Here is a 285,609-nt window from a genome sequence, read left to right on the forward strand (position 1 = left end):
TTCCGACGTCAACTGTATTTAATCATCAGCCCCAATGGTGCATTATGTCATTCCACAAAGGCTGATTTTACACAAAGCAACCTGCACGCAATTTTTTTAAAGTTAACTGAATTTTGAGGGGAAACGGTCTCAGGATCAACAGGTTACAAATGACAGTGAGAGATTAAAAAAAATGTAAAAACATTCACACCACATGGCATGTATGCAGCCTGATACTGTAGTTGACCTATGACCTATAGTAATATTTTTATCCTGTCAACTGTTTTTCTTAATCAGTGCTATTGAGATCAGAGACATACACACTCTGTAAAATTGCCATGGGGGATGGGGGGACATGTCCACCTTAATATTCAGAACATTCACACCCCTTGACATTTTCCACATTTTGTTTTGTCACAGCCTGAATTTAAATGTATTAAATTTAGATTTTGTGTCACTGGCCTACGCACAATACCCCATCGTGTAAAGTGAAATTAGTTTTTTTTGCAATTTTGACATATTAATTCAAACTGAAATGTCTTGAGTCAATAAGTAATCAATGCCTTTGTTATGGCAAGCCTAAATACGTTCAGGAGTAAATCTTTGCTTAACAAGTCACATAATGAGTTGCATGGACTCACCGTGTGTGCAATAACATTGGTTAACAGGATTTTTTTAAATGACTACCTCATCTCTGTACCCACACAACAGTTATCTGTAAGGTCCCATAGCTGAGCATTGAATTTCAAACACAGATTCCACTACAAAGACCAGGGAGGTGCCGGTACAGCGTCAATGTGCTGGGGCACCTGTTAATCAAGGTAATTGAGGTAATATGTACATGTAGGTAGAGTTAAAGTGACTATGCATAGTTAATAAACAGAGAGTAGATCATTAACAGAGAGTAGCAGCAGCGTAAACAAGGGGTCTGGGTAGTCCTTTGATTCGCTGTTGGGTAGTCTTATGGCTTGGAGGTAGAAGCTATTAAGAAGCCATGGGGGGGGGGGGGGGGGGGGGGGGTCAAAATGGCGCCATAGAGAGAACACTGTGTTTCAGCGAGCTCCCGTGGCATTCGTAAATGTATATTCTTACATTAATCTCCTAGCTTGAAAAAGTGGTAGAATTGGCAAAATAAGATATCCTACAATGAGTCTTGACGGCTATTTCAAAAAAATCTCTGACAACATGCCCAACAGAAATACTAAGAACTCGACCAAAACCACCATCCCCTGTAGATGTGCAGGAGGAGCTCGCTAACATTAACGAAGCGAACACCATTGCGGATCCAGGCACAATGGACCTGGTGATTCAAAAGATGACTGATAACATTACTAAAGTGATCAATGTTAAGATAGGAACGGTCTTGGAAGCAATAGCAGGCCATTCAGCTGAACTACAGAGGGTTGTCAAACGTGTTGATGAGGCAGAAGGAAGAATTGCTACAGTGGAAACTTCAACTACATCTATGGACACCAAGATAAAAGCACTTGAGAAACAGGTGCACAAAATGGCGGAACACATTGACGACTTGGATAATCGAGGACGCAGATGCAATATTTCCGGTTGTGGGACTCCCGGTAAATTCTGAATGGACACGTTCAGTAAAAAATGTTGAGGAATGGATCCCTGGCTACCGACAAATGGACACTAAGGCTGGTCGTGTGAAGCTGGACAGAGCCCATCGCTCTCATGCACCGATACCCGGTCCCAACCAGCGCCCACGGCCAGTGGTTATAAAGTTCCACAACTTCACCAACAAGCAGTGCGTCATGGACGCGGCTAGAAACATCGGCTCTGACGGTAGTCAATGTAAAGGCCCAAAGGTCTCATTCTTCAATGATTATTCCACAGCAGTTGTACGAAGACGCAAAGCGTTTGACGAGGCGAAGGCTCGACTCAAGAGAATGAAGATGGCCTACGCACTGCTGTACCCGGCCACATTGAAGATTATGGTCAACGGATCGCCTAAAAAACTCTACACACTTGAAGAGGGTGGTGCGTTTATTGACTCTCTCGGGTAAATAACTTTAAGCTGCACCTCTGCAGCATTGGATAACCTTTTTATTGTTAGTTGAATCTGATCATGAAACAGTGGTGTGAGTTCTCACGTGCTCCGGTTCAGTAATATTCGTATCTTTATTATTTTTCTTGCTAAAGTAACTGCCTCTATAGCACAGGCTGAGATATGTGTGAATCCATTTTGGTGCCCAGGCTTGGTTTTAGGTGGAAGAGCCTCAATCTTCTTCTATTGATTTTCTTTTCCATATATATAAAGGATGAGGCTATTGAGTGGCAATGCGGACTTAAGAGTCTACATTGGAGAGTTGAAATCCCCTGCATGTTAGCTAGTGGGAAAACCCCCTTTTGGATCTTTACATGTTTCATTTTGGGGTTTAGTATAGTTCGAGTTCAGGGTTCATATCGTTTGTTTATGCTCGGTGAGATAGAGGAGAGTTCAACACATGGAAAAAGGTACCACCCCACTTTTACAGTAGGATTCAGTCTGGATATTGAATGGTCAAAGTGCAATGGCAGGTAACAGACTGCGTGTATGTACGTGGAACATTAGAGGGAGTCATAACCCCATTAAAAGGAAGAAGGTACTGTCTTTTTTGAAAAAAGAAATATTGATATCGTCCTGTTGCAAGAAACTCATTTGGATGATAAGGAGCATCTGAAATTATAGCAAGGGGGGTTTGGTCAAGTGTTTTTCTCATCATTTACATCCAGAAGTAGAGGTGTAGCAATTCTTGTGAAAATGAACTTACCACTTAAGGTCTTGAATTGTGTGAAAGATAAATTTGGTCGCTTTGTTATAATTAATGGTACTTTACAAGGGCAGAACATTTCCATAATTAATATTTACTTCCCCCCCTGCCCACCCCCCTGATTTCCTCACTAAGGTATTTTCAGAATTAAAGTCAGACACTGCAGTGGTTGGAGGAGATTTTAATTGTTTGTTGAACCCCCTTATTGATAAGTTTCCCAGCGGTATAGCTTCACTCTCTCCTCAAGCTAAGTCACTTAAAGCTATTTGTGATGATCTGGGGGTATGCTGATGTTTGGAGAACTTTTCATCCCTCCAACAGAGAGTTCACTTCTTTTTTTTCTCAGACTAGAATAGATTCATTTTTATGCCCAGGATGTCTTTGCAGTCTGTTTTATCCGCTAGGATAGGAAGCATAGTCATATCTGATCATGCGGAGGTGATCCTGGACATAAAACTCAACAGGGCATTCAATCGGTCAAGATGTTGGAGGTTGAATACAACCATTCTTAAAGACCATACATTCACATCATATTTTATTACAGAGTTTAAAGCATTTTAATCTATTGACTCTCAATCAACAGATAACCCCTCGCTCCTTTGGGAAACCTGTAAAGCGTATGCCAAGGGTCTGATTATGTCATTCACAGCCACTAAGAGACGGAAAAAGCGTGAAAAGCAAAAAATGTTAGAGGGTGAATTAGGAACTAAAGAGAAGGACTACATTAAAACTCCCACTCCTGCCCTATTAAAGGAAATATCAGTCCTTAGATCAATGTTGGACTCTCTCCTAACACAGGACGCTGAAAAGAAAATGAGATTTGTCAAGCAAAAGCTATATGAACATGGTGATAAGCCAGGAAAGTACTTGGCATACCTAGCTAAAAAAGAGAAATGACTCTCAGTCAATTGCCACTATTACTGATTCGGATGGCAATCAATTATATGAAAATACATTTATAAATGACTCATTTAAGACATTTTATGCAAACCTTTATGCCTCAGAACTGCCAAATGATTCACCCAAATTAATGGAGAACTTCTTTTCTAAGATTGAGCTCCCTACTATCTCCAAAGAACAGAGGTCTCTCCTTAATGCCCCTATTACCGAGGAAGAGATAATGTTCGCAATTAAGAATTTGCAAAATGGTAAGGCCCCAGGACCAGACGGGTTTTGTAGTGAGTTCTATAAAGAGTTCCATGGCCTGATCCTTGAGCCATTGCGTGATATGTTTAACCACTCATTTTCAAATGACCAGCTCCCTCAAATGCTGAGAGAAGCCAACATTCACTTATTCTCAAAAAGGGAAAATGTCCAGTGTCTTGTTCCTCCTACAGACCAATTTCCCTTCGGAATGTGGATAGAAAATGGCTTTCTAAAATTTTAGCCACAAGATTAGAGGACTCACTGCCACTAATTGTGAAAGGAGACCAAACTGGCTTCATTAAGGGCCGTAAGTCATGCAACAATGTCAGGGGGCTTCTTAATGTAATTCAAGCCTACCAACAAAGTGCTACGGATGGTCTTGTGCTCTCCCTAGATGCTGAGAAAGCATTTGATCGTGTGGAGTGGTCTTACCTATTCTTTGCTCTAAATCAATTTGGTCTAGGGGATAACTTTATAAAATGGGTGAAATTTTTATATGAGGATCCTCAGGCTGCTGTTCTTACTAATGGGCTAAGGTCAAAAAGCTTCTCTATATACAGAGGTACCAGACAGGGCTGTCCTTTGTCCCCTCTCCTCTTTGCACTCGTTATGGAACCACTGGCCGAGGCCATCAGGGTAACGCCTGCTATACAGGGGCTGCTCATTGGTGATGTTCACCATAAAATAAGCTTGTATGCTGATTATGTCCTGATATTCATCTCTAGTCCCGAGACTTCAATTACATCTCTTATTAATCATCTCTTATTAATATTATTGAATTATTCAGCGAATTCTCGGGTTACAAGATTAACTTAACTAAATCAAAGGCTATGCCACTTGGTAACCTTCACTCTGTACCTAATAACTCTCCCCCCTTCCCTTTTAAATGGTCTCCCTCAGGTTTTATGTATCTGGGTATATTTGTAACTCCTAAATTCCAGCAAATGTACAAAGCCAATTTTGTTCCCTTGTTTGATACAATAAGACAGGCTCTGGAGCGCTGGAACTCTCTCCCGATTTCTTGGTTGTGTAGAATATCCCTCTTGAAAATGAACATTTTACCTAGACTACTTTACCCAGTCCAGATAATCCCAGTATTACTCTGCAATAAGGTAATAAAGGATGTAAATGGATGGCTAAGTTCCTTTATGTGGAGTAAACGCAAGCCAAGACTTAAGATGGCAATATTGCAGCTACCAAGTTCTATGGGCGGCTTGGATCTGCCCAATATCAGGTTCTATCAGTGGTGTGCCCACCTATGTTATATTTCTGACTGGATCACAAACGATGACTCCTCTGTTTGGTTAGACATTGAGACTTCTTTTTCATAATACCCCTTACAGGATCTTTTATTTTTCAGAAGTTTCAAGTCTGTAGAAGATCACTGCAATAATCCCATTACACTTAACACACTCAAAGTATGGAGGTCAGTTCAACGCTTCCTGGGAAAGGTCCAAACTAACCTCTGCTCTTACCCCAATTCTTAACAACCCAGATCTAACAACCCAGATTTTGGTCCATTGCTGGATGCTGGCTTTCACTTTTGGCTTAATAAGGGCATACGCAGACTAAATTTCTTATTTGCTGATAAGATTTTATTGTCATTTGAGCATATGGTCGACTCCCAAAGCAGGACTTTTTCCGCTTCCTACAAGTAACACATTATATTCTGAAGAGCACCACCTTAATTGGTAACCCTGATATGCCTGTCATTGAAAGAATGCTTTTTTTCCCCCACAAAGGAAAATGTATGTAAGTCTGTTTTATGATGCTTTAAGGTCCTTTTCTGCCTTCAACACACAGAGGGTGAAACAAGTGTGGGAGAAAGAATTGTCTGTTACTATTGACGAAGAGATGTGGGAGGACATTTGGAGATATGCAAAAACAATATCTATCTGTAATCGTACTAGAGCAATCCAATTAAGAATAACACACATATTGCATATATCCCCAAATCGCAGACATGCTTTTAGCCCCTCTTCCTCTTCTCCTCAGTGTCTTAAATGCAAAACCGATACAGGCACCCTAACACATTGTTTATGGTCATGTACCAACATACAAAGATACTGGTCTGGTGGTCTGCAAGAAATTGAAAAGATCCTAGGGGTTGATCTAGAATTGGACCCAGTGTAACGGTATTCCTCCTCCTCTTCTTCTGAGGAGAAGCGAGAAGGATCGGAGGACCAATGCACAGCGTGGTAAGTGTCCATAACGTTTATTTAAAGACATAAATTGAACACTACAAAACAATAAATGTGAAACTAACGAAACCGAAACAGTACCGTGTGGCAAACAAACACACACACGGAAAACAAACACCCACCACTCAAAAGTGAAACCCAGGCTACCTAAGTATGATTCTCAATCAGGGACAACAATTGACAGCTTCCTCTGATTGAGAACCATACTAGGCCGAACTCAAAAACCAACATAGAAAAACAAACATAGACTGCCCACCTCAACTCACGCTCTGACCATACTAAAACAAAGACAAAAACAAAGGAACTAAAGTCAGAACGTGACACCCAGTTTCTTTACTGTTGGGTCTCCCTAGTAGGCATGTTACTTCTGTGGGTAAGAGGAGGCTTTACAACATCCTTACCTTTGCAGCGAGGAAAAACATCATTTTACAGTGGATTAGTGATAAGGTTCCTTCTATTAAAGATTGGCATAAGATACTATTTGAATGGGTGCCTCTGGAATATCTGACATGTACATTGCATTCTAAAACAGATCAGTTCTACAAAGTATGTGAACCTTATCTAAATGACCTAGAACCTGAGGTATCAGCTATTATGCTGCAAGGATTCTCTTAGAATGGTGGTGATCTATGTATTTCAGAATTACACTGTACCGTCCATGTGTGGAATGTACAGTGCCTTGCGAAAGTATTCGGCCCCCTTGAACTTTGCGACCTTTTGCCACATTCCAGGCTTCAAACATAAAGATATAAAACTGTATTTTTTGTGAAGAATCAACAACAAGTGGGACACAATCATGAAGTGGAACGACATTTATTGGATATTTCAAACTTTTTTAACAAATCAAAAACTGAAAAATTGGGCGTGCAAAATTATTCAGCCCCTTTACTTTCAGTGCAGCAAACTCTCTCCAGAAGTTCAGTGAGGATCTCTGAATTATCCAATATTGACCTAAATGACTAATGATGATAAATACAATCCACCTGTGTGTAATCAAGTCTCCGTATAAATGCACCTGCACTGTGATAGTCTCAGAGGTCCGTTAAAAGCGCAGAGAGCATCATGAAGAACAAGGAACACACCAGGCAGGTCCGAGATACTGTTGTGAAGAAGTTTAAAGCCGGATTTGGATACAAAAAGATTTCCCAAGCTTTAAACATCCCAAGGAGCACTGTGCAAGCGATAATATTGAAATGGAAGGAGTATCAGACCACTGCAAATCTACCAAGACCTGGCCGTCCCTCTAAACTTTCAGCTCATACAAGGAGAAGACTGATCAGAGATGCAGCCAAGAGGCCCATGATCACTCTGGATGAACTGCAGAGATCTACAGCTGAGGTGGGAGACTCTGTCCATAGGACAACAATCAGTCGTATATTGCACAAATCTGGCATTTATGGAAGAGTGGCAAGAAGAAAGCCATTTCTTAAAGATATCCATAAAAAGTGTAGTTTAATGTTTGCCACAAGCCACCTGGGAGACACACCAAACATGTGGAAGAAGGTGCTCTGGTCAGATGAAACCAAAATTGAACTTTTTGGCAACAATGCTATACGTTATGTTTGGCGTAAAAGCAACACAGCTCATCTCCCTGAACATACCATCCCCACTGTCAAACATGGTGGTGGCAGCATCATGGTTTGGGCCTGCTTTTCTTCAGCAGGGACAGGGAAGATGGTTAAAATTGATGGGAAGATGAATGGAGCCAAATACAGGACCATTCTGGAAGAAAAACTGATGGAGTCTGCAAAAGACCTGAGACTGGGACGGAGATTTGTCTTCCAACAAGACAATGATCCAAAACATAAAGCAAAATCTACAATGGAATGGTTGAAAAATAAACATATCCAGGTGTTAGAATGGCCAAGTCAAAGTCCAGACCTGAATCCAATCAAGAATCTGTGGAAAGAACTGAAAACTGCTATTCACAAATGCATCCAACCTCACTGAGCTCGAGCTGTTTTGCAAGGAGGAATGGGAAAAAAATTCAGTCTCTCGATGTGCAAAACTGATAGAGACATACCCCAAGCGACTTACAGCTGTAATCGCAGCAAAAGGTGGCGCTACAAAGTATTAACTTAAGGGGGCTGAATAATTTTGCACGCCCAATTTTTCAGTTTTTGATTTGTTAAAAAAGTTTGAAATATCCAATAAATGTCGTTCCACTTCATGATTGTGTCCCACTTGTTGTTGATTCTTCACAAAAAAATACAGTTTTATATCTTTATGTTTGAAGCCTGAAATGTGGCAAAAGGTCGCAAAGATCAAGGGGGCCAAATACTTTCGCAAGGCACTGTATATACACTGCTCAAAAAAATTAAGGGAACACTAAAATAACACATTCTAGATCTGAATGAATTAAATATTCTTATTAAATACTTTTTTCTTTACATAGTTGAATGTGCTGCAAAAAAAATCACACAAATTATAAATGGAAATCTAATTTATCAACCCATGGAGGTTTGGATTTGGAGTCACACTCAAAATTAAAGTGGAAAACCACACTACAGGCTGATCCAACTTTGATGTAATGTCCTAAAAACAAGTCAAAATGAGGCTCAGTAGTGTGTGTGGCCTCCACATGCCTGTATGACCTCCCTACAATGCCTGGGCATGCTCCTGATGATGTGGCGGATGGTCTCCTGAGGGATCTCCTCCCAGACCTGGACTAAAGCATCCGCCAACTCCTGGACAGTCTGTGGTGCAACGTTGGTGGATGGAGCGAGACATGATGTCCCAGATGTGCTCAATTGGATTCAGGTCTGGGGAACAGGCGGGCCAGTCCATAGCATCAATGCCTTCCTCTTGCAGGAACTGCTGACACACTCCATGTCAGAGATATGTGTATAGGTGGCAGGGAAGTCAGGCGCAGGAGAGTCAAACGGAGTGTAAAATGGAGTCTTTTAATAAATGTCCAAGTAACATGCTCCATAACACTAAATAGAAATATGAATATAAACAAATATGGGTACGAAGACCCGTCGCGCACCTATACAAAAAACACTACACTGACAATAAACAATCTCTGACAAAGACATGAGGGGAAACAGAGGGTTAAATACACAACAGGTAATGAATGGGATTGAAAACAGGTGTGTGGGAAGACAAGACAAAACCAATGGAAAATGAAAAATGGATCAATGATGGCTAGAAGACCGGTGACGTCGAACGCCGAGCACCGCCCGAACAAGGAGAGAGTCTTTGACTATTTTTAGGGCCTTCTTCTGACACTGCCTGGTATTATAGAGGTCCTGGGTGGCAGGAAGCTTGGCCCCAGTGATGTACTGGACCGTACACACTACCCTCTGTAGTGCCTTGCCTTGGAGGCCGAGCAGTTGCCATTCCAGGCTTTGATGTAACCAGTCACCATGCTCTCGATGGTGCAGCTGTAGAACCTTTTGTAGAACCTTTTGAGAATCTGAGGACCCATGACAAATCTTTTCAGTCTCCTGAGGCTTTGTCGTGCCCTCTTCACGACTGTCCAAGTTACACTTTGGATGATGTATCTATACACCCAGTCACTACAAAGATACAGACGTCCTTCATAACTCAGTTGCCGGAAAGAAAGGAAACCGCTCAGGGATTTCACCATGAGGCCAATGTTGACATTAAAACACTTACAGAGTTTAATGGCTGTGATAGGAGAAAACTAAGGATGAATCAAGAACATTGTAGTTACTCCACAATATTAGCCAAAATGACAGAGTGAAAAGAAAGAAGAAAGTAAAGAAGAAAAATATTCCAAAACATGCATCCTGTTTGCAATAAGGCACTAAAGTAAAACTGCAATAAATGTGGCAAATAAATTAACTTCATGTCCTGAATACAAAGCGTTTGGAGAAAATCCAACACAACACATCACTGAGTACCACTCTTCATATTTTCAAGCATGGTGGTGGCTGCCTCATGTATGGTATGCTTGTCATCTGCAACGACTAGGGAGTTTTTTTAGGATAAAAAGAAACAGAATAGAGCTAAGCACAGGCAAAGTCCTAGAGGAAAACCAGATTCAGTCTGCTTTCCAACAGACACTGGGAGACAAATTACCTTTCAGCAGGACAATAACCTAAAACATAAGGGCAAATATACACTGGAGTTGCTTACCAAGACGACATTGAACGTTCCTGATGAGTGGCCTAGTTACAGTTTTGATTTAAATAGGCTTGAAAATCTTAGAAATAAAAATAATAATGTGCAAATATTGTACAATCCAGGTATGCAAAGCTCTTAGAGACTTACCCAGAAGAGACTTACCCTTCATGTTCCTTGGTGTCCACATTATCAACAAACTATCATGGTCCAAACACATCAAGACAGTTGTGAAGAGGGCACGACAATGCCTATTTCCCCTCAGGAGACTGAAAAGATTAGCCATTGGTCCTCAGATCTTCAAAAGTTCTACAGCTGCACTATCGAGAGCATCCTGACTGGCTGCGTCACTGCCTGGTATGGCAACTGCATTGTTGGTTAAGTGCTTGTAAGTAAGCATTTCACAGTTAGGTCTACCCCTTTTGTATTCGGCGCATGTGACAAATATGATTTGATTGATTTGAAAGAATCACAGCTGTAATCGCTGCCAAAGGTGATTCTAACATGTATTGACACATGTAAATGAGATGTTTCTATATTTCATCACGCCCTGATCTGTTTCACCTGTCCTTGTGATTGTCTCCACCCCCTCCAGGTGTCGCTCATTTCCCCCGGTGTATTTATCCCTGTGTTTCCTGTCTCTCTGTGCCAGTTCGTCTTGTATGTTCAAGTCAACCCGCGTGTTTTTCCCGTGTTCCTGCTTTTTCTATTCTATTTTTGCAAGTCCTCCCGGTTTTGACCCTTGCCTGTTTCTGGACTCTGTACCCGCCTGCCTGACCATTCTGCCTGCCTTGACCTCGAGCCTGCCCACCACTCTGTACCTCCTGGACTCTGAACTGGTTATGACCTTTTGCCTGTCCATGACCATTCTGTTGCCTACCCCTTTTGGTTAATAATAAATATAAATAAATAAAGACTCAAACCATCTGCCTACCGTGCGCACATCTGGGTCTCGCATTGTGCCCTTATACAGGGGCCCCCAGGTAGTTTATGAACACGTCATAAGCAATGTCAAAATGCAGGAAATTAGCTTCAATGGTTGACATTGGGCACGAAAAACAGTCCATCACCTCCTCTTTCTCAATTTTCAAATAGAAATGGGGTGTGCCTTTGGTGATTCATTGATGTGTCATTCCGGTCATGGTGTAGCTAGTTTGTTAGGTAAGCTAAGCTGATTGTAGCTAGCCAGTAACTCCTCCAGTATGTGTTGACTCATATCATATTCATCCATTTGTTTTGTTTTAAGCATGAAATGACTTGATCGTGTATGATCGTGTATTGATCAATTATACAGTTTAAACCGTCAACCTTTAAAGTAACTGTGCAGTGTTTCCAGATATCTATGAAATACTACCTATAATTAATTACAATATATATGACATAGTTTTCCTTACAAATGTGTTTATTAAGCATGTTAAAAAGTAGCTTTTCTGTGTTGGAAGGGTGTGGGTGTACCCCAACAACAGAATGGTGTGGCCTTATACCAGTCATTAAAACTATTAATGTGAGTAGACCGCTGATTAGCCAGCTCATCCTCCTCAGGAGGATTACATCATCCTCTATTAGGAAATAGCAAGGATTTTTGTTTAGGATGAATCAACAACATTATTAACAGAATATTAACTTTTAAAAGTGAGACTTTCACTGGACAATTACTTTCAAACTCTCAGCCTCATGTCGAAATGTGAAGGGTAGCAGGAAAATTAATTTAAAACTGCAACATTTTCTCTTATCCTCATTGAAAATGTTGAAGAAATAGTATGAGATGAGCTATAAAACAGAAACAAAAAAATCTGTGACCCATGGCAAAATGTGTAGAAACTAGAAATGCATGAAATTGGCTTTAAAGCGGCAACATTTTCTCTGACTCATGACAAAATGTGTGGAATAGCATTACAAAACGGAATTTTTTTTTTCTCTGCCCTAAGGCAAAATGTCTTGAAATGCAGGAAGTTAACTGTTATCACAAAAATAAATCTGTTTGGAGGGTGGCCTTCCACTTATTCTTCCACTTATACTGTTTTCAAAATACCCATTCAGATACTCCTCAAAATACCTGTCCATATACCCCTCAAAATACTCCTCAAGAGAGTCATAATAAGTCATGTCAAACTGAGTAGAATTGCAGGAAATACATTATTAAACGTTTTTAAAAATTCAGGGGGAGGACTCCTAAACCACAATTTCGCATTGTGATTTATCAGCTCTTGTTCTAAATTTTGCACACACCGTCATCCCGGATACTTATAGGGCAGCCGGGTGTGGGGAAGCAGGGGGGCGTCATGCTGGCCACACACACACATACTTACAGTTAAACACACACACAATCACACACATTTGGGTGGAGGAGTCTAGAATGAGTCGACCGCACACGCACACACAAACACACACTGGTAATGACCAGCGGTACCACGAGTTGTGTCTCCATAGCTCTGTGATAATTAAGGTAATCAGTGCTGCCTATCTAGTCTCTGCCCCTGTTGACAGACTCCCGGGCGGGCCTAGCAGGGCCACATTCAGCCCCGTCAGTTGATTTTTTTGCATGGCGATCTATCAGCATGGCTCTACGTTAGGTTATTTGTAGTGGCCCTGAAATAGAAATAATTAAGACATGGGCGGGAAAAGAGGAAAAGTGAAAACGTGTCAGACCACGCATACACTCCATGCAAGGCCCTTAGACCCCCTCCTCCATCTCCTTCTGTCCTTCCCTCCCTCCTTCACTGTCTTCCCTTTGTTTCATACTCCTCTGTGTGTATGGACAGAGTGTGTGGGTGGTTGGAGGTCGCAATCCAATGCTGAAATTAGGCGAGACGAGGTAGTCAGGTTTTCCAGTTGGCCACACACACAGCATAGACATCCATCTGATCTGATGCTATCACTCACTGTGCCTGTCTGTCTGTCTGTCCGTCTGTCTTCTCAAAGTACTGACCAGGTGATGGCTTATGTGTAAGTCTAAGATGGAGAAATCTACAAGTGATTTATAGATCTCGATGATTCATGTCCCTCAGAACACTATTATCATATAGTATCCCATAGTAAAGATAACACCGGAAAACCCAATAGCCTACAGTTGTTCAGAGTACTGTATTATGTCAAGATGAAGATGTCCTTTCGAATGTCTTCCCTATGTGAAATATAAGATATGCAGATAAGGATATAAAGAAAACATGACATCTTTACCAATCTTATCTCGATAAGCACAAACAGATGAAAACCAGTCTGAACCAGTTGGAACTAGTGTAAACAATGAACTGTAGCATCCCATCCCCAATGATGGCCTAATCATTACCTCATCTTTCTTCCTTAGTCCAGAGGAAGGTGGAGGGTGGAAGTGGTGGAGTGGTGTGTGTGCGTGCGTGTGTATGAGTGTGTGCATGCGTGTGTGTACATATGCGTGCATGTTGGTGCGCGTATGTGCAATTATCTAAAGTCCTGAACCGCCTAAAAGCTTTGACCCCAAGTTCAGCCATGGCGAGGCCGGGCATGAGATATATGAGATATAATTGTCACGTCTGAAGTCCCATAGTCTCCCACACACCCCCCTTCATCCTACTCCAATATAAACCCACCCCAACCGCATGCCTACAAATACCCTTAACACCAGCAGTCTGCAGAGAAGTCAGAAGCCAACAACCCAGAGGAACTAAGTCATTTGCACCAACTATCTTCACAAAACAGATAAGTCTTAAGGTGAGTACATCTTTGATTGCACTCTTTCGTTGACATTGTGGAAAATCTTTACATGCGTTTTTTTCACGAGAACGTTTTTGTGTGGTATCAGAATTTATTTGGATATATTTTATTTGGGTATATTTGGATTGTGTTACCTATTTCGCAACACATCAAGTCAACAAAAGAATGATGATCATCATCTAATAAACTGATGAATGTCTAAAATATAATATTTTCTGTCTGCCATACAGATGCTTTACTCAAGGTGTGTGTTAGCTGTCCTGGGACTTTACCTGATGTTGGGAGACCTGTCTGCCTTCCTGCTGCCTGATATGCTGAGACAGAAACGGGTAAGGAAGTTACACATGCTCAGTGGATTTTCTTAAACAGTTTAAACATGGATAGTGGCAAAAAATATCCTTCATCTTGGAAACACCATGATGCCATTCTTGTATTGCTTTCATAGATAGTTGCTCTTTTGTGTGACTGGTGCATCTACTTCAATGAAAATAACAAGGTTTCAAATAAATACAGATTGGTAATTTTATACGAACTGCATTGTCATATGCTGCTTGTCTGAAAATAACCTCCCCCTCCATGTCCACAGGACGTCAATTGGCTGGACCAAGAGTTCTTCCCACACCTGTCTGAGGTCTCTGACCTCGCCAACCTTTCGCCACCCGGAGACGCCGGGGAGATGACCCGGGATTGGGAAGAACGTCGTTTCCAGTCTGCCACCTTCCTCGCCCCTCTGGAACGCATATCCACCTCCGGGGAACGCAACCCCACCCCTGTGGAACGCATCTCTGTCCATCATCACAACCACCACCGTCGCAAACCCAAGGACAAGAGGTGAGAGAATGGAGCAGTGGGCGATGATGTAACAACGTTGAGACAAGGAGTATCCGCTGATGTAATAGTGTAACGTTGTAGCGCTATATTAGTGCTGTGTACTTGCATCACTTTAGCTACCAAAGAAACAAGTCCAGTCTGAGTTATGTAAGATCTTTCTCTTCCTGTCACTCCAGGAGGAAGGCAACAGTTCCTCTGGATTCTATTGGAAGCGGCCTTATGTCCAACCAGCGTAACAGAAAGGTGAGAGCACAGAACAAGGAGGGATACCATCTGTTTATTAGGATGTTTGTCCAGAATGTGAACCAGCTAATGTGTATCTGTGTCTTGCAGGATGAACCAGAAGGCTGAATGAAGGAGCAACAATAACAGCTTCCAACCCCTTCAGTCTCATCCAATACTAACTTTACTGTCTTACAGTCAATCCAAATCCAATTAGTTGGTTGTTTTGTAAAGATGCACTCCCACAAATATGTTATAACTATTTATTTATATTTAAGATGCTGTACTAGTGTACTAACCTGCTTAGATGTTTGGGACTCATCCCCCTCTAGTGGTTCTGTAAGTATGTACAATGACAAACACATCATGTGTGCCTAACTTCAATAAAATGCATTCCTTACAATATATTAATCTACGTTGCATATATTGGAAAGATAAGATACAACACAGGTGCTCCCCCAAAAAAGAAACATTTTTATTTTTCAAGCTACAGTTAAAGAAAAACAATATCAGATGCCGAAAATATAGCATTTGCTTGGCTCTTTTCCCCTCTCTTTTCACTTTCACATATGTACAGTCATCGAAGAACAGGGTATATACAGAAAATCGAAGGGAAAGATGGTGGTGAGAGTGCATTTGCTTTTTGGGGACTAAACATGACTCTCCCACCAACAAAAACAGGTAAAACCTACCAACATAAACTGCCACGAGTCCACTACTCCGATATCAACTGATTTTTCTGTACACTACAAACAGTCAACTTTGTTTTTCTAATGAGATCATGAGTGGAAGAGATTTGTATGCTATTCTGATTAGGGAGCAATGTCAACCAGCATTTTCTGAAAAGTTAACCAAAAAACAATAACATGAAAAAAACATTTTACAACCATTCATGCAAAAAGATGTTAGAGCCACTTCGACAAGGTAAAGCGACGATTCTCCAACTTTCCCACCACGACAGTTCACAACAATGACATATTTCCAAACCAGAAGTATTTTGCTGAAAAACAACATACACAAAATGTAAATAAAACAAAACAAGCATTATAGATTGAATTTGAAGGCTGTAGCCATGTCAAACCGTAACCAAAAGGGCAGTCATAGGACGCCATTGTCATGCTGAGGGAACTCAAAAGTTATGAAGCTGTGCTGTAGCAGATGTCTGGTGACAAAAAAAACAGAAAGGGTGAATAAATCAATAAATACTTCTGGATATGGGCTGCATCAAAAACACTTTACGGCACAGCCCTCAGTTTATGAGTTACAGGCTCTTAGCAGTTGCTGAAACTAAATAAATTAACTTTCCAATGAAAAATAAGACCTCAAAGGGGTGTTTCGTTTGGGCTCGCCTTTTAAAACGTGCACTCTTGTCGCACCAACTGTCTTTGCATATGTCAATAGAATAGATTCAACATTTCAGATTTGATCTGGTATTTGTTAGAATCTGAAAACATCCAATGAGACATCTCATAGGGGCTTAACACTCAGTGATAAGGTACTGAGTGTTATATTAGACAAAGAAATTCATAAACAATCGCAAATCGAAAGCTTACACGAGAAAAAAGTAGCTTAAAAAACAAATCAAATAAAACGAGAGCTGCCCTTCTAACACTAAAAAGAGAAACTTAAGGACAAAAATAATCAGGAGTATCCGTTTTCTTTTCAGAGAAAGAAGGGGGTTGTGCCTGTGTCATGGTGTAGCAGTCGCATTGCATTGATTACTGGTTGCAGAGGGTCTCACAATAGTTAATGTACCATTATAAAATACTAGCTTTTTTCCTTGAACGTTGACAGACAGAAAAGTTGTCCATCAATGTCCTAAATAAATAATTCTCTATAACTTGTCATGCACCTTATGCTATGACCTTAACATGAAAACCAGGAGATGGATATCTGTTTGGGAGTCTAACATTCCAATGAAAAAATCTCAATTTAGTAAGAATACTGAGCAAGAGAAGCATATCTATTTGTATGTTACAGATAATAAAGAGATCTCCCCCCAATGTCTTCCTGTTTTAGCCCAGTTTTCACAAAGGCAGAAAGTGACAAAAAACCTACATGAATAAGTAAGGATAGTGATTGTCAAAAAATTAACACCTAGAAAACTGACGATACAGTTGCTGTCCAGGTGAGGATTAACAATCAGCTGCAGGCATCGCAGAAAAGAATATGGATGTTGTAGTGGAACACAGAAAATAGGGTAGATTGAAAAGGGATATAGGAGGGATATAGTCCCTCCCACCCCCTCTCTCTTTAGGGATCTTTCTTTTGCCCCGACCGTCGAGTGTCCCTGCACTTGTGGCAGTAAAAGATGTCAGGGACGTTGGACTTCTTGATCTTGGCGCACGACAGATGGACCCACACGCCGCACTGGTTGCACTCGATCATGGGTCGCCCCGCAAACGGCTTGCCGCAGTAACAGGTGATTAAGTCCCAAGAGTCATCACCTGTGTGAGGAAGGACGGAGAGAAAAAAAGAGGTAAGAGGGGGAATATCATTGGGTTCAGTGGGCACCTAACAGGGGCAAATGTTTTCAAAGAGAGAGGAACTTCAACAGTTTTTTTTTGTTGAGGTTTTATTTTAATGGGCCCCTAATTACTTATTTACTTAGAAACTACATGAAAACAGAGTAATTACATAGTTATTATCCATTCATTATTTATTGGTTACATGATGACTCAAGCTCCAGAAAGTACCAATCGTTACCAAGTTGTTTCTCATTAAATACAATGTTTCCCCTGACGTGATTCCTTATTCTACATGTCAGAGAGGCATGCTTGTTCAACATAACATATATATATTTTTTTTTAAATCTGAAGCATACAAAACATTGTGTCCTGCTGAACACACCCCCAGGTATGAGCCTCTGGTTTAGAACTCACGGAACAGACCAGTGCATTAACATTGATGAATTACATGCCAAGCATATTACCAGCCATCACTGCAGCCATAGACCGACACTGAAGTGATGCATCTTGTGTGAGGAGATTACTGCACTCGCGTTTACAACTTGTCCACGGCGTGGTCAGTATGAAATGACTTACCCGACTCCACCATGATGTCCTCATCAGCGATCCAGGTCTCGCCTTCACTCGAGCTCATTTCTGCCTCCCGGTTGGACTCCTCCACCTGAATCTTAGCCAGCCCCTGCATTCCTGGTGAGGAGACCCCGTGCCCTGTCAGGTCATCTCGGACCAGGCGCTCCCCGGGATGGGCATGGCCCGTCTCAGAGTCTGTCTCACTTTGGGTGGCCGAGCTCTTAAGCTTTTTGAGGGCTTTGGCCTGCTTAGGGTTTTTGCTGCGCTTGATACGGGCCCTCTTCTCCCCGCCGCTACTCCCGCTTTCACCCCCGCCGCCAATGGCAGAACCCATCGACAACTTTTTTAGCTTTTTGTCCTTCTTGCGCTCTGCCTTGCTGCCTGCCTGGCTGTCGTACAGGGAGTCTTTCAGGCGCATCTTGTCCAGCAGGGAGCTGTCGGAGTGCATCCGGCGCATACTCTTGCCCTTGTTGGCGCGGGCCTTGCGGACAAACGTGTGGATGGTGTGCAGGTCGTTGCCGCCGTCTCCCCAGCTGGCCCCCAAGGAGCTGCCGCCGCCTCCTTCACCACCACCCCCGCTTTCCCCTGACGCCCCTGAGCTGTGCGGGGAGCTGGAGGACGCTGGCGACCATGGACCTTCCTACACAGCCACAGGTGTAGCAGAAGAAAAATTAAGAAAACAGTACAGGACAAACAATAATTGATGCATAGGGTCATAAATGTTGTTTAAAAATGTGGTAAGTTCTCAAACCCTATTAAAAGACACACACACCATCAATAATGGGGTAACTTGGATGTCCTGGTGTGCCTAGTTATCCTACCTCTTTAGGATTGGGGATATAGCCTGCATATGCCAAGACAAAGTTGCAGAACTTGTTAAAGTCTTCTACGGTCCTCTTTCTCCTCTCTGGAGGCTAAAGAGATAAAAACAATGGCATTCACACAAATTAACCAAGCTAATAAGTCATGCATACAACACCCCAAAAATTGTGAACAGGATCAGAAGGGGGGATTAAAGTAAACGTCACATCAGAAGTCTATTTACCAGAGTATCCGTTTTGCACTTCAATAACGAATCTGTGTGGAAGAAAACAATATTACTATACTATAATCTGTTCAGATTTGTAAACAAAGTCATTACGTATAAAAACAAATACTTCATTATCTCCACTAATCCATCGGCAGTGAAGTATTGTTAGCTGCTTGCTGTTGGTCTATTTTTGTTCGGCCTTGCGATGTATCTATTCTAGGAAATATAACGATAACTAGCTAACATTAGCAATGAAGCATGCAATGAAACAACAACCAGGCAATGATTCAAAACGCCAAGTCTGCAACCTAACGTAGCCGAGGGGCATTTCTATTCTAAAAGTAGCAAACTAGCTAAGTTGATGTCTAGCCTCGTGCTGCAACGTCAGTCAGCAAGGATAACGTATTGCCTTTTTAGCTAGCTAGCGTTTAGTTGTCTAAAAATGAGTGAATACCTTCTCTGCTCACAAACTAGCCAACTACCGCCAACAACGTTGTCGTGGTAGTTTCTACTAACGGGTGACGCAAAGTGAATACGGTTTAAGTTATCCATGGTTGGCTATGTTGGCTAACAGTAGCTCGTTAACAAACGTGAAACATGCATTGTGAGCCAACATTAGCTCACGGCTGCGATGGCGTGGGAGCCTCCCGAATTTTGAACATGGCTAGGTAGCTAACAGCATTTGGCTAACTAGTTACAGTAGCTTGTTAACCAACGAGCACTGTTTGCTAGCTAACTAACGTTAGCTATTCAAGACATGTTAACGTTAGCTTGCTGGCAAAGCATCAGACATTATGGCTCCATTTGCTTAGCACAAACTTCTAGTTAGCTAGCCAGCGGTTAACATACCATTAGCTACCAATGGCATGGTTAGTTAACAAACATGTGCTAACTAGGTACAGTAGCATATATATATATAGTTATCGTTACTGCATAAAAAAGATAACTGTGTATATAACTATGCAAGCTAATTGACGTTCTCGACTGTTAGTAGAGATGTAACAAACTTCGCTAACTAGTAAACTGCCAGGTAATGTTAACGTTGCTAGCCAACTAGCATGGCGATTGAACAACCAACAGTTGCTTCACTGAATGAGGATTTTTAACAAAACCGAGAATGTCTGCCAACTAGCAATGAACTCAATATAAATGTACTATGTGAACTGACACTTTTAAACGTACCTTGGTGTTCAGACATTATTTCAAGCATTGTCGCCTCAGCAACAAGGCCCGTGATGGTAGCTACCAGGTAGCTAACAGCGTCTGTGCTTTTCTCCTGACTTGACTACTGACTGTGCGGGAGAAGCCCTAGCCAAGAACGGAGTAGTCAACACCACTCTTCGAAGACAAGCGAATTTATTGGAGTTTTTTGGCTTGTTTTCTGGAAATCTTAGCCGGCAAGGTACCGGGCTAACCAACAAAAAAATGCAACAATAATTACGATTAGCCCGATTAACAAGATAGCTAGCTAGCTAGCTAATTGCTAATTTCTTCGTCACAGCAGCTATTGCATACATAATCCTGGCAATAAAACTACTTTAGTTAACTAACGAGCTAAGTCACCGGAGAAAAACTGCAGCAGGTGCATCCATTGTATAGGACAAAAGCATTCAGGTAACATATTTTTTAGATGAAGTTGACGTTGTTCCATAACACGAGCAACAATCGACAAGAGTTTAACTAAATATACGTCTACTCCGTCTAGCCCCTTGCGCGCCTCCTCGAGCCATCAGCGATGTCAACTGATTGCAGAAGCCCCTTGTGGTTGCCACAACGCAGTGACAGCTCTGCGCTTTGCTGGGTAGTGTAGTTTAATGTGTGTATATTCTTCTTAATGAGGACGGACGATAAATCCCTAAAACTACACTAACCATGTGCCATTGCACCTACCTGAGGTTTATTTGTATCTAACTCAGTGGTCTGTAAAGCAAACATGTAAAAATGGTTTATTGCACCAAATACAACCACCACACCATCCAATTTCAGTAAGACCACAGTGTCGTTTCACTAAGTCACTTGTAATGCCTGTTCTCCGAGCATTATCTGCAAGAAAATGTGGTCAAATAGAATTCTAAACTTTTGACAGTTAACAATGACCCTTACTGAATCAATTTCAATGTCAGAAAACATGCGCAAAGAAAAACAAATTGTCTGCATCTACCATAAGAACCTTCATTAGGCCCCTGCAGGGACCATCAGAGGGGTATATATAAAGTAGTATCAACGAGTTAACTTAGATACGTATTTTTGGTTGTTGAGTCAGTTAGACTATGCGCATTTCAAGGTTATCTTTCAGGCAGGCTTGTATAAATCATGTAAGAATCAAGTTTAATTTACTACATTAATGATGTCATGACCAAAATATAGACAAGAACGGCATCATGCTCAGGCGCAAGCGCGAAAGGGGATACAAACCGGATGCTTATGGAGCATTGAGTTTTCCCTGGCACGAGCTGCGTGACTTGTACATGGAATACAATCGTACAACTTCATTATTCTCCTAAACGCAAATTTCGGTGATCCATCTATGTCCAGCTGACAAACGCTTGTCATGAGAATTGTCGTCAGATTTGTAGGGCTGCATCAATATTTGAAGGCGGATGAAGAGGAATCACACGTAATAACCGACACTCTTGCTACAACGTTAGCTAACTACCTGGGCAGCTAGGAAGCCTGTAACGTTAATATGTTGTTGGAAGTTTTGCAAGGAACAGAAGCGGGAGGATTCATTTTGATACAAGGTAAATATACTTGCTGATGGTAAATTCGTCATTGTTTTCAGAACCACAGACATTAGCTAACTGACTTGCTTTTTTTTGCCTTTGCGTTACTTTGACAGATTCTGTGAATTACTGTGGTCGACACCTCCTGAAAAGCTGCATCAATACAGCACTTAAACGGTAAATAACTTAGCCGTGACATGAACGTTTCCGCTGTTATCTAGTTCGTATTCATTTAGTTTGTTGTGTGCGCTAATGTCATACCAATATATTGTGTTTCAGGGAAGAAGTGGTCCATGTATTGGGGTTTGAAGTTAGTCAAGAGGAACTCAATGATGGACTGGACAAAACATCTGCACAGAGGTGACTATAAACAAATAAGAAACTCCCTTTAGGTGGGAGTCAACACAACAAGCAGATTTCTTGAGATCAAGTATTAACTTGCTCATGTTTTCCCCGACTTTGAATATAGGCTGCACTTTCACAATGCCTACTCTGACCCTCTCGGCTGGACCGGTAATTCACCGTTTACGGTCCACCAGTTTACCCTAGAGGACATCGGCACTCTTCTCAAACAAACACCTCAGGCCAAAGCAGTGACACTTGTCATTGACTCTCTGTCATGGATTTTGAGGCATCACGACCCTGCTGCTATCTGCCAGAAACTTCAGGCTCTCAAAAAAGGTTTGTCATGGTATTTATAAACACTGTCTTTCTGACTTGACCAGCTCCGTTTTATTTCAGCGCTGCAGAAAGAAGTTAGCTAAGTTTCTCCAATTGCATCTATATTGATGCCATGTTGTACATTGAAGTCAGTGAAATTGTTAGGCTCCGGTTCAGTTCAGGCTCCACTTTATTCACTCGTCTTTAGGTGGAGTTGTGAGAGCTGTAATTGGTCTGCTGCACTCAGACCTGCATCAGCGAGGCACTGTGGGAAGCATATGCCACTTGGCTACCTCAGTCATCACTGTGGCCCCAGGGACCAGAGGACTAGGGGCCTTCGCCAAAATAACAAGACGCACCAAGTCGGGCAAGCTTATGCAAGATGTAAGAGCAGTGGAGCATGGAATGCTGCTGGTTTGAATTGAAGAATTTAACTGTCTTAGCCATTTTCTGCTGATTGAAGTGTTGTGTGTCTGTTAACAGGAGGAGATATTCAGCATCAATGAGGACCTGACAGTTACAATACAGAGCAAACGCAGTCATCCTGGAAGCACACCGATGAATACAGACGAATCTGAGGTAGCACACCTGTATTGATTCCTGACATGCACAATGTGAGAATGATAAGGAAAAAGCCAATGGTATTGTATTATTCTCTTGTTTTCCCCAGGTGGATCCAACAGCCAACCTGACCTTTAACCTGCGCCTGTCTGATACACAGAGAGAGGCCAAAGAAAAACTGCCGCTTCCCTTCGTCTTCAGTAAAGAGAAGTGAGGTTTTGTTTTCTGCCATGCCTTTTCTATCCATGCCGTCTTGCTACTGTCTGAGGTGTTTTATCGAACTCTCCCCATTTGTCTTCTTCCAGGAAGTCAGCACTTCTGCACCCGGGCACCGGTTCAGGACGGATCCTTTACGAGCCTGATGCCAATGATGATTATGACCAGGAGGATCCTGATGATGACCTTGATGTCTAGAGGACAGGCCATGTAGAGCCATGTAGAGCACAGCTCCTTGCGGTTAATGCCACTTCTGGACATTTCATGCCGGAAACCACAATAATAGCCTGGGTTCCTGCCTGAGATATTTATTTTACTTTCCCAGAGGAGATTTAAATGAAAGTTTAACAAAATACCAGGCTTACTGAATGCCAGTTTTTGCAGTGGAGGAAGTTTATTAGGGTGGAGTCAGTAAGTATAGGAGATATATTGCTTGTTACAACAATCAATTCAGGAAAATTTCAGCGGAGGACAGAATGACGCTGAGATCAGATGCCTACAGCCTACGACAGGTCTCTGTTTAAATAAAGGCTACTGTTTGCAGTTTGTCTGTATATTTTCTAACAATTTAGTTATTCTTTTGTAATGAAAATCCCTATACTATCACATTTGTAATGTCTCAAATTGACACCTTTTTTTACAGAATGCTTACAGTTTCTACTGCAAACCACTGGTGTATGAGCTTGAGTCTGTGGCCCTATTGTTTGGTTCTACGCATGTCTAGTCAGACCCAACACATTAGCCACAGGGGTGGAAAGACCCTGGATCATTGTTACTCTAACTTCCGCGACGCATATAAGGCCCTGCCCCGCCCCCCTTTCGGAAAAGCTGACCACGACTCCATTTTGTTGATCCCTGCCTACAGACAGAAACTAAAACAAGAAGCTCCCACGCTGAGGTCTGTCCAACGCTGGTCCGATCAAGCTGACTCCACACTCCAAGACTGCTTCCATCACGTGGACTGGGAGATGTTTCGTATTGCGTCAGCCAACAACATTGACGAATACGCTGATTCGGTGTGCGAGTTCATTAGAACGTGCGTTGAAGATGTCGTTCCCATAGCAACGATTAAAACATTCCCCAACCAGAAACCGTGGATTGATGGCAGCATTCGTGTGGAACTGAAGGCGCGAACCACTGCTTTTAATCAGGGCAAGGTGTCTGGTAACATGACTGAATACAAACAGTGCAGCTATTCCCTCCGCAAGGCTATCAAACAAGCTAAGCGCCAGTACAGAGACAAAGTAGAATCTCAATTCAACGGCTCAGACACAAGAGGCATGTGGCAGGGTCTACAGTCAATCACGGACTACAGGAAGAAACCCAGCCCAGTCACGGACCAGGATGTCTTGCTCCCAGGCAGACTAAACAACTTTTTTGCCCGCTTTGAGGACAATACAGTGCCACTGACACGGCCTGCAACGAAAACATGCGGTCTCTCCTTCACTGCAGCCGAAGTGAGTAAGACATTTAAACGTGTTAACCCTCGCAAGGCTGCAGGCCCAGACGGCATCCCCAGCCGCGCCCTCAGAGCATGTGCAGACCAGCTGGCCGGTGTGTTTACGGACATATTCAACCAATCCCTATACCAGTCTGCTGTTCCCACATGCTTCAAGAGGGCCACCATTGTTCCTGTTCCCAAGAAAGCTAAGGTAACTGAGCTAAACGACTACCGCCCCGTAGCACTCACATCCGTCATCATGAAGTGCTTTGAGAGACTAGTCAAGGACCATATCACCTCCACCCTACCTGACACCCTTGACCCACTCCAATTTGCTTACCGCCCAAATAGGTCCACAGGCGATGCAATCTCAACCACACTGCACACTGCCCTAACCCATCTGGACAAGAGGAATACCTATGTGAGAATGCTGTTCATCGACTACAGCTCGGCATTCAACACCATAGTACCCTCCAAGCTCGAGACCCTGGGTCTCGACCCCGCCCTGTGCAACTGGGTACTGGACTTCCTGACGGGCCGCCCCCAGGTGGTGAGGGTAGGCAACAACATCTCCTCCCCGCTGATCCTCAACACTGGGGCCCCACAAGGGTGCGTTCTGAGCCCTCTCCTGTACTCCCTGTTCACCCACGACTGCGTGGCCACGCACGCCTCCAACTCAATCATCAAGTTTGCGGACGACACAACAGTGGTAGGCTTGATTACCAACAACGACGAGACGGCCTACAGGGAGGAGGTGAGGGCCCTCGGAGTGTGGTGTCAGGAAAATAACCTCACACTCAACGTCAACAAAACTAAGGAGATGATTGTGGACTTCAGGAAACAGCAGAGGGAACACCCCCCCCCCATCCACATCGATGGAACAGTAGTGGAGAGGGTAGCAAGTTTTAAGTTCCTCGGCATACACATCACAGACAAACTGAATTGGTCCACTCACACAGACAGCATCGTGAGGAAGGCGCAGCAGCGCCTCTTCAACCTCAGGAGGCTGAAGAAATTCGGCTTGTCACCAAAAGCACTCACAAACTTCTACAGATGCACAATCGAGAGCATCCTGGCGGGCTGTATCACCGCCTGGTATGGCAACTGCACCGCCCTCAACCGTAAGGCTCTCCAGAGGGTAGTGAGGTCTGCACAACGCATCACCGGGGGCAAACTACCTGCCCTCCAGGACACCTACACCACCCGATGCTACAGGAAGGCCATAAAGATCATCAAGGACATCAACCACCCGAGCCACTGCCTGTTCACCCCGCTGTCATCCAGAAGGCGAGGTCAGTACAGGTGCATCAAAGCTGGGACCGAGAGACTGAAAAACAGCTTCTATCTCAAGGCCATCAGACTGTTAAACAGCCACCACTAACATTGAGTGGCTACTGCCAACACACTGTCAATGCCACTGACTCTACTCCAGCCACTTTAATCATGGGAATTGATGGGAAATGATGTAAATATATCACTAGCCACTTTAAACAATGCTACCTTATATAATGTTACTTACCCTACATTATTCATCTCATATGCATACGTAGATACTGTACTCTATATCATCGACTGCATCCTTATGTAATACATGTATCACTAGCCACTTTAACTATGCCACTTGGTTTACATACTCATCTCATATGTATATACTGTACTCGATATCATCTACTGTATCTTGCCTATGCTGCTCTGTACCATCACTCATTCATATATCCTTATGTACATATTCTTTATCCCCTTACATTGTGTATAAGACAGTAGTTTTTTTTGGAATTGTTAGTTAGATTGCTTGTTCGTTATTACTGCATTGTCGGAACTAGAAGCACAAGCATTTCGCTACACTCGCATTAACATCTGCTAACCATGTGTATGTGACAAATAAACTTGATTTGATTTGATTTGACATGAACTCACATAGACTTATGAATAATGATAAAATAGTTCCTGTAGTTTGCTACTTTTAGGCCTTTAAAGGAGCAACTGAGTTCTTGTGATGGCCCTCAACGATGCAAGTGTATACCAACTTAATAATGGTCAATAAAAGCTTGGCCCTGGTCTACTCTAAAAACAATCAACAACATCACTGGCATGGAATAGTCAGCAATGAATATACATGAATACAACTTGAATAGCTTGGCTGGACTTCTACTTCATCATCAATGATGACAATATTAAACAACACAATGCTTATTGGAGTGGCAGGTAGCCTAGTGGTTAGAGCGTTGGGCCAGTAATGCAAAGGTTGCTGGATTGAATCCCCGAGCTGCCAAAGTAAACATTTATCGTTCTGCCCCTGAACAAGGCAGTTAACCCAGTAGGGTGTCATTGTAAATAAGAATTTGTTCTAAACTGACTTGCCAAGTCAAATAAAGGTAAAATAAAAAAGATTATCTGTGTATTTCACCATGTTTATTCAGGGTAATAATTGCAGGTGAATAGTGGGGAACTGCCACTGAGAATAAGGCAGGACAAACTTGCATTAGTGTACTGGGTGAGGTTAAAAGGGAGTTCAGAAGGACATCCAGTGGTCACTGCAACTGGGGAATGCTGGGAGCAAGGAATGGGTAAGCAGAGGGTGTACAGGTGGACAATCGGCCAGAAGGTTATAGAATTATGGACTGGGAGAGAGATAGGGTGACAATTGTGTTGGGGAACGTTCCTCTGTGGCTGCTTCCAAAACCAAGTGTAGATGTGGTTATGAATGGGGTGAGGATGTGAGACGGTGTGTGGAGAGATATATATATATATATAATCGGTTTAAAAAAGTTTTACGGATATTTATTGCTTCAAAGGATCCAGTCAGTGGTCGGGTGGGGGCAGGGGTGTATGTCCCAGATTTCAATGTTAGTGTATGTAAGCGGTTAACTGATTATGTGTCAGTGTATGCGGCCGAGTTTCTGGCCTTGACTTTAGGTTTGAGATGGGTGGAGGAGGTGAAACCACTTAAGACAGGCAGGTGGGATATGGGAGACTTGTTTGCTTAGCATTTGATTTGTTAGTGGAGATGATGTTGCTGTTAATGGGATTGGAGAGGATGCGAGTGGTGGTAAGCTTTTGCTGGGTTCCTGCCCATGTGGGTGTGGAGGGTAATGAGAAGACCGATGTGGTGGCTAAGAGTGTTGCGAGGAGAGGGGGTATCTATTCAGGTCCCACTGGGCCGCCGGGAAGTCCTTAATCCAGGCAAAAAGGCTTGATCTTTGGTAAAGGGAGCGGGATGTTAGTAGTAAGGGGAGGCAATTTTATCATATGTACCGGTCAGTAAAGGAAGAAGTGGGGAGTATTGGATACAGGACAGAGGAAGTTGTGTAGAGTAGACTACGGTTTGGGCACACAGGTTTGAATGCCACGTTGTGGATAATAGGGAGACATGAAACCAATCTGTGTGATGACTGTTTAGTGGAGGAAACGGTGGAGCATGTGTTGATATTTTGTGAACTGTATGATGTAGACAGGGAGAGATTGTGTGAAAGGGTTAGAGAGGCTGGACGGGGTTGGGGTTTGCATGGTGTAGTGGGGGGAGGGAAGTGGTGTCTAAGGTTCTATTTCACTTTCCTAAGTGGAACAGGACTAATGAGGAAAATGTAATGTAGGTAGGCTGTAACACGCCACATACTCCAGTACAGTAGGTGGCGGTGTTTGCACCTTAAAAGTTGTGATCCACCAACCCAACCCAATCACACATAACCAAAACACATTTTAGAATCCAGAGAGACACATAAAGTATATTACGCTATAGACAAGCTACATTTTGAAAAATACTGTACACACTTCTTTGATAATTTGGTATTTATATATTTTGGGATGTTATATAATATTGTAAATACATTTTTTAAATATTGAAACTTTTTTTTATCCCATGAACTTTTTTTATGAATGATTTTTTTCCCCAATCAAATCAAGAAAATCAAAAGCCAATCAAATTGTATTGGTCACATAACCAATATTTAGAAGATGTCATTGCGGGTGTAATGAAATGCTTGTGTTCCGAGCTCCAACAGTGCAGTAGTATCTAACAATTCATAACAATACACACAAATCTAAAATTAAAATAATGTATTTAAGAAATAAATAAATATTAGATTGCGCAATGTTGGCGTGACAATGACTAAAATACAGTAGAATAGAATACAGTATATACAGTTGAAGTCAGAAGTTTACATAAACTTATGTTGGAGTCATTTAAAACTCATTTTTCAACCACTCCACACATTTCTTGTTAACAAACTATAGTTCTGGCAAGTTGGTGATGACATCTATTTTGTGCATGACACAATTCATTTTTCCAACAATTGTTTACAGACAGCTTATTTCACTTAAATTCACTGTATCACTATTCCATTGGATCAGAAGCATACACTATGTTGACTGTGCCTTTAAACAGCTTGGAAAATTCCAGAAAATTATGTCATGCTTTAGAAGCTTCTGATGGACTAATTGACATGATTTGAGTCAATTGGAGGTGTACCTGTGGATGTATTTCAAGGCCTACCTTCAAACTCAGTGCCTCTTTGCTTGACATCATGGGAAAATCAAAATATTGTACACCTCGACACGTCTGGTTCATTCTTGGGAGCAATTTCCAAACGCCTGAAAGTACCACGTTCATCTGTACAAACAATAGTACGCAAGTATAAACACCATGCGACCACGCAGCCGTCATACCGCTCAGGAAGGAAATTAGTTCTGTCTCCTAGAGATGAACGTACTTTGGTGCGAAAAGTGCAAATCAATCCCAGAACAGCAAAGGATCTTGTGACGATGCTGGAGGAAACAGGTACAAAAGTATCTATTTCCACAGTAAAACGAGTCCTACATCGGCATAACCTGAAAGAGCGCTCAGCAAGGAAGAAGCCACTGCTCCAAAACCGCCATAGAAAAGCCAGACTACGGTTTGCAACTGCACATGGGTACAAAGATCGTACTTTTTGGAGAAATGTCCTATGATCTGATGAAACAAAAATAGAACTGTTTGGCCATAATGACCATCGTTATGTTTGGAGGAAAAAGGGAGAGGCTTGCAAGCCGAAGAACACCATCCCAACCATGAAGCACGGGAGTGGCAGCATCATGTTGTGGGGGTGCTTTGCTGCAGGAGGGACTGGTGCACTTCACAAAATAGACAGCATCATGAGGATGGAAAATCAGTCAGGAAGTTAAACCTTGGTCGCAAATGGGTCTTCCAAATGGACAATGACCCCAAGCATACTTGGAATTTTTACTTAGATTAAATGTCAGGAATTGTGAAAAACTGAGTTTAAATGTATTTGGCTAAGGTAAACTTCTGACTTCAACTGTATATACAGTACCAGTCAAACATTTGGACACACCTACTCATTCAAGGGTTTTTCTTTATTTGTACATTGTAGAATAATAGTGAAGACATCAAAACTATGAAATGACACATATGGAATCATGTAGTAACCAAAAAAGGGTTAAACAAATCAAAATATATTTTAGATTTTAAATTCTTCATAGCAGCCACCCTTTGCCTTGATGACAGCTTTGCACACTCTTGGCATTCTCACAATCAGTTTCACCTGCAATGCTTTTCCAACAGCCTTGAAGGATTTCCCACATATGCTGAGCACTCGTTGGCTGCTTTTCCTTCACTCTGCAGTCCAACTCATCCCAAACCATCTCAATTGGGTTGAGGTCAGGTAATTGTGTAGGCCAGGTCATCTGATGCAGCACCATCACTCTCCTTCTTGGTCAAATGGCCCTTACACAGCCTGCAAGGGCTTTATATTTCCATACATGTACAAAACATTTCACTATGTAAACAATCACAATATAAATGCTCTAGAATGAAATTTTCCAATTCACAAAAGCTACATTAATTACATATTTAGAAATAAGACTATTACAAGGATAACATCTGTGAAGGATCATGTAAGAGAGTTCTCTGACTTGATAATTTAGCAAAAATGTGTGTGGATTAGTTCTCCCACACTGCCATTTCATATCAAATGAAGATGCCCACCAAAAATTTGCAGCAGCGGTAAACTCGCTGTTAATAATTTCTCGGACTAAATCGTCGTTACATTTCTTATTTAATATATTGATGCCATTAATTTATACACTATCACTGTAACTTAGTGCATGTAATGAAAAGCTTGATCGATCTATCAGTTAAGTAATGATTCAATTGGGAATAGCTTTCATTAAAATGTCATATTCCTTACACAACATAACAAAGTTAGATTTGGCTAAACATTCATTGTAAGTATAAAGATTACCATTGTAATTTATAAGCTGATTAACCACGAAGATGTTATTGGAAAACCAATTGTGAATTTTTTATTTTATTTCTATATTTAATATCACTATTATTGTAAATAAAACATTTGTGTGGAGAGAAGTTGTGCTTGTATAACAAGGACCAGCACATTACAGGTTGTTTATGAAATTTGACTAACTTAACAGGAAGTTTACCCACAGCATTAGGGCATTGGAGTAAAAAATGAAGCCCCACAATATTCTGGAAAATAAAATGTGGTATTATATTCAAAAGACTAAGGTTTTTGAGATACCTTTTAACCCAGTTCACTTTTGTAGTCTGGTTAAACAGCGTAAAATCTAAAACATTAAGACCACCATCACATCTTGTTGGAAATGACATCCTTCCTGATCTTGTCTGGCTTATTTTTCCCAATATTATTGAATATTAATTGGTCGAGAGTGGTACACATTGATTTACGAATCTCTTAATTAAGATGTAAAAATATAAAAAGCTCGAGATAAACCCTCCGCCTTTGACAGTAGAACTCTAACCTGAAGAGAAAAATCTCTCGTCAACTATAATCATTTTTTATATATATATTCAATTAAGCGATGTACGTTAATTGCTTTCATTTCGTTAGTATTTCGAGTAATTTTGACACCTAAGTAGGTAGGTTACTACATATTTGACAGCAATTTCACATATTCTAGTAGTCACTGCATCTTTAAGTGCGCAAATTTCACATTTTACAATATTCAATACCAAATCTTACACTTGAGATTATTGCTCCACTGTATGTATAGCTACTGGAACCTGATTTTAATTATTTAAAAATGTACTGCTCGTTCACTTTTTGTTTGTCTGCGTTCCACGGGGACGTGCTGCGCGCAACCGTCAGTTTCGAATCGGTTTGAGAATACTTTTCTCCCCGCGGAAGTGACGGCAAGGCGGCTCGCAGTTCGATTCCGGATTTGCTATAGACTGCAAGCAGTTTTCATGTTGACGTTTGTTTGTTTTCCGTCATTATTTTTCTTCAGATACCACGGAGCAAATACGCGCACGAATTACTGCTTTCAAATTGCAATGGCCTAAAGTTTTTAGTCAAGGGTTCAATCAAGGTGGTGGTCAGCCTACCGAGCGAGCTAGCTACTAGCTTGTCAGCGAGACGAGCTGCGTGGTATATTCTGACCATAGCTAGCCAGATTGGCATTGGATAGCAGTCATCGTGCTAGAGTAACTAGCTACTTCTGTTTTAGCTATTGTTTTTATCACACAATTATTCTGCTACACAATGCCAATGCATTCCAATCGATGAGAGTTGTGCAGCAAGCGTGCAGAGGCTCTCACACGTTTGCTTGGTCTAGTTTGGTTGATTTGGACGCATTTGGTTCGTTTTGGAGAGGTTGTAGCGAAAGTATACCGATTCGACTCTTCGAAGCCTAGGCCGAACCAAATTGGTCAACTTTGTTGAGAGGGCTGGCTTGTAGTCCCTTCAATATCCTGTTCCTGTGTGGGTCCCCGTGTGGTCGCCGACATGCTGAAGACCCGACAGTGTCTACTTGGCATCCGCACTTTCCTAGGTGTAACGTCCAGAATATGGGGCTTCTTCTTGTACATTCTCAGGAAGCACCTACGCACGGTAAGCATTACCACAGATAGAACAAGGGTTGAGTATAAAACATCTTTGACATTATTATTGTGAAGTTGTTAAACCAACTCACTCCTCGATTCTCACGTTATTTTTGCTATGTCTGGAGAGTGGGTCCAATGATATATATATACACTGAACAAAAATAAACCCAACATGTAACAATTTCAAAGATTTTACTGTTCATATGGAAATCAGTCCATTTAAACAAATTCATTAGGCCATAATCTATGGATTTCACGACTGGGAATACATTTGAGTCTTGGTCACATACCTTTTTAAAAAAGTTAGGGGAGTGGATCAGAAAACCAGTCTGTTTCTGGTGTGACCACCATATGCATCATGACATCTCCTTTGCATAGAGTTCATCAGGCTGTTGATTGTGGAATGTTGTCCCACTCCTCTTCAATGGTTGTGCGAAGTTGCTGGATATTGGCCGGTGCTGGAACACTGTCATACAACTCGATCCAGAGCATCCCAAATATGCTCAATGAGTGACATTTTGGTGAGTATGCAGGCTATGGAAGAACTGGGACAACTTCCAGGAATTATGTACAAGCATGGGGCTTGGCATTATCATGCTGAAACATGAGGTGATGGCAAAGGATGAATGGCTTGACAATGGGCCTCAGAATCTGGTCACGGTATCACTATGCATTGAAATTACAATAAATTGATAAAATGCAGTTGTATTTGTGGTACATAGCTTGTGCCTGCCCATACCATAACCCCACTGCCACCATGGGGCACTCTGTTCACAACGTTGACGGTAGCAAACCGCTCGCCCACACACGCTGTCTGTCATCTGACCGTACAGTTGAAACCGGGATTAGTCCGTGAAGTGCACACTTCTCCTATTAGTGGCCATCCAAGGCGAGCATTTGCCCACTGAAGTCGATTACAACCCCAAACTGCATTCAGATCAAGACCCTGGTGAGGATGACGAGCATACAGATGAGCTTCCCTGAGATGGTTTCTGACAGTTTGTGCAAAATTTCTTAGGCTTTACAAGCCCACCGTTTCATCAGCTGTTTGGGTGGTTGTTCTCAGACGATCCCGCAGGTGAAGAAGCTGGATGTGGAGGTCCTTGGCTGGCGTGGTTACACGTTATCTGCGGTTGTGAGGCCAGTTGGACGTACTGCCAAATTCTCTAGAACAATGTCGGAGGCTGCTTATGATAGAGAAATTAACCTTATATTCTCTGGCAACAGCTCTGGTGGACATTCCTGCAGTCAGCATGCTCCCTTAAAACTTGAGACATCTGTGTCGTTGTGTGACAAAACTGCACATTTTTTGGCCTTTTATTGTCCCCAGCACAAGGTGTGCCTGTAATGATCATGCTGTTTAATCAGCTTCTTGATATGCCACACCTGTCAGTTGGATGGATTGTCTTGGCAAAGGAGAAATGTACACTAACAGGGATGTAAACCAATTTGTGCACAACATTTTAGAGAAATAAGCTTTTTGTGCATATTAAACATTTCTGGGATCTTTGATTTCAGCTCATGAAACATGGGACCAACCCATTACATGCTGTGTTTTATATTTATATCATGTGTCATTGGATGTGTGAGTCTGAGACAGACACGCAACTCGCATATTCAAATGTCTTGGTTACAGCTGTCATAACCCTGTCACAAACCCAAAGCACAATCAACCTAAAATTAGAACCAATCATCTCACCAAGAGCACAAGCCTTATCAGAGCCATAGTCAGAATAGAATTAGCTGGAAATGTGCTTCCGGTGGGGCTGTAGGAACCATTGATATAAACACAGACAGAACCTATGCTATGGACTCACACTAACCCTTCTGATTCTGACATTTGTTAATTGAATGCAGCTGCTCATATGTTTGTGGGTTAACTTTTGTAGCCCACTACTGTAGTGTGATGTGAGTGTTAAGGTGACAAAGAAAGGATCTTGTTCGACAGAAGTCTTTGATATATGGACTTGACCCAGAAGTCTCTGGTCACCTACTGGTTCACTGACGCTCCTAATATAAACTTGACATTTTGAGGTGTTCAAGGCTCCACCTGTTCAAGTAATGCACAGTCGGGTCGGGTGATTCATATTGTTTGTTTATTATATACTGTCTCTGGGCTGTAAACTCAATGCCGCGGTATCAAATTATTTCGTTTCTGACTTAGTTTTGCAGCAAGGGGGGGGGGGGGTTACATCTAAGTATGGTGTAATATTAGTTCCAGTTTATTTAGCTTCTGGGTTAACAGAGGGTAGTCCACATTAGGGCCAAAGGGTGAGGGATTACTGAGCCACAAAGACTACCCTGCTACTGTTCACTGTCTCACACACACACACACACAGTTTAGTCAAGCTCCAGTGTTTACGGCTTGTACTGTATTACCTAACAGTGATACATTGTCACTGACCAGAAAGCCTAAGGGCCTAGTCGGTGGGTTGCAGACGCAGTGTTTGAATAGAGATACCCTATGATGTGTGGGGTTGATGTAACACATGGTGGGAAATCATTTATTCCACAATGTAGCAACCTGTTACTCCCCTGAACGAGTGGTTTAATGTTAATTCTCTGGAGTATGATATTACTGGTGCGACGGTGGTTTTCCCACTCCCAATGACCAAGGTGACGACGGGCCTAGGTGTCTGGCTGACACCTAGGCGGGTCTAGACCAGGGCTCTCTGACCCTGTTCCTGGAGAGATACCCTTCCGTAGGTTTTTGCTCCAGGTTGGAGGGCTGCAGAGTGTTTCCTGGGTTAAGGGGGTGGCATACAGACAACACCCCAGGGGGGTACAGAAAGTGGGGCTGTGGGTTCCCCCCATGGCTTCCACCAACTGCTCATGAACAGGCTATCCCTAGGCTTGGTCAGCCGTGCCAAGCCCCACAGGGCATGAAACGGGCCTGGCAGGGAAGTGCTGTCGAATGGTTTCGGACAGAACAAGTTTTTTTCCGGCCCCAGTCAGTCACCCTGCGGGTCTCCCTTTTCCACTTGGTCCCCTATTCTAGTGACAGCCGCGGACAGCTGGGGGAGCTAAATATAGCCCTTATGGAAAACAGGGCCCTGGGGCCACTGAGTCTGAAAACTGTCAAAGAAGCAAGGAGGGAACCATGAATGAATGAATGAATGGAGTGAAGAAAATGGGTGTGAATAATCTGATATTGCTCCCTCTCGTCACATCCTTTTCAACAGGTGTCTCATCTGCACTGACGGGTGTAAGCAAATTCCCAGTAGGCATCCACAATACTACATAGTGCTGACAAGTAAATGCAGCAGGTGTAACCACAACATTTCAAATGCACACAAGGATAGCAGCATAGGTAGCAAACAATGGAATGACGAGGACTTTTACTGTAAAGTGGGGTTTGATGCGTTACATCCTCTTGTAATAGTTATCTATAGCTTGGATTGTTTTTGACATTTTTAGTCCTGTAACATGGCCAATACCACAGTAACCAAACGTCGTCTTCTGTTCTGTTTTCAATTCTTGAATTTTATGCTCACAGATGGACTCTGTCATTGTCTGAGTTTACTATGTTTAATCTCTTTCGGTCTGTCTTTCTTTCAGGTTATCCAGTACCAGACAGTGCGGTATGACACTTTACCCCTGTCCCCTATCTCCAGAAACAGACTCAGTGAGTATATAGTCCACTTGTCTAAATTTAGTTAAGTCATTGTTCAGTAATGCCTGTAAACCGATCTGCAAAGAAAGAGCTGTAACTTTTTCAGTCATTTTTGTATAAAAACAAATATAGACAAACAAGCAAAGTGAGAAAATATTATCACAAATACAGAACACACACAAACAAAAATTAAAAATCAACTGGTACAATCTGTACAAGGAAGCTAGTACAACAAAGTGATGGGCATCTAATGGTATACATATTTAAAGACAACCTACTGTATGTGCATGAAACACGGGTGCTCTCTGGGCACTAGGAGGTCCAAATACTACTGTTTTAAGAGCTTGTCTCAATAAAGGAAAACGGGGGACTGTGCTTTCACAAATGTGGGTTCGTGGTCCTGTAAATCCATTGTTAATTTCAGTTCTTAGGCTGAAGAGTATGAACGCACCCCACTCTTTTCAAATTGCTTTTCTGTAGGACAGCCCTGCTCAACTGTCTTATCCTGTGGTGCCTGGAGAAGTGGGTATACTCAAATTTAGCTTAAAAAAAATCAGAAGCGGGGGGGAAAAGCCATTGACAAGCTCTGCTTTCCCAAAGTTTATACAATTGGATGTTCTAAGTTCACAACAGTGCTTAACTCTCATCTAGACACCATTAAATTAGGTCCAGGGAAAAACATTTCAAATATAATTTTGGGAGGGTGTAGTTGCCCTTTAATTTAATTGCTCACCTAGCAAGAGACTGTTTTGCTAGCGGTGTTTCTGTACAATGTAGCTAGCCCTACAATTTAGGCTACAGGTGATGGCAGAGTTTGCAAAACAAATGCCCTCCCGATTGATACAAAGACCTACTTTGCAGTCAACATTTAATTGGGAAATCCTTTTGAATTTAAATTTGAACTGCCATGATGACCGAATTACACATCGCAAAGATTCAACTAAGATTTAGGACCAAACTTATTGAATAACTGGTTTGCATACCCATTGTTGCCTAAATTAGCATTTACTGGTAGATATAATAGATTGAAATGTCTTTCCTAGCCTTCTGGCTACTGATGTCGTTAAATTCTGTGAGCTGCTCAATGAGAACCAGTTGAGAGCTACATGCTCTTGCTGCCTGATATTCTGCTGAAACTAGATGTGTGCTGCGGGCATGTGGATATATTTCACGTGCTTTGCGATTGTGTAGGATACTTTGTGCGTGATTTCTCTTTTGCGCTATATAATTGATACGGCGTATATACTTGCACTATACTATTGTGATACACATCAGTGGGGATTAAGTAATGTGTGTGTGTATACGCAATGCCCACTGAAAAAATAAAAATATACCTATACCTGCATATAGCCTCCCAATACACCACTGAACTTATCACATATATCGGATACCTTCTGTTGAAGCGTGTGTTCACAAAACAAATATGTGAACGCATTGGCGCAAACAAACCATTTTGTCACTTGTGTAAGATGGTAAAATCATCGCTATTACTGTTATGTTATTTTATGGTCTTATAGATTAGACCTAGCATGGTGTGTGTATTAAGTAAGCCATGTTCAAGCTAGAGCGGCCCATAGTGCACACAAGCCTCTCTCCTGTTTCCGTAGTGCCAGGCAGCTTGATGTACAGTACGCCCCCTGGACAGGACACTAGTCTCTCACAGGGACTTGCCCCCCAATCTTCTTTATGCTGAGTGCCAAGCAGAGTGGCATCGGGGTCCTATTTATTTTTTTTGTCTTTGGTATGATTCGACCAGGGAGCGAACCCCCAATCTCGGGGAGGACAATCTAACCACAAGGCTAAGTTGGTGAGGTATATATTATTGAACAGTTAATAAGCATGTGTGTGTTTGGTATTCAGATGCAGTAAAGAGGAAGATTCTGGTGCTGGATCTAGATGAGACGCTGATCCACTCTCACCACGACGGGGTCCTCAGACCCACAGTGAGACCCGGCACACCACCAGACTTCATCCTCAAGGTAAACGCATGCGTGTAGAGAATTGGGGGGGTAGCCAAACCTGGACCCTCTGGTCCAGAGGCAAGCATGCTGCGCGTACACCCATCTGATCCAAGATGATATTACTCCTAGTCTGTTTCCTCTCTTTTGCAGGTAGTCATTGACAAGCACCCTGTCAGATTCTTTGTACATAAAAGGCCGCACGTCGACTTCTTTTTAGAAGTGGTGAGTAAAAGTTAGCAGTTTTTGTCCTTCGTCAACTATGAGTTCTATTTTGTACGTCAGTAGCTAGGTTCCCATCCAATTGGCGACAGATTTTCATGTGAAGAGTCAAAAATCCTCAAAGAAATTATGCACCTTTTCCCACCAGTGGTGTTTCCACCAAATTGACTTGTAGCTGATAAAAAAATAAATATATATATATATATATTCGGTACCTGAACTTAATGTTCAATGTGTTTACATCGCATTTTCAACTCTATCGATAGTTTTGTCACAAACTGTTGCATTAAATAGCAAATGTGCCTCCTCTGATGTTGACACGTGGCCAACAGCTGGCAGATACAGTGAGGGCAGACTAGTGTTGAGGTTATATCTAAATCAGTCATGCATCGATCACCATGTCACCTGAATCAGACCCTCAATATTTTATTGAAAAGGAGCATCAAGATCACCATGCACTTTCACCGCCCTGTGAAGTGTATCTTAATTTATTTTATATATAGCCTAAGAAACTGCATGGTTTCGAGAGTCGTAGTGGGAGGACCACACAACATGTCATCGCGTGACTTGATATGATAGTTTTATAGTAATACTAATTATTTGTGTGTCCCTTACTGGAAATGTCTCAACAAACAGCACAGCATCACCAATTGGTGCATAAATGTGGATACGACAACACATGTGGATACAGTTCGTAATTCAGTTAGTAAATTCTCTGGGGGAGGGGCATCGAGCAGTTATTTATTCAGTTGATTTATACTGGTGGGAATGAATTATTTCTGGGCTCTGTTGGTTTTGTAAAGATGGACTCCGTGTCGGCGGCCTGATGGTAGGAGCTGGTACTCCTGGTTGAGTGGGTGTGTCAGGTTGGTCGCGTCTTGCCCTCACCACTCCAAGAACAGCGCTTATATGTTCTCGAGATGAATTTAATTTACAGCTTTACTACTATTTTGTATAGTGGGTTTTTATTTGCGATATACCAGGCTTTGAAACCGAGAGTGATGTCTGAGCAAAGGATGTGTAGAATATGGTTGTTATTCTTTTGACCTAATTTATTTAGGGTGCATTTGTAAATTCACCTTGGCTATCAACTCCAATTTCAGAACACTCTCATTTGAGTATGGCAGAGAATAGAATAACTGATGAATTTACGAACACTTAATATGAATATGACCGGAGTCAGTGAACGTCGGCAAAAAAAAACATATTGTTGTCATTGGCACAGTTGGTCGCCAACGCTCTAGATAACATGAATACAGCCTAACCAGCTCTGCTAGGGTGAGTAAAATGGTCAGTTGAGGGATTCTATTAATTGTGTCTGGAAGTAGCTAGCTAACTTTAGCCAGTTAGCTTGGGTTCTGACTGTGAGGTCAGAACGCTCAGATCAACCCTACTCCTCGGCCAGAGCGTCCAGTATGCGCTCTGAATGGTCCGAGAGCGAAACACTCTGAATTTACAAACGGCCTGAGCGCACTCAAGTACATTTACGAACACCCTTATTCTCCTCATGAAATAGTCATTTTCCATTTTTGTATATCTGTGTGTTGGCATTCCAGGAGAGTTTTGAGTCAATTATAGTTCAAAGATATTTGTATTGCTCAACTGACACTTTGTTCTGAGTCAATGTGGATGGGCCTGCAGTCATCTTTTATAGATCTAAAGTCATTTCCTTGGGGGGGGGTTTCACATTAAGAATATTTTCCTTGCACCATTGGGTGGAGTGTGCTATTTCTGTCCTGTAGTCATCCTCTGACCCCTTAATTAGACCAACGATTGCTGTATCTTCTGCGTACTTTATTGTTGCACATTCTGATGTTATTTGGGTGCAATCGTTGGTGTAGAGCAGGGGTGGGGAATTTGGGCCACAAAAAAACGGTGGGGGGGCACAGTGGCTCGTGGGTCTGAGAATTTATAAAATATATATATATATATTGTTTGCGTCCCTAAAAGGGGGGCATACAGGCCACCAGTTGCCCATCGCTGGTGTAGAGGGTGAACAGAACCGGTGAAAGGACACTGCCCTGGGGTACCCATATATTGGTGGTTAGTGGGTCCGATGTATTCACATTGAACCTCACTGTTATGACACAACTGGTGAAAATACCAGATCCAGTTGATTAGAGGGGCAAGTTTTTTTATTTTGTTTTTTTTAACAAGTATATCAAGGTGTAATAAGTAGAAGGCAGATGAAAAATCCACAGTTCTGGCATTTATCTGGGTGCATGTAGATTTTATGGAGAAGGAAGAGCAGTGCATCCTTATCTCTGGCCTGGTTTACATGCAAACTGGAATGAGTCCAGTAGGCTCTCTGTGTGCTGGAGAATGTGTCCCAGGACAATGCTCTCCAAGCATTTGATTATCACCAAGGTCAAGAAGATGAGACGATAGTCATTCAGGGATTTGGGATTATTCATTTTAGGAATGTGCACAATGGTTGCAGTTTTCCAGAAAAAAAGGATTCTGTGTATGTCACTTGCCATTTACACTCCCTGATAATCCGCACGCTTAGACCATCAAAGCCTGTTGTTTTCTGAAGATTGAGTTTAGAGAGGACATCATTTTCAGCAACGATTATGGGACTGTCATTCGTGAGGGTTAAGTCATTTACAGGAAGCCTGTCCGTTGTTTAAAATCTAGGTTCATTGGCTAGGTTGTTGTCATTTGTTTAAGATATTTCCATGCCTCCCTTGCTTTGTTATTTTCAAGTGTGTTTTCCATTTTGAGTTTGTAATCCAACTTACTATTTTTTATCTATTTTAATGTCTCTCTGTATGGATTTCATCAGTTGTCCTTCGCACACATTGCTTTTCACTTTTGGTCAATTAACTGTTTTAGTTACTTAGTTATCCAGGGTTTTGCATTTTGGAAAAATGTTTAGTAGTCTTTACTAGAATTACAGAGTTAATGCAACAATGTAGCTATGTAGTCAGTAATAGTTCAGTCCTTTAATGTTTTTGTTCGTGTCACAGAATTTCTTCCAAGTGGTAGCCAAAGCAGCCTTTCAACATGTCCATATTTGTTTCGGACCAATCCTTCACATACCTTTTTATACAAGGTTCCTCAGATTACATGTTCTGTTTGTAGCTAGGTGAGAGCAAAATGGAATTGCGATCCGAGTCCCCAAGTGGTGCTGTATGCTTTTATAGCCATGCTTTGTACTTAAATAACAGAGTTCTCGTGTTTTTCGATTGCAAGTGTGGCAGGTTACATATTGTTAATAATTTGGGAGGGTTTTGCTTAAGGTAAGGTTTTAAGGTTTTAATATCATTGCAGATGAGTTGTTTGGGTGCCTCTGGTGCTACGTTCTCCAATCTCCTGATGAGATCATGGATTATGTCAGCAGCCTTGTCGTAGTTGGCTTTGGTGTGTGTGTGTGTGTGTACATTTTTGAGCATTTAAGGGACTTCCAGCGCCATTTCTCGTACAATTAATTTTTACCAACACAAAGATCCCACCATGTAGAAGGAACAAATGATCTGTCGGCATTTAAAAATTGTACCAAAACTTCCTTTTTCCATCACAGCTGTTGTGATGATAAAAACATTTTTTTTTTTAGTTATACAAGATGACTAACTTGCATAACTGTGGATGGAAATGTGGTTATTGTCAATGATGTTTACCTCTGTTCTGCTTGGCCAGTTCTTTGACTGTAAATGATGGCGTGAGCCTTACATGTATCCCTGGATGTGTGTCACCCCTGTCTCCAGGTCAGCCAGTGGTATGAGCTAGTAGTGTTCACAGCCAGTATGGAGATCTATGGCTCGGCAGTGGCAGACAAGCTGGACAACAACCGGAACATCCTGAAACGCAGATACTACAGACAGGTATCACTCTCCCCTTTTCATATGAACACAACTGATTTATGTCCATCCATAGTGACCTAATGTACTCTCTATGGAGATAGAATCGATCAATCGTGTATTTGCAATCTGCTTACATCCTGTGTGTATTTTCCCTGTGTCTGCAGCATTGTACGTTGGATCTAGGTAGCTATATTAAAGACCTGTCAGTAGTACACGACGACCTGTCTAGTATCGTCATCCTGGACAACTCGCCTGGAGCTTACCGGAGCCATCCAGGTGAGACGACACACACACTCATATGGTGGTCCTGTATGGCTCAGTTGGTAGAGCATGGCGTTTGCAACACCAGGATTGTGTGTTTGATTCCCAGGGCCACCCATAGATAAAATGTATGGATGCATGACTAAGTCTCTTTTGGATAAAATCAAATCCAAGTTTATTTGTCACCTGCGCCGAATACAACAGGTGTTTCACCTTACAGTGAAATGCTTACTTACAGGCTCTAACCAATGGTGTGAGAGAAAAAAAAGGTGTTTGTGTGTGTGTAGGTAAGTAAAGAAATAAAACAATAGTAAAAATAAATTTGAAAAAAGAGTAGCAAGGCTATATACAGACACCTGTTAGTCAGGCTTATTGAGGTAGTATGTACATGTAGGTATCGTTAAAGTGACTATGCATATATGATGAACAGAGAGTAGCTGAAGCGTAAAAAGAGGGGTTGGCGGGTGGTGGGACACAATAAAGATAGCCCGGTTAGCCAATGTGCGGGAGCACTGGTTGGTCAGGCCAAATTAGGTAGTATGTACATGAATGTGTAGTTAAAGTGACTATGCATATAAGATTAACGGAGAGTAGCAGTCCGGGTAACCATTTGGTTACCTGTTCAGGAGTCCTATGGCTTGGGGGTAAATACTATTGAGATGATGCAACCGGTCAGGATGCTCTCGATGTTGCAGCTGTCAAACCTTTTGAGGATCTCGGAACCCATGCCAAATCCTTTAAGTTTCCTGAGGGGGAATAGGCTTTGTCGTGCCCTCTTCACGACTGTCTTGGTGTGTTTGGACCAATCTAGTTTGTTGTTGTGGACACCAAGGAATTTGAAGCTCTTAACCTGCTCCACTACAGCTCCGTCGATGAGGATGGGGACGTGCTCGGTGCTCCTTTTCCTGTAGTCCACAATCATCTCCTTAGTCTTGGTTATGTTGAGGGATAGGTTGTTATTCTGGCACCACCCTGCCAGGTCTCTGACCTCCTCCCTAATAGGCTGTCTCATCGTTGTCGGTGATCAGGCCTACCACTTGTGTCGTCAGCAAACTTAATGATGGTGTTGGAGTCGTGCCTGACCATGCAGTCGTGCGTGAACAGGGAGTACAGGAGGGGACTGAGCATGCATCCCTGGGGAGTTCCAGTGTTGAGGATCAGCGTGGCAGATGTGTTGCTACCTACCCTCACCACCTGGGGGCAGCCTGTCAGGAAGTTCAGGATCCAGTTGCAGAGGGAGGTGTTTAGTCCCAGGTTCCTTAGCTTGGTGATGAGCTTTGAGGGTACTATGGTGTTGAACGCGGAGCTGTAGTCAATGAACAGCATTCTCACATAGGTGTTCCTTTTGTCCAGGTGGGAAAGGGCAGTGTGGAGTGCAATAGAGATTGCATCATCTGTGGATCTATTTGGGCAGTATGTAAATTGGAGTGGGTCTAGGGTTTCTGGGATAATGGTGTTGATGTGAGCCATTACCAGCCTTTCAAAGCACTTCATGGCTACGGACGTGAGTGCTATGGGTCTGTAGTCATTTAGGCAGGTTGCCTTTGTGTTCTTGGGTACAGGGACTATGGTGGTCTGCTTGAAGCATGTTGGTATTAGACTCAATCAGGGACATGTTGAAAATGTCAGTGAAGACCCCTGCCAGTTGGTCAGCAAATGCACGGAGCACACGTCCTGGTAATCCGTCTGGCCCCGCAGCCGTGTGTATGTTGACCTGTTTAAGGTCTTACTCACGTTGGATACGGAGAGCGTGATCACACAGTCGTCCGGAACAGCTGACTCTCTCATGCATGCTTTAGTGTTGCTTGCCTCGAAGCGAGCATAGAAGTGATTTAGCTCGTCTGGTAGGCTCGTGTCACTGGGCAGCTCGCAGCTGTGCTTCCCTTTGTAGTCTGTAATAGTTTGCGAGCCCTGCCACATCCGACGATCGTCGGAGCCATTGTAGTATGATTCAATCTTAGCCCTGTATTGACGCTTTGCCTGTTTGATGGTTCGTCGCAGAGCATAGCGGAATTTCTTGTAAGCTTCCGGGTTAGAGTCCCGCACCTTGAAAGCGGCAGCTCTACCCTTTAGCTCAATGCGAATGTTGCCTGTAATCCATGGCTTCTGGTTGGGGTATGTACGTACAGTCACTGGGGACGACGTCCTCAATTCACATATTGATAAAGCCAGTGACTGATGTGATGTATTCCTCAATGTCATTAGAAGAATCTCAGAACATGTTCCAGTCTGTGATAGCAAAGCAGTCCTGTAGTTTAGCATCTGCTTCATCTGACCACTTTTTTTATAGACCGGGTCATTGGTGCGTCCTGCTTTAATTTTTGCTTGTATGCAGGAATCGGGAAGATAAAGTTGTGGTCGGATTTACCAAATGGAGGGCGAGGGAGAGCTTTGTACGCGTCTCTGTGTGTGGAGTACAGGTGATCTAGATTTTTTTCCCCCCCTCTGGTTGCCCATTTAACATGTTGATAGAGATTTGGTAGAACTGATTTAAGTTTCCCTGCATTAAAGTCTCCGGCCACTAGGAGCGACGCCTCTGGGTGAGTGGTTTCCTGTTTGCTTATTTCCTTATTCAGTTGACTGAGTGCGGTCTTAGTGCCAGCATCTGTCTGTGGTGGTAAATAAACAGCCACAAAAAGTATAGCTGAGAACTCTCTAGGCAAGAGTAGTGGCCTGCAGTTTATCACAATATACTCTACTTCAGGCGAGCAAAATCTAGAGACTTCCTTAGATTTCGTGCACCAGCTGTTGTTTACAAATATGCACAGACCGCCCCCCCCCCTCCCCCTCCCCCCTCGTCTTACCAAAGTGTGCTGTTCTATCCTGCCGGTGCAGCGTGTATCCCGCTAGCTGAATATCCATGTCGTCATTCAGCCACGATTCTGTGAAGCATAGGATATTACAGTTTTTGATGTCCCGTTAGTAGGATATTTGTGATCGTACCTCGTCTAGTTTATTGTCCAATGATTGCACGTTGGCGAGTAATATTGACGGTAATGGCAGCTTTCCTAGTCTTCTGCGGGTCCGGACGAGGCATCCGGCTCTTTTCTTCCGTAAGATACGGCTGCAGAAACATTATGTACAAAAAAACACATAATAGCACAATTGGTTAGGAGACCGTAAAACGGCGGCCTTCTCCTCCGGCGTCATTCCTAAAAAGAGCCTGCTAAATGGCATATACTGTATTCTATGCATTTGTATGCTACTGTTCAAAAGTTTGGGGTCACTTAGAAATGTCCTTTTGAAAGAAAAGCACTTTTTAAGTCCATTTTAATATAACATTAAATTAATCAGAAGTACAGTGTAGACATTGTTATTGTTGTAAATTACTATTGTAGCTGGAAATGGCAGATGTTTTATGGAATATCTACATAGGCCCATTTTCAGCAACCATCACTCCTGTGTTCCAATGGCATGTTGTGTTAGCTAATCCAAGTTTATCATTTTAAGACTAATTGATCATTAGAAAATTGCAAAAGGGTAATGTTAGCACAGCTGAAAACTGTTGTCCTGATTAAAAGAATCAATAAAACTTGTCTTCTTTAGACTAGTTGAGTATCTGGAGCATCAGCATTTGTGGGTTCAATTACAGGCTCAAAATGGCCAGAAACAAACAACTTGCTTCTGGAACTCGTCAGTCTATTCTTGTTCTGATAAATGCAGGCTATTCAATGCGAGAAATTACCAAGAAACTGAAGATCTCGTACAACGCCGTGTACCACTCCCTTCACAGAATAGCTGTCTCTAACCAGAATAGAAAGGAGTGGGAGACTTCGGTTCACAACTGAGCAAGAGGACAAGTACATTAGTGTCTAGTTTGAGAAACAGACACCTCAAGTCCTCAAATGGCAGCTTCATTAAATAGTACCTGCAAAACACCAGTCTCAACGTCAACAGTGAAGAAGCGACTCCGGGATGTTGGCCTTCTAGGCAGAGAAAAAGCCATATCTCCGACTGGCCAATAAAAATAAAATATTAAAATGGTCAAAAGAGCGCAGACCGTGGAAGATTGGAAAAATAAGTGTTATGGACAGACGAATTTAAGGTGTTCGGATCACAAAGAAGAACATTTGTGAGACGCAGAAAAAATGAGAAGGTGCTGGAGGAGTGCTTGACTCCATCTGTGAAGCATGGTGGAGGCAATGTGATGGTCTGGGGGTGCTTTGGTGGTAAAGTGGGAGATTTGTACAGGGTCACTCCATTTTGCAACACCATACCCTGTGGACGGCACGTAATTGAAGCCAATTTCCTCCTACAACAGGACAGTGACCCAAAGCACAGCTCCAAACAATGCAATAACGATTTAGGGAAGAAGTAGTCAGCTGGTATTCTGTATTTCATGGAGTGAAATTAAAAATCAATTAAAAATCAATATTTATAACCTTGTCATCATATTGACTTTTCTATTCATTTTGCAGCTCATTTCATGTATGTTTTCATGGAAAACAAGGACATTTCAAAAGTGACCCCGAACTTTTGAACGGTGGTGCATTTGTATATCATTCTAGGTCATATCCTTGGAGGTGAGCTTAGATAATTGTTTTTAAACTAAAAAGGTTGTGAAATCAGTTGCATTCAGCTTGCTGGGTGTGGGTGGAAGGTTGCCAAGCAGCTCTTGCACATTTCATGCAAACAAACCACGCACACCAATTAAAATGTTTCCTATAGAAAGTGTGATTAGTCTTAAGACAGGCTTGTGAGAATCAGGGTAAGTTGGCATCTATGAAGGGACAATACTGCGCACCTTAGTAATACAAGGAATGTTTTGTTGATTTTCTAACCGCAGATAGTTTTGTCCAACTCACCTGATATTTTTATTTTAAATTTTTTTTTACCTATCAAATATTATGTTTCATAACTCTTCTACTTTTGTCACTCAGAAGTACTCTCCTTTGTTTCCAAATCTCTATTTGCCTTTTAGACAATGCAATACCTATCAAGTCCTGGTTCAGTGACCCTAGTGACACAGCACTCCTTAACCTGCTGCCTATGCTAGATGCACTTAGGTGAGTATTTCAGGTATTCAGACTGATGGATGAGCATCCTGCACTGTAGCAGTGTTTTTTCCATTTACCTGGTAGCATGAGAAATGTATTACCCTGACAACTGTCTTCTCTCCTAGGTTCACCGCTGACGTCCGGTCCGTCCTCAGTCGAAACCTCCACCAGCACCGGCTCTGGTGATTGGCTTATTCTGCAGGGAGGGTTTGGCTGATTAGCCCTCTTTTTAAACCCCTTCCCCTTGCCGGCTCCCATCGCTCCTCTGTTTCCACGCAGTGGACCTCTCCCCTCACCCCTCTCAGAAGGGGACAGAGGAGAGGAGAGGAGAGTCGCAGCATAACATGAAACCAGGGATGAACAGAGTGAGATCTGGAAGGCCAGGAAACGACTGGGGGGAAAGCCAGCTTTTCTTTTTCTTGTTTTCGCTTCTTTATTTGTATGTTTTTTTTTTTTAAACAAAATGGAGTCTCAGCCTTACAGTTCCTGATACTGACTCTGTATGTACGCATGGGGCTGCGTTTGTGTACGTTTAGTTGGGCGAATGCTCACATTTGTACATCTTGCTAAACTTTTGACGTTACAAAAAGAGAAGGAACAGCAAGGCAACAAACGAGACGAACGAGACAAACGAGAAAGTTTCCACCTTTTGCTTCTTACCCTGGTCTCTGCACAACAAAAACAACAGCAATGGCCTGTAATTTTACACACTCTCTACTTGGTACTGGACTTTACTTCACTTAAGACAGCCAAGAGCAACCAGAAAGGAGAAAATGGACAATGAAAAGTTTTGAATGGGGGGTTTTGGGGGAATATAGGCCCTATCAATCAAGGTCATTCGTGTGTCAGGGGTTACCGATGATTGAGTTAAGACGTTCCACATAACAGATCTCTGGATGAATTATAAAACAGTCTAATTTGTTTTATCAAATGACTGACATGATCATGTCTATCTTGGAAGTGTTCCCCCAAAAAGGCTTGTAGGATACATCAAGATGGAAGGATGGACTAAAGAAGTTATGAAAGAAAATAATGGTTAAAAAAAAAAGACTTATTTGGATGGTGGAACCTCACTCTTTAAATTTCTCATCTTTCAGTTACCGTGATGTGTATCGTATGACCTGGACATCTCCGTTATTGCAAATCTTATGCCTGATACCATTTCTATTTGAGATTTGCACTTAATTTCTGGATTTTTTTTTCTTTTTCTGCTGCTGATTTGAAGCAGAATGAGCCACCTGAATGTTTTACCTGCTCCCTTGACTGTATTGGTACCATTGTCCGCCACCTCTGTCTTTTCAATGCCATTTGAACAATTTCAAACTTGTCAAGGTTCCAGTCATGACTGCTTCTTTTTGATTCAGTCCCCAGGTCTGTGTTACTAATAAAACACTTGTCAGTGTCGACCACTTTTACCTGGTGCTCCTTTTTAATTCACTCTCCCTGGAAAATACTTGAAAGTAAAGTCTGGATTATACTTTTGTGTTAGCTTGTATCTTGACAATAGTATGCTTTTTGTGTAAATATACATAACTACCTACGCTGGAAAGAGGAATACATGTTGTAAATTGCTGGTATTGCAGTTTTATTCCAGATCAGTTATCGTGAAATTCTGCTCAATGAGTTCCACAAATATTACAAGTCTTCTGACACTCGACAGCTCTCATGTGGTAAGATAAATAACTGCATCGCTTGCTCTTGTTCGCCTTAGTCGTGGCCTCCGCTTGACTTGAAGGCTACCTGTTGAAGTAGCAAGGCACGTCTACTCCTATCCAGGCTGGCTGCTGGAGGGCAAACACAATGCTGCTCTATGCTTTCCTTCTATTCAGGGACTGGCCTAAGAAAACAGTGCGTAACTCTAGCTGATCATTTGCTAATCAACTGCTAGCAGAAAACAGAACCAGCAGGGGCGTATTAAGTTCAGTTAACTAAAAACAAGTACAAAATAAGAAATTGCTCAAACTGGTATATAACCCCCCCCCCCTCCCCTCCCCTCCCCTCCCCCCCTCCCCTCCCCTCCTACATCAGCTGACATGACTGAAGCATATAATGACTTCACTTGTGTAACTGCCCACGCAAACTGCTACATGACACCCACCTTGAAGCTTAAGTGTGAATACAAACTATGGGAACATTGCGAGGAATTATTACAGCCCCACAATAACTTACTTCCAGCGCTGTCAAAATTAATAATTTATTTCAGACATTAATTTGGCAGTCTTGAATTCGCTTGCTGCCAATGACTGTTCGCCACGGAAACTGCAGTGGATGGGTCATATGACTAGGGCAACTGCCTCATCACAGCCGGTTGGACAAAATAAAGTAGTACTATTGAAGAAAAAAAATTGGGCAACTATGAAACAAAACCACTGCTAATTTGTTAATCATTACATTTCGATTAATTAATGAATATGACTAAACAATATCAACCTAACCACAAACAGTGTGTTTCTTTGCGGTCAACGTTCATATTTCCACAATCAATTTTAGCTGTGCGGCGTACAGACCTCCCTTTCGCGTCGTATGTTATGGTATCCCTCCGCCGCAGTCGCACTAGGAAAGAACCCGAACAAAACAGTAGCCCAACTAGCTAGCGTTGTCGACGAATTACTATTTGAGAAATCCCATTCGGATATTTCAGATATACCTACCGACAGCCTGTCATTCGTTTGACAATGAAGTTTCAATACAAAGAGGAGCACCCATTTGAGAAGAGACGGTCTGAGGGCGAGAAAATAAGGAAGAAGTATCCGGACAGGGTACCCGTAAGTAGATGCCTTCTTTGCTAGAAGCTAGCCTACTAGCTACAGTACCCTGGCTGGTTTACTTCTCAATATGGGTTACTTTGTAGAAAAAGTGTTGATGTTAGTGAGCCCAATTAAGACATAACTGACGTTCTATAATATCCCCATGTCATGTTTGGTTAGGTGAATGTTCACAACGACGCCAAAGAACAAGCTTACTAACTAACGTTGGCTAGTTGGGCAACAACAAATTGCTTCTAAAATGGGCCTAGCAAGCCACCCTACTTGACGGTCAAGTTGACGCAGTTTGGTTGAAAGACTTGAGGCATAGTTTCTACACTGAATGGGAATTTGTTTTACTAGCTATAGCAAGCTGTCAACTTATGTTATTTCATTACACACAGCTAACAATAACCATTTAATTGTAGCTATGTTTGTTTGAAGGTCCAATGCAGGCTATTTTTTATTTTTTTTGTAACCCTAACACATTTCTGGGTAACAATTGAGTACCTACTGTGATTGTTTTGAATTAAAATGGTCAAATAACTTCTAAGCAAAGAACAATTTTGCTAGGACTGTCTGGTAGGGGAAAGCGTATCTGTTATCAACAATAATAGTGACGTGTGGTTGCGACCTGCAATTAGGGGCGTTCCAGCATGTGGACATTTCTGCGTCTTCAGTTAGCTTCACATTCCAACTCGGGCATCATCTGTACTACGACGGTGGATATGGCTTGTAACGCTTCGATCACACCGACAGTATTTTGCGAAAAAATAGTATGCAGCAGCATCTGGATATGTATGCAAAAAAACAAAAACATTCACCTTCTGCCACCATTTCTGTCAAGCCGTCAAAGCATACAGTTTGACGCATACGTTCGATAAATTCCGCTGGAAGGCAAACGCAGCGTTTTATTGGAAATGTAATGTAATTCTGGTGTACCAAAATGCAATAACTGTCGGTGTGATCAAAGCATAACGCTTGGAACACACCGACCGCCTCATTGTGCAAAATAGTATGCGCCATCATCTGGATATGTATGCAACCGAAGTTCAACATTCACGTTCTGTTACCATTTCTGTCAAGCCGTCCACGCATACAGTTTGAGGCGTACTTTCGATAAATGCAACTGCCTCCTCAACGCAATGCTGCAAGGCAAACGCAGAGTTTTTAATTGGAAATTAATGTAATTCTGGTGTACCACAATGCAATGACGCTGTCGGTGTTCGAAGTGTAACACCTGCCGCGTGAACAGAACTGTGGGAAAACAGTGCCAGACAGGCGGGGGGCAAACGACACTGTCTACCGGTGTCCTAGCTGTCATTAGCTAGCTAGCTACCTATCCTGCCTGCAGTGTACTTGAAGTCCTACCTAGCTAGCATCAAGTGTCTTGGCCTGCCAAACAAACGCCCTCACTGTCGGTAACAGAACTGCGAGAAAATCGTTCCCGGCAGGGAAGGGCGAAGTACACTGTCTACCACTGCTAGCTAGTCACAGGTGTTGTCGCCCAGCCTCTTCTGTGGGGTTCAGGGCATAAAATTCATACCCGCCAAATTCGTCGGGTGATCAATTTGCAGGGCTCTACAGTGTAAGCATTATTCGCGAATAAAAAGTAAAAAGGCAAGTATGAGCACGTTAGTCTGGCACTGTTTTCAAAGTATTTATGTTTTGTTTTATAGCTGCTAATTGCTCAAATAAATACAAATCCTATGTCCCACCTTGCACAGCAACCATCAGAGGAGCTGTGTAAGATGACCGAAGTGCTTATTCATTTTTGGAGACGCTGCGCACCGGCATAAAAGTTCATATAATTTACAAAGTGAGACCGTGTCCTTGTTTTTCTTGGCAATATACATTGTTTTGTTCACAAGCTCTGTTTTTCCATAGTTAGAGTCTGCTGTTTCAACTGCGCATTTACTCCCTAGTCAGATCACAGATGTGTGACAGGGCTCGAGTGGCCCCGTTACCACGGTAACCTCCCGCCCTTAAAGGGGCAGCTGAACATTTTGATTAAGACCCGGGTCATTTTTCATTACTTTTTTTGCAGTATATCACATTACTTATTACTAATACATGTATTGTATTACAAACATTACAAAGCATGCTCATTTGTTTATTGGTGTAATTATGGCAGCAACAAAATATTGGCTAGTAAGACATCTGAGTGGCTAGTAGATATTTTATCTACCTGTCACAGTGGCTGGTGGACCAAAAAGTACAATTTAGACCCTGGTGGGGTTTATCGTCTGATGGTGTCCAATATTGACGCATTACCGCCACCTATTATACTAGTGTTCCCGCCTATGTACTGGAGTCCTAGCTTAAAAATTTATGAATAGGGGTTTCTGCAGATGAAGGAACGGCCTGAATTGTAGTCCTTTACGCTGTTATTGATAGAGTTTGGAACTCTATTATTGGTCGAACTAATTCACCGCCTGGTGATGTCACTAGGCAGGTCAAAACTCCATCCCACCAAAACATACACATTTCAGGTGGTCTTTTCAAACAGCTCTTACACTAAAAGGACATTATCATTATTTTCACAATTTCAGTATTATTCCAACCTTCTAGTGTGGAAATGTGTATATAAAACAGGGAAATCATGTTTTTCCACTGCACAGTGCCTTTAAAACAATAACTAGCTACCACGCTTGGGACTGTTTTCCAAAAGCAAGACCTCGTGACTTACAAATAGTCATTTACTTCCAAAGTAATACTTTGACAGGTTAATAGGTAGCTGTAAGAGTTACGGTGTGTGTGTTTTTTAAAGATGTTTTATTTAACTAGGCCAGTCGGTTAAGAACACATGTGTATTTACAATGACGGCCCGAGGAACAGTGGGTTTAACTGCCTTGTTCAGGGACAGAAGGACATATTTTTACCTTGTCAGCTCGGGGATTCGATCTAGCAACCTTTTGGTTACTGGCCCCAACACTATAACCACTTAGGCTACCTGCCGCCCCGATGTGTAATGTTAGCTACCCCAAATAGCCTAGAGCGGGTGTCAGTAAGCAGTTCAGTTGTTTATTTCACATTTAGGCCATCTATAGATGTATTGTTTTCAGTCTACACTGTGTCCCTTTAGTTATAAAACCACCTTTTTGTAAGAATGTCTTAGGCAGAAATGACAATAGGTTCCTATCCTTAATTTTCAGGGTTTGCTTAAAGCTGTAACAGTCTACTTTTTGGTCGACTGAATCGGTGGAATGTTATCAAATGCATGGTTTCCATTAGAGGTCGACCGATTAATCGGAATGGCCGATTTTAATTAGAGCCGATTTCAAGTTTTCATAACAATCGGAAATCTGTATTTTTGGACACAGATTTGGCTGATAAAAAAATAATAAAAAATAATAGTAAAAAACATTTGTTAATATATATTTTTTTACACATTTATTTAATCTTTATTTAACTAGGCAAGTCAGTTAAGAACACATTCTTATTTTCAATGACTGCCTAGGAACGGTGGATTAACTGCCTTGTTCAGGGGCAGAACGACGGATTTTCACCTTGTCAGCTCGGGGGATCCAATATTGCAACCTTACAGTTAACTAGTCCAACTTGCACTCCATGAGGAGACTGCCTGTTACGTGAATGCAGTAAGCCAAGGTAAGTTGCTAGCTAGCATTAAATCAATCATAATCACTAGTTAACTACACATGGTTGATATTACTAGTTTATCTAGCGTGTCCTGCGTTGCATATAATCGATGCGTATCGTTGCTCCAATGTGTACCTAACCATGAACATCAATGCCTTTCTTAAAATCAATACATATAAGTATAGATTTTTAAACCTGCTTATTTTGCTATAAGAAATCCAGGTTAACAGGCAATATTAACCAGGTGAAATTGTGTCACTTCTCTTGCGTTCAATGCACGCAGAGTCAGTCTATATGCAACAGTTTGGGCCGCCTAATTTGCCAGAATTTTACGTAATTACGACAACATTGAAGGTTGTGCAATGTAACAGGAATATTTAGGCTAATGGATGCCACCCCTTAGATAAAATACGTAACGGTTCCGTATTTCACTGAAAGAATAAACGTCTTGTATTCGAGATGATAGTTTCCGGATTTGACCGTAGTATTTCTGTGTGTTATTATACTATAACTAAGTCTATGATTTGATAGAGCAGTCTGACTGAGCGGTGGTAGGCAGCAGCAGGCTCGTACGCATTCATTCAAACAGCACTTTTGTGCGTTTTGCCAGCAGCTCTTCGTTGTACATCAAGCATTGCGCTGTTTGACTTCATGCCTATCAACTCCAGAGATTAAGGTCGTGTAAACGATGTGAAAAGGCTAGCTAGTTAGCGGAGTGTGCGCTATTAGCGTTTCAAATGTCACTCGCTCTGAGACTTGGAGTGGTTGTTCACCTTGCTCTGCATGGGTAACACTGCTTCGAGGGTGGCTGTTGTCGTTGTGTTCCTGGTTCAAGCCCAGGGAGGAGCGAGGAGAGGGACGAAAGCGATACTGTTACACTGGCAATAAAGTGCCTAGAATATCCAATAGTTAGGAATTATAGGACTATTTCATTAACTACAACCTAAAACTTCTTGCCTGGGAATATTGAAGACCCATGTTAAAAGGAACCACCAGCTTTCATATGTTCTCATGTTCTGAGCAAGGAACTGAAACTTTAGCTTTCTTACATGGCACATATTGCACTTTTACTTCTCCAACACTTTGTTTTTGCATTATTTAAACCAAATTGAACGTTATTTATTTGAGGCTAAATTGATTTTATTGATGTATTATATTAAGTTAAAATAAGTGTTCATTCAGTGTTGTTGTAATTGTCATTATTACAAATAAATTGTAAAAAATTGGCCGTTTAAATAAATAAATAAAAAATTAATCGGTATCGGCTTTTTTTGGTCCTCCAATAATCGGTATCAGCGTTGGAAACTAGGGGTCGACCGATTATGATTTTTCATGTGTTAATGCCATTCCATTAGCACTGTTGCGGCCATTAATATGAGCCATCTTCCCCTCAGCAGCCTCCACTGATCTCTGGGCTATCCAAACCTGTGTCTGGAGAGTGACAGTCCTGTGCGTTTTCACTCCAACCCTAATCTAGCACACCTGATTCTAATAATGAACTGAATCGGGTTAGTTATAACTGTGGTTGGAGTGAAAACCAAGAGGGTGTAGCTCTCCAGGAACAGGGTTGGAAAACCCTGGTGTAAACAATCTGCAGAAAGACTCAGTGTAGGTTTTATGCACTGAATACAGGCCTTGTTGTTTTTCTGGGAGATTTGGGTCTTCATTCAATCCGCATCGCTGAACTTCACATTTCAATCATGCTGTAAAAATGAAGGCAATGTTCTTGCTTTAGCGGAGACTGCGTTCCCGGTAAACACTGCATGTGTCGGCTCAATCTGAAATTACTTTTACATTTCTATCGGTGACTCTAACGCTTCAGTTTTGCAGGTTGAATAGATCCCGTGGTTGTATTTCAGGCCCCCCAACTAAATAATCCTGTGTTGTGGGTATTTGCTACGAGTGCTGTGTGGAAAACCAACTTGTCCGCTACACATCAGCAAAATAGACATCTGCACTGTGTGTGACACAACCACAGGTTAAGATGGCATAACTGGCCTTTTTGACCACGTCTTTTTGTTTATCGAGCTTGACCAGAGGAAGAAGCGACGCGAGCTGTTTCCCTCTGCCCATAATCTGTCCAATATGTTCCTATTGGCTTATTTTGGACCTCAGCTTGTCGCTTGCCTTACTGCCTTTGGTACAACAACTCCTGTTGTTAGTGCGGCGACATGCATATCTCGTCACTATATGCAGATCTCTGGCTTGACACAGCAGTAGAATCCAAATGCAGAAGCATTTAATAATCCCATGTCAGTGTGCCATAATGGTTTCTGAAAATCACCTCGCACGATGGAGTTTCAGTGGGTCTGAGACTTATTTTATCACATCCCCTTTCCTCAAAATGTGAAGAAAACAAGCTTGAATAGTGCAATCGTATGTGACCAAGTTAATTTACCAGTAAGTGGAAATGTATGTAAGAGATATGAATGTAACAAAGTCTAGGTAATTATTATTTTGGAACTTTACATTTTTGGACACAGCCACACAATATTAAGGCCTTTCTAAATGTTTTTTTTTCGCCTTCTAATTGTAGGTAATTGTGGAAAAAGCCCCCAAAGCAAGGATAGGAGATCTGGACAAGAAGAAATACCTTGTGCCCTCTGACCTCACAGGTAGGTAACCAGTTATTATGGTTATGTGCCATCCATGTACCACTTCTATACCACTCTCTTCAGAACTTTAATAGTTAAATTAATTTCTCTCTACTACAGTGGGCCAGTTCTACTTCCTCATCCGAAAACGAATCCACCTGCGGGCCGAGGACGCCCTGTTCTTCTTTGTAAACAACGTCATTCCTCCCACCTCAGCCACCATGGGCCTTCTATACCAGGTATGATTCCTCCCCGCTCCCTTCAAACGCTTTTCTGCTGCTTTTCCTCCGCACACTGACTCGGTACCTGTACCCCCTGTATATAGCCCTGTTATTATTTTATTGTGTTTATTTAGTAAATATTTTCTAAACTCTTCTTGAACTGCACTGTTGGTTAAGTAAGCACTTCACGTTAAAGTCTACACTTGTTGTATTTGGTGCATGTGACAACGTTTGGATTGGGGATGCCTTTCAGGGAAGCCTCCCCCTCTGTTTTGTCAACTCATACCAACACCTCTTTATTGCTCTCTCTTTCAGGAGCACCATGAAGAGGACTTTTTCCTCTACATTGCCTACAGTGATGAGAGTGTCTATGGAGACAGCCAAACGGAAGTCTAAACCCCTCCCTCCTTCGTCACCCAAGTCTTCTCCCCCAAACCTCCCTTATATCCATTGAAATGCTATATCCAGCTCAGCAGCCTAGTTCCCCGAGCAAAAACGTCAGATGCACTTTCCCTCCCCCTCATCCATCCATTTTTACCTCTTTAATAATCTTCGCACAGTCTGAATTTTATTTGCCTCCGGGTCTCAGAGATGGGGATTTCGGTTGAATGGTCCCGTGGCCAGTTTTCATAGTGCTTTAATCATGCTGAAACGGATAGAGGAGAGATGCCATTTTGAAATGAGTGTTAGAATTAGACCATATTACCAGTCATTATAAAGATACGTGGAAAATAAAATGTAAACTTTGGATGTAGCGTGATAGGTTAAATTCTGCTCCATTTGGCAATGATAAAATGTCATGTTTACTAATGTATTAGCGCTGGTAAGATACTCTGACGACGTAGTGTATTTGACGTCTGACTGAGTAGAATAGAATTCCGACTAAACCATCTTCCGCCTGTCTCCGCTTTCAGTGGTTTAAAAAAATCTATTATTTGGATTGATTACTATTATGATTCTTTATTATTGTACTTGTAATTTTTAGATGGCTTAATTTCTGAAAAGTATTGTGAAGCTCAGTGCAATTTTACTTTTTAAAAGTTTTGTTCTACTTTAAAAAAGTTAGAACTCGGTATAGCTGTTACTGGCACTCTCCACTCGTGATAAAATGTGCTGAAAAGCCAACTTTGTTTCCTGTCTTTTCGTTACTGTCTTTTTTTTTTTTGCCTTACAGTAGAGATATGCAGGACAAGTATGTGAACATATGGAAAGTTTCCGCAACCATAATCTTGAAAGTGGAGAACACACATTTCTCTCTTTTATTTAGGCTATTCTCCTGTTTACACCTGAGCTTTCAAAATGGAATCCGTTTGATCACTACACCACAGACTGCACTCACTGTGGAGACATCCAATCCCATCATCACATAGTGTAGGGAAGACGAGACAGAAAGTAGTATTAATCTTGCTATTGACCCAAGATTGAGTAGTGCTGAGGTAGTTTCCTCACCTTCACTGTCAGATGGGTTTAGTTTGGTATCAGTCTAGGTTGAAGATGGAAAAAGGTTAAGACAACAGAATTCTAATACCCCATAACACTTTGCAACAATGGGACCAGCTATGCTAGTTAGCAGCAGCCAATTAACTTGTTTATTTTGTAACGCTGCCACATTGAATTATTAAGTTGTCCAAACCTGCATATTTTTGACATATATTATACAGTACCAGTCAAAAGTTTGGACACCTACTCATTCAAGGGTTTTTCTTTATTCTTACTATTTTCTACATTGTAGAATAATAGTGAAGACAAACTATTAAATAACACATATGGAATCATTTAACCAAAAAAGTGTTAAAACAAACCAACATATATATTTTAGATTCAAAGTTGCCTCCCTTTGCCTTGATGACAGCTTTGCATTCTCTTGACATTCTCTCAACCAGCTTCACCTGCAATGCTTTTCCAACAGTCTTGAAGGAGTTCCCACATATGCTGAGCACTTGTTGGCTGCTTTTCCTTCACTCTGCGGCCCAACTCATCCCAACCATCTCAATTGGGTTGAGATCAACCCAAATAAGCCCTCACACAGCCTGGAGGTGTGTTGGGTCATTGTCCTGTTGAAAAACAAATGACAGTCCCACTAAGCGCAAACCAGATGGGATGGAGTATCGCTGCAGAAGGCTGTGGTAGCCATGCTGGTTAAGTGTTGCTTGAATTCTAAATAAATCACCAGCAGTGTCACCAGCAAAGCACCCCCACATCATTACACCACCTCCCCAATGCTTCAAGGTGGGAACCACATGCAGAGAACATTCGTTCACCTATTCTGTGTTTCACAAAGACAGCAGTTGGAACCAAAGTTCTCAAATTTGGACTCATCAGACCAAAGGACAGATTTCCACCAGTCTAATGTCCATTGCTTGTGTTTCTTGGCCCAAGCAAGTCTTCTTATTGGTGTCCTTTAGTAGTGGTTTCTTTGCATCAATTTGACCTCATGAAGGCCTGATTCACGCAGTCTCTGAACAGTTGAGATGTCTGTTACTTGAACACTGAAGTGTTTATTTGGGCTACAAGTTCTGTGTCTGGTAACTCTAATGAACTTAGCCTCTGCAGCAGAGGTAGCTCTGGGTCTTCCTTTCCTGTGGCAGTCCTCATGAGAGAGTTTCATCATAGAGCTTGATGGTTTTTGCGACTGCACTTGAAACGTTGAAAGTTCTTGAAATTTTCCGGATTGACTGACCTTCATGTCTTAGTTTTGGACTGTAATTTCTCTTTGCTTATTCGAGCTGTTCTTGCCATAATATGGACTTGGTCTTTTACCAAATAGGGTTATCTTCAATATACCGCCCCTACCTTGTCACAACACAACTGATTGTCTCAAATGGAATAAGAAGGAAAGAAATTCCATAAATGAACTGTTAAGACACCTGTTAATTGAAATGCATTCCGGTGACTACCACATGAAGCTGGTTGAGAGAATGCCAAGCATGTGCAAAGCTGTCATCAAGGTGGTTACTTTGAAGAATCTCAAATATAAAATGTGATTTAACACTTTTTTGGTTACTACATTTTTTTATTTAACCTTTTATTTTACTAGGCAAGTTAAGAACACATTCTTATTTACAATGATGGCCTACCGGGGAACAGTGGATTAACTGCCTTGTTCAGGGGCAGAATGACATATTTTTACCTCGTCAGCTCTGGGATTCGATCCAGCAACCTTTCGGTTACTGGCCCAACACTATAACCAATAGGCTACCTGCCACCCCTACATGATTCCATATGTGTTATTTCATTGTAGTTTTGATGTCTTAACTTATTTTTCTACGATGTCGAAAATAAACTCAGCAGCAAAATAGATGTCCCTTATTCAGGACCCTGTCTTTCAAAGATAATTCGTAAAAATCCAAATAACTTCACTGATATTCATTGTTAAAGGGTTTAAACACTGTTTTCCATGCTTGTTCAACGAACCATAAACAATTCATGAACATGCACCTGTGAACGGTCATTAAGATGCTAACAGCTTACAGACGGTAGGCAATTAAGGTCACAGTTTCTACTGACTCTGAAAAACACCAAAAGAAAGATGTCCAGGTTGCCTGCTCGTCTGCATGAATGTGCATTAGGCATTAGGCATGAGGACTACAGATGTTGCCAGGGCAATAAATTGCAATGTCCGTACTGTGAGACACCTAAGACAGAGCTACAGGGAGACAGGATGGACAGCTGATCGTCCTCGCAGTGGCAGACCACGTGTAACAACACCTGCACAGGATCGGTACTTCTGAACATCACACCTGCGGGACAGGTACAGGATGGCAACAACTGCCAGAGTTACACCAGGAACGCACAATCCCTCCATCAGTGCTCAGACTGTCCGCAATAGGCTGAGAGAGGCTGGACAGAGGACTTGTAGGCCTGTTGTAAGGCAGGTCCTCACCAGACATCACCAGCAACAACGCTGCACAAACCGTCACTGGACCAGACACGACTAGCAAAAAGTGCTCTTCTCTGACGAGTCACGTATTTGTCTCACCAGGGATGATGGTCGGATTTCCGTTGATCGTCGAAGGAATGAGTGTTACACCGAGGCCTGTACTCTGGAACGGGATCGATTTGGAGGTGGAGGGTCCGTCATGGTCTGGGGCAGTGTGTCACAGCATCATCGGACTGAGCTTGTCATTGCAGGCAATCTCAACGCTGTGCCTTACAGAGAAGTCATCCTTCTCCCTCATGTGGTACCCTTCCTGACATGACCTTCCAGCATGACAATGCCACCTGCCATACTGATCATTCTGTGTGTGATTTCCTGCAAGACAGAAATGTCAGTGTTCTGCCATGGCCAGCGAAGAGCCCGGATCTCAATCACATTGAGCACGCCTGGAACCTGTTTGATCGAAGGGTGAGGGCTGGGGCCATTCCCCCCAGAAATGTCCGGGAACTTGCAGGTGCCTTGGTGGAAGAGTGGGGTAACATCTCACAGCAAGAACTGGCAAATCTGGTGAAGTCCATGAGGAGGAGATGCACTGCAGTACTTAATGCAGCTGGTGGCCACACCAGATACTGGCTGTTACTTTTTTGACCCCCCCTTTGTTCAGGGACACATTATTCCATATCTGTTAGTCACATGTCTGTGGAACTTGTTCAGTTGTTGAATCTTCTGTTCATACAAATATTTGCACGTTAAGTTTGCTGAAAATAAAGTCAGTTGACAGTGAGAGGACGTTTCTTCTTTTGCACAAGTTTAGTAAAAATAAAGAAAAACTCTTGAATGAGTTGGTGTGTCCAAAATTTGGCTAGTACTGTATATACAAAAGTATTTGGACACCCCATCAAATTAGTGGATCTGACAGGTGTATAAAATCAAGCACACCGCCATGCAATCTCCATAGACAAACATTGACAGTAGAATGGTCCGTACTGAAGAGCTCAATTACTTTCATTGCAGCACCGTCATAGGACGCCACCTTTCTGTAGCACATAACAATCGTCTGTTCTCGGTTGCAACACTCATTTCCGAGTTCCAAACTGCGTCTGAAAGCAATGTCAGCACAATACGTGTTTGTCAGGATTTTTGTGCGCGGCCAAGCAGCCGCGCTAAGCCTAAGATTACCATGCGTAATTCCAAGTGTCGGCTGGAGCGGTGTAAAGCTCGCCGCCATTGGTGCTCCCCAGTGGCGCAGAGGTCTAAGGCATGGCATCTCAGTGCTAGAGGCGTCAATACAGACGCCCTGGTTCGAATCCAGGCTGTATCACACCCGGCCGTGATTGGGAGTCCCATAGGGCGGCGCACAATTGGCCCAGCATCGTCTAGGTTTAGCCGGTGTAGGAAGTAATTGTAAAAAATAATTTGATCTTAACTGACTTGCCTAGTTAAATAAAGTTTCAATAGAAATATATATATATTAAATTGGACTCTAGAGCAGTGGAAACGCGTTCTCTGGAGTGATAAATCACGCATCACCATCTGGCAGTGCGACAGACAAATCTGGGTTTGGTGGATGCTAGGAAAACGCTATCTGTCCCAATGATTAATGCCAACTGTAAGGGAATAATGGTCTGGGGCTGTTTTTCATGGTTCGTACTAGGCCCCTTAGTTCCAGTAAAGAGAAATCTTAATGCTACAGCATACAATGACATTCTAGACGATTTTGTGCTTCCAACTTTGTGGCAACAGTTTAGGGAAGGTCCTTTGCTGTTTCAGCATGACAATGCACCTGTGCACAAAGCGAGATCCATACAGAAATGGTTTGTCTAGATCAGTGTGGAAGAACTTGCCTGTGAGGAATGAACCCCTTGAAGGAATGGAAATTACTACTATGAACAACCTGTATATACATTATTAAAATAAATTACTTTAAAGGGTTATTCACCATTAGAGTCTAAATCATCTATACCAGGGATCATCAACTTGATTCAGCCGTGGGATAATGCTTTTTCTTGAGTGGATGGTAAGGAAGCCAGAACATAACTATAAATAATTTGTTGACTGCAAATTTACCCAAACAGATATATTTAACTTAAACATAATTTCAAACCTTGCGTACCATCACATACAGTGGGGCAAAAACGTATTTAGTCAGCCACCAATTGTGCAAGTTCTCCCACTTAAAAAGATGAGAGAGACCTGTAACTTTCATCATAGGTACACTTCAACTATGACAGACAAAACGAGGGAAAAAAATCCAGAAAATCACATCGTAGGATTTTTTATGAATTTATTTGCAAATTATGGTGGAAAATTAGTATTTGGTCACCTACAAACAAGCAAGATTTCTGGCTCTCACAGACCTGTAACTTCTTCTTTAAGAGGCTCCTCTGTCCTCCACTCGTTACCTGTATTAATGGCACCTGTTTGAACTTGTTATCAGTATAAAAGACACCTGTCCACAACCTCAAACAGTCACACTCCAAACTCCACTATGGCCAAGACCAAAGAGCTGTCAAAGGACACCAGAAACAAAATGGTAGACCTGCACCAGGCTGGGAAGACTGAATCTGCAATAGGTAAGCAGCTTGGTTTGAAGAAATCAACTGTGGGAGAAATTATTAGGAAATGGAAGACATACAAGACCACTGATAATCTCCCTCGATCTGGGGCTCCACGCAAGATCTCACCCCTTGGGGTCAAAATGATCACAAGAACGGTGAGCAAAAATCCCAGAACCACGCAGGGGGACCTAGTGAATGACCTGCAGAGAGCTGGGACCAAAGTAACAAAGCCTACCATCAGTAACACACTACGCTGCCAGGGACTCAAATACTGCAGTGCCATACGGGTCCAGACCGTCTGAAGTTTGCTAGAGAGAATTGGGATGATCCAGAAGAAGATTGGGAGAATGTCATACGGTCAGATGAAACCAAAATATAACTTTTTGGTAAAAACTCAACTGGTTGTGTTTGGAGGACAAAGAATGCTGAGTTGCATCCAAAGAACACCATACCTGAAGCATTGGGGTGGAAACATCATGCTTTGGGGCTGTTTTTCTGCAAAGGGACCAGGACGACTGATCCGTGTAAAGGAAAGAATGAATGGGGCCATGTATTATGAGATTTGAGTGAAAACCTCCTTCCATCAGCAAGGGCATTGAAGATGAAACGTGGCTGGGTCTTTCAGCATGACAATGATCCCAAACACAAGACAGGACAGCTTAGCAAGACAGGAAACGGGTTCAATTAAGTAATCAAATCAAATGTTATTTGTCACATACACATGGTTAGCAGATGTTAATGCGAGTGTAGTGAAATGCTTGTGCTTCTAGTTCTGACACTGCAGTAATAACCAACGCGTAATCTAACCTAACAATTCCAAAACTACTACCTTATACACACAAGTGTAAAGGGATAAAGAATATGTACATAAAGATATGAATGAGTGATGGTACAGAACGCCATAGGCAAGATGCAGTAGATGGTATCGAGTACAGATACATGAGGTGAGTAATGTAGGGTATGTAAACAAAGTGGAATAGCTTAAAGTGGCTAGTGATACATGTATTACATAAAAATGCAGTAGATGATATAGAGTACAGTATATACATATACATATGAGGTGAGTAATGTAGGGTATGTAAACATTATATTAAGTAGCATTATTTAAAGTGGCTAGTGATATATTTTTACATAAATTTCCATCCATTTCCATTATTAAAGTGGCTGGAGTTGAGTCTGTGTTGGCAGCAGCCACTCAATGTAAGTATACTGTATTTTAGCAGTTACATTTTACTTTTGATACTTAAGTATATTTAAAACCAAATACTTTGACTTTTACTCAAGTAGTATTTTACTGGCTGACTTTCACTTTTACTTGAGTCATTTTCTGTTAAGGTATCTTTACTTTTACTCTCAAGGTCCCCTGGGAAGTACTGAATAGAAACCCCAACTCCCAGGGCTTCACTGACGTCAAAAGAGGAAGCGTCCTTTCACACCGGAAGTGTATCAGTTCGGGGGAAAAAACTCATTTATGAACACGAAATTCATAATATAGAAACAAAGTTACAGTTTTTCATAGCATAACAAATGTTCCGCTTTATAGTCCACATCAAAAAACACACACCAAGCGGAGACAAAAGTTTTCATATTGGAATACTCGCAAAGCAACGAAAGTAAGTTCTCTGTTTACAACTTCGCGCCTGCTGGCCCTTCATCTATCTAACATTAACAATGTAACGTTAGCTAGGTGGGGGTGAATGCATGCAATTTATTATTTCTATTAAAAACAAAGTAAATATAAAAATAAAAAAACAAGTGTCAGTTTCTAGCAAATAATTGTCACCTTTTGCTGTTGTTGCCTGTAACTATATTTACTTCCCATATTTTCTCAATTGATTCTGCTGCATTCAGCTGGCCCCTCCACTTCCTGTCACCATGCCTGCTCTGCAGGACAGACCGAAGCTGTCCAACGCCATGGCCAGAGCCCTCCACAAGCACATTATGAGAGAAAGAGATCGCAAAAGACAGGGTGAGATATCACAAGACTGGCTTGACTACTGCATTTCTTCCCAAACATAACCAAAAAGCCAGATTTTTCCCACAATTATGTTGTTGTAATTGGTGTCTCTTTTCTTCCAAATCTTAGAGGAGGAAGAGGTGGACAAGATGATGGAGCAGAAGATGAAAGAGGAAGAAGAGAGAACAAATTCCACAATTATGTCATTGTAATTGGTCTCTTTTCTTCCTAATCTTAGAGGAGGAAGAGGTGGACAAGATGATGGAACAGAAGATGAAGGAGGAAGAAGAGCGAAAGAGAACAAAAGATATAGAGGAGAGGATGTCACTGGAGGAGACGAAAGAACAGGTCAGAGAACGTCATAACAAACAGATGGGAGATAACTAACTTCAGAGGATGGGCTATCTCACCTTAACCCTCTCTTACATTCCCTTTTCCTCCTCACAGGTGATGAAGATGGGGGAGAAGCTGCAGGGACTGCAGGAGGAGAAGCATCAGCTCTTCCTCCAGCTGAAGAAGGTCCTGCACGAGGAGGAGAAGAGGCGCAGGAAGGAGCAGAGGTGAGAGGAAGGGAGCCTCTGACTCCTCAGGTGCATCTCAATAGTCAAGCTTCCTTAACGTTAGTGAACCTTGATGAAATAAGGTCAATAAGCCACATTAGATCATTGAAATGCAACCCTCCCAGTTTGGAGTAGGACTGAGATTTTAATAAGGCCATATATAAAGGATTTGCTGATTGTTAGAAATCTCCTGTCAGATATCGCATCTGTTTTTACCTCTCCTGCAGTGACATCACAACACTGACGTCAGCCAGCTACCAGTCCAGTCTAACCATGCACACAGGACAGCATCTCCTCAACATCCAAGGTAAGCTATACACGTGTTCATGACTTTCATCTTCTAAGCAATTACATTAAATGAACAACAAAATAACGTGGTCATTTTCCAGATGTATTTATCACAAGCTGTTTACTTTGAACACATTAATTCAATATATGTGGCACTGGCCCACAATTAGTCTATCCACAAATGACTTCTGAGGTTCCCGCCGGTCACTACACCATACTCCCTCATCACTTTTTTGTTCTCTCTAACCTCTATCAGGCAGTCCAGTCAGTCACAACAGGCCCGGGGCTCTTATGTCGGAGCGCAGTAAGCAGTTGTTTCCAACACCTGTCATCCCGGTGAGTCGCAACTGGGTGGCCCTCTGTATGTGTAATGTCTCATCTAACCACTAGATGTCACTATTGTAATGGCCATCTTTTTATCAAGCAAACTTTTCAATTCTAGTTGAAGTTTATATACACTTAGGTTGGAGTCATTAAAACTCGTTTTTCAACCACTTCACAAATTTCTTGTTAACAAACTATAGTTTTGGTAAGTCGGTTAGGACATCTACTTTGTGCATGACAAAAGTAATTTTTCCAACAACTGTTTACTGACAGTTTATTTAACTTATCATTCACTGTATCACAATTCCAGTGGGTCAAAAGTTGACATACACTAAGTTGACTGTTTAAACAGCTTGGAAAATTCCAGAAAATTATGTCATGGCTTTAGAAGCTTCTGATAGGCTAATTTACATAATTTGTGTCAATTGGAGGTGTACCTGAGGATTTATTTCAAGGCCTACCTTCAAACTCCAGCCTCCTTGCTTGACATCATGGGAAAATCAAAAGAAATCAGCCAAGACCTCAGAAAAACAATTGTAGACCTCCACAAGTCTGGTTCATCCATGGGAGCAATTTCCAAACGCCTGAAGGTACCACTTTCATCTGTACAAACAGTAGTACGCAAGTATAAACACCATGGGACCACGCAGCCGTCATATCCCTCAAGAAGGAGACGTGTTCTGTCTCCTAGAGATGAACGTACTTTGGTGCGAAAAGTGTAAATCAATCCCAGAACAACAGCAAGGGACCTTGTGAAGATACTGGAGGAAACAAGTACAAAAGTATCTATATCCACAGTAAAACGGGTCCTATATCGACATAACCTGAAAAGCCGCTCAGCAAGGAAGAAGCCACTACTCCACAACCGCCATAAAAATGCCAGACTACGGTTTGCAACTGCACATGGGGACAAAGATTGTACTTTTTGGCGAAATGTCCTCTGGTCTGATGAAACAAAAATAGAACTGTTTGGCCATAATGACCATTGTTATGTTTGGAGAAAAAGGGGGGAGGCTTGCAAGCTGAAGAACACCGTCTCAACCGTGAAGCACGGGGGTGGCAGCATCATGTTGTGGGGGTGCTTTGCTGCAGAAGGGACTGGTGCACTACACAAAATAGATGGCCTCATGAGGGTGGAAAATGATGTGGATATATTGAAGCAACATCTCAAGACATCCATCAGGAAGTTAAAGCTTGGTTGCAAATGGGTCTTTCAAATGGACAATGACCCCAAGCATGCTTCCAAAGTTGTGCCAAAATGGCTTAAGGACAACAAAGTCAAGGTATTGGAGTGGCCATCACAAAGCCCTGGCCTCAATCCTACAGAAAATGTGTGGGCAGAACTGAAAAGGCGTGTGCGAGCAAGGAGGCCTACAAACCTGACTCAGTTAAACCAGTCTGTCAGGAGGAATAGGCCAAAATTCACCCAACTTATTGTGGGAAGTTTGTGGAAGGCTACCCAAAACGTTTGACCCAAGTTAAACAATTTAAAGGCAATGCTACCAAATACTAATTGAGTGTATGTAAACTTCTGACCTACTTGAATGTGATGAAATAAATAAAAGCTGAAATAAATCATTCTCTCTACTATTATTCTGACATTTCACATTCTTAAAATAAAGTGGTGATCCTAACTGACCAAATTTTTACTAGGATTAAATGTCAGAAATTGTGAAAAACTGAGTTTAAATGTATTTGGCGAAGGTGTATGTAAATTTCCGACTTCGATTGTATATCTTGGCATCAATAGTGTCAATAAAGTGAGTTCCAGGCATCAGCATTCGACCCAAGCTGGAATCAAATCCTTAACTCTGTAGTTAAAAAAACCACCCACTGAAACATAGTAACTGTCAGTGATGTCAACAACAGACACATAACCCATGCTCTGTGTGACCTCTTATAGAGTGACCGTTTCACTCTCCTCGCCCCACAGGGCCGCCACTACCAGAGCCAGCCTGGATTCAGTGCGGGCCTGGCAGAGCACGGCCAGTTCGGTGGCAGTCAGTCAGTCCACGAGAGCTACAGCGTGGCCCAGACACAGCACCCCTCCAGCTACGCCCCCAGCCCCTCTGTACCCGTCAGCTTCGCCAATAGTTCCCAGATCAGAGGTAGCATGTGTGTGCAAGCTGAATATTAATGCCTCCGACAGGAAATTCCATTGTGGACTATGTAGTAATTAAAATTGCTAATCATGACAGCATCCTGCAGTATTAGTTTCCAAAGTCTGACTCTTGCTGTCTGTCTCCTGTCCAGGTGCGTCTGCGTTCCAGGCCATGCAGTACCTTCCTCAACAGCCTGGCTACGCTGTTCACAGTCACTTCACCTCCCAGCAAGGATTCATCCCTGTTGCTGGAATACCCCTTCAGAAGCAGTTGGAACATGCCAACCAACAGTCTGGCTTCACTGACGGGGTAAGACCACTGGTCAGACAGATTGGGAGGAAGATGCTCTTTCAAGACATGCACATTATAAGGTTAAGTTTTCTATTCAACCACTAAACCTAGTTGTGAATCTGTTTTAATTTAAGTTCATATTGTACAAATTCAAACCTGAGTTGTCCTTGATACTCCTTTATACAGTTGAATTCGGAAGTTTACATACACTTAGGTTGGAGTCATTTAAACTCGTTTTTCAACCACTTCACAAATTTCTTGTTAACAAACTATAGTTTTGGCAAGTCAGTTAGGACATCTACTTTGTGCATGACACAAGTAATTTTTCCAACAATTGTTTACAGATTATTTCACTTATAATTCACTGTATCACAATTCCAGTGGGTCAGAAGTTTACATACACTAAGTTGACTGCCTTTTAAATGGCTTGGAAAATTCCAGAAAATGATGTCATGACTTTAGAAGCTTCTGTTAGGCTAATTGACCTCATTTTAGTCAATTGGAGGTATACCTGTGGATGTATTTCAAGGCCTACCTTCAAACTCAGTACCTCTTTGCTTGACATTATGGGAAAATCAAAAGAAATCAGCCTAGACCTCAGAAAAACAATTGTAGACCTCCACAAGTCTGGTTCATCCTTGGGAGCAATTTCCAAACGTCTGAAGGTACAACGTTCATCTGTACAAACAATAGTACGCAAGTATAAACACCATGGGATCACGCAGCTGTCATACCGCTCAGGAAAGACACGCGTTCTATCTCCTAGAGATGAACGTACTTTGGTGCGAAAAGTGCAAATCAATCCCAGAACAATGGCAAAGGACCTTGTGAAGATGCTGGAGGAAACGGGTACAAAAGTATCTATATCCACAGTAAAACGAGTCCTATATCGACATAACCTGAAAAGCCGCTCAGCAAGGAAGAAGCTATTGCTCCAAAACCACCATTAAAAAGCCAGATTACGGTTTGCAACTGCACATGGGGACAAAGATTGTACTTTTTGGAGAAATGTCCTCTGGTCTGATGAAATAAAAATAGAACTGTTTGGCCATAATGACCATTGTTATGTTTGGAGGAAAAAGGGGAGGCTTGCAAGCTAAAGAACACCATCCCAACTGTGAAACACAGGGGTGGCAGCATCATGTTGTGGGGGTGCTTTGCTGCAGGAGGGATTGGTGCACTTCACAAAATAGATCATTATGAGGGAGGAAATTTACGTGGATATATTGAAGCAACATCTCAAGGCATCAGTTATGAAGTTAAAACTTGGTCGCAAATGGGTCTTCCAAATGGACAATGACCCCAAGCATACTTCCAAAGTTGTGGCAAAATGGCTTAAGGACAACAAAGTCAAGGTTTTGGAATGGCCATCACAAAGCCCTGACCTCAATCCCATAGAAAATGTGTGGGCAGAACTGAAAAATAGTGTGCGAGCAAGGAGGCCTATGAACCTGACTCATTTACATCAGCTCTGTTAGGAGGAATGAGCCAAAATTCACCAAACTTATTGTGGGAAGCTTGTGGAAGGCTACCCAAAACGTTTGACCCAAGTTAAACAATTAAGGCAATGCTACCAAATACTAATTGAGTGTATGTAAACTTCTGACCCACTTGAATGTGACGAAAAAAGCTTTAAAAAAGTATTCTCAACTATTATTCTGACATTTCACATTCTTAAAATAAAGTGGTGATCCTAACTGACCTAAGACAGGGAATTTTTACTAGGAATAAATGTCAGGAATTGTGAAACTGATTATTTGGCTAAGGTGTATGTAAACTTCCGACTTCAACTGTACCTCTTGTCCTTTCCTTGTGTTTCCCTAAACTCCTGTTGTTCCAGGGTGCTATAAGACCCATGCACCCCCAATCCCTCCATGCATCTGTTGCTGGCCTGCTACCCACCCCCCCCTTGGCTGTCCAGATCCCCACTCCAAAGGTAACTCTTAGCCACCCCTCCCCACCTCTCACTGTTACCGCCCACTGTTGACCCACCACCCCATCAGAAATATGGGTGCATCTGAAAGTGGTTATTTCAATTTAAAAAAGTGGATTGCTTTGCTTATTGTTGCAGTATAGATTTAAAAGTGATTGTATTTTTGTTTTGTCCAAGCTCTCATAGTTAAAGCCATAGTCAAACCAGTGTGAATCTTGAATATGAATTCATCTTAATAGTGAACGCACAATTTTTTTTTTTATGTATCACCTGAAATTCTCTTTCAATTATGACTTGGTCATTTGAAATATGGATGGTTTGTCTTTAAAGTTCTTAACTATTGCTTGGTAACATTTAATTGACGTTTCGTCCACCAGGCACCTTTCCAGAGCTCTCCCCAAACGGCTCCCCGCCATGCCTTCCTCCCCCATGCCCAGAGTTCACAGAGGTTCTATCACCACAGCAAGTAATCATGGTTACCTGCCTAAACTATCTCCCCCGGGAGTTCTTATCATTCAGATTTCATTGGCTCACTCAAGATTCGAGAAGACTGGAATTATGTCATAGTAAACTTGGATTATGATGGTTGATTGTGAAGCCCAAACCCACAGGCTTGACTTTAATATTTATTGTAAAGTTAATTTTATTACTGCTGAATTACTTGAGTTTAAGTGGCCTAAATGTTCTAGGAAACTTCTCCTGAAACTGTATAGTGTTTTACTTTTTGATTGTGTGTTTGTTTCTATTACCTCGGAAACTGTCCTCCAAAACAAATAAAAAAAATCACAATTTAACAATTTGTCTTTAATTTAGTTTGGGGTGGGAGACGTTCTGCACAGTTTGGACTTCTTTGTGAATACAATAAAGCAAAAAACATGCCATAACTTTCTCATGAGTTTGTACAAAGTAATAATGGGTCAACTACATGGTGCCTCTCCCTATAGGTGACCCAGTGTGTCTACTAGCTAGCTACCTGCTCTGTTGGCAGCCTCTAAGGGTCTTTACCAAGTTCTTTGCTGAAAGGTCCTGTACGTGGTCTCAATCAGATACTTGTGAAAGACTGAAATTAAACACTGGAATTGGCATGCGCGTTTCCTTTCTCCCAAATGCTTCTGTGTGACGCTTATTCAACTCCTACTCTGAAAGGTCTGATCCTGGCATCTTTTAACAGACAAGTTTAGGTGATATACGATACACACACACAATATTGAATAGGACATATGGGGCTCATTCAGAAGGGCGGATCACTCTGAAAATCAGTAATGTATAGACCTGACAAGTCTCCATTGTTACATTGAAAATGGTGCCAGTTCTATATTTCTATTGCAACATGAGCACAGCGCTCCCGCCGAATGCGCTCATAAACAGAACAGCATCACTCATCATAAATCTAGAGTTGTAGAAGCCCTTAATCAATCAGGAGAGAATTTACAAAAAAGACATTTGAGACATTTCCACCAGCCCTCCCCTCGACTGTAGGTGCAGTAGCTACCTACGCCCTCACAGGCAGCATGTTTGTGAGAGCACTTCTTTCTCCATTTCTTCTCTCTCCGTTAGTCTGTACTGGTGCTGACTTGTATGCTGTGTGTGTGTGTGTGTACTGGTGTTGACTTGTATGCTGTCTGTGTGTACTGGTGCTGACTTGTATGGTGTGTGTGTGTGTGTACTCGTGCTGACTTGTATGCTGTGTGTGTACTGGTGCTGACTTGTATGCCGTGTGTGTACTGGTGCTGACTCGTATGCTGTGTGTGCGTGTACTGGTGCTTATTTGTATGCTGTGTGTGTGTGTGTGTGTGTACTGGTGCTGACTTGTGTGTGTACTGGTGCTGACTTGTATGCTGTGTGTGTACTGGAGCTGAATGGTATGCTGTGTGTGTGTGCAGGTGCTGACTTGTATGCTGTGTGTGTGTGTACTGGTGCTTACGTTTGTGTGTGTGTACTGGTGCTTACTTGTGTGTGTGGTGTGTACTGGTGCTGACTTGTATGCTGTGTGTGTGTGTGTGTGTACTGGTGCTTGTGTGTGTGTGTGTGTGTGTGTGTGTGTGTACTGGTGCTTACTTGTGTGTGTGTGTACTGGTGCTTACTTGTGTGTGTGGTGTGTACTGGTGCTGGTGTGTGTGTGTGTGTGTGTGTGTACTGGTGCTTACGTGTGTGTGTGTGGTGTGTACTGGTGCTGACTTGTATGCTGTGTGTGTTTGTGTGTACTAGTGCTGACTTGTATGCTGTGTGTGTGTGTACTGGTGCTGATTTGTATGCTGTGTGTGTGTGTGTGTGTGTGTGTGTGTGTGTGTGTGTGTGTGTGTGTGTGTGTGTGTGTGTGTGTGTGTGTGTGTGTGTGTGTGTACTGGTGCTGACGTGTGTGTGTGTACTGGTGCTGACGTGTGTGTGTGTGTACTGGTGCTGACGTGTGTGTGTGTGTGTGTGTGTGTACTGGTGCTGACTTGTGTACTGGTGCTGACTTGTGTGTGTGTGTACTGGTGCTGACGTGTATGTGTGTGTGTACTGGTGCTGACTTGTGTGTATACTGGTGCTGACTTGTATGCTGTGTGTGTGTACTGGTGCTGATTTGTATGCTGTGTGTGTGTACTGGTGCTGATTTGTATGCTGTGTGTGTGTGTACTGGTGCTGACTTGTATACTGTGTGTGTATGTATGTATGTATGTATGTATGTATATATATATATTTATATATATATATATATAGAGAGAGAATGTTTTGACTGTTTGCAATTCCCAATTATTTATTGAAATTTGTTTCCAATTTTACCCAGAGAAGGGTGAGAAAGTACAGAGAGGGAGAGAGTTGACGAAAAAGAAAAAAAGACAGAAAAAGAGAGAATAGCATTGACATGGCCGTATTCCCTCCTTTTTCAGATCCAGTGCATCTTGTTAACCCCTGAAAGAGAGTGGGGAGGACAAGGAAAGTACAGGGGTAGGATAGGTAGAAAACGAGAAAAAGGGAAAAAGAGCAAGAGGAAGTGAATGAGGAAGAAAGAAAAAAAGCGGACAGTGTAGTTGAGTGTGCATCAATACAAAACAGTTCACAAGTTCTTTGAGGTACAGTACACACTCCAAACACAAAGATCTGTTCACACATCAAAATACAGTAACCGACAGCACATTCAACAACCTTGACCTCACATTTCATATCCAGTGGTATTCAAAGTCTGAGTCGATTCAGAAATTCAGGGGGGGGGTCGGTACTCTTGATTTTTCAAATTAAAGGGATATTCAGGATTTTGGCAATGAGGCCCGTTATCTACTTCCCCAGAGTCAGGTGTACTTGTCGATACCATTTTTATGTCGGTGCACATTATGTAGGAAGTTAGAGGTAGTTTAGCAAGCTAATGCTAACTAGTATCAGCACAATTACTGGAAGTCTATGGGTTTCTGAGTCTATGGGTACCTGCTAGCATGCTAGCAGATACCTATACACTTCGTCATTGCGCTAACGCTAGTTAGCAATTGCACGCATAGACATAAAACTGGTAAACACAGGTTCATCTGACTCTGGGAAAGTAGATAAAAGGCCTCATTGCCAAAATTCGAAATATCCCTTTAAGAGTACAGATTATTGCACGGGACAATATACAAACCTTTTGAGAAAGATAATTAGAAAAAACAATTTTATGGACTAAATGTATTTATTGGGTTCTTTTCATTTTGATAAGAGACGAATGCAATGAATTTAAGGTTATTTGTTGATGTAAAATAATTTAACTGATTTTGTCATTAGATTTGGGCCGGGGTTGAGAAATTCTTGGGGGGGGAGAATTGTGTCACCACAGAAAAAGTTAGAAAACCACTGAAATACACCATTACACTCACACAAATACACCAAGCATGGGAATCTATATAAAAACAACTCTTTATACAATATAGAGATATATATATATATATATATACACATATACACACATTGTGCTTGTACATAAATACCGTGAATGAATAATAACAAGTAAGCAGTAAGTGCATAAGGGGTAGAAAAGTCCATTGATGTAACATATTGCTTCACTGGTACCCTTCAGAGATTTAATGTAATTAACATGTAAGACAACCTCAGTATACAGTCCAGTTACTTCCCCATGTTTTTCCAAAACAGACATATGCTGTAGTCAACATAAAGACTGCACAGCCTAGTTAAATGAAATAATAATAAAGAAGCATGTGTAGCAGCCAAAGCGTTTCAGTATGTTGTTAGGCAAAGTAAAGAGTGTACCTAGCCTTGGCTGATAAACAAACATACAAATAAAGTGCATGACACACACATACCGCACATTCCCAGACACTTGTCACAGGCAGTGTGAGTATGAATGGGGTGAGGGGTGACAGGTAGGTCGGTTGGGATACAGAAAGCTTCTGTGTTTACCTGTAGTGTCTTATTTAGCCATGGCCTTGATGGCAACTGCAGCCTCCTCGTTCATTGCAGACAGAACAGTGATCTGGGAAACAAACAAAAAGGATTTAAAAATTATTATAAGAAGAACAACTTTGCAGGTGTAGTGGAAGTGAACTAGGTGTGGCCATCTTAGGCTGTGACAACATCCCCTTCCCTGAGACTTGAAGTAACTGTAACCCCCAAACCATAACACTTCAACTTTTACAGCCGGTTGACTTGGGAATGCAGAGAGCTGCTGGGAGTATGGTACAGTCTTACTGATGAATTCCATGTATCTCTAGTGCTGCCAATATTCATTGTTACCTGTGAAGTGAGGGCATTTGTTTGCTCTGCTAAGCCAGTGTGTGCTCTGATATTTTGAACAGTTTGTGACGGGGACATTCGATTCCCAGAAGTAAACGGGTTCAACGTGACAATAGCAGCTGTAATGGGTTACCAATAAAACACCACAATCAGTTGCAGAGCGTTTGATTTGTTTTCCGGGGGGCTTGGAAACCCGCAGCCTCTCTAAAACCATTGACAACCGAGTGCCGGTTTCAAGGGATTATTATAGAAATGTTAACTATTTGGTTGTAATGTCATCACCTCTTGAAGAGCATAGTCAGAACTACAAATGTCAGATTATTCCATTGCAAAACAATTGTGCACATTTCGCTCTATCGTCAGAATTATAAACTTACAGAAAGTCGGCATAACTGCATGCTTTTCATGATCAGTAAACATCCATTGATCATGTAATTTCAGATACATGAGGGCAGAGCCTCACGATATGTCTCAATATTCGCCACCATTAAATGGATATTTGAGTGATATAATAAAAGTGAACTATACCTGACAAGTGCGAGTGGTTTAGGTTCATTCCCCATCCTTTTTTTAAACCTTTTTTTAAAACCTTTATTTAACCAGGAAAGTCAGTTAAGAACACATTCTTATTTTCAATGACGGCCTGGGAACAGTGGGTTAACTGCCTGTTCAGGGGCAGAACGACAGATTTGTACCTTGTCAGCTCGGGGGTTTGAACTTGCAACCTTCAGGTTACTAGTCCAACGCTCTAACCACTAGGCTACCCTGCCGCCCCTTTGTGGGGTCTGCCTGTCAAGCAGCAGAAGGGAACATTTGCCGATGTCATGTTACTGATGGCTGATAATGTTTACTTTGCAAGCTACTGGTATAAACTCTTTACAGTTGGCTACACATAGTGGTTGGTTAGTAGAAATAATGTACTTTTTTCTCCAACCAACACAAGCCTACTTAGCCTACATTATCCCCTTTTCGACATTGTTTTTAAATAGTGTTTAATCACGATTGCTGCTGACAGACAGACTACATTGATTGATGGGGCACGTCAAATTGGCTAGCTCGCTAATAACTTACAGTTGAAGTCGGAAGTTTACATTGCCAAATACATTTAAACTCAGTTTCAGAATTCCTGACATTTAATCCTAGTAAAAATTCCGTCTTCGGTCAGTTAAGATCACCACATTATTTTAAGAATGTAAAATGACAGATTAATAGTAGAGAGTGATTTATTTCCGCTTGTATTTCTTTCATCACATTTTCAGTGGGTCAGAAGTTTACATACACTCAATTAGTACTTGATAGCATTGTCTTTAAATCAAACGTTTTGGGTAGCCTTCCAAAAGCTTCCCACAATAAATTGGGTTAAATTTGTCCCATTCCTCCTGACAGAGCTGGTGTAACTGAGTCAGTTTCACAGGTCTCCTTGCTGACACACGCTTTTTTGGTTCTGCCCACACATTTTCAAAAGGATTGAGGTCAGGGCTTTATGATGGCCACTCCAATACCTTGACTTTGTTGTCCTAAAGCAATTTTGCCACAACTTTGGAAGTATGCTTGGGGTCATTGTCCATTTGGAGGACCCATTTGCGACCAAGCTTTAACTTCCTGACTGATGTCTTGAGATGTTGCTTCAATATATCCACATAGTTTTCCTCCCTCATGATGTCATCTATTTTGTGAAGTGCACCAGTCCCTCCTGCAGCAAAGCAACCCCACAACATGATGCTGCCACCCCTGTGCTTCACGGTTGGGATGGTGTTCTTCGGCTTGCAAGCCTGTGGATGTAGATACTTCTGTACCCGTTTCCTCCAGCATCTTCACAAGGTCCTTTGCTGTTGTTCTGGGATTGATTTGCACTTTTCGCACCAAAGTACGTTCATCTCTAGGAGACAGATGAACGTGGTACCTTCAGGTTTGGAAATTGATCCCAAGGATGAACCAGACTTGTGGAGGTCAAAACATTTTTTTTGTAGGTTTTGCCTGATTTCTTTTGATTTTCCCATAATGTCAAGCAAAGAGGCATTGAGTTTGGAGGTAGGCCTTGAAATACATACACAGGTACACCTCCAATTGAATCAAATGATGTCAATTCGCGTATCAGAAGCTTCTAAAGCAATGACATAATTTTCTAGAATTTTCCAAGCTGTTTAAAGGCACAGTCAACTTAGTGCATGTAAACTTCTGACCCACTGGAATTCTGAGTGAGTTATAAGTTAAATAATCTGTCAGTAAACAGTTGTTGGAAAATGTACTTTTGTCATGCACAAAGTAGATGTCCTAACCGACTTGCCAAAACTATAGTTTGTTAACAAGAAATTTGTGGAGTGGTTGAAAAACAAGTTTTAATGACTCCAACCTAACCGTATGTAAACTTCCGACTGTATCAAGTCAATATGGCTCGTTAACAAGCAAACTTTCAGCAGATAAACTAGATGTCGTCTGACTGACAACTTTGCCAGGATGAAGACAAGCTCTTTCCCGAAAGGCTACTCTCTGATGAAGCAAGCTAAATGGCACGTTGTTTGCTTTAGCTAGCTAGCTACATGCCAAATGGATTTGGTTACCCTCACATATCTGAAAAAACATGTTGAATTGATCTTTACTGATTGCTGTATAACTCTGATGATAGAGCTAAATGTGAAATAATCGGAAATGTGTAGTTCTGACTGTGGTCAAGAGGTGATGATGAGCCGGAGGTCTCCTTGCCCCCCAGCAGACAAATCAAATACTATTGTGACGTGTTATTGATTACGACCTATAAGTAAGGAATTTCCACCAAGCACACACTGAGTACATGGATCAGAAGAGAGGAAAACATGAATCAGATATGTCTATCTACACACCTGATTAGAGCTATGAAACACTGTCTTACAAAACCATAATGCTAAAAAGGGACATATGTCGTCCGGGTTTGGCCGGTTTAGGCCGTCATTGTAAATAAGAATTTGTTCTTAACTGACTTGCCTCGTTAACAAAAGGTTCAATAAAAAAAACTATGTAATTTTCTCTCCAGGGAGAATCATAGAAGAACATGAACAACAAGAAGAGAGGAAACGGGAACACCACTGACCAGAATCTCCTCTCCAGCATCATACTTGGTTTCGATCTCTTTGCCCATGTCTCCCTCTGGCATCTTTAGGTCCTCTCTCACCTCACCACTGTCCTGGAGCAGAGACAGGTAACCATCTGTGATCCCAATCAACTGCAGGGGGAAGTAGGAGGGAGGGAAAGGATAAGAAGAGATGAGAATAAGGTTGTGTTATGATGACAGAAAAGATAAGAGACAATGTATAAAATAAGCTCTTTGTTTTAGTTTCTGCACCTTTTGTGAATGCCAATGCACTGCCAGTCTACCAATTTGAGCTCTTTTGTGCCCTCCAATCAACTGACTGTCACCCCCACCCACAGTCTCTCAGTCCAAAGAGAATGAAAATGAGCACAGGAGAAAGAACAGCTACCTACTTGAGGTTCCCTATCCAGCTCTAAGGACCATGAAAAAGTTTGGAACATGTGCTGGTGTAGCTCAAAGGCATTCCATCCCAGTGTTTTACTAAATAATGACCTTCACCTACATCAGCACAAAGGCTACGATGCGTTCCTCTACCCTCATGGACTTTCCCTCACCTTCCCACTGGATTGGTACAGGAATAATGCTGATTTCTCCACTTAGCCTGTAAATAGACTAGAGGGAGTTTCCACGATACTGTTGACACCTAATCAATCCCCTCAGATCTTCCAGTGTGCGTCAACAAGGGCACGTTGACACCTGTTATATTCGCCACGTGAGAAATGAAATTGGATTTGATTTGAGGCAGGGGCGTGAGTCAGAGAATTAGAAATAGGGAATCAGAATACTCAAGGGACATCGATTATTTGATTAGATTTTTACCAGTGACGTGGCCATTCAGTTAGAGAGTGAGTTTTGGGTAACTGGCCATCTCACTCAAACTGGCAATACCTCTTTCTCTCTACTTCTCCCTCTCTCCCTCCGTCCTTTCTGTCCTCCTCACTACTTTGGCCCTTCACCTGGTAGTCCAGTCTCTTGATGTTGGGGACGTCCATGTTGTGGGTGGAGGGACAGATATCTTCATACTTCTTGCCGTTGAAGATGTCAATACCAACCATGTGGACCTGCCCATAAAGAAAACAAAACACAAAACTGTTTATGGAGCTGGCAGACACACAGCACATAGACACACAGCACATAGACACACAGCACATAGACAAGACATATAGTGTGAAGTTCAGGATAACGCTGCAAATGTGAGATAGTCTTCGACTGGAGGAAAGTCTTAACGTCCTACTCTTTCTCATTACTCTGATCAATGTAATTATGTCTGCATGGAACACAACATCTTTATTATCACTCATTAGCCAGAGCTATAAAAATGGTTACAGTCAGACACCACTGACCTTAGCGTGGCCGTGTTTTCCGGTCTTGGAGGTGGACATCTCCACGATCTTGCAGGGTCGTCCTTTCAGCACCACGAAGCCGTTCTTGCGCAGCGCGGAGCACTGCTGGGGGAAGGTGGCGGATGCCCCGGCATCGCCTGTCTGGAAGTCGACGTCTGCGTCTGCCATACCTGATCCCGAGCCCATGATGTCAAAGCGGGGAGAGGGAAAGGGGGATATGGAGAGAGGTTAACGAGGACTAAGAACTGGTTAATGACACTGCTGGTAATGACATCACTGGTAATGGCATCACTCAAATACTGAGGAGTCCTGGGGTAGAAGTCATGGGGAGGGGGATGGGAGTTCAGGGGTTGGGGGAGGAGTCCTGGGGTTGGGGGCAGAGGAGTCCTGCCATAGGGGGAGGAGTCCTGTGGGAGGGCAGTTCAGGGCAGAGACCAATGACTCCAAGTGGTCTACATGCCTCTAACTCCATTCTAATACATATTGGTTATGGCTTATGCTTTGGAAATTAGCTATTTGTTGATAAGTCTACAATAGACGTTTAAAAGGCATTGCTAAAGAATAAATGTATACAAAGGGAATGTACTCCTGCAAACTTCCTATTATTAACAATAAACACATTAGTAATCAAAATAAAAATGATTACCTACAGTGTAATGAAGTGTGCAGTAGGTCTATACTGTCTCCCTCTGTGAATTTTCAATAATAATTTTCAATTTGTCCAAATGACCAGCGATGTAATTACATATTTTACTTAAGAACTTTAATAAGAAATGCAACATTATTAATTGAATACAAAATGTATGAAGAGCTGGTTCACTGCCATAAGGAGAGAGAAAAAGAGCAGACTGAGCTAAATAAAGTAACAGAGATATGGCACCTGGACCAGTCAGCCATAGCCTACTCACCATAAGCAAAAAATATATAACAGTTTACTCAATCATTTAGAGGCCTTATCTTTGTTATTTTTGTGCCATTGACAGAAAAATAGGTAGATTTTCAAAATAATTAAATATGGAAACAAGCAGGTGTATTATTTGCTGAGTGTGTGTTACTGATTATGTGGCGGCGGAAGAGTTGACGCGATTCAAGGAAAGGCCCAGCGCACGGGTGCGTCTTGCATTTCGGTTAGAATGTCAAGAATATAACAAAGGTCAACTTGCTATTAGAATAATGGCAAAGATAAAGGTGGAAAGTAATGTCCATTCAAGAGAATACTCTACAAAAGTATGGCCGGCCCCATATTCCAAGTAATCTACTATGATTTAATTCGGTCTGCAGCCATAGCCTGGTAAACGACACTGATTATACTGGTAGCATCTTATCGACGGCGCTTGACACACACAAGGCCACTTTGAGATTAAGAGACTCACGTAAACACACTTATTAATAATAAGGATATGTTAATTTAACATATTAGTGACAGAAAAACTGTCGCTGCCACCTTTTTATAGCACGCGTGTCTTGCTCCGCAGTGTTGGAGCCGAGTGCGGCCTAGTGCGCACAAAACGTTAACGGGCTGTCAGTGACGGCGTCGCTGCATGCATGAACACTGCTCAGTGGCTGAGGCCCACTATAACTGGGGGCTCCGCTCCAGTCGAGAGCCAAGTACAACATTGTTACATTAGCGCGTGGTCATTTCAGTGTGTTACATTGTTACATTAAGCACACAAGGAGATATCTTAATTGTGATACATTGAATAGGCGACGTTGCTAATTGGAATGTAGGATACTAGAGTATAATTATTACGCTTATGCGTATGATAAGGCTACGGCGTGCATACCTGCAGGATGAGTTTCGGTCCAAGTTATTTGGGTCAATTTCTATGCGTAAAATCGTACCACCAGTTATTTGGATTAAATACATGTAGTGGGATGATACGTAGCGAAAACTTTATTAGTGAGCAAGGGCCAATTTAACAGCATATTGTTTATCAAACTGGAAACAACGATTGGCTGGAGGGTTATCCAACAATACAATGTTGTTTTATTACTAGGCTATCATCACACAATGCTCACAAGTGACCAGCTATGTAGCATGAAAATAACGTGACAGCTATGAGCAGCCATGTGCATATGCAATGTTATTCTCACGCAAGATTACGCCCTTTATATTCATGTTATGATAAGTAGGCTAACTTACCCGGTGTACTAAGGTTTCCACAATTTGGTTACTCTGTGCGCTTTACACAAATGTCAAACCGTCCCCCTTTTAATTTTTTCCTTTTCTCTCTCTCTCCGTCCGTAGCTAACGGTTGTCTGGCTGGTGTCTACCGCCGCGGTGCCTCTGCTTGTCGTTCCTTTACTCCTAAATCAGCTCTCACTTTATTCTTCTTTCATTCCAGTCGCTTTCACTAGCCTCCGCACGGTCGAAATCGTTCTCGTCGGGGGGCGCACGCTTAGGTCAGCCGCCAGCCTAAAAAGAGTGTGAACCTTAAAGTCTAGCACTCTCCACCTTTCACTCCCTCACCCAGCCTTTCCAAATACCCATGAAATGAACCTCGGCAGTATGGTGCTCAGTGCGCAGGCGTGGTCACCCTCAAGCCTCCGATTCTAGAACAGGGGAGGGGGGCGAAATCACGGGAATATCGAGAGACTTGGAATGGAACCTCTTGTCCAAATGAGCTCAGAACCAGAAGAAAATGACATATATTTACCTCAACTGCATCAAATAACAGAGATTCATATGTTCTTGCCAACAAGACCGAGTGCATGTACTAAGCATGGGGACCCTCTCATTCATTCTAATGACTGTTATCTTCGGGAATAACAATATGGGCGCTGTTTTACACACCATGTAACTAGTATTTTAGTATCTTATTAGGATCCCCATTAGCTACTGTTAAAGCAGCAGCTATTGTTCTTGGGGTCCACACAAAACTTGAAACAGGACAATACATTACATTAATAGACAACAGCTCGAGGACAGCATAGTACATGCTTTCATACACGTGTGCCTTAACATTTCATGCATCATACTCATATTCATCATCAATGTTAACAGCTATACTGCAGCCATTCATTGGTACATGCTCAACTCCTACAACTGATTTCTCTAAACAGGTGTTGTGTCGAAAATCTCCCCCCTGACAGAATCCCCCCCTTCGCGTGAACGCAATTTTTCATTGCTGTGACTTGCTTACTAGTTTAGATTTCTGCTCTTCACTCCGTTGTCAGTTTAGCCTACATTTCACTGATCTTAGTAGCAGAAAGCATGTTTTATTTGTGCCCTTCAAGGCAGCTGTCAATGATCACATTAGGCTGCATTTCATTTGATTTTAATGGCGGTTTGATCTGCAGTTTTCGGTTTGGCTATTTGTACATTGGTCTATAAATAAACCTCTTTGCCAAAATGTGTCATCTCTCCAATGTCTTATTCGACTAGTAGTTGTTCTGAAATGTTTACTCTAGTTACAAAATTAAGGAAATTAGAAGGGGGGGGGGGGCAGGCAAGAAATGGTCTTGCTGAAATACTCCCCCCCTTCTAATTTCCTTAATTGTGTCACTAGAGTCGAATATTTCATGTGGCACACATTAGGGTCAAATACTTTCTATAGAACAAACTTCACGTAGGCAACCAAGATGAATAATGAATGTATGTGTGTTATATTTAACATAGAGGAGGGGGTAATGTAGGCAAGAAATAAACACTTCAGAACAACTACTAGTCGAATAAGACATGGGAGAGATGACGAATTTTGGCAAAACTATTTATTTATAGACTAATACACTTAAAACAAATAGCCAAACCATAAACTGCAGATGTTAATAGTGCCTCCCCCTCGATCAAACCGCCATTAAAATATAATGAAACGCAGCCTAACGTAATCATTGACAGCTGCCTTTAAGGATACAAATAAACATGCTTTCTGCTACTAAGATCAGTGAAATGTAGGCTAAACTGACAACGGAGTTAAGATCAGACATCTCAAGTAGCAAGCAAGTCGCAGCAATGAAGAATTGAGTGTGTGCGCGTTCACGTGAATGGGGGGAGGATTCTGGCAGGGGGGAGATTTTCGGCACAACACCGGCACTGATATCCTTATCTCACAGCTCCAGTGTTCTGTAAACACCAGGAAGTCACACACGATACAATAACACAAACGTTCCCTGTCCTTGTTCCTTTTACCTTCAGCAGTCTGACGCCAATATTATCAACCGATATGAACGTTGAGTCTAACATTCAAGTCTATGAATTTAACACAAACATACACTGGCAGAATCATGTGTTTACCATCCGCGTCCTTCCGTTTGACGTCAATACTCTGCAAAATACTACTATGCATATGCAATTGAACGTAAACGCGACACATAAAACAAATTTCGCACACTTGGATACTGACCGAAGCCTCAATAGAGAATGAACCCTTACCATTCAAATTTTTTTACGTTCAAGGCAATATTATACTATAGTAAAATGTTCAACCTTTTTTGTAAGTAGATTTAGGTTTTAAGGGGTTCTGGTTTTAATGCTGAATATATGTCGCTGATGTAGCCCAGGCCTAATAACAGCGTCTTATTATTGGTAAAAGACTTGGCACTTTGTGAGAGGCTACCTATGGTGGTATTGCCCCCAATGGTGGCATTGACATGGTGGCAGTCACAGTCAGTGTCCAGTGGATGGCCCCAAAGAACTTGGCAGGTCCCCGCTGTGTTAAATTTATCCCAGTGAAACATGAATCCCATGTCCTACAGTACCAGTCAAAGGTTTTAGAACACCTACTCATTCAAGCGTTTTTCTTTATTTGGACCATTTTCTACATTGTAGAATAATAGTGAAATAACACATATGGAATCATGTAGTAACAAAAAAAGTGTTAATCAAATCTAAATATATTTTAAATTTGAGATTCTTCAAAGTAGCCACCCTTTGCCTTGATGACAGCTTTGCACACTCATTCTCTCAACCAGCTTCATGAGGTAGTCACCTGGAATGCATTTCAATTAACAGGTGTGCCTTGTTAAAAGTACATTTGTGGAGTTTCTTTCGTTCTTAATGCGTTAGAGCCAATTGTGACAAGGTAGTGGTGGTATACAGAAGTTAGCCCTACTTGGTAAAAGACCAAGTCCAAATTATGGCAAGAACAGCTCAAACAAGCAAAGAGAAACAACAGTCCATCATTACTTCAAAACATAATGGTCAGTCAATTCGGAAGATGTCAAGAACTTTGAAAGTTTCTTCAAGTGCAGTCGCAGAAAACATTATGCACTATGATGAAACTAGCTCTCATGAGGACCATCACAGGAAAGGAAGACCCAGAGTTACCTCTGCTGCAGAGGATCAGTTCATTAGTTACCAACCTCATAAATTGCATCCCAAATAAATGCGTCACAGAGTTCAAGTATCAGACACATGTTCAGAGGAGACTTTGTGAATCAGGCCTTCATGGTCGAATTGCTGCAAGAAACCACTAATAAAGAACACCAATAAGAAGAAGTGACTTGCTTGGGCCAAGAAACACGAGCAATGACCGGTTGAAATCTGTCCAAATATGCAATTTTTGGTTCCAACCGCCGTGTCTTGTGAGACACAGAGTAGGTGAACGGATGATCTCAGCATGTGTGGTTCCCACTGTGAAGCATGGAGGAGGAGGTGTGATGGTGCTTTGCTGGTGACACTGTCAGTGATTTATTTTAATTCAAGGCACACTTAACCAGCATGGCTACCAAAGCATTCTGCAGCAATACGCCATCCCATCTGGTTTGCGCTTAGTGGGACTATCATTTGTTTTTCAACAGGACAATGATCCAACACACCTCCAGGCTTTGTAAGGGCTATTTGATCAAGAAGGAGAGTGATGCAGTGTTGCATCAGATGACCTGGCCTCCACAATCACCAAACCTCAACCCAATTGAGATGGTTTGGAATAGTTGGACCCCAGAGTGAAGGAAAAGCAGCCAACAAGTGCTCAGCATATGTGGGAACTCCCTCAAGACTGTTGGAAAAGCATTCCAGGTGAAGCTGGTTGAGAGAATGCCAATAGTGTGCAAAGCTGTCATCAAAGCAAAGGGTGGCTACTTTGAAGAATCTAAAATATATTTTGATTTGTTTCACACTTTTTTGGTTACTACATGATACCATGTATGATATTTCATAGTTTTGATGTCTTCACTATTATTCTACAATGTAGAAAATAGTACAAATAAAGAAAAACCTTTGAATGAGTAGGTGTGGACAAACATTTGACTGGCACTGTATGTATGGAGGGCCAAAGGGCCAGGTGGAGGCTCTGAGGTCAAATGGAGGAATGGGGAGGATTGGGACTGGTGGATGAGTCAGGGCATGGGCGTGAGAAAATATGAGGGGCTGGGGTCTTTTGATCCACATCTCTGCCTGGGGTGTTTGTGCTGACTGATTTGGCGCGGGACCAACTGTTTAATTTATATCTGACGGCAGCACGATGACCAAACAAACTAAGCCTAAGTATGCCTTAGGCTAGAGCCTATTGTGTGCGTTATTGTTGTATTATTATTATTATTTTTAAATATATATAATGCGTTCATTGCTCATGCTATAGGAGAAGGGCACACCAAGAAGATCTAGACTATATCATATATGATAGATAGGCCATCTGAATTCCACTTTGCGTTTTAAACACACATGGTTTCCTATGCTAATGTTTCCTATGCTATATGTGCATTCAAAATCATTTGTACATCCTATATATAGGCCATTCCCGCACGTTCACAGTCCTGAGAGGTTGCATGCATAACAACACCTCATTCAGTCAATCACCGGTCTACCTACCTGCTTTCACTTTCAAACTTGTAATTATTCGCAGCTTGGCCCTTCCAATTGCCTTCCTTGCACAGCCTATGAGATTGCTGGATTGGCTATTACGATGCCAATGAGGGCGCGGTTAACATCGGGAATCCCGGGAGGTTGTCTGGATAAAAAGTTTGCGGTGGTGATCTGAGCTAAGTTAAGACAAGAGGGGGACATTATTGTGAATCTGTATCCGTGCGAGTATGACCGACGCAGAAGAGCAGAGCGCCCCATCCTCGGCACCAGTGGAAGAACCGCCACAGCTGGAGAGAAAAATTATAGGTAGGGAAAGTATAATTACTAGTGGCGAAGAGACCTTGACAAAAGTTTGATTACTTCGTTAGTGTTGTATGTGTGTGGATTTATCAAGGCAGCAACATTGGCCAGGTGTTTCAAATCAATGCGTAAAAGATGTCAGCTGGCTACAAATTGGGTAGATCGAAAGAGCGTAGGCTATATTTTCATTGTTTTGTCAGTTTGTTAGGTCTTGGGTCATGTCAATCAATTGGAGTAGCCCACATTGCGCACCCAGGTAAAATTATGCTGAACCTAAGCAGTTTTTGGATTGCATAATTTCTCGAGTTCCACGTCCATATTTTACGCACTGACTTGGGGTTTAAACAATTTCATATAATTGGTTTAAAAATCGACTCTAAGACTGACAGCAATGTTGATACATTATTCGAGAAGCGCAGACGAAATACTTGTTGTCAAATTACCCCTCGCTGGTTTGTGCGGTTGGTATTATGTGCCAACCAGTTTATACGCACTCGGTTTTATAAATTAATTAAAACAAATGTAGTTATCGACGTGGTTGAATGTAGAGTATTATTTTGACAGCATTAGCCTAACTTCACTATCAGATGTTCCGTTTTCCAAGGCGGAGGGAATTCGTTCACAGGTGTAGGTCATTGATTGAGCATCGATTGAAGTCTGATTTTCACATCTGACAGTCCTTCGGATCAAAATAATCACTTATCCGTGCTTATTTGCCACGTTCTGGTTTTCATTAAATGTCTTCAGCAATGCATTGCGCAGTAGTGCAAATTATTTGACTGAAGTTGCAATTCAACATTCCAATATCGGTGGAAATGACCTTTCTGTTTTTAGTTGCAACTACTGGGCGTATTAATGTATTGCACTAACCACGATGTCGAAACTTTTAACTGTTTTCACAGGAAGCACCTAGTCCCACTTGCCCTAGTCCGTGGGTTCTAGTCAAGTATTGTTAATGATTGACGCGAATGCTATATCCTGCAGCCTAGCTTGAAGTACTTTGCTTGATAAAAGAAGTTGCGATAAGGGATAATATTTTAGACATTATGGTAGTGTATTTTTCCAGTTAAATCTTCAGATGCTATTCATTGCTGGCCAAGTGACTTAAAGGTTTGACTTGAATTTGATTTTTGTGAATCGTATTTATCTGAAAGTCTGAGGGCCTTTTTACTGACAACTGTAAAAATAAAAACTTTGTTTTTGCAGCCTCTGCAGTCCAAGGCACGGTGAAATGGTTCAACGTGCGCAATGGCTATGGCTTTATCAACAGGTACCATGTTATGTGCTAGAAGGTGCCCCTGAATCATTTATTTTGTCTGATGTGCAAGGAAAATGTACACTAATGGGCATTACTTTTGTCACAATGCATACGCCTTGTAGTACAGCTATCTGACACTTTAACATGGATATGGTTTGTCATGGATGGGAGATGTCATTACTGATATTTTTCCCCCCTCAGAAACGACACCAAAGAAGATGTCTTTGTTCATCAGGTAAGCCCAGCAAGACTATGTCCATGTCAGGAAGAACACCTGCTGCTTAATACCACTGGGTCACATTCATTAATGCGCACTGTTCAACAATTGAAAAGGAGGGTTTCCTATTGGACCAGTTCAGGTAGTCCCTTACTGTATCAGTCTGCTTTCTTCTGTTTGGTGCCTAGTGAATACAACCCTGTATCACATCACCCAATCCATCTGCTGTTTAGACTGCCATCAAGAACAACAACCCCAGGAAGTTCCTTCGTAGTGTTGGAGATGGGGAGGTGGTGGAGTTTGATGTGGTCGAGGCCGCCAAGGTAGGTAAACCTGTAAGGATGGCTTTCATTTTATATCACCCATAATTAACAAGCCTTAAAGAGGTGTCACAATTCAAATTGTGACAGGCCTTTTCATGCCTCTGAGTTAGTTGTAAGCCATGTTCAGTTTTATGCCATAAGGTGTGCAGCTTTCTACATTCGGAGACATGTCATATGAATGGGTAATATTGATTCTGTGAACAATCCTTTCAATTTCAATGTCACTAAAACTGTGACTTGCACCTTGAGAATTCAATAACATTATCATTGTCGTAAATGTCTCTCCAACAAGCTCTTTCCCTCTCTCAGGGCTCTGAGGCAGCCAACGTGACCGGGCCTAGCGGGGTTCCTGTGAAAGGCAGCCGCTATGCGCCCAACAAACGTCGCTTCCGCCGCCGCCGCACCTCCCCTCGCAGCCCTCAGCCCGATGATAAGGGTGACTGCACCTCTGTCCCCACCTCAGAAGGCGAAGGGGAGAATGGCAGAGGGGAGAATGGTGAACGACCCGCACCGCGACGACGCAGGCCCCGCCGACCCAGACGGGAAGGACGAGAGGTGAGGAGTAGATGGATGGAAAAGGTGCCTTCCCTCCATGTTGACTTATTTGAAGACCAAAACAGATGGTTAAAGTAATATGGTGAATGGAACTTACTACCAGCAACTTCCTTCCACTTTAATTTACTCGGAATATTCTAGTTTAAATATCTGCAAATGGAGGGATGGGGTTGAGGTAGGTTGCACCTCATCCTGTGGATATCTGTTGTGTAATCAGTTCTCTCCTTTAGTGCTGTGTTGTCTGTTCTCTCCCCAGGGCGAGTCAGGGGAACAGGAAGGAGCAGTGGAAGGCGACCAGCAGAGGCCACCACCGCGCAGGTTCAGGCCCCAGTACCGCAGGTGAGACTTGTGACATGGCATTTTTTTGCTGGCAGATTTATTTGGGATAGGATCTTTATGTCAATGGATCTTTTTGAGCCCATAGGCCTATTTGACTCTACATTTGACTTTGTCCCACGCCACCTAACCTTCTCAGGCCGTTCCGTCCTCGCCCACCCCCTGGGGAGGGTAAGCAGGATGGCAGCGCCCCCACCGAGAGGCAGGAAGGCCAGGCAGCGGACGGACAGAAAGAGGTGGAGGCCCAGGAGGTCCAGCAGACAAACGGGAAGCCGGCCAATGAAGAAAGCCAGAAACCCCGCCGACAGTTCAGCCGCCGCAGGCAGAGGAACTCCGAGTCGAACACTGTCTCTAAAGTGAGCCACTCAGTGCTGCCTATGTAATGTTGTGCTGGAAATTTCTCTCCCTGTACAATGTTACGTGACAAAGTTTCTCCTCTGTTCATATCTTAGGATGGGACAGAGAAGCCAGCCTTGGGGCCTAGCACCACCCCTCAGACCTCCAAGCCAGCTGACGTCAAGGCCTCCCCCAAGTCTTCCCCTAAAGGCTCCCCCAAGATGTCCCCCAAGTCCTCCCCCAAAACCATCCACAAATCACCAGAGGTACGAGGCACCCAAGTCTTCTCAGTACTTCTCTTTCTACTGTTTCTTCTGGTCATAACTTGGCTGCTGAAGTCTTACTGTAGGTAATCATTTATGTAGTTTAATTTTAATATAGATTCTTTGGTTAATTATGGCAATTAAGTCTTAAATCTTCCTTTCCAGGCACCTGCCACGACAGTTCCCGTGGAGGCAGAATGACGCCTCTGAGCAGATGGTCACGTGACCCCAGGCAAGCGGTGGGACTCCACGCTAAATTGATGCAACCTTTCAGGGGTTGGGTGGAGGGGTTTGGGTTATGCCTATTGCACTACTACATTGCACTACAAAACTGCATCGTAGGCCATATTGTAGCTGATGTCACTAGTATGTGACCATTTAGTTCCTTAAGTAATTAGTTATTTTTCTACATGGGTTTTTAGAGGAATTAGATAAGTCATTTGATGGGATGGAAAGCACCAGGTGGATTTTGCTTTTCCTGTTTCCTTTATAATTTTGGGACATTCTGGCGTTCAATGAAAGCCCACCTATATTACAGGTGTCATTTGGTTGCCAATTGAAGACTCAAATCCTGTGGGACCCACTGCTTGTTTTTGAGGTTGGAAGTTTTAAGTTGTGGCATTATTTTGTGTTCAGTTTATTTTGTTTTAATGTCGGGCTCTCTCCTCTTGGCATCCTGTCAGTCTTTGTAGGTCCTATGGACCGTTAGACGCAGTCCCCCATCTAACAGTACATACCCACCTGACTTGTCTACACACTGCGTATGGGAGAAGGGGAGGAGAGGAAGGGATATAGTGGGTTGTCTGTGTTTACAATTGAGAAAATGCTCATTTTTAGAAGAAAGTGTGAACCTGCTTGGATGCCCATTTAAACCATAAAACCCACAGCAAGCTCTTTAATTGACTGAGAATGGGCACAAGCATTAGAGTGGCTCCAGCCTCTATTTAAGTTTGATAACATGAAAGCAAAGCAGGTGAGTGTAGTGGTACAGTCTGTGACCTGCCCCCCCCCACAGATTCTAAAACATGCTGCTGCCCCCCCCCCCTCATAAAGGCATGAGGCTGGTTTAAAGAAATATTGTACTTTTTTTTGGTTTTGTATGTGCTTGTTTGGAGGGGATTATGTGCAATGTCAGTATCAGAATGTCTATAAAAATCATGTTTGCAAAGACTACAATGCATTTCTTTGTATGGTCACATTACTCAGTACAATGTAAAATGTCTTGAATCACATTTAGTGGGATAAAACTGAAGTTGGTCATTTAATTTCTTCAACTCAAGCTCCAGTAACATCAACATTTCATCTAAACTATTACTTGACTTAAGTTGCAGTATATTTAATATATGCGTTTTGACACTTCTTGGGATGGTAATATATGAAATGACTCGCTGAAATGTCGGGTCCTCAACATGCCCATGTTTGTCAAATGGGGACAATTGTCACATGAACCACAGAACACTGCATATATATTTTTTCCCACACTACATAAGCCACAGGTCCTCCCTGTACAAATCTTCATGAAGACGGTCGCTCAACAGTACATAATAGATCGCTAACAGCACATGCGTATCAGTTTAGGGGCAGATGGCTGCTACGGTATTAGAGCCCTGTTGCCATAACTATGTAGGACTACGTTTGGAAACCAGTAGCATGAATACTAGTAGTGCTCACTTGGGGCCCTGTCCCATTCAGAAACTGAAGATATACTCCTATATGGGAGTGGGTGAAGTTTGAGTATTTTGTAGCTCCTTGTACAGTTTTTGTCAAGCAAACCAGCACACTGTATACATTAAGTACTTAATACAGGATTTCCTCTGTAAAAGGAGTCTCTATAGGCTGTACATTGAGTAGCATGTTAAAGCGGTCCACTATTTTGTGTAATCAAGTTTAGGGTTGCTAGTGGTGGAGTGGTTAGCCTGCTATGAGACTTATCAGAAATAAAATACCTCAGTCAATGCCACATGCCATAGCTTTGTAAAAAGGTACATGTTTTTTTGTCTTTCACCCAGATTCTCACCATCTCTGAAAACATCTAGATAAAGTGCAGAAATACCAGTTTCGCCAAGTCTCTTTCCCTTGAACATCTGTGCAGTCTCTCAGAATAAAATCACCCCCATCTGTACATGTACACTGGGGGTGGGGTAAATGCCTCAACGTTCAGAAACATTCTAGTTCCTGATCACCCATTATGGGTTGCTCTGGTAATAAATCTCCCACCCCACTGACCCTTCACCCTTTCTGGCATCTATTCAGTTGGTGCAATGCTTAGTAATGTTGTGCAACCTTTTCCTTGACTCAATTCCTGCAACCCCCGATTCTGCCAATATTTTTCACTGTAGCGTAATTTCCCAGTGGCAGCTATTGCATCAACTATGGCCCCCATCCCAAACAGATTCCACCTCCCTATCCCTCGACCCACACGCCAACGCCCCCTTCCCTACTTGATATGTCTAGATGCAACTCGATAAATGGTGAAAGGATGTTTGGAATGAGGCCCAAGCCCACCCCCAGTACCATTTCTCTTCCTCTACCCCCTTCCCTTGCCCACCACCCCACAGTCTGTCTGGCCTCCTCTGCCCACCTTCCCCAATTGCCCTATGGGATCCCTTCAGTTGAGGCTCCCCTCCTCCCCCAGGTAATCAAGCTCTGTGCTGTGTTTTCCCAGCTCCATGTCCAGGTCCATATCTATCATGGCGGGCGAGTGTTTGCTGAAGGTGTTGGAGATCTGGTCGAACGTCTTCCCCCGTGTTTCCGGCACCCGGAAGAAGGTGAAGATGAGGAAGAATAGCAGGAGCGCAGCGAAGATGAGGAAGACATATGGCCCACAAAGCTCCTGTGGAGTGGGAGAGGAGGGAATATGTTCACTGATGTATCTTAAGACATTCATTCACTCAACATTTAAACTCAATCAGACACCATCCAATCGACTTCACTGATCAATATCCATTATATTACAATCCCAAAATTCCCCCAAAACACCATAGTGACCACTGTACTTACAGCAACATATTGGAAGCCAAAGCCGATAATGAAGTTGGCTGTCCAATTCGCGAATCCGGCCACGGCCATAGCAGCGGGCCTGGGGCCTTGGGAGAAGAGCTCAGCCACAAAGAACCAGGGGATGGGCCCGGGGCCCACCTCGAAGAAGGCCACGAAGCCAAAGATGGCCAGCATGCTGATGTAGCTCATCCAGGGAACACTGTCCTGCCAAGGCAAAGGAGATGGTTTAGCCAGAGGTACATGGCTGGTGAGCGGAGGACTGATCATAAATGATTGGAATTACTATAAGCCCGTCCTCCCCAATTAAGGTGCCACCAGCTGCCTGTGGTACATGCATAGAAATAGTCATACCACCCATGATGGCCTCATTGACTTGAATATGGGGCCCCTTCTATACTGAACAAAAATATAAATGCAACATGCAACAAATTCAAAGATTTTACTGAGTTACAGTTCATATAAGGAAAAAAAAGGTAGGAGCATGGATCAGAAAACCAGTCAGTATCTGGTATGACCACCGTTTATCACATGCAGTGCGACATCTCCGTTGCATAGAGTTGATCCGCTGTTGATTGGGGCCTGTGGAATGTTGTCCCACTCCTCTTCAATGGCTGTGTGAAGTTCCTGGGTATTGTCGGGAATTGGAACATGCTGTCTACACGTCAATCCAGAGCATTCCAAACATGCTCAATGGGTGACGTCTGATGAGCATGCAGGCCATGGAAGAACAGGGCCATTTTCAGCTTCCATGAATTGTGTACAGTTCCTTGCGACATGGGGCCGTGCATTATCATGCTGAAACATGAGGTGATGGCGGCAGATGAATGGCATTACAATGGGCCTCAGGATCTCGTCGCATTCAAATTGCCATCGATAAAATGCAATTGTGTTTGTTGTCCGTAGCTTATGTCTGCCCATACCATAACCCCATCGCCACCATTGGGCACTCTGTTCACAACGTTGACATCAGCAAATCGCTCGCACCACGCAACACCATACACGTGGTCTGAGGTTGTGAGGCCGGTTGAACGCACTGCCAAATTCTCTAAAATGACGTTGGAGGAGGCTGATGGTAGAGAAATTAACATGAAATGCCCTGACAAAAGTTCTGGTGGTCATTCCTGCAGTCAGCATGCCAATTGCACGTTCCTTCAAAACATGACACCTGTGGCATTGTGTTGAAACAAAACTGCACATTTTAGAGTGAATCTATGTTGTCCCCAGCACAAAGACCAATACTTTACATGTTGCGTTTATATTTTTGTTCAGTGTAGTAATTTTATGTTTATGGATACATTATTCCAGTCCACCAAAGTTGCCATTCTGATAATATGTTAATGGCTTAATGAGCTTGTTGGTATTCGTTTGGAACTGACCAATAGGGCGAGAGCCATTGTCATGACAATGGCGCATCCGCACATTCCAGACAGGCCCAGCATGTGTAGTGTCCGGCGACCAGTCCTCTCAACCAGGAAGAGCTGTTGATTGGATAAGAACAAGGTGAAAAACAGGTCAGTAACAACAGGTCCGTGTCATGCTCGCTCATTTCTAATTGAGGAAAAACTTTGCAGATGATTCGGTCTGAATTTTCCAACTGGTGTTTGCCTAAGGAATTCTCCAATCTTTATGTAGGAGCTTTCTACAGGATGGAAACACAAAAGTGATGGCTTAACTAGAGAAGTTTGCATTTTAAAATCAAAGATCAACCCTCAACCCAATCAATAACATTAAAAAAACTAATCATGACCTGGCAACCCAACTCTGGCCGATTTGGAGGGGAAAGTCTAGGTTGGGTCGACTCACTACGTTATCTTCTTTGTTCAGTGATAAAGGTGAAGAGTTAAACAGTAATGGAGGTGCCTGGTTACAGGACCTTGCAAGCGTACCGAGACCACGGTGAAGGCACAGTTGACCACGCCGGCACCTATAGTGGCGTAGACAGGGCTCTGGACCCCTGCCTTCTGGAAGATACTGGTGGAGTAGTAGAAGATCTGGACAGGAGAGAAATAGAAGACGGTTGGTCAAGGAACGTGGTCCAGCTTTTTGAGTAATACTGACCAAATATGTGCCGAAAGGCAATATGGTTTGTGTAACGGTGGAATTGTCCATTCTAACATTGATTCAAATTGTGAAAATGGCCAAAGAGGATTGACTGTGGAAGAGTTTGAACACACACACACACACACACACACACTTTCCCTTTGTTTTGCTTCATTTTGACAAAACACAGCTTATCTGGAGACTCAACACAGCAAGGTTAAAGCAACACAGACAGACACACCCTGACACAAACTCAACCAGGTGTATAACACACATTGGGACATTTATTAATGACCCATTTTACCATGTCTCAGAATAGAATAGTATAGACCAGAACATAATGCATAGAATATTGTAGAATATAACTATGTCCTCTGACACGTACTGCTTGGCACATTCTTGTTTAGTTCAAATAAAACAAAAGAGTAAACACATACACAATCCATGTCTCAAGCCTTAAAACGACTTCTTTAACCCGTCTCCTCCCCTTTATCTACACTGATTGAAGTGGATTTAACAGGTAACACCAAAAAGGGATCATAGCTTTCAACTGGAATCACCTGGTCAGTCTGTCATGGAAAGAGCTGGTGTTCCTAATGTTTTGTGTAGTCAGTTGAAAGCTATGATCCCTTTTTGATGTCACCTGTTGAATCCACTTCAATCAGTGTAGATAAAGGGGAGGAGATGGGTTAAAGAAGGAGTTTTAAGCCTTGAACCAATTGAGACATTGATTGTGTATGTGTGCCATTCAGAGGGTGAGACTAAATATTTAAGTGCCGTTGAACAGAGTATGGTAGTATGTGCCAGGCGCACCAGTTTGAATATGCCAAGAACAACAACGCTGCCAAGTTTTTCACACTCAACAGTTTCCCATGTGTATCAAGAATGGTCCACCACCCAAAGGACATCCAGCCAACTTGACACAACCGTAGGAAGCATTTGAGTCAACATGGGCCAGCATCCCTGTGGAACGCTTCTGACACCTTGTAAAGTCCATGGCCCGACGAGTTGAGGCCGTTTTGAGGTGCAACTCAATATTAGGAAGGTGGTCCTAATGTTTGGTATATTCAGTGTATATGTTTGTATTAATAACATAACATATTGATAACATTTTTGGAGAAGAAACTGTCAACCCTATCTAGCTATGATAAGATATGACGTAACGGTGCATTGCAGCCCATGTTTAACTAATGTGAACTCAGTGGTATGTTGTGAAGGCTTGTGGAGCCAGTCAGCTTTCTGTGTTGAAGGTAAACAGATGTAAACAGTAGGAAGGCCTGGTCAGTCTCTCCCAGAACCCCTACCTGTCAGTCACCGTGGCAACAGGTGCCTGTGAGATGATGGGAACTATATGGTATTCAGCGTTCAATCACCCAATCACACAATAAAGTCCTAGACACGGCTACAAAGATCCTTAGACACACACACACACACACACTCTTCCCCACTCTCCTCCCTCCTCTAGTACTCACAGCGTTCACCCCGGACAGCTGTTGTGAGAGTTGCAGTAGGATGGCGATGATGATGGGCTGCCGGTACATGGGGGAGCGGAAGAGCTCTGCGATGGACACCTTCCTCTCCATGTCCATCCTCCTCTTCTCCTCCTTCATCTCTGCCAGCATATCCCCCACTTCCTGTCTCCCCGTCAGCCTCCTCAAGCCTAGGGATGAGTGGGAATGAGAATCAGGCTGAGAATAGAACTTCAGATGGGTTTCAGAGTGTGTGTGTGGTGGGGGAGGCTGACTTGTTCTGGGGTTTCCCAGACTCCCTAGCCCCCCTGTTATTCAAACCCTGCCCTGTTCTGCTTGTGGTCCTCTCCGTTCATCCAGAAAGAAAAAGAGACAAAGAAAGGAGACAAGCAAAAGAGGCCATCAGAGTGTCCTGGTACATGGTCGTGACTGGATCCTCACCGCTCTTGGCGTGGTGCTCCTGGGAACGGATGATGTAGAGGAAGCGGGGGCTCTCGGGGCAAAAGGGCAGCAGCACCATCTGCAGGACAGTGGGCAGAACGGTCACACCCACCAGCACTGGCCACAACTCCTCACTGCCCAGCAAAGACTCCAGACCCAGGACCTAAGGAAAAGGTAGGAAGGGGGAGAAAGGGAGAGAGGAAAGGAAAGCAGAGAGAGAGAGAGTGAGAGGGAGGAAAGAGAGAGAGTGAAAGAGAGAGGGGAAGGAAGGAAGGAGAGAGAGAGAGAGAGGAGGAGGAAGGAGAGAGAAGTTGACTACTTTAATACTTGTTCAGATAGATGTGTTGTGGAGAACAAACACCATTCTCTGGCCTGTAGAGAAAAAAAATATTGTGTGGTCTTGAGAGCTGTACCTGTGCCATGAGAATCCCTGTGACGATAGCCAGCTGGTGGAGCGTGCCCAATGCCCCTCGCAGACTGGTAGGGGCTATCTCACCCACATACATGGGCACCAGCCCCGATGCCAATCCTGGGAGAAAGAGAATGAGGCTCCGATTCAGAAACTGGTACGCCAAGGTGTGGAGAAAACCGAGCAGAGATAGTGGTTCCGATGAACTATTTCACTGGTCAGTACTGTTCATCTACAACCATAGAAAACAATATAGTCTGTCTACAACTGCACCACTGAAAAGCCATTCAAACAGCATTAAACCACATCAAAACACATTTCTGAGATAGTCAATCTGCAGGATGAGTGCTGACCACAGTATGCACCGATGACGAATCGTCCCAGAATCATCATCTCGAAGGACCTGCTGATCTTGGCCATGCCCATCAAACCTCCTCCGATGAAGGCAAACAAGTTGTTAATGAGCATGGCTTTCCTCCTGTCAGAATAAAGAGAAATATATTAGTTATCATTGGTATACTAGAAGTAAATATGTTATTAGTTGTTGGTTTGCAGATATACAATTGATATTTGTGAGTAGTGTGTGTTCTGGCAGTTAGACAGTATAAGAACAGGTCTTCGACAATTCCACCATTTAGCCTCTTAATGGCAGATCACAAAACAGAGATAATGCCTCTGCTGATATATCCATGTTACAAAGTGTCATAGGAGAAAGTGTCACAGGCAGGGTTGGGGAGTACAAGTAAGGGATTACAAAAAAACGATAACTGTAATCCGTTACATTACAAGCAAAAATATTGTAATCAGATTACAGATTCTTTTGAAAAACTAGATGATTACCTCAAGAATTACTTTTAGATTCAGAAAGGATGTTTCATACTTTTCTCAATGACATTCAAATCAGAATTGAAAAAAGGCACGAGTTTAAGTTTGTTCCACCTGAGCGAGTCTGACCACAAGTCAGAGACCACTATGATGACACCCCAAATGTGTTTGATGGATCGTGGGAAAAGAGCAGGAATAGGCTTTTGTAGGCTACAGTCCAATGGTGCGACTGCTGTCGGCATCCAATGACTGTCCAACTTAAATAAACGCTTGGAGGTAAAGGATGACAGCAGTGGTGTAGTCTACGGCGATACGGATATCACTTAGTATTGATATCTACATAGCGCATTGATGTGAATCACACTGCTGCTCTCTCATTTAGCTATTTGCGATTTATGGATTGTGGTTGTTGTGGATGGCTGTTCGCAAATCTAAATGTACAGTTGATGGTTGAATTCAAGAAGTTTAAGCTGCCTATCACTCTTTGCTTTTGAAACCAGTGGACAGCCAGAAAAATGTGTTCTTGCAACAGCTGCATAGTGCGGATCCCAGCCTATGGAATAAAAGTCTGGCTTCTATTACTCAGTCTAATTCATGCTGATAAAAAAAATGGACACATGCTCAAACTTGCACACTTTTGATAGACTTAAAGGGGCAATCTGTAATTTTGCCCACCATGAGAAACTTAAGTCTAGGGGGAAAGACCGGCTCCGGCTTTCTTACTCCCACTCTACTCGGGATCCCCTTTCAATCACAGAGGGCTCTGGGTCTGTGTCCAGATAACATCCCGGCTTGGGTTACAATAGGAAACTGAGTTGAGCCACTGCCTAATAACACAACCCTGCCCAGTAACACTTTCTCCCACTATCCATAGGGAACCATGTTGGATCTGACTGACACAGTCACTTCCACTGTTTTTCCTATATATTCCTCACTGCATTGTTGGGAAGGGCCCATAAGTAAGCATTTCATTGTTAGTCTACAAAGCATGTGACAAGTTTGATTTGCTCACACTATCCATAGGGAACCACATTGGATCTAACTGACTGCCACTATCTATGGGGAACCATGTTGGATCTAACTGACTGCCACTATCTATGGGGAACCATGTTGGATCTAACTGACTGCCACTATCTATGGGGAACCATGTTGGATCTAACTGACTGCCACTATCTATGGGGAACCATGTTGGATCTAACTGACTGACACTATCTATGGGGAACCATGTTGGATCTAACTGACTGACACTATCTATGGGGAACCATGTTTGATCTAACCAACTGCCACTATCTATGGGGAACCATGTTGGATCTAACTGACTGCCATAATCTATGGGGAACCATGTTGGATCTAACTGACAGACACTATCTATGGGGAACCATGTTTGATCTAACCAACTGCCACTATCTATGGGGAACCATGTTGGATCTAACTGACTGCCACTATCTATGGGGAACCATGTTGGATCTAACTGACTGACACTATCTATGGGGAACCATGTTGGATCTAACTGACTGCCATAATCTATGGGGAACCATGTTGGATCTAACTGACTGCCATAATCTATGGGGAACCATGTTGGATCTAACTGACTGACACTATCTATTGGGAACCATGTTTGATCTAACCAACTGCCACGTTCTATGGGGAACCATGTTGGATATAACTGACTGACACTATCTATTGGGAACCATGTTTGATCTAACCAACTGCCACGTTCTATGGGGAACCATGTTGGATATAACTGACTGCCATAATCTATGGAGAACCATGTTGGATCTAACCAACTGCCACTATCTATGGAGAACCATTTTGGATCTAACTGACTGACACTATCTATACGGAACCAGCTTGGTTTAACTAGGCAAGTCAGTTAAGAACAAATTCTTATTTACAATGACGGCCTACACCAGCCAAACCCAGATGACACTGGGCCAATTGTGCACTGCCCTATAGGACTCCCAATCACAGCCGGGTTACGATACAGCCTGGATTTGAACCAGGGTGTCTGTAATAATGCCTCAAGCACTGAGATGCAGAGCCTTAGACCGCTGTGACACTCAGGAGTGCTGACAACTATGCATTACGTGGGTGTATCAGTGTGTAGGTCTATGTGTGTACATACTGGCCCCAAGTCTGTGAGAAAGTGAATACATCTGTCTATATACCTACATCTATGCAAAATAAAAAACACATGTGCTATGATATTTACAAGTGTGTGTGTGTGCTTGTACTTGTGTGCATATGTGCATTCTGTGGGTGAGTGTGTGTCTGTGTGCCCGCTCCCGCATGCATACATGTGTGTATCATTTCTCCTACCTCCCCAGCCACTCTGAGATGACGCCCACACAGAAGGAGGAGATCATACCGCCTATAGAGAAGATGGCTACGGACAGGGACCAGAGGGTTGTGAGGGTACTGCTGGGGATGGGCTCTCCATACCGATGCACCCATGTAGCGTTGTAGTCCGCTTCAATGATCTGGACAGGCAGGAGAAGAGATATGAGACATTTGATAGAGCTAATATTTTTCCTTAGGAAGACTATAGTCTAGTCCCAGGTCTGTTTGTGCTGTCCCAGCATGACAGTGATCATAGGAGTTGGTAAGACACAAACTGATCTGGGACCAAGTTAGGAAGACAACAATGTTGTCAAGATAACAAAGATAACATTTCTTTAGTTGGTTGGAGCGTTGTGCTTCCTTACAACACCAGAGTTGTTGGTTTGATTCCTGCATTTTGGGCTCCCGAGTGGCGCAGCGGTCTAAGGCACTGCATGTCAATGCAAGAGGTGTCACTACAGTCCCTGGATCAAATACAAGCTGAATCACATCTGGCTGTGATTGGGAGATGATTCCCATAAACCGGCACAGCATCGTTGGGGTTTGGCGGGGGTAGGCCGACATTGTAAATAAGAATTTGTTCTTAACTGACATGCCTAGTTACATTTTTAAAAATAATTTCAGAGTGGATAATATTTGGTTGAGACGTTGATCAATGAAATTCCAACCTACATTCCATTGTGTTTCATCGAACAGCGGAACCAAATGATCTGGATTGCAGTTCGCGATTCTGTGTAGGTTATTACAGCCATTGTGAAGATCTCCACAGACCTGCGACAACCTATGCATGCTATCTTGAACATGCATGACTTACTGTATTACAAAAGTAATACTGAACTGTGTTTGGTTGACAAGGCAACCAAATATTAACATTTAAAGGAGATATATCTACTGCATGGATAGTTGCATCAGAGCAACTGGCTTAATCCCATCCTTGAACATATATTTTTGGTTGAGTTGGAGACGTGAATCCAACTTATAATTAGTTAACTTGTCAACAAGTTAATAGGCTATTTGTTATATTTCAAAAGTGATACTGAATTGTGTTTGGTTGCCAACACAACCAAATATCAACATTTGAAGGAGTTGTATCTTCTGCTTGGATAGTTCCATCTGTACCACTGACTAAGTCTGGCTTTAATTCCAGTTTGTCTACAAATTAATCATTGATATGTTGGATTCAGGTATCCATCGCAACTAAATCAATTCCAACTGTAAATAAAGTTTGATCCTATTCTTTTTTGTGATATCAAATTGGTAGTTACAGTTTTGTCCCATCGCTACAACTCCCATACGGACTTGGGAGAGGCGAAGGTTGAGAGCCATGCGTCCTCCAAAACACAACCCTGCCAAGCTTCATGACACACTGCTCACTTAACCCTGAAGCCAGCTGCACCAATGTGTCAGAGGAAACACTGTACAACTGGCAACCGAGTCAGCGTGCATGCACCTAGCCCACCACAAGGAGTCACGATGAGACAAGGACATCCCTGCTGGCCAAACCCTAGCCTAACCCAGATGACACTGGGCCAATTGCACACCGTCTCACAGTCACGGCTGGCTGCGACACAGCCTGGGATTGAACCCGGGTCTATAGTGAAGCCCCTAGCACTGCAATGCCTTAGACCGCTGCACCACTCAGGAGGCCCTTAGTCCAATTCCTGAGATGGATACCTGAATAAAACATATTAATTATTAATTTGTAGACAAACTGGAATTAAAACCAGACTAAGTCAGTGGTACAGAAGGAACTATCCAAGCAGAAGATACAGCTCCTTCAAATGTTAATATTTGGTTGTGTTGACAACCAAACACAATTTAATGTAACTAAATATCATAACATTTGAAATCAACCAAAGCTTGAAACCCTGGTCCTATTTAGGTTTTAAGCTGCTTCTTTTATGATAATGGTTATAACGTTGAAGATCTGATGTTGTTTTAAAGGTACAAATTCAACATATTGTATACAAGGTTAAAATATGTACGTAGACATTTTGTTACTATGATGACATAATCCTGTGGTTAAAGTTTTACCCTCAAAACAAGTTGATTACTTTTTACAAATCCAATGTATTTTCTACATAGATTCCACGTCACAATACATTGACAAATTACGTTGAAACAATGTTAATTCAACCATTTTGTGCCTAGTGGGATGGCATGGGCCACATATACTGAATCTAGGTAGTAAGTGTATGTGAGGCCTCACAAAGTGTTCCTTGAGATACATACTTTGGTAATGGAACAGAGAGAGATATGCTTGGTGTGAATACTAGGACAAACTGTTCTGTGCAGGCCAGCTATAACCACAACCCAAAACTCTGTGCCTCTTGCCTGCCAATATGACTAACTTCCTACTCATTAATCCCTTACCTAGGCAGGTAGCCTAGCAGTTAAGAGTGTTGGGCCAGTAACCCCCCCAAAAAAATATCTTGGTGTGCCCTTGAACAAGGCACTTAACCCTAATTGCTCCTGTAAGTCACTCTGGATAAGAGAGTCTGCTAAGTGACTAAACTGTAATTTAACACAAATAGATGTCAGTTCAGTCTAAAGGTTGTTTTGGGCCTGAGGCTTTCGCCTGGTAAATAGATGGCACAGGGGTCAAAGTTTTGACACTCTGAGTTAAGAGTGTCAAGGGACCGGGACTCATGACCAGAGGAGCCACGTCGGTTGTAAGGCCCCTCTAAAACACAACTCACTGACTCCAAGTAAGTTCCTCTGTCTGACTCACTCACTGGCTGTATCTAAATACAGGTACTAACACTTGAATGATACTGCTGTATACCCACAATGCAATATATGCAGCATGAAACAAATGCTACATTTGATATAATGTGCTCTCTCCATGACATTGACTGACCAGGTGAATCCAGGTGAAAGCTATGATCCCTTATTGATGTCATTTGTTAAATCCACTTCAATCAGTGTAGATGAAGGGATGGAAACAGGTTTAAGAAGGATTTTTAAGCCTTGGGACAATTGAGACATGGATTGTGTATGTGTGCAATTAGGAGGGTGAATGGGCAAGACTAAAGATTTTGGGGCATGGTAGTAGGTGCCAGGCGCACCGGTTTGTGTCAAGAACCACAAGGCTGCTGGGTTTTTCACGCTCAACAGTTTCCCGTGTGTATCAAGAATGGTCCACCACCCAAAGGAAATCCAGCCAACTTGACACAACTGTGGGAGGCGTTGGAGTCAACATGGGCCAGCATCCCTGTGGAACGCTTTCAACACCATGTGAATTCCATGTCCTGACAAATTGAGGCTGTTCTGAGGGCATTCTTAATGTTTGGTACATTCAGTGGATTTGATGTATGGTAGCTGACATATGTTCCAATATATTCTCTATATTAGTAATTACCAGATATATGTTCTGACATATGCCACTTCCACATCAAAACCCCATGACCCAACCCCGACTAACACATTTTACGAGAAGGGGGCTTTAGGATAGTGAATCTAAGGGAATGTCTAGACAGCAGCGAGAGCATCTAACTATATCTATATGGTTCAGGAGGCTGTACTGGACGTGCACTATGTAGTGTCCCACTCCGAACACGACACCATCTGCCCTTGACTCTGTCTCGGCGTGAACCCTCTGCGAACCTTGTGAGTGTTGCCCCCCCCAAAGCCCAAAATAGCCCCTTTTTCCCATGACACCAGAATCACTGCCTTAAACCCCTCTGCCTCCAATTGCACCCCTCAGCTGTGAAGGATACCTGAGATGGGAGGGGGGGGGCAATGGAGGGGGTAAATAGATGTGTGAATTGTGAAGGCTTGCAGATGGGTGAGGGGGTGGAGGGGTGAGGGGGGGTGAGGAGGGGGTGAGGGCTGAGGAGAGGATGAGAGGTATGGAGGGGATGAGGGGTGAGGAGGGGGTGAGGTGTGAGGAGAGGATGAGAGGTGAGAAGGGGATGAGGGGTGAGGAGGGGGATGAGGGTTGAGGGTTGAGGGATGATGAGGGGTGAGGATTGGAAGGAATGGTGAGGGGGGGTGAGGGATGATGAGGGGGGATAAGGGGGATGAGGGGGGATAAGGGGGATGAGGGGGATGAGAGCTGAGGAGAGGTGAGGATGGTGGGTATTTTTGGCAACGCTGTGTGTTTCGTCATGCAGCATGTGGTGCACACACCCCCTGGTGTTGACATTACTCAGATGTTCCCCTGGACACCCCTCGCTCTTTCTGATCTTTCCCTCTCTTGCATCCAATCTATTTCTTCCTCGCTCTCTTTATCCATCTCCTATTCTCTAAAAGTACATCCTCACTCTCTCTATTCCCCCTTTACCTCTTTCTCTATTCCCCCTTTCTCTCTCTCTCTCTCTCTCTCTCTCTCTCTCTCTCTCTCTCTCTCTCTCTCTCTCTCTCTCTCTCTCTATCCCCCCCCCCCTCTCTCTCTCTCTCTATCCCCCCCCCCCCCCCCCCCCCCCCCCCCCCCTCTCTCTCTCTCTCTCATCGACCAAGTTTCAATACATAATTGTTTGTACTAACATTAGGATGTTGCTTTTAAAACACATAGGGCTGGTTTTCCAGTCACAGATTAGGCTTAGTCGTGGACAAAAAATAGCTTTCAATGGAGAACTCCATTGAGAATGTTTTTTAGTCCAGGACTAGTCTTAATCTGTGTCCAGGAAACCATCCCATAGACTGTACTGCACTGTGAAAGGGAGAAGTCAACCTATGGTGTACAAATTCACTATATATACAATGAGTGGATTCTGCATTTCAGCCACACCCGTTGCTGACAGGTGTATAAAATTTGAGCACACCGCCATGCAATCTCCATAGACAGACATTGGCAGTAGAATGGCCTTACTGGAGAACTCAGTAACTTTCAACGTGACAACATCATAGGATGCCACCTTTCCAGCAAGTCAGTTTGTCACATTTCTTCCCTGCTTGGGGTGCCCCGGTCAACTGTAAGTGCTGTTATCGTGAAGTGGAAACGTCTAGGAGCAACAATGGCTCAGCTGCGAAGTGGTAGGCCACACAAGCTCACAGAACAGGACCGCTGAGTGCTGAAAGGCGTAGCGAGTAAAAATTGTCTGTGCTCGGTTGCAACACTCACTACCAAGTTCCAAACTGCATCTGGAAGCAACGTCAGCACAAGAACTGGAGCTTCATGAAATGGGTTTTCATGGCCGAGCAGCCGCATACAAGCCTAAGATCACCATGCGCAATGCCAATTGTCGGCTGGAGTGGTGTAAAGCTCGCCGCCATTAGACTCTGGAGCAGTGGAAAAGAGTTCTCTGGCGGGATGAATCACGCTTCACCATCTGGCAGTCTGACGGATGAGTCTGGGTTTGGCCGATGCCAGGACCTAATCGCCCAACATCAGTGCCCAACCTCACTAATGCTCTTGTGGCTGAAGCAAGTCCCCGTAGCAGTGTTCCAACATCTAGTGGAAAGCCTTCCCAGAAGAGTGGAGGCTGTTATAGCAGCAAAGGGGGGACAAACTCCATATTAATGCCCATGATTTTGGAATGAGACATTCGACGAGCAGGTGTCCACATGCTTTTGGCCATGTAGTGTACCTGGTCCTTAGAGAAAACAACAACAATAATCAGTTTTAGAAAAGGTCATGCTAGAGGTATTAATTCCCAGGTCGGTTCTTAAACAGCAACTCTCTTTGACTCACTCATAGAGCACAGGGAGCTGTTTTCAGTCGCTGCCCTTTATCAGTTGAAACGGCGAGACTGAGCTTAGTTGGGTGGAATCAAGGGGACATCTGTTGTAAATGCCAACTCACTACCTGTCTCAGGTAGTTTTGCAGCCACACTCCCCTATCAGTGTGTGAAATGAAATGTGAGACAACACATTGAAGAGTTCTTGGTTAACAGTTATTCCGATGCTGAACCTTCTCACCTGGTTTTGAAGTGTATTACACTTAAGCATGCAACCGTCTGAGAACCATGGTTCTGGCACTAGCATCTATGTTTGCAGACCCATGTTTCATGATAACACTTTTGGTGCAAACATGGCATCTATAGGAAATTCTAAATCCCAATTTGCAGAACTCTGTATCAATAGCTCTGGTTGATGAGTGCAAGTCGGTCTTACCTTCTGAGGAGCGTTGATGACACCTATGTTGTACCCAAACTGAAAGGAACCCAATACAGCGGTGAACACTGAGAGAGCAAGGGTTCCAGTCACCGTCTGTAGAGCACACACAAGAACACAACACCTCACTGTTACCATGATGCAATTGTGTGGTTGTTCACAAAGAGATTGTGTGAAGGATGTGGAGAAGATGGACCATCTAGAAAGGTATGGTTTGTTGCACAGACAATGTCATGTCCATACACAGACAATGTCATGTCCATACACAGACAATGTCATGTCCATACACAGACAATGACGAAACTGCTGTTGTAAGATGACCATGTCTAGACTGTTTACAAGCCTCTATATTTTGGGAACTCTCCTGTCTTAGTAAAGGCCAAAACTACACACATGCAGACACACACACACACACACACACACACGCACAAACAGACCCCACATCCCTCCAGACACACCTCTCTAATATCCACTATATATACAGTGGGGCAAAAAAGTATTTAGTCAACCACCAATTGTGCAAGTTCTCCCACTTAAAAAGTACACTTCAACTATGACAGACAAAATGAGAAAAAAAATCCTGAAAATCACATTGTAGGATTTTTAATGAATTTATTTGCAAATGAAAATGAAAATAATATTTGGTCAATAACAAAAGTTTATCTCAATACGTTGTTATATACCCTTTGTTGGCAATGACAGAGGTCAAACGTTTTCTGTAAGTCTTCACAAGGTTTTCACACACTGTTGCTGGTATTTTGGCCCATTCCTCCATCCTCCACTCCTCTAGAGCAGTGATGTTTTGGGGCTGTTGCTGGGCAACACGGACTTTCAACTCCCTCCAAAGATTTTCTATGGGGTTGAGATCTGGAGACTGGCTAGGCCACTCCAGGACCTTGAAATGCTTCTTACGAAGCCACTCCTTCGTTGCCCGGGCGGTGTGTTTGGGATCCTTGTCATGCTGAAAGACCCAGCCACGTTTCATCTTCAATGCCCTTGCTGATGGAAGGAGGTTTTCACTCAAAATCTCACGATACATGGCCCCATTCATTCTTTCCTTTACACGGATCAGTCGTCCTGGTCCCTTTGCAGAAAAACAGCCCCAAAGCATGATGTTTCCACCCCCATGCTTCACAGTAGGTATGATGTTCTTGGATGCAACTCAGCATTCTTTGTCCTCCAAACACGACGAGTTGAGTTTTTACCAAAAAGTTATATTTTGGTTTGATCTGACCATATGACATTCTCCCAATCTTCTTCTGGTTCATCCAAATGCTCTCTAGCAAACTTCAGACGGGTCTGGACATGTACTGGCTTAAGCAGGGGTACATGTCTGGCACTACAGGATTTGAGTCCCTGGCGGCGTAGTGTGTTACTGATGGTAGGCTTTGTTACTTTGGTCCCAGCTCTCTGCAGGTCATTCACTAGGTCCCCCCGTGTGGTTCTGGGATTTTTGCTCACCGTTCTTGTGATCATTTTGACCCCACGGGGTGAGATCTTGCGTGGAGCCCCAGATCGAGGGAGATTATCTGTGGTCTTGTATGTCTTCCATTTCCTAATAATTGCTCCCACAGTTGATTTCTTCAAACCAAGCTGCTTACCTATTGCAGATTCAGTCTTCCCAGCCTGGTGCAGTTCTACAATTTTGTTTCTGGTGTCCTTTGACAGCTCTTTGGTCTTGGCCATAGTGGAGTTTGGAGTGTGACTGTTTGAGGTTGTGGACAGGTGTCTTTTATACTGATGGCAAGTTCAAACAGGTGCCATTAATACAGGTAACGAGTGGAGGACAGATGAGCCTCTTAAAGAAGAAGAGGTCTGTGAGAGCCAGAAATCTTGCTTGTTTGTAGGTGACCAAATACTTATTTTCCACAATCATTTGCAAATAAATTCATAAAAAATCCTACAATGTGATTTTCTGGATTTTTTTCCCTCATTTTGTCTGTCATAGTTGAAGTGTACCTATGATAAAAATTACAGGCCTCTCTCATATTTTGAAGTGGGAGAACTTGCACAATTGGTGGCTGACTAAATACTTTTTTGCCCCACTGTAACTGTGGTACTAAATGAGAAAGGATCTTTATAGCCATGTCCAGGACTTTCCTGTGTATCGTGTTATTGGGTGACTGAACGATGAGTTGCCTATAGTTCCCATCATCTCACAGGCACCTGTTGCCACGGTGACTGACAGGTAGGTGTTCTGGGAGAGACTGACCAGGCCTTCCTACTGTTTACATCTGTTTACCTTCAACACAGAAAGATGACTGGCTCCACAAGCCTTCACAACATACCACTGAGTTCACATTAGTTAAACATGGGCTGCAATGCACCGTTACTTCATATCTTATCATAGCTAGATAGGGTTGACAGATTCTTCTCCAAAAATGTTATCAATATGTTATGTTATTAATACAAACATATACATGGAGTGTTTACTGTTTTGTTTCAACTAAACAAGACTGCAAGCAGTTCCCGTCAGAGGACATAGTTCTATTCTACAATATTCTACGCATTATGTTCTGGTCTATACTATTCTATTCTGAGACATGGTAAAACGGTTCATTAATAAATGTCCCAATGTGTGTTATACACCTGGTTGAGTTTGTGTCAGGGTGTGTCTGTCTGTGTTGCTGTAACCTTGCTGTGTTGAGTCTCCAGATAAGCTGTGTTTTGTCAAAATAAAGCAAAACAAAGGGAAAGTGTGTGTGTGTGTGTGTGTGTGTGTCTGCGTCCCACATCGTACAACAAAGAAAACATTTCTAGTCTAAAGGCAAGAGTCACGCTCTATTTCACTTCACAGAACGTGCTTCACAACATTTCAACTGTAGCCTGCATATGTAGAACATATTGGGAAAGACAGAAACAAATGGGACAGAGTTGAGGTCAAGGCAAGATAATATTGTTTCTCACTGTCTCAGATTCTGTCATCAGCAACCAATTTAAACGTACCGGCATTTTGATATAACAGTTTGGTGATGTGTTTTTTGCTATTGTGCCACCAATCATGAAAAGAAAGAATACCTCAAGGATGCTGAAATCCTAGTAAGTCTAAGAAGAATGGTTTTGAATTAGAGTGTCAGTAACCTTGTTGGCGTCAGCTGTGGGAAGGAACAAGGTACAGGTTGTACTGGGTGATCTACCAACCAACCCATATTCATCTCAGCCCTGATCAGTAAGCACGCTCTTCTCCCTGCTGATCAAGGTCACTATATAGGACCAATAAAACTACGGGCTCTCATGTCCAAAATAAAGGTTGACTTTATGTTTTGTCAATCTTCCAGAAAATCAAACATTATGTTTTGTTTAATATATGAATAGCAATTGTTATAATTATTCTAATAACACAAAATGTCAAATTTAATTTCACTCTCAATAGAAACACTATGTCTTTTCTTATCTTGTTATATTTGACGGACACTAACAAACAGCGGTTGCTCTGTCCTTATTTTGGTCAACCATGTTGTTGTGAACCACGTCATAGATCACAAGATTCTGCAGTGGTATTAGTGACCGTTTGCTTGGATGGAGTCATCATTGTCATCATTGTATGCACATGCGAAATTACATTGAAACAACGTTGATTCAACCAGTGTGTGCCCAGCGGGATTCAATGCCACTGGCAGACCAGTTATTTTGTCAGGTGAAAAGAAAATCGATCATGCACTGAGGAGGATGAGAATAAACAGATAGAGATACTTAGAAATATATATATTAGGATAAGAGTGCGTGATCGATTTTTCTTTTTCCTAATGAGAGCCTAAAACTTGGATTATAAAATATAAACAATAAATGTATAATTTGATTAATAGATAAATTGATAATTATGCTTTTACAGTCGTAGAAAAAGGTTTTAAACAACACAATATACATTTTAAATCACACATTATGCAAAGACATGGGCTAGACTATTTAAAATCTGTGTCAATAGTGAGTAAATTATACTTCATCCCTCATAGGCTACTCAGTGTTAGTGCGCATGAAAACATTTCATTGCAATTTACTTATTGCAAATCAACTATTTTCTTATAAAAACGAGTGTTGTTTAGATTACCTCCCCTCCGAGTTGCTGAAACCCAGACGGCATGTCTTTGACAGCGCGAGACACAGATTACAGTCGGTGACAGTTGTGTCCCGCTCCCCCGCGCGCTATCCCAACTGGACACCACGTGAAAAAAACTCAATTGGAATAAGGACAATAAACCTGGTACTTGTATTAAAAGTCGAAAGGAAGAGTAAAACCCAAGACAAAAACTGGAACCAAAGTGAAAACCGACGAGGTGGCGATAGTTCTAAATGTTTAACGTGTCCTCTCTTTGAAGTTTGTGGAGCGTCTGGGTCCAGTTTGCATATAATGACATCAGTACACCGGCGCACAACTCTTGGTATTTTCAAACGACGGAGAGAAGGTGCGGAGGGAACGAGGGGCGACGGGAGGGCGTTTTAGCCGCCCCCTACTCTTGAAGGCCTGTCACAGAGGTCGTCTTTTGGGGTGAGACGGAAGCAGAAAGCCATGTCTTGACCTTATACACCATTGGCTGAAGTCAAGAGGAGCGCTTAATCAGCATACAGAATAATCACCATCTCACTGTAACTTCTATGCACTGTGGGTTTTTCAAATTCCATGAGTGGCCTAGATACAGTATATTGGACATATTGAAGCTGAACAGCATGTGCAAAAGAGATAGTCGTGATGGTTCATGCCATTGTTAAATTCAGTTAAAAAGCATTATTTTAAAAAGTGCGGTAGACTAGTTAGTCTACTTTTAAACGAATTCCTCTTCAACCTTAACATGTGATTTTCTCCACCACCATTAAGAATGGTTATAATTGGGTGAAGAGACACTTTCCTCTTATTGATTAGATTGAGACCTGCAGTGGCTGAAAAAGGTACATCTATAGAAAGGACTATATTTATGATATGCTTATTAGATATGTAGCTCATTCCTCTGCAGGGGATGGTGTGCAAAGGCTGGATGCCTGGACCTTGGGAGAAAGCCAATGTCCACCACCACCAATCTGGACCTATGACTCAACACTTCTTCTGGATAGTCAGATGGGCTTGTCTACATTGCCCTGGCAGTCATTCTGTCTTTCCGCTATTTTAGAACACATGCCAAAAGGGTGACGCTCCCCACCAGTACACCACAGCTAAATCACTCCATCCACCACAAACACTTCCCTATTTCACACAAAAATATGAATCCTTTCGGAGGCAACCAGTGGGCCCTAAATTTGGAATGTACCACTTGGGTCGGCGAAGTAGGGGTGGCTGGGGAAATTGGGGACAGCTAGCAGGTGTGAATTGGGAGGTGTGTCTTGGTAGGGGTTATGAGGGGCAAGGCAGGACCTGACAAAAATGCAATGGAAAAATGTCTGGACTAGATCTATCAATACAACTCACCCACACCCTCTGTGAACAAGCTCGCATCTCACCCCACTTTCCCTTCCTCACATCTTCCCCTTCCCCCCTCCCCTCTATCATACTCTAATCTAAGGCACAGATTGAGAAAGAGGAGCTGAACCTGACACCATCGTCCAAAGCCAGGGCCCCTGGCCAGTGAGTCATGTGTATGGCCCACACTAAATGAGGAAGAAATTCTATACCAGGAGAACAGTGGCCTAGGACCTCCAGACGACATGACATGCACTCTTAAAAAAAGGGTTCTACATGGAACCCCAAAAGGTTCTACCTGGAACCAAAATGGTTCTACTTGGAACCAAAAAGGGTTCTTCAAAGGGTTCTTCTATCGGGACAGCCAAAGAACACCTTTATGTTCTAAATAGCACCTTTTCTTTCTAAGAGTGTGTGGGTCTATGTAGACCTACATACCTGTATCCCGGGACAGACACAGATAATACACAGTGGTGCCTGTAAGAACCAACTGTCCCAATCAAAGATTTAAAAAAAACAGAACTGGCCCAAACAAAGAAATGAAAACAGAACAAATATACAATGTTTGGGCAGTCACAGTGCAAATGTCAGTTGTGTTGTTCCAAAACTGGAAGTGACACCAATCAGAGAGTGTTATCTGATGGAAAGTCACACCGCCACACTGACCGACGCACACGGACCATGTGACTGCCCCACCGCCAGTCAAACAGGTGACCTGCTGTGTGTCAGGCGATGTGATTACTGTTCCTCTGTAATGATTCGCTTCCGCACTGTGTGTGTGTGTGATTAGTAAAATGGGGCTGCCAGAGTGCCAGTTCTTAAACATTTTACAGTAATGTGATGTGTGACAGAAAACGGATGTCGCATTATAGCCAATTGTGCGTTCAACAAGTCTCAGACTTAGAAAGCAATGGTGTCTATTGGCAAAAAAGGAGCACATGCTATACTAGTATGGATGTCTATCTATGCTTAACTTAGATTCTAAATAAAAGACTGATTATAACTAGTTAGACTTGCATAGCCAACTCCTTGAGACCTGTAACCATAAGAGCAAACACACACTCTTAGAAAAAAAAGCGTGCTATCTAGAACCTTTCAGGGTTCTTTGGCTGTCCCCATAGGAGAACCTGTTGAAGAACCCGATTTGGTTCCAGGTACCTCTTTTCAGAGACAGTGGTAGCTCACTAATGGTGAGGAAACTCTAGTGTGAAGAGTAGACTAGCCTGATAACCTAAATCAGTTCCTAGCAATGGGATATTTTCAAAGTTCAGCAATCAGCCAGAGTCACAATATTGAAGGCATTTTATTTTAGCAATGTTTTTACCAGGCAACCACTCTGTTTGAAAATCCCATCACCGCCTCTCTTCTGCAAATAACACAGATGCCTCAGCAAAGATGTATTCTCATCGACTAGGACCCGTTCCCTGTATCTGTCGTTGTGTAACGGTAGGACTGATTTCAAAAAGTAGATACAGTTGAAGTCGGAAGTTTACATACACTTAGGTTGGAGTCATTAAAACTCGTTTTTCAACCACTCCACACATTTTTTGTTAACAAACTATAGTTTTGGCAAGTCGGTTACGACATCTACTTTGTGCATGACACAAGTAATTTTTCCAACAATTGTTTACAGACAGATTAATTCACTTATAATTTACTGCATCACAATTCCAGTGGATCAGAAGTTTACATACACTAAGTTGACTGTGCCTTTAAACAGCTTGGAAAATTGGCTTTAGATGCCTCTGATAGGCTAATTGACATCATTTGAGTCAATTGGAGGTGTACCTGTGGATGTATTTCAAGGCCTACCTTCAAACTCAGTGCCTCTTTGCTTGACATCATGGGAAATCAGCCAAGACCTCAGAAAGAAAATTGTAGACCTCCACAAGTCTGGTTCATCCTTGGGAGCAATTTCCAAACACCCGAAGGCACCACGTTCATCTGTACAAACAATAGTATGCAAGTATAAACACCATGGGACCACGCAGCCGTCATAGCACTCAGGAAGGAGACGCATTCTGTCTCCTAGAGATGAACGTACTTTGGTCCGAAAAGTGCAAATCAATCCCAGAACAACAGCAAAGGACCTTGTGAAGATGCTGGAGGAAACAGGCACAAACGTATCTATATCCACAGTAAAACAAGTTCTATATCGACATAACCTGAAAGGCCACTCAGCAAGGAAGAAGCCACTTCTCCAAAACCGCCATAGAAAAGCCAGACTACAGTTTGCAACTGCACATGGGGACAAAGATTGTACTTTTTGGAGAAATGTCCTATGATCTGATGAAACAAAAATAGAACTGTTTGGCCATAATGACCATCGTTATGTTTGGAGGAAAAAGGGGGAGGCTTGCAAGCCGAAGAACACCATCCCAACCGTGAAGCACGGGGGTGGCATACTCAGGTTATGGGGGTGCTTTGCTGCAGGAGGGACTGGTGCACTTCACAAAATAGATGGCATCATGAGGGTGGAAAATGATGTGGATATATTGAAGCAACATCTCAAGACATCAGTCAGGAAGTTAAAGCTTGGTTGCAAATGGGTCTTCCAAACGGACAATGACCCCAAGCATACTTCCAAAGTTGTGGCAAAATGGCTTAAGGACAACAAAGTCAAGGTATTGGAGTGGCCATCACAAAGCCCTGGCCTCAATCCTACAGAAAATGTGTGGGCAGAACTGAAAAAGCGTGTGCGAGCAAGGAGGCCTACAAACCTGACTCAGTTACACCAGCTCTATCAGGAGGAATAGGCCAAAATTCACCCAACTTATTGGAAGACTACCTGAAATGTTTGACCCAAGTTAATCAATTTAAAGGTAATGCTACCAAATACTAATTGAGTGTATGTAAACTTCTGACCCACTGAGAATGTGATGAAAAAAATTAAAGCTGAAATAAATAATTCTCTCTACTATTATTCTGACATTTCACATTCTTTAAATAAAGTGGTGATCCTAACTGACCTAAGACATGGAATTTTTACTAGGATTAAATGTCAGGAATTGTGAAACTGAGTTTAAATATATGTAAACTTCCGACTTCAACTATGCAGTCCCATCCTTGTAAACTACTGTACACTGTGTAAAACAATAATAATATGATGATAGATCGACTTGTATTATTAATGCCTTAATCATAAAACTATCTGAAATCCATTCACGCAAACTTGGCCAAGACTTATAAGACTGAAAACTAGAAGAGTTTAGTAAGTACTTATTATGTTCTTATAATATCTTTACACGCTGCTATTTAATCAGTTAGTACTGCTGTCTCATTCAGAATGGTTAAGCATGTGTTTGTCATTTAGATATGGTTATGATCGAATTAGGTGCTTGTGTGCACCGTACAACTCAAATGTAGTTATTTTCTATCTGTTTGCATTGCTCTGAAGTGACCTTACTAACACCATTCATGGTATCTATATCCTAGATATGTCTATATACAGTAGCCTACTACTATGATCAGGATTAGGTTCTTACTGCAGGTTGGTACCATCAAGATAATTTCCTGGTCCTGCACATGCATGTGTAAATATCCAATGTCAATTCGCTTGAGTGCCTTCTTGTATTATATTTTAGCTAAATTATCATTCTATTTTTACTTCATAAAGTTTGTGTTTTTCCTAGTCTTTGTATTCAATAGCTTATTTTTCTATTGTTGTTGCATTTTCCAGAGGTGAACCTGAAAGAATGCTAAGCAGTTTATTGCACTCTGCATCCATGTATATTTATTTATTTAAATTTGTTTTATTGCACCTTTATTTAACCAGGTAGGCCAGTTGAGAACACCTTTATTTAACCAGGTAGGCCAGTTGAGAACACCTTTATTTAACCAGGTAGGCTAGTTGAGAACACCTTTATTTAACCAGGTAGGCCAGTTGAGAACACCTTTATTTAACCAGGTAGGCCAGTTGAGAACACCTTTATTTAACCAGGTAGGCCAGTTGAGAACAAGTTCTCATTTACAACTGCGACCTGGCCAAGGTAAAGCAAAGCAGTGTGACACAAACAACAACACAGAGTTACACATGGAATAAACAAACATGTAGTCAATAATACAATAGATAAGGTCTATATATACAGTGTGTGCAAATGATGTAGGATAAGGGAGGTATGGCAATAAATACGCCATAGTGGCAAATTAATTACAATATAGCAATTAAACACTGGAGTGATAGATGTGCAGAAGATGAGTGTGCAAGTAGAGATACTGGGGTGCAAAGGAATAAAATAAATAACAGTATGGGGGATGAGGTAGTTGGATGGGCTATTTACAGAGGGGCTATGTACAGATGCAGTGATCTGTGAGCTGCTCTGACAGCTGGTGCTTAAAGTTAGTGAGGGAGATATGAGTCTCCAGCTTCAGTGAATTTTGCAATTCGTTCCAGTCATTGGCAGCAGAGAACTGGAAGGAAAGGCAGCCAAAGGAAGTGTTAGTTTTGGGGATGATCAGTGAAATATACCTGCTGGAGCGCGTGCTACGTGTGGGTGCTTCTATGGTGACCAGTGAGCTGAGATAAGGAGGGGCTTTACCTAGCAAAGACTTGAAGACCTGGAGCCAGTAGGTTTGGCTACGAATATGAAGCGAGGGCCAGCCAACGACAGCATACAGGTCGCAGTGGTGGGTAATATATGGGACTTTGGTGACAAAACGGATGGCACTGTGATAGACTGCATTCAATTTGCTGAGTAGAGTGTCGGAGGCTATTTTGTAAATGCCGAAGTCAAGGATCGGTAGCATAGTCAGTTTTACGAGGGTATGTGTGGCAGCATGAGTGAAGGATGCTTTGTTGCGAAATAGGAAGCCAATGCTAGATTTAATTTTGGATTGGAGATGCTTAATGTGAGTTTGGAAGGAGAGTTTACAGTCTAACCAGACACCTACGTATTTGTAGTTGTCCACATATTCTAAGTCAGAACCGTCAAGAGTAGTGATGCTGGACGGGTGGGCAGGTGTGGGCAGCGATTGGTTGAAGAGCATGCTTTTAGTTTTACTTGCATTTAAGAGCAGTTGGAGGCCACGGAAGGAGAGTTGTATGGCATTGAGCTCGTCTGGAGGTTAGTTAACACAGTGTCCAAAGAAGGGCCAGAAGTATACAAAATGGTGTCATCTGCGTAGAGGTGAATCAGAGAATCACCAGCAGCAAGAGCGACATCATTGATGTCTACAGAGAAAAGAGTCGGCCCGAGAATTGAACCCTGTGGCACCCCCATAGAGACTGCCAGAGGTCCGGACAACAGGCCCTCCGATTTGACACACTGAACTCTGTCTGAGAAGTACTTGGTGAACCAGGCGAGGCAGTCATTTGAGAAACCAAGGCTGTTGAGTCTGCCAATAAGAATGTGGTGATTGACAGAGTCAAAAGCCTTGGCCAGGTCGATGAATACAGCTGCACAGTATTTTCTCTTATCGATGGCGGTTATGATATCGTTTAGAACCTTGAGCGTGGCTGAGGCGCACCCATGACCAGCTCGGAAACCAGATTGCGTAGGGTAGAAGGTACGGTGGGATTCGAAACGGGTGGTGATCTGTTTGTTAACTTGGCTTTCGAAGACCGTAGAAAGGCAGGGTAGGATAGATATAGGTCTGTAGCAATTTGGGTCTAGAGTGTCTCCCCCTTTGAAGAGGGGGATGACCGCAGCAGCTTTCCAATCTTTGGGGATCTCAGACGATACCAAAGAGAGGTTGAACAGGCTAGTAATAGGGGTTGCAACAATTTTGGCAGATCATTTTAGAAAGAGAGCATCCAGATTGTCTAGCTGGCTGATTTGTAGGGGTCCAGATTTGGCAGCTCTTTCAGAACATCAGCTATTTGGATTTGGGTGGAAGAGAAATGGGGGAGGCTTCGGAAAGTTGCTGTGGGGTGTGCAAGGCTGTTGACCTGGTTAGCGGTAGCCAGGTGGAAAGCAAGGCCAGCCGTAGAAATATGCTTATTGAAATTCTAAATTATTATGGATTTATCGGTGGTGACACTGTTTCATAGCCTCAGTGCAGTTGGCAGCTGGGAGGAGGTGCTCTTATTCTCATATCATGTGTACATGACAAATAAACAAGCTTGAATATTCACTCAAAGGTCAGCTAGTCAGCTATCCCTCTTAAGAGCAGGGCTACTAGTGCCATCAATGCTAGTAGCCTATCGACTCATCATCAACAATATTCCATAATTTAGGCATATCAACTAGGGTGGAAGAATGAATATTGGTGAATTACATTAAGCCGTTATAACAGTTGAAATAAGGACATTTTGAGGAGCAGGCATGTCTTTTCTAAACGAATGCAACTTTTTATATATTTTTATTTTATTTTGAAGGAAATAATTTTGCATGAGTTCATAATCTTTGGACATGCACATAATCTGAGAAATTAGACATCATTATCAGACATTATTATCACAAAACATGAACTATGCAATGCAATGTGATGATACAACGCATGATAACCAGTGTGCAATGAATGGTGTGCCTCAAACGCCACAATATTTGTTTTCATTCCTGCATTCAGCCAATATAATTTTAGCAATACCAAAATGTTAAATGTATCCACCTAATATTTTGTTTTTGGAATATTTCGCGCAATTTCATTTAAAAACATACACATCGGTGGGCGCGGCCTCTGATTGGTGGCCTGTGAACTCTGCACAGCCCCTCCCCTATACTGGTTATTGGGGAAATCCCCGAAATGCACGCTTTTCACTGAAACAAAATATTTTGCTTTATAGCTGCTACGGATTGCATTGACAGAGAACCAAGGTGCTGCAAGAAAAGATTCATAAACGGGAGGCGAGGTATAAATCCATGTTTTATTTATTTTAGGCAGCGTAGCAAATTATTTTGCCTGGAAAAGTTTGTGGTCGTTGTTGATTTGAGATTCTAGTAAAAAAGCCAGTCAAGCTTACAGCTGAGCTAGCAGATTTTAGTGGAAGATGGTGGGTGAAGTTTGGTGTGTCTTGTATTCGTTGTATTAATACAAATTTAACCACTACACATTGTAGTATTATATGACATGGAAGTGGGATGATGATCACGAATCGCTTACGTTTCAGACTGTTTTGGGTGTCTAACCTGCTCGCTAATTAGCTAGGACATGCTAGGCCATAACTGAGGAACGCTCAAACCCTCGCGCGATTTGTCAGAAACAAGATTGAGCCACCTTCAGTCGATACTTGTAAAAAGGTCCATTCTGAAAACGCTTATCTGTACCAATGTGTTTCATGTACAACTGCGGCCTTTCCGCAGGGTACTGAAATTCATATTTATAATATTTATAATAATAACTTTTATCTAACAATTTGCGCGCATCTCCCTCGTGCGGCAATGTTTGGGAACACCGAAAGCTGTCTATGCCAGTTAACATGATCTTTATGAATTATGAAACCGTTTTTATTATAATATAAATACTTCAGAATTTACAAAAAAGTTCTTTAGCTGGTTCTCATAGAACAAGAAATAAGATATCCTAAGCCTGTGTTTACCATATATCTTATTTTCACCGTGTATTCATTTAACTTTACATTAGAACAGGGTTCCCCAACTGGATTTGGCCCACAGGTGGTTTTATTTTGCCCCCAAGTTCTCTGAGAAAAAAAATAAGTCTTTATTTTGAATTTTTATTGTCAGACATGACTGCAAAACCCCAAGGAAATCCGCTTCAAGTGATTTACTTTAAAAAAAAAAATGTTCCCAAGTATTCCCACGCATAAGAGAGATGCATGTGATCATATACAAATGTAGAAATCTGGTTGATGATCCCTGCCCTCCAACAACGACGTTCATGTTCCTCATAGGCTCTGTCCAATGAACCATGGTATACATAAAGACCCCTTTATTATTTCTCTCTGTATAGGGTGGGTTGCAAGTTAATCATAGATTTAGATGAGGATTAGCCTAATACCGTGGCACCACTTGCTCACATTGCTGTCTAGCTAACTACACAACCCAGTCGGTCATTACCCGTCCCCTGTCTGCATTCTAGCCTTTTTATTTTTTTAATTTAACTAGGCAAGTCGGTTAAGAACAATTTCCTATTTACAATGACGGCCTACCCTGGCCAAACCTTAACCAGGACGACACTGGGCTAATTGTGCGCCGCCCTATGGGACTCCCAATCACTGCCGTTTGTGATACAGCCTGGACTCGAACCAGGGTCTGTAGTGACGCCTCTAGCACTGAGATGCACTGCCTTAGACTGCTGTGCCACTTGGGAGCTGTTGTCCCCCTTTCCCCACTCATTCCATAAATGTATTGTTTTGAAGACACCGGTAGCTGCTAAAACTAGTATAGATTTTTTTCTTAACTAATTACATGGGTGTGCTCTCTCCTAGATCCTATCGCCTTCCTCCCTCCCTCCTTGTGTCCCTGTGTCCAATCCTCTCCTCCCAAACTGTCTTGTGAGCTGTCGAGAAAGTGAACGGATACAGGATGGAAGAGCTCAGCCCCCCCCTGGGCCAATGTTCCTTCCAGCAGCTTTGGGAGAGCAAGTAAGTTTTGAACAACCTTTAGGACCACAGACTTATGTTTAAGACTACCAAGGTAGGTAGCTACTTCTAGACTAGATCGAGGTGGTTCTGTGTGAGTGGAAGCCCAGAGACATTGTTCAATGTATTAAAGCACCTTTTCTGCATAGGTCTTTTCAGGGCCATAATAATGACTGATCTGGTGATTTCTTTTCTATAGTATGACACCTCAGGGGCCCAGTATTCCACTGGTTGCTACTGAAAACTGGTCTGACCTGGATGTCTCGGTACGTTTGATTGTCTACCTCATGACATAAAGGAAGTATTTTCGTGACGCCACACATTTTTAGAATGGGCTAATGAGCCCCCCCCCAGTGATTGTTTGAGTTAGATTATTTTTTTTCTCTGGTAATTTGATTTCCATGGTGGGCACTCCTGTTTCATTATTCAGACAGAAATGTAACAAGCAACTGATAATTTGAATGCTTTACTCCTCTGTAGATAAATGGCATCCACTTACCTCCCTCACAGCTCCTTCCCGACGCGACTCTCCACAAGGTCTTTGACGAGGTGCTGTTTGAACTGCTGGAGCCCCCGGTTGTGGAGCCCTCTGTGTCAACCCTGGACAGCGTGCCTCCCCCCGCCTCCACCGTCCCCTCCACCAACGACTACCCTGGGAAGCACGGCTTCCAGCTGCGATTCCAGAAGTCGGGTACCGCCAAGTCTGTCACCTCCACTGTGAGTGTCATGCATATGGCTTACTGCACATGCTCATGCCTGAATACATGCACACACGTATAGTTAAGGCCTGAGGAGGTGTGGTATATATGGCCAATATACCATGGCTAAGGGCTGTTCTTCTGCCCAACAGAAGTGCCTGAGCACAGCCCTTAGCTGTGGTATATTGGCCATATACCACAAACTCCAGAGTTGCCTTTTATAAACTGGTTATTATCGTAATTAGAACAGTGAAAATATTTTACCACTCAGTTTATAATTCATGATAATATGTTCATTTATCACTTAAAATAAGTGATGTGTTTTGCGTGGCCTTACCCTGGCGGTTAAGTATGTAAATCTCTCTCAAACAAGGTGACTTTTTCAATCAATATATTCGGCTCTATTTATTCTGTTTCGAAAATGCTAATTAGCATCAGAGTAGACATGATGGAATACTGCAAATCCCTGCAAGCTCCTGCACGTCATCTCTAGCTGACTCCTTTGCTAACAGGTACTGTGTCCATAATTAAAAAAATTTACCTTTTAAGAACAAATTCTTATTTTCAATGAAGGTCTAGGAACAGTGGGTTAACTGCCTTGTTCAGGGGCAGAACGACAGATTTTTACCTTGTCAGCTCAGGGATTTGATCTTGCAACCTTTCAGTTACTAGTCCAACACTAACCACTAGGCTACCTGCCGCCCCATTTAAAACTTGCACAAGACACTTCAGAATTATACATTTTAAAGACATTTAGCCAATTTAATCATTACAAATTTTAACTAACGTTAGATAATTAATCCAAAGATTCTTAGCTTTGCCTCAAGTCAGTCTCATCCAGATCATCACGGCATTTATAGTTCTTTACGATAGCCACATTAGCAACTAAATAGCTGCACATTTAATTTTTGAGAGGTAAATACAGGCGAATATATTAGTCACTTTGTCCTAGAGCGATTTACGTGGTTATCAAAATGTCACACCAGGGTAAGTCTAAACAAAACACAGCCCTTATTTTAAGTGTTTCTAAAATCCCTTATGGCCTGGGTTCCCACACTTTTTCCCTCAGGGCCCCTAGCATTGGGGGACATTCGGCGCCACGTCTATTTCTATGGGCACTAACAATGTTCATGAAACACTTTTCACACCCCTCTTGTTGGCGGAGAACATTTAGCAGGTTTAAAGCAGATTTTCTAGCAATTCTATACGTTTTGGCATGTCTAATGGGTATTCATGTGATATTTGAGTGACACAAATTACAATATCTATGGGCTACAAAACCTACCTAAAAACACTTTGTCTGCCATGGACTAGTTGATCTGGACATTTCTGGCAAGTTATAAATTGCTTTCTAAGGTATGCAATGACTAACATGACAAGAGAAACTGATGATGCACACTGCCAAATATAGAAATTGCACCTTGTGCATTCTACTATTGCAATTTTCAAGAGGAAGTTTAAAGCTAGAATGAGCCCCACAGTTTGGGAACTACTGCCCAGTGGGGGGAATTTATGGTGGACAAATGGTTGGAACCCTTTCCTTGTTTGACTGCTAGGCTTTATGGGTATTATGACTCATACTGTGGTACTCTATAGGAATGAAACACAGCCTTCCATGGGGTCCAGCCCCACCCTTTAAGAAGCCTTGTCTCACTGTATATTCACATGCTATATATATATATATATATATATATATATATATTGATCTCTCTCTTTCAACTTTAGAATTACTTTTCTCTTCTGGAGGAAACATCTATTTTGATTAAGGTACCTATTGTGATTGTCAAAAAAGTAACAGTAAAATGGCTTCAAACCAGTTTAATCCATGGTCTCATTTCAATCAATTAATTACAGTAAATTGCAGTTACTTTACCTCAGACAGAGATGAAGGATATTCCACTCATTCTAATTCCCTGTGGTTGCATTCAACTGGAATCCAGTTCATTGTGACGATTTGCTGAAACTCAAGGTTTTGGCAAAAAAGTATTTGGATTAAAACAGCCAATAGCAGCAAGGTTTCCACAGTGACTCACATGTCACCGTACTATGATAGGTCTATCAGGCTTGAGTTAGGGTGTGCTGCCCTTAAACTAACGCCCCCTGCAACTCATTCATTGGAACTGAGGAGTTGCATGCTGGTAGGTTGCAGTAATGCATGGGTCTGACATGACAGGGCATGTTCCACACAAGGGCTCCATTATGGAAAGGGTTAAAATGCAGCCCTTTTGGTCAAAATGTATAGTTATAAACAGGGTATTTACGATTTCTTCAGAATATTCATATAATTGTTAATGTGTATTATGATCTTATACCTGTCGGTGTTAAGCCCACCCTTTGCTAGTGTTCAGTATTTTATGTAAACTTTATAAACGGATAATACTCACACACAAAATATCGCCGAAGTGAAATAACTTCACCAAAGTGCTTGTTTCTTTCCACTTTTTATCAATTCAATTCACCACTTTGTTTCAAAAATAACATTCCTATAGACACATACAACTGGTTGCTCATTGTTTTCGCTCCCCTCCCAGTATTCTGTGCAGCTGAACAAGCTGTACTGCCAGCTGGCTAAGACGTGCCCTGTGGAGGTGTTGATGGCCATGGATCCCCCGCCAGGAGCCATCCTCAGGGCCACCGCTATCTACAAGAAGTCTGAGCATGTCTCTGAGGTGGTCCGGCGCTGCCCCCACCACCAGAGCGCCTCAGATAACAATGAAGGTGGGTGTGTGTTTATAGTCTACGGTAAACATTCAAAACTGATGAAGATAATAAGTATTTTGCCCTTAGAGTGGAAAAAAATGGACTAATATGCATGATTTTATTTTGGCTCCGTTTTTGTATTTAGCCATGTAAATGAATAAAGAGGAAATGAAACCCATGCAAATCTAATCATAATATTCTCCATGGTCTCAGAGAGATGGAGTGAAGGTATACCTCATGTAAAAGATTGTCCCAGAAACAGAGGAGACTCCCCCTCACTACTTGTCTACTTCCTGTTTTTTTTGTCTAGGCGTGGTCCACCGCAGTCACTTGATTAGGGTGGAGGGGAGCCAGTGGGCTCAATACCTGGAGGATGGAAACACCAAGCGTCAAAGTGTGCTGCTGCCCTATGAGCCTCCTCAGGTATACCATATAGAAAGAGAATTAATAGAACGGTCCTCCCCATTCAAGTAAATTATGGCATAATGGGTGGACTGGCGGCCATTGCAAGTGTACCCAGATGAGCAAGGCAGGAAGTGTACCCCATCAATCTGTTCTGCGATTTGTTGAATCAACTCAAATGAAATTATTTAAACAATAGCCACGTCAGTTTGTATCATTTGAATGAACATTCTACATTACCATGGAAATCATTATATCACCATACCAGGAAGCCATTATGGACCCATGCGTTTACCAGTTAAATTGGCTGGATTTGAGCTTCCAAGACCGTTCTATTCATTCTTATCAATGGTATTTTATTTGCCATTTCTCTTGACACTTTCATTGAGACATCTGTCTATTTTGCATTTGTCAATGTACGTTCAAGTGAAGCTTACCATTGTGTATATGTGTTTGTATAGATGGGCTCTGAAACGACTACTGTTCTCCTGAACTTCATGTGTAACTCCAGTTGCATGGGTGGTATGAACAGGCGGCCCATCCTCACCATCCTGACCCTGGAGACCCAGGAGTAAGTGTCTCTCCATATCCCTTCTCACTGTGTTTGTTTATTTTGGAAATTGCGCATCAGGGTCTGAGTTTGCGTTACATTTTCCGTAATGTGCGTTTTTTTTCGGGATGTATGATCTGTCCCCGGTAGAAAAATTTAAGATATGAGTGCGTCTGTCAGCGGGACTCCGATCCGAATGTAGCATGCATCTGTCACAAAATTGGTTCAAACGTTAAGAATCGCCTAGAATCGCAAACGTTAAGAATCGTGACAACTGCGTCCGTGCCTTCAGCATGTCATTGTTTTGAGTCATTGATCTTCAAGTCATTTTGCATGCCGAACAACCCCACGAAATATCAGTAGCCTAGTAAAACTGCATACTGTGCGCAGCTACGAGCACTGAGTAATGAAAAGTAGGCCTATTCCTGATCTGCCATATTGGCATGTCACTGTCGGCATGCCTAATATTGCGCATGCTATTTTCCAAATATTTGCTTTTTTTGTTTGTTGTGACAATGAATTTTCTCGGTTATGTTTTAATGAAATGTAGTGTTAAATTGTTATACCGGAATAAAAGTAGCCTAAGCTACCCGCACTGCATGGTTGACACAGGAGAAGAAGTAAAACTGTCAACTTCCAAACGGTCTAACCTGGTTAGACCGTTGGATACCATGGATACCATTTCGTGGTATCCAACTGGTAGTTAGTCTTGTCTCATCGCTGCAACTCCAGTACGGACTCGAGAGGCGAAGGTCGAGAGCCGTGCGTCCTCCAAAACACGACCCAGCCAAACCACGCTGCTTCTTGACACAATGCTTGCTTAACCCGAAAGCCATCTGCACCAATGTATCGGCGGAAACACCATACACCTGTGGTGTACTGGGCGCATGCACGCTGACCAGGAGTCGCTAGATGGTGGTGGGAAAAGGAAATCTCAGCCTGCCAAACCCTCTCCTAACCCGGACGACACTGGGCCAATGGGTCTCCCAGTCACGGCCAGCTGTGTGACAGCCTGGGATCGAACCCGGGTCTGTAGTGACAACCGCTGCGATGCAGTGCCTTTAAACCGCTGCGCCACTCGGGAGGCCCCCGCAAATTGTTTTAACAAACAATTGGTCCCCCAAAAAATGCGACCATCCGTTGAATTTTTCAATCCCGACGTGGCCCTCGAGCCAAAAAGTTTGCCCACCACTGGTCTATACCATTAAATTATGAGACAGTGGTGAAATCTTATTACACGACCACAATACCTTTTTGGTTTCGAAGGTGTTCAGAACAATGTTAAGGGCAAAGAAAGCTGTCTGAACACTGAAAGCTTTGTTGAACTCTCTACAACACAAAATCCGTGTAGGGGCCAGCTGGGTAAAAGACTATCTGCATATAATTGGACGAGGGCGCTTCCTACTGCCTGACCTATGTTGTTGATGTAAATTGAGAAGAGCATGGGGCCTAGGATCAAGGCTTGGGGTACTCCCTTGGTGACAGGCAGTGACTGAGACAGCAGATTTTCTGACTTTACACATTGCACTCTTTGAGAGAGGTAGTTAGCAAACCAGGCCAAATACCCCTTTTGAGACACCAATACTCCTTAGCCGACCCAGAAGTTTGGAATGGTGTACCGTATGAAAAGCTTTGTCCATTAAGATAGCAGCACAACATTGCTTAGTCACAGGCAATGGTGACATTGAGGACCTTAAAGTTGCAGTGACACAATCATAACCTGAGCAGAAACAAGATTGCATACCAGAGATAATACTATAGACATCAAGAAAGCCAGTCAGTTTATTGACATGTTTTTCCAACACTTTTGAAAAATAGTCCTATTAAGATTTTAAATAAAGGAACCAATGTGGCTGCCTTCCAAGCACTGCATACTAAGCACTGCCTTCCAACCACTACAACCACACAGACAACGATCTAAATGAGTTTAGGGAGAAGCTGTGTAGCAGGGCAGGGGGGAAAGAGGGTGGAGTGTTGGGAATAGTCACATTAGAAGGGCTGGTATATGAAGGAGGAGTGTCTGAGTCATAGGAATCCTGACTTAATAAAGTGATTTTTAAAGAGCTCAGCCATACTCTTTGTTTTCTTTTCTTTTACATTTTTTTTGGCCCCCTTTTTCTCCCCAATTTTGTCGTATCCAATTGTTAGTAATTACTATCTTGTCCCATCGTTACAACTCCCGTACGGGCTCGGGAGAGACAAAGGTCGAAAGCCATGCGTACTCCGAAACACAACCCAACCAAGCCGCACAGCTTTTTAACACAGTGCGCATCCAACCCGGAAGCCAGCCACACCAATGTGTCGGAGGAAACACTGTGCACCTGGCGACCTTGGTTAGCGCGCACTGCGCCCGGTCCGGAGTCGCTGGTGAGCGATGAGACAAGGATATCCCTACCGGTCTAACCCGGATGACGCTAGGCCAATTGTGCGTTGCCCCACGGACCTCCCGGTCATGGCCGGCTGCGACAGAGCCTGGGTGCAAACCCAGAATCTCTGGTGGCACCGCTAGCGGAACCCCTCGACAACATTCCGCTGAAAAGGCAGCGTGCGAAATGTAATATAACTTTCACACATTAACAAGTCCAATACAGCAAATGAAAGAAACTTATTGTTAATCTACCCATCGTGTCTTATTTCAAAAAGGCTTTACAGCGAAAGCACAACATGATTGTTAGGTGATAGCCAAGTCAAAAAAAAACACAGCCATTTTTCCAGCCAAAGATAGGAGTCACAAAAAGCAGAAATATAGATAAAATGAATCACTTAACCTTTGATCAGATGACACTCATAGGACATCATGTTACACAATACATGTGTTTTGTTCGATGATGTGCATATTTATATCCAAAAATCTGTTTACATTGGCGCGTTACATGCAGTAATGTTTTGATTCCAAAACATCCGGTGATTTTGCAGAAATACTCATCATAAACATTGATTAAAAGATCCAAGTGTTATTCACAGAATTAAAGTGACTTCTCCTTAATGCAACCGCTGTGTCAGATTTAAAAAAAAACTTTAAGGAAAAAGCATAATCTGAGTACGACGCTCAGAGCCCAATCCAGCCAAAGAAATATCCGCTATGTTGGAGTCAACAGAAGTTAGAAATAACATTTGATCTTTGATCTTCATCAGAATGCACTCCCAGGAATCCCAGTTCGACAATAAATGACTGATTTGTTCCATAAAGTCCATCATTAATGTCCAAATAGCCATTTGTTAGCGTGTTCAGCCCAGTAATCCATCTTCATGAGGCACGAGCACTACGTCCAAACTCAAAATTACGTTACAGGTCGTAGAACCATGTCAAACGATGTATGGAATCAATCTTTAGGATGTTTTTAACATAAATCATCAATAAGGTTCCAACTGGAGAATTCCATTGTCTGAAAAAAAGCACTGGAACGAGAGCTAACTCTGTCGTGAGCGCGCATCACGAGCCTGAGACACTCTGCCAGACCCATGACTCATTCAGCTCCCATTCCCCCTCCTTTATAGCAGAAGCCTGAAACAAGTTTCTAAAGACGGTTGACATCTAGTGGAAGCCTTAGGAAGTGCAACTTGACCCCATAGACACTGTATTCGGTTGGCCAAGCTTTGAAAAACTACAAACCTCAGATTTCCCACTTCCTGGTTGGATTTTTCTCAGGTTTTCGCCTGCCATACTCACAGACATCATTCAAACAGTTTTAGAAACTTCAGCGTTTTATATCCAATACGAATAATAATATGCATAAATTGGCATCTGGGACTGAGTAGAAGGCAGTTCACTCTGGGCACGCTATTCATCCAAAAGTGAAAATGCTGCCCCCTATCCCAAAAAGGTTAATACTTTCCGAATGCACTGTATCTAGATGCATATCGAATCATCTTGGAAGTGAAAGATGTACATCCCTAGTGTGTTTTGCTCCCGTGAGTTTATTGCATCTAACTTTCACTATTCTTCACCCCTTTGCTTCCTTTCTAGGGGTCAGGTTTTGGGTCGCCGTTGTTTCGAGGTCCGTGTGTGTGCCTGTCCCGGCCGGGACCGCAAGACCGAAGAAGAGAACACAAACAACGTTCTGAACGGGACCAAGACCACCAACATCTCCAAGAGAAGTAAGACTCGCTCCACGTCTCAACCCTCGTCTCCTATGTCATTGTTGACATTGTCTCCTCTCCCCTCAGAGTCCCAACAGGCCCTGCCCCCTCCAGGGACCAGCAAGAAGATCAAGAATGGCTCCAGCACCGAGGATGAAGACAAGGACAATGTATTTTTGTTGCAGGTGAGGGAATGACACACACACACACACACACAAGCTGACAGACAGAGGCACTTTTGTGAGGGAGAATTTGTGTATCTCTACTGCATGGTTGTGCCCAAGGGAAATCCCCTCTCACTTCCTCCCTCTCCTCTCAGGTCCGTGGCCGAGAGCACTATGAGTGGCTCAAGAAGATCAATGACAGTCTGGAGCTGATGGACCACATTCCTCCCGCTGAGCAGGAGAAATACAAGAAGAAAGGGTAAGCTACCAGCGGCAGCCATCCTGACGACAGGAACTTCTCCCTAAAATCCCCATGTACCATTTACATGCATTACCCCCCCCCCCCCCACACACACATCTATTACCTGCAACATACATGTTCTCCTCTCAATGGTAAACAGTCTCACCCTCTGTTTATCTTTCTTAGTTCTGCAAAGATCCTCAAGCAAGAAGCAATGGCCCCGAAGAGCGGAATGCGGCTGCTTACAAAGGAAGACAGGAGCGACTCGGACTAAGGCCAGGACACGTCGGTCCTCATTCTCCTGTCTATTCCAGACCAACATTAAGTTGCGACTCCCAAGTTAAATGCCCAATACCAAACCCTAGTTCCTACATGTAGGCACTTCTGAAAGGATAGATATTAGCAAGATGGTAATAGCTCCACCTAGACAGCCATACGCTGGACCCAGAAAGGGGTCAATAGGGACGGACCAACATTTTAATAAATGTAGTCATGAACATGCAAGACATGGCAAAATGTGTAGAATTGCAGGAAATTAGTTTCAAAACAGTTCAAACTGTAAAACGTTTTATTTTTTATTGTATAGTTTTTTTATATGGCGGTAAATGACTGTCCATCCGGATCTTTTGACAGCTAGGAAAATTGTGACCGGACCTTCTCAGATAGTACAAGTACCATGTTGGGATTTTCACCATATTTCGGATACTAGTCCAACAATTTCAGTACAACACAAACTGCGTAAGTGTAGGGACTAGGGTTTTGTTTAGAATTAGCTAGGTAAGCTAAGACCCCTCCTCCCACTGCCTTAACCATCTGGTGGGACTTCCTCCTCCTCACCTGCCCCCCAAACAGCACTTTAGCTTGTGCTTTTATGATTTGGACCAATTAAATCAAGTATTCATATCTTGACCTGCCTAGCCACGATGCTTTGTTACCAGTTAATTGGCCAGTTGCCTGTTAGTATTTTTTATACCTGTTGAACATAACTGCTGTTATCCCTCCCCCTGAAACCGTGACTTTCTTTTGCCACTTTTGTTTTTACTTGTAGCTCTGGTTATCAGAATGTTTTTTTCATTGTTAAAAAAAGATATACATTTGAGTTCTCTCTTGTGAAGCGGTCTGATACTATGATTATGATACACTTAGCACATGTATATTTGTTTAATTTATCGTTCTCTTTTTGATGTCATTCGGTGCTGAGACATGAGGCTCTATTTTGTTTAGGGGGAAAGGAAACATTTCAGGGAACTTTTAAAATCAATTAAAGCTATTTCTTAAGTAATACTTAAAATCTTCAGTCTTTTCTCAATACCTGCAGTCTTGAGTTATGAGTTTTTTTTAAATATACAAAGTCCCTGCGGATGAACATGGTGACATGGGTGCGTGACAAGGTTGTCTAGAGACTACCCGTAATCTCGGAACCCAGAACCAAATGTTGCGTACTCTATTATTTCAGCTGACCTACTTCACTGTCCCAGACCATTCTCTAAGTATATTTTATTTATTTAACCTTTATCTAACTATGGGAACCCCAATTACGGCCGGATGTGATACAGCCTGGATTCAAACCAGGAACTGTAGGGAACTGAAGCTTCTTTCACTGAGATCCAGTGCCTTAGACCACTGCGACACTCTGGAGCCCTACTGCTATGTTTACATATCGACCCAGCATGCTTTGCATGTGTGGAGGAAAAACGCAAAACCAACTATCTCTCTGGGTTATGCAAGAACCACAGGTGGCCGTGGCACCTTTAATTGAGGAGGACGGGCTCATGGTAATGACTGGAATGGAATATCTGGAATGGTGTCAAACGGCAAACATATGGTTTCTATGTGTTTGATACCATTCCCTCTATTCCAGCTTTTATTATGAGCCATCCTCCCCTCAGCAGCCTCCTGTGGCAAGAACTCTATTAGTGGTTTTGGCTCCAAATCACATTTTATACGTCACATACAGATTACTGCAGGTATAAAGGTGCTGTGAAATGCTTGTGGGAGCTCCCTCAGCAGTTCAGGACATTATCAGTTAATGACGACAAAAACAGTCAAGTTATAAATAAGTCATAGAAGTAAGAGGTAGTATTCATGGTAATAATGGACTATTAGTATTTACAAATATAAAGTGGGTAGTGTCTTGGTCACGCAGTGGAATAACGTTAAATTGTATTCTGTTGGATTTCTTGAACCCGAGGTCATCTGTGACGTGCACACCAAGGAACTTGAAGCCTTTGAACCTCTCCACTGCAGCCCGTCGCCCCTTCACCCCATCAACTCCTTGGTTTTACTGTCATTGAGACCGAGGCTGTTTTCCTCGCACCTCTCTGCCAGGACTCTTGACCACCTCCCTGTAGGCTGTTACGTCTGCGGTAAGGCCCACCACTATCGTATCGTCAGCAAACTTAAATGGTGTTGGAGTCATGGGTGTACAATGAGTACAGAAATGGGCTGAGCACTAGTAATTCGCGGGTGAGCTGTTTGTTCACCCGCACCCACCTGCAGTAGCTAAAGATCCATCCGCAACCACCCGACTCACTATGCGATAAAGTGAAAATCTGAAGCCAGCACTGGACCCAAACCCGCAAATATGGAAAATGCGCTGTAGCCTACAGACTGCGGGGGGAAAAAGTGGACAGGATATCAAAAATAGGTATATGTTTCTGTTTTACATTTTTGCCAACTCTCAGGCTGTGAAACACTAATCACGGCACACCTTATCTAACGCGCATTGAAAAGTACTGATTTTATTCTTCTAATTAGGCCATTTATAGTCAGTGCATTAACTTTTCAACTGTGCTCCAAATCGTTTTGAAATCGGAGCATCTGCGACTGCAATTGAACATCACGAGCGAAAATCTACCCTGTTTTGCTACAACGCTGAAATGCGGAACATTGAAGCATATTATTGGTGAAGTTATGCATCCGATCAAGGGGATTGATAGAACCTTTATCGCTGAGTTTAAAACAAACAAAAAAAAACTTATGTACAATGTTGTCAACAAAATTAGGTTGCTGTTACTCCCGCCCCTATTGCAGAATGCAGCCTTTTGACAGCATATTTAATCCACACTTGCAAAAGTGTTTTTGGTGATTGGCATTTAGGCTGTGACAGACCCAGAGTATGTTTTAGCAGGGACGTTTGGTACAGTGACCTGATTTGGAACTATGAAAAATAATTTCGTCAAACAGATTATGAACCCAAAAGTGTCCATTTTATGGGTGGACAATAAATAGAAACATAATTTAGTTTAGTGTGTAGGGGCAGATTTGTCATCTTGTCTTCGGGATATTTGCTATATTTAGTCTGATCAGTGGAACAATTGTCATTCTTAACAATGAGCAACAATATAGGGTCATTCCTGTGCTTGTCATCAAGAACACTACTGTTATTCCCCACACTTATTTTATAGTTCCACTTCCCAATGTTGCCAGTGTTATCACATATTTGAAATCTGATGTGACAACTTGTCTTTGTAAATTAATTATATGAGGCTATGTGTTTTTGCAGCCATTCATGGACAATTTTGAATAAGTCATACAAATAAGCATGGGATATTAAATGCTCTAGGAATCAAATATAATTTGACATGTTAGGGGGACTCAACTTGTTCACGTCAATTTGTTTTCCAATAATACTCTGAATACTCCAATGACACTCCCTGTGAGTCTTCTCTCTCCATCCCCTCATTCTGAATGCAGTCCGTGTGTCCATATTCAAATGAGAGCGAGACGTTGCCTGCACAGGTGTTAAGATCAGATGCTGCGTCCGCAGTTGGTTTGTTCTCACTCCTTTTGGTAAGTTTTGGGATATTGATTAACCTCTTCAGTTCATCTTGGATACATTTAGTGGATTTCAACAGCTGTTTGTCTGATTTAAATGTATTCCCGTGTGAATATCTAAAACGGTAACCAGAACAAAGAAGTCTGAATCGTTCCAGTCGAAGGATGGGCAGGATTCAACACCTGATATTATGGGGTGAGCTCAAGTCTTGCGTTTCACAAATGTATTGTTTTTCATGTTGTTGATTAAAGGTCTACAGAAAGGTGAACCTTTTTAGGGTCTAAAAAACAAACAATCCTTAAGTAAGTTCTACCAACAAGGGAAGCAAAACTAACATGGAAAGCAGATATTGTATTTGGCAGGTTATTAAACCAGAAAGAAAGGCGCAAGAGTGAGAATTGTTTCATTCTTTTTAATAAAAAATGTTCAAGTGACATTTACAATGGATATTCTGTTTGGAAAAAATATATCCCAAACTTCCTGGACTAGCATTCCCTCATATGCAAACTCATGCAAAGACATCCCATCAAACAAATCTAATGGCACCCAGTTGTAGACATGGAATAACAGTGGTGTCAGTTTACTTACCTTTTGAATCAATAGTGCTGATTTTGGAACAGTTTTGCCTTCTAGATCACAATGAACACGATTACATGGGCAGGGGGAACCTGATCCTAGATCAGCACTCCTACACTGAGACACTTGATATGGCCCCTGATCTAGGATCAGGTCCCCCGTGTCCATGTAATTATAATCAATATGATCTAAAAGGCTAAATTAATCCGATATCAGCACTTATATTCTGATATGCATTATGAGTATGGCCCTGAATGATACACAGGTGCTAAAAATCAATCAGTCAAATTTTAACATGACTTTTAGCCTTGCATTATAAAGTTTGCTGAATAGGATCATTGATTATCATACTGAAAATGACTCTAAGCTGTATATGAATGTTAACTCAAAATCATATTCAGATGTCTTCCTCGTTCCCTCCTCCCAGCTGTGTTGGTGGTGTGTTGTGTAGCTGAGAGACAGTACTTCTTCCAGTCCAACTCCTCCACTTGGGAACAGGCCAGGCTCCACTGCCAGGTAGAACACTAAAATATGGAAACATCTTTATTGTCCCCATGGGACACTTTTCCTGGACACACAGACTTCTTGTACGCAATGTAAAACAGCAGTGTCCAATGTGTGCAGGCTTTTGTCAACCACAACCTAGCTTTAAAACGCCTGGTTAAACCAGGGACTCGATCGAGGACAATGATTAGATGATGATGTTATCAAATATTATTGCTGGACTGGAACAGAAGCTGGCACACATTGTGGCCCTCTAGGACCAGTACTGACCCAATATACCTGATATGATCCTTGTCCTATTAGGTGTGCTACAAGGAGATGGTGAGCCTGACCCCTGAAAACATCCAGCAACTTGCCCAGAACCTGACCTCTTCATACTGGATCGGCCTCCGCAAAACCATGAACAACGTCTCCTTCCCCTGGTCCCGCTGGTCCAACGGAAACCCCCTCGCCTTCCAGAACTGGTACCCCGGTCGCCCCATACTCTCCAAGCCCAAGAATCCTGTGAACATCTTTAACAACTACTATTCCATCCTCCCCAATTACTGTGGGTGTTGCTGCACCAATAACAGCAACTCTACCAGTGTTCCCCCGGTAACTACTGTTAATAGTAGCTACCATGGTACTGACTTCACAGAAAAGGTAAACATGACTGCATCGTCAACGAAGACACCAGCCGTGACAAAGATGACGTCTGTCATGACGGGATCAACGTTCTTTACTGGAGTTACTGGTGGCATCAATGGCACCAATATGACTAGTGGGAACAATGGGACGAATGAAACTGAGACAGACGTGTACATTGAGGAGCCTTGCATAGCCATGCTCAGTTTTGGACTTTGGTTCGATAAAATCTGCTCAGAGCTTCTTCCTTATATCTGCTATGAAGGTAGGGGGATGGTTTTAAAAAAAATACAAATGTTTCTAATTTACTGTGATGTTCCCTTGAAGTGGACTGAGATGTTGATGTTTGGGGTGCATAACTTACTGATAAACATATTGATGTGTTTTCTTTGACTTGCAACCCCCCTCTTTCTCTTTCCCCCTCACCCCAACCCACCCCAATCAACAACCGCACCTCACCTGTGTATGTAGACCGTTTCTACGGTAATGCCACCATGAGCAACAAGACACTACACAGCGCGACTCTGAGCTGGACCCGTGGGCCTGGTGACATCAGCGGATACAGGATGGAGGTCAAGTCCACTGACTACAACCTGACCCTAAACCACAGCAGTCTGAACCAGACCTATGACCTTTCCAACCTCACCGCCGGAACCCAGTACAGAGTCCAGGTGTTCCCCATTAAGTGTGGAAGAGACCTCAACCCACAGAACGTCTCCTTCTACACCAGTGAATATGGGGAATACCACTAGTAGCAAATGTTCATGTTGAATAGGGCCACTACAGCTGCTGTTGTTGCTACTGTTCCACTACTTCTAATACTAGTAGTTGTAGAGATCCTAGACAGATATATTTGTGTACCGGTAGATATTTATTATGATATTACTGTAACAATATGAATACATCGATATCAATGATGACGATTATGCTAACTACTGATCATGAATTCTCTCTCAGAGCCTGGCGTGATCCAAAAACTCAATGTCGCCAATGTCTCAGAAACAAGCATCTTCCTGACCTGGTTCGCTCCTGAGGGCAACAGTGACTTGTACAACATTCAGGTGAGGGGTGAACCCGACCTGAAAATGACCACACGCATAGAGAGCGCCCTGGTCAAAGGCCTGATACCAGGAGGGTTCTACACGTTTGAGGTCAATGCCGAGGTGGAGGACAAGTCCATCGAGGGAGATCGGATGGATATCCCCTCCTACACCAGTGAGTCAGAGCACCGTTGTTGTTTTTCCTATGCAAATGTTTAACTTGTTTTCCTAGAGGAACGTTTCCATAGGGGAAACTGTAAATAATAAGACATTCTGTTTCAAATTCCATTTTAATTTCATTCCATTGAGAAAGTTAATGTAATTTGATTTGAAAAGGTCAGTTTTATACATTTATATTTGCAGTTAAGAATTTGTTCTTAACTGACTTGCCTAGTTAAATAAAATAAAAATGTTCAGTGCAGCTCACACACTGATCTCTCCTTTCCCCTTCAGAACCAGGAATGGTGTCAAACTTAAAGCCGTCTGCTCTTACTAATGACAGTGTCCAATTCCAATGGGAACAGCCGACAGGTAACACCTCTGGGTACAGAGCGCACGCCTGGAGAGAAGGAAACAACGGGTATGTAGGCTGCTATAGAAACATCAAGTATGTAGGCTGCTATAGAAATGTTATCAAGTATGTTGGCTGCTATAGAAACGTTATCAAGTATATAGGCTGCTATAGAAATGTTACCAAGTATGTAGGTTACTATAGAAATGTTATCAAGTATGTAGGCTGCTATAGAAACGTTACCAAGTATGTAGGCTCCTATAGAAAGTTACCAAGTATGTGAGCTACTATAGAACGTTAACAAATATGTAGGCTACTATAGAATGTTACCAAGCATGTTGTTTACTATAGACATATTATCAAGTATGTAGGCTGGAACTCAGGACTCCCTTGAAAACAGTGGCAATTGTTACTGGGTGCAGTATCCTGGCTAACTAAATAAAATGAATGAATGAGGAGACTATAGAAACTGTATCCAGTATTTTTGGCCGCTATAGAACGTTAACAAGTCGTAGCTAAAAACAAACGGCAAATAAAATGATTGGTCACATGCGCATGGTTAGCAGATGTTATTGCAAGTGTAGCAAACTGCTTCTCGTGCTTCTAGTTCCGACAGTGCAGCAATAAATAACATGTCATCTAAAAATTCCACAGCAACTACCTAATACACACAACTCTAAGTAAAGGAATAGAATAAGAATACGTACATAAACACAGCAAAAAAAGAAACGTCGACTGCGTTTTATTTTCAGCAAACTTCACATGTAAATATTTGTATGAACATAACAAGATTCAACAACTGAGACATAAACTAAACAAGTTCCACAGACGTGTAAGATTAGTGGAATCTGAGTAGCTGGACAGGTAGGATGACTGACGGTGAACAGGTGGTCACGGGTGGGTGAGGAATGGGTGAGACTGAGGCAGGAATTCCTTTAACCATAAAGTGGTATATTTACTGGGTAGTGTGGATTCATGGATGCACAGAACTTCTGGATTAAACAGAGTTATGGAAGTGAAAGCAGCGAGATCAGGCCATGGCAGTTTCCTCCTTTTATGGAGTTGAGATCTGTCGGACATTTCCACCTGACGTAATTAAAGCGCCCCTAGCCCAGCTGAGCAAGTGGCCATGAATTAAATTATTCTTCCACCAACTCCATGGGCCTTTTCTACAATGTGACTAACAGAAATGGAATAATGTGTCCCTGAAGAAGGGGGGGTCAAAATCAAAAGTAACAAATTTGCCAGTTCTTGCTGTGAGATGTTACCCCACTCTTCCACCAAGGCACCTGCAAGTTCCCGGACATTTCTGGAGAGAATGGCCCTAGCCCTCATCCTCCAATCCAACAGGTCCCAGACGTGCTCAATGGGATTGAGATCCGGGGCTCTTCGCTGGCCTTGGCAGTACACTGACATTCCTGTCATGCAGGAAATCATGCACAGAACGAGCAGTATAGCTGATGGCATTGCCATACTGGAGTGTCATGTCAGGATGAGCCTGCAGGAAGGGTACCACATGAGGGAGGAGGAAGTCTTCCCTGTAACGCACAGCAACAAGCTCAGTCCATTGAGCACGTTAACGCGCACAACAAGCTCAGTCCAATGATGCTGTGACACATCGCCCCAGACCATAATGGACCCGCCACCTCCAAATCAATCCCGCTCCAGAGTACAGGCCTCGGTGTAACGCTCATTCCTTCGATGATAAATGCGAATCTGACCCATCACCCCTGGTGAGACAAAACCGCAACTTGTCAGTGAAGAGCACATTTTGCCAGTTCTGTCTGGTCCAGTGACGGTGGGTTTGTGCCCATAGGCAACGTTGTTGCCGGTGATGTCTGATGAGGACCTGCCTAACAACCGGCCTACAAGACCTGAGTCCAGCCTCTCTCAGCCTATTGCGGACAGTCTGAGCACTGATGGAGGGATAGTGCGTTCTTGATGTAACTCTGGCAGTTGTTGTTGCCATCCTGTACCTGTCCCGCAGGTGTGATGTTCGGATGTACCGATCCTGTGCAGGTGTTGTTACACGTGGTCTGCCACTGCGAGGACGGTCAGCTGTCCATCCTGTCTCCCTGTAGCTCTGTCTTAGGCGTCTCACAGTACGGATATTGAAATGTATTGCCCTGGCCACATCTCCAGTCCTCATGCCTCCTTGCAGTATGCCTAAGGCACATTCACACAGATAAGCAAGGACCCTGGACATCTTTCTTTTGGTGTTTTTCAGAGTCAGTAGAAAGGCCTCTTTAGTGTACTAAGTTTTCATAACTGTGACCTTAATTGCCTACCGTCTGTAAGCTGTTAGTGTCTTAACGACCGTTCCCCAGGTGCATGTTCATTCATGCGTGTAGGGGGCAGAATTTTCATTTTTGGCCAAAATGCGTACCCATTTTAAACTGCCTATTTCTCAGCCCCAGAAACTAGAATATGCATATATTGTCAGATTAGGATAGAAAACACTCTAAAGTTTCCAAAACTGTAAAAAAATATTGTCTGTGAGTATAACAGAACTGATATTGCAGGCGAAAACCTGAGGAAAATCCAATCAGGAAGTGTCTCTTATTTTGAAACCTCTCTGTTCCTATGCATGCCTATCCTCCATTTAAAGGGATATCAACCAGATTCCTTTTTCTGTGGCTTCTCTAAGGTGTCAACAGTCTAGACATAGTTTCAGGCTTTTATTTTAAAAAACTGAGCGTGAAAGATCACATTGCGTAAGTGGATAGGTGGGGGCTCTCAGAGTGAGTTTTGCGCTACAGAGTAAAGCGGCCATTGTTTCTCCCGGTGTTATTGAAAAATCTACACACCCGGTTGATATATTATCGAATATATATTTTAAAAACAACCTGAGGATTGATTATAAAAAATGTTTGACATGTTTCTGTGGACATTATGGATATTATTTGGAATATACGTCTGCGTTGTCGTGACCGCTCTTTCCTCTGGATTTCTGAACATAAAGCGACAAACAAACGGAGGTATTTTGGGTATAAAAATAATCTTTATGGAACAAAAGGAACATTTGTTGTGTAACTGGGAGTCTCGTGATTGAAAAAGTCCGAAGATCATCAAAGGTAAACGATTAATTTGATTGCTTTTCTGATTTTCGTGACCTAGATACTTAATGCTTGGTGTACATAATGTTATGTCATGCTATCGATAAACTTACACAAACGCTTGGATTGCTTTTGCTGTAAAGCATAATTTCAAAATCTGAGACGACAGGTGGATTAACAAAAGGCTAAGCTGTGTTTTGCCTATATTGCACTTGTGATTTCATGAATAAGAATATTTTTTAATAATATTATTTGACTGTGGCGCTATGCTATTCAGAAAATAATCCCGCTAACGGGATGGGTAGCATCAAGAAGTTCATTAATTGTTTATGATTCATTGAACAAGCATGGGAAACAGAGTTTAAACCCTTTACAATGAAGATCTGTGAAGTTATTTGGATTTTTACAAATTATCTTTGAAAGACAGGGTCTTGGAAAAAGGGATCTTTCATTTTTTGCTGAGTACAGAAATAAATTGATGAGCAATGACAGAGCGGCATAGGCAAGATGCAATAGATGGTATAAAATACAGTGTGTGTGTGTGTGTGTATGTGTGTGTATATATATATATATATATATATTAGATGAGTAATGCAAGATATGTAAACATTAAAGTGACTAGTGATCCATTTATTAAAGTGGCTAAAGATTTAAGTCTGTATGTAGGCAGCAGCCTCTCTGATTTAGTTATGGCTGTTTAACAGTCTGATGGCCTTGAGACAGAAGCTGTTTTTCAGACTCTCGGGTCCCAGCTTTGCCATTTGACTTTCTACTGCTAATTCTTTCATAAATAAACAGACCCAACTGTTGCATCATGGGAACAGTCAGAACATGCATGTAAAAATGGCATGTGAATTCACATAGAAATGTAATGTATAGAACACACTCCATTACCCTGCTTTATGGAACAGAGAACAGACTCTGAACTACAGTGTATGACAAGGACGCATGTGAACAGGACTGACACAAGGCCATTGTTTATTTTGAGTATAGAACGGTTGACATATTCATGCTGGAACTGACATACACGAATCTGACGGTGGGGAATCAGTCGCCAGGTGACAAGATCTGGCTGAGCGTTGTGGCACTGGTGCCCGACAGATCGGTTGAGGGAGAACCCAGCAAAGTGATTGGCCGCACCAGTGAGTATGGACAGATGATAATGGTGTAAGGTGAAATTACCCCTGGGGACACTGATCGGGGGTCAGTTTAGCATTTTCCCCACTAATGGTTAAGGTTGGGGAGGCGAAGCTGATCCTAGACCACGATAATGAGGCATTAGTTCATTGAGAGGGTGGTTGATTGGGTAGTGGATTTATTTGGTGGTTGATTGGTAAGGTGGATAGTATTTTTGTGAATGGTGTATAATAACTGAATATTATTATAGCAATAGCCTAATCATTTCACACTACCATTATTATTCTCAATTTGTCACTTTTATATCTTTCTCTTGTCTCACATTCATCCTTCTTTCCCTTTCTCCCCCATAGCTCCAGGTGAAGTTACAAACTTACGGCTGAACATTACTGAGGACATCATCATAGTGTACTGGACACCTCCTCAGGGAAACTACGAGACATTCAGTGTTCAGCTCAAGCTAAACGCTTCTAACAAGGAAGTGGAAACAGAGAATACAACTAACAGTCAACTCTCATTCACCAACCTAAAGGCAGGAGCTGAATATTTAGTGACAGTCACCACTCTGAATGGGTATCTCAAGAGTTACCCAATTTCCACTGCAGATTTCACTCGTGAGTTACTAGTAGATCTTTCTCTCTTTGAATAGATGGACACATTCCATCAATATTGATACATAGCAGTAGTATAAAAATACAAGAAAGACATTTAGACTTTTTATTGTTGACATCTAGTCAATATTATTCTTACAATGTACAGTACAGTGTCAAAGGGCAACAAGCTGATGTGAATTTCAAAAGCTTTTGACCTTTGAGAGGTTTTGCACTTTGAAATGAATGATTTTCCCTTCTACTTTTAAGTCACTCCTCTCTCTATCGTTCTTCCCTGTCTCCTTCCCTTAGTTCCTCTCCCACCGCAATCAGCCCAAATCGATTTCTTCAATAAGAGTCATGTCACCCTGTCATGGAAAGCCCCCGGGGCATCCCAAGGTGTACAAATAATGTACCTGGTGAAATACATAACTGAATTCTGGAATGATACGCAGACGTACGAGACACACGCAACCAACTATACATTTCATGAGTTGCATGCTGGGACCAATTACACCTTCGAAGTACGAGTGAAGGCGGGAGCCCAGGAAAGCCAGCCCGTCCAAACATCACAGACCACGAGTAAATTACTCACCACATCAGACATATTTACATGTTGTTGAAATATCTTGCTTACATATCTAATAATGATCGGTGACAATGTTTGTTGTGGGTGACCTTTCTTCATCACTCCCTTACATTACATCTTAACTCACATGGATCTCTCTCGCTCGCTCCCTCTTTCCTTTCTCTTCCCCCCTCTCTCTGCCAGGTGCTACGGTGAGAGTTCGAACTATGACTATGGCGTGTTCCTCCAGCGAACCGTCCATCTGTGAGGATAGCGGCACACGGACAGAGGTCCTGCAAAATGTGAGGTCATCACAACATCCTCCAATCACAGTACATTCATCCCCACATCTTCCAATTACATTACGTTCATCACCACATCCTCCAATCACATGACATGTATAGTGTAGTCATTTTTAGCAGCTGCTCCTATCCAGAGCCACATACAATGAATTGGTAAAACAACCACATAGCAGGATAATTGCAAGAAAAATATTTTTGTAAAAAGCTGCAATGAGCAACAGTAGTTAGTGAGAATATAGAGAAAAATACGTAAAGAAGTTCAGTGTCAGATGTTTTCCTCCATCACATACAGAATAAATCAAAAGGAATATATTGTCTTACATGTTGAATACAAAACAAGTTTTTGTTCTGTATTTTTATGTCTGTACTTTTTTGTTACAGTTGATTAGCCATTTCCGCAAGTGGTTCAGCAAGATGGAAAATGAAACTTTGGTTGATAAGGTGTTCTGGGAACTGGAGTGGCGAGGGGCATAATTACACACACACACACACCACATACCATCTATTCAATACAATTTCTTAGTCAAGATTAAGATGAAATGTATTTTGATAATAAAAAATGATAATAGATAAATGAAGAGTTGGATGTGTGCCAAGAAGGTATGTGTTTTGAATTTCTTGTCTATCCTTGTTTTGCTTGTTTTCAGGATGTGATGTATGTTTTACAAATGCATTTTAGTAAGGTATTTTCTCTGACCAAATTACTGAATAAAAGGCTGACTGTCTTGGTGTGCATTATATACAGTATATATATATATTTTTTCTTACTAGTGTTTTCGTTAAAACTAGGTTTTTGCATCTCGATCAAGAAGGAACCTGATGTTAAGGACGAATATGTGTTGGAAGTTGGTTATTCAATTCAACATCTTTGCTGGATGTTGGACCCCCAGCAAGCATGTGACATAATAGTTTTTGAAATGTCTTTTTTATTTAATTGGTTGGCCATGTTATGGCGGGGCAGTGGATTACTTTTGTATGGTTGCTCAATGTTGAAAATTAAATTGTATCCACTCAGATCCATTGATGTCCTTCCTATAGGTAGTTGTTAATTACTATAGCTGTCTATTAATAGAGCTTTGTATCTATTGTAATGGACAGCTATAGTAAAACGGCTATAGTGCGAGGTAGAACCTTCAGAATAAGCTGGCCTGTGGCTTGCTGACACCTCCTGTTTGAGAGACAAGGCAACCTCCAAAGTAGTTGACATAATGCGCGCTGATGGGAATAGTCTAAAGCCGGAATCGAAACAGGAAGAAATGTGATAAACGTGATACACAAACATAACAGCAGAGAAGAGGCTGTATCACATCAGGCCGTGATTGGGAGTCGACTGTAAGAAGGAAGAGGTTGGAACGGCTAAGCATAGGGTCCAGTCAGCAACATAGGTTGACCCCCTTCTAGATAGTAGACACTTTTGGCAAATACTTATGTCAAAGAAGAAAATGCTTTAAATTGTTTTTGCATAACCTAATTTGTTGAACAGGGTTGCTCAAAAGGTACTAAACACTGGTGCACATATCTGTGTCTGTCCCATTTCATAGAGGACGAGAATAGGAGACGACGCAAAAAAAAGTTGGGAGGATAGCAAAGGACAAGAGTGCAAGGGACAGGTAATCCTTCACACTGTGTCACAGGTTGTGCTGTCTGGTTCAGTCTGCTTTCCAACAGAGACAGGGAGACAAATTCACCTTTCATCAGCACAATACTCAAACACAAGGCTAAATATACACCAACGTTGCTTACCAAGATGACATTGAATGTTCCAGTTTTGATTTAATTTGGCTAAACAATCTATAGTAATCTAAAATTGCCATTTAACAATGATCGACAACCAACTTGACAGAATTTGAAGAATTTTCAAATGAATAATGTGCTAATATTGTACAATCCAGGTGTGCAAAGCTCTTAGAGACTTACTCAGAAAGACTCACAGCTGTAATCGATGCCAAAGTCATTCTAACATGTATTGACTCAGAGGTTGTGAATAATTTTGTTAATGAGATATATCTGTAATTCATAAAAATAAAAATGGGTGAAAAAAACTATTTAATCCATTTTGAATTCAGGCTCTAGCAAAATGTGGAATAAGTGAAGGTGTATGAATACTTCCTGAAGGAATATATATATATATAAATATAAAGTGTTTTATTTGTTCAATTGTTTTTTTAAACAAATTTCATTCCACTTAGTTGATAACAAAAAAAAAATGTAATCCCACCTTGTAACACAACAAAATGTGGAAGAATTCAAGGGTTGGCTCATTCTGAAGGCAATGTACAATGCAATCAATCTATCTCGGCTGTGTTAGTTGGCTATTATGATCTATTGACTCAATGTCAAAGTACATTGTCAATATACAATTGAAGTCGGAAGTTTACATACACCTTAGCCAAATACATTTAAACTCAGTTTTTCACAATTCCTGACATTTAATCCTAGTAAAGATTCCTTGTCTTAAATCAGGTAGGATCACCACTTTATTTTAAAAATTTGAAATGTCAGAATAATAGTAGAGAGAATTATTTATTTCAGCTTTTATTTCTTTCATCAAATTCCCAGTGGGTCAGAAGTTTACATACACCCAATTAGTATTTGGTAGCAATGCCTTTAGATTGTTTAACTTGGGTCAAACGTTTTGGGTTGCCTTCTCACTATAAGTTGGGTGAATTTTGGCCCATTCCTCCTGACAGAGCTGGTGTAACAGCTGGTTTGTAGGCCTCCTTGCTTGCACATGCTTTTTCAGTTCTGCCCACATATTTTCTATATGATTGAGGTCAGGGCTTTGTGATGGCTACTCCAATACCTTGACTTTGTTGTCCTTAAGCCATTTTGCCACAACTTTGGAAGTATGCTTGTGGTCATTGTCCATTTGGAAGACCCATTTGCAACCAAGCTTTAACTTCCTGACTGATGTCTTGAGATGTTGCTTCAATATATCCATATCATTTTCCGTCCTCATGATGCCATCTATTTTGTGAAGTGCACCAGTCCCTCCTGCAGCAAAGCACCCCCACAACATGATGCTGCCACCCCCCATGCTTCACGGTTGGGATGGTGTTCTTCGGCTTGCCAGCCTCCCCTTTTTCCTCCATAATGATGGTCATTATGGCCAAACAGTTCTATTTTTGTTTCATAGGACCAGAGAACATTTCTCCAAAAAGTACGAACTTTGTCCCCATGTGCAGTTGCAAACCGTAGTCTGGCTTTTTTATGGTGGTTTTGAAGCAGTGGCTTCTTCCTTGCTGAGCGGCCTTTCAGGTTATGTTGATATAGGACTCGTTTTACTGTGGATATAGATACATTTGTACCTGTACCTGTATAGATACAACGACCCTAAGTACACAGCCAAGACAACGCAGGAGTGGTTTTGGGACAAGTCTCAATGTCCTTGAGTGGCCCAGCGAGAGCCCGGACTTGAACCCGATCGAACATCTCTGGAGAGACCTGAAAATAGCTGTGCAGCGACGCTCCCGATCCAACCTGACAGAGCTTGAGAAGATCTGCAGAGAAGAATGGGAGAAACTACAGGTGTGCCAAGCTTGTATTGTCATACCCAAGAAGACTCAAGGCTGTAATCGCTGCCAAAAGTGCTTCAACAAAGTACTTAGTAAAGGGTGTGAATACTTGCATAAATGTGATATTTCCATTTTTTATTTTGCTTTGTCATTATAGGGTAGTGTGTGTAGATTGAGTAAACATTTTTTTTTAAATACATTTTTAGAATAAGGCTGTAACGTATCAAAATGTGGAAAAGTCAACGCGGCGGGTCTGTTTGATGTGGACTGTGAGGCCTACGGACCCTAGATGTGTGAGGCTTAATGCCAAACACATGGTACCAAAAACCTCCGGTATATGTCCACTTATGGGACCCGGTTAATTCATCACCAACCTTTTAGAACTTTTCATTGAAGTAACTAAAACATAATCAACTCCCACCCTTGTAGATATTGCAATACTATTGGTAGTTATCTCGAGGGGGAGGGGAGTGTGCTCACGCATTGAAACTCTAGGCATTAGTATCACATTATATAGAGATGTTTCTGTATTGGCAGCCACACTTGTAATATACTGAATTGTCTCATATGAAATTTGGTATTTTATTAGGATCCCCCATTAGATTTTGCAAAAGCAGCAGCTACTCTTCCTGGGGTCCAACACAAAATATAATACAGAACATCATTAGACAAGAACAGCTCAAGGACAGAACTACATGTAATGTGACCTTGGTATGCACCATGACCATCACCACTATAAACTGTCAATAAATGGTTGGATAAAGATAAGCGAAAGGACATATACATGAGTCTATGGCTGTCCCTGACAAAAAAAAAATCTTATTGAAACGAAAGTTCTTTCGACCAATTTATTGAACATTTTTAAACTTGTATTTTTCCGTATATAGACACACCCTATGTGTTTGAATAAAATCAACTTTATTCATTGAGCTTGACTGATGCTTAAAGCTTACGGTTTGATGAAATAAGACAAATGCATCGAGAGTGCGCCACGAGATATAGATAAAAATAAGAAAAAATCTTAACTGTTCTCATGCTGGCTTTCACAGATTCTGATGTTTACTCTCCAGAAGTTGCCGGTGGTAGGCTACACGTGGAGTCGGCCAACTTTCTCATGTGGAATGACAAGTTATTTTACCATTTCTACCAATCTGCGTGCCAGTTATGGTTTTTATATGCACATTTTCATTAAACAGTTTAATTTAATTTATAATAACGTCTTCATATCTCAAAATCATTGCAATGTGTTTAATAAAAAATAAAAAAAAATCTAAATTTAAATTATAAACCTTTGCCAAATATGTAGAAATAGCCTGCATAGAGCCAAAAAATAAAAACATTGCTATTTGCACAAGGGATAAGAAGCAGTGCTTGACTTTGGCAGGAGCTCACCGGAGCTGAGTAACCTCACCTCAAACGTTCTACTGCTTGAGCTCCTGTCATCAGGGCATGACATTTTTCCCTTTCACGCTGAGTTGTTATGGAAAGGGAGATAGCTGGAAAGTTTTTTTAATGCATTGAGGAACTGTTGTAATTTTCAATGGATGTAAAAATAGACTTTGTTTGCTTGCTGTTTGAGCTGAAGAAAACATTACTTTGAGAAGCTCCACAGGTCATTAGCGGTGGTGCATTAAGCCAATCAGAAACACAATCAGACCCCCAATGGACACATTTATATGCACCAAGGTAAAGACAGTTTTAGGTTGGATATTTGCCTGTAGTTTTCCTTACATCCACCAACAGCAGTTAGGGACCATCAACATCGTGACAAATCAAACATTTCAAATTTCAATAGATTTTTAACCATTACTCCTGACACTTTCAAAACAGGTTGTAGCTAACCCGATGGCAGACACACACATTGCACACCCTTTAGTTTGTCCATTTTCATCTCACATGGTGTTACATGAATTTCACTGGTCACCCCCACCTCCATTTTCATCTCACATGGTTTTACATACATTTTTCAAAATGTAAAATTTCAATAGCTCATTGGTCATGTGACCTAATGTCCGCTGACATTAGTTTCAAATTAGTTTCAAATTTGCAGTAGCTCCTTGGTCATGTCAATTACACACCTCAGAAGCATGCAGTGGATATACACCCATATTGCATAACCTCTTGTCATGTATCTTCTATATTGTTGTACATTAATATTAGTTTGACAATTAAGGGGTTCAGTCCAGTGTTCTGTTTACCCTTTTCTTTAATATTTATCTATAATAATTGGTAGTTCTAAGTACTTATTTCCCCTGTTTTTTTCCCCACAGTATTTAACAGTGGTACACAATAGGAGAGAGACACATAATATCTCCTTTCGTCGTTAATATCAACCATAAAGGAAAAGGGCAAAGTACGAGAGTCATGCTATTAATTGTCCAAAGCAGGGATGGAGAGTGAGATGGTGAGGTAGGCTGCAGTGGGTTTACTGGTCAATACATATACTGATCATGTAACCACAGTAATGGTGGCCAGTAAATCAATGAATAAAAATGTAATATTGACAAATTAAACAGAAATTGTAGACCTTTAATCTTTTCCAACATGTCAACAGACACTTAACTTCAAATAAGTATGAAACATTTCACAGTGTTAACTTTCTCTTTATCCCTGGTTGATGTACATGTCAGAGCCTCTTCAGTGTGGATGGGGTATAGCATACATTTTCAACAACAAAGACTGCACTTCCAGTTTGTGTTCTTTACTCTGTGGAACTCTTTTGTCTTCCTTCCTAGGCACAGCACATGGAACCACCGTTGGCATGCAAAACATTTAATCAAAACAAAACAAAGCGTAATACGTTATAAATAATATCAAATATCAATGCAGTATGACAAATGACGAATTAGCCATCCATTGTGTTATATCATAAATTGTCTTACATGCCGTCACTGTTCTCAAAAGATTATAAACATGATAAAGTTACTAACCCAGTCAGTCTTTGGGCTACATCCAGGTTCTTTATCAGTGGCACACATGAAGCTGTTGTTGGCTTTGTTGAACTCTGAAATCATAGGCATGAACTGAACATAATGGCTGTCCCACACAACCACATAAAAATAAAGAATTTACATTTACTTTGAATTAAATGTCATTACATACCAGACATTTTTAGTATATCCTCAGCCATTTCTTTTCGCAGTTGCTCCATGTGTTTTTGAAGGTTCCACATCAATTTGGGAGGGGATGTTGGGGAAGTTCTGTGCAACTTCCTTGGCCATCTACACCAAAAAATAAAATAGAGTTTTTGACCTAATTGTCACATAATAGCTAACCATTGTCGTGTCTTTGGCTATGCCGGATTAAGTGATATGTCATGGTATTCTATAAAATCATTTCTCTGTAATTAATATTACCTTATTAAACTAATCATGTAAATGTAAATAACTTGAAAGTCGGGGCACCACAAAATAATGTTTATAGAGCTGTTATCTTCCGAATAAACGCTTAAAGACCTGGTAGTATTTTACATCAGTAGCAGTCAATTATTAATCGTCACCTTATTCAGTCTCATCTGAAAGTTGTAAATTCTTGGTTATCTTCACAAACCCTGGCTAACATGTTGAATCAGCAATACAGAATTTGGTTTAATTATTTATTTACTAAATAAGCACACAGAATTACATATACAGAGAATGTATCATACATTGATTACAAATTATGTCATAAAGAAAAACGTCCCTAGCGGACGGAACAGCTATGACGGCTGGTTACACAAAGAAAGGGTTTTGGGTTTTGAATGAAAGAGCGGGAAGACTGAGTAACAAAGGGAGAAGCTATGCTATCGTAAATAGAGAATCTTATGCATTCTAAATAACTACCCATTTGGAGAAAAAAAAATGCAAGGAATATTTACTCTGAGCTGCGGCTTCAATAGGTTGGTCGTAGATGGAAGGCCGTGTTGCTCAACAGAGATCTTCCTTGTCCTCTGAAGAATGTCTCTGGTGGTAAACTGGATACATTATAGTATCGTTGTTGTGTGTTAGACTGGATACGTTGTCCGTCCTTTCCTAGCCCACGTTTACAGTTGCTGCGGCTAACTCAATCGGCTAGAAGGTATCACTTCTTTAGTGAATAAGAGTTCAAAGTTCATACCAAGTTGCCATACTTTAAGCTCATGCTATATTCTGGCTGGTATAGTCGAAATTCATCCTTTTGGCGTGTTGATCGTCATCTTCACATTGAAATTCGATTCTAAATTCTTTAGGTTCTTGTCGTTCAACCAGAGCTCACACTGAGGTTAGCTTAGTTCTGTAGGTGATCTTGCCCTTTTAACGCAGGGACCGCAAGTCCTCACGTCCTTGGAACAGAATATAGAATTTCCGTCAACGGGTTTATATAGTGGTGAAGAGAAGGGCGTTTCATAGTTTACAACTGATGTCTGTTCACTTGGGCGGGGCCTCTGAGTGAGCAGAGTTTACTCTATGACAAACCAATTCTCTCATTTTAGAAGCTAAAATTACATTTAAACTGCACAACAATTCCATGTGATAACTAGAATGTGTAGACTTTACAAGATACAATTTATGTCATACCATCATTAGTAGTAATGTCTCAGACAACAACTGATCTGACATCATATTCATTAAGTACCAATGCATGTTTTCAACTGGTTGGATTACCGAAATATGGTTCCATTTCCCACCTTTTGATGTTACCAGACTCTATGTTAACAAAGGCTTTCCAAGAGTCAACTCTATAAAGTAGAGAGAGAAGAGGGAAAGGTATTTATGGGGGTCATAAACCTCCCCCAACAGGCCAATGTCAAGACACCATTCATTATTGAAAATATAACTATCAAACCTGCATTACAAAGACCCCACCAGCTGAAGGTGTCCTGCTGCATGGTGTGAGTTATTTACCCTCCTTTCCACTTTATGTCCACCCAGTCGTCTTTTCCATGGAAGGATCTTCTCATTTTGAAGTATTCTCTTTATGTAAACATAATGGAATTCTGATTAGTTATAGGCAAATGAATACACAAGTCAAATTTGTATGCTGTTTTCCTTATATTCCTTATAATCTAGTAGTAATTTATTACCTCTTTATTAGTAGAGGTAAGGCACTGAACCATTTACAGGACAATAATAAAAGTAGCATTTTGGATTCAACCATAACACAGAGTGAATAAATGTATAGTTTGTAGACTTTAAGAAAAAAATACTAATTGAAAGTTTCATCAGTACATGTTTAAAGAAAGTCAAATCACAAAGATCACAGGTGACGGTGCCCACCAACTCTATGACAATAGAGAATGAATTGTAAGCCCCAAAGTGTGTTTGTCAAAATAATATGTCAAAATAATATCTGAAAATGTCAGTTGAACATAAATACTTCTATTTGCAATAGCAATTTATGATCTATGCAGTTGAGGAATATTCCATGTACCAACACTACATGTAGGACGGACATAAGACATTCCCATATACAGTATTTTTTCATCTCACCTTTATTCAATCAGGTGAGCCAGTTGAGAACATGTTCTCATTTACAACTGCGACTTGGCCAAGATAAAGCAAAGCCGTGTGACACAAACAACAACACAGAGTTACACATGGAATAAACAAACGTACAGTCAATAACACAATAGAAAAGTCTATATACAGTGTGTGCAAATGAAGTAAGATTAAGGAGGTAAGGCAATAAATAGGCCGTAGTGGCGAAATAATTACAATTTCGCAAATAAACACTGGAGTGAGATGTGCAGAAGATGAATGTGCAAGTAGAGATACTGTGGTGCAAAGGAGCAAAATATATATATATATAAATAAAATAAATAAATAACAATATGGGGATGAGGTAGTTGGATGGGCTATTTACAGATGGGCTACGTACAGGTGCTCTGTTCTGCTCTGATTGCTGATGCTTAAAGATAGTGAGGGAGATATGAGTCTCCAGCTTCAGTGATTTCTGCAATTCATTCCAGTCACTGGCAGCAGAGAACTGGAAGGAAAGGCGGCCAAAGTAGGAATTGGCTTTGGGGGTGACCAGTGAAATTCATGTAACACCATGTGAAATGAAAATGGACAAACTAAAGGGTGTGCAATGTGTAGGCCCACTGAGTGGACATTCGGAACATAGTTTGAAGTCATTAGTTGACACGACCAAGGAGCTATTGAAACTTTACATTTTGAAAAATTCATGTAAAATCGTGTGAGATGAAAATTAACAAACTAAAGGTTGTGCAATATAGAAGGGTAGTCAGTGGACATTCTGAACCTTGTTTGAAGTCAGTAGGTCACATGACCAAGAAGCTATTGAAATTTGAATGTAAAAAAGGTTGTACTTTGTTTACGCTCCCTAACTAATTCAACTAGGAATACAAAATGCTGCTCACAATTCCACATTTATTAGCTTTGGAAAGCGAATTAATGTCCAAATCGTGAAAATAAGACGTGCAATGTTGTGCGCAATTTTTCCAACATCATGACACTTATTTGGAGTCTGTGGTTCAAGTGGTTTGAAAGCGCGAATATCCGTCGAATATCCAACTTGAAACTGTCTTTACCTCGGTTTCATATGCATACATTTGCGCGCAGGCCAGGAAGCCTATAAGCCTACTTCTATGCATGTGCATCCTTACTCCGACAATGAAAACGGGAAGACTAGAATAATATTGAATACATGAACAAATTCACAGGAAATTATAAGAATTTCTACTGGTGATATGTAATGAGTCATTGATATACACTTACAATCAAACGCAAACAATTTACACAATTAAGTTGGCGGGAGAAAGCGCATTCTGGAAAGAGAAGTCCATTGTGCATCTGGGCATGGTCAATCGAGGTCTGCATTGGCCATGCAGCACTTACGGTGGGTGATACGGCCTCAGCAGAAGTCAGGGCATTCATTCATACTTCTAGCGCTTTGCGGAGCAGTGCCGAGCTGTTGTCAAGGAAGTGAGTTTGTTTTCTACAGGATGTACCGCCCTATACAGAGCCCTCCGCAATGTTACAAAATGTAGAAGGCGCATGCGATTGTGGCACGGAGCTCGATGTGGCCTATGTCTGCCTCTGGAGGCTCCGCAATTGCATCACACCCTCCATATGGAGCCTCTGAACACATTTTCGGATCAAGCATAAATTGGTTTTTAGTCTAGGCCTCCGCAATGGATTAATCAGTGGTTCTCAATCCTGGTCCTGGGACCGACCCAATAGGGGGCACATTTTAGTTTTTGCCCTAGCACTACACACCTGAATCAAATCAAAGCCTTTTGAGTTGATCATTTGAATAAGCTGTGTAGTATTAGGGCAAAAACAAAAATGTGCCCCCCTTTGGGTCCCAGAAGCAGGTTTGAGAACCAGTGGATTAGTTCACTGAGATGGGCGCAAATAAAAATATATTTCTCCCTGATAGACTAAAACAATCTTGGTTTACCAACAGCCTAATGACTAAACAATCAACCAGTCGACTAATTAAGGTCCACCCTACTTGAGTCAGAGAGAAAATGTGATGCACACAAATAAATCCATGTTTTGTATACAAAAATATTCATACTTGGTGACAATTTTGTATTTGCAGATTATGCCAGTGCATTATAAAGTTAATAAATATAGACATACATATTTATATAGGTAGATACACAGTAATATATAGGTTGATTTAAACAGTAGTGGGAAAAGTACTCAAATGTCATACTTGAGTAAAAGTAAAGATACCTTAATAGAAAATGACTCAAGTAAAAGATACCCAGTAAAATACTAGAGTTAAAGTCTGAAATTATTTGGTTTAAAATATACTTAAGTATCAAAAGTTGAAGTATTAATAATTTAAAATTCCTTATATTATGCAAATCAGACAGCACAATTTTTATTAGATTTTTTATTTACGGATAGCCGGGGGCACACTCCAACACTCAGACATTCATTTACAAATGAAGCATTTGTGTTTAGTGAGTCCACCAGATCAGAGGCAGTAGGGATGACCAGGGATGTTCTTTTGATAAGTGTGTGAATTGGACCATATTCCTGTCAAAATGTAACAAGTACTTTTGAGTGTCAGGGAAAATGTCTGGAGTAAAAAGTATAGTATTTTATTTATTAACGTAGTGAAGTAAAAGTAAATGTCAAAAAAATAAATAGCAAAGTAAAGTACAGATACCCCAAAAAACAACTTAAGTAGTACTTTAAAGTATATTTACTTAAGTACTTCACACCACTGGATTTAAAATAACTAGTTCTCCTCATTGTACATTTTCCATCTTCCATTTAGCTAGCTGTTTTAGTGTCATAATGCAATTTATATACATACAGTATTTTACAAAAAGGTTATAAAAATGTGGAGCTGTTCAAACATTTGACAAGTTAGATTTAAACATCAAATGTGCGTGTTAACAGACATTTTTTATTCGAGTGTGAAGTTCCTTCCTTTTTGATTCTATCCATTCAGTTATTTCAGATCTATAAAGGGGCCATCCAGAAGTGTCTAGGCCAAGGCTAGGGATTGATGTGGAACAGGGCCCATGCACAACCCAAGTCGGTGATGGTCAGTGTCAACTGCTTCTCCTACTGTTTTCTCTTCTTCTATGCACTTCCTTGATTAATTCATGTTATTGATTGGCCGGGCAATTAGTTTGATGCTGACAGAGAGAGTGAGAGAGAGCGAGAGAGAGGAGGGAAAGTAATAATTTAGGAGAAAACCCTTGAGGGAGAAAGTTGTTGAAGTAAGTTTCTGCAGACGGTGCAGTTCGGACAGAATGTCACTGGAGCAAGCTGCTCATTACACACACACGTGCGCCTAGACGCACATGATGACACACCTGGTTTTCCATGTCCAAATCAGACAGTGATTGAAAGGCAAAGGAAAATAAGCTAACAGAGCTGATGTTTGGGGAGAACCTACAAACCAAAGGAACCTGATGTCTTCAAAACGTAGAGACCTTATGCGGCGAGATGACGGTGATGAGTGTGCGCCCGTCCAGTGGGGAAAACACCGGGTACAGCTTCTCCTTGAAGGTGTCTGTAAATGTATAGATGTGTGACTTGGTCTCCGCGTTGTAGAAGGAAATCTGTCCTTCCTCATAGTCTAGATAGATCCCCATCCGGCGGGCCACCAGACCCAGGGGCAGAGGCATCTCAGGCTTGGTGCAGGCATAGAATTGGTGGGTGCTGCGCCACAGGGTCCAATAGCCCATCTGGGGGCTCATGGGGAAGCGGCCGTGGCGTTTGGCGCCCGCCGTGGTCAGGCCCACCCGCCAGTAGCCGTTGTTGGCTATTTCGACCTCCCAGTAGTGGCGTCCAGAGGCGTATCCCTCCCAGCCCAACACGCCAGGCCAGGCGTCAAAGCGCTGGGGACTAAAGGGCAGGTTGGACTCGGATATGCCCTCCTGGACCTTTCGGTGGTCGTCGGAGAGCTGAAGCCATGAGTGGTTGGTCATGGGGTCAAGGGTCACGTCAGCTTTAGGGAGGAGAGAGTTGGTTGAGTTGGTAGCTTTCTGAAATGTGCCGCACATTTTTTACTTTCATAATTTTAAATGACATCGTCATCTGTTTTTTATTATATTCTACTTTTCTATGCTAGTAGCTATTACCATTATGTAAGCTGTAGTTCAAGGTTTGGGAAAAATGTTTGGAAAATGCTTTATATTGAATATTCTATTCATTCTTATTTTCTGTGCTTTTTAATTTTTTTCAATTAATATGTTAAACTAAAGTACATGTCCAAATAGGAGGATAGTTACCTGATGCACTGACCATCCAGTTCCACACCGAGTTAGGGATGTATCTTGCAGTGCCTGCCTTCCAGGTGCGTTGCTTGGCTGACAGCCACAGATGAGCAATAACACCCTGAAAATAGGAACACAATTGGCATGAAGAGTTTCATTTTCACCTCTATTTTTTACTGTGACTTGAAATGTACTGATCAAAGTGACAGACCAGATCAACAGATTCAAATGTATACATGTTCCGGTCAACCCTGACCAACAAGGCAGATCACACCTACAGAATACACGATGCTGATACAGAGGAAAAGTAGGACGTAAATGACATGCTAGACTGGCAGTTCTCTCGACATTATGTTTTAGTGCACTATATCAAATGACCTGGGGTCTTATCACAACAAGGCGAAGGTACGGCGGTCGTGAAGTTTAGACAAGACAACGGTCAAATCATTCACTGTATGGGTGATGAGACAGATAGGGCTGTATGGAGTTTGGTTTTGGGATGGCTGTCTTGTGATGTTCATTTAAAATGTTTTGTATTGTAACATATCCCAATATTATTACTAGATATTGAATTGGAAAAAAACAACACTTTGATATGGTGGTTTAAATGTCATTTAAAAAAATACCTCTTATCTAATCCATCATGATCTTGCCAAAGAACTTTACTTTTGCTCCTAATTTCCTGTGGACCAGGTAGGTAGCTAATCAGTTCTATGTGATAAGCCCTACAGATTCTGGTGGAGCATTGATCTGTGTCATGCTTCCACCACAAACCTTGTCACTATTTGCACACCTCTAACACTCTGTAGCCCACCCAGTTATGATTTTACAGCTTTATTAGTGGAGCGGTATATCACTGGTTATGTAAGCTGCTTTCATAACACTTTAGGTAAGTAGGTGGGTAGAAATCAAATCAAGCTTTATTTATACAGCACATTTCAGACATCGAATGTCTTTACACTAAAAAATAAATAAACAATGAAAATAAAAGTGGAAATATTTACAACACAAACATATTTTTTAGCTTTGCTTTTCCTTAGGATGTGGTTTTTAGTTGTTCCGTTTGTCATTTTGTTCCTTTAAATCTTAAGATCTCTTAACTATGTCCACAGTTCCAGCCCCCCTCGGGTTCTCTGGCAGGCTATTCCAGAGGCTGGAGGCAAAATAACTAAAGGCTGCCTCTCCATACCTCTGTCACACCCTGATTTGTTTCACCTGTTTTTGTGCTTGTTTCCAACTCCCTCCAGGTGTCGCCCATTTGCCCCATTATCCCATGTGTATTATACCTGTCTTCTGTTTGTCTGCTGCCAGTTCGTCTTGTCTCGCCAAGCCTACCAGCGTTTGACCTTACCTCATTTTCTTGTTTTCCCAGTTTTGACCATTTTGCCTGCCCTGACCCTGCCTGCCATTCTGTACCTTGTGACACTGCTCTGGATTAATGACCTCTGCCTGCCCTGACCCTGCCTGCCGTTCTGTACATTGTGACACTGCCCTGGATTAATGACCTCTGCCTGCCCTGACCCTGCCTGCTATTCTGTACCTTGTGACACTGCCCTGGATTAATGACCTCTGCCTGCCCTGACCCTGCCTGCTATTCTGTACCTTGTGACCTGTTGTTTGTCTGCCCCCTGTTTTTGTAATAAACCTGTGTTACTTCGAACTGTCTGCATCTGGGTCTTATCCTGAGGTCTGATACCCTTGGTTCTAGGCTTTGGGATAGTTAAAAGGCCAGTGCCAGACGACCTGAGGGACATACTGGGTACATTACTTAAAAGCATGTCTGACATGTATTGGGGTACACAATCGTAGATTGATTTAAAAACCAATAGAATAATTTAAATTATTCTATTGGTTTTTAAATCATTCTAAAACTCACAGCCAGTCAGATTTTAAAACCGGTGTAATGTGTGCTCTGTCTGGTCTTGGTCAGTACCCGTGCTGCAGCATTCTGTATGTTTTGTAGTTGACCAATGGCTTTCTTGGGTAGATCAGACAGGAGAGCATCACAGTATTTAAGCCTGCTTGTAATAAAAGCATGGATGAGTCTCTCTGTCTCAGCCTGAGAGAGAAAAGGCCGCACCTTGGCAATGTACTTCAGGTGGTAAAAAGCTGTTTTGGTCACATTCCTAATGTGTGACTCGAAATTTAGTACAGAATCTAAAATAACACCTAGGTTTTTAACCTGGTTGAGGTATGCATATTTGAGCATGTATAGACTATATAATTGTATTGCTGATCCTCAATCAACAGAAATGTGAATGTTTAAGAGGGAACATTGCTAACTAATTATAATGGATTCAGGTGAGGGTACGACTTCAGAAAACAAAACGCTGTAAACAAAACATCAAGAGTTGTGTTATGTTTAATGAGAAGACCACTAATAAACTATTCAACTATGAAACTAATAAACTAGTTCTCCAATATATAATGTTGACCTCTTTTTTTCCCCCTTCTTTTGTTGTTGTGTGCGCCTGCGTGAGTCGGTGTCTGGAGCTCACCTTGCAGTCCTCCTTTAGCAGTGACCAGGTAATGAACTCCAGTAAGGGCAGGAGGTTGACCAGTCTCTTCTTCCTCAGGCCCAGCAGACGCAGAACCTTGCCGAGCTCATCGCTTTGCACCCCACAGCTCTGTGGTAGACACAGACACGTGGACGTTAATACCAAGTCATCTCTATGGGTCTCCTATTGGGCTCCCGAGTGGTGCAGCGGTCTAAGGCACTACATTTCAGTGCAAGAGGCATGACTACAGACATCCTGGTTCGATGTAGGCCGTCATTGTAAATAAGAATTTGTTCTTAACTGTCTTGCCTGGTGAAATAAATGTAAAAAATAAATTACACTTTTTTTACACCTTATGCTAAGTGTTCAGTTTTTGCTAGAAAATTTCCTCCATTTCTTTTCTCAGTGGTGTTCCTTTAACTCTTTATATACATTTGTGTCCTTGACCCCTGATCTCTCACCTCTGAGGCGCTCTGCAGCTCCTTGGCCCATTCCATGATCCTCTGCTGCACTTCCTCGTTAGGATCCTCCTCTCCATCCCTGTTTTCTTCCTCCTCCTCCACCTTCTCACTTCTCTCCTGCACCCAGGGGCTTTTCTTCAACTCCTTGTCGACACTTGTGAGCTCATTGGCCCACAGGAGAATGAGTTTCCTGCTCTCCTCCAGACTGCGTTCTGTTCTTGGGTCTTTCAGTTCCTCAGGGGTCTCTCCTTTACTGGTGCCTTCCCTTGCATCACTGCCACTCTGCAACAACACAAAACAGCAACAAGGTCAATATCATGCTGTACATTCTCAATAGCATGTATAGCTATGTCATGTCAACCATCTCACTATTGTCGTAGCAATACTGTGTTGTCCATTGATAGTACAGCATGTGATTGTGCGTGTAATGTAGCTTGATTCACAAAGAAAATAGGCACAAGGCGAACATCTAGCCATGAGTTACAAAACTAGATCAAATAAATGCATAATGGGATGGTTGAGTGTTTTTTTCGTTTAAGTAACCCTGTTCCCACCTGGCAGTTATACGCCAGAGGCCAGCTCAGCACTCCCGACCCCGCCTTACCTCCAACCCCCACCTGGCCCAATTGTAAAAGTCCACTGTCCATGTTATCCTGTAACCTCCCCTCCCACCCTGGAGGGGTATCTGCCTAAGTTACATAGTTTGACTATAACCCTGTTTGTTCCAGCTCAGCCCCACGGGGCATTGGGATGGGTTAACAGAGCTGTAAAGGCTGATAAGAACCCCTGTATGAGTACCCTCCTTACCCATCACCTCATTTAACTGTCATCTGTCTTGCTTAGCAACGCGTATCCAATATCGGTGAACCAACACTTGCACTTGACTTCCTCCCTTCCCCTTCTAGCTCTGACTTTGCTGATAGCTACTTTATTGAGGAATAATTTATTTTATATCCCTGTGATATGTGGTTGTCCCACCTAGCTATCTTAAGATGAATGCACTAACTAAGTCACTCTGGATAAGTGTGTCTGCTAAATGACTAACATGTCAAATGTAAAGGTAATAAACAAGCTAAGTTTGTCCCGCTAAGAATAATTTGGTTATGAGAATCAATACTTTTTCTTCTAAGTATTAAACGGTCCAACTGTCAACATGTTGACTAACTAGAGGACAGTCAACCCAGGTGTTCAAGCTATAATAACATGGTGATCAACCCAAATGGGTCATTTCACCCTGTTTTACTCAAGAGACAGTTCTAAAGTCCCTTTGGGGACAACAAACCCCCTTTTTTTAAATATATATATTTTTGTATTCCTTTCTCTGTAAAGTCACTAAATTAAATGTTGCATAAATTTTGTGAACAATCCCTGACAGACAGACAGGCCTTATTCACGATCTAGGCTTCATTCAACACCTGTCTCATAGTTCCCCAATGATTGACGCCATCCCCACTAAACCAGGCCTACTGTTTCTCCTTCATCGCACTTCACTGTGCATTTACTTGTCCTTTGCCCTCACAATCCATAATTCCAGAGGCATTTTGCAATACAAAATATGGGTCAAATTAATACTACCGCTAATAGTATCGTTAATACAATCGCCAAAAATATCGCTAAAACTATCGTACTAACGTTGGAATTCAATGTGCATCCCTGGTCTGTCGGGGCTATTGTTTCCTCATCCTCTTACCACATCCCTCTCCCCTTGTTCTTTCTATAAATGTATGTCTCCCCTGTCCCCCACTCTCTTTCTCGCTCTCTTTCCCTCACAGGGGTCTACTAACCTTACAGACTTCGGCCACCTGCTCCTTCCAGTGGTTGATGAAGCGGACACACTCCTGCAGGCTGCGCAAGTTCTTCAGGCCGTTTTGACGACGATGTTGCTACAAGAGACACATATATACAGGATGAGCAGGCAAATGTAGAAAACCAGTACAAACAAGCACCTACAGGTAGAAGAGTACACAAATGAATAGAACGACTTATAAATAGACTGGATGCTCCCGAGTGGCGCAGTGGTCTAAGGCACTGCGTCTCAGTGCTGGAGGCATCACTACAGACACCCTGGTTCGAATCCAGGCTGTATCACAACCGGCTGTGATTGGGAGTCCCATAGGGCAGCGCTCAATTGTCCCAGCGTCGTCCGGGGTAGGCCGTAAATAAGAATTTGTTCTTAACTGACTTGCCTGGTTAAATAAACAAATCAAATGTGATGCTGTGAGTGGATGGAGGTTTGTGTGTAATTTACCCGTAAACGGCATGTGGAGGGGGCGCAGCTCTTGGAGGGGCTGGTAGGGGCTGAGCTGTGGGCCTGGAGGTCTTCTTCAGGAAGGTTCCATCGCACCGCCCCGATGGAGTGACTCTGGGTAGAGCTCTCCAACTTCAGCTCTGGAGGGGAAACCGTGATAAAATGAGATTAGAGGGGTGGGGATACATTTCAGAGTTAATTTCAAGTGGGGGGATTCATGGGGGGGGGGATTAAAACATTTTCGGATTAAAACATCGTGAACCGACCGTTTTATGTACAGACCTGTGAATGGTATGAATGATTAGGAGTCAAATTACTGACCTAGTTCATTAGAGTAAAAGTCTCTGGTCTTCCCTACACTGGCAGTGCTATATAGTACACAGAAAGTAGTAGATAGATAGTAGTGTTCTAAAATGGATTGATCTATGCTTGTTTTTAATGATTGCCTCACTATTGGAAGGTTGGAATGTGTTCTGATAAAGATTGAATGTCAGTTTGGAATCAATTCTATTTCTGTGTTTGGCCTGGTATGGTTCTCAATCAGAGGTAGCTGTCGATCATTGTCTCTGATTGAGAATCACACTTAGGTAGCCTGTTTTCCCCATTTTGGTTGTGGGTGATTGTTTTCTGTGTCTTCCACACAGAACTGTTTCGTTTTCATTTTGTGTAGTGTTCAGTTTTAATTAAAAGTATGACAAACATTTACCACGCTGCATTTTGATCCTCTTCTCCAGATGAAAATCGTTACAAATGATGCCAATTTAGCAATTTTGTTGCTAGATTTAGCAACTTTTCAGACTACCCTGGCAACCTTTTTTTCAAACAGCACCATAGCAAGAAATTTAGCTACTTTTAAAAATGGATTTTGAACTTTTAGCAACTTTTGAAACGTGACTCAAATGCTAAAATTCATGCATTTTCCTTCTAAATGACACAACTATTTTCTCTGTCACAATCAGTAACAACACGTGCCATGCTGCAAAAGTGCATTGTGAGTGACGTCAGCAGCAGGTGCTCAGCTCATGCACAGGCAGCAGCAGGCCAGCAGCAATTTCAGCAAATTGCAAATCATTGTTGGCTGACTGCAGCAGAGGTACGGTTCGATGAACCAAACCCAATGAATATAGTTGGTCACGAATGTTTGATCTTGAACAGAACTTACATCAATCAATATGTCTCCATCAAAATTGTACAGAAAAGAGTGGGAGTCTGTACCTGAACAAATGTCAAATCATATGAGTAACATTATTGTGTATTCTATGTAATGACATCACAACATCATTTAGCAACAAGTCAACCTGCCTCTAGCAACTTACCCTGAAAATTAGTTGGCAACACTGCTCAACTGGCAGCTTCATTAAATAGTACCCTCAAAACACCAGTCTCAATGTCAACAGGGAAGTGGCTGGCCTTCTAGGCAGAACACTTTTTTCCAATCTTCCTCAGTCCAGTGTCTGTGTTCTTTTGCCTATCTTAAACTTGTTTTTAATCAGACAGTCTGGGATATGTTTTTTTCTTTGCAAGTCTGCCTAGAAGGCCAGCATCCCGGAGTCGCCTCTTCACTGTTGACGTCGAGACTGGTGTTTAATTTAATGAAGCTGCCAGTTGAGGACTTGCGAGGTGTCTGTTTCTCAAACTAGACACTCTAATGTACTTGTCCTTTTCCTCAGTTGTGCACCGGGGCCTCCCACTCTTTCTATTCTGGTTGGAGCAAGTTTGTTCTGTTCTGTGAAGGGAGTAGTACACAGCGTTGTACAAGATCTTCAGTTTCTTGGCAATTTCTCACATGGAATAGCCTTTGATTTCTCAGAACAAGAAATCGAGTTTCAGAACAAAGGTCTTTGTCTCTGGCCATTTTGACCCTGTAATCGAACCCACAGATGCTGATGATCTAGATACTCAATTAGTCTAAAGAAGGACAGTTTTATTGCTTCTTTAATCAGGACAACAGTTTTCAGCTGTGCTAACATCCTTACAAAGGGGTTTTCTAAAAGGGAGGATGGATGCATGGAGCCCCAGACCGAGAGTGATTGACCGTCATCTTGAACTTCTTCCATTTTCTAATAATTACACCAACAGTTGTTGCCTTCTCACCAAGCTGCTTGCCTATTGTTCTGTAGCCCATCCCAGCCTTGTGCAGGTCTACAATTTTATCCCTGATATCCTTACACAGCTGTCTGGTCTTGGCCATTGTGGAGAGGTTGGAGTGTGTGGACAGGCGTCTTTTATACAGGTAACGAGTTCAAACAGATGCAGGTAATGAGAACAGGAGGGCTTCTTAAAGAAAAACTAACAGGTCTGTGAGAGCCGGAATTCTTTCTGGTTGGTAGGTGATCAAATAGTTATGTCATGCAATAAAATCCAAATGAATTACTTAAAAATCATAATGTGATTTTCAGGATTTTTGTTTTTCACAGTTGAAGTGTACCTATGATAAAAATTCAAGACCTCTACATGCTTTGTAAGTAGGAAACACTGCCGATTTGGCAGGTTATCAAATACTTGTTCTCCCCACTGTGTATGTATATATATATATATATATATATATATCTCAGTAAGGAAAGGGGACAAATACTTACTCGACACCTTCAGAATGCTCTTCATTTCGAAAGTTGCCATCCTTAATCCTGCATGAACATAAATTGACTCCTTACAAAATATTCCATATGACAGTTGAGGCCACCAAAGATTTAACTTATTTATCCATATCCACGTTGAATTGTACAAAATGGCAAATTTGACGGTCACACGTCAAATACGCTTAACTTAAAACTGAAAGTCTACTACCAAGCTTTGAATATACATTGAAATGAAATACACATACACAAAATTCTAAATGCAGAACTAAAAACAATGACAGGTGACATTGTTGAATCTATGAAAAAAAAACTTCAGTAGATAAGGAAATATCATAAATATAATCTTTATCACAATTAAAACGAAACATGACAATGGGTTTATCATTATATTAGATCAAATGACAAAGAATAACACATTTAAGATAAAAATTAAAAAGAAACCAAAATCCTACCCTATGTGTGAAGATCGGTCTGGTGCGTGTTCTTGGTAGTTTGTACAGCAAACCCTCCCAAGTCAGCTGTTTTTGTTACAGTGCTTGCAGTTTGATCTTTGGACTTTTTTATGGTCCTTGGCACTGAGATGGAGGGGGGGACTTTTCTGCAAGGATATAAAGTATAATCAGTCTACCTTCCTAGCAATCACTGTTGGCTTTACCAAAGAGAGAGCGCGAGATATTATAGCGATAAGGGGTCACGAAGGTCACATGTTGATGTGACGCGGATTCACCATCTTTGATGCCATTTTAGTGGATCAATCATTAGCAACTCTACACTTATGCCTGTACAGAACAGTATCCCAATTTTCATGTCTAAATTAAAACCTCTTGAGGCTAGGGGGCAGTATTTTGATGTTTGGATGAAAACATGCCCAAAGTAAACTGCCTATTTCTCAGGCACAGAAAATAGAATATGCATATAATTGGCAGATTCGGATAGAAAACACTCTAAAGTCTCAAACTATCAAAATATTGTCTGAGTATAGCAGAACTGATATTGCAGGCCGAAAACCTGCGCCCGCGCCTGAAGCGAGACCTTTTCTTTCTCTTTTCTATTGAAAAGGCTACCGTCCGGTTGAAATATTATCGATTATTTATTGTAAAAACTGAAAACGTTTGACATGTTTCTACGAACTTTATGCGTACTATTTGGAATTTTCATCTGCCCTTCGTGACCGCACGAGCCTGTGGATTTCTGAACAAAACGCACCAACCAAATGGAGGTTTTTGGATATAAAGAGAATCTTTATCAAACAAAGCAAACATTCATTGTGTAACTGGGAGTCTCGTGAGTGCAAACATATGAAGATCAAAGGTAACGATTAATTTGATTGCTTTTCTGACTTTCGTGACCAATCTACTTTGCTGCTAGCTGTTTGTAATAATCGCATGGTTTGCTTTCACCGTAAAGCCTTTTTTAAATCTGACACGCCAGGTGGATTAACAAGTTAAGTTGTGTTTTGGTATATTGCACTTGTGATTATGAAAATGTAATATTTTTAGTGATTTAGTTTGAATTTGGCACTCTGCAATTCACCGGATGTTGATGAAAATGATTCCGCTAAAGGGATCTGTGCGCCAAGAGGTTTTAAAGGATTGTATTTTGTATGAATCTCTGCTCTATCCCTAACATAGTTTCATTTAGTGATGGCATATACATTTAGGATTTGAGTCATATTCTGGTATTGGAAAAGAGGGTCCCTTATCTTGTGTACACTCATACTTGATTCTCCCATGATGTGGCTGCTTTCTCCATTCAGCCATCCATTTCAGTGACAGTAATACGGTTGGTTAGAAACGAGGGAGAGCCACACAAACAAACACTCCTGCCAGCTCACACATTAATAGGCTTATCACAGGCCATTCATTTAGACCTTACACGCATCTTTACATCATCGGTACCGCATTGTGACGCAAACTATAAGCTACCTATGATAGAGTAAGGTTTAATGTTGCTTTATGATGGGTATCTCTCTGTTGAATAAACAATCATATAACTGCCACATTGGCATTTCCTGATCTGAACTGCTAAATAATTGCCCTACTGTTACTAAGACCTAAAGGCAATAGGGAGCATACATTTGAAATAATATGGTTCACAGTTGAGAATTAGCTTTGGCTCTTCGCATCATACTGACCAATCATCACACACCTGAATATTTTACTGTTGCCAGGCGAAGTGTCAGGAATAGGCCAGAAATTGATCAAGGTCTTGTGGATATGTTTTTACATAAGTGAAAATTGTCTGTGTGTGTGTGTGTCTGTGTGTGTGTGTGTGTGTGTGAGCGCATAGCCGTGGGAAGGACTAGGAAAGACACTACTTTAAAAAATAAGATTTTTCAGGGGGTGCTGCAGCAGCGTCAGCACCCAGCGGGCGGCTCTGTGTGTGTGTGTGAGATCTATCCATCTGAGAGAGCGGCAGTGCGTGTCGCTCATACGTCAATGGAATTAAGGTCATTATTATCCTAATTATCTCCAGAGTCCAATGTTCCAACTGAGACCAACGGTCACCTCCACTTCAGGAGAAAAACTCAGTCCCCATTCAAAAAAAGTCATTATGACAGTATTCACACCCCTTTAGTTTCCACATTTAGCTGTGTTACAGCCCACATTTTTTAGATTGACTACCCAATCTCTGTACCCCACACATACAGGTAATTGTAAGGTCCCTTAATTGAGTCATGAATTTCAAGCACAGATTCAACCAAAGATCAGGGTGTGAAAAGGAAGCCTGCACAGAATAAAACATATTCCAAAACATGCATCCTGTTTGCAACAAGGCACTAAAGTAATACTGCAAAAAAATGTGGCAAAGAAATTAACTTTTTCTCCAGAATACAAAGCGTTGTGTTTGGGGAAAACCCAACACATCACTGATTACTATTTATTCTCAAGCATAGTGGTGGATGCATCACGTTATGGGTATGTTTGTCATCGGCAAGGACTAGTTTTGGCAGGGGGGAGAAACGTAATACAGCTAAGGACACGCAAAATCCTGGAGGAAAACCTGGTTCAGTCTTCTTTCCAACAGACACTGGGAGATTCACCTGTGTGGCTCAGTTGGTAGAGCATGGCACTTGCAATGCCAGGGTTGTGGGTTTGAGCCCCACTGGGGACCAGTACAGGAAAAAAATCATGAAAATATATCCAATCACTACTGTAAGTTGCTCTGGATAAGTGTCTACTAAATCACAAGAAAATTAATATCAGGACAATAACTTAAAACACATCAGTTGCTTACCAAAACTTGATTGAATGTTCCTGAGTGGCCTAGTTACAGTTTTGGCTTGAAAATGGCTTTCTAGCAATGATCAACTTCAGAGCTTGAATAATAAACAAAATAAAAAAATAAAAAGGCAAATATTGTACAATCCAGGTGAGGCAGTATTTTGTGTAGATCGTTGACCAAAATGTACAATTAAATCCAACTTCCCCCCCCACATTTTGTAGTGTTACAGTCAAGGGTGTGATTACTTTCTGAAGGCACTGGATACAGCTTTAGAGCATGACATTAACATAGGCTCTCTTTGACAACCCCAACGTATTACAGAAGGTTACTTAAATAAACTGTTGAGTCTACTGGTAGTTCCCTTAGGTGTAGGCAGGTTTAACCTGTTAAGTGTTTATCCAGGGAACTATGGGAAGAGGTGTAACAACCGAAGCAACGTCATCTCACCGGGTGAAAGGTGGTCTAAAGTAGTGCACTATATAGGGTACCGTTTGGGACACAGACAATGACATGCCATAACGTTGTCAGGAACCAAAGCACAAAGCCACACACTGTACGTGTTGTTTCAGTTTCCATTTATTTTCATCATCTGCAGCCTACTACATGTATTAGTAGAATATGTCCTGTTATTCTTAAACAAATGTAAAAAAAAGAAAAGAAAAGTAAAAAAGAAAAGACTAAACCAAACAAATTCAACTTATAGGATTTGTGGAATGTCATCTTGGCTTTAAATGAGACTAGTAACCAGTGAGTACACGTTTTCCTCCCCAGTCGGAAGCAGAAGTAGTGACTTGAGGTTCCATTTGGTGTGAAATCATAAATGCTCTTATTATCTGGAGTTTATTTGCTCTAAGCATGACTAAGGAATTGTTTTCTATGAGTATAGTACCTTACAAATATGTACATATAAGTAAACACATTTTTTAAAACGTTTTTGAATTTGAGATGCTTTCACTCCTGAGAAGACCAAAACTTTGAGATATTTTATTTTCCAGGTCTCAATTTCATAATATTTTACGAGGGCGTCATTGAGACCCTTTTCTGAGAGCCATTGTAGTTCAGTTCCAGTTTTTGAAGAACTGCTTGAAGATGATTGTCTCCCTCCCTTGTGGTAGTATCTCCACCTGTAAGAGAGAACAGAGATTTGACTACCCGGTCATGACTGTATCTACTGCGTCATACACATAAACCAAACCATTGTATATGCATAAAACATTTATGATACTGGGTTCATGACCTGCTAGTTAGTGGTTACACAACGGAAATTGCAGTGTGACAATGGAAGAAGACATACACGGGATTCGGTTTGACTAAATAGAATTCAAAACGCACAAAATTATACTGTTTTCAGGTATAATATAATCACGATGCTATCATTTGCTGACGTTATGTTGCTGGGTGGACTTAATGGCTGGACAATGAGGAAATAATGTCTGGGTTTTTGCCATTTGTGAGATCCTGCTCGACTCACCTGCGTTTTCATCCTGGGGTAGTTCATCTGTTGGATGAAGTGATCTGCCATTTTCAGGGCCTCCCTCTTCTCCTCTGCATTTGCTCCCATACCTGTCAATCAGTGGGATAATGGCCTCACCATGTTTTACCTCAGTCTAACCCATAGAGGTCTCAGTAAGGCCTCGAAACGATAATGTATATTCACATTATTCAATACAAACCCTGATTAAATTAGTATTTCATTAGACATTGGATATCTCAGACATTCTAGGGATACATTTCACAGAGCAGAAATGTTAGTCGAGGTTCACATGCTTTCCTCACCTTTCCAAACAAAGATCTTTCCGTTGGCCCCGTTATCCAAAATAAAGCAGTCGTCGCGCACCAGAAGGTCCTTGGCAAATGGGCTCTTTTCCGAGACATTGGTCAGTTTCATCTGACCTGTCGCATCGGACACCTGTGGAAGACAGCAACACAGGCCATGACTTTTAGTTCCTTTGTGAACTAGTTTGCACCCAAAACATCTTGTTTATCTTGGAAAAAAAGATCTCCAAAGTATAGCTGTGCAGTCTAGAATCCAAAATATCTCAAATTCTGTTATTGGGGTGAACGATCCAACAGTAATTATGTGATGCAATAGAACAGTTCTGGAGAGAACTGTTTACCAACGGAATTGTAATGTCCAGCTACCTTGTAGAGGGAGGCGGAGTTGGAGATGTCTGCACGACTGTCCTCCTCTGGAGTGCTCTCTGCCAGCTCTCGCATTGGTCCCAGCACCTGTCAAATCACAGCGCAGAGTGGAACATGGATTGTGGTGAGGTTTCTATCAGTGGAGGCTGCTGAGGGGAGGATGGCTCAACATAAATGGCTGGAATGGAGTGGTAAACAAATTCAAACCATGTTTTTGATACCATTCACTCCATTCCAGCCGTTCTCCCCTCTGCAGGCTCCACTGGTTTGTATATATTTTAAAAGTTAGATCTTCATTAATCATATCAGCAACCTCCGCCCACAAAACATGACTATCGACTCATTACCTTCCTATACTCGATTTCAAAGTCTAAATATGCTTAGATATTACAGGATTGACAGGTCTCAAGGTCACAGGAGGTTGTTGGCACCTTAATTGGTGATCAAATAGATCACACACACTGTAGCTTGCATGCGTTTGCCATTCCATTCGCTTCTTTCCGCCAATTATTATGTGCCGTCCTCCCCTCAGAAGCCTCCTGTGCATTAGGTCTGACTGTTTTCATTTGCTTAGCTTAAAGGACTAAGCCGGCGATTGTACCTTGAGCATCTCCGGCGTCTCCTCCCCCTCATTGACGTCAGTGATGCGTGCTTTGCCATGTCTCTCAGTGTCACGGATCAGGCTAGCGATCTCACGCGACTTCTGCTTCTCAAACATGTTGGCCTGCGAGCCGATCCAGGAAAATATGGTCTAAAGACATAAACGTTTTTTTTATTGTCTCATCTGAAGTGAATAATATACAGTGCATTCAGAAAGTATTCAGACCCCTTGACTTTTACCACATTAAGTAACGTTAGAGCCTCATTCTAAAATGGATTAAACACATGGTGTTTCCCTCATCATTATTCAGACCCTTTACTATGAGACTCGAAATTGAGCTCAGCTGCATCCTGTTTCCATTGATAATCCTTGATGTTTCTACAATTTGATTGGAGTCCACCTGTGGTAAATTCAATTGATTGGACAGGATTTAGAAAGGCACACACCTGTCTATACAAGGTCCCCCGGTTGACAGTGCATGTCAGAGCAAAAACCAAGCCATGAGGTGGAAGGAATTGTCCGTAGAGCATCGATTCAGGATTGTGTCGAGGTACAGATCTGGGGAAGGGTACCAAAATAATTCTGCAGCATTGAAGGTCCAAGAACACAGTGGATTCCATTCTTAAATGGAATTAGTTTGGAACCACCAAGACACTTCCTAGAGCTGGCCGCCTGGCCAAATTGAGCAATCGGGGGGGAAAGGGCCTTGTCTAATGAAATACTAATTTAAAATCAAGGTTTGTATGGAATGCAGTGAATATATATTATGGTGTCGAGACTTTACTGAGACCTCTATGGGTCAGACTGAGGTAAGACATGGAGATGACCATTATCCCCCTGAAAATGGCAGATCACTTCATCTAACAGATGAACTACCCCAGGCTGAAAACACAGGTGAGTCAAGCATGATCTCACAAATGGCAAAAACCCAGATATTATTTCCTCATTGTCCAGCCATTAAGTCCACCCAGCAACATAACGTCAGCAACTGATAGCATCATAATTATATTATACCTGAAAACAGTATCATTTGCACGAGAGATCCTCTGTATAGATGGGAGAACCTTCCAGAAGGACAACCATCTCTGCAGCACTCCACCAATCAGGCCTTTATGGTAGAGTGGCCAGACAGAAGCTGCTCCTCAGTAAAAGACACATGACAGCCCACTTGGAATTGTCCAAAAAGCACCTAAAGGACTTTCAGACCATGAGAAACAAGATTCTCTGGTCTGATGAAAGCAAGATTGAACTCTTTGGCCTGAATGCCAAGCGTCATGTCTGGAGGAAACCTGGCACCATCCCTACAGTGAAGCATTGTGGTAGCAGAATCATGCTATGGGGATGTTTTTCAGCCGGAGGGACTGGGAGACGAGTCAGGATCGAGGGAAAGATGAACGGAGCAAGGTACAGAGATACTTGATGAAAACCTGCTCCATAGCGCTCCGGACCTCAAACTGGGATGAAGGTTCACCTTCCAACAGGACAACAACCCTAAGCACACAGCCAAGGCATTGCAGGAGTGGCTTTGGGAAAAGTCTCTAAATGTCCGAGTGGCCCAGTCAGATTCCCGGACTTGAACATCTCTGGAGAGACCTGAAAATAGCTCTGCAGCAATGCTCCCCATCAAACCTGACAGAGCTCGAGAGGCTCTGCAGAGAAAAATGGGAGAAACTCCCCAAATACAGGTGTGCCAAGCATGTAGTGTCATACCCAAGATACGTAATCGCTGCCAAAAGTCCTTCAACACAGTAGAGTAAAGATGTCTGAATACTTATGTAAATGTAATTAATTTTTTTTTAAGTATACATTTGCAAACAATTTCTAAACCTGTTTTTGCTTTGTAATTATGGGATATTGTGTTGAGGGGATATTGAGGGGTGAAAAAAACCATTTAAATCAATTTTAGATTAAGGCTGTTACAAAATGTGGGAAAAGTCGAGGTCTGAATACTTTCCAAATGCACAGTACGATTTAGTAGGCCTACTTTACTGATCACTAATTAAGGAATGTGCCATTCAAGGCAATGTAATATAGTTCTCCAAGCCCTCACTGCTAAGAGCCTCCCGCAGGGAATTAGTAACACGCACTCTCACCTCCCTCCCCCCGCTCACCTCTCCCAGGTCCAGGATGAAACAGTCTCCCTTGTTGAAGTTCTCCCAGCTCAGCTCCACCTCCTTGGCACGGATGTTCTTCTTCCCTTTGATCTGGTACAGCCTGTGAACGGGCCCTGACCCGCCCTGGGGCCGCCTGAAGCCAGACTCCACACCACCCTCCTACACGTGTGATTGAGGGAGAGAGTGAATAAAAGGAAAAAGAAAAAAGGTAACATGAAAATGTTGGTTCGATTCTCAACATTGTATCTAACCAGGAAGTCTAAGGATTTACTAACTGTCATTTCAACGAGAGATATGTGGAATGATATGACAAATCAGAAGCATGTGATGAGGTCATGAAAAGTAGTGCTTGTAAAGTCATTTCATCAATCATGGATTTAAAAAATAAAATTAAAAAATACATTAGCTATCAGTAGAGGACTCGATCCTAAAACTTTAGATACACATCCATGACTTAGTGGGCCCAAATCTAATGTGGGAAACACGTGGATTACAGAAAATCACACATTGATGTCCAAGAGAAACAAAAGTTTGTGCACAAATTCCCATGCAAGTACATTTCTTAAACAGATGGGCCCTGTGTTTTCAGTAAGTATGAACCAGGGCTATTCTCCTGCTCACCTTGTAGCTGACCCCTCTGGGGAAAAGGTTCATGAACGCCGGTGACTCGTAGCCCTGGACCTGCCGGTGCTGGATGGGGTCACCACCCAGGAAGCTGTCCAGCTGGGTGGCCAACATGGCACACGCCACCTGCTCATCGCGAGATGACTTCTCACCTGGAGAGAAAGGAAGAGAGGGGAGGGGTGAGTTGTGTGAGTCTGAGGTGGGGTGTGGTGACAGACACATAGCGGGGAGTAGGGGTGTGGTGACAGACACATAGCGGGGAGTAGGGGTGTGGTGACAGACACATAGCAGAGGGAGAATGAAAGGAGGAGCAGCGGTTTGTGGAAGGGAGACGTGGGAGAGTTAGAGTCAGGAGGTAAAGGGAGCGAGAAAGATGCAGGAAGCCTGCCTACATAAGAATTGAAAAAGGAGAAAGGTGCATACCGAATGAGTGAGCTACAGTTAAATAAATATATACTACGTTATATTCATAATGTGATCTTGCAGACATTCAGCTTTAATCTAACTTTATTAAGCGAGCAGCCCAGAGCAGAGCATGTGGGTTAGTTATTGTGGTCCACTTTTCTGGACCTGGGGGCTAAAGGCCATATAGGGGTCGGGCAGGGCTCATGTGAAAGGTGGGTGTAGGGGTCACAGAGAACAGGGAGAGGGTAGAGGGGGGGCTTTTAGAGGAGCACTGACAATCAGCTTAGTGCATTTTTTTTTATGAACACACACACACAAACCCAGCCCTTCTTCCTTAGGGAGCTCTTCTTTAATTCCCCCCCATCCTTCTTCTGTCATCATCCTTCCATCTGTCAGTCTTAGTCTCCTCCCTCACATAAATCGTTGGGTCAGTGTCATGTCATCACCATTAGCACGCAGGTTATTCGCTTGGCAACAGCACAGAGGTTAATATGGTGTGGAAACAGTGGGTTGGCTAGTACATTACATGAAAAAGTATGTGGACACCTGCTTGTCGGACATCTCATTCCAAAACCATGGGCATTGATGTAGATTGCATGGCTGTGTGCTCTATTTTACACATGTCAGCGACAGGTGTGGCTGAAATAACCAAATCCACTTATTTGAAGGGGTGTCCACATACCTTTGGCAAGTAGTGTAGTTTGGATTTACAGAGCAATACTGGATACAAGCTTACACTCTTAGGAAATTATTTTCTAACTAGAACCTAAAAGGGTTCTTTGGCTGTTCCCATTGGAAAACCCTTTTGGTTCCAAGTAGAACTGTTTTGAGTTCAGTGGAAAGGGTTCTACATGGAATCCAAAATGGTTTTACTTGGAACCAAAATGTTTTTTTTGCGCCTCGTAATCTTCAATTGGTAGTTAGTCTTGTCCCATCGCTGCAACTCCCGTATGGACTCAGGAGAGGAGAATGTTGAGATCCATGCATCCTCCGAAACACAACCCTGCCAAGCTGCACTGCTTCTTGACACACTACTCGCTTAACCCAAAAGCCAGCCGCACCAATTTGTTGGGGAGTAAACACTGTACAACTTGCGACCGAAGCGAGCGTGCATGCACCCGCCCCACCACAAGGAGTCGCTAGAGCGCGATGGGATAAGGACATCCCGCCCGGCCAAACCCTCCCCTAACGATGCTGGGCCAATTATGCCCCGCCTCATGGGTGTCCCAGTTGCGGCCGCCTGAGACGCAGCCTAGGTTTGAACTTGGGTCTGTAGTGATGCAGTGCCTTACACCGCTGCACCAACCGGGACCCAAAAAGGATTTTACCTGGAACCAAAAAAGGGTTCTCCTATGGGGACAGCCGAAGAACTCTTGAAACCTTTTTCTAAGAGTGTAGGAAACACCATCCATAAATGATAACAAAATACTCTTATCCCAAGAGACAGACAGTTTCATTCCACTCATGTACACACTTACTAATGTATACAGATATCCCCGTCCTCCCCATCCCCCATGATGACCACAACTCACCCATTTAATAACAGATCGAGGAGTAGCACACTCAAAGGCTCCTATAGCGGTTTCTATTGAAGTTCTAGCAAATATCAGTATGGATCAAAACATTGTCTTGCACTTCCATAAAGGTTAATGGTGGAGCATTCTATTACAAAGTTCTACAGCTTTTTATACCTTAGTGGGGCACAAAGTTTATCATGGCCACGTGAGTCTCTATCAGAGAAGGAGTGCTGATCTAGGATCAGTATTGCCTTTTAGATCATAATGAATAAGACAGAGGAACTTGATCCTAAATCAGTACTCCTACTCTGTCAATACAGACCCTGGTCAAGTAAAATTCTTGACACTACTTATTTGACACACAACATGCATCCATTTTGCTACATCTCACCTATCCACATGTGTAGGTCGGCCCCCTGGTCCCCCCTGTGCTCCAACACCAGGTAGGAGTCGCCGTTGAAGAAGGCTCCAACCTCAGCTTGCTTCAGCAGCACCGCCTTCATCTTCTCCACCCGCCACACCTTCAGCCCCGGCTCCTGCGTCTCTGGCCCAAACTGTCCGGGTGCTGCCATGTTAGGGAACATTCTGTACAGGGAGAAGGAGAGGAGAGAGTGAGTCAGTGAAGGTGGGGGATGGATGTAGGAGTATGGCAAGGGGGCTGCCTGGAAAGGGAGCATTCTGCACTGGGTGGAGGGAGAGCAGGTCAGGGGAGGATAAACAAATGGTAGATAGGGGAGGGAAGAGCGAGGGTGTAAGTCAAATCAAAATGTTATTGGTCACATACATGGTTAGCAGATGTTATTGCGAGTAGCGAAACGCTTATGCTTCTAGAGCCGACAGTGCAGCAGTAACTAACAATTCCAGAACAAAACCTAATACACACAATATATAAGTCTAAAACATATGGATGAGCAGTGAAAGCAGCTAAGATGCAATAGATAGTAAAGAAGTAGTGTTTTATTGTTTGGGGTGGGGAAGGGGGGTGTATTTCTTTGCTATGAAATGAGTGAGACAAATAGACATGGGGAGTTGTTGCCGCTAGAGGTGGCAGAAAGTCACCTCAGGGAAGTTGCTTTTACTTGTCGTGGCAAGAATACTTATTTCCATATTGGAGTCCAGACAAAACACACAGAAAGCGGCAGTGGAGGATGGGTGAGAACTCATCATCATGTCATGACATGAATAACTATTTCTGCAGGAACTCAGAAACAGGAAGAAAAAAAAAGGTAGAAATGAATAGGAGAAGACCCCAAATGAGGGGTCAAGTTAATTTTATTTCAGCTTTATTTAACTAGGTAGGCTAGTTGAGAACTTTTTGTCATTTACAACTGCGACCTGGCCAAGATAAAGCAAAGCAGTGCGACAAACAGAGTTACACATGGAATAAACAAGCGTACAGTCAATAACACAATAGAAAGTCTATATACAGTGTGTGCATATTGCTTGATAAAAGACCATAAGGGTAGATGGGGCTACATCATTGTTGTGTAATACAATACCAGAGCAGGCATACCAACCCATAATGCACTAGTCATTCATTGTACAAAAGAGGGTGTGTCTATAGGGCAGGTCTTATCACGTCTCACATGCCGACACTGAAAACTAAGTCTCTCTCAAGCCACAGTTGCCAAAGCTATATCACGCTTTATTGATTTGTAACAGGGCATGTTTAAGCATTCCTGATGTTACGCAGACAAAAACAATCACTTATGATTCCTCCGATCACCTCTGTCAATGTTACTTCCCTGTAACAATCAGATTCAATAAATGTGTCATATTCAAAGATAAATCAATGTTGAAACACTTGATAAACTCAAGTCACCAAGCCTTAAACGCTGATTTTGTCTATACTGAAGGTGCACAGTGTCCCTTGCCAGGCATTTGTTTTTCTATGAAACAGAAGGCAGGTGGAATCATTTGACAGGAAGTATTGATGTTGTCCATTAAAAATAATTCCCCCTGAATCACAGCACCATGTTGATTGTTTCTACGGTCTATCCACATTCAATGGGATATCCTGTCACATTATACGCCAAACAAACAAGTGTAAGGTGTAGATGGGTCAATAAGCATGCAGGTTCTGCCTACTATGTGGTGTATTACACTTGTAGTAAGTGCACTGTTAGACACTTGAAATGGAGTAGGCTATGGAAAACAGAACAAATATAAGAACACAAAACCCTTTAATGGGGATCACAATTAAATAAAAGGTTTGAGATCCACCTGTACTGTATATATACACACACACACAATGCAGACTGACATTTTAGTGTCCTATAAACTTTTTAGAGCAAACAAAACTACAACATTCGGAGTTAGTTCTTTCCCGGAAACCTTTTGGCCAGCTATGTGACACTCACCAAAGGGAACACCCAACTCTCACAGAACATGTGGTGCTGCACTATAATTACACTGTAGGCTAACCCTAACACTAGGCTAACCCCTAACAGTAGGCTAACCCCTAACAGTAGGCTAACCCCTAACAGTAGGCTAACCCCTAACAGTAGGCTAACCCCTAACAGTAGGCTAACCCCTAACAGTAGGCTAACCCCTAACAGTAGGCTAACCCCTAACACTAGGCAAACCCTAACACTAGGCTAACCCTAGGCTAACCCTAACACTAGGCTAACCCTAACACTAGGCTAACCCTAACCCTAGGCTAACCCTAACCCTAGGCTAACCCTAGGCTAACAGTAGGTAAACCCTAACAGTAGGCAAACCCTAACAGTAGGCAAACCCTAGGCTAACCCTAACCCTAGGCTAACCCTAACACTAGGCTAACCCTAACACTAGGCTAACCCTGACAGTAGGCTAACCCTGACAGTAGGCTAACCCTGACAGTAGGCTAACCCTGACAGTAGGCTAACCCTGACAGTAGGCTAACCCTGACAGTAGGCTAACCCTGACAGTAGGCTAACCCTGACAGTAGGCTAACCCTGACAGTAGGTAACCAGCATGCAAAATGGGAGCCAGACTCCCAAGACTTGTCATCGGTGGCAGGTAGCCTAGTGGTTAAGATTGTTGGGTTAGTAACGGAAAGGAGGCTGGTTCAAATCACCGAGCCGACTGTTGATATCAAAGGCACTTCACCCCAATTGCTCCCGTTAGTCGCTCTGGATTAGAAAGTCTGCTAAATGATGTAAATGTATGTGCTTCTAATAACAGCATAAAGGGAAATGGCCTGGGTATTGGGTAACCTTGAAAGAAGCCTGTCTGAAATGGAAACGTTCTGTAAAATGTTCCCCACAAAGAAATGAAAATGCTCTCAATTCATTTCAGTTTTGCACTCACAGGGGCCAGTGAAAAACCCAGTACTGATAAAGTTGGATTGGCACAACGACATATTGTATTGTGAGGCAAGATGATGGCTACAGGGAGTAGCTTCAGACAATAAAACTTCAATCTGCAGCTTTTTTAGATAAAGCTTCACCCCCATTAACAGAGATTGTGGCCGTTTGATCAACTTCTATGGAAACTGCTCATCTGACTCACACTCTCCCTCCAAACACTCACCTAGAGCTTAAAACGCCACTGTGTCTAACAATGGTTCTTACTGAGAACGATAGAGGTGCCAACAAGCTGAAGTCCTCCTCCCTATCCTAAATCTTTAGATGAAATGTATCCGGTTGAGCATTTTCGCAATAGCAAATCTTTCACAATTGCATATTTCATCACAAGGCATGGTTACCAGGTTCAGAAATGCTTACTTAAAAAGGAGACATTTCACTTGTGGCCAGACAGTTTCTCCTAGCCACCATGCTTCTACATCGTCTGCTCTCTGGAGTTTCAGGCTCAGTTTCTGTATAAGCACTTGTGACAACTGCTGATGTAAAAAAAGGTTTTATAAATACATTTGATCGATTGTATTTCAGTGTTGGTGAGCCACAGTGGTGTAAAGTACTTTAAATGATTTTTTACTAAAGTACTACTTGTAATTGTTGGGGGTATCTGTACTTTATCACTACATTCCTAAAGAAAATGTACTTTTTACTCCAAGCTATTTCCTGACACCCAAAAGTACTTGTTCCATTTTGAATGTTTAGTAGGACAGGAAAAGTCCAAATCAAGCACTTATCAAGATAACCAATTCATGGTCATTCCTACTGCCTCTGATCTGGCAGACTCACTAAACACATGTTTTGTTTGTAAATTATGTTGGAGTGTTGGAGTGTCCCTGGCTATCAGGAAATGAACATTTTAAAAATTGTGCCATTTGATACATAAGTATATTTCCACAATTGCATTGACTTTTGATACTGAAGTATCGTATATTTAAAACCAAATACTTTTACTTGAATAATTCGTTACTTTCTCAGGTATTTTCCCCACCTCCGGGTAGCCACATCACAGGATACCATAAGCACAACCTCTTTCCTTATACTACTATAGCGGAGTCAATCACACTAAAACTAACATATTCACCTAACCCAAATAAGTCTCTACATCACAGGTAAGGATGTAGGTATAAGGAAGTTCATGCACGTAGCAACAACCCAGTGAAAATAGAGCCTATCCTTCATGCGATCTGTCAGCAAGGCCATGCCCTCGTAAAAAACAGAAGCCCCCTAATTCCAATGAGCAAAACAGATACAATTTATTGGCCAGCTCCAAATAATCAATAAACAGAACAAAAACAAGCTGGTAAAAGTAACCAGTCAGAGAAAGATTGATAGATACAAAGATAGAAAAAGTAAATATTTGAACACACATGCTAGCCTATGTAGGACACATAGCCAAGGGGACACCAACCACTGCACATAGGGCTGCAGGTGTCCGGCGGTGGGGTTTAGGGTTACAACGCTTAGACAGCGTGGTGAAGAGGTTTAGACGAGAGAAACTTAACTGCATGATCCCCTCGGCTAGCTCCGGCACCGCACCTGACTCCAGCTCCATTCTGCCTGATGGCTGCTCGAGTGTTTGTGACTGTAAGTGGACAGAGGATGCCTGGGCGAAGCAGAGTGTATCGTTGCTCCTCAGCTGGCCTGGTTAGATTATATGAGGAAGGCAACGTGAGCCCGGAGAGTGATCTGAGCAGCCTTGGCAAGGGCGCCCTATGGGGGAAGAGTCGGGTTCCTGACTAACGCTAAACACCACGGTGACAATGATGACTGCTGGGCAGGCTCCCCCATCTTCAATGCCTAACCACTTTCCATGGGCCAGAGCAGAGTAATGAGAGAGGGGAGAAGAAGATGCGTCTTGACACTGACAGATGTCTAACTTGTGCGACAGGCAATTTGTACACAGTCCCTAACAAATGAGCACCCTCCTTTCCTCATCTCATGTCTCTCATGAGCATTGATTGGACAGGACAGGACAGTACAATTGGGGTGCATATACACAAGTCCAATTATGATATTTTTTCCACTAATTGGTCTTTTGACCAATCACATCAGATCTTTTCACATCAGCTCTTTTTCAGAGCTGATCTGATTGGTCAAAGACCAATTAGTGTAAACACATCCTTAGTCTCCATTGCATCTCCCAACCAGATCAGTGATAAACAAAAATAAACAAGGTTACATGCAAAGGAGACCATGTAAGATAATTGGGATGTAATCCAAGAGACAGGAACCTTCCAGCTAGCACATTTGGTTCCTTGGAAGTTGTGGGAACATACATTTTTGGTTTCCCATTATTTCTGGAAACAAAGCCATATGCTTCCTGACATGTAAAACTGGACATTTTTTAAAGGTTCTGAGAATGGAAGTGAACATTTAGTTTCTTCTGGGAACATACATTTTTAGGTTGAAGGGAGGTTTTGAGAACATTTTGCTATGGTTTCTTAAAGTTTTCCTGTGAGGTGTTATTAACGCTCAGAGAAGGTAATTAAATAACGTTTTTAGAATGTTTCACTATGACTTTTAATAACACTGCTAGCTTAGTTGAACTGTTTTGAACTCCAAGCACTCGTAAGACACACAGAAATGCATTCGCTTAGGCATTAATCATGCAAACACAATTCATTTTTATTTTGGAATGGCATCAGTGGGATTCAAACCTATGGTCTTCTGTTCTCTATCCATGGAATCAATCCATTGCACCACTAGGATAGAGCTAGCATGCCAGTTTTTTAAACTCATGCAAGCTGTTCATTTTAGTCTATTCTAACAGGCCTCGTTGCAAAGAAAAAACACTCATTAAGATCAGGTGTGAACACACTTAACAAGATAGAGGATAGAAAGAGTTTTGTTGATGCCAGGAACAGAATGTGTATGTTTTTAAATAACATCCGTAGAACCTTTTTTGAACAATACTAATGTTGTGTTTTTTCTGGAAAGTTTTCTTAATGGTATGAGAACCTGTAGGAAACGTTATACTGAAGTACTGAAATTCTCACTTAAGAAAGATATGGTTCTTAGAACATTATGTGCTAGCTGCGTTTAGAACTTTATGAGCTATCTGGGTATCCTGTACCATTCCCAGAATATTGTGGGTAGTTTGTATGCAAAATAACCATAGGAACAACCACGCTCTCACCAACATATGGTTCTCAGAACATTATGTGTTAGCTGAGCTGGGCTAGGCCTTTGGCCCTGGGCAGCAGAGGGCATTTGGCTTCAGGTTAAAGAGAGAGACGGGGTCAGAGATAGGGTGCTGGGGTCACTGAGCCAATCAGATCATTCATGCGTTCTTAATCAGAGGGAGTGACAATACACAGACAGACAGAGGGAGATATGAGTGTAATGATTATTTTTCTTGCCTTTATTTAACTAGGCAAGTCGGTTAAGAATAAATTATTATTTATAATGACAGCAATCGGGGAACAGGGGGTTAACTGCCTTGTTCAGGGGCAGAACGACAGATTTTTACCTTGTTAACTTAGAGATTTGATCCAGCAACCTCCGACACTAACCATTAAGCTACCTGCCTCCCCTGTAGTGTAGTGACTGTAGTGACGCCTCTTGCACTGAGATGCAGTGCCTAAGACCGCTGCACCACTCGGGAGCCCAATTTGCCAAATGACAGTGTGTGTGTGTGTGTGTGTGTGTGTGTGTGTGTGTGTGTGTGTATATGTGAGTCTGCGTGCCAGTGGAAGCTGCTGAGGAGAAAAAAACAGCTAATAATAATGTCCGGAATGGAGCAAATGGAATGGAATCAAACACCTGGAAACCATGTGTTTGAAGTAGTTGATACCATTCCACCAATTCCGCTCCAGTCATTACCACGAGCCCATCCTTCCCAATTAAGGTGCCACCAACCTCCTGTGGTGTGTGCAAGGTGTGTGTGTGTGAGGTAGATAGCGAGGGATTAAATTCAAGGGAGAAATAATTACATTGAGATAACAAGTGATAAAGGAATACGTGCAGAGCAGAGTCCATAAACAATCTGTAAACAGAGAGAGAGAGAAACAGAGAGGAGAATGAAGAGATGGCTAACAATATGATTGATAGAGATATCGAGAGAGGATGGAGGGTGTTAAAGTCAGGGGTGGAAAAGGGAGGTAAGTGAAGTTTCAGTGTTCCCTCAGATTCCTCAGCTAATTTGAAGAAAGAACGCAAGATGGATGCATCCTGTTTCAGGACAAGTTGGGTAGAAAAGAAAAAGACAAAAGACAAGTGAAATGTGAAGAAAAAAAGTACAAGTTATTTCGTAGATCTTACCTTGTAACTTTAGTTGAGGAGGTAGTAGATTAGGACACGTCTGTGGAGAGAGAGAGAGAGGAAATGTAGTCATGCAAAGGGAACGTCTACACACACACACACACACACACACACACACACACACACACACACACACACACACACACACACACACACACACACACACACAAACAAACAAACAATCTCAACCACACATTCTTCCTGTCTGTCTCAAACAGTCTTAGCCCAGCCCCCTGGTTTACAGAAAAAATAAACTGCAGAAAGCTAAGGAAGCAGAGAGTGAGAGAAGGGCTGAAAAGAGTAAGAACAGAGTGTGAGAGTGTGGCATTAGTGAGACAAAATTAGCAGAATAGAATAAGAAAGAGTTGTGAATGACTTTGTGGCATGAGAATTTGTTTATCTTAATGATTCAGCCACTATTCCTTCACCATAGCAACATAACCAAACTAACCAGTATTCATATGGCCTCTCCCATAGACACACCTTGTATGGGGAACACTTACCTGACTGAGTGCCCAACATATAGTGATATGACCTCCTACACAGTGACACACTGCACAATCACCAGCCTGGAAATTCTTATGTGGTTCTACAGGGACCTAATTATACTTTGACCCTTGGGGATTCCTTAATAATGATAGTGGGCTGGGCTGACATTACTATTTCTTAACACATTTTTAGTTATGTGGGGCACTGATTTTTAGGAGTGGTGTCCAGCAAACTCCATAACATGAACCTTGTTCCACATAGTACGTTTTTTGTCAAGTTAGTCCAGACAATGGTGTCTGCTAAATGTGAACATCTGTAGTTTCTCTCATTTGGTCAATATTTCAGACTGTTATATTGATATGTATTGATTTAATCAAGGCAACCTAAACTGGCACATTTTGAGGCCCGTCTACATCCTCAGTATTTCCCTGGAACATCCCATTTTGATGACCAAATACACCAACCAAGACAGAAAAAGAGAAGTCCACATTCTAAATGGACTCAAGTGTGTGACTGTGATTCAGTGTACTATATCAGGTGACTGGAAAATAGTCATCTTTGGCATTCAATCAGTATTAGGCTCCAGTTCCATTTCAGCCCCTACACTTTGTGTTCACAGATCTCAAATAACCAATGGTCTCACCAAGCCGTCTCATAGGCTTAATGGAGTGTCTACCATGTTCCTTTCACCTATTCATATTTTCCAGATCTTTTGACACGGAACGTTTAGGGGCTAGGGTTAGCGGATAATGTTTGAAATGGAACTAGGCCCTAACATCTGTAGCCATGGCGACAGCTGGCTCTGTCACTAAACCACAAACCAAGGAGAAGATGTGTAAGGAAATGAAGCAAGCTCTCCTGTCATGCAGGGATTTTAACTAGGAGATTACTTGTATAGCAGTAGCTATGATATCTATAGTGATGTGCCCTGAAAAAGAAAACAATAGCCCCTTGTAGCGGTTTTATTGTATAGTCATATGGGGCCTATTGATCAAAACCTCAGATCCAGAATGCGTTCACCCTAACCCCAAATTCTAGGTTTACCCAGTAGAAGGTAAGATCTATGAAATACTTCCTCTTACACATATCCACTTATATAAAAGGGATTTGTTAAATCACTCAGCTTACTGGTAGTGCTGACAACTCTTACAAATAAGACACAACCTGTAGTAAAACTTTATTTTTTTCTCAAGTCAAAAAAACAAAACATACAGAGAATGACATATTGGATTGATTTCAATAGTGGCAATTTTAATCCTTCCTTTTCCCCAGACACCCTGTCCAGCCTTTTCTCCAACTCAAGAAAACCCTGTCTCTCCTACGACACACACACACACACACACACACACACACACACACACACACACACACACACACACCCACCCAGGAGTCCTGGTATGTTTGAATTGACTGGACGACAGGTAAATCAATAGGATATGATGGTAGTGGACAAAGTCACCATGTCATGAGGCGATGATGGGAGAGACCAACTGCATGGATTTCAACAGTGTATTGCCAACACCTGTATCCAATGCAGGTGATACAATTCAAAATCACCCCTGTTGAAACGCATACGTTCCCGACCATGATTCAGATTAAGATCCCGACAAATTCAGACTGCATCAGAGTACCAGTCCCACCATGGAAGTCCACAGGCATCGAATTCCATTCCCTCAGGACTCCCAGTTCCATACAGTACTCCACCCCCTTCCCTCCCACCCACGCTGAGATTACCAATCACAGGTACATACACTGGTAGAAAAAAGGACAAACACCAATTTCAGAAAATAATCAGTATCACTTGTGGATGAAGAGGGGGGAGGGAAAGCCAGCTAGTCCAATCAAAAGCCTGTCCTATTGCTTGGAGGGAACACCAGAGGAAACAATCTGTGTTCCATAGTCATAAAGGCAAGAGAATCAAACACTTGTCCACTTCATCAATCAAACTAGGCCTAGTAAAGTGTAAAGAGCACCCGGAAGTGAATGTTAAGTTTGTCTATGCTTGGTCCGTGGTTTTCATAAACTTCAAGGATTCACTGACACACTAATGTAGTGGGTAGGGGGATGTAGAGGCCAAAAGTGCTCCGAAATGGCTGGTCTCCTTTGTTAAAAATCACTGAACTGAAACTGACGCTTCTAGAGAAGTCAACTCAACTGAGGGCCTATGTCGCCCTCCAGTGGTCAAGAGCGTAACTGAAAACACTAAGCTGAACATTGAATTCTCTTCCTTAACTGTAGTAGAGCCACTTAGCGGAAGCCTCATGAATGGACTGCATGCAAAATTTTCCTTTCTACAACTGAACGAGAACGCGGCGGCCATCTTGGCCCAAATTGGAGCCGAAATGGCAGAAACTGAACAGGGCGATTGGGAAACAGAATGGAAGAGAGACCTTAAGGGGGAGAAATCGAAACATACACCCCTCCGTTCCCTGCCCCTTCATCCAAAGTACCTGAACACAGACCCTCTTTGCAAACAGCTCTTACCAAGTCAGAAGCAAATGAGAAAAAAAAACTTTTAAAAAAATCATTGGATTCTCAATTTATCCTCTATACTGATTCACACAAGTAGTACGTTTCTCTTTTCTTTCTTAAATAAATTGAACGAGAATTGAACAAAGTATTGAGAACTCATTTACATTTCCTAATTAGAATTATGGAACACGTATTATTGAAAGGTGGGAGGGATTTCAAATAAGAGCTCTTCAACCTAATTCAACCTATAATTAAAATGTATTAGCAGGTTGCTACTCATTCCTAAACAATGACAGAAGCAACAACACTGACCAACTAGTATCCCTCTTCCACCTAGAAACGCCCCATTCTCTCCTGAAACCAAACAGAATCAAATAGTAATAATATTATCTCATTATTCCATTCTAAGTCTTTCATAAACCTCATACTTCCCAGTATTTTAAGAAGTGGTTTTAAGAAGTGGTTTGCTGGAAAAATCAGCTTTTTGCTGTTGTACACAAGTCTCATCTAATGGTGAAGAGAACAGGGATGCTGGTGGCTGTTTTTGACATCTTTCAGGCTTGTCTTTGGAGTGAGGGTAAAGGGGTTTATTTGGAATGTCATAGAGAGGTGACAATACTTCACCATCTCCCTTTCGGGTTTCTGCATCCATGACCTGACCATCTATCGTCCTATGCAGTCTTCAGCCCTGGACTATGTGCTGCAAGGAATACACCTGCAGTATCATGGCAACCCTTTCCACTACTCTACTTCCACTGTTCTGAACTGCACATTTGTCATCTTTTATGCTGCTCACCTCAACGCTGGCCAGCCTTCTTTAGTTAATTTAGTCAATATTTTCTTAACTCTTGAACTGCATTGTTGGTTAAGGGATTGTAACTAAGGATTTCACCGTAAGGTCTACTACACCTGTTGTATTCGGTGCATGTGACAAATAAAATTACAAACATTAGCTCAATTTTTTCTTCCAACCAAAACAGCAACTGTAGATTTAGAAAAACTGAAAAACTAAAAGATACGTTTTAGTAAAATATGCAATAAAGATCACCTCAACTCTTCTACTCTGTCTTTTTTTTGGAAGCTTAAATGCTTTTTAAGGAGAGAAATACAATCCACTGGTAGATTTTTCAAGGCTTTTGGCAATACTCTCCCCTACAACTACACATCCAACAGTGAAGTTCAGAGAGAGAGACTGGGTGCTGGGAAACAGGGGGGTGAAAAGGAGGGAGGTTTTTGTCAATGTGGTAACCACATCTCCCTCCCCTCTGCTTTCCTCTAGGTACTTAGAACTCTGCTTCAGCCCCCTGCATGAAAATTAATAACAGAAACAAAACTTCTAGTTCAAAAGGCAGCCATTTTTCGTGGCTAAACTGTTCAAGTCTATCAAATACAATAGTAGGAAATATTTTTAGGGACCCCCCACCCCCCAAGTTGGACAAGGCTGGGGGTACAATGGTCCCCAAAATATAAAATTCACAAGTGGGATGCCCAGGGTTTAGTTTTTTTCTTTGTCCACCCAAACCAGCGACACCTCCAGCAGAAAGGTGATCCTTCAGTTATCCAGCCCAGGAGCTTGGACTGGGGCAGTCAGCCCCCTCTTCTCCTGGCTCCCTCAGTTGTTCTCCTCGTCACTGTCATCTGGGCTGATGGCCGGGCTGGTGAGGGTGAAGCTGGGCGAGGGGTTGCTGTAGCCCGGAGACAGGGGGCTGTAGGTGGACCCTTTGGGGCTAGTTGGTGAGTAGGTGGGGGAGGTGGGAGAGTATTTGGGTGAGGTTGGAGAGTATGTTGGGGAGGTAGGGGAGTACTTGGGACTGGTGGGGGTGTAGGTAGGCGAGGTGGGTGAGTAGGTGGGCGAAGTGGGGCTGTACTTGGGCGTCGTCGGTGAGTAAGTTGGGGAGGTGGGTGAGTATTTGGGAGAGGTCGGAGAGTACTTGGGCGAGGTGGGGGAGTATTTGGGGGAGGTGGGGGTGTACTCTGGAGAGCTGGGGGAGTATGAGGGGGAGGTAGGGGTGTATTTGGGTGAGGTGGGTGAGTAGGAGGGGGAGCTGGGGCTGTAAGAGGGAGAACTGGGGGTGTAGGTGGGCGACTGGGGTGTGAAGCGCGGGCTGGAGGGAGAGTAGGACGGGGAGGTGGGGGAATAAGAGGGGGAGGTCGGGGAGTAGTTGGGGCTGGTGGGGGTGTAGTTTGGGGAGGTGGGGGAGTAGGAGGGGGAGGTGGGGGAGTAGGAGGGGGAGGTGGGGGTGTAGTTGGGTGAAGAGGGGCTGTAGCTTGGAGAGGTGGGGGAGTAAGAGGGTGAGGTGGGGGAGTAGGAGGGTGAGGTGGGGGAGTAGGAGGGTGAGGTAGGGGAGTAGGAGGGTGAGGTGGGGGAGTAGGAGGGTGAGGTGGGGGAATAGCTAGGCGAGGTGGGGGAGTAGCTTGGGGACGTAGGGCTGTAGCTTGGGGATGTAGGGCTGTAAGAGGGGGACGTGGGGAGTAACTAGGGGAGGTTGGAGAGTACGAGGGGGAGGTTGGGGAGTAGGAGGGGGAGGTTGGGGAGTAACTAGGGGAGGTTGGGGAGTATGAGGGGGAGGTTGGGGAGTATGAGGGGGAGGTTGGGGAGTACGAGGGGGAGGTGGGGCTGTAGTTGGGGCTGGTGGGGGAGTACGAGGGGGAGGTTGGGGAGTACGAGGGGGAGGTTGGGGAGTAGCCCGGGCTTTGGGGGGTGTATCCCCCAGGAGAGCGGGGCTCATAGGCCGGGGAGGTGGGCGAGTAGTTGGGAGACATCGCACCTCCTGGAAAAGTAGAAATGTAGAGACATGAGAAATAAAGAAAACTTGTACACAGAACATCAAGCTTCAGTGTTATTCCTATAACATGGAAAAAGGTAATGCAGTCACTCCTGTGTCAGTTGGTATTTCGAACCAAACTGGTTGTTTTGTATGGTGACCAACCTGGAGAGGGGATGTAGGGGCTCGCTGGCCCCGGGGACCCAGGAGATCCAGGGGTAGGGGACCAGGCCGGGGAGTAGCCCGGAGAGAAGCCACTGGCGTCGGACGCTGCGCTGGGAGAGAAGCCTGCTGCTCCGGGAGTCATCCCGCTACCTGGAGGTCAGAAAGAGTCAGGGCATGAGTCAACGGAACAGTAGAGAGAGTTAGGGCATGAGTCAACGGAACAGTAGAGAGAGTCAGGGCATGAGTCAACGGAACAGTAGAGAGAGTCAGGGCATGAGTCAACGGAACAGTAGAGAGAGTCAGGGCATGAGTCAACGGAACAGTAGAGAGAGTCAGGGCATGAGTCAACGGAACAGTAGAGAGAGTCAGGGCATGAGTCAACGGAACAGTAGAGAGAGTCAGGGCATGAGTCAACGGAACAGTAGAGAGAGTCAGGGCATGAGTCAACGGAACAGTAGAGAGAGTCAGGGCATGAGTCAACGGAACAGTAGAGAGAGTCAGGGCATGAGTCAACGGAACAGTAGAGAGAGTCAGGGCATGAGTCAACGGAACAGTAGAGAGAGTCAGGGCATGAGTCAACGGAACAGTAGAGAGAGTCAGGGCATGAGTCAACGGAACAGTAGAGAGAGTCAGGGCATGAGTCAACGGAACAGTAGAGAGAGTCAGGGCATGAGTCAACGGAACAGTAGAGAGAGTCAGGGCATGAGTCAACGGAACAGTAGAGAGTCAGGGCATGAGTCAACGGAACAGTAGAGAGAGTCAGGGCATGAGTCAACGGAACAGTAGAGAGTCAGGGCATGAGTCAACGGAACAGTAGAGAGAGTTAGGGCATGAGTCAACGGAACAGTAGAGAGAGTCAGGGCATGAGTCAACGGAACAGTAGAGAGAGTTAGGGCATGAGTCAACGGAACAGTAGAGAGAGTTAGGGCATGAGTCAACGGAACAGTAGAGAGAGTTAGGGCATGAGTCAACGGAACAGTAGAGAGAGTCAGGGCATGAGTCAACGGAACAGTAGAGAGAGTCAGGGCATGAGTCAACGGAACAGTAGAGAGAGTCAGGGCATGAGTCAACGGAACAGTAGAGAGTCAGGGCATGAGTCAACGGAACAGTAGAGAGAGTCAGGGCATGAGTCAACGGAACAGTAGAGAGTCAGGGCATGAGTCAACGGAACAGTAGAGAGTCAGGGCATGAGTCAACGGAACAGTAGAGAGTCAGGGCATGAGTCAACGGAACAGTAGAGAGTCAGGGCATGAGTCAACGGAACAGTAGAGAGAGTCAGGGCATGAGTCAACGGAACAGTAGAGAGAGTCAGGGCATGAGTCAACGGAACAGTAGAGAGTCAGGGCATGAGTCAACGGAACAGTAGAGAGAGTCAGGGCATGAGTCAACGGAACAGTAGAGAGAGTCAGGGCATGAGTCAACGGAACAGTAGAGAGAGTCAGGGCATGAGTCAACGGAACAGTAGAGAGAGTCAGGGCATGAGTCAACGGAACAGTAGAGAGTCAGGGCATGAGTCAACGGAACAGTAGAGAGTCAGGGCATGAGTCAACGGAACAGTAGAGAGTCAGGGCATCAGTCAACGGAACAGTAGAGAGTCAGGGCATGAGTCAACAGAACAGTAGAGAGACAGGGCATGAGTCAACGGAACAGTAGAGAGACAGGGCATGAGTCAATGGAACAGTAGGGTCAGGTGGGATGGACCATGCTGTACCCCCGGGATATTGTCAAAGTCCACCCAGGTTGAGCCTTACCAATGCTGGGGGACCAGGCACCATAGGCGGGGGTGGCTCCAGTGTTCCAGGGGGTCATGGCAGGGGACATGCCACTCATGGGGCTAGGCGCCGAGCCAAAGAACATTCCGGTGGCTGTGGAAATGAAGACACATTTTAGACCACATTTCATATGTGCATACTTTATAATCTATCGTCATTGAGATGTATCCATATACATGTGTTGATAAATGCATGGATACTTTGAAGTCAAACAGACATTCTGAGAACATACGTGTACACATTTCCTATGTTGTTCAATGAGTCTACACCAATACATTTCAACATACAATCGAAAATGTAAATCTGGTGATTGATAATGTCCACAGGGTGAATAATTCCATTTCAATTCTTACTTAATTTTATTATTCACTGTGTGGAATATTTGTAGCCACTCACGTCCAGCCACGCTGATCCCGGGGATGTTGGTGGGGATCTCCATGCCGTATTTGCACTTCTCAGCGTCCAGCAGCAGGTCGAAGCAGCCCGTCCCGCAGGGGGCCAGCTGGCCCAGCATGATGTTCTCAGACACACCCTTCATAGGGTCACTCTCCCCGTGGGATGACGCCTCCATCAGCACATCCACCTGGGACAGGGAGGGAGTGTAAGAACAGGAGGCCCCCTTTTCTCAAATCCAGACCTCGAGGTCAAAAGTAGCTTAATGCTGATTTTCATTGTTTCCCACTAGGGTCCGATCCAAACCTGGGAACAAGGTGAGTGGAATCTCTGGCCAATCAGTGACACCTGGACCCCCAGGTTAGGTACTGGACATTTGAGTACTCCTTCTATTAAGGACTGTGACTAGAATTGTTACGCAAGTCGTAAATATGTTCTAATGAAAAAAACAAACTTATACCAATACCTCTGCAACATCCTCCCCCCGCCCTTCCACTTTTCCCTGTCCCCTCACGTGACTCTTACCGTCTCCTCAAAGGAGCACTTCATGAGAGGTCCCGTGTCCTGTCTGTTGATGCCATGACGTGTGATGGCCATCAGGTGACCGCGGCACGTCATGGTGTCGCAAAGCAACGACAAGTGGCGGTAGTTGACGTAGGAACCGTCAAAGGAGATGACGTGGTTCAACTCCCTCTCCAGCGCCTTACGTACAGCCTCAATACCCAGTACCTAGAAAGGAGGGGAATGAGTTATGAATATCGCAAAAAAATACTGACTGACATGTTTGGGCTATGCGGCAATTCATGTACTTTTCAGGTTTAGCAGTGGAGCAACATTTTTTATAGATACAGTGCCTTCGGAAAGTACTCAGTAGACTTTTCCCACATTTCGTTACGTTAGAGCCTTGTTCTAAAATGTATTAAATAACTTAAAATCCTCAGCAATCTACACACAATACACCATAATGACAAAGTGAAAAAAAATAAAAATAAACGTTTGTTCATTTATTAAAAATGTAAAACAGAAATACCTTATTTACATAAGTATTCAGACCCTTTGCTATGAGACTCGAAATTGAGCGCAGGTGCATCTTGTTTCCATTGATCATTGAGATATTTGTACAACTTGATTGGAGTCCACCTGTGGTCAATTCAATTGGACATGATTTGGAAAGACACACTCCTGTCTATATAATGTCCCACAGTTGACAGTGCATGTCAGAGCAAAAACCAAACCATTTAGGTCAAAGGAATTGTCCGTAGAGCACCGAGACAGGATTGTGTCAAGGCACAGATCTAGAGAAGGGTACCAAAAAGGTTCTGCTGAATTGAAGGTCCCCAAGAACACCGTGGCCTCCATCATTCTTAAATGGAAGAAATTTGGAACAACCAAGACTCTTCCTAGAGGTGGCCACCCGTCCAAACTGAGCAATCGGGGAAGAAGGGCCTTGGTCAGGGCGGTGACCAAGAACCCAATGGTGACTGACAGAGCGCTAGAGTTCCTCTGTTGAAATGCGAGAACCTACCAGAAGGACAACCATCTCTGCAGCACTCCACCAATCAGGCCTTTGTGGTCGAGTGACCAAGGCACATGACAGCCCGCTTAGTTTGCCAAAAGGCACCTAAAGACCTTGAGAAACAAGAGTATCTGCTATGATGAAAGCAAGATTGAACTCTTTGGCCTGAATGTCAAGTGTCACGTCTGGAGGAAACCTGGGACCATCCCTACGGTGAACCATGGTGGTGGCAGAATCATACTGTGGGGACTGGGAGACTAGTCAGGATCGAGGCAAAGATGAACAGAGCAAAATACAGAGATCCTTGATGAAAACCTGCGCCAGAGTACCCAGGACCTCAGATGGGGTGAAGGTTCACCTTTCAACAGGACAACGACCCTAAGCACACAACCAAGACAATACAGGAGTGGCTTTGGGAAAAGTCTCTGAATGTCCTTGAGTGGCCCAGCCAGAGACCGGACTTGGACCCAACCTGTAATCGCTGTCAAAAGTCCTGAGTAAAGGGTCTGAATACTTATGTAAATGTGATATCTGTTTTATTCTCCTTCTAAAACCTGTTTTTTCTTTGTCATTATTGGGTATTGTATGCAGATTGATGATGGAAAAAAACAATACGATCAATTTCAGAATAAGTCTGTAACCTAACAAAATGTGGAAAAATTCAAGGGGTCTGAATACTTTCCGAAGGCACTGTGTGTGTGTGTGTATATACAGTGGGGCAAAAAAGTATTTAGTCAGCCACCAATTCTGCAAGTTCTCCCACTTAAAAAGATGAGGCCTGTAATTTTCATCATATGTACACTTCAACTATGACAGACAAAATGAGAAAGAAAATCCAGAAAATCACATTGTAGGATTTTTTATGAATTAATTGGCAATTTATGGTGGAAAATAAGTATTAGTCAATAACAAAAGTTTCTCAATACTTTGTTTTATACCCTTTGTTGGCAATGACAGAGGTAAAACATTTTCTATAAGTCTTCACAAGGTTTTCACACACTGTTGCTGGTATTTTGGCCCATTCCTCCATGCAGATCTCCTCTAGAGCAGTGATGTTTTGGGGCTGTTGCTGGGCAACACGGACTTTCAACTCCCTCCAAAGATTTTCTATGGGGTTGAGATCTGGAGACTGGCTAGGCCACTCCAGGACCTTGAAATGCTTCTTATGAAGCCACTCCTTCGTTGCCTGGGCGGTGTGTTTGGGATCATTGTCATGCTGAAAGACCCAGCCACGTTTCATCTTCAATGCCCTTGCTGATGGAAGGAGGTTTTCACTCAAAATCTCACGATACATGGCCCCATTCATTCTTTCCTTTACACGGATCAGTCGTCCTGGTCCCTTTGCAGAAAAACAGCCCCGAAGCATGATGTTTCCACCCCCATGCTTCACAGTAGGTATGGTGTTCTTTGGATGCAACTCAGCATTATTTGTCCTCCAAACATGACGAGTTGAGTTTTTACCAACAAGTTATATTTTGGTTTCATCTGACCATATGACATTCTCCCAATCTTCTTCTGGATCATCCAAATACTCTCTAGCAAACTTCAGATGGGCCTGGACATGTACTGGCTTAAGCAGGGGGACACGTCTGGCACGGCAGGATTTGAGTCCCTGGCGGCAGTGTGTTACTGATGGTAGGCTTTGTTACTTTGTGGTCCCAGCTCTCTGCAGGTCATTCACTAAGTCCCCCCCGTGTGGTTCTGGGATTTTTGCTCACCGTTCTTGTGATCATTTTGACCCCACGGGGTGAGATCTTGCGTGGAGCCCCAGATCGAGGGAGATTATCAGTGGTCTTGTATGTCTTCCATTTCCTAATAATTGCTCCCACAGTTGATTTCTTCAAACCAAGCTGCTTACCTATTCAGTCTTCCCAGCCTGGTGCAGGTCTACAATTTTGTTTCTGGTGTCCTTCGACAGCTCTTTGGTCTTGGCCATAGTGGAGTTCAAACAGGTGCCATTAATACAGGTAACGAGTGGAGGACAGAGGAGCCTCTTAAAGAAGAAGTTACAGGTCTGTGAGAGCCAGAAATCTCACCTGTTTGTAGGTGACCAAATACTTGTTTTCCACCATAATTTGCAAATAAATTCATAAAAAATCCTACAATGTGATTTTCTGGATTTTCCCCCCTCATTTTGTCTGTCATAGTTGAAGTGTACCTATGATGAAAATTACAGGCCTCTCATCTTTTTAAGTGGGAGAACTTGCACAATTGGTGGCTGACTAAACACTTTTTTGCCGCACTGTATATATATATATTTTTAAACTTTATTTGTCATCATTTAAGATTGCGAGTCAATGTCCCAGCTTGCAAGCTGTGAGTTTGGTGGCCATTAGACCTTTTGTGAGATTTTTTTTTGAGTTTTTCTTCCTGTATCTATTGGTTTCTGTCACCATCCTAACATAATTCACTAGGGCTCACCCACCCAAAGGAGTCAAGACAGAGCTGGCCCTGGACACAACGGAAGGTTGTTGTCTCCCTGGGCACATGTGCATCCAACACGGTCCTAAAAATGCTGATTTCTCACATTAATGCAGGCCTACGACCCCTAGTCTTAGCGGGTGCTACAATATTAGCAGGTTAGTTAATAGGTTTCGTAACACCATAACTACCGTAGCAATCGGTTGCCATCATAGCTATCGGTAACTATCACAACTAGCATAGCTATCGGTAACTATGGAATCTATCCGTACCGTGAAGATCTCTACAATATCGTTGGAGGTGGTCCTGACAGGGTCCACGTCCTTCTCACTGAGGACCCTCATCAGTCCCACGCCATCTGTCTCCAGGATCCACTCCTGCAGGGCCTTGAACTCTCCCTCCTCTGTAATGATGATCTTCTTCTTGTTGTCGGTCTGGGGCAAGTGCATGTACACCTAGGGAGAGGAGACAGACAGGACGAAGATCAATAGCTGATGGGTTAATGATCTGGATAGGTTTCAGCCATATTGTTAAGGTCAACCAGTGTGTGTTAAGTCAGTGATAATGTAGTAACAGATAAGGGAGGTAGCTTAGAGTATTAGATGGTAATGTAGTAAAGGATAAGAGAGGTAGCGAAGAGGTAGATAAGTGAGGTACGTCTGGTAAGACTAGGGATGGGGGTGGGTGTCTATTTGTCTAATAACAGCTGGTGTGCAATGTCTAATATTAAGTAAGTCTCGAGATAGACCACACTATCTATATTTTTTGTATCCGTCTATTTACCGCCACAAACGATGCTGACTGCTTATGGCTTTATACAGCTCGTTGAGTGCAAAAGCCTATAAGCAAACAAGAAAATGCTCATCCAGAAGCGGCGCTCCTGGTGGCCGGGGACTTTAATGCAGGCAAACTTAAATCAGTTTTACCTCATTTCTACCAGCATGTCACATGTGCAACCAGAGGACAAAAAAAACAACTCTAGACCACCTTTACTCCACACACAGAAACTTAAGCTTGCCCTCCATTTGGCAAATCTAACCATAATTCTATCCAAAAACTATAGCAGGAAGAACCAGTGACTCGCTCTATACAGAAGTGGTCAGATGACGCAGATGCTACAGGACTGTTTTACTAGCACAGACTGGAATATGTTCCGGGATTCATCCAAAAGAATTGAGGAGTATACCACCTCAGTCACCAGCTTCACTGATAAGTGCATCGTCCCCACAGTGACCGAATGTACATATCCCAACCAGAAGCCACGGATTAAGGCAACATTCGCACCAAGCTAAAGGCTAGAGCTGCCGCTTTCAAGAAGCGGGAAACTAATCCGGACGCTTATAAGAAATGCCCTCAGATGAACCATCAAACAGGCAAAGCGTCAATAGAGGACTAAGATTGAATCCTACTACACCGGCTCTGACGCTCGTCGGATGCAACAGGGCTTGCAAACGGACTACAAAGGGAAACCAGCCGCTAGTTGCCCAGTGACACTAGCCTACCAGACGAGCTAAATGCCTTTTATGCTCGCTTCGAGGCAAGAAACACTGAAGCATGCATGAGAGCACCAGCTGTTCCGGACGACTGTGTGATTACGCTCTCTGTAGCCGATGTGAGCAAGCCCTTAAAACAGGTCAACAGTCACAATGCCGCGGGGCCAGACGGATTACCAGGACGTGTACTCAGATCATGCACGGACCAACTGGCAAGTGTCTTCACTGACATTTTTAACCTCTCCCTGACCAAGTCTGTAATACCTACATGTTTCAAGCAGACCACCATAGTCCCTGTGCCCAAGAAAGCGAAGGTAACTTGTCTAAATGACTCTCGCCCAGTAGCACTCACGTCAGAAGCCATGAAGTGCTTTGAAAGGCTGGTCATGGCTCACATCAACACAATCATCTCGGAAACCCTAGACCCACTCCAATTCGCATCCACATCACCAACAAACTATCATGGTCCAAACACACCAAGACAAGAGGGCACGACACAACCATTTCCCCCTCAGGACACTGAAAAGATTTGGCATGGGTCCCCAGATCCTCAAAAAGTTATACAGCTGCACCATCGAGAGCATTCTGACCGGTTGCATCAAAGCCTGGTATGGCAACTGCTCCACATCCGAACATAAGGTGCTACAGAGGGCAGTGAGTACGGCTCAGACTATCAGTGGGACCAAGCTCCCTGCCATCCAGGACCTATATACTAGGTGGTGTCAGAGGAAGGCCCCAAAAATTGTCAAAGGCTCCAGTCACCCACGTCATAGACTGTTCTCTCTGCTATCACACGGCAAGCGGTGCCAGAGCGCCAAGTCTAGGCCCAAAAGGCTCTTAAACAGCTTCTACCCCAAGCCATAAGACTGCTGAACAATTAATCAAATGGCCACCCGGACTATTTACATTGACCAACCCCCCCCCCCCCCCTTTGTTTTTACACTGCTGCTACTCTGTTTATTATCTATGCATAGTCACTTTACCCCTATCTACAAGTACAAATTACCTGGACTAACCTGTACCCCTGCAGATTGACTCGGTACCAGTACCCCCTGTATATAGCCTCTTTATTTTATTGTGATCATTTTAATTACATTTTTTACTTTAGTTTATTTAGTAAGTAAACTGTCTTGAACTGCATTGTTGGTTAAGGGCTTGTAAGTAAGCATTTCCCGGTAAGGTCTACACCTGTTGTTATCGGCGCACGTGACACATAACATTTGATTTTGAGAGTATTCAATGGTAATGTAGTAACGGATAAGGGAGGTAGCTAAGAGTATTAGATGGTAATGTAGTAAATGATAAGGGAGGTAGCTAAGAGTATTAGATGGTAATACAGTAAAGGATAAGGGAGGTAGCTAAGAGTATTAGATGGTAATACAGTAAAGGATAAGGGAGGTAGCTAAGAGTATTAGATGGTAATGCAGTAAAGGATAAGGGAGGTAGCTAAGAGTATTAGATGGTAATGTAGTAAATGATAATGGAGGTAGCTAAGAGTATTAGATGGTAATGTAGTAAATGATAAGGGAGGGAGCTAAGAGTATTAGATGGTAATGTAGTAAATGATAAGGGAGGTAGCTAAGAGTATTAGGGGCCGAGGTGTAAAATGGTGCCCTAGTGAAGTTAAGACATTAGACATGATGGTGTATTTTGAGTGTGTGTGTGTGTGTGTGTGCACGTGACCCCTCGGTGACCTTGCTGATCTGCTCGATGCCCTGCAGTGTCATGTCCGTCAGCATGTTGGACTCGATGCACCTCAGGAACACATCGTCGTCCATCTTGTCCACCACTTCCTCATCCTCATGGAACTTGTTCTCGTCACTGTTCATGATGCGAATTCGCAAGACCAGCTTCTCGGCGTTGTCGTCATTGAAGATACAGTTCAGATCATCTCCGAAACCTTCAGGGAGAAAAAAGGTTGCATTTTGCAGTAGGTTGTGTAGGGATTATATGGTCCTTTTTACTTACAACACTTCCTTATAGATCCATCAATCGGTGTTTGCTTGTGTTCACTCATCCCCACCTGCATTGATCTTCTCTGCGATCTGCTCCATGGTCAGCTTGCGGTCAGTCATGTGTTTGCGGTCGAGCTCGATGCGGAGGAGCCAGGGGGAGATGCGAGTCACGTCAAAGTCGGGCATCTCATAGTAGACGTTGACCCACTCCTGGTCCTCCGTCACCACCGTGCTCTGGGGGTTAGGGTCGTAGTAGATGGCTGTGTTGGCCGTCACCTGGAGAGAGGAGGAGAGAAAGAGAGAGGTTGATAATCGTTGTATAAATCAGTACGCAAAGAAAAGGAACAACCTAAGAAAGGAGATAGTTGGCCTAAAGTTGTTGACTGTGGTCTACCACATCACATTCTCCACTGTTCACCTTTCTGAGGGTGGTGTGTTCCAGCCGACAGAGGATATCCTTGGCCCTCTCGGCGTCGCGGGCCGCCTGGCCCAGCAGGAACACGGTTAGGGAGGGGGTCTTGGGCCGCTTGGAGATGTTGATCAACTCCTTGAGACGCGGCACGCCCAGAGTGACGTTCTTGGCCGACACACCAGCGTAGTGGAAGGTGTTCAGGGTCATCTGGGTGGCGGGTTCTCCCAGCGACTGGGCTGCTAACGCCCCCACCATCTCACCCGGGTGGGCCTAGAGGACAGAGAGGGAGGTAGAGAAGTAATTACATTAAATGATTATGATTGAATTAGATTAGTGTAATAAAAAAATATCCCATCAAGCTCTAGGCTTGGTTTTCTACTCCTTCACACTATCCATTTACACGGTCCATTTCAATCTAATAACATCTTTAATTCATAGCAACCAGTTTTGGTGTTGACCCTCCCCCTTCCAGTCTCTCCCAGCATGCTGTGCGTGTATAGCTCTACTCACAATAGACTGGTTGAACTTGCTCTCGATCTCCCCCAGTAGCCAGTCGTAAGCCTCAGTGCTCAGTCGGAACTCGTCTGTCATGCGTCGGGAGCTGAGCGTGGAGCGCAGGTGGATGTTGAAAAGCAGCGTGGCGTTCTGCTGGGCCTGTCTGCTCAGGTGGTCCTCGCCATTCACAATCACCAGCTTCTTACTCAGCTCCTGGACACCTGCGGCATGTAAAGGAGCGGGGAGACGTTTTAGAATGTCAGACCGTGTCATTTTATTTTAGGATTATTTAGCCTGGCTTAGTGGCCGAGTTAAAATTGCTTTATGCGAGAGAAATTTGGTACCAAGATGGCAGATATGTCAACAACATTTACTTAGTTACTGAACAAAGTGCAGCAAGTCCTTATTTTTTTAAAATCTAGATAGATGCATTATAAACCAAAAGGTTAGTCATTGGAAAGACAAAATGAATCGGGTAACCTCTTACTGTAGCATATCAAGTGCTATGGTCTTCTAAACACAACACGTCTTTGTCTTCATGACAACAAACGTTTCTGTGACCGAGGCACTTGGTGCCCAATTCAGGCTTGAGATACGTAGAATTAACGTGGATTTAAGTTAATAAAACATGGACTTAAGTCCAACATTTTCTGACTTCAGTACATGTCAAGTCACCTTACTTCCAAGTCTGAATAGGGCCCTAGAAGCACAATACTGTACGCCGTGTAGTGCAGTACTGAGTAAAGGATCACACCAACTCTCTCAGCACCCTAGTCTTCAGTGTTAGGACTATGGTCGGGCACTAGAAGCCATCTGTAAGGAGTGCAGCTTGGGGGTAGGCCACAGGCCAGACTAGAATCACTTTGTCCACATGATTTGTGAATCATTCCAATGAATGACATGGTTGACAATGGGTGTGATCAACTTTCACCTATCAAGGTTCATTTCATGTGATGGTGTGATAGCTGGTGTGGTGGTGTGATAGCTCAGAGTCCTATTCACAATCCAAGTGGCCATAGAAAATGAATGGCATCAACCTTTTACAACACACCAGGGCTAATCAATACCGGTCTGCTTAGTGTTTCTAACTATAGTTATAATTGCACTCGCCTGGTGTCCCAGGTCTGAATCAGTCCCCGGGTTACAAACAGAAGTGTTCTGGCTCTGACTGACTACATGGCACATCTTTAGACGGTCTACAATATGGGTCTATGGTGACTGCAGAGTGTATGACTGTGGTACCCACCCTCTACCACTCGAAGGGGGTTGAGGTCTGTGGGGGTGCGGGGGTTGATCCGGAAGATCTTCTGGGCGTTCCAGATCATCCTGGCCAGGTTGCATGGAAGCACCACCTAGTGGGGAGCAGGGACATCGGTCTTTAGAATACTAAAGAAGTTAATGCATTGGGCTGAATCAGTGGGATATGTTTGCAGTGGTGACGTGTGGGAGTGGGAGAGTTCCTGGGAAGACATGGAAGTGAATGAGTGTGCATGTGTGGAGATATGTACGTGTGTGGAGAATCAGGAGATGCGCAAATAAGCCAGTGTGTGTTCATATGCTTTTTTTTACCCCGTTTTCTCCCCATTTCGTGGTATCCAATTGTTTAGTAGCTACTATCTTGTCTCATCGCTACAACTCCCGTACGGGCTCGGGAGAGACGAAGGTTGAAAGTCATGCGTCCTCCGATACACAACCCAACCAAGCCGCACTGCTTCTTAACACAGCGCACATCCAACCCGGAAGCCAGCCGCTGATGCGGCGGAGGAAACACCGTGCACCTGGCAACCTTGGTTAGCGCGCTCTGCGCCCGGCCCGCCACAGGAGTCGCTGGTGCGCGATGAGACAAGGATATCCCTACCGGCCAACCCCTCCCTAACCCGGACGACGCTAGGACAATTGTGCGTCGCCCCACGGACCTCCCGGTCTCGGCCGGTTACAACAGAGCCTGGGCGCGAACCCAGAGTCTCTGGTCGCTGCAGTACAGCGCCCTTAACCACTGCGCCACCCGGGAGGCCCAAGTGTGTTCATATGCTTGTGTGTGCGTGCATCTCAGTCTCCCTCTCACCTTGCTGTCCCCAGTGGGGAAGATGGCCCTCAGAATCTCTCTGTCCTCCTTCATCTTCTCATACTCTCTCTCCAGAGCACTCTGCACCTGGGCATTGGTCATCACGTCCTTCACAACGTCCTCCTGCAGGGTGCGCCGCAGCGCCCGCTCATTGGTGCAGTCAAACCTGAACCTAGTGGTCAAGGGAGGAGGTTTAGGGAGGAACGGGATAAGAGGGGAAGAGGTTTAGGGAGGGACGGGATAAGAGGGGAGGAGGTTTAGGGAGGGACGGGATAAGAGGGGAAGAGTTTTAGGGAGGGACGGGATAAGAGGGGAAGAGGTTTAGGGAGGGACGGGATAAGAGGGGAAGAGGTTTAGGGAGGGACGGGATAAGAGACTGACAGACTGACAGTGGAGAGTTAAGCCAGTTGACCCTGAATGTGTGGCCTGTGGACAGTGAGCTGCTGTCCTTAAGAGTGTTGGCATTAGAGTCTATGTGATAAATAAGATGGTCGTGGAGAGGTGGAGACTATGAAATCCAGTGTTTGGTGTTGTCGTTACACTGTCAATCATTACGAGAAGAGAAGGACTTGTACTAGTTCAAGAACCTTAGTGAATCCTCGAATGACTAAGATGCAATATCACATTAACACAGAATTCAGTGAGAGCCCCAGTCTGGTCCCAGATCTGTCTTTCCCATACAGCTAACTCCTATGCTTGTTGCCATGACCTTAGGCATTGGCAAGACAGCTCAAACAAATCTGGTACCGGGGTAGGTGAGCCGAATTACACCACACCCAAAACTCTAGCCGTCATTGTCCTCCCCGGCAATCCCACTTCCCTTCACCACTCACTTCTTCTCGAAGGCCTTGTTGGAGGGTTTGAGCGTGGCCATGTTCTGGAACTCCACAGCCTCCCCGGCCAGGCCGTCCTCTCCGTAGCGCAGCTGCACCACCTGGTTGATGGAGTTCCTCACGGTGGCGTCGTACTTCACCATCACAGACTCCATGGACTTGATCAGACGACGCTGGATGTAACCTGAAGGAACCAGATGAGGAAAGAGGTTCGAAGAGCATTTCAACCACCGAGTCAACTAGCTATGCGATCACGTCTGTAGTCCCCTCTCCCTAATCGTGCCGGGGTCGTAACCTTCACCCCTTCTTACCCCTCGTAACCTTCATTAACCAGTGCTTCTAACCAGCTTAAACCCTGAACCCTAACCCCTACCCGTCTCTGTCCCTAACATCTCTCATGCCTCAGCCCCTTCACTCACCAGTTTCGGCGGTCTTCACAGCCGTGTCAATAAGCCCCTCTCTGCCTCCCATGGCGTGGAAAAAGAACTCAGTGGGCGTGAGGCCGGCCAGGTACGAGTTCTCCACGAAGCCTCTGCTCTCAGGGCCGTAGTCATCCTTGATGAAGTGGGGGAGCGTGCGGTGCTTGAAGCCGAAGGGGATACGTTTACCCTCCACGTTCTGCTGCCCCACCACAGCAATAACCTGAGGGCCACAGAGAGAGAGATGGTGAGACAAAGAAGACAATTGAAGTTAGTGGGTGTAAATTGAGGACCGTTTTCTGCCGTCATCCATATAGGAATAAAGTGCCAATGATTTTGTGCCATAGTGACCCATCGATGTCTGAAACAACCCTGGGTCGTGCTCGGTAGAGCACATCCTAGTGAAACATTTTAAAGCATTTTTAATGGGAAACAAAAATGTGCATTTCTTATTGGATAGGTTGAGGTAGTCCCTGCCTGTTTCAAAAAATGTTCACCTTTCTGAACACAGCCCTGTTTTTTAAAGACCCCTGGGCGTACCTGGGAGATGTTAATCTTGGAGCCTTTGGAACCGGCCACCACCATGGACTTGAAGTTGTTGTACTCAGACAGGGACTTCTGGGCGGAGGAACCCGTTTTGTCACGGGCGTCATTCAGGATGCGATTCACCTGGTTCTCAAAGGTCTGCCTCAGCGTGTTACCAGGGGTGGGCTCCAACTCGTTGTTGTGGGCCTTCTCAATGACCTGGAGAGGAATGCAGGAAGAAAATGTGACAGAGTTAGATAGTGGAGCTTGGCTAGGGATCACATCTATTCTACTCCATTCTATATTTTTTTCTAAGGAATTTTCAGGGGATTTCCCCATCGTGAGTACAAGAGGAATTATTTTTCAAGGAATATTCTGGAACTTTGAAGACAGCTCCCGATGAGAGAAGGGACTTACCTCTATTACATCCTGCTTGGCCTTCTTGATGGTGTTCTGAATGTCAAGGTAAGTCTTTGCGTCAGCAATAGAATCACCAATACCAATAGAGGCACCTAGAGAGAGTATATGATTATTAAGAACATATTGACTAAAATATCTGCATTTAGATTAGTTTATACACGAAATGGAACCAGTTTACTTCAAGTGGGTTTCAAATGAGTTGCCTTTTCCTAATCTGACCATTCCACCCACTGATGCCCTCCTCCAGTACCCACCCAGCTCAGCTCAGCCCAACCCAGGTCCTTACCCTCAATGAGCAGCCAGTTATTGACCACCGTCTGGATGTTGGAGTAGAAGAGGCGGGTGACGTCGTGGCCCATCTCCAGGAAACAGATGTGGACCAGGGAGCCAGCAGAGGTACCCAGGGACTTCTTACACAGGATGCCCATGATCAGCTCTCCGTTCTCCACTATCACCTGGGATGTACACAATGACAGAAATAAGACCCTGTACACACTAACAATACAAGAGGATTTTTTTCCTACAAATCCTCATTAACACATGAGCATCTCAGGGTGTTTAGCCAGCTGAGTGTTCAGTATTTTACCTTGGTGTCCCCAGGGGAGATGTGTTTGTATGGCCCACTGTCCTCCTCGTCTGGATGGGTGCTGTGTGTTCGGATGGCGTTGATGTGGCCCGGGATGATGAGGCTGAAGATCTGCTTGCCCGTCCAGAGTGGCCGGGGCTTCAGGATGGCTGGCTGGGGCACTTTGCCGTCCCACGTGGACAGGAACATCAGGAGGTTCATCACATCGCCCTTGGGGACAGATCATGTTCCAGAATGAGTGTAGGAAGATGAGTGTGTTTTTCCGAAGTGTGTGTGTGTGTTTTTTGTGATCGTCTTCAACAATCTTACTCCAACTTTTACAAGTGTTCCATTTTTGTTTAACATGTACAACATAGTGCAGTGTATAGATGTCTAAAATTCCTGACGAACATTGACTAATGCGGCCCTCCTTACCCGCTCTAGGAAGACATCCCTCTTGGTGAACTTGCGCACCGCGGTGAGGGTGTCCTGCACGATACCCATGACGGGCCTGTTGGACTGGGGGGTGACGATCATCCGAGGCACCATGGCAAGCTCCTGGATCTCAGCTCTCGTCTCCAGGGACTGGGGTAGATGCAGGTTCATCTCATCCCCGTCAAAGTCAGCATTGTACGGGGTGGTTACACTGTGGAGCAAGAGGGAGGAGGGATCCAAAGTGGTTAATGTCACCATCCAGGATCTGTTTGATGTCATATGTTCAATGATATGTAATGTGTCTTATGCGTTAACATTCGCTTTCAATTTGAGAAAATGTAAGTTGAGAAATTATATTTGATGACAATAGCTTCTATATCTATTTTCTAACCAACACTCTTGTCAGTGTTTACACCAACAAACAATAACTCCTCAGGTATCCCAACTGGGTGTGGCCTGTAACTGGGCGTGGCCTGTAACTGGGCGTGGCCTGTAACTGGGCGTGGCCTGTAACTGGGCGTGGCCTGTAACTGGCTGAGAGACTTGAATGGATCATTCAGGACTTGATAGTAGTACCTGAGGTTCATTCGAAAGGTGGACCAGGGCAAGATTCGGACTCTGTGCCCCATCATAGACATTTTATGTAGCGTGGGCTGTCTGTTGAAGATAATGATGTCACCGTCGCACATATGTCTTTCAACCTGAGGGAGGCAAAAATGAGTTTGTAAAAGTGACATTGCATTACATCAAGTTCATGTCAATCATATTCCTTAGAAAACATTACATGGTAAATTACGACCATTTGGTCTTTTGAGGGTTACCTTGTAGCCAATCTGCAGGTGAAGGTCACTTGGTTTGGGGTGAAACCGCAGGTCGATTCTGTCCCCGTTGTCGCGGATGATATATTTGGCTCCGGGGTACTGGCTGTTGCCTCTGCGCACCAACTCCTGTAACCTGGAGACATAGGACAGCCAGCATTAGAACCAATACACAATTCTGTCAGTTTAATCAATTACTTTATCTCAATGAAATATGGTAGATGTCAACGTTTCAGGGTGTGCCCGTCAACATTTCAGGGTGTGCCCGTCAACATTTCAGGGTGTGCCCGTCAACATTTCAGGGTGTGCCTGTCAACTTTAAAGGGTGTACCTGTCAATGTTAAAGGGTGTGACGATTTCTGGGAAGGTCATGTTGGCTGCGATGGAGCGCGGGACACCCACTTGGTCGATCTGGAGGTTGGGGTCGGGGGTGATGACGGTTCGGGCGGAGAAGTCCACACGTTTCCCCATCAAGTTACCTCGGACTCGCCCCTCCTTCCCCTTCAGACGCTGTTTGAGGGATTTAAGTGGGCGGCCCGATTTTTGCATCGCCTGGGAGTTGAGATGAAGTCAGATCAGCACAGGCATATTCAGAACAGATGATCCTTTACAACTATCAGTAATCATTGAAAACTAAATAAACCCATTTATGGGTTGAATAGTTGTCCGTCATATCAGCTTAACAAAATAACACTTTTAAAGCATCCAATAGTCTGTTACTGTATTTTTCAATGTATTCTGAAATTTTATTTGGTGTTACTTCTAATTTAATTTAACAGTCTTCAATTCAAACAAAAACAGCAAGAGTAAATCTTTATAGTAACACTACACATCGGCAAGGGTAAGAAGTACAGTAATGTTGTGCCAATTGGTGCCCTCCCAAGTGTCACTGCAGCCGTGCGTACCCTGGGCAGGCCTGGCAGCTCATTGTCCACCATGGTGGCCACGTGGAACTGCAGCAGCTTCACGTCCTCGGCGATGACGTGGGCCGCCGCGCCGCTCTGCTCGTTCCGCCGCAGCTGGTTGTTGATCTTGACGATGTCGGCCAGCTTGTGTGTCAAGTCGTCCTGGGCGAAAGAAACAAAAAGGATACGATGTGGTTAAACAGAGGTAAACGACAGAGGTAAAAACTTAAACAATCTCAAACTTTCTCTTTAACAGTTAGTCTTTCCAGGCCTACCTGGTTACGAGCAGAGCCCTGCATGACGACGGCGGGCCGGACAGCCAGTGGCGGCACGGGGAGTACTGTGACGATCATCCACTCGGGCCGGGAGAACTTGGGGTCCAAGCCCAGGATGACATCCTCCTCGTCCGAGATACGCTTGAAGATCTCGTAGACGCGCTCTGGGCTCAGCAGGATCTTCTTCTCCTGCGAGTCCTCGTTCACGTGCTTCCACTCGGCGTACAACTCCAGGCCCGACCGGCGGATACGCGGCTGGTAGCGTCCACAGCCACCGTGCCCCTGGGAGTGTCAGGGAGAGAGTGTGTGTGCATGGGAAAGAGTTAGAGGGTGTGTGTTACAAGAGGAAACAGAATCAGACACGTGACTAAGGGAGATGAAGCAGACAAAGAGAACCAAAAAATAATACATGTTTTAAGTATCGATGGCCTATAAATGACATGTCGACAAGCATCGCCGGTGAAAGTACCTTCTCCTTAGTGATGTCCTCACTGTCGTGCTCCTGCTGGTCCACTCCAAACTTGTTGTCCATCTCCTCTCCGCCCTCGCAGATGTTCTTGCCTTTACACAGGTCGTACACGTGGGTCAGACGCTTCCTGGGCTGCCCCTTGGACTTCTGCAGGATGTCTTTGATCTTTGGGTTATTCTAGAAGGAAGGGGCAGCAGGTAGCCTAGTGGTTAGACCGTTGGGGCCAGTAACTGAAAGATTGCTAGATCGAATCCCCGAGCTGACAAGGTAAAAATATGTTGTTAGGGCCCTGAACAAGGCAGTTAACCCACTGTTCCTAGGCCGTCATTGAAAATAAGAATTTGTTTTTAACTGACTTGCCTAGTTAAATAAAGGTTAAATAAAAAAATATATAAAATCAACAAGTCATTGGAATATGTGTAACGCAATTCCCAGGACTAATATGCAATCATTAGCACGATTTATTCAATAGTGCTTATACCCATAAAATGACAATCAATTACACATATCAGGAGTTAATGTAGTGCTATATATTCTGTGTGTATGCTGTGCAGCGCAGATGTTTGGAGGTATAGTGCTGGTCAATTTCCATTAGCCTCACAAGAGAATCGAATGCTGGAGGGGATTAGTAAATGTTACATATAGGTTGCATAGCTGCACTGTAGGTAGTGATATGAGTTGGGAATGGAGGATTACTGACCGTGTCGACCAGAAGCTTGGAGCACGAGTAGCAGACACATCGGAGGACCTTCATGATCTTGTTGACGAAACCCACGTGGAAGACAGGCTTCGCCAGCTCTATGTGGCCGAAGTGGCCCGGGCATTCTGTCATGTTGCCTGAATAGCAAAAACAACAATGCTTTGTTGACAACATTCCAATACAGTAGTGGTGACCTAACCTTAACCACAACTGTTTGGGTTTGAGAATAAAAAATAAAAAAAGACTATCAAATTCAAAACAAGTGTTTTATTATCATTGAGATGAAAATGGATTGCCTGGTAACTTTCGGTACCTGCACACGTTTGACACCTTCCGGATCGTTCGATGACCCCTTGTCTGGGGTCCATCAGCCCACCAAGTTTAGGACGTCCTCCTTCTGTGGTCTCGGGGTACTTGATTCCCCCTTCTGTGACCGACATCCGTTTCTACAGTGACACATCCATGGTCAACATCAAATCCGGCTCCAAAATATGAATAGCCCAAGTACATACACAAAACAATAAAGCTGTCACAAGTTTACGACAACATTGGAAAATGGCTTACATATTTCTCAAACCAACCTCTTTCAGGCCACATGGGAAACTAATTCAAATGAATAACTGCTCCAAAATCAGTAACTGAATCAAGATATGACAGTACCTACACTTCAATTAGAACATGGTGGTACACTTCGATCAGTTGCATTTCTAAACCAATACTGGTACTATCTGACAAATCACTTGTGTGAGGACCAAGTCATTAGATGTACATCAATTGGAGGCGAGGAATTGACAAGGCAATGATTAAGGACTGTGTAAACAACGTATTATATTATACCAAACTAATAATAAAACTAAGTAAAGAAACATGCAGAACTTTGACTTTATTGACGTGACCTTTTATTACGATGTAGCTCCCACATATATAGTAGGTCATAAAAAGAGGGAACATCTAGACTTGCTAATGTTTGTGCATTTAACTTTTAGGGAACACCAATATAGCAGAGCAAATAGCCAAGTTCAGTAAAAGTAGCTAAAAGTTGTCTTTGTTTACATGTAGAACTTTCCATATAAAAAGGGAGTTTGATTCATGATATGGCTTAGCTCAGATGAAAAATACTGTGTGTGCTGAAAGTTGGTCGAACTTCCTACAACATGCTGTTGCTAGCTCAAGCTCCATCATGGCTTAGCTAGCTAGGCTATCTGCAAACGAATTGCTACATCCATTTCATTGTCATAATACAATCTAGGTATTATCATGTACAGGTAAGATCAATGTGAGAACGTTCATAAAGTAAACGAATCCCCCCACCCCAAAGCAAAACCTACAAGCTCATCTGGGCTGATGATGCCGAATTGCACTCTCTTGATGAGGCGCAATGGGCATGCGCTGTCGCCGGAGGGCGGTCCGTGCATCCTGTCTATTCAAAGAGAAGCGTCCTCCCTCGGCACGCCGCTTTTGTAAGAAAGAACAGCTTTAAATGCCACCAGGACGCTGGCCAAGCCGCCAACGGTGACCGGAATGTCTCCGAAGGCGATATCACGAAGACCCACGTTGGTTATTGCCCTTGGAGTCTATTTATTTACGTTTTACTCCTATCCACTATGGCTACCAGCTAACCCCTTCCCTTTTTCTGATCTACACTCCAGTGCGCTCTAAGCGCATCTGAGTTTGAAAGTAGCCAACGCGTGTTTATATAGACTGGATACTTTGGTACAGGTTGACACACTCAACGAAGCAGGGGCTGAACAGTCAGGAGGCGGGTTATAGATCTTTGTAGTAAAACGTTAATTGGCTACACAAGATCATAACATGAATAATACATTTCATAAGACGCATGACCAATTGTAGCTTACGTTTTCTTCTTTAGCCAATTGAAACATAAAGCAGGTACTAAATTGATTGAAATGCTCACCATTGGTCAGAACAGACCAGAGGCGGGGCTACAATGTAAATATGGTTGTAGTTCTATAAATATTCAATAAAATGCAGTGTGGTTGGTCAATTACATCATTAATATACATTAATAAGCAGAGATTAACCAATGGCTATAGAGATACGATGGCGTTGGAAAAACCCGCCTTATTTCCGATTTTTGCCGAACTTCACCGATTCTTATTTTTCCTCTCTATGCAATTTTTTTTATTTTTTATCCGTGTTGTCTCGTTCGTCTCGCTCTGGATCGGCTACAACTCTTGGAAAAGAAGCTCGTTCACGAGGCCTACCTCGACCTTTCGGAAATCAAAGACATATTTAAAGTGTTTTTTCGCTTAGTATTATTTTTTTTGAACCAGTTAAAACTAGTTATTTTTCTTACTTTTTTAAGAAGATGTCGAAGTTACTATTACTTTACAACAACATTTAGTTTTTTTACGGGACTACGCGAGAATCCTCGGTCTCAAGTGGAAACCATGCCGGCGTGATCAGTGTTATTTGAAGTACTCCAACTGGGAAAATCCGACAAAAGCCTGCGGTGTTTAATACAATAACGGTGAAAGACGTTACCGTAATTATAACGGGAAAGTTTGAAATACTCGTTTTTAGAGTAAATTTCGTTAATGTTCATTTTTATTTATATTCTGAAATAGGGACAAGATTGGAAGGCCACGTCTAAAACGAAGTGACCCAGCTTGGCTTTGGCGGTAAGTGTCTAGACGGCAAGCCAAAGTCTATGTAAAATCAGATTTCCACATAGTAGTACTAGAATATTTGGTGCCGCAGAAAACAAGAGTTTGTTCCAATTAGGCACCACACCTGACCAACTAATTGGTCATTTCGGCGATTGCCCAAATTCAACACATTTTCCCTTTTCACTCCAGGACCAGGGTTGCCTACCCCAGGCTAAGTAGTTAGCACGATGTAGCTCATGTTAGTTGCCAGCTAGCTAACGTCGGTACCTCTTTGTAGGCACTGTTAAAACCCGCGATTGAATAGGCTATGTAACTAACGATGGAAAATTAGCAACAAATGTTTTATACTATTTTAGCGCTGGTTTTGTTTAAATATCACCGAGTACAATAGAGATACATTGGCTTGCTAGTTAGTGTTTCATTTTTAAATAGGAAAACATCTAGTTAATATACCTAGCTAGTTGCAAGCAAAATGGCATCCGGAGCGACCAGGTAACGTTAACTAGCCAACCTCAGTCACTAGCTACCCTGTTGGTCAGTTGTATAAATATGTTAGCTAAGTCTGTAAATTCATAGAAAAAAGGTTGGCATGGAGTTTGTTAGTTTTGATATAGATTACGATAGTTGGCTACCGAATTGCTTAAGTTATTTGTATACGTGTTGCGTAATCTTGCTAGCTAGCAGAGTTGGCATGCTAACTTTAATCTATACAACATGGTCAAAACACTGCTGGTTGTCTGTCTCTCGGACGGAGTAGTTAACTAGCAGCTCATGACATTCTGGTCGTCTTGTTTTTTTTCAATATCGTTGCTATACATTTATTTTGTTTGATACTTGAACGTTAATTCGTTTTTTTGGGACCATTTTGTTTCCCGTCTTAATTGCTAGCTACTACCCACTAACTTAACGTTGTACATTTAACGTTGAAACCTCGTCTCAACATGGCGGTTTTGTGGCTTGTGCTTCTTGTTGGCAAGAAAAATGGAGTCCTGTTAGCTACCAGAGAAACTGAAAGTTAGCGTTCAATGCAGACCAGTTGTTTGATATACTTTTAAATAGTAGATTTGTTGTATAACGTTGACAGCTTACATATTCAGGTACCATCTAAATTGAGTTCAGGGATTGTACTAACTAGGTAGCGAGCTATTTCTCCGTTTCACGAATTTCCTGTGTCACTAGGTACCAGAAGTGTTTTCACCATGGAAGGACCTGGTTGTTGCCACTGACTGGCTCAGGAGTGGACCAGCCACTGTAGACATTGTTCACAAACCTCTTGCAACAGAACATTACCACAAGACCAATAGGTCTTCAACTAAAAATGTACACCTAAAAGCTGATGTAACATTTTGTAGAATGTTGTCCCCCTTAACAACTTTTTTGTTTGTTCTTGCATGAGTGTGTAGCCAGGAGGACTTTTTAAAGACTAGAGCAAGTAGGTTTAACACGGAAGTTGTTACAGATATATGATCACATCGATTGCACTGCATCGGTTGATTTTTAAGTCCATAAACCAATCAGTTTGCATAACCGATTTGCAAATACTTTTCTTAGTGCCTAGGCTCTTCTGTATGCTGCTCCTTTTTAAAGTATAGAATGGTAGTTGCAAATGTACACCCCCGATTGTTGAGTGATTTTAAATGAAAGGATTGTAGTAACTGTATTTTGTTTAAAGTAATAAAGAAATCAAAGTTACTTATTGACTCTGTTTATGTGTTTGGGAATTGAAGGGTGTTTTACTGTTGACAGCATGAACATGCCACTTTGCTCATTTATTTGGCAGACTCTGTATATGACAGTTGTCAAGTTCCCACCCTCAAGCTGTTGTAGTAGTCAGATCAGCTGGATCCTTATTATTTCCAAGTGCTTTGATTAAAAAAAAATGTTACAGCCTGAATTCAAAATATATTTAAAATGTTTTTTTTCTCTTACACACTACCCCCATAATGACAACATGTTTTTAGAAATGTTTTTGTATTTTCTTAAATTTGAAATGCATCTCATTTACATAAGTATTCACACCCCTGCGTCCGCTGTGAGTCTTTCTGGGTAAGTCTAAGCTTTCCACACCTGGATTGCGCAACATTTTCTTCTTCTTCTTCTTTTTTAAGTTCTTCATTGTCTGCCAAATTGGTTGATGATCATTGCTAGAAAACCTTTTTCAGGTCTTGCCATAGTTTTTCAAATAGATTTGTCAAAACTAACTCGGCCACTGGAACATAACCTGTCTTCTTGATAAGCATCTCCAGTGCATATTTGGCCTTGTGTTTTAGGTTATTGTCCTGCTGAAAGGTTGAGGATTTTGCCTGTGCTTAGCACCATTCCGTTTTTTTCTTTTTATCCTGAAAAAATCCCCAGCCCTTTCCATTACAAGCATACCCATACTATGATGTGGCCACCACTATGCTTGAAAATATGGAGAGTGGTACTCACTAATGTGTTGTATTGGATTTGATACATATTTTGCCGTATTACTTTAGTGCCTTGTTGCAAACAGGATGCATGTTTTATTCTGTACAGGCTTCCTTTTCACTCTGTCAATTAGGTTATTATTGTGGAGCCCCTACAGTGTTGATCCATCCTCAGTTTTCTCCTATCACAGCCATTAAACTCTAGCTGTTTTAAAGGCACAATAGGTCTCATGGTGAAATCCCTGAGCGGTTTCCTTCCTCTCCGAGTTAGGAAGGATGTCTGTATCTTTGTAGTGACTGGCTGTATTAATGCACCATCATAAGTGTAATGAACAACTTCGCGATGCTCAAAGGGATATTCAATGTCTGCCTTTTCTCTGGTCTTTGTGGAATGTGTGGGGTACAGAGATGAGGTAGTAGTCATGTTAAACACTGATTGTACACAGTGAGTCCATGCAACTTACTTTGTGACTTGTTAAGCACATCTTTACTCCTGAATGTTCCATAACGAAGGGGTTGAATACTCATTTTTAATTCATGAGTAAAAATGTTGATAAAACCTAATTCCACTTTGACATTATGGGGTATTGTATGTAAGCCAGTGACATATCTAATCAATTTTAAATTCAGGCTGTAACAACATGTGGGGAAAAAAGTTAAGGGTTGTGAAGACTTTCTGAAGGCCTGTAAAAGGATACCACTGTGCTGTTATACAAACAAACCATTATCAGTCTTTTGGCTCCCCCTTATGGTCTATGATGCCAATGGCATGCTTGGTAATGAAATTGCGCAACAACCGTTCATATGCGGAAATGTCCCCTGCCTTGCTCTCAGCCTCCTACTGGTGCTGCCTACATTCAAAACAGGTAACCTGGTCCAATATACTGTATTATGCCAACAACTTAGTATATGTATATAATGCTTATTCAAAACAGGTAACCTGGTCCAAAATACTCTGATTCATTAGCACCACCCCTCTTGCATGGTCCTAAAGTTGTCAATGGATTCTAATGTCTTAGGCCTATATCATATGACAATCTTAGTTCACATTTTATGTTGAGCCACAGGCCCAGATTGTGGACCTTATCACTCAGGCACTTTGAGTTGTAAATTGTGACTTATTTTCCTAGAGAGGGTGACTAATCTACCATGTGAATACTGATCTGTGAGTATGTCATTTGTGGGTGTGTGTAACACTTCAAATTTGAGACTAGTGTCCTCAGTGGGATGGGTGACGTACATGAGTGTGCTTGTTTTTGTGTGTTATATTCATTGAAGGGCTTAAAATTACCCTTGTCGTTTTCAGTGTTTGCCTGGCAGTGTGCGAGCCAGCGACAGCTGGGTGAGTAAGCGAGGGAGTCCTCTGTAGCACAGTGAGGAAGGGAGGGACGTTCAGAGATAGGGAGGGACCCAGGAACAGCAGAGGAGGAGATAGAAGTGACTCCATTTTGACTCTTGAGATTCTGGACCCCTGTTTAAACGTCTCCGACGGAAGGTAGGCTAAGAGCCGGAGGAAATAGTGGGGAGAGAGTGTTAGATTATGTAGCTTTTTATGCCTGCCTTTACCACCGATGTCCCAGGTACACATGCACCTGTAGTGCAGGCCTATTACTAACTATTGGGCTTGGTTTACTATGTGTGTGTGTTCTTGTCTTTGTCTGCCACACTTTAAAGGTACGCATAAAGCGTCTTAACTAAACACATGAGATGACATACTATGTAATACCATAGGTAAATGTGGTTCTATCATACTCATTGTTTATTCGCACTTGATTTAGAAATGGTCAGCCCTGTTACATGTGCCTGATGATTTCTCAGCCAGATTTTCCATCAGTAGGCCACCTGACCGGGTCACAACATGGGACTGCGGTTTCTTAATCAATTGTGAATTCCTTCCATTCAGGACACGTTGCTGTGCAAATCACTTCTGAAGGCGCCTTGTGGAAATCCAGTATCCGCAATTATTGAATTACACCCCGTGTCTAATCACATGATCAAAAGAGAAATGTATGTTTGGATTCAGCCCATACTGATAATATTAGTATCTACCAGACTAATTGGTCAAGCATAAATGTTTAGCTTCCAACTTCATAAAAACAAATTACGTTTCAGTTTATATACACTGGCCCGCTGTTTTGTAATAAAATGGATCATGACATTTAGTAAGAGGCACGCTCTTGCTTGTTTAACAAATCTAAACGGAACAAGCGAGCTGTTCTCTTGAAAGGCATCCCAGACCTTCACAGGGAGCCCAGGGAATGTCCTGTCTCCTTTACTGTTTGTGTTGATGATGTCACCAAGTGGCTCTCTTTTAGACATCCCTAATCATCCACCCATCAGATCTAACCTTAATGTCTCACGTAGGCATTTTTTATTGTCATTCTTGCGTCTTCTGGCAAACATGCTAGTAATTTAAGATGCTTTGATATTTAAGGATCCAAGTCTGAGGGAACACTTTGTCTTCTTGCAGGAGGCACGGAGCGCTTTTGGAGGAGATTCACACACGTGATGTTCCATTGTGTGAAAGCTTTTAGAACGTCTTTCTTTTCCGGAACTATCTGAGGTGCTAAATTAATTGCACTTGATCCCACCTCCCATCACAATCGGTTTAGTGCTAATCTGGGCTCCGTGCGGTGCGACAAAGTCTGGCACAAGCAGCACGGTTGAGTCCTCCTATCCTTCCCCAGAGGACTGCCCCTGACTCAGGCCATCTCCCCTTCCCTCTCTTGGTCTGTCTATCCTTCACGCCCTGCCCTGTCCCTAATTCTATTTACCTCTCCCCTTTTTTGCTGCCTCACTCACACCCGCACCGCCTCCCCTGTCCTTTATTCTCTCTTCTTCTCCCTCTCTCTTATGTTCTTCCTCCCTCTGTCACTCTCCCATACCACCTCGCTTCACCCATATTCTCTCCATCTCTTCTCTGCCTCCCCCTCCCTCTCTCATACTGAGCTGTAGAGACTACCAGATGCTGGCTGCACGGACTCTCCCCTTGCCCAACCACTTCTCTCTCTCTGTTTTTTTTGCTCTGCCTCTTATGTTTTCTCTGGCTTGGTGCCACCGCCTCTAACCATCTGCCTCTTTCTTTCTCGCTCTCTTTCTCCCGATGTCAACGGTATTATCATAGTGTTTGTCCTTTTTTTTTATCACTGGGGAATGATTTGATTTAGTCACTCCCCGCTCTCCCTCACACTCTCTTTCTTTTGCTCTTCTTCACATCCATTCTCTTTTCTCGGTGTCAAATTGAGGTGTGCCTGCTATTTAAAGAGGCATTGCGGAAGAGCTGGGGTGTTGACAGCGCTCTGAAAAAGTATGCCGTTTTAGGAACAGGAAGTATCATAAACCCGGATTGCAGCACTAAAGGCCCGTCCGCCACACAGTCAACGCACAGCTACTTCCTACTCGCCACTGAACACCAGCAAAACAACCCTCCTCTCCTGCTTATATGAGAATTATGCCCCACTCCTCCCTCACCAATACCCAGGCCCCACTGCCCCCACCCTCCCAGCTCTCCTGAATCGAGCACATATAACAGGCTCTTCACTCCTCCACCAAGTTCTCTACACTCTCTCTCTTGTACACTCTCCTTCTCCCTCTCTTTGCCAGTACAGCATGCCTGAGTAGCTGCCTGGAGATGAAGAAGCTAATTAATTTGATTTAGCCGTTCTTTCCCTGGCAGTGGAAAATTCACCCCCCTTCTCCCTCCTCCTCCTCCTCAACACCACCACAAACCATATCAGTCACCCCTCCCAGATGATTTTCCACCAATCTTTTCCAGCCTCTTTTAGAGGTGTTTCCTTTCTCCTCCTCTCCTTTCCTTTCCTTTCACTCCTTTCCCCTTCTCATCCTTTCCCATTCTCTTCCTCTCCTCTCCGTTCCTTTCCCATTCTCTTCCTCTCTGTTCCTTTCCCCTTCTCCTCCTCTCCTTTCCTGTTCCCTTCTCCTCCTCTCCTCTCCTTTCCCCTCGAAGCAACCATGTGTTTTAGGTTTGCTCTTGGTTGTATATTAAATCAAATCAATATCCACTAGTCACCTCCGTACTAAACTAAACTGAATCACTATCCACTAGGTTCCCCCATATTAAAATAATATGAATCACTATCTATTAGTCACCTCCATATTAAACTAAACTAAATCCCTGTCCACTAGTCACCTCCGTATTAAACTAAATCACTATCTTTTATTCACCACCATATTAAACTAAATCCCTGTCCACTAGTCACCTCCGTACTAAACTAAACTGAATCAGTATCAGCTAGTCATCTCCCTATTACACTAAATCACTATCAACTAGTCACCTCCGTATTAAACTAAACTAAATCCCTGTCCACTAGTCACCTCCGTACTAAACTAAACTGAATCAGTATCAGCTAGTCACCTTTATATTAAAATAATCTTAATCACTATAAATAAGTCACCTCCAAATTAAACGAAACCGCTATCCACTAGTCACCTCCAAATTAAACGAAACCGCTATCCACTAGTCACCTCCATATTAAACTAACCTAAATCACTGTCCACTAGTCACCTCCGTATTAAACTAAATCACTATCCACTAGTCACCTCCGTATTAAACTAAATCACTGTCCACTAGTCACCTCCGTATTAAACAAAATCACTGTCCACTAGTCACCTCCGTATTAAACTAAATCACTGTCCACTAGTCACCTCCGTATTAAACTAAATCACTGTCCACTAGTCACCTCCGTATTAAACTAAATCACTGTCCACTAGTCACCTCCGTATTAAACTAAATCACTGTCCACTAGTCACCTCCGTATTAAACTAAACTAAATTACTGTCCACTAGTCACCTATGTATTAAACTAAATCCCTATCCACTAGTCACCTGTGTATTAAACTAAACTAAATTACTGTCCACTATCCACCTCTGTATTAAACTAAACTAAATCCCTATCCACTATCCACCTCTGTATTAAACTAAACTAAATCACTATCCACTAGTCACCTGTGTATTAAACTAAACTAAATCCCTATCCACTATCCACCTCTGTATTAAACTAAACTAAATCCCTATCCACTATCCACCTCTGTATTAAACTAAATCCCTATCCACTATCCACCTCTGTATTAAACTAAATCCCTATCCACCTCTGTATTAAACTAAATCACTATCCACTAGTCACCTATGTATTAAACTAAACTAAATCACTATCCACTAGTCACCTGTGTATTAAACTAAACTAAATTACTATCCACTATTCACCTCTGTATTAAACTAAATCCCTATCCACTAGTCACCTATGTATTAAACTAAACTAAATCCCCATCCACTATCCACCTCTGTATTAAACTAAATCCCTATCCACTAGTCACCTCTGTATTAAACTAAATCCCTATCCACTATCCACCTCTGTATTAAACTAAATCACTATCCACTATCCACCTCTGTATTAAACTAAATCCCTATCCACTAGTCACCTCTGTATTAAACTAAATCCCTATCCACTATCCACCTCTGTATTAAACTAAATCCCTATCCACTAGTCACCTCTGTATTAAACTAAATCCCTATCCACTAGTCACCTCTGTATTAAACTAAATCCCCATCCACTAGTCACCTATGTATTAAACTGAACTAAATCCCTATCCACTAGTCACCTCTGTATTAAACTAAATCCCCATCCACTAGTCACCTATGTATTAAACTGAACTAAATCCCTATCCACTAGTCACCTATGTATTAAACTAAACTAAATCACTATCCACTAGTCACCTGTGTATTAAACTAAACTAAATCCCTATCCACTAGTCACCTATGTATTAAACTAAACTAAATCACTATCCACTAGTCACCTGTGTATTAAACTAAACTAAATCCCTATCCACTAGTCACCTGTGTATTAAACTAAACTAAATTACTATCCACTATTCACCTCTGTATTAAACTAAATCCCTATCCACTAGTCACCTCTGTATTAAACTAAATCCCTATCCACCTCTGTATTAAACTAAATCACTATCCACTATCCACCTCTGTATTAAACTAAATCCCTATCCACTAGTCACCTCTGTATTAAACTAAATCCCTATCCACTAGTCACCTCTGTATTAAACTAAATCCCTATCCACTATCCACCTCTGTATTAAACTAAATCCCTATCCACTAGTCACCTATGTATTAAACTAAACTAAATCCCTATCCACTATCCACCTCTGTATTAAACTAAATCCCTATCCACTAGTCCCCGCCGCCCATTTCGAATTTCCCATCTTCACAAGGCGCACGTTGTGTGACTCAACACTAGCTGTGGTTGCGCAGACAGAAGGCATGCCACCCTAATCCGCTGTGACATGCTGCATGTTCGATCACGTTGCTGGTTTGGGGCATCTGCCAAATTGATGCAGGTAATCATTTGGCAGACATGATGTGCGCTGTAAATCATGTGCATTTATGCAAGAGTATGTATTTGTGTGTTCGTTGAAGAGTTCCAATATGTGTGTGTGCTTTTGCAAATTTGCTTGCATGCAATTCTGCATGTTTGTGGGTGTGCAAGTGTTGCCCATGTAAGTATGCATGTGTAATTGATTTTCTAATAAAAAAAGTGTCTGCTGGACAGAGTGAATGCTCGCCAACCTGACCCCTTCGTGGGGCGACTCACTTCCTGTTCCCATTTAAGATGAACCCTGACCTTTTTAACCTGAGGTAAACTTCTCTGGACTTCCCACTTCAGCAGATTTGTCTCTTTAGGGGTAGTTTTGGTTCTAGTTTTTCTCTAGGCTTCTGCCATGAATTCAAAGCTGCTAGTCAAATACATTGAAATGCAGTAGTTGCCGCCTCGGTATCAGTATCAGCCACAGTACTGGCGGTTTCAAGCAGGACTCATGAAAGATACTGTAGAGACCGGATTCTATTGAATACAAAGTCAAGTGCTGTTGGATGTATGATGTCCGCTCACTGTTGAAATCAATTGCACTGTTGAAATTATTGAATGCTTTTCAGGTCCCTATTTTTCAGTCGTTCTGTCAAAACTGACAATAACCATGATACATTTCGAGAAAATATATTTATGTTGTGTTTATAGATTGTAAACTATTAAAATAAATAAATATAGTCACACACTCCATATAGATTGCCCAGCAAAACAGCCAAAAGGTATTTTTTCTTGTAGTGTTTTCAACACACTTACTTCAAGACTGCCTTTGGGCACGACTTTTTAAAACGATATGAATGGTGAATGGTTTTACAATGAAACTCATTCTAAACTCTTTGACCGAAAGTATCACTCCATAAAGGCTCGGGTTTTCCAGCAAGATGGCTGCCTCGGCGCTTCCATCTCTGTGTATTCAGATGTGTGTCGCTTTGTAGCACAGCATGAAAAGCCATGATCATGTTTGGGCAAACGGGCATGAATAGGGACGGCTGAACGACGGGCCTCCCTCTGAATACAGTTTGTGGCCGGCGGCCACTGCAACAAGACAGGGGAAAAACACTCGTGGGACTGGTCAGCCACACTCCAGTAACGTGAGCATGTGTGCACACCCCTCACTATAATTACTGCCAACAGCCGCAATTACCCAACCCCCAAATCACACACACTCACCACTTTATGTGAAAAACGCACACACTGTCACAAGCACACTCCTACTCTGTAACCCACCGACTCTCTCTCTCTCTCTCTCCATTGGTGAAAGAGTGTATTGGAGGGGAGAGAAAAGCAACAAAGTTCCTTGAAGAGCTGGAGAGGTTACAGCAGCATCACCCAATCTCAGCACCGTTCCCATGGAGACAAGTGTGCTGGTATACAGTCAGGTCCATAATTATTGGCACCCTTGATAAACATGAGCAAAAAATACCGTATATAAGAAATAATACAAATACTGAGCTGTATAGAATACAATTGAGAAGTTATATTATTTTATACTAATACAATTGCTCAGAGAAAGAGATTTTGTTTAAGTAATATAAAAAATCTCAAACATAGGGCTCAAGTTATTGGCACCTGTTTTCAATACTCCTTCACTCCCCTTGAAAAGAGAATGTCACTGAGCCTTTTCCTCAAATGTTTTGTGAGATTGGAGAACACGTTGGGAGGGATGGACCATTCCTCCATACAGAATCATTCCAGATCCCTGATATCCATCGTCTGCTCTCTTCAAGTCTGGAGACTGAGATGACCATTGCAAAATGTTGATTTTTGTGGTCAATTAAACAATTTCTTTGTGGATTTTGATTAGTGCTTGGATAAAAAATTTGGGGAAGACAACTGATTAAATTGTTTATTAATCAAATGTGTTTTGTGTTTACATTTTTATACCTATCAAAATACACATTTAGTAACGACAGTTTAAACTATATGCAGAGTAAAACTTTTGTATGACTTAATACAATTATTTTATCGTTAAGAGTGGGAAAACGCACACCAAAGTAATACAATAAAGACTGCACTTCTTAAAGTTAATTTCACACCATAGTCTGCTGAATTTGGAAGATCACTTTTCTTTCATTTTGATTTGGGCACAAATGAAAATGTGGCACTGAATTGTCCACGCGCAGTTACAAGCCTGCTAGAGTTAGCGGCAGGCGGACGGACAATATCCACCATCGGATGAAGCCTGAGCTGGAATGTGAAGCAAACTGAAGCGGTCTAGCTTTAGAAAACCATGAGTAGATGTAGCTTGCTTCGTAGTATACCTCTCAGACTGTGCTATGGTCAGATGACGTGAAAGTAGAGCTCTTTAGCCACGCACACCAGTGGTGTCGGGAAAAAAAAGAAGCATATGCAGAAAAATACCTCATACCAACGGTAAAACATGGTGGTGCATCTTTGATGTTATGGGGCTATTTTGCTTCCACTAGTCCTGGGACCCTTGTTGAAGACATGCTCCTGAACTTTGGCGACTACTAAGTATTTTTTTAACCTCCAGCTTTAGGCTGGATGTATCAATGTGTAGTTCATACATGCAAAATCTATGAGCAGAATTACTGTTTTACCTCAATTAGCAACAAAATCCTTAGTTTGAAAACGACTGTTTTCCTGGAAGATGTGCTGCGCCATTTCCCCTAAATTTCCCCCACATGGGCCAGCCCCCTAGCTATTCGAGTCCTAGCCAATGAGCTTCGGCCTCTTTTAATTTTTTTTATTTATTTAACCTTTATTTTACTTGCCATTTGAGTGACACACAGCAGTGCAAGAGAGAGAGCATTGATGTACACATACACTACATTACCAAAAGTATGTGGACACCTGCAAGTCGTACATCTCATTCCAAAATCATGGGCATTAATATAGTTGCCCCCCCCTTTGCTGCTATAACAGCCTCCACTCCTCTGGGAAGGCTTTCCATGAGATGTTGTAACAATGCTGCGAGGACATGCTTCCATTCAGCCACAAGAGCATTAGTGAGGTCGGGCCCTGATGTTGGGCGATTAGACCTGGCTCGCAGTCGGCGTTCCAATTCATCCCAAAGGTGTTCGATGGGGTTGAGGTCAGGTCTCTGTGCATGCCAGTCAAGTTCTTCCAAGCCGACCTCGACAAACCATTTCTCTATTGACCTCGTTTTGTGCACAGGGGCATTGTCATGCTGAAACAGGAAATGGCCTTCCCCAAACTGTTGTCTAGAATGTCTTTGTAATGCTGAAGCATTAAGATTAATCGTCACTGGAGCTAAGGAGCCTAGCACGAACCATGAAAAACAGCCTCAGACCATTATTCCTCCTCCTAACTTTACAGTTGGCACTATGCATTCGGACAGGAAGCGTTCTCCTGGCATCTGCCAAACCCAGATTCATCCGTCGGGCTGCTAGATGTTGAAGCGTGATTCATCACTCCAGAGAACGTGTTTCCACTGCTCCAGAGTCCAGTGACGGCAAGCTTTACACTGCTCCAGCCGACTTGGCATTTTGCTTGGTTATCTTAGGCTTGTGTGCTGCTGCTCGCCCATGGAAACCCATTTCATTAAGCTCCTGACGAACAGTTCTTGTACTAATGTTGCTTCCAGAGGTAGTTTGGAGCTCGGAAGTGAGTGTTGCAACCCGAGAACAGAAGATTTTTACGCTCTACACGTTTCAGCACTTGGCAGTCCCATTCTGTGAGCTTTTGTGGCCTACCACTTCACAATTAAGTCAGTGATGCTTCTTGACGTGTCCACTTTACAGTAACAGCACTTAAAGTTAACCGGGGCAGCTCTTGCAGGGCAGAAATTTGAGAAGCTGACTTGTTGGAAAGGTGGCATGCCGTCCTATGATGATGCCACATTGAAAGTCACTGAGCTTTTCAGTAAGGCCATTCTACTTCCAATGTTTGTCTATGGAGATTGCATGGGCGTGTGCTTGATTTTTATGCACCTGTCAGCAACGGGTGTGGCTGAAATATCCAAATCCACTAATTTGAAGGCGTGCCCCTTAACTTTGTACATATAGTGTATGTGCATTAGGGAATCACATGGGTAATTGGGATCTCGGGACTGTCCCGGGAACACTCTTCACATTTCCAGAAAAAATAAAATGACAAGACCCGGGAAATTACATTTCCCCCAAATCAAATTGTATTGGTCACTTACACATGGGTAGCAGATGTTATTGTGAGCGTAGCAAAATGCTTGTGCTTCTAGTTCTGACTGCAGCATTATCTAACAAGTAATATCTAACAATTCCACAACAACTACCTAATACACACAAATATAAGTAAGGAATGGAATAAGAATATATAAATATATGGATGAGCAATATCAGAGCAGCATAGGCTAAGATGCAATAGATAGTGTAGAATACAGTATATACATATTAGATGAGTAAACCAGTGTCACCACTAATGCAATTCCACAAAATACACAACATTCACAGTATCAGATTAGCAAAACGTAAAACAGCACATTATCCGAACATGTTGTCTGTGGAAGCCTTTAGTCTAACATGTGTATTGCACACAAAGTTGCCATAAAAAAATAAACATGGACACTGCCGGATTGCACACGCGACCCGGATGCAGTTAATAAACCCTCCAGTAACCCCCGACACACCTATATAATGTATACAGCCTTTAAAATAACGCTTGCCTCTTTGAACTGTCACTGTGACTCTTCAGACAGTGACACATTTGATAGGCCTTGGCACAATTCACTACATAGGCGTGTCTCTGTCACAGACATGAAGTCTGTTAATAATTCAGAGAGGCATGAATAATGGTGATTGAGAAAGTTACAGACGCACAAATATCATACCCCCCCCCCAAAAAAAAATTCTAACCTCCCCTCTTATTGTAATGGTGAGAGGTTAGCGTGTCTTGGGGGTATGATATTTGTGTGTCTAACTTTCTCACTCCTCATTATTCACGGTTCATTCAGGACTATCCGTAATCATGGTAGCATCCACATTAATGTCGAAGTTTTTAGAAACATTATTTACAATAAGTGACTCTACAATTACACAATACATAATTTACCATTCATTTCTTTTGGGCACAAAATCATCTGAACAACTAAACCAAAACAAACAGCAAATGCATCCAACAAGTTTGTAGCGTCACAAGAGTGATGTAATCAATGTGTACTAGGAATATGGGACCAAATACTAAACGTTTGACTACTTTAATACACAAGTGAATTTGTCCCCCCCCCTAAAATGGGGGGACTATGTACACAAACTGCTGTAATTTCCAAATGGTTCACCCAATGTCGATTTAAAATGTCCTCAAATTAAAGCTGCCAGTCTGCACCTAAACCTCGTAGTTATTGTATCATTTCAAATTCCAAGTGCTGGAGTACAGAGCCAAAACAATAACAAAAATGGTCACAGTCACAATACTTTTGGAGATCACTGTATGTGACCTAATGCGCAAATTTCGGAGGCTACTTTTGGCTCGTGAGCTTTACCTTCAGAACTACTGGCTAAAAAGTATACAAAAGAACCGGAGAATCTCTTTAAGGTCAATGGCATCATGAAGTTTACCAAGTACCAGGATATTTTAGCCAAAAACCTGGTTGCCTCTGCTAGGAGGCTGAAACTTGGCCACAAGTGAATCTTCCAGCAAGACAATAACCCATAATCCACAAAGAAATGGTTAATTTACCACCATCAGCCTCCAGACTTGAACCCCATTGAAAACCTGTGGTTTTAATTTGAGAAAAAGGCTGTGTCATTATCCTCGCAAGGGTAAGGTCCTGGAGTACTGAAAGCAGGGTTGCCAATAATTTAACAAAAATGACTTGTTAAAGAAAATCTCATTCTCTGAGCAATTATATTAGTATAAAATAACCATACTTTCCCCAAAATTGGAGCAATATAGCACTCTCTCTACCTCACTACCCCCCAACATAAAATTCACACCGTTTTTGAAAGGTTCCCAAACCAAGGGTGTATTCACTAATGCACACCGTAACAAAACTTATTTCAACGGAAATGAGTTTGTTGTTGGACAAGTTGAGGTAGTTCCTCCCCGCTTTGTTTTCTTCAATTTGTTTCAAAGACATTCTGACAACGGCAAGGGAAGATGTTATCATTTTGACATAAAGTAACACAGCAAGGCCACGCAGATGTCTGTTGACTGTCAGTCAAACAATCAATCATACAGCAGAGCAGGGTGGAGTTGGATTTAGGGTCACTCAATCATGCAGTGAACCCCAAACACACACCTGACTTCTTCTCCATCGCTCGCTCCCCATAAACTTCAACCCTTTAAACAGAGGCAATAAAAACAAAGACAGTGTGTCCCTGCCGTTCTCTCCCCCCCCCCCCCCCTCTCTCTCCCCCCCCCTCACTCTCGAACTCTCTTTGATCTCTGCTTCCCTCTTTCCGGCAACTTCACTTCCATCGGCCATCCAACTATTGTCTGTAGTCTCTCTCTGTCTCCCCCCTCCCCCTTTCTTTCTTTCTCTCTCTCTCTCTCTCTCCTAGTGCCCAGGATTTTTTTGTTGTTGGCATTGCTCCTGTTTGTTTTCAGCCATTTTGGGGACTGGCAGTGCTCGTAACAAACTGCTTAAATGGCGTCCTCTGCCTTTCTCTCTCTCCCTCTCCCTCTCTCTCTCTCTCGCCCTCCCTATCTTGCCGGGCTTTGTGTATATAAAGTAGTGTGTCTGTGTGTGTGGTTGGAGAACAACACTTCCAAATAAAAAGAGGATTGGATTCGGGGTGTGGGGGGGGAATTCACTTGCTGGAAAAAAAGGCAAAAATACTGACAATCATGTGCACAACTGAAGTGAGAGAAAGAGAGTGGAGCAAGTGAGAGAGAGTGGATCAGGTGAGAGAGAGTGGAGCAAGTGAGAGAGAGTGGAGCAAGTGAGAGAGAGTGGAGCAAGTGAGAGAGAGTGGAGCAAGTGAGAGAGAGTGAAGCAAGTGAGAGAGAGAGAGTGAGGGGGAGAGAGAGAGCGAGGGGGAGCGAGCGAGCGAGAGAGAGAGCGAGCGAGCGAGAGAGAGAGACCGAGAGAGACAGAGTGTGAGAGTCGCTCCTGCCCTCTGTCTTTACACACTGCTGCCTGTGTGTGCGCCGTCTCTCCTTGCCTGCACTCTCTCACACACACACACTCACGCAGACGCACGCTCACACAGACCGAGGGAGAGAGCGGATAGAGCGAGCAAGAGAGAGAGGAGGGAGAACACATCGCAGCAGAGATGCAGCAGGAGGTTTTCCGAGGTACGTTGTCTTGTTGTGTGCTTGCCTAGCAGTGAAAGGGAGGCTGATATGTTTCTCTCTCTTTTTCGTCTGCTTGTTTTTCTCAGTCACGCCATTGCCTGGTTGTTTTGTATGTCAGGAGAAATGTAATATTTGTTTTAAGTGTGTGTAAGGGTTGGTGTGTGTCTGTGTGTGTGTGTGTGTGTGTGTGTGTCTGTGTGTGTGTGTGTGTGTGTGTGTGTGTAGGGGGCCAATAAGAGGCCTTGTCTCCCTCCTCCTCCTCGGTCTCGCTGGCGTACCACGCAGTTCTTTTTCAGGAGCGATGACTCGTTCAGAGATTGTGATGAAACTTAAAAAATCTCTGCGTCTTTCGCATCTGCATGAAACACTCCAGATTGGGGGGTCTAGCTAATGTGTATCAGAGCAAGGCGGTAGACGTGAGCATGACATGGGCTCTGTGTGAGAAACCTTTTCTCACTGTGACTGGTCAGCCGACTTAACTCCCAAAATGACACAAGGAGTTGGTGAAAAACTTGCACATACACGTCCCTGATAGCGAATCTAGCGCCGAGGTTAAATTATTCTCGCCTCTCCTGTCTGTTCTTTGGTGTGTCATCAAAATATCCTTCTAGTGCCAGGTTGTTATTTTGGAAGCGGAAGGAGGTTCTTGCTAAGCCTTGGAGGGCATTTTAACGTCACAGACCCATTGTTGTTTCCCTAACCAACCCTGCTTTCTTTTTCCAAAACAACAGTCCCTCTGCCAAATATTTCCACATTCCTGGTCACCATGGCCACCAAGCCTCTGCCTTCACTGTATGGGAAATATGACCTACAATGCCACAGGGCTTTAGGGGTCAGAGGTCAGGAGTTATAGGGAGCCTCGTTGCTTAGCGCCAGTGGCAGTTGATGAATTTCCAGCCAACAGTTTTCTGTTTGACTTGTTGTTTGTATACTGGCTAGATTATGTCAATGGCATCCAATGGAAGACTTGAATACCCTGGCAATGTTGGTTTTGCGTACAATTTCCACTTAAGCCATTCCAGTTGTCCAGTTCGGAAATGGAGATTTAAGTGTGCAATGTTACGCATAAATCTTTCGTTGATATGAATGACTTTCGCAGAAGTATGATTTGACCAGAGGTTTGAGTTATGTATGTATCTATAAAGTCAGGATTTGTCCCTTTGCTGGGTGATGCGCTCTAGTCGTACGGTTGAGAAATGAGGAGAGCAGAAGACACATTTCTGTTGTTCGCTGTAACTGTGGACAATAAAGTTGTATTGTTTTACGCTGCACAAACCTAACTGACCTGCACTGTGTCTTCAGAGGGACTGTGTGCAAAATGTTAAATGGTTTTGGAAAATTACCCCAAAAAGGTCAGTGGGTGTTGTTTCCATTCTCTATTACAGGGGTCAGAATGATGATAATTATGTGCCGGGTTGAGAGCTAACGGACCATGGAGTGTGGCGTTTTAACATGGAGCAGGCTCGCTGGTGCGTGGAGTGGCATGCCAAATTGTAGCGATACCACAGATTACACTGAGGGGGAGGGGGGGGGGCCATGTTGACACGCTGAGCAGGATCTGAAAGACAAGGAAACCATGAAATCTGGACCAGGAAGAGATGTGTTTGAAGTTACACTATCTACCCTTCCAACCCTCCTCTCTCCACCCACCCACCACTCCCCGACCCTCCTCTCTCCACCCTCCTCTCTCCACCCACCACTCCCCGACCCATACCATCATCCCTTCCTCCCCTGCTCTTCTCCTCCTCCTCCCTCTGCCCATCTGGCTGGCTCCTCCATGTTTTCTGGGCCGGGGGGTTATGGAGAGTTCAGTGTCTCTCCCTCTCTCTGTATCCAACGACAGCCCCCTTTTCACGACCCAACTGGTGCCCCCCTTGCTGGCCGTTCCACACTGGGGAGAACCCAACCGACACCTTCCTATTTCCACAATCCCACTCCACTCGCTCACAGTGCGGAACGAGTAAACCCCCCCACACACTCTCCAATCCGGCCCCCCACATTTCCCCCCTGGCTGAAACCCACCCACCAGTCTCTTGCAGTAACTAGTCTATGGCTGGGCTGCACATATAAAGGAGATGGGATCAGAGCCATTGCATACTAACTGATTAGGACTCTAGGTACTTTTAATAGTGGCATGGTCACTGTGACACAAGTGTAGCGTTGATGTTTTTCCTCTTGCTGACGTTGTGATTCTGCCTTGTGTTCATCTACGTAGCTTAGTCAGTCATTTGTGCCACACAAACCGTACTTGCACTTTGCTGTTCTGTTTTTGTGTGTGTGTTTTTTCTCTTTTCAGCACCGTGGGTGAAAATAGATGTACAATCCTTCAGCGGACATGTTTGTTTGTGCGGAACACTGTGCTTCAGAAGGGCACTGTATTTTGTGGGGGGCGAGGCTGGGTCCTTGGCACACTGAGGGTCAGATGCTTGCTTGCGTGTGAGGGGGGAGGGGGTGTATGCATGCGCGTGACTGTGTGCGGTGCGTGATTGTGATGTGTGTGTGTGTAAAGCTCCCCGTCACGCTTGGCCAGACCGTCGTTCAGGGCCTGTTTGTGGAGAGGCAGTTGTGTGCGTCACAGCGAGATGAAGAGAGAGAGGGCGGCAGACGCATTTTCCCATTTGTGGCGTAAACACCAGATGAAATCGTGACATTTCTTTTGCCCTCACGCCGTCTCACGGTGTGTCCGCCTACAAGTAGCTGGCGTCTAAATGACATTTGTTTGTCATTTAGCAGACACTCTTATCTGGAGCAACTTGCTGTAGTGAGTGCAGACATTTTTCATACTGGTCCCTCATGGGAATTGAACCCACAGCTCTGGTTTTGCAAGCTCAATGCACTACCAACTGAGCCACACGGGACTAATACCAAGTGACAGTGTGTTGTCAGAGCAGACTGCACAGTAAACATATCCACATATTTCTCAAGAAGACACATCTACTTTAAAGGGAGACTTCAGGATTTTGGCAATGAGGCCTTTTATCTACTTCCCCAGAGTCAGATGAACTTTTATGTCTCTGTGTCCAGTATGAAGGAAGTTAAGCCGTGTGCGGACAGGATATGGTTTACTGGGTATGAGCACAACCCACCACATTTGTCATTTTAGTCCCGTCTGAATCTGCCATGTCAGTCATGTTTACTTGGCATGTAGTTATTATTCCAGCCCTGAAAAAAACCTGTTTTTTTGGCTGAACTCCTAGGTCCTCTGATAGTCCCGTGTGAATCGTCATCCCTGTGTTTTTTTGGCTGAACTCCTAGGTCCTCTGATAGTCCCGTGTGAATCGTCATCCCTGTGTTTTTTTGGCTGAACTCCGAGGTCCTCTGATAGTCCCGTGTGAATCGTCATCCCTGTGTTTTTTTGGCTGAACTCCGAGGTCCTCTGATAGTCCCGTGTGAATCGTCATCCCTGTGTTTTGAGGGATATTAAAAGAGTTAAGCAGGTGCTGTACCCAGGTTGGGGAAGAAGACGGGACCAAATGGATGTGTAAAACAAAGTGCTATGCCCGTAGCCTACAGATGAATGAACTGTTTTGTCACATATCAACTTTCCTAGTACCGTACTTCTCTCTTTTTTTTTAAAGATGAAGTGGACGATATTGTGCCAATGAATTGATAAATTGCCAAATCCGTCAGGTAGTTAAATGTCTGCGTAGGTTAGTTCATGGTTGTCATTGATATGGATGGTTAAGCTGACTGTCTTTGACCTGAAGGTCATTAGGTCAACATTAGGCCATCCCTAGACATTTGAAATATCTTTACGACAAAAAGAGCCTCCAGGCTCCTGTCATAACGGTCCATTTTGAATGAAAAAAAAAAAAAAAGAAATACAGGGGCAGTTTGGGAAAACTAATTCCCTCCGTGTTGTGCTGGAGTAACCATTACATAACCGACGTTGTATAGTAATACTAGTCCTGTGCGAATAGGGCTATAGAGGTAGGTTGCCAAAATAGTCACTGTGTTTGCCTGTATATCCAGGGAAATACAGAGCAAGTGGGATTAGCAGCGTAGTTGTGCGACTTTACTGTGTATTTCGTTGTGTATCATTTCGGTGTATGGCTGGCGTGTCCATTTCCCCCTTTATATCCTCTTTCTTCAAAGCTCCTCTTATTCTGTTCTGTAATTCAGTTCATTCCACCTCTACAGACTCTCTGTCTGTTGCGGATTGCGCCCCTGCTTCTCCCCATTGTTTTACTTATAGTTTTACACCCATGGCATCAGTAGTTTGTTTTTGTGGCTGTGGGTGCTTGCCGGTGCCTGTATATATGACTGCGTGCATTTCTGCCAATGGGGATGTGTTTGTGTCTGTCTGTCTGTGCGCTATCTGCCTTTCCGTCGGCCTGCGCTGTGTGTATGTGTGTTCCTGTTTCCAGCCTGGCCCTCTCTCTTCCTTTCTCTCCCTCTCTCTCCCTCTTCCCTCTGCAATAACAGTGCTGACCTAGTTTCTGCCTGTTCAGGGCTGCCTGTGGAATTTTACAGAGGCCTTTCTGCCTTGCTGCTTGAAAACACAAGCAGAAAAGCATGACTGTGGATTTTTATTTTTGTCGCATCATTAAGGCCTCAACATCCATCTCCCCAATCTGCAGACCCCACAGAACGGCCTGTGCTAAATAAGTAATTACAATAAAATTGCCTATTGCAGGCGAATCTGCGAGCTGGCGTGTATGAATAGATAGCAGGCGAGTGGATCTGCCGCAATCGCTGCTAGAATTAGAATGGAAATGGGAAGCGCCCCGTCGATCTTTGCTAGTCCTCTCGAGCTTAACTGCGACAGAACCGGATGCAGCAGGCGGAAAAACACCCCTCCTCCACTATCCTCCCCTACCCTGCCTCCCTGCCTCTCTCCCTGGCTTCCACTTTCCTTCCCTCACTCTCTCTCTCCCTCTGCCTTCACAAATAATGGTTAGAGTCATGGCCGGCAGATTCTGACCACTACCAGGAATGGGCCAGCAGGCTGTGATGAGAATCACCCCCATTTCCCCCCCACCATGTCTGTTAAACGGGACCTATTTGTTTTAAGTCCACAGGGCTATGGGATGCAAGTCGACACTCTATTCCAAGGGAATCTTGATTAAATCTTGATTAAATCTGAACGCCTTCCAATTAGGTGACGTGAATGTTGTGACACAGCCAAGATGGATCCCTGGAATTTCTTTCCAGTCTCTGTGTGCTGAAATCTAAACCAGCATTACCACATATTCCTTCTTCTTCTCTCTTTCCCTGCTCTCGCCATTCCTTTTTGGATTTTAATATCAGCTGACGTTTGTTGCGCTCTTAAGCAACTTTAAGCATTTCCTTAGCATAATTTCCTTAGCATAATTTCCTTAGCATCGTTTCCTTAGCATCGTTTCCTTAGCATCGTTTCCTTAGCATCGTTTCCTTAGCATCGTTTCCTTAGCATCGTTTCCTTAGCATAATTTCCTTAGCATCGTTTCCTTAGCATCGTTTCCTTAGCATCGTTTCCTTAGCATAATTTCCTTAGCATCGTTTCCTTAGCATCATGAAGGAATCTTTTTTTGGTATTTTTTGGGGGGTATTTTCTTTCTTGTATAATACATTCAAATGTAGTGCTTATCCACAGCAACTTACAAAACTCGCATGCAGGGATCCATTCTAGCTGTAACACTCATCTCTTCTTGTCGTTTCGCAGGTTTTGGGGGCTGGTCATGGTGTCCTGGCTGGAGGTGTTGGACCCCCTCCACGCAGGCCTCTTCTTGCTACGCCTGAACGAGCAGCGCCTGCCCGCCGGGCCCACCCTCTTCTGTGACGTCAACCTCATCGCCACCAGCGACGCCAAGTTGGCCGCCTGCTGCCAGTACTTCCGCCAGCTGCTGCTGTTGACGTCTTCCCCACCGCCTACGACTCCTGTATTAGGCAGCCACCACCTGCCGTCTACCCCCTCTTCCAGGCTCATCCAGGGGGCTGAGCTGGACCTGCCTAACCTCCAGTCCTGTGTGCTGTCCAACCTGCTCGACTTCATCTACTCCTCCCGTGTTGCCCGCAAGGGCTCCAAGGGGACCAGGCATCTGTCGGAGGCGGGTCTCAGCCTTAGGGTGCCCATCTTGACCAATCTGGTTGAGGAAGAAGAGGAGGCGGAACCAGGGCAGATGAAGGGTAAAAGCCGGCAGTGCCGAGGAGGGGAGGCCATGATGGAGGGGCTGATGAATGATGAGGCAGACGGCCCCGAGAACGCTAAGATCACCCTCAGCTTCCCCCTCAGTGCCGCCCTGCCCGCCGCCCTCACCGTTCACAACCACCGCCCCTCCTCAGCCACATCCTACCCCCGCCGCCGACACTCCTCCTCGGCCTCCAAGGCATCCAACGAGGTGTCAGCGTGGAAACTGGATGCCACCACCACAGACAAACGGCGGCCCTTTAACCCCCCCCAGCGGGACAGCTCCCCGTCCTCTTCCTCCGCCTCCTCTTCCCCTTCCTCCTCTTCCTCTCCTATGGATCTTACCGCACTGGTCAAAAAGGACATCAAATCCCCCCCACCTCTTTTCAAAGCCGGTCTGGACACCCAGTTCCACAGGTTCCCCCCCAGGTCTTCCAATGGGCCTTTAGGTGGTTACCCAGGGGAGGGTCACAGACTGACCAATGGCACGGCCTCACCCTCAAAGACTGCACAGATCCTGTTCAACCTGAGCACCGTGGCCTATCGGGGCCAGGGGGGGCGGGGCACAGACAGAAAGGAGAAAACAGGGAAAAAAGGAGGGAGGGTGGGCAGCCCCCAAGTTGGAACAAACCTACGTCCACCCAACCTCCACCTTTCTCCTCCTCTTCCTCACCCCTCTGAGTCTTTCACTCTTCCTCCTCACTCCTCCTCCACCCCCCCAGATGGCCCCGAGCCGGAGCTGATATGTGGGGTGTGCCACCGCCTCTTCAGCTCCGCCTTGTCTCTCACGGCCCACATGCGGCTGCACCGTGGCGGCCGGGCCCTCAGCTGCCAGCACTGTGGCAAAGCCTTCATCCACAACAAGAGACTGCAGTCCCATGAGGCCTCCTGCACGCACGCTCTGAACCCGGCCCTCCCATCTAGCATCCCCCTTCTCCCCATCCTGGCCAAAGAGGAGCCCCTGGAGGAAGGGGAGGTTAGGGTGGAGGGAGGACAGATTGTGGGGGCAAGTGAAGAGGATATGAAGCCTGGGAAAGGGAAAAAAGGGCGAGGTCTCCTGGTTCGGCATGAAGGCGACGTGTCAGAGCTGGTGGGGGACGAGGACCACTTCGTCAAGGTGGTGGACGGCCATGTCATCTACTTCTGCTCGGTGTGCGAGCGCTCCTACATGACCCTGTCCAGTCTCAAGCGTCACTCCAACGTGCACTCGTGGCGCCGCAAGTATCCCTGCCACTTCTGTGACAAGGTGTTCGCCTTGGCCGAGTACCGCACCAAGCACGAGGTGTGGCACACGGGCGAGCGACGCTACCAGTGCATCTTCTGCTGGGAGGCCTTCGCAACGTACTACAACCTGAAGACCCACCAGAAGGCTTTCCACGGCATCAGCCCGGGCCTCATCTCCAGCGAAAAGACAGTCAACGGTGGTTACAAGCAGAAGGTCAACGCCCTCAAGTTCTACCGCCTGCTTCCTATGCGTTCCCAGAAGAGACCCTACAAGACCTACAGTGACTCCCTGGCCAACAGCCTGCTGCTGCCCCCGTCTGACCCCTCTGCCGTCCCCTTGCCTCAGCCCCTGGACTGCAGCCTGCCCGGCTCCCTGGACCTTCACAGCCTCATCAGTTGCTCTCTACCCAAGGGTGTGAAGCCTGACCCTGACGAGTTCCCTGCTGGCTTCCCCCTCTCAGTGGGCCTAGAGCAGGGAGAGATCCCCACACTGCCCCCCTCCCTAACAGGTATGGCCTTAGGGAGAGTAGCTGACAGAGAGACAGAGTCAGAGCAGGTAGATAGCTGTGGCAGCAGCTCCAAGGCATCCGTTCGTAACAAAGTCAAAACTCCAAAGGTCAGCGGTAGCCCAGAGTTGGGTTTGTCTTCTGTCATCACATACGGCCACTCCAAGCCCTCCGTCATAGTGCATGGCACAGCGGCGCCATCCGTCATTGTCCATAGCAACCAGGTCACCTCTGGGGCCGGGAAAGGCCCCCTGAGCAGTCCCTCCCCTGAAGATAGCAACAGCCAGACACTCCCCAAGGTCAGTGCAAAGCCTGTTAAAATTCACAGGGAAAGTACGGAGAGTCATAGGAAGAGAGCTAAATTAGTGGATAGTTCAGATGCCACAGAGGAGGGGGAGAGGAGATCAGAAACAGGTAGGTCCCATCATAAGTCCCGCAAGGGGCACAGCAAGAGTGACAGCTCCTCAGCCAAACAGTCGGCCACAGGGTCAGAGGGCAAAGGGGCCGGGCCGCTGTGCCAGATCACGGTGCGGATAGGCGAGGAGGCCATGGTCAAACGCAGCATCTCCGAGACGGACCTCAAGAGGGACAGGAGCCCCCCTCCTTCCAGAGCCAAAAGGATGGACTCCTCCCCACATGACTCCAAGGAACCTCGCCACTCCCACCACCACCACCACAAACACCGCTCCCATCGCAGCTCTAGTGTCGAAGCTGAGGGGGAGAGAGGAGGAGATGGGGAGAGAGAAAATGGAGAGGGGGACACCCGGAAGAAAAGCCCAAAAGCCACGGGCAAGGTCAGAGAGTACTACTTCCGCCAGGAGGTGCGCAAGCAGGGGCAGAGTGAGGATGATGAGGACAACCTCTGGAGGCCCTACTACTCATACAAGCCCAAGAGGAAGGCCCCTCATGCCCACAAAACAAAGAACTGGCAACGCAAACTCCACTACAAACGCTCCCTCCGGCTAATGAGGCGGGCAGAGAGACTCATGGACCATGTGAATAAGGAAGACCAAGAGAAGGAGGATGGAAAGATGGATGAGGTGGAGCAGGAAGTGGGGGAGGTGAAAGATCACATGGAGGAGGGAGAGGCACCTGAATCGTTCAGTACTTCCTCTATACCTTCAAAAGAGAAGGACAAAGAGGGGGAGGGAGAAATCGGGGAAGCCCACCTTAAGCTCGCTGATCCTCCCCTGGTCTCTCCCCAGCCCCCATTGTCTACCTCAGTCCCCCCTATGGACACAAAACGCCGGCCCTGGTCCGATGGAAGTGCGTCGGAGTGCGATACGTGTGGCCGCTGGTTCTCCAGTTCCAGGAAGCGGGATAAACATGAGCTTAGCCACCTGCTGGAGTTTGTGTGCCTCCTCTGTAGGGCCCCCTTCCCTTCCAGGGACCAACTAGAGGACCACCAGAGAGCCCAGCACCCCAAAGCCCCCAACCCCTCGTCTGTGCCATCCCGAGCGGGGTGTCAGTCTCGAGATGAGGGCATGGAGACAGAGACGGAGTTAACAGAGGTAGACCGGGCAAGAGAGAGGGTTGTACTAGGGAAGGGAAGTCCAAGTTGCCTAAGCAGGAGGTCATTGGCGAGACACACCTGTCCGCAGTGCCATAAGGTGTGCAAGACATCCTCAGCGCTAAACCGCCACGTGAGGCGCCACGAGTTAAGCAGTTCCCCGGAGAGAGAAAAGGAGGAGACGCAGACAGAGTCAAAAACAGCAGCAGCAGCAGAGACAACAGTTAGCACTGTTAGAAAAGACGTAGACACCACGAGTGACCATGTTCCCATTGTTCACTCTGTCCCCGTTATCAGCTACCCTATCCCAGAGACACAGCATAGTAGCGAGGCCATAGAGCCGCTGCAGTGCACGAGCCAGCCTAGCGAGGTGAAAGCAGAGCACCAAACTCCAACACTGTGCAGCGGCCCTGAACTCAAAGAACTTAATGAACTCACAACTCCCATTCCTGACAGAGAGCCCAGTCCTCAGATTATTCAGCCCCCTCCAGAGATCCCCACAGCCGACCGGCCGACACCATCTCCCTCCCTCTGCTGCTCCTCGGCCCTCCAGGGTGTGCTGGTCATGAGCAGCGGAGCTGAATGTCTGGACTACCGGACCCCCAGGAAGAGGAGTCTGGAGGGGCAGAACCACAGGAGGACCAGCCCTGCACCTGTCACTTCTCCAAATATGGCCCCGACCTTGCAGATGAGAATCAGCCATACTGCTGCTCCTCTGTCCGTTCCCATGACAACAGTGCCCCTCCAAGGGGTCTGTGGTGTGAAGCAGGAGGGTGATATTGTGGGAAAAGGACAGAGGGAGGGATGTGGGATGGGCCTCCTCCATCATGCTGGTTTTAAGAACTCACCAGTGGCCCAAGATCTCAGGGTCCCACCCTTGTCCAGGAGCCCCAGTCCCAACCAAGCACAAGACCTGACCATGTCCTCGATTCTAGCCAGGGAGAGGGAGGTGGAGAGGGAAAGGCAGAGAGAATGGGAGAGGGAGATGAAGAGAGAGCTGGAAAGGGAACAGGATATGGAGAGAGAGTTGGAAAGGGGGAGGCAGAGGGAAAGGGATATGGACAGAGAGCTAGAAAGGAGGAAGCAGAGGGAGAGGGAGATGGACAGAGAGCTGGGAAGGAGGAAGCAGAGGGAGAGGGAGATGGACAGAGAGCTGGGAAGGGAGAGGCAGAGAGAAAGGGAGATGGAGAGGGCTCAGCAGTCAAGGGGAGCATCACTACAGGAGCAGCCCAGAGACATGGAGGGGACCCTCCTGGTACCCAAAGAGGAGCCGATTAGTCCCGCACCGTCCCCGATACACACACCAATTCAAACTGCTATTAACAGCCCACCCTTGCAGAGGCGGCCCTCCAAGTTTCCCCGCCGCTTCCCCACTGCTATGGACCTGCTGATGCAGGCCAACCAACAGGTTGCCCAGTCCCTGCGTGGCACACAGGGTCTCCAGAGGTTTCAGTTGCCCCCTGGGTCGGTCAGTGGCAGCGACCGCCCTTCTGCCCATGCCCTGCTGCTCCCCCGGGACCCCCCACCGTCCGAGGAAGAGCCCCTGGACCACTCCCCAGCGCCATCGAGAGACCCTCACAGAGGGGAGGTCACTGCCAGGGGATACCCCATGCAGGACTACCCGCTGCCCCTCATCGTCCAGGGTGGCTACCGCTCTGGCAAGAAGCAGGAGGACAACCTGCTCATGTCCTACCCGACGGGGCCTCTCTCCTTCGGGCCGCTGGGGAAGATGGTGCCTACCGGGGATCTTGCCAAACTGCCATTCTACCCCGACCCCTACCACCTGCTTTACGGGCCGCAGCTGCTGGCCTACCCCTACAACCTGGCCACCCTGCCCATGGCTCTGAACATGATGGCCCCTGGGGGGGAGAAGGTGGAGCCGTTGCCCTTCCTCCCTGCCCTCTTCAACTACGCTGCTGCAGCTGGTCCCTACGCTGGCATGGCGCCACACCACCTAGTGGGGAACCCCAGCCACTACAACAGCAGCGGCGGCAGCAGCAAGAAACAACGGGACAACAGCAACGGAAAGTTGTAGAAGGTGTATATAGAAATGACATCTGAGGAATATTTCAAAGTGGACGACCAGTCCCTGTAGTGGAGAAGGAAGGGTGCCATCGGCTCCTTTGTAGTGCGTACACTTGCACAGTCCCCTGCCTCTCTTTTGTAAAGTAGCGATCAGAGCCAAAGCGTTGAATCAGGAGGAGGGATGATGGGAAGTGGGGGAGTGAAGTAAGAGGAGGAGAGAAAAAAGACAGATCCATCATTCCCCTCTCCTTTCCTCTGGCTCGCCCCATTCACCTCTGGTTTCTGTTCTCACGTCTTTCAGTAGTAATAGTTCTAGAGCTTGATTAATTGTCCTCTCAAACTTGTTACGACAATATCTATAATATAAGAATAACAACAGCTAACAGGGTGTGTTTTGCGAGTCATTTGTTTCGGTCTGCTTCCCATTCTGTTGACCGCATATAAATACAGGGGAGGCCTTGTTTTAGGGACAGAAGGGATCAGCCAAAATGGACATAATTCGACACGGTGGGAGTCGGAGCATTAAATTACACTGTGTGAGTGTGTGATATGTGTGATTGCTTTAGTAAACTTGTGCTCCAAGTGTCTGTGAGAGCTTTATATGAACAGGTAACATGCACAGTATTTAGGAATTCTGTTTGTGAACGCTGAGGTGGGATTCTGCTTGTTTGGCGTGGATGTGTGTGTGGATGTGTGTGAGTGGCTGTATGGCTGCCATCTGAGTGCTGATCGTTCCATGGGGTTCTGAGGTGTTAGCAACATTCTAACACTAGATGGACTAGGCATTATAGGTCAGTGCATAGAAGCATTAGAAGGAATTCCTCTATTTCCCGTTCACAAAGCAGCAACTCTAGCAAACATTTTGCCTGGAGTAGAATCTGTCAATTACCGATCTTGTGAGCTTATGTTACCTCCAGTAACCATAGTGGCCAGATGAATTTCAGTCTGAGTCACTAACCTAAGACCATAGTGGCCAGACGACTTTCAGTCCAGGTCACTAACCTAAGACCATAGTGGCCAGATGACTTTCAGTCCGGGTCACTAACCTAAGACCATAGTGGCCAGATGACTTTCAGTCCGGGTCACTAACCTAAGACCATAGTGGCCAGATGACTTTCAGTCCGGGTCACTAACCTAAGACCATAGTGGCCAGATGACTTTCAGTCCGGGTCACTAACCTAAGACCATAGAGTGGCCAGATGACTTTCAGTCCGGGTCACTAACCGAAGACCATAGAGTGGCCAGATGACCCAGGTCTGCTTCGAGGTTCATGTTAGTTTTTACCTTGTGCATAACAACTGGAAAACATTCCTAGAAAAAGGAGGGGAAGACTTGACACTTGTAGCTGTTATGCACATGTACTGTAGCTGGCCACTGGGTGACAATCATAGGCTAGTGTAGACCATACACTTCCAGTTGTCCTTGTACTCATCTCATTTCTTCCAAGGATTGAAAATAATAAAACAAGAATCAGTCAACCTTTTTATTCTTGTGGCCTTTTCCCTCCCCCTGATGCCCCCTGGTGTCCACCAAAGACCCACTCCATTTGTTAGGCCGTGTTGAAGAGAGGGAGTGTACAAGGAAATACATAGAGATGGAATCAGGGCAGGGCAATTTCTGTGATCCTAAGAGAGAGATTAAAAGAGAAACACAGAGGCCAGGGCGCACCTAGGCCAGTACCCTCAACGGAGCTTCCTACATCTTGATGTCGAATCAAAAAAGACCCCTCCCCCTCCACTGAAAGGAGATAGAAAAGGACAAGGCGAATGGAGTCGGAAGACGCAGTAAGATCACGCCACACTGAGGTCTGCTTGTCTCAGACAGATTTTTGTGTTCCAATAGCTCCTCTCCTCCCTCCCTCCTTCTGCGCTCTGGGGTAGAGAAGCGAGAGGTGACGTAATCGTCTCCCACAGAGCTGGTGTTGAAGGGCCGGGCTTAGCAGCATCCACTGTGCCGCTCTGAGTTTCCCAGAATCCTGTGGGACTTTTTCCTGTTCTGAGTCTTTCTCTGTGTGATTTATGTGTTACACTACATTTTTGGATTTGTTTAACTTTTTCTACCCCCTTTAGCTAGCGAGACAAAAGTGGATTCAGCAAAAGGGGGTTTGAGTACACTTATAAATATGAATGTAATTTTAGTCAAGAGGTTATTGAAGTACAAAATGCATTAAAGGTAGATGGATTTCAGTTTTTCTGACTTGAAAAATAACATGTGTAAAGAGTCGTTATGAAGTCTGGTATGCATATATACTGTACAGTCCTAGGAACGTCAAGAAACTTGGGTTCTGTATCCACTAAAGCATGAGCAACACTCGCTTCCTAACAGTTTATATCCTCCTAGGTATCCAAAATCACTCACTTTCTCTTCCCCATAACTTTGTTTCTTTATCCTTCCACATCCTGTCCTTTTCCCCATTATCTCAGCTCTCAATCTCGGTTTTGTCTCGGTTGTATTTGTTCCGGAGTATAACCCCCTCAAAAAGAGCAGCTGCCATGCTTATTTCTCAGAATCAGTATGGGAGCTGTCCAATTATCCCCCTTCCTCCCCAAACAAACACACACTTTACACCACCTCTTTGAAGTGTGTAATGGGTATGTGTGTATGATGCCACCGCTGCGCTGTTCGTTTCGGGCAGGAGGACGAAAACACAGCGTGACCAACCGCAGGGGCTTGCGGCCTCCACTTGGGTGTGGTTACAAGCCTTTTGTGCGTCTCGTGTGTGTGTGTGTGTGTGTATCTCTGTGTGTGTGTGTGTGTGTGTATGCGTGTGTCTGTGAAAAAGGAAAACCAAAACAAATCTGCTTCTATGCAGCATATCCCTCGGGGTATAGGGACCTCCTGTATATTTTTTGTTGCCTTTTTCAGTGGTTTTGTTCCAGAGCCCCCCCTCCCTACCCAGCTGTAAAGACTCTCTCCATACTATACCTATCGAAGGCCATTTCACTATATGGACATATTTGTGTTTTGTAAAAAACATTTCTTATGCCATAGTTTTGCCATCATGGCAATCAATCATTGACCAAACGCCTGCAAATAGACATAAAGAGTGAATTCTGGTGATGATATACACATTTACAGTATGTTCAGTAAGTTCAAATGAATTGTGCCTCCGCTTTGATATATTGAAACGTAGCTGTATTGAAATGGTGAGGATCTTCCAGATTTCAGACAAGGTGCCTTTTTATGGCATAAGAAATGTAAATGGTATATGGCTGAATTGATCAAAATGGCAAATAACTTGAAGAAAAACATGTGGTTTAGAGTGCTATGAAGCTGGTCATAGTTCTAGGGGTGTGGCTAAACAGTTTGGTATTGTGTATGTTTAGGTAAATACTGTGCCATAGTTTTTAGAGTCCACAAATACGTTACCGTTTTCTTTCTTCTTCAAATATATCAAATGTTTTACTGTTGCCTGATAACGTTGTCTCTGGATTTGATACAAAGGCTTGTAGCCACAGCTTTCCCAAAGTCTCTTGTTTGTTTACTTCCTTGTTTCTTTAACTCGTTCCTCTTGTTCTCCTCTATCCTCTTCGCTACAATCAAACAAATAAAGTATTAACCTGATGACCCAACAGAAAGAAAGTCTCATGTCTGATTTGAACATCTGCATGGAGATAAAAAAACGATTTGCCCTATTATTTGAATCACTGTATAACGTGTTCCTCAACGTTCTTTGTTCTCCACAAGGTGAAGTGGTGGTTGGTACTGTGTTTGTTGAAGCAAATTCAAAGTACATAACAATAACAATAGCATAACAATAGCTGGTGTTGTACTACACCTCCAAGCAATACAGTTAGCTGTTACTGTTGTACTACACCACCAAGTAATACAGTTAGCTGTTACTGTTGTACTACACCACCAAGCAATACAGTTAGCTGTTACTGTTGTACTACACCACCAAGTAATACAGTTAGCTGTTACTGTTGTACTACACCACCAAGTAATACAGTTAGATGTTACTGTTGTACTACACCACCAAGTAATACAGTTAGATGTTACTGTTGTACTACACCACCAAGTAATACAGTTAGATGTTACTGTTGTACTACACCACCAAGTAATACAGTTAGATGTTACTGTTGTTGTACTACACCACCAAGCAATACAGTTAGCTGTTACTGTTGTACTACACCACCAAGTAATACAGTTAGCTGTTACTGTTGTACTACACCACCAAGTAATACAGTTAGATGTTACTGTTGTTGTACTACACCACCAAGCAATACAGTTAGCTGTTACTGTTGTACTACACCACCAAGTAATTCAGTTAGCTGTTACTGTTGTTGTACTACACCACCAAGCAATACAGTTAGCTGTTACTGTTGTTGTACTACACCACCAAGCAATACAGTTAGCTGTTACTGTTGTACTACACCACCAAGTAATACAGTTAGCTGTTACTGTTGTACTACACCACCAAGTAATACAGTTAGCTGTTACTGTTGTACTACACCACCAAGTAATACAGTTAGATGTTACTGTTGTACTACACCACCAAGTAATACAGTTAGATGTTACTGTTGTACTACACCACCAAGTAATACAGTTAGATGTTACTGTTGTACTACACCACCAAGCAATACTGTTAGCTGTTACTGTTGTACTACACCACCAAGTAATTCAGTTAGCTGTTACTGTTGTTGTACTACACCACCAAGCAATACAGTTAGCTGTTACTGGTGTTGTACTACACCACCAAGCAATACAGTTAGCTGTTACTGTTGTTGTACTACACCACCAAGTAATACAGTTAGCTGTTACTGTTGTTGTACTACACCACCAAGTAATACTGTTAGCTGTTACTGGTGTTGTACTACACCACCAAGTAATACAGTTAGCTGTTACTGTTGTACCACACCACCAAGTAATACAGTTAGCTGTTACTGTTGTTGTACTACACCACCAAGTAATACAGTTAGCTGCTACTGTTGTTGTACTACACCACCAAGCAATACAGTTAGCTGTTACTGTTGTTGTACTACACCACCAAGCAATACAGTTAGCTGTTACTGGTGTTGTACTACACCACCAAGTAATACAGTTAGCTGTTACTGTTGTTGTACTACACCACCAAGTAATACTGTTAGCTGTTACTGGTGTTGTACTACACAGTTAGCTGTTACTGTTGTACCACACCACCAAGTAATACAGTTAGCTGTTACTGTTGTTGTACTACACCACCAAGCAATACAGTTAGCTGTTACTGTTGTACAACACTACCACGTAATACAGTTAGCCGTTACACTTGTGTGGGGGGGGGGGGGCATACTAAATCAACATATGCATGGCTTTTCACCCTTAAACCTAATCATAATTATACATAGTTCTTCGTTTGTGAAAGGATATGGTTATTAGGAGGTAGTTAGTGAAAGGATAGGGTTATTAGGAGGTAGTTAGTGAAATGATAGGGTTATTACGAGGTAGTTAGTGAAAGGATAGGGTTATTAGGAGGTAGTTAGTGAAATGATAGGGTTATTAGGAGGTAGTTAGTGAAAGGATAGGGTTATTAGGGGGTAGTTAGTGAAAGGATATGGTTATTAGGAGGTAGTTAGTGAAAGGATAGGGTTATTAGGAGGTAGTTAGTGAAATGATAGGGTTATTACGAGGTAGTTAGTGAAAGGATAGGGTTATTAGGAGGTAGTTAGTGAAATGATAGGGTTATTAGGAGGTAGTTAGTGAAAGGATAGGGTTATTAGGGGGTAGTTAGTGAAAGGATATGGTTATTAGGAGGTAGTTAGTGAAATGATAGGGTTATTAGGAGGTAGTTAGTGAAATGATAGGGTTATTAGGAGGTAGTTAGTGAAAGGATAGGGTTATTAGGAGGTAGTTAGTGAAAGGATAGTGTTATTAGGAGGTAGTTAGTGAAAGGATAGGGTTATTAGGAGGTAGTTAGTGAAAGGATAGGGTTATTAGGAGTACGTTCGTGAAAGGATATGGTTATTAGGAGGTAGTTAGTGAAAGGATAGGGTTATTAGGAGGTAGTTAGTGAAAGGATAGGGTTATTAGGAGGTAGTTAGTGAAAGGATAGGGTTATTAGGAGGTAGTTAGTGAAAGGATAGGGTTATTAGGAGGTAGTTAGTGAAATTATAGGGTTATTAGGAGGTAGTTAGTGAAAGGATAGGGTTATTAGGGGGTAGTTAGTGAAAGGATCGGGTTATTAGGGGGTAGTTAGTGAAAGGATAGGGTTATTAGGAGGTAGTGAAAGGTTTTGTTTGAGGTCGGAAGTGATTTCCAAGACCAATGTCTATTTCCGAGAACATGTAACTTTTTGAAACCCCTCTTAAGAGTGACACACAGTGGCACAAGAAGGTACTGCAAGATTATATCCTTGTAACGTAAAACCGTTGAACTCTTCTCCAGTTAACTCTGTGGAATCCAGGTTGTCTGGTTATTAAAGGAGCTTTCCAGTAATACGCTGACGGGAAAAATGTTAATCAGGGCATTTGACTTGCACTGCAGGAGTAGAACAGTGCTGATCTGGAAGTGGTCTCAACTGCCAATCACTAAAGCAATTTACAGATTTATTTTTAGGTGCACTAAAGAAGTAATCTCATATTTTGCAAAAACTTGGGGATGTCAAACAGAGCAAGATGTCGGGACACTGTGACGTAAAACCAATCAGACAAAATATTTTGACTCCTTCGTATGGTGATAGCTTTCCCATTGCAGGGTATGAGAGAGGACTACTCTTGTCAGCATCACCGTACCCTTCCTGGAAGCGGAGTGTGTCCTCAGATGACCATACAGGAATGCTGCCAAAACGGCAGCGTAAAGACACCCCAACACACTTAGCCACTGCTCTCTCAGCCAACAGTCAAGGTCTCAGTGGAACTGGTAAACAACCATCAGTCGACGCTGACGGCTGTTTGACCATAGATAGAGAGGTAGTGGTGGATCACAATCGATCAGTTGCGCTTTCATTATCAGCTGATAAAAATCATGCCAGGATCTCCTGTTCTGTAAAAGAACATTCCATATTGAAAAGTTGGTCTCGGATGGCCTATGAGCTCATCAATATTTTGTCCTGGTTTTCTCTGTCACTGACACTTCCTCTTTCCCCCTCTTGTCTTTTTGTTAGTCTCTCGCTTTATTTTCACTGGTTTTCTGTGTTTCCCCTTGCACTTTCCCTCTCTCTCACCTACAAACAGTTACATTTGACATTTGAGCAATTTAGCAGACGCTCTCCAGAGTGACTTAAAGTTAGACATAAACAAGCAACAAATACTCCTGGGAATCAATAGCCACTGCATGTACACTAAATTACCAAAAGTATGTGGACACCTCCTTGTGGAACATCTCATTCCAAAATCCTGGGCATGAATATGGAGTTGGTCCCCCCTTTGCTGCTATAACAGCCTCCACTCTTCTGGGAAGGTTTTCCATGAGATGTTGGAACATTGCTGCGGGGACTTTCTTCCATTCAGCCACAAGAGCATAAGTGCGGTTGGGCACTGATGTTGGGCAATTACGCCTGGCTTGCAGTCCAATTCATCACAAAGGTGTTCACTGGGGTTGAGGTCAGGGCTCTGTGCAGGCCAGTCAAGTTCTTCCACACCGATCTCAACAAACCATTTCTATATGGACCTCGCTTTGTGCACGGGGGCATTGTCATGCTGAAATAGGAAAGGGCCTTCCCCAAACTGTTGTCACAAAGTTGGAAGCACAGAATGGTCTAGAATGTCATTGTATGCTGTAGCGTTAAGATTTCCCTCCACTGGAACTGTCGGACTGCCAGATGGTGAAGCGTGATTAATCACTCCAGAGAACATGTTTCCACTGCTCCAGAGTCCCAATGGCGTTGAGCTTTACACCACTCCAGCCAATGCTTGGTGATCTTGTGTGCGGCTGCTTGGCCATGGGAGGCTTGTGTGCGGCTGCTTGGCCATGGAATCCCATTTCATGAAGCTCTCAGTTAACAGTTCTTGTGCTGAAGTTGCTTTCAGGGGCAGTTTGGAACTTGGTAGTTAGTGTTGCAAACGAGGGCAGACGATTTTTACGCACTACACACTTCAGCACTCGGCGGTCCCGTTCTGTGAGTTTGTGTGCCCTACCACACAAACTAGACGTTTCCACTTCACAATAACAGCGGTTACATTTGACTGGGGCAGCTCTAGAAGGGCAGAAATTTGAAGAACTGACTGGCTGGAAAGGTGGCATCCTATGACGGTGCCAAGTTGAAAGTCACTGAGCTCTTCAGCAAGGCCATTCATTCTACTGCCAATGTTTGTCTATGGAGATTGCATGGCAGTGTGCTCGATTTTTTTACACCTGTCAGCAATGAGTGTGGCTGGATTAGCTGAATCCACATACTTTTGTATGTATAGTGTATTTGCCCTATGGTCTCTTTGAAGCACAGAAGGTTGGTGCCATCTTAATTGGGGAGGATGGGCTCGTGGTAATGGCTGGAGCAAAATGCTGGAATGGTATCAAATACATTAAACACATGGTTTCCATGTGTTTGATTCCATTCCATTTGCTCCATTCCAGCCATTATTATGAGCCGTCCTCCCCTCAGCAGCCTCCACTGCTTTGAAGGTAGGATTCTGGTGGGCTCACGTAGCTCTGGCTCACTTCAAGTCAGGCGTCAGAGTGTCACGGTAGATCACTAGCCCCACCACTACTACCACAGGGTTAGTTCAGAGTGAGTGGAATGGATCAACTACTGTGTGGTTCTGGATACTGGTAGGGTGGCTCGTTGAAGATGATGTCAGGTGGACTGCTGCTGGGTTTATGTCTCACTTTGCTGGGATTGGAAGCTGAGGGACAAGGGAACGAACGCCGAAAGGTACGTAAAAATACTCTCACAACTGAAAATGTACAGGTTTCAAATGAGGTCCAAGGTGTTTTTCTCATGATATTCCTTTTCTAGGTTCATTATCATTGGATTTGGGAAAATATACAACATTGGTTGTAGTATTGCCTTTACTGTAATCTCTTGTGGGCAGACTATGTAAACAAAACATCTGACCAAATTACACATGATTTTACTTCTGGGCTTAAAGATTACTTTTACTGTAATACAGAGAAACTGAATGGCGCAGTGAAAGAGACTTTGCTCAGTAGTCTGTGGGTGTCACGTTTGTCGTAACGATGAGACCAAGGCGCAGCGTGATAAGTGTACATAACAAAAAAAAACACACATACCATCCTCGTCACACCCTGACCTAACCAAAATAATAAAGAAACCTAAACCTATATGGGAGGGTCTGGGTGGGCATCTAACCTCTGTGGCGTCTCTGGTTCTGGACGCCGCCCCCGTTCTTTACCCTGAGTCCGTCTTGTAGCACTGATCCGTGGATCATTGTTGGAGGCTCTGGACTGCAGATCCTCGCCGTAGGCCCCGGGCTGGGGAACCTTGCTGCGTGTATCATCGCCGGATGTTCTGGACTGAGGACCGTCGCTGGAGACCCCGGGCTGGGGACCGTCGTTGGAGGCCCCGGACTGTGGCCCGTCGTTGGAGGTTCCGGACTGTGGCCCGTCGTTGGAGGTTCCGGACTGTGGCCCGTCGTTGGAGGTTCTGGGGTACTGTCGCCGGACTCTCTGGACTGCCGAGGCGCACTGTAGGCCTGGTGCGTGGTGCTGGCACTGGTGGTACCGGGCTGGTGACACGCACCTCAGGGCGAGTGCGGGGAGGAGGAACAGGGCGTACTGGACTGCCGAGGCACACTATAGGCCTGGTGCGTGGTGCTGGCACTGGTGGTACCGGGCTGGTGACACGCACCTCAGGGCGAGTGCGGGGAGGAGGAACAGGACGTACTGGACTCTGGAGGCGCACTGCAAACCTGGTGCGTGGTGTCGGCACTGGTGGTACTGGGCTGGTGACACACACCTCAGGGCGAATGCGGGGAGCAGGCACAGGATGTACTGGACTATGGAGGCGCACTGGAGGCCTGGAGCGTAGAGCTGACACAACCCGTCCTGGCTGGATGTTTATTTTCGCCCTGCAAATGCAGGGCACTGGTACAGGACGCACTGGGCTGTGCAGACTCACCGGAGACACAGTACGCAGAGCTGGCGCAGGGTATCCTGGTCCAAGGAGGTACACTGGAGACCTGGAGCGCTGAGCCGGCACCCTCCTTCCTGGCTGGATGCCCATTCTAGCCCGGCCAATTAGAGGAGCTGGAATAGAATAGCACACTGGAGACATTGTGTGCTCTACCGCATAACACGGTGCCTGACCAGTAACACGCTCCCCACAGTAAGCACGCTCCCCACAGTAAGCATGCTCCCCACAGAAAGCACGAGGAGTAGGCTCAGTTCTCCGACCTGACTCATGCAATCTCCTCGTGTGCCCCCCCCAAAAAATAATTATTGGGGCTGCCTCTTGGGCTTCCGTGCTAGACGTGTGCCCTCATATTGTCGCCGTTCCTCCCGTGCTATCTCCACCTGCCTTCATGGTAGACGATCCTCTCCTGACAGTATTTCCTCCCACGTCCAGGATCCTTTACCGTCCAGTATTTCGTCCCATGTCCATGCTTTCTGCTCCATCAAACGCTGCTCCTCCTTTTCACGCTGCTTGGTCCTTTTATGGTGGGTTGTTCTGTCACGTTCGTCGTAACGATGAGACCTAGGCGCAGCGTGATAAGCGTACATAACTCCTTTAATAAAAGAGAGAACACTGAACAAAACAACAAAATGAACCGTGAAGCTACGTATATGACTAGTGCAAACAGGCACAGGTGTTCGGGGCGGCAGGGTAGCCTAATGGTTAGAGCGTTGGACTAGTAACTGAAAGGTGGCAAGTTCAATTCCCTGAGCTGACAAGGTACAAATCTGTCGTTCTGCCCCTGAACAGGCAGTTAACCCACTGTTCCTAGGCCGTCATTGAAAATAAGAATTTGTTCTTAACTGACTTGCCTAGTTAAATAAAGGGAAAAAAAATAAAATAAAAATGTAATAAATAAAACTAAACATAGAATATAACCCACAAAACCAAAAAGGAAAATGGCAACCTAAATAGGATCCCCAATCAGAGACAACAATAAACAGCTGTCTCTGATTGGGAACCAATTCAGGCCACCATAGACTTACATACCTAGACATACCAAAACCCCATAGATATACAAAAATCCCTAGACAAGAAAAACACACATACCACCTTTGTCACACGTGACCTAACCAAAATAATAAAGAAAACAAAGATAACTAAGGTCAGGGCGTGACAGTGGGCGGAAAGAGCGTGTCAGGTCACCCTAACTCTACTCCACTGGTTTGAACTCACCCACATTTAGCTGTATCACTCTATAAATTTATAATTATGACTGGTACATAAGAGAATGCCATATGTTCAATTGACTTTGCCATACATTTGGCATAATGTTAAATATATGCACAAGTAAAGAGTATGGGTGTTCTGTGTATATTGAGACTTAGGGGTGTGCCATTGGGAAAAAACTGGTTGAATCAACGTTGTTTCTATGTCATTTAAGGTATTTTTTATCAATGTGATGACCTGAACGTGGAAAACTGATTGGATTTGCAAAAGGTCATCACCATAAGGGCATGTGTAAACCATAAACTAAAAGCACAGCTATCATGCTTGTAAACCAATCATAGTGTTCCAAAACCATATGAATAGATTGTTCTTTATAAATAATGGTTTGATGTTACATTTAACTGCTGAAAATGCCGTTATTTTCTCAGTAGGTAACATCAGAGGTCGTCAGCCTGTGAGAGAAGTCGGAGCTCAGGGTGTCACGACTTCCACCGAAGTTATTCCCTCTCCTTGTTCGGGCGGTGTCCGGTGGTGTTCGGGAGGTATTCGGTGGTGTTCGGTGGTCGAAGTCACCGGCTTTCTAGCTGCCACATGTTTCATTTTTCCTTTTGTTTTGTATGTTTACACACCTGGTTCCCATCTCATAATTATGTTCCTTACTTAACCCTCTGGTTTCCCTTTCTGTTTTGTGCGTGATTGTCTTTCGTGTGTTGGAGTTCGAGTCCTGTTTTGTCCTTGTTTTGTAACGGGACTTTTGTTCCGTTCTTGGATTGAGTAAATACAGTGTTTTTTTACTCTTACCTGTGTCCTGCGCCTGACTCCTTCGCTATCTTCTAGATAGACTCTGACACAGGGATGATAGACGAGTTTCACCACTGTTAATGCTGCATTCATAACCAAGTGGGAAGGTGGTATTTTTACTGGGAAAAATCCACTTGAATGCCCCTCCAACTCCTAATTACTAGTGGGAAACTCGACTATCATCCCTCAGCTCCGACTTCTCCCACATGCTGACCTCCGACGCCATCTACTAAGGCAGGGGTCAAAGTCATCACACGAAGAGCCTAGTGTCTGTGGGTTTTTGGTTTTTCATTTCAATTAAGACCTAGACAACCAGGTGAGGGGAGTTCTTTACTAATTAGTGAACTTAATTCATCAATCAAGTACAAGAGAGGAGTGAAAACCTGCAGACACTCGGCCCTCTGTGGAATTGACACGTGTACTAAGTAAATTCCCTCCATAACAGCATTTTCAGCAGTTAAATGTAACAACAAACCATTATTTATAAAGAACAATCTATTCATATTGATTTGGAACACTACGATTGGTTTACAAGCATGATAGCTGTGCTTTTGGTTTATAGTTGACACAGTTTGTAGGCTATTAGCCAATCAGTGTTTCTCAACAAGTTCAAAGCATGTGAATGCATCCAAATAGTATTTAAGACTTCACAAACGTGCACATGATTCTTTCACTGCAATAATACCTGACATGAACATTATTCCAGGTGGTCACTCTTATCTTCTGTCTTCGGTTCTCCCTGTTGCACACAACAAGCTTGGATTACCCGTCGCAACGGGATTTATGGCAGATTTAAGACGACATCATCAACCCTGTTACAGTCAACTCGGCTATTAATAATAGGCACTTACCATAGTATTTTTTTCATTTAACCTTGATGGGCAAAACATTTTTTCAATTAAAGTTCAACATGCATATTTGTGACAGAATGTTAAAATGAGGAGAAATAAAACATTTATTTTTCACGAAGTTACACTACCCAACAAGGTACTAATTTGGTGGAATGACCCTTTCACATTATTTCAAGGGGTCACTCTGTCTTCTGTCTGGATTTAGTTTTCTTGCAGCACTTGCGGAAGCAGAAAATGCATGTTTTAATGGATACAACTATGACAAGTGCCACTATGGTGAGCAGAGCAGCTGCCACATCTAGACAGTGGTACTGGTACCAGCTCAGGTTATGGGCCTCCACCCTCAAGTGCTTAGCCCCTTTGTTACGCATCACAAACTCGATCCAGAACACAGCTGTATCCAAGGGTTTCATTGGTTGGTCGTGGTGGATTCTTGACAGCCTCATCATGCTTGCTTTATACCTGGTGAAAGGGGAATAGAGACAGTTATTTCACTGCACATTTTCAACAGTTGCCCAAAAGGTTGGCGTGAGGAAACCACAGTTGTGTATTTGTGACTTACGATGGATCATTGATCACACTGTTGAGGCCATCCACAAGGTCTTTGGATGTCATCGTGTTGAAGTCCACCATTACAGCAGCTCCCTTGTTTTTCATGTGGATGATATTGTCTGGCTGGTCAGCGAACAAGGGGATGCCCACCATTGGGACTCCATGGTAAATGGATTCATATAGTCCGTTAGTCCCACCGTGGGTGACGAAGGCTTTGGTCTTTGGATGACCTTTTTGATACAGCACAACGAGAGGAAGCAGGGTTGTTGAACACTGTTGTACGCAAGGAATGTTTATATGTTTATGACTGTTATCAAGAAAGACATATCACCAAGTAAATCATTTTGTGGAATCCATTCATAAACTCTTGTGTTGGGGGCGAGAGTCTCTGGTTTCTCCCCACCGTATCTCCACAGCACCTATGCTGAGAAAACAGGAATATGAATGAGAACCTGCAATGAAACGGTACTTATAACAAGAAGCTATGTTTTTTTGAAGGGTCCCTGATGACCAAATGCAATATCTCTGACAGAATTCTATGTAAAGGAAAAGTGTAAGCTAGCTTGTTTGAATCGTACAAATGGATCCAATATCGGGATCAAGGAGATGATGACACCTCTACTTATAACAATGTTACAAAGCTTTTTTTTTTAAGCAACAGACTAACCTTCTGTGGTATTTGTCCCAATGCAGTGGCTATTGTGTTTCCTCTCTCTTTAGTGAGGTTCTTGATCATAGATCCCAGGGAAAACACCACGATTCCATCATCTCCTGAACTCTGCACAAAGTCCTCCATGGCCTGAAATTCAACACAATCTGTTTCCTTATGGTTCAATGTTATCAGCCCAATAGACTGTAGATAATAGATAATCTTGTAAGACAGTTGATACGTTTGTGTTGAAAAGCCTTACTTTTGAAAGGTGTTTTGCAGGTTTGCAGTGAAGGCCTCCCACAAATTTAAAGTTGGGAAGGAAAGGTCGAGGATACTCAAAGTCCCAGTAGGTCCGTATCAACCAGATATCTGCCTTCCCCAAGATCTCGCATAAAGTTGTAGGTCTGCCTGATAAATGTCGAGATGCATTATGAATGAGACGCAGTACTGCTGAATAAGTGGTCCACAAAACCTATACAAGCTAGCAATATAATCAGCAATTATATTGTTACAACTTTTACAGCGGATTCTCTCTCTCAGAATGTAACAGTTATTGTACTAAAAAAAGCCATTGTGCATATGAATCATTCAATAACCAACATGTTGCAGATTTGCACACAGAACAGCTTCAGTAGAGTGTAGACCTAGCCCTATATATAACATCAATGGGGAAAGCACTGCTTCAATCAGAGCTCTGTCAAAGGAGTACCTAACTTGATTTAGCTTATCCACTTAATCAAATATATACACAAATAAACCAAGTCATTATATTACATTCTTCTTGTAGATATTCCTTACTTTATAAAAACCAAACCTGAGATTGAGCTTGTGGTGCAAGGACCCTTCCAACTTTTTGACAAATTCTGATCAACTTACCCTTGATCCCACTGTAGTACTTATCAATGGTCTGTAGGCAGTGTATAGAGAAAAAAGTAGAATGTATCATGTACGTAACAAAATTGTGAACCCGCTCAAAAAAACTCATTTGGTCTGTGTACGTCAAAGGGGGGGCAGGAACAAAAGAGGGGGGCGCTGGTATCTGCCCGCAGTGCCTCTCCATAGTCATGCCAAATGTAAACCTCAGCGAGATAATGAAAGGCACGTTAAGAGCATCTGCCATTAAGTCACTGCATGGCATCATTGGATCAGAAAGGACTGTGTCAAACTTCCACTGTCTCAGTGTGTCCATAAGCTCTTTGTTGTGGAACATGGCATCACACATGTTGAGATGTAGAGCTGTCATACTTCCCAACACCTCCCGGATCTTCAGGCCCACCTGCAACATTGAGGCGTTCTGAGCCTCGTATATCCAGAAGTTTAGGAAGTCCTCCTGGAGAGACTCCAAATCATGTCTCTCAAAAGGAACATTATACACCTTGAAGCTGAAACTCTCTGGTTTGGTATAGTTGACTGAAGGTGAGGCAGAGCAAACAAGCACTGTGACACTATGGTTTCGCTCCACTAGTTCTTCCAGGATCACACGCATGTTGAGCCAGTGACTGAACTCCCCAGGAAAGACCAGCACATTACCACTGTGTGTGCCCTGACACCCACAGAGAATGAGGAGGGCCATGGACATCAACAACCTCCCAGACACCATTGTAGCGGAGTAGATAGAGACAGAGAGGACCTCTATGCGTTCAACAACGACATACAGGTTTTGACTAGAATTGTGTAAGATCAACCTGACTATAAAAGAGTTATGTGTTCTCCTCTGCAGTCTCAAAGTCTATAGGTTATGTCAGAGATAACCATGGTACACATTTGCACACTGCACAGCTGTGTAAAATCTGCCACTGTCAATTTACCTTGGACTTCAGAACCTGAACCCTATTTCTTCAATGAGGCAAAAGTGCATGTCTAAAACGACGTATACTCGTTCAACTTTCGGTTTTTGTATCTTTTTCCAGAGTAGTATAAAAGAACAGGGTTTCAAGTTTACAATGGGGCATTAGAATCAAAGTTTGATGAACCTTAATTTGCTTAACCGCAAGAGCTGTCTGCCCAAAGTAGTTTTAGGAAGGCACCTGTGCGACCAGTTTCTATCCGGTAGATGGCAGTGTTCCTTTCTCTATCGTGGCAATCCTTTTATGTTGATTTCTTTCCTTGACAGGCATGCTAAGGAAAGGAAGCCAGCAGCAGAACGTTCAAAGGACTTAGTGTGTTCATACATTCACATACGTGTCATTGTATAAAAATACAATTATGGCGAATTGTGACTATTTAACAACTCAGCTAACATTTGTCTTGAACCCGCTTTTGAAAATTGTGGTCCTGGAACGACTGGGAATTGTAAGAGGATGGCGCATTTTCAACTTCGGCTGGAGGTGTCCAAGATTAAACTTGAGAACGAACAGTGGGGTAAAGTACTTAAGTAAAAATACTTTAAAGAACTAATTAAGTAGTTTTTTGTGGTATCTGTACTTTACTATTTTTTACAAATTTTCTTCACTACACACTTAAAGAAAATAGTGTACTTTTTACTCCATAAATTTTCCCTGACACCTAAAAGTACTCATTACATTTCGAATGCTTAGCAGGACAGGAAAATGGTCCAATTCACGCACTTATCAAGAGAACATCCCTGGTCATCCCTACTGCCTCTGACCTGGCAGACTCCCAAAACATAAATGCTTGGTTTGTAAATGATGTCAGTGTTGGGAGTGTACACCTGGCTATCGATAAATAAACAAAAAACAAAAATTGTGCCATCTGGTTGGCTTAATATAAGTAATTTGAAATTATTTATACTTTTACTTTTGATACTAAAGTATATTTTTGCAATTACATTCACTTTTGATACTTACATATATTTAAATACTTTTAGACTTTTACTCAAGTAGTATTTTACTGGGTGACTTTCACTTGAGTTATTTTCTATTAAGGCATCTTTACTTTTACTCAAGTATGATAATTGGGTACTTTTTCCACCACTGACAACAAAGCACTGAAACTGTTGAATGAATCTAACAAAAATAAATTACAAAGTTTGGAAGCAGAACTGTCGACAGCGCGGGATCGACAATGTTCCATTTTGTCGTCGTCATGTTGGATTTCCAGCTCCTGGTAAAGGTAGCTAGCTTGCTCTCGAAAACCTTTCTTCTTATCGATAGGGTTTACAGCGGTTAGCTCCGCCCATGGTTGGCTGCGTGTGAACTACAACTATGATGCTGTGTTTCAACGTTTAGAAACACAAATCATCCCTTGCAAAACGGTTTTCGAAATGTATGCTGTTATGGATCTGTTCAATCACCATCTGAACTTAAACAACTAAGACGGATAATCATTTGAACAGTGCAGAAGAGAACCTCACTCCAAATTTTTTTTCCCTTCCGTCAAGACTGGTAATATTTGTATGTAGAGAGTGCCAATCGAAAATTGAAACAGCATGGGAAAGAGAACACTGAAATGGCTTATTTCTTTAAGTCTCGACGTAGCCTCGAGACAGTGTAAAGTTTTGCTGGAGAAACTGAGGAACAAGGGGAATTTCCAACACCAACATCACAAATAAGGGAGCCGGGTGACAAAGTGAAAAGGAAACCCAAACCGGGGTGGTGCGAATAGTTTCCAATATAAATTAATTTTCATTTGGCAGGATTTGCAGAGGCGCTTGGGAAGATGCCTTTTGTAGACCTGAGGCCAGAGATCAAAATCAAGAGCATCATTATGGCGAGAAGTGGTTCGGACAGAGCTGGGGTTGCCCAGCATTCAAATCCTGGAATCTGGAAGATGAGTCAGATGAGTCAAAATGGCAATGCAATGTGGGTGTAGAGTAATTGTTTTTATTTGACATGCTACCTCAGTGATGATTCATGTCGCAACCATAGATGTGTGGTACTGTGATACCAACGTACTGTTCGTAGAGGACTGTCAGATTGATTAAAATGTTATTTTCTTTCTGTTCATTTTCTATTGAATAATGTTATTTGACTCATTAATTAAATACATCTTAACAGATAAAATAAGCTCATTGACATGTTTTAAATGTGTGTTTAAAACAAATTCTACTGGTATTCTAAATATACTGGAATTGATTCATATTTAGATTACAGTGGGAAGGCACATTTTAAGATAGAAAGACAATTTGTAGCCTATGAAGTTAATATAATATTGTTTGACCAGTGACCTCATTGTTGCTTGCTTTATAGTTGTGCAAGTACATTTTAAATTCATTTTAAAATCTTAATCTCAAATTGAAATCATAAAATTCTAAATCCCTTTTGGTACTTGCACCACACCATACTTACTGCATGACCAACTCGCCAATAGCTCCTCCCCAAATAGGAAGTCCTGCACAAGCATTGTTTACAAATTGCCAGGCAAAGGCAGAAGACAACGTGAATACGTGTAGGTTTTGATGACAATTCATCACATTATTGTTGTTTTCAAAAAAAAAAGTTTAAGATTTATTAGCAAATGACAATGGAGAATGCTGGCCACTTTCAAAGTCAGCTAACCTCTCTCATGAACGCGGTAGTGACGGCAGCGGTCGTGGAAATAGTCCGAATTGTAGAGGACAGCGCCGTGGTCCTTCGCCAACAGTTGTCCAAGAGTAAACTGGAGAACGAAGCATTAAAAGTCGAAAACGAGTCGAATAAAAAGAAGTTGCAAATTTTGGAAGGCAAGTTGATGGCGGCAAAGCAGCGTTCTGTCGCTCGTCGTCATGAAGCTGATGGCAGGAAATGTAACTCGTGTGGATGGTTGGAAACTAAGTTGATTGCATTTGCTTTGTTACACGATTTTTTTTTTGGCAAATAATCAAACATGTATTTTATGGTTTCTTTTGTTTATGGTAATTGTATAGATGAACTTGTCCACACAAAAGACGATGGAAAGGGAGAGAAGACAGGTGCAGGGCTGCAATCTCAGGATCCGGCTGGCCAATCCCAGGTTTGTATACGGGCATTTCCATGTAAAAGGCCCATGAGTACTAATTATTAGTTCATAGGAGTATATTCAATTTGGTGTCAAATGAAAGCTAAGAGGTTAAATGAAGGCATATATAAAAGTTTCAACCATTTTCCATCCTAAAAATTTGCAATAAGCAAAGACTGATTTCTGGTCAAACATGGAAAATGGATCTTACTACTACTACTAGAAGTCGACCAATTTATGATTTTTCAACGCCGAAACTGACTATTGGAAGACCCCAAAAAGCCAATTAATCGGTCGATTTTTATATCTATATTTGTAAAAAATGACAATTACAACAAAACTGAATGAACACTTATATTAATTTAATATAATACATCAATAAAATCTATTTAGTCTCAAATAAATAAAGAAACATGTTCAATTTGGTTTAAATAATGCAAAAACAAAGTGTTGGAGAAGAAAGTAAAAGTGCAATATGTGCCATGTAAGAAAGCTAACGTTTAAGTTCCTTGCTCAGAACATGTGAAAGCTGGTGGTTCCTTTTAACATGAGTCTTCAATATTCCCAGGTAAAAAAGTTTTAGGTTGTAGTTATTATAGGACTATTTCTCTCTATTTGTATTTCATATACCTTTAACTATTGCATGTTCTAATAGGTACTTTAGTATTGCCAGCTTAATCTCGGGAGTTGATAGTCTTGAAGTCATAAACAGCGCAATGCTTGAAGCACAGCGAAGAGCTGCTGGCAAATGCAGGAAAGTGCTGTTTGAATGAATGCTTACGAGCCTGTTGCTGCCTACCACCGCTCAGTCAGACTGCTCTATCAAATCATAGACTTAATTATAATATAATAACACACAGAAATATGAGCCTTAGGTCATTAAATGGTCAATAAACAAGATGTTTATTCTTTCAGTGAAATACGGAACCGTTTTGTATTTTATCTAATGGGTGGCATCCATAAGTCTAAATATTGCTGTTACATTGCACAACCTTCAATGTCATGTCATAATTATGTACAATTCTGGCAAATTAATTACAGTCTTTGTTTGGAAGAAATGGTCTTCAGACAGTTCGCAACGAGCAAGGCGGCCCAAACTGCTGCATATACCCTGACTCTGCTTGCACAGAATGCAAGAGAATTGACACAATTTCCCTAGTTAAGAGGCAATATGACCTAAATATGCAGGTTTAAAAATATATACTTGTGTATTGATTTTAAGAAAGGCATTGATGTTTATGGTTAGGTACACATTGGAGAGAATTTTTTTTGCGAATGCGCTTGTTAAATCACCTGTTTGGCGAAGTAGGCTGTGATTCAATGATAAATTAACAGGCACCGTATCGATTATATGCAACGCAGGACATGCTAGATATCATCAACCATGTGTAGTTAAGATTGATTGTTTTTTACAAGATAAGTTTAATGTTAGCTAGCACCTTACCTTGGCTCCTTGCTGCACTCGCATAACAGGTAGTCAGCCTGCCACGCAGTCTCCTCATGGAGTGCAGTGTAATCGGCCATAATCGGTGTCCAAAAATACAGATGATGTAAACTTGAAATCGGCCCTAATTAATCGGCAATTCCGATTTATCGGTACTACTACTACTACTACTACTACTACTACTACTACTACTACTACTACTACTACTAATACTAATACTAATACTAATACTAATACTAATACTACTAATACTAATACTAATACTAATACTAATAATAATAATACAAAGAGAATCACAAAGATGCTGTGAAAACAAACAAAACCAATGTAGAGATCTGACAGGTCTTGGGCAATTGTCTTCCACAGCTTCAGATGATAAGGTGCTGTTCAGCTGGGCAGTAATTTAAGTGGAACAAGTGGAGTGGATGTTTTCTTAATCGACATCTAGCAGAAAAAGTCTTACAAGTTATTTGAAATGCATCAAAACACAACGTTACCACTACCAACTAATATCAACGTTTAAATGTAGTTTTGCAGAAATCATTAGCCTGTAAGTTTAAGAAATGTATTGTTATACTTTTACCAAAACACCACATATCTTTAAGTGGGAAGATTATGAAAGTTTACAGAAGTAACAATTAAAGGTAGAGCTACCAATTAGTTGTAGTTTCCTGATCATTTGGTTTATGCTTTATTTAGTGATTAAAACGTGTCACACTGTTTCCAAATCGGTAACAGAATGACCCAAAAATTATTTGCAAAATCACTGCAACTGAATTGGCTACAATAGGAAATCATAGTAGACACAAACCACAGTTGTGTCTCCTGCTACTGTCCTGCCTTCCACCAGCCCACTGTTATGTTCAGCTCATAGTGTCTCCTGCTACTGTCCTGCCTTCCACCGGCCCACTGTTATGTTCAGCTCATAGTGTCTCCTGCTACTGTCCTGCCTTCTACCGGCCTACTGTTATGTTCAGCTCATAGTGTCTCCTGCTACTGTCCTGCCTTCCACCGGCCCACTGTTATGTTCAGCTCATAGTGTCTCCTGCTACTGTCCTGCCTTCTACCGGCCTACTGTTATGTTCAGCTCATAGTGTCTCCTGCTACTGTCCTGCCTTCCACCAGCCTACTGTTATGTTCAGCTCATAGTGTCTCCTGCTACTGTCCTGCCTTCTACCGGCCTACTGTTATGTTCAGCTCATAGTGTCTCCTGCTACTGTCCTGCCTTCCACCGGCCCACTGTTATGTTCAGCTCATAGTGTCTCCTGCTACTGTCCTCCCTTCCACCAGCCTACTGTTATGTTCAGCTCATAGTGTCTCCTGCTACTGTCCTGCCTTCCACCAGCCTACTGTTATGTTCAGCTCATAGTGTCTCCTGCTACTGTCCTGCCTTCCACCAGCCTACTGTTATGTTCAGCTCATAGTGTCTCCTGCTACTGTCCTCCCTTCCACCGGCCTACTGTTATGTTCAGCTCATAGTGTCTCCTGCTACTGTCCTCCCTTCCACCTGCCTACTGTTATGTTCAGCTCATAGTGTCTCCTGCTACTGTCCTGCCTTCTACCGGCCTACTGTTATGTTCAGCTCATAGTGTCTCCTGCTACTGTCCTCCCTTCTACCGGCCTACTGTTATGTTCAGCTCATAGTGTCTCCTGCTACTGTCCTGCCTTCCACCAGCCTACTGTTATGTTCAGCTCATAGTGTCTCCTGCTACTGTCCTCCCTTCCACCGGCCTACTGTTATGTTCAGCTCATAGTGTCTCCTGCTACTGTCCTCCCTTCTACCGGCCTACTGTTATGTTCAGCTCATAGTGTCTCCTGCTACTGTCCTCCCTTCCACTGGTATAACTGTTATGTTCAGCTCATAATATTTATTTATTTTTCTGTCCAGTGGGGTTCACAGCAAGAGTGTGAAAACAGTCTGGACAACCCCCTCACTCTCCCTGTCTCCTGTCTCTCTCCAATTAATGTCACTTCTCTTAGCTCTTACTGACGCCTACCCATGAGTCCCCCCTCTTTCTATTTACTGTAACCAGCCACCTCACCCACTGAGCACCAGGTTTCCATGGACGTTGAAAAGTAGTTGAAATTTGGTCAATCCACATCTGAACCAATCATAGACATCTGTTTCACAAGTTTGGACAACAGTAGGGAAAAGTAGAGTATAGCTCAGTACAGTCGGAGAACTCCTGTAAAATATTGTACATATTTAGTTGATTTAAGTGTTGTTTTTTAGAATTGTATTATCTTTTTGTGTGTTTGATAACTCATAGAATTTCTAGCGAATATGTCTAGTTTCCTTGACCAATGGAATGGCAGATTGATTTGTTTGCTTTGCTTAGCTACCTGACTACTGTTTGCATTACAGAGATGCATTCAGCACCGCTTCTAGTTTAACCCAGCCAAAGTGAGAGGACTACAGTGTGGAGATGGCAGAGGGCTCCCTTGTAGTGAGGGTGGCTTTATACACTGGACTGACGTGTGGTGAGTTTTTAGCGCTGTATGGGCAGCAGAAGAAGCGTCACCCAAGTGGATGTTACACATCACTAGTGGAGGAGTCGTCCTCCACTAGGATGTGGCTACCGAGGGCTGGGGACTGAGAACAACGTCAGGACCGGCTAGCTAACTCTGCCATCATCTAACCTGTCCCTCCCTAGTACCATCTAACTCAGCTGCCAGACGAATAGAGGCCTTCACCAAGAGCAGGCACCATCTGAAGCTGTCAACAATTCACTCTCATATTTTTTCTTAATTTTTTTACTGCAGTTTTGTGTTCTTTTACTGATTTGTACTGTGATGTCCAAACTTGTGAAACATAGACGTCCATGATTGGTACAGATTTGGTCAAGCCCGGACCAACCAAATGTGGTAGCCAGTATGTAGAATAATACTCAAAATGATTATTATATTTTTGTACCATGAAGAGAATGACATTCTTAATTATGCATTTCTGTATAGCACAAATCAGAGACCCATGATGTCATTCTGTCACTATAATTGTGTTATAGGGTGTTAATCCACTTAATTTACTGTAGCTCAATAACTAAAATAGTTGGGGGGGTTTTCAATTTGAAGGTGTCATGTCATTCTTTCTGCAGACATCATTCTGTCTTAATTCAAAGTAGATATTTAAGAGTTTTTGGAAAATGTAGTAACATAAAAAAAAAAAGATTTGACCTGCATTCTGTTACCAAACTTTACATCTGCACTGCACTTCCTGTAAATTAGTTTTTGTAACATTTTCAGTGGAAATTGTTAAAAGTTGTTACCATGGAGAAGGATGGAATGAAAGTACTTCGCATCAAGAAGGAAATAAATGATCACACAGAACGTGACACACCATCTCCAGTGACAGGTGAGTGTGACAGTTTGACGTATCACAGTTCTATGTTTGAGAATAGTGCATAACCTTTTGCCCAGACTGTACATATGAAGCTTTTTGAGGTGAATTTCATACGTTGTATTTACTGTAATGGCACCTGTGTCTGTTTCAGATGAGCAGCTGTGTCCCAAAGTGGACATGGTGTTTGTTAAGGAGTGGAGCCAAAGCCTGTGGCGAGACGACAGAATAGACAGTAAAGACAGAACAGAGGAAGAAACTCCAGGATCATCAATGACCCAGCATCAGGTCAGTCCACTTTCCATCAGAGTTTTTTAAATGTTTAAATCTTAGTTAAGGCCTATGTGATACAAACACACATGCTGTTGAGATGGTTGGTTGTGAGATATACAGATCTATTGAGCCATGTTTTGGTCATAAAAATTAAAAAAAACTAATCAGAGACAATGACAAAAGATGGGAAAGGGAAGTAAATGGAAATGGAAAAGTTCTTCAAGAAGTGAACCTGTCCCAGTCATCTAAGTGTCTCCAAAGGTCCAGCAGCATCTGGAAATGAACAACAAACTCAATCCCCTAAAAAGACAACAAAGACCGACACATAAAAAATAATGAAGCTTTTTGAATGTACAGAAGTGGCGTGTTGTATCGACATAGGCCTCTGACTACCAGGCAGGCTACCAAGTCCCTCTACGGGTTTACTTACATACAGTTGGTCGTCTTCTTACAGAACGGAGGGCTACTTCAGTGCAGTAAGCTGAATCCCTCCACTCCCATCCTCAAAGTCTTCTGTGATCCTGAACGAGACACGTATCCCGACTACCGACTGAAGAGGGAATCTCTGAATTATCTGTTCTCCTTGGCCCTGACTGGTCAAGACAGACAGACGGCAACATTCAAGATCCTCGTCTTTATTTACTGGTTGGCCCACGGGACCTCCTATAAAACTGTCTCGGAGACTTTCGGAATCCCTCTGTCCAATGCTACCAGCATCGTCCGCGACGTTGCGGACAAACTGGTCAAGCTCTCTCTGAAGATTGTGAACAAGCCCTCTTCAGGCGAGCTGGCTCTCACGATGCAAGGGTTCGGCAGACTGGCCCGTCACCCGGTGTTTGAGAAGGCTGTGGGAGCCATAGGTGGGTGCCACGTCAGGGTCAAGATCCCCGGTGTACCGCAACCCCAACAGCGTCCAGGTGACCAGCCCCTCCCTGAGAAGGCGCTCCCCACCATCAACTTCCAAGGGGTCTGCGACCACACGGGCAGCTTCATCGACGTCTTTGCGGGGCTGCCTGGGTCTATGACCGACGTGAGGATCCTGAGGCACAGTCCCCTTTACAAATGTGCCCTCTACCCTCCACCCGGATGCTTCCTCCTAGGCGACGGCAGGTACCCTTGCCTACAGACGCCTGTGTGCATCATCACACCCTATTCAAAGTCTGACCAGAACCCGGTGCACGTCCAGTTCAACCAGCACCACGCCATGGCTCTCTCCTCCATCGAGAGGACCTTCGGCATCATGAAGAAGCGCTGGCACATGATCTTCCTGCAGCCTCTTGAGCTCCACCCAAGCTTCATCCCCAAAGTGCTAGCGGTGTGCACTGTGCTGCATAACATCTGCCTCAGGTCAGGAGACTTGCTGGAGCCAGTGAAGATTGAGGATAGAAGCAAGGTGACAGAGGCTCTGAAGGAGTGGCTAGCGTCCAATGAGACCAGCGGAGAGGCGTTGAGGGACAGTTTGGCTCAACAGATCTCTACAATGAAATGCATGGCCACTGTGAAAGATGAGAGAGGTACATCTGCACCAGCAAACATGATGGCAGTGCAAAAAGAACACGCTTACAACATAGTAGTGATGGAACATTGATTTGGTGATCACAATTGATGGGTCGAATAAGTCACCATCAGTCACCGATTGCACCACTGGCTAGCTGTGATACTTTATCACCCCTTCAGTGGTGGTGGAACTGTTACTACTGACATTTTTGACTAAAACAATTAAGCATAGTCGCCTCATATGCCAGTGTTTCTTTACCACGTCAAAAATCATCCAATTTATTTCAAATATTATTTCCTTTATACTGTACACAGTATAGTGAAACACGATTTGGATTATGTTTTTATGAGTGGGGCAGGTATTCGAACTTGTTGCTGTCTTTTTGATCAATTCAGTGATTATTACAAGTGTGTTCTACTCAATGAGTTATACTGTATACTCTAGATCACTGATAGGGGGCGCTACCACCTTGCCCCCATCTTGGCACTCTCCTATTTAGCATAAAAATTAAAAGTACATTTATTTTTAGATGACTAATGTTACCGTCCCCTCTACAACAACAAAAATACTTAAATACATGTCATTTTGTCCTTGAATCCATTTAATTAAACTACTGTAGAATCCCTTTCATTCCTATGGAGGACTGCTCCTACTAAGGAGTGTCATATGGCTGACTGGTGGCTTCAAAGCCTCTCAATGGCCAATACATGGCATCAGTAGTCCAGGGTTTATATACATCATTTCTACTTGTTTCTTTTTCGGTTGAGTAATATATCTACCTCCAAATCCTGTGTAATGCGAATGGATTAATTGTTTTCTTGTGCCTTAGCCTTTCTGCCCTGTAATACTATGGTTTATTCAAATGTGTGTGTGCGTGTGAGAAGTTTTTCCTGAATTTTCAATGCAGTAGTTTCGGCTTAGAAAAACTGAAAGGTTATGTTACTTCCCAAAGGTACCACCAGGAGCCACTGAATTAATTAGTGTTATTACTGTATGGATACTCAAAGCATCCCCTATAAGCAGGCGGGTTTAAATCTGTCTTCGGGGACCTGCAGCCGTTTCATGTATTTGAACTATTCCATAGCTAGCTCACCTGATTCATCTAGTCACCTAAGCATCAAGCCCTTGAATAGGTGAGTTGGGTCAAGGCTACAACAAAATTGTGAAGCATCTGGGTGGGGTCTCCAAGGAGAGGTTTGAAAACCACTACCCTATAGTCTGCAGGCTGTGGTATGCAATCAAGTCTTTGATAAAAGCATTCTTCATTGTGCCACCTAAAGGGACATTTTTACCGTAGAGAAAAATACGACATGGTAGGTTCATGGTGCCAGGCTAATTTCAACCACCAATGCACTCGGTGATAAAACAGACCAAAGCACTCTTCCATCCTCAAGGCATATATTATTTTGGCAACTGATTTCAATGTTTCATTGATTCTCATTTATTATTTGGTCTTTTCACAGAGAAGGAAAAGGAGAGTTGTAAATTATGCAGATGATTGGATTAAAGAGGATGAGGACATCCTAGAGCAAACCCATGGAAGTGCAAGTGTTCAGCGAGTAACCATATGTAGTTTTGTGAAGTGGATATGTTCAGTGCTCACTTAATAGCTCTCAATGAATAGTCAAAACCAAATGATTCAGTTATTTTACAATTGAAACATTGTGTTTTAAAATAAACAAATCATTCTTCTCCATGTTTTTTGCAGATTGATACTTCAGTCAATCCACTCAGTGATTTGTCAGATTTGAACAGAGACGCTTTCCTCATTTTGCAGCCAAGAGAATTACATGGCTAGGATAACCAGAGTTTGAGAGGCAGATTATGGTCTGTTAAGGACAAACAACAGGATTGTTGGGGGATACCAATGCCAACAGTGGTGGAAAAAGTACCCAATTGTCATACTTGAGTAAAAGTAAAGATACACTTTTACTTAAGTAATTTAAGTTAAGTCACCCAATAAAATACAACTTGAGTAAAAGTCTACTTGTAAAGGCAAAAATATACTTAAGTATCAAAAGTAAAAGTACAAGTATAAATCATTTCACATTTTTTATATTAAGCAAACCACAATATTTTTATTTTATTTTAAATTCACGGATAGCCAGGAGCACACGCCAACACTGACATAATTTACAAATTAAGCATTTGTGTTTAGTGAGTCCGCCAGATCAAAGGCAGTAGGGATGACAAGGGATTCACACTTATCAATTTCTCTGTCCTGCTAAGCATTTGTGTTTAGTGAGTCCGCCAGATCAAAGGCAGTAGGGATGACAAGGGATTCACACTTATCAATTTCTCTGTCCTGCTAAGCATTTGAAATGTAAAGAAGTATTTTGTGTATCAGGGAAAATGTATGGAGTAAAAAGTCCATTATTTTCTTTAGGAATGTCTCAATTTACATCAACATAGCTCAGGCAGTAGGAAGCTCTCTCATCCATTTATATGTAGATGATAGTCTTATACTCAGCTGGCCCCTCACCGGATTTTGTGTTAAATGCTCTACAACAAGCTTTCCTAGTGTCCAACAAGCTTTCCCTACCCTTTACCTTGTTCTGAACACCTCCAAAACAAAGGTCATGTGGTTTGGTAAGAAGAATGCCCCTCCTCCCACATTTGTTATTACTACCTATGAGGGTTTAGAGCTTGAAGTAGTCACCTCATACAAGTACATGGGAGTATGGCTAGACGGTGCACTGTCCTTCTCTCAGCACATATCAAAGCTGCAGGCTAAAGTTAAATCTAGACTTGGTTTCCTCTATCGTAATCGCTCCTCTTTCACCCCAGCTGCCAAACTAACCCTGATTCAGATGACCATCCTACCCATGCTAGATTACGGAGACATAAGTTATAGATCTGCAGGCAAGGGTGCTCTCGGGTGGCTAGATGTTCTTTACCATTCGGCCATCAGATTTGCCACCAATGCTCCTTATAGGACACATCACTGTACTCTATACTCCTCTGTAAACAGATCATCTCTGTATACCCGTCGCAAGACCCACTGGTTGATGCTTATTTATAAAAGTCTTAGACCTCACTCCCCCCTATCTGAGAGATCTACTGCAGCCTTCATCCTCCACATACAACACATGTTCTGCCAGTCACATTCTCTTAAAGGTTCCCAAAGCACACACATCCCTGGGTTGCTCCTCTTTTCAGTTCGCTGCAGTTAGCGACTGGAACTAGCGGCAACAAACATTCAAACTGGACAGTTTGATCTCAATCTCTTCATTCAAAGACTCCATCATGGACACCTTACTGACAGTTGTGGCTGCTTTGTGTGATGTATTGTTGTCTCGACCTTTTTGCCCTTTGCTGTTGTCTGCCCAATAATGTTTGTACCATGTTTTGTGCTGCTACCATGTTGTTGTTGTGTTGCTACCATGCTGTGTTGTCATGTGTTGCTGACTTGCTATCTTGTCTTAGGTCTCTCTTTATGTAGTGTTGTCTCTTGTTGTGATGTGTGTTTTGTCCTAATATTTATATGGTATTTATTTTTAATCCCAGGCCCCCGTCCCCACAGGAGGCCTTCTGCCTTTTGGTAGGGCGTCATTGTAAATAAGAATTTGTTCTTAACTGACTTGCCAAGTTAAATAAAGGTGAAATAAAAAAAAGTACAAGTTGTAACAAAATATAAATTAAGTACAGATACCCCAAAAAACTATGTAAGTAGTAGTTTAAAGTATTTTTTCTTAAGTACTTCACACCACTAAATGCCAAGAAGAAACAGAATAATACAACTAATCTGGATGGACAGTGAACAAGAGTAAGAGTACAAGCAAGTCAGGACGGTTAACGGTTGAGGTACAAGACACTGTTGACAAAAAGGAGAACCGTTGAGGAAGTCCGAGTAATGGCAGAGGAAATGTTTTTCCCAAATGGACTTTCAATTAAAAAAAGACAACTGAAGGACTATCATAGAGAAATCAGATAGCTATTCTCAAGTAAACAATTCAAGCTCTGTGGAGGAACCATATGAGGAAACCAAAGTCTTAGGTCTTTGACTCTATCTTTGTACAAAGGCACACATTAGAGATTTTACCTTTGTCGTACTTCAGTTTGGTGGTAGTTAGCCTTATTTAGGAAGTGCCTAGTTCTTGTGTACACAAGTACCATGTCTGATTAATTTGATTATATTCGGCTATATAAAATATGTGAGTGGAACTCTTCAGTCTACTGTGCTATATGTAGGCTAATCAAACTGCAGCCTACTTGTTTTTTATTTTTTTTTAATTGATCTCGGGTAAAGTTTATCTGCTGCTGTTTTGGATATGTCATGCATTTTCATATTCCCTTATTGTGTGTTTTGGCTATGTATGGGGAGATTGAAAGCACAACTGTAAATTCAATGCACTCCTCCCATTCTCACCTTCTAAACTCAGCAAAAAAAGACAGATCCCTTTTTCAGGACCCTGTCTTTCAAAGATGATTTGTAAAAATCAAAATAGCTTCACAGATCTTCATTGTAAAGGGTTTAAACACTGTTTCCCATGCTTGTTCAATGAACCATAAACAATGAATGAACATGCACCTGTGGAACGGTCATTAAGACACTAACAGTCGGTCATTAAGACACTAACAGCTTACAGACGGTAGGCAATTAAGGTCACAGTTATGAAAACTTTCTACTGATTCTGAAAAACACCAATAGAAAGATGCCCAGGGTCCCTGCTCATCTGCGTGAATGTGCCTTAGGCATGCTGCAAGGAGGCATGAGGACTGCAGATGTGGCCAGGGCAATAAATTGCCATGTCTGTACTGTGAGATACCTAAGACAGCGCTACAGGGAGACAGGACAGACAGCTGATCGTCCTCGCAGTGGCAGACCACGTGTAACAACACCTGCACAGGATCGGTACATCCGAACATCACACCTATGGGACAGGTACAGGATGGCAACAACTGCCCGAATTACACCAGGAACACACAATCCCTCCATCAGTGCTCAGATAGCAATAGGCTGAGAGAGGCTGGACTGAGAGCTTGTAGGCCTGTTGTAAGGCAGGTCCTCACCAGACATCACCGGCAACAACGTCGCCTATGGGCACAAACCCACCATCACTGGACCAGACAGGACTGGCAAAAAGTGCTCTTCACTGACGAGTCGCGGTTTTGTCTCACCAGGGGTGATGGGTCGGATTCGCGTTTATCGTCGAAGGAATGAGCACTACACCGAGGCCTGTACTCTGGAGCGGGATCAATTTAGAGGTGGAGGGTCCGTCATGGTCTGGGGCGGTGTGTCACAGCATCATCGAACTGAGCTTGTTGTCAGTGCAGGCAATCTCAACGCTTTGTGTTACAGGAAAGACATCTTCCTCCCTCGTGTGGTACCCTTCCTGTAGGCTCATCCTGACATGACCCTCCAGCATGACAATGCCACCAGCCATACTGCTCGTTCTGTGTGTTTTCCTGCAAGACAGGAATGTCAGCGTTCTTCCATGGCCAGTGAAGAGCCCGGATCTCAATCCCATTGAGCACGTCTTGGGACCTGTTGGATCGGAGAGTGAGGGCTAGAGCCATTCCCCCCAGAAAGGTCTGGGAACTTGCAGGTGCCTTGGTGGAAGAGTGGAGTAACATCTCACAGCAAGAACTGGCAAATATGGTGCAGTCCAATAGGAGGAGATGTACTGCAGTACCTAATGCAGCTGGTGGCCACACCAGATACCGACTGTTACTTTTGATTTTTACACATTATTCAATTTCTGTTTGTCACATGTCTGTGGAACTTGTTCAGTTTATGTTTCAGTTGTTGAATCTTATGTTCGTACAAATATTTACACATGTTATGTTTGCTTAAAATAAACGCAGTTGACAGTGAAAGGACGTTTCTTTTTTTGCTGAGTTTATTAGTGATGGGTCGTTCGCGAACGAGTCGGCTCTAAGAGCCGGGTCTTGTAGGTGAAAGTTGGGAGCCAGCTCATGTATCAGAAGAGCCTAATCTATTTATAAAAAATAAGGATATGAATAATCAAAAGATTTAAATGAATAGAATTAACTAATTCAAAGAACTAGAAAATGTAATAATATAGGCCTAAATGCCCAGGTTTAAGAAGTTAGCCTTCAGTGATGCCAGAGCGATTGATAAGGCTCTTCAAAGAATAACCTCAGCAGCAGGGAGGGACAGCTCCAGCAGTCAGTTGGCTCAGGCACCAGGGCAACAGGAAGAAGAGGGATCAGATGGAGCAGAAGCACCAGCATTAGTGCCACAAACGTCTGCTGTTTGGATGCTGTTTGACGAGAGAGAAACTGAGAATGCAGCACGAAGGAATCCCTCAGCAGATGCCATAATGGAGGTCTGATCCTACTTGGAGGAGCCCCTGATCTGCAGATCCTCTGAGCTGGTGGAAGAACAAGGCCTCTGTCTACCCACGTCTTACTAAAGTCATGACAGGGAGACTCTGCATAGTGGCCACATCCGTTCCCTATGAGAGGGTCTTCTTGAAAATGGGACAAATAATTACTGAGAGAAGAATCCGCATCAGCCCCTCGAAAGTGAGGCAGCTTGCTTTTCTGAATGCAAATCTCTCATAAAAGCAAAATATGATCAGCATTGCTGTGTGCTGCTGGTTATAACAGGGCAATAAAGAAGAGAGAGAAAAGAGGGACCAGTTTAATGTTTTAAGTGGGATGCTGCAGTTTTGCACATGATTTATTTTTCTTTGATATGGTGCATTATTCTATTATTATGTTGTTCAGATTGTATTTGTTTTGAATTGTTACATTTATATGCGCTTTGTTTATATACATTAAAGTTATACTTTAAATGCACATGTGTAAAAACATCATTTTTACACCTTTTTATTTCAATTTGTGGGATGCTGCAGTTTTGCAAATGGTTATTTATTTTTCTTTGATATTGTGCAATATTCTATTATGCTGTTCAGATTGTATTCGTTTTGAATGGTTAGATTTATATGCACTTTGTTTATATACATTACAAATGTATCATTTAAATGCAAATGTTTAATAGTATTATATTACATAACAAACCAATGCATTTTTAAATACATTGTGGTTAAGGTAGATTATGATTTCATGTAAAAATGTAATTGTTTTCACAGCAATCATAGTCAAACTATCGCAAACGGTTTGACTTGAAAAAATACAAAACATATTTTTTTTAAAGAGCCGTTTGGGAGCCAAAAGAGCCGAGCCGAACGAGCCGACTCACTTAAAAGAGACGGAATGCCCATCACGACCTATTGCCGATGGCCGAAAAACTAGTAGTGCGCTATGATGACATATGGGGAGGGGCATCCGAGCAGTGAGCTATGTTGTATTTGGTTGTATGTGTAACTTCTTATTTATACCTCAGTGTGTGTAACTCCGAGTCGGGGAGATGATGAAGATTAGCCTATGCGCTATGTAAAAGTGTTACAGCAGCACAGCCATCCGTAACTAAAGGCTACATTTATCGTGTTACATTTTATCCTACATGTTATCGCTTTGGTTTTTAGCAACAAACGTATTTTTTTGTTGCGTTGCAATAATGAAAACACAGTGATCTGACTGCCGCACTTCTCATCTCTACAAGGTTAGTCGGCGTGACATGACTCTTCTTGCCTACACCACGATTTGACATGAAAGGCGGGAATTAATTGTTACAGTGTTAAACTTAATTGTAGCAATGAATTGTTTTACAATCGTGTAAACGGGCAACAATCCATACGTTTGGCAGGTTTTCTTTGTTATTGGTCGTTAGGTGATGCGACACGACAACGGCTCTTGTTCGCCTGGCTGCGCGGTTTCTGTGACGGATAAATGGGCCTCTGCTCTCTTATAATTTTGCTAGAATAATGTCGCATGCTACAACGGTCAAATGGGTTGTTTAGTGAAATTAGATGATTGGAAATATGCGGACGGGATTTTTCTTTTTTTCTCAAAATCACATTCCCAAGGTCTTTAGGCCGAGCACTTACTCAAAATGCATATGCCAACGGAGGCATGTTGTCATTCACACATGGCTAAATCTTACATAACAGCCATGTGTGGATTACAGCCTGCCTCGGGTTGGCATATGCATTTTGAGTAAGTAACTAAACAACTCATTTGACCATCACTCACAGAGAGGCTGCTGCCTATATACAGACTCAAATCATTGGCCACTTTAATAAATGGATCATTTGTCACTTTAATAATGCCACTTTAAGTGTTTACATATCTTGCATTACTCATCTCATATGTATATGCTGGGTTCTATACAATCTATTGCATCTTGCCTGTGCTGCTCGGTTATCGTTCATCCATGCATTTATATGTACATATTCATATTGCACCCCTTTACTTAGATTTGTGTGTGTTAGGTAGTCGTTGGGGAATTGTTAGATTCCTTGTTAGATATTACTGCACTGTCGGAACTAGAAGCACAAGCATTTCGCTGACCTGTGTTTTTTATTTTATGTTCCACCTGGACATATCCCTAAACCATGTCAAAATATGTAGAATAGCAGGAAATTAGCTTTAAAATATTAAATGTCCTCCCTTCTATGGTTTGTGCCAGTGGGCAAGGAAATTCACACAGCAAATCTCACTCCAAACTTTCTTCAAAAGTTGGCAGCCCTGAAAATGCATATGTGTTGATGAATTGCAGGTGGCCAGTCCACCTGCATTGTGTGTGTGAGCTTTGCGAAATAAATGTACACGTTATTCAATTGTTTCACCCGAACTGCTTGCGCGCGCCAAGGGCGTCTGCGTAGCCAGGTTATATTTTAGATGCGCGATGCGCTGCAAGCTCCGCCTCTCCCAGCTACTCATTGGTTTTTAAAAGCATGTACACAGGTGGGTGATTAAAAGATTAACTAGGTGTCCAGTTGGTGGCGGTAATGCACCTTAAATTTGTTTGCCAACCGCCATATACAATCCACAGAAGAAGAAGACATGAAGGAGGAGAGATTTATCAAAGAAAACAAACAAAGCTAACCTAGGTTTCCTCTTTTTATCTGTGGATTAATTGTCGGAGTAGAGAACACATGATTTTGTTTGAATCAACATGGGTCAAAATTCTACAAAGATCCAGTTGGTAGAGCATGGTACTTGCAACGCCAGGGCTGTGGGTTTGATTCCCACTGGGGACTCGAACCCACAAATATGAAACTGTAAGTCGCTCTGGATAAGAGCGTCTGCTAAATATTATAATTTTTTTTTTTAAAGGAGCATATGAATTTCAGGTAAAATAACAACTCAATGTTTATTTTACAGGACAAATTAGCTAGCCACAGCAAGCTAGCTAAATGTCCATGAATGTTTCATGTGTGTTTCGACCTATCCCCAAATTAATATAGTTGGTTCACAGTTGATTAACCAATGAGTAGCTGGGAGAGGCAGAGCTTGCAGCGCATCATGCATTAACCTGCGTGTCATGAACATGTCTGGTGGAGATAGACAAAATCAACATGCACAGGATGGTGCACCTGCGGAGCCTGTCTGATCAGCTTGTTACGCCTCGTTATTGAGCAAAATGTTATGCAGCAGCATCTTATGTATGCAACAAAAGTTCAAAATTCACCTTCTGCAATCATTTCTGTCAAGCCGTCTACACATACAATTCTTTTGTTATTTTTTTGTTGAATTTTACCCCCTTTTTCTCCCCAATTTCATGGTATCCAATTGTTAGTAGCTACTATCTTGTCTCATCGCTACAACTCCCATACGGGCTCGGGAGAGACGAAGGTTGAAAGTCATGCGTCCTCCGATACACAACCCAACCAAGCCGCACTGCTTCTTAACACAGCGAGCATCCAAGCAGGAAGCACCAATGTGTCGGAGGAAACACCGTGCAACCTTGGTTAGCATGTACTGTGCCTGGCCCTCCATCAGGAGTCGCTGGTGCGAGATGAGACAAGAATATCCTACCGGCCAAACCCTCCCTAACCCAGACGACGCTATGCCAATTGTGCGTTGCCCCACGGACCTCCCGGTCGCGGCCGGTTACGACAGAGCCTGGGCGCAAACCCAGAGTCTCTGGTGGCACAGCTGGCGCTGCAGTACAGCGCCCCTAACCACTGCGCCACCCGGGAGGCGCTACACATACAATTTGATGCATGCGTTCGAGAAATCGAAAGTATGCACCACACAGAAAGCATTGCAACTGCTTCTGCAACGCAATGCTGCAAGGCAAACGGAGCGTTCCATTGGAAATGAATGTACAGTACCCGTCAAAAGTTTGGACACACCTACTCATTCCAGGGATTTTCTTTATTTTCACTATTTACTACATTGTAGAATAATAGTGAAGACATCAAAACTATGAAATAACACATATGGAATCATGTAGTAACCAAAAAAGTGTTAAACAAATCTAAATATATTTTATATTTGAGATTCTTCAAACTTGCCAACCTTTCCTTTGATGACGGCTTTGCACACTCTTGGCATTCTCTCAACCAGCTTCACCTGGATTGCTTTTCCAACAGTCTTGAAGGAGTTCCCACATATGCTGAGCAGTTGTTGGCTGCTTTTCCTTCACTTTGTGGTCCAACTCATCCCAAACCATCTCAATTGGGTTGAGGTCGGGTGATTGTGGAGGCCAGGTCATCTGATGCAGCACTCCATCTTGGTCAGATAGCCTTACACAGCTTGGAGGTGTGTTGGTTCATTGTCCTGTTGAAAAACACCCCACAACAACACACCTCCTTCTCCATGCTTCACGGTGGGAACCACACATGCGGAGATCATCCGTTCACCTATTCTGTTTCTCACAAAGACACAGCGGTTGGAACCAAAAATCTCACATTTGTACTAATCAGACCAAAGGACAGATTTTCACCGGTCAATGTCCATTGCACATGTTTCTTGGCCCAAGCAAGTCTCTTCTTATTATTGGTGTCCTTTAGTAGTGGTTTCTTTGCAGCAATTTGACCACGAAGGCCTGATTCATGCAGTCTCCTCTGAATAGTTGATGTTGGGATGTCTGTTACTTGAACTCTGTGAAGCATTTATTTGGGCTGCAATTTCTGAGGCTGGTAACTCTAATGAACCTATCCTCTGCAGCAGAGGTAACTCTGGGTCTTCATTTCCTGTCGTGTTCATGAGAGCCAGTTTCATCATAGCGCTTGATGGTTTTTGTGACTGCACTTGAAGAAACTTTCAAAGTTCTTGAAATGTTCCGTATTGACTGACCTTCATGGAACCCTACTAATTCCCTGACTGGTCTATCGATGTCACCGCACGAGGAGGCAAAAACAGAGTTTTCCCCCATCGCGACGTCCCTCTAAGGCCATTCTGCTAACTTGCTAGCCCTGGCCTACTAATTGCTAGCTTGCTAGCCCCGGCCTGCTAACTGAATCGCCGTGTCCCCAGCCAGCCCAACCACTCACTGGACCCATACAATTCACTTGGCTGCGCATGCCTCTCCCTAATATCAATATGCCTTGTCTATTACGGTCCTCGCTAGTGATTACTGTGGTATTTCACTGTAGAGCCTCTAGCCCTGCGCAATATCCCACATATGCGATGACATCACCTGGTTTAAACGTCTCTAGAGACTATCTCTCATCATTACTCAATGCCTAGGTTTACCTCCAATGAACTGTCTTCCTACCATTCCTTTGTCTGTACATTATGCCTTGAATCTATGCTATCGTGCCCTGAAACCTGCTCCTTTTACTCTCTGTTCCAAACGCGCTAGACGGCCAGTTCTTATAGCCTTTATCCGTACCCTTCTCCTACTTCTCTGTTCCTCTGGTGATGTAGAGGTTAATCCAGGATCTGCAGTGCCTAGCTCCACTCCTACTCCCCAGGTGCTCTCATTTGTTGACTTTTGTAACCGTAAAAGCCTTGGTTTCATGCATGTTACCATTAGAAGCCTACTCCCTAAGTTTGCTTTATTCACTGCTTTAGCACATTCTGCCAACCCGGATGTCTTAGCCGTGTCTGAATCTTGGCTTAGGAAAACCACCAAAAGCCCTGAAATTTCCATCTCTAACTATAACATTTTCCACCAAGATAGAACTGCCAAAGGGGGCGGTGTTGCAATCTACTGCAGAGATAGCCTGCAGAGTTCTGTCTTACTATCCAGGTCTGTACCAAAACAAGTCGAGCTTCTACTTCTAAAAATTCACCTTTCCAGAAACAAGTCTCTCACACCGTTGCTGCTTGCTATAGACCACCCTCTGCCCCCCAGCTGTGCCCTGGACACCATATGTGAATTGATTGCCCCTCCATCTATCTTCTGAGCTCGTGCTGCTAGGTGACCTAAACTGGGACATGTTCAACACCCTGGCCATCCTACAATCTAAGCTTGATGCCCTCAATCTCACACAAATTATCAATGAAACTACCAGGTACAACCCCAAATCTGTAAACACGGCACACTCATAGATATCATCCTAACATTACGGGCATCCGTAATGGGTCTGCGGTCAACGACCACCCCTCATCACTGCCAAACGCTCCCTAAAACACTTCAGCGAACAGGCCTTTCTAATCGACCTGGCCGGGGTATCCTGGAATGACATTGAACTCATCCTGTCAGTAGAGGATGCCTGGTTATTCTTTAAAAGTTCCTTCCTCACCATCTTAAATAAGCATGCTCCGTTCAAAAAATGTAGAACCAGGAATAGATATAGCCCTTGGTTCACTCCAGACCTGTCTGCCCTTGACCAGCACAAAAACATCCTGTGGCGTTCTGCATTAGCATCGAATAGCCCCCGTGATATGCAACTTTTCAGGGAAGTTAGGAACCAATATACACAGGCAGTTAGGAAAGCTAAGGCTAGCTTTTTCAAACAGAAATTTGCATCCTGTAGTACAAACTCAAAAAAGTTCTGGGACACTGTAAAGTCCATGGAGAATAAGAGCACCTCCTCCCAGCTGCCCACTGCACTGAGGCTAGGAAACACTGTCACTACCGATAAATCCACAGTAATTGAGAATTTCAATAAGCATTTTTCTACGGCTGGCCATGCTTTCCACCTGGCTACCCCTACCCCGGTCAACAGGCCTGCGCTTCCCACTGCAACTCGCCCAAACCTCCCCCACTTGTCCTTCACCCAAATCCAGATAGCTGATGTTCTGAAAGAGCTGCAAAATCTGGACCCCTACAAATCAGCCGGGCTAGACAATTTGGACCCTCTCTTTCTAAAATTATCTGCCGAAATTGTTGCAACCCCTATTACTAGCCTGTTCAACCTCTTTCATATCGTCTGAGATTCCCGAACATTGGAAAGCTGCTGTGGTCATCCCCCTCTTCAATCGGTAGTGACATTCATGCTGCCAAACATACCCTCATAAAACTGACTATCCTACCGATCCTCGACTTCGGTGATGTAATTTACAAAATAGCCTCCAACACTCTACTCAACAAATTGGATGCAGTCTATCACAGTGCCATCCGTGTTGTCACCAAAGCTCCATATACCACTGCGACCTGTACGCTCTCGTTGGCTGGCCCTCGCTTCATACTCATCGAATAACCCACTGCCTCCAGGTCATCTACAAGTCTCTGCTTGATAAAGCCCCACCTTATCTCAGGTCACTGGTCACCATAGCAGCACCCAACCGTAGCATGCGCTCCAGCAGGTATATCTCACTGGTCACCCCCAAAGCCAATTCTCCCTTTGGCCGCCTCTCCTTCCAGTTCTCTGCTGCCAATGACTGGAACAAACTGAAAAAATCTCCCTCACTAGCTTTAAGCACCAGCTGTCAGAGCAGCTCACAGATCACTGCACCTGTACATAGCTTATCTGTAAATAGCCCATCCAATCTACCTCATCCCCATACTGTATTTATTTATTTATCTTGCTCCTTTGCACCCCAGTGTCTCTACTTGCACATTCATCTTCTGCACACCCTACCATTCCAGTGTTTATTTGCTATATTGTAATTACTTCGTCACCATGGCCTATTTATTGCCTTACCTCTCTTATCCTACCTCATTTGCACATGCTGTATATAGATTTTTCTACTGTATTATTGATTGTATGTTTGTTTATTCCATGTGTAACTCTGTGTTGTTGTATGTGTCGAACTGCTTTGCTTTATCTTGGCCAGGTCACAGTTGTAAATGAGAACTTGTTCTCGACTAGCCTACCTGGTTAAATAAAGGTGAAATAAATAAAACAAAATGGCAAAGGGTGTGTACTCTGAAGAATCTCAAATATAAAATATATTTGATTTGTTTAACACTTTTTTGGGGTTCTACATGATTCCATATGTGTTATTTCATAGTATTGATGTCTTCACTATTATTCTACAATGTAGAAACTAGTAAGAATAAAGAAAAACTCTTGAATGAGTAGGTGTGTCCAAACTATTGACTGGTACTATTCATTTCCAATGGAACGCTCCGTTTGCCTTGCAGCATAGCGTTGCAGAAGCAGTTGCAATGCGTTCTGTGTGGTTCATACGTTGGATTTATCGAACGTATGCATTAAACTGTATGTGTAGACGGCTTGACAGAAATGACAGCAGAAGGTGAATGTTGAACTTTTGTTACATACATATGATGCTGCTGCGTACCATTTTGATTGGTACTGTGCTTCCGTTGTACCTAAACGCAATGACGCTGTCCGTGTGATCGAGGCGTTAGGCCATGCCCTCATGGTCGTCATTCAGCCAGTCAGCCTTTACAAATGGAATCTGTAACATCATCCGCCTTGACGAAGTGTTTGGTCACTCCTTCATGGAAATCATCACCAAGGACATGTAGGCTATCTTTGATTATTCATCAGGTTGAATGGAAATTGCTGTAGTCCACCATGCGACATTGCTGCTTACTAGACACAACATGGCCAAGATTGACACAATGGAGGATTACTCCTACTCCCTGATAGGTGATAAACCGCGTGGCTTTTACTCCATTTCTTCTTGGTGACCAGACAGGTTTATTTCATACGGGTTTCTGCCATATGATTTCGAACTGGAAATGTTCAGCACTGAAATTCTACAGTTCTACTGAGAAGGGCCCAAATTATTATTTTTGGGGTCACAATTTTCCCCACAGATAGATTCCATCAATGTAATTGTCTGCATAATTTACAAATCCCCCATATATTTTTTAGTACATATGTATTCCCTTATTTTCCCCTAACCCTACCACCAATCACCTAATTGGAGCAAACTAATGGACAACAACAGGCTTCTACATCCAGCTTATACATACTATATACATTTTACGGACACAGTATATTTTACAATAATGATCTTTTGTTTGTTTTTAGTCCCGTCCTTCAGCGACCCTCAACCTCCCATCTATCTGAACACATCCAGTTTTCATGTCTATTTGCCATATATTTTTGAACTGTTCTGTGATGTTCCACAACAGTTCTGAGCCTTTTCTATTCTCATAGTTTCTACAGATTGTAAATGAAAGATAAACCTTTTTGCTAAGAGTATTATTGATCTATTGACTATGACTTTTTAAATCACTAAGCAGTGCTATTTGCAGAGTTGGCTCCAGGTAAATGTTGCAATTCTTCAGGCATTTCTGAACCTGCGACCAAAACATATGGACAGTACCAAAACAAATGATCTAATGACTCTGCCTCCTCACATCAAAATCTGAAGAGCTGGTATGGTTGTATCACCCATATATATAACATTATATTGGTTTCAAGAATTTTGTATAATTTAAATAGAAGAATTCATAAGTTTTGAATCCAGTTTAGTTTTGTGTATCAGTTCATAAACCATGGGCTCAAGCTGGCTAGATTTACATCTAGGTTATTTTGATTGGCTCCCTGTATAGCCTAAATAAATAAGCCTAATACGTAAAATGAGCTATTTGAGTACATTTATTTGAAAAATCTATTAATGGAAAAGAATTGAGAAAATTCCACCTTTTTATCATGTTAGATATGAAAACAGACCGTTTGAAGAGATGGAAGGCCTAATCTTTCTGGTTTTGTTATGACAGTAACAACTAGGGCAGTTGGTGCTCGGAGACACTGATATATTTGGTAGTAGAGCAGCTGTCTGGTTTACTAGAGGCTGGAATGATAAGGTGTGGGGGGAGTAAAGAGACATTTACACATTGCTATGACACGTTAATGGCTTGGGAAAACTGGAAAATAACTCTTTGTAGTCCTGCTGTTCAAATGTCCGCAATAAAATAATTTCAATTTGATGGAGGGCTGTTCTGTATAGAAAACATCCTGCTTCAAACCTGCTCAATCGTGGCTTTAAATAACTGGAATGAATGACATTTACCCTACTAATAGGTCTGTGGTTGCTAGGCTGCCAGTGTGTCTTCTAGAGGCGTTTAAATGGTGCCTGGGGCTGCTTTAGGGCAGTGACAGGCTTTCGAGAAAATAGCCCAGGCTCACCTCTGCACACATATGATTTATTCAGGAGACAAAGTGTGGTGTCCTGTTCATGGAGATCCTGAGCGCCCTGCTTCCCTCACCACAGAGCAGCAGCATATTTCCAACCCCACTCTGACGGCTCTGGGCTGCTACACCTCCACTCTATCCACCCACCCACCTTTACTTCACCTCCACTCTATCCACCCACCTTCACTTCGCCTCCACTCTATCCACCTACCTTCACTTCACCTCTATCTACCCACCTCCACTCCACCTCTATCTACCCACCTCCACTCCACCTCTATCTACCCACTTCCACTCCACCTCTATCCACCCACCTTCACTCCATATCCACCCACCTTCACTTCACCTCTATCCAGCTATATCCACCCACCTCCACTCCACCTCTATCAACCCACCTCCACTCCACCACTATCTACCCACCTCCATTCCACCTCTTTCCACCCACCTTCACTTCACCTCTATGTACCCACCTCCACTCCACCTCTATCTACCCACCTTCACTTCACCTCTATCCTCTATCCACCCACCTTCACTCCACCTCTATCCACCCACCTTCACTCCACCTCTATCCACCCACCTCCACTCCACCTCTATCCACCCACCTCCACTCCACCTCTATCCACCCACCTCCACTCCACCTCTATCCACCCACCTCCACTCCACCTCTATCCACCCACCTTCACTTTACCTCTATCCACCCACCTCTATCAACCCACCTTCACCTCTATCCTCTATCCTGCTTCACTTCTCCTCTATCCTCTATGCACCCACCTTCACTCCACCTCTATCCACCCACCTCCACTCCACCTCTATCCACCCACCCCCACTCCACCTCTATCCACCCACCTCCACTCCACCTCTATCCACCCACCTTCACTTTACCTCTATCTACCCACCTCCACTCCACCCCTGTCCAGCCACCTCCACTCCACCTCTATCCACCCAACTCCACTCCACCTCTATCCACCCACCTTCACTCCACCTTTATCCACCCACCTCCACTCCACCTTTATCCACTTCACCCCTGTCCACCCACCTTCAATCCACCTCTATCCACCCACCTCCACTCCACCTCTATCCACCCACCTCCACTCCACCTCTATCCACCCACCTTCACTCCACCTTTATCCACCCACCTTCACTCCACCTTTATCCACCCACCTCCACTCCACCCCTGTCCACCCACCTCCACTCCACCCCTGTCCACCCACCTTCACTCCACTTCTGTCCACTAACCTCACTCCACCCCTGTGTACTCCAATAACAAATATTAACCCGTGGGCCAGAGTCAATGGCATTGCTGGGACTGTAAGTATAGCTTGATAAGATTCAGGTTTAGCTCTTTATGTTCAGTGTTTGTTCCGTTTTGTGTGTGGGGTAGTGTACTAACGACTTTCCATGTGCTGCTCTAGGGAACCACGTTAGTATCCTGTCTCCCCAGATTTAGAATCTGGCCTCCCTAAATTTTGTATCCGGCCTCCCCAGATGTAGTATCTGGCCTCCCCACATTTAGCATCCGGCCTCCCCACATTTAGTATCCTGTCTCCCCAGATGTAGTATCCGGCCTCGCCAGATTTAGTATCCTGTCTCCCCAGATGTAGTATCCGGCCTCCCCAGATGTAGTATCCGGCCTCCCCAGATGTAGTATCCGGCCTCCCCAGATGTAGTATCCGGCCTCCCCAGATGTAGTATCCGGCCTCCCCAGATGTAGTATCCGGCCTCCCCAGATGTAGTATCCGGCCTCCCCAGATGTAGTATCCGGCCTCCCCAGATGTAGTATCCGGCCTCCCCAGATGTAGTATCCGGCCTCCCCAGATGTAGTATCCGGCCTCCCCAGATGTAGTATCCGGCCTCCCCAGATGTAGTATCCGGCCTCCCCAGATGTAGTATCCGGTCTCCCCAGATGTAGTATCCGGTCTCCCCAGATGTAGTATCCGGTCTCCCCAGATTTAGTATACTGTCTCCCCAGACGTACTATCCGGTCTCCCCAGACGTACTATCCGGTCTCCCCAGATTTAGTATCCAGCCTCCCCAGATTTCGTTCTCATTTTTTTACTTAATGATTTTGGTCACTTTTCTGATATTTGTTTCTGTGACATTGTATATGAAAGGTAAAATAAATCTAATGGCATTCCCGAATGGTCCATTTTCAACAAAGAAACGACTCATTTGGACATAGCAAAATGCTCTGCATTTGAAGGGAAATGGAGGGTTGGACAAGCTAATGAAAATCAGAAAAGATGAGTGGAGCTGATGATTAGTAGACCATTGTTATGTTATGTCTTACTGTTCAAGTGTTGGACAAAGCGTTTTTCCTATCACCCTTTCATATCTCACCATATATCCAAAAGTCCATCATTGTTTTTGTAGAACACATTCTGTAACAGATTATATTTAGGTTTTAAACCTCAATGTACCAATTCATCTTCTTACACATTATTTGCATAGCTAAATCATAATACTAATCCCTGACATCAATTTGCAAGCTGAACACCTTCTTCGCCCGCTTTGAGGATAATACAGTGCCACCGACACTGCCCGCTAAAGGACTGTGGGCTCTCGTTCTCTGTGGCCGACGTGAGTAAGACATTTATGCGTGTTGACCCTTGCAAGGCTGCCGGCCCAGACGGTATCCCTAGCCACGTCCTCAGGGCATGCGCAGACCAGCTGGATGGTGTGTGTGTTTATGGACATATTCAATCTCTCCCTATCCCAGTCTGTTGTCCCCACTTGCTTCAAGATGTCCACCATTGTTCCTATTCCCAAGAAAGCTAAGGTAACTGAACTAAATGACTATCGCCACGTAGTACTCACTTCTGTCATCATGCTTTGAGATGCTAGTTGAGGATCATATCACCTCATATACCCTATACCCAGTTCAATTTGGATACCGCCCCAATAGATCCACAGACGATGCAATCGCACTGCACACTGCCCTATCCCATCTGGACAAGAGGAATACCTATGTAAGAATGCTGTTCATTGACTATAGCTCAGCCTTCAACACCATAGTACCCTCCAAGCTCATAATTAAGGTCGGGGCCCTGGGTCTGAACCCCGCCCTGTGCAACTGGGTCCTGGACTTCCTGACGGGCTGCCCCCCCCCCCCCCTCCTGATCCTCAACACTGGGTCCCCACAAGGGTGCGTGCTCAGCCCCCTCCTGTACTCCCTGTTCACTCTTGACTGCGTGGCCATCTATGCCTACAACTCAATCATCAAGTTTGCAGATGACACAACAGTAGTAGGCCTGATTACCAACAATGACGAGAGCCTACAGGGAGGAGGTGAGGGCCCTGGCGGAGTGGTGCCAGGAAAATAACCTCTCCCGCAATGTCAACAAAACAAAGGAGCTGATTGTGGACTTCAGGAAACAGCAGAGGGAGCACGCCAATATCCACAGTGACGAGACCGCAGTGGAGAATGTGGAAAGTTCCTCGGCATACACATCACTGACAAACTGAAATGGTCCACCCACACAGACAGTGTGGTGAAGAAGGCGTAACAGCGCCTCTTTAACCTCAGGAGGCTGAAGAAATTTGGCTTGGCACCTAAATCTTTTACAGATGCACAATTGAGATCATCCTGTACATCAACTGCACCGCCCGCAACCGCAGGGCTCTCCAGAGGGTGGTGCGGTCTGCGCAACGCATCACCGGGGGCACACTGCCTACCCTACAGGACACCTACAGCACCCAATGCCACAAGAAGGCCAAAAAGATCATCAAGGACATCAACCACCCGAGCCATGTCCTGTTCACCCAGCTACCACCCAGAAGGCGAGGTCGGTACAGGTGCATCAAAGCTGGGGCCGAGAGACTGAAAAACAGCTTCTATCTCAAGGATGACTGTTAAATAGACATCACTAGCCGATTACCACCCGGCTACTCAACCCTGCACCTTAGAGGCTGCTGCCCCATATACATAGACATATAATCACTGGCCACTTTAATCATGTTTACATACTGCTTGTCTCATCTCATATGTATATACTGTATTCTATTCTACTGTATTTTAGTCAATGCCACTCTGACATTGCTCGTCCTAATATTTATATATTTCTTAATTCTATTATTTTACTTTTAGATTTGTGTGTATTGTTATGAATAGTTAGATACTACTGCACTGTTGGAGCTAGGAACACAAGCATTACACAACACCTGCAAAAATGTGTTCATGTGACCAATAACATTTGATTTGATTGTGAGCTTTGATTTCATTTTCACCCAAAACATGTTTGACAGTAGCCAATGACAAGGTCTGTGAACATAGGAGTAATATTTGCCATTCTTTTTGACAGATTCCATCAAACTTTCCTGTTAACTCTCCTGTTATCACATATTACTGGTCACTGTGAAACCTTCACCTACTGTAGGGAGACCTTGCCTGTCTATGACCTTATGTGACTTGACTTTGGCAACTAGCTTGAAAAACTGCTTGAAAAACTGTTGACAACTCAAAGGACAACTTCACTGAAATGATTCTTTCATGCCACAGAATCAGGTTGCTCTGTTCAGTTTATTTTCTTAAGAAGCCTCAGGATATAGGATACTGAGGATACATCTCATGTTTCTTTCAGGAATTCTAACATTAGTCTAATAAACCTTTTTTCCGACTTATTCCCGGACCCTTATACTCTAGACTGAGACTACAATTCTCAGTCTCCAAGTTGCTGTTTTATCAGCGAAAAATAATTCTCAGAAATTCTTAAATTGCCACAGGGGCAGTGCTTCTGTACATGCGTTTATTTTGATCTTCTGACTATCACCCTCTCTCTCTGGGTGATGAGGTAGAGCAGGTCTCTCTCTCTCTGGGTGATGGGGTAGAGCAGGTCTCTCTCTGGGTGAGGAGGTAGAGCAGGTCTCTCTCTCTCTCTGAGTGATGAGGTAGAGCAGGTCTCTCTCTCTCTGGGTGATGAGGTAGAGCAGGTCTCTCTCTCTCTGGGTGATGGGGTAGAGCAGGTCTCTCTCTGGGTGAGGAGGTAGAGCAGGTCTCTCTCTCTCTCTGAGTGATGAGGTAGAGCAGGTCTCTCTCTCTCTGGGTGATGAGGTAGAGCAGGTCTCTCTCTCTCTGGGTGAGGAGGTAGAGCAGGTCTCTCTCTCTGAGTGATGAGGTAGAGCAGGTCTCTCTCTCTCTGGGTGATGGGGTAGAGCAGGTCTCTCTCTGGGTGATGAGGTAGAGCAGGTTTCTCTCTCTCTGGGTGATGAGGTAGAGCAGGTCTCTCTCTCTCTGGGTGAGGAGGTAGAGCAGGTCTCTCTCTCTCTGAGTGATGAGGTAGAGCAGGTCTCTCTCTCTCTGGGTGATGGGGTAGAGCAGGTCTCTCTCTGGGTGATGAGGTAGAGTATGTCTCTCTGGGTGAGGAGGTAAAGCAGGTCTCTGGGTGAGGAGGTAGAGCAGGTCTCTGGGTGAGGGGTAGAGCAGGTCTCTGGGTGAGGGGTAGAGCAGGTCTCTGGGTGAGGAGGTAGAGCAGGTCTCTGGGTGAGGAGGTAGAGCAGGTCTCTCTCTCTCTGGGTGAGGAGGTAGAGCAGGTCTCTCTCTCTCTGGGTGAGGAGGTAGAGCAGGTCTCTCTCTCTCTGGGTGAGGAGGTAGAGCAGGTCTCTCTCTCTCTGGATGAGGCGGTAGAGCAGGTCTCTCTCTCTCTGGGTGAGGAGGTAGAGCAGGTCTCTCTCTCTGGGTGAGGAGGTAGAGCAGGTCTCTGGGTGAGGAGGTAGAGCAGGTCTCTGGGTGAGGAGGTCAAGCAGGTCTCTGGGTGAGGAGGTAGAGCAGGTCTCTCTCTCTGGGTGAGGAGGTAGAGCAGGTCTCTCTCTCTGGGTGAGGAGGTAGAGCAGGTCTCTCTCTGGGTGAGGAGGTAGAGCAGGTCTCTCTGGGTGAGGAGGTAAAGCAGGTCTCTCTGGGTGAGGAGGTAGAGCAGGTCTCTATCTGGGTGAGGAGGTAGAGCAGGTCTCTCTCACTCACTCCTTCATAATGCAGCATTGTCCACGATTTACCCAGTTTTATCAGTTCTGCTTGACTGCTTCAAGCTTGTCATCTACGCGCTTAGAAAAAAGGGATCCAAAATGGGTATTTGGCTGTCCACATAGGAGAACCCTTTTAGGTTCCATATAGAACCCTCTGTAGAAAGGTTTCCACATGGAACCCAAAATGGTTCTACCTGCAACTAAAAAGGGTTTTTACAAAGGGTTTTCCTTTAAGGTTCTAGACTTTTTAAAGGTGAGAGTGTAGTGTAGTTAGATTATGAGTAAGAGTGAAGTTAGATTATAATGACTTTGACCAGACCGATTCACAGCATGACCAAGCTATAGGCCTACCGCATGTCTATTACTATATCATTTATCATTGACTTTCAGGCATTTGTATGAATTTCAAAGGAAATGTATGAATAAACAATCTTATCAATTAGAAACTAGAGTTGGTTCTTAGTGAAAGCATGCCTCCTGGCAGAAAGTTTTGGTGAAATGACACGAAACAAAGCAATGAGTGTAGGGGTTGAATGCATAAATACTTTCCCCAGTTCTCACATTCTGAATTCAAATATCACTCACAACTTTTCGCTCTGCTCCTGTTACATTTGTGTTAGTGGGTCGGAGTGCGGAACCTATGCATTTCTGTGCATTGAGGACCAAGAATATACACAAGGAGTGGGCTCTGAATTCTTGCTTAATCTACAGACAAAGGGAGAACAGGTATTCGGGAAGCGCTTTATAGACCGTACATATTTAAATAAATGGAGTGTGAAGTTGTGACCTGGCAGAGGGGTGGATATCTCAGCACAGCTAACAGTACAAGCTACAATCCAGTGGGTCTCGGACATACAGTGCTCTGGTGTAGTGAGAATGGCTCCATCTCCTCCTTGCAGCAATGTGCTAGTATGTAGAACATGTCCTGTATTTGTATTATGTAAATAACGTGCTTAGAGCTAATTAGACAAATCTACTCTCTGTCTTTTAGATGTTGATCGTGTTCCCCACTCTTTTGCCCCTAGTTTCAAACGATCCCCCGAGCACAGGATGAAGGGTCGGACAGACGCCCCGCGCGATAGGTGAGTGTCTACCTTTTTTTACTTGACAATCATGGTTCGTTTTTTTCTGAGTGACTCGTTAATTTTAGTCGTTCGTTTGACCTGCATGATCGGAATATAGATCATGCTGCAGACTGCATTGAGAATAAAAAATATGTTTAGAAATGTTAATTGATGGCATGGTGCAAGAATGAATGTGATTCATTGATTATTGAATGTTATGATGGACACAGCTTTGTAGAACTAAAACATACACAGCCTCTGCTGAACAAACGCGAACTCAAGAACGAATCGTTAGGGGGTCTGCAGTTCGCGAACGATGTTGTGCTGATCACACTCACGGCAGTTAAGCAATGCATTCCGACAATAGTTGTTCACAATCTAGTCCGGTTTCGTCCACAGCTAGACCTACTGTCAAATGTATCAATAAATAATCTTATTTGTTTGCCTACCAATCAACAACTCTACATTGTTTTAAAGCAGACGTTTACAAGTCTCGGTCACAAATGACAGCTCCAATAAACCCCCTATGGTGAACGAAATGTGAACGAGAGGCTTGTAGAAACATGACTCTTTCAAGTTTTCAGTTCATCGTTCGCCGGTAGGGGGTCCTGTGGGCACTAGGCATTACTGACTCAAATGAACGAAATTAGTCGAGAGATTTCTTCTGTTGATTTAACGAGTCGAAAAGATCGGAGTCAGTAAAAAGAGCCGAACTTCCCATCAGTTCTGCCCATGGTGCCTCTTCCTCTCACTTGTTTCTCGCTTCCGCTCTCACTCTGAACCCCGTATTTGGGGTGGGGGATTGCAATGTGTGGCATTGCCTCTAAGCAAAGCTATGGTACTGAAAAGTGACTTTGTACTATTTTCAATCAATTAATGTAGAGAATAGATTACATTTCCAATGTACTTTTATAAAATCCGCTAATGCTCTTTGGCTGGTAGCACTTTATTTCGCGGTACATAAATTACTTTCTATTTATTAAGACATTACATGGTAAATACATATCAATAACCTATGAAATAATTACTTGCTTGTTTCTAATATTTCCCTCCCTAACCCAGGGGCTGGTTGGTGGGGGTTATCTT

General features: G+C 43.2%; 18 protein-coding genes and 1 long non-coding RNA gene across 32 annotated transcripts in view; 12 read left to right on the forward strand and 7 right to left on the reverse strand.

Annotated features, from left to right (window-relative positions):
• Positions 1–13,738: 13,738 nt before the first annotated feature.
• On the forward strand, positions 13,739–15,334 carry LOC109897074 (uncharacterized). The gene is made up of 5 exons (XM_020491597.2): positions 13,739–13,873; positions 14,107–14,205; positions 14,463–14,707; positions 14,884–14,950; positions 15,041–15,334. The coding sequence occupies exons 2-5, from the start codon at positions 14,107–14,109 to the stop codon at positions 15,056–15,058; spliced, it is 429 nt and encodes a 142-aa protein (XP_020347186.1). The 5' UTR covers positions 13,739–13,873; the 3' UTR covers positions 15,059–15,334.
• A 48-nt stretch (positions 15,335–15,382) lies between these two features.
• On the reverse strand, positions 15,383–20,777 carry phf23b (PHD finger protein 23b). The gene is made up of 5 exons (XM_020491598.2): positions 20,180–20,777; positions 19,013–19,044; positions 18,789–18,881; positions 17,974–18,607; positions 15,383–17,376 (listed from the first exon to the last, which is right to left on the reverse strand). The coding sequence occupies exons 1-5, from the start codon at positions 20,205–20,207 to the stop codon at positions 17,183–17,185; spliced, it is 981 nt and encodes a 326-aa protein (XP_020347187.1). The 5' UTR covers positions 20,208–20,777; the 3' UTR covers positions 15,383–17,182.
• Positions 20,778–21,386: 609 nt separating this feature from the next.
• Positions 21,387–23,700, forward strand: elp5 (elongator acetyltransferase complex subunit 5). Its single transcript, XM_020491599.2, has 8 exons — positions 21,387–21,738; positions 21,837–21,897; positions 22,000–22,080; positions 22,190–22,401; positions 22,589–22,764; positions 22,864–22,959; positions 23,051–23,151; positions 23,247–23,700. Exons 1-8 carry the CDS (start codon positions 21,684–21,686, stop codon positions 23,353–23,355), a joined length of 891 nt encoding a protein of 296 aa, XP_020347188.1. The 5' UTR covers positions 21,387–21,683; the 3' UTR covers positions 23,356–23,700.
• Positions 23,701–31,681: 7,981 nt separating this feature from the next.
• Positions 31,682–48,722, forward strand: LOC109897078 (CTD nuclear envelope phosphatase 1A). The gene is made up of 8 exons (XM_020491600.2): positions 31,682–32,460; positions 36,012–36,078; positions 37,927–38,045; positions 38,178–38,249; positions 41,954–42,070; positions 42,214–42,325; positions 47,232–47,316; positions 47,433–48,722. Exons 1-8 carry the CDS (start codon positions 32,356–32,358, stop codon positions 47,491–47,493), a joined length of 738 nt encoding a protein of 245 aa, XP_020347189.1. The 5' UTR covers positions 31,682–32,355; the 3' UTR covers positions 47,494–48,722.
• Positions 48,723–49,380: 658 nt separating this feature from the next.
• On the forward strand, positions 49,381–57,603 carry LOC109897079 (gamma-aminobutyric acid receptor-associated protein). The gene is made up of 4 exons (XM_020491601.2): positions 49,381–50,072; positions 56,188–56,266; positions 56,366–56,484; positions 56,782–57,603. Exons 1-4 carry the CDS (start codon positions 49,983–49,985, stop codon positions 56,860–56,862), a joined length of 369 nt encoding a protein of 122 aa, XP_020347190.1. The 5' UTR covers positions 49,381–49,982; the 3' UTR covers positions 56,863–57,603.
• Positions 57,604–64,231: 6,628 nt separating this feature from the next.
• LOC109897080 (G protein pathway suppressor 2-like) lies at positions 64,232–71,150 on the forward strand. Of its 4 annotated transcripts, none has more exons than XM_020491602.2 (10): positions 64,232–64,514; positions 64,753–64,870; positions 65,097–65,206; positions 65,306–65,418; positions 65,646–65,725; positions 65,963–66,042; positions 67,934–68,138; positions 68,284–68,441; positions 70,264–70,359; positions 70,734–71,150. In XM_020491602.2, exons 2-10 carry the CDS (start codon positions 64,777–64,779, stop codon positions 70,824–70,826), a joined length of 1,029 nt encoding a protein of 342 aa, XP_020347191.1. In that variant the 5' UTR covers positions 64,232–64,514; positions 64,753–64,776; the 3' UTR covers positions 70,827–71,150. The 4 variants fall into 4 exon arrangements, with proteins under 4 accessions (XP_020347191.1, XP_031688316.1, XP_020347192.1 ...); XM_031832456.1 differs by having other exon boundaries at positions 64,274–64,514; positions 64,988–65,206; positions 67,964–68,138; XM_020491603.2 differs by having other exon boundaries at positions 64,330–64,514; positions 67,964–68,138.
• On the reverse strand, positions 71,140–82,049 carry LOC109897081 (eukaryotic translation initiation factor 5A-1). The gene is made up of 6 exons (XM_020491606.2): positions 81,611–82,049; positions 79,468–79,637; positions 79,081–79,185; positions 78,125–78,256; positions 74,725–74,797; positions 71,140–73,251 (listed from the first exon to the last, which is right to left on the reverse strand). The coding sequence occupies exons 2-5, from the start codon at positions 79,633–79,635 to the stop codon at positions 74,735–74,737; spliced, it is 468 nt and encodes a 155-aa protein (XP_020347195.1). The 5' UTR covers positions 79,636–79,637; positions 81,611–82,049; the 3' UTR covers positions 71,140–73,251; positions 74,725–74,734.
• Positions 82,050–86,319: 4,270 nt separating this feature from the next.
• LOC109897083 (Y-box-binding protein 2-A-like) lies at positions 86,320–90,970 on the forward strand. Of its 2 annotated transcripts, none has more exons than XM_020491609.2 (9): positions 86,320–86,515; positions 87,716–87,779; positions 87,969–88,002; positions 88,218–88,307; positions 88,617–88,862; positions 89,119–89,201; positions 89,338–89,554; positions 89,651–89,800; positions 89,963–90,970. In XM_020491609.2, the coding sequence occupies exons 1-9, from the start codon at positions 86,437–86,439 to the stop codon at positions 89,996–89,998; spliced, it is 999 nt and encodes a 332-aa protein (XP_020347198.1). In that variant the 5' UTR covers positions 86,320–86,436; the 3' UTR covers positions 89,999–90,970. The 2 variants fall into 2 exon arrangements, with proteins under 2 accessions (XP_020347198.1, XP_020347197.1); XM_020491608.2 differs by having other exon boundaries at positions 86,355–86,515; positions 88,218–88,319.
• Positions 90,971–91,034: 64 nt separating this feature from the next.
• Positions 91,035–110,851, reverse strand: LOC109897082 (solute carrier family 2, facilitated glucose transporter member 4). Its single transcript, XM_020491607.2, has 11 exons — positions 110,427–110,851; positions 106,379–106,474; positions 100,301–100,461; positions 97,510–97,634; positions 97,161–97,276; positions 96,748–96,910; positions 96,310–96,497; positions 94,684–94,788; positions 94,174–94,275; positions 92,798–93,001; positions 91,035–92,630 (listed from the first exon to the last, which is right to left on the reverse strand). The coding sequence occupies exons 1-11, from the start codon at positions 110,457–110,459 to the stop codon at positions 92,406–92,408; spliced, it is 1,518 nt and encodes a 505-aa protein (XP_020347196.1). The 5' UTR covers positions 110,460–110,851; the 3' UTR covers positions 91,035–92,405.
• A 7,532-nt stretch (positions 110,852–118,383) lies between these two features.
• LOC109897084 (cellular tumor antigen p53-like) lies at positions 118,384–130,365 on the forward strand. 4 transcript variants are annotated; one of them, XM_020491612.2, is made up of 11 exons: positions 118,384–118,557; positions 120,094–120,249; positions 120,446–120,512; positions 120,727–120,963; positions 123,476–123,662; positions 123,955–124,067; positions 124,508–124,617; positions 128,564–128,694; positions 128,764–128,861; positions 128,996–129,099; positions 129,268–130,365. In XM_020491612.2, the coding sequence occupies exons 2-11, from the start codon at positions 120,191–120,193 to the stop codon at positions 129,353–129,355; spliced, it is 1,194 nt and encodes a 397-aa protein (XP_020347201.1). In that variant the 5' UTR covers positions 118,384–118,557; positions 120,094–120,190; the 3' UTR covers positions 129,356–130,365. The 4 variants fall into 4 exon arrangements, with proteins under 4 accessions (XP_020347201.1, XP_020347202.1, XP_020347199.1 ...); XM_020491613.2 differs by having other exon boundaries at positions 120,757–120,963; XM_020491610.2 differs by having other exon boundaries at positions 118,421–118,557; positions 128,564–128,861.
• A 665-nt stretch (positions 130,366–131,030) lies between these two features.
• On the forward strand, positions 131,031–142,507 carry LOC109897085 (receptor-type tyrosine-protein phosphatase eta). 3 transcript variants are annotated; one of them, XM_031832457.1, is made up of 14 exons: positions 131,031–131,169; positions 131,273–131,728; positions 132,778–132,873; positions 132,992–133,054; positions 133,863–133,951; positions 134,243–134,828; positions 135,035–135,292; positions 135,521–135,778; positions 136,057–136,183; positions 140,164–140,312; positions 140,661–140,921; positions 141,210–141,479; positions 141,670–141,767; positions 142,149–142,507. In XM_031832457.1, exons 4-14 carry the CDS (start codon positions 133,024–133,026, stop codon positions 142,239–142,241), a joined length of 2,220 nt encoding a protein of 739 aa, XP_031688317.1. In that variant the 5' UTR covers positions 131,031–131,169; positions 131,273–131,728; positions 132,778–132,873; positions 132,992–133,023; the 3' UTR covers positions 142,242–142,507. The 3 variants fall into 3 exon arrangements, with proteins under 3 accessions (XP_031688317.1, XP_031688318.1, XP_020347203.1); XM_031832458.1 differs by having other exon boundaries at positions 131,273–131,447; XM_020491614.2 differs by having other exon boundaries at positions 131,031–131,728.
• A 10,584-nt stretch (positions 142,508–153,091) lies between these two features.
• Positions 153,092–163,267, reverse strand: LOC109896466 (nuclear factor 7, brain). Its single transcript, XM_020490730.2, has 8 exons — positions 163,188–163,267; positions 162,736–162,783; positions 160,157–160,296; positions 159,693–159,791; positions 157,909–158,190; positions 157,448–157,576; positions 154,965–155,070; positions 153,092–154,681 (listed from the first exon to the last, which is right to left on the reverse strand). The coding sequence occupies exons 2-8, from the start codon at positions 162,773–162,775 to the stop codon at positions 154,149–154,151; spliced, it is 1,329 nt and encodes a 442-aa protein (XP_020346319.1). The 5' UTR covers positions 162,776–162,783; positions 163,188–163,267; the 3' UTR covers positions 153,092–154,148.
• A 3,251-nt stretch (positions 163,268–166,518) lies between these two features.
• LOC109897086 (macrophage-capping protein) lies at positions 166,519–181,337 on the reverse strand. 2 transcript variants are annotated; one of them, XM_020491617.2, is made up of 9 exons: positions 180,965–181,337; positions 173,755–173,948; positions 171,439–171,593; positions 170,815–170,976; positions 168,704–168,853; positions 168,103–168,189; positions 167,737–167,869; positions 167,432–167,523; positions 166,519–167,084 (listed from the first exon to the last, which is right to left on the reverse strand). In XM_020491617.2, the coding sequence occupies exons 2-9, from the start codon at positions 173,945–173,947 to the stop codon at positions 167,019–167,021; spliced, it is 1,038 nt and encodes a 345-aa protein (XP_020347206.1). In that variant the 5' UTR covers position 173,948; positions 180,965–181,337; the 3' UTR covers positions 166,519–167,018. The 2 variants fall into 2 exon arrangements, with proteins under 2 accessions (XP_020347206.1, XP_020347205.1); XM_020491616.2 differs by lacking the exon at positions 180,965–181,337 and adding an exon at positions 178,207–178,579 and having other exon boundaries at positions 166,521–167,084.
• Positions 181,338–182,617: 1,280 nt separating this feature from the next.
• Positions 182,618–207,412, reverse strand: LOC109897088 (DNA-directed RNA polymerase II subunit RPB1-like). Its single transcript, XM_020491618.2, is given in 29 exon segments — positions 182,618–186,397; positions 186,400–186,696; positions 186,856–187,005; positions 188,607–188,720; positions 189,024–189,210; positions 189,546–189,749; positions 193,230–193,412; positions 196,145–196,350; positions 196,474–196,681; positions 196,824–197,087; positions 197,328–197,533; positions 198,559–198,664; positions 199,378–199,549; positions 200,211–200,394; positions 200,630–200,852; positions 201,170–201,373; positions 201,572–201,666; positions 201,861–202,029; positions 202,161–202,370; positions 202,575–202,785; positions 203,151–203,275; positions 203,396–203,528; positions 203,724–203,944; positions 204,298–204,459; positions 204,573–204,854; positions 205,042–205,218; positions 205,742–205,878; positions 206,055–206,187; positions 207,070–207,412. Coding segments are annotated over 29 exon segments (5,910 nt in total). The 5' UTR covers positions 207,157–207,412; the 3' UTR covers positions 182,618–185,537.
• A 333-nt stretch (positions 207,413–207,745) lies between these two features.
• On the forward strand, positions 207,746–210,063 carry LOC109897098 (uncharacterized). Its single transcript, XR_002256184.2, has 3 exons — positions 207,746–208,232; positions 208,330–208,383; positions 209,551–210,063. It is a non-coding gene; the product is annotated as an uncharacterized LOC109897098 (long non-coding RNA).
• Positions 210,064–224,101: 14,038 nt separating this feature from the next.
• On the forward strand, positions 224,102–239,319 carry LOC109896505 (zinc finger and BTB domain-containing protein 38-like). The gene is made up of 2 exons (XM_020490762.2): positions 224,102–224,367; positions 230,012–239,319. The coding sequence occupies exon 2, from the start codon at positions 230,028–230,030 to the stop codon at positions 235,749–235,751; it is 5,724 nt and encodes a 1,907-aa protein (XP_020346351.2). The 5' UTR covers positions 224,102–224,367; positions 230,012–230,027; the 3' UTR covers positions 235,752–239,319.
• Positions 239,320–248,074: 8,755 nt separating this feature from the next.
• On the reverse strand, positions 248,075–251,556 carry LOC109897092 (UDP-glucuronosyltransferase 2A1). Its single transcript, XM_020491629.2, has 6 exons — positions 250,689–251,556; positions 250,072–250,220; positions 249,828–249,959; positions 249,492–249,579; positions 249,171–249,390; positions 248,075–249,070 (listed from the first exon to the last, which is right to left on the reverse strand). The coding sequence occupies exons 1-6, from the start codon at positions 251,410–251,412 to the stop codon at positions 248,788–248,790; spliced, it is 1,596 nt and encodes a 531-aa protein (XP_020347218.1). The 5' UTR covers positions 251,413–251,556; the 3' UTR covers positions 248,075–248,787.
• Positions 251,557–251,600: 44 nt separating this feature from the next.
• Positions 251,601–262,935, forward strand: LOC109897091 (putative nuclease HARBI1). 4 transcript variants are annotated; one of them, XM_020491626.2, is made up of 5 exons: positions 251,601–252,173; positions 254,617–254,702; positions 259,375–259,483; positions 259,623–259,756; positions 260,196–262,935. In XM_020491626.2, the coding sequence occupies exons 1-5, from the start codon at positions 252,113–252,115 to the stop codon at positions 261,327–261,329; spliced, it is 1,524 nt and encodes a 507-aa protein (XP_020347215.1). In that variant the 5' UTR covers positions 251,601–252,112; the 3' UTR covers positions 261,330–262,935. The 4 variants fall into 4 exon arrangements, with proteins under 4 accessions (XP_020347215.1, XP_020347214.1, XP_020347213.1 ...); XM_020491625.2 differs by lacking the exon at positions 251,601–252,173 and adding an exon at positions 254,074–254,433; XM_020491624.2 differs by lacking the exon at positions 251,601–252,173 and adding an exon at positions 254,081–254,496.
• Positions 262,936–268,389: 5,454 nt separating this feature from the next.
• The window catches only part of LOC109897094 (equilibrative nucleoside transporter 2), a 30,921-nt gene continuing 13,701 nt past the window's right edge, over positions 268,390–285,609 (forward strand). The window contains exons 1-3 of the mRNA XM_020491631.2: positions 268,390–268,773; positions 284,485–284,541; positions 285,586–285,609. The exon at positions 285,586–285,609 is cut by the window's right edge and continues 58 nt beyond it. Coding sequence (XP_020347220.1) covers positions 284,510–284,541; positions 285,586–285,609 — 56 coding nt within the window. The 5' untranslated portion in view covers positions 268,390–268,773; positions 284,485–284,509. The remainder of the gene's footprint in view (positions 268,774–284,484; positions 284,542–285,585) is intronic.

Source organism: Oncorhynchus kisutch, linkage group LG9, assembly GCF_002021735.2.
Source record: "Oncorhynchus kisutch isolate 150728-3 linkage group LG9, Okis_V2, whole genome shotgun sequence".
Classification (NCBI taxonomy): Eukaryota; Metazoa; Chordata; class Actinopteri; order Salmoniformes; family Salmonidae; genus Oncorhynchus; species Oncorhynchus kisutch.

Excerpts from the sequence above, each read along its gene's own strand:
- LOC109897074 (XM_020491597.2), top strand. The coding sequence starts at position 14,107 with ATGCTTTACTCAAGGTGTGTGTTAGCTGTCCTGGGACTTTACCTGATG. Across the intron at positions 14,206-14,462 it reads ATATGCTGAGACAGAAACGG|GACGTCAATTGGCTGGACCA; the intron begins GTAAGGAAGTTA and ends CCATGTCCACAG. Across the intron at positions 14,708-14,883 it reads CGCAAACCCAAGGACAAGAG|GAGGAAGGCAACAGTTCCTC; the intron begins GTGAGAGAATGG and ends CTGTCACTCCAG.
- phf23b (XM_020491598.2), bottom strand. The coding sequence starts at position 20,207 with ATGCTTGAAATAATGTCTGAACACCAAG. Across the intron at positions 18,608-18,788 it reads ATATCCCCAATCCTAAAGAG|GAAGGTCCATGGTCGCCAGC; the intron begins GTAGGATAACTA and ends GTGGCTGTGTAG. Across the intron at positions 17,377-17,973 it reads GGACATCATGGTGGAGTCGG|GTGATGACTCTTGGGACTTA; the intron begins GTAAGTCATTTC and ends TTCCTCACACAG.
- elp5 (XM_020491599.2), top strand. The coding sequence starts at position 21,684 with ATGTTGTTGGAAGTTTTGCAAGGAACAGAAGCGGGAGGATTCATTTTG. Across the intron at positions 22,765-22,863 it reads CGGGCAAGCTTATGCAAGAT|GAGGAGATATTCAGCATCAA; the intron begins GTAAGAGCAGTG and ends GTCTGTTAACAG. Across the intron at positions 23,152-23,246 it reads TTCGTCTTCAGTAAAGAGAA|GAAGTCAGCACTTCTGCACC; the intron begins GTGAGGTTTTGT and ends GTCTTCTTCCAG.
- LOC109897078 (XM_020491600.2), top strand. The coding sequence starts at position 32,356 with ATGCTGAAGACCCGACAGTGTCTACTTGGCATCCGCACTTTCCTAGGT. Across the intron at positions 36,079-37,926 it reads TATCTCCAGAAACAGACTCA|ATGCAGTAAAGAGGAAGATT; the intron begins GTGAGTATATAG and ends TTTGGTATTCAG. Across the intron at positions 47,317-47,432 it reads CCTATGCTAGATGCACTTAG|GTTCACCGCTGACGTCCGGT; the intron begins GTGAGTATTTCA and ends CTTCTCTCCTAG.
- LOC109897079 (XM_020491601.2), top strand. The coding sequence starts at position 49,983 with ATGAAGTTTCAATACAAAGAGGAGCACCCATTTGAGAAGAGACGGTCT. Across the intron at positions 50,073-56,187 it reads AGTATCCGGACAGGGTACCC|GTAATTGTGGAAAAAGCCCC; the intron begins GTAAGTAGATGC and ends TTCTAATTGTAG. Across the intron at positions 56,267-56,365 it reads TGTGCCCTCTGACCTCACAG|TGGGCCAGTTCTACTTCCTC; the intron begins GTAGGTAACCAG and ends TCTCTACTACAG.
- LOC109897080 (XM_020491602.2), top strand. The coding sequence starts at position 64,777 with ATGCCTGCTCTGCAGGACAGACCGAAGCTGTCCAACGCCATGGCCAGA. Across the intron at positions 65,419-65,645 it reads AGGCGCAGGAAGGAGCAGAG|TGACATCACAACACTGACGT; the intron begins GTGAGAGGAAGG and ends CCTCTCCTGCAG. Across the intron at positions 68,139-68,283 it reads CAATAGTTCCCAGATCAGAG|GTGCGTCTGCGTTCCAGGCC; the intron begins GTAGCATGTGTG and ends TCTCCTGTCCAG.
- LOC109897081 (XM_020491606.2), bottom strand. The coding sequence starts at position 79,635 with ATGGCAGACGCAGACGTCGACTTCCAGACAGGCGATGCCGGGGCATCC. Across the intron at positions 79,186-79,467 it reads GAAAACACGGCCACGCTAAG|GTCCACATGGTTGGTATTGA; the intron begins GTCAGTGGTGTC and ends CTTTATGGGCAG. Across the intron at positions 74,798-78,124 it reads ATGCTGGAGAGGAGATTCTG|ATCACTGTTCTGTCTGCAAT; the intron begins GTCAGTGGTGTT and ends TTTGTTTCCCAG.
- LOC109897083 (XM_020491608.2), top strand. The coding sequence starts at position 86,437 with ATGACCGACGCAGAAGAGCAGAGCGCCCCATCCTCGGCACCAGTGGAA. Across the intron at positions 88,863-89,118 it reads CCAGACGGGAAGGACGAGAG|GGCGAGTCAGGGGAACAGGA; the intron begins GTGAGGAGTAGA and ends TTCTCTCCCCAG. Across the intron at positions 89,801-89,962 it reads CCATCCACAAATCACCAGAG|GCACCTGCCACGACAGTTCC; the intron begins GTACGAGGCACC and ends CTTCCTTTCCAG.
- LOC109897082 (XM_020491607.2), bottom strand. The coding sequence starts at position 110,459 with ATGCCGTCTGGGTTTCAGCAACTCGGAGGGGAG. Across the intron at positions 96,498-96,747 it reads GGAGCACCACGCCAAGAGCG|GCTTGAGGAGGCTGACGGGG; the intron begins GTGAGGATCCAG and ends ACTCATCCCTAG. Across the intron at positions 94,789-96,309 it reads AGCTGTCCGGGGTGAACGCT|ATCTTCTACTACTCCACCAG; the intron begins GTGAGTACTAGA and ends TCTCCTGTCCAG.
- LOC109897084 (XM_020491610.2), top strand. The coding sequence starts at position 120,191 with ATGGAAGAGCTCAGCCCCCCCCTGGGCCAATGTTCCTTCCAGCAGCTT. Across the intron at positions 124,068-124,507 it reads TGCCCTATGAGCCTCCTCAG|ATGGGCTCTGAAACGACTAC; the intron begins GTATACCATATA and ends GTGTTTGTATAG. Across the intron at positions 129,100-129,267 it reads GAGAAATACAAGAAGAAAGG|TTCTGCAAAGATCCTCAAGC; the intron begins GTAAGCTACCAG and ends TATCTTTCTTAG.
- LOC109897085 (XM_020491614.2), top strand. The coding sequence starts at position 133,024 with ATGGGCAGGATTCAACACCTGATATTATGGG. Across the intron at positions 135,779-136,056 it reads GGATATCCCCTCCTACACCA|AACCAGGAATGGTGTCAAAC; the intron begins GTGAGTCAGAGC and ends TTTCCCCTTCAG. Across the intron at positions 141,480-141,669 it reads CCAAACATCACAGACCACGA|GTGCTACGGTGAGAGTTCGA; the intron begins GTAAATTACTCA and ends TCTCTCTGCCAG.
- LOC109896466 (XM_020490730.2), bottom strand. The coding sequence starts at position 162,775 with ATGGCAACTTTCGAAATGAAGAGCATTCTGAAGGTGTCGA. Across the intron at positions 158,191-159,692 it reads AGGTGGCCGAAGTCTGTAAG|AGTGGCAGTGATGCAAGGGA; the intron begins GTTAGTAGACCC and ends GTGTTGTTGCAG. Across the intron at positions 154,682-154,964 it reads CTGGATGGTCAGTGCATCAG|CTGACGTGACCCTTGACCCC; the intron begins GTAACTATCCTC and ends TCCTCCCTAAAG.
- LOC109897086 (XM_020491616.2), bottom strand. The coding sequence starts at position 178,256 with ATGGAGCTGGAGTCAGGTGCGGTGCCGGAGCTAGCCGAGGGGATCATG. Across the intron at positions 168,854-170,814 it reads TCATCCTGGACCTGGGAGAG|ACCATATTTTCCTGGATCGG; the intron begins GTGAGCGGGGGG and ends TTATGTCTTTAG. Across the intron at positions 167,085-167,431 it reads ACCCCAGGATGAAAACGCAG|GTGGAGATACTACCACAAGG; the intron begins GTGAGTCGAGCA and ends TCTCTCTTACAG.
- LOC109896505 (XM_020490762.2), top strand. The coding sequence starts at position 230,028 with ATGGTGTCCTGGCTGGAGGTGTTGGACCCCCTCCACGCAGGCCTCTTC.
- LOC109897092 (XM_020491629.2), bottom strand. The coding sequence starts at position 251,412 with ATGGTGTCTGGGAGGTTGTTGATGTCCATGGCCCTCCTCATTCTCTGT. Across the intron at positions 249,960-250,071 it reads CTGCAAAACACCTTTCAAAA|GCCATGGAGGACTTTGTGCA; the intron begins GTAAGGCTTTTC and ends GTTGAATTTCAG. Across the intron at positions 249,391-249,491 it reads TCCACAAAATGATTTACTTG|GTCATCCAAAGACCAAAGCC; the intron begins GTGATATGTCTT and ends TGTATCAAAAAG.
- LOC109897091 (XM_020491624.2), top strand. The coding sequence starts at position 254,229 with ATGACAATGGAGAATGCTGGCCACTTTCAAAGTCAGCTAACCTCTCTC. Across the intron at positions 254,497-254,616 it reads TGAAGCTGATGGCAGGAAAT|ATGAACTTGTCCACACAAAA; the intron begins GTAACTCGTGTG and ends GTAATTGTATAG. Across the intron at positions 259,484-259,622 it reads CACACCATCTCCAGTGACAG|ATGAGCAGCTGTGTCCCAAA; the intron begins GTGAGTGTGACA and ends TGTCTGTTTCAG.